The 232,244-nt window shown below is 39.0% G+C and overlaps 31 protein-coding genes, 1 long non-coding RNA gene and 1 pseudogene across 62 annotated transcripts; 13 read left to right on the top strand and 20 right to left on the bottom strand.

Moving 5' to 3' along the window:
- Window positions 1-11,167: 11,167 nt before the first annotated feature.
- Window positions 11,168-15,039, top strand: LOC306894703 (uncharacterized protein). Its single transcript, XM_079457432.1, has 8 exons — window positions 11,168-11,291; window positions 11,432-11,455; window positions 11,627-11,941; window positions 12,301-12,612; window positions 12,955-13,242; window positions 13,344-13,664; window positions 13,857-13,994; window positions 14,081-15,039. The coding sequence occupies exons 1-8, from the start codon at window positions 11,255-11,257 to the stop codon at window positions 14,368-14,370; spliced, it is 1,725 nt and encodes a 574-aa protein (XP_079313558.1). The 5' UTR covers window positions 11,168-11,254; the 3' UTR covers window positions 14,371-15,039.
- A 7,385-nt stretch (window positions 15,040-22,424) lies between these two features.
- LOC306894702 (uncharacterized protein) lies at window positions 22,425-24,797 on the top strand. The gene is made up of 5 exons (XM_079457431.1): window positions 22,425-22,448; window positions 22,953-23,240; window positions 23,410-23,730; window positions 23,866-23,931; window positions 24,052-24,797. The coding sequence occupies exons 3-5, from the start codon at window positions 23,508-23,510 to the stop codon at window positions 24,222-24,224; spliced, it is 462 nt and encodes a 153-aa protein (XP_079313557.1). The 5' UTR covers window positions 22,425-22,448; window positions 22,953-23,240; window positions 23,410-23,507; the 3' UTR covers window positions 24,225-24,797.
- Window positions 24,798-25,055: 258 nt separating this feature from the next.
- Window positions 25,056-34,433, bottom strand: nbr1b (NBR1 autophagy cargo receptor b). 3 transcript variants are annotated; one of them, XM_079456936.1, is made up of 21 exons: window positions 34,257-34,433; window positions 33,718-33,780; window positions 33,564-33,582; window positions 33,444-33,466; window positions 32,915-33,145; window positions 32,385-32,462; window positions 32,023-32,219; window positions 31,560-31,685; window positions 31,267-31,470; window positions 30,826-30,985; window positions 30,480-30,749; window positions 30,229-30,360; window positions 30,017-30,092; window positions 29,770-29,880; window positions 29,508-29,666; window positions 28,593-28,784; window positions 27,989-28,421; window positions 27,453-27,526; window positions 26,771-26,846; window positions 26,593-26,689; window positions 25,056-26,493 (listed from the first exon to the last, which is right to left on the bottom strand). In XM_079456936.1, the coding sequence occupies exons 1-21, from the start codon at window positions 34,356-34,358 to the stop codon at window positions 26,320-26,322; spliced, it is 2,997 nt and encodes a 998-aa protein (XP_079313062.1). In that variant the 5' UTR covers window positions 34,359-34,433; the 3' UTR covers window positions 25,056-26,319. The 3 variants fall into 3 exon arrangements, with proteins under 3 accessions (XP_079313062.1, XP_079313063.1, XP_079313064.1); XM_079456937.1 differs by having other exon boundaries at window positions 28,593-28,781; XM_079456938.1 differs by having other exon boundaries at window positions 32,957-33,145.
- Window positions 34,434-35,798: 1,365 nt separating this feature from the next.
- Window positions 35,799-42,313, top strand: aoc2 (amine oxidase copper containing 2). Its single transcript, XM_079456925.1, has 4 exons — window positions 35,799-38,295; window positions 38,720-39,005; window positions 39,113-39,245; window positions 39,352-42,313. The coding sequence occupies exons 1-4, from the start codon at window positions 36,735-36,737 to the stop codon at window positions 39,631-39,633; spliced, it is 2,262 nt and encodes a 753-aa protein (XP_079313051.1). The 5' UTR covers window positions 35,799-36,734; the 3' UTR covers window positions 39,634-42,313.
- A 2,216-nt stretch (window positions 42,314-44,529) lies between these two features.
- On the top strand, window positions 44,530-47,646 carry g6pc1b (glucose-6-phosphatase catalytic subunit 1b; the record flags this gene model as incomplete). Its single annotated transcript, XM_079457739.1, has 5 exons — window positions 44,530-44,747; window positions 44,948-45,057; window positions 45,151-45,250; window positions 46,341-46,456; window positions 47,114-47,646. The coding sequence occupies 5 exons, from the start codon at window positions 44,530-44,532 to the stop codon at window positions 47,644-47,646; spliced, it is 1,077 nt and encodes a 358-aa protein (XP_079313865.1).
- A 363-nt stretch (window positions 47,647-48,009) lies between these two features.
- On the top strand, window positions 48,010-54,217 carry kat7a (K(lysine) acetyltransferase 7a). 6 transcript variants are annotated; one of them, XM_079457008.1, is made up of 15 exons: window positions 48,010-48,391; window positions 48,905-49,040; window positions 49,295-49,468; window positions 49,706-49,930; window positions 50,056-50,138; window positions 50,218-50,304; window positions 50,450-50,548; window positions 50,705-50,806; window positions 51,251-51,442; window positions 51,918-52,007; window positions 52,114-52,254; window positions 52,335-52,428; window positions 52,727-52,873; window positions 52,966-53,072; window positions 53,153-54,210. In XM_079457008.1, the coding sequence occupies exons 1-15, from the start codon at window positions 48,377-48,379 to the stop codon at window positions 53,249-53,251; spliced, it is 1,791 nt and encodes a 596-aa protein (XP_079313134.1). In that variant the 5' UTR covers window positions 48,010-48,376; the 3' UTR covers window positions 53,252-54,210. The 6 variants fall into 6 exon arrangements, with proteins under 6 accessions (XP_079313134.1, XP_079313136.1, XP_079313138.1 ...); XM_079457010.1 differs by having other exon boundaries at window positions 48,169-48,391; window positions 50,696-50,785; window positions 53,153-54,217; XM_079457012.1 differs by having other exon boundaries at window positions 48,169-48,391; window positions 50,708-50,785.
- A 2,366-nt stretch (window positions 54,218-56,583) lies between these two features.
- LOC306894529 (uncharacterized protein) lies at window positions 56,584-58,514 on the top strand. The gene is made up of 2 exons (XM_079457161.1): window positions 56,584-56,827; window positions 56,937-58,514. Exons 1-2 carry the CDS (start codon window positions 56,716-56,718, stop codon window positions 57,728-57,730), a joined length of 906 nt encoding a protein of 301 aa, XP_079313287.1. The 5' UTR covers window positions 56,584-56,715; the 3' UTR covers window positions 57,731-58,514.
- On the bottom strand, window positions 56,826-61,381 carry rusf1 (RUS family member 1). 2 transcript variants are annotated; one of them, XM_079457159.1, is made up of 15 exons: window positions 61,234-61,381; window positions 60,985-61,136; window positions 60,834-60,911; window positions 60,326-60,440; window positions 60,198-60,243; window positions 60,090-60,122; window positions 59,876-59,981; window positions 59,319-59,420; window positions 59,116-59,186; window positions 58,837-59,021; window positions 58,665-58,722; window positions 58,502-58,566; window positions 58,199-58,339; window positions 58,017-58,082; window positions 56,826-57,907 (listed from the first exon to the last, which is right to left on the bottom strand). In XM_079457159.1, exons 2-15 carry the CDS (start codon window positions 61,129-61,131, stop codon window positions 57,822-57,824), a joined length of 1,299 nt encoding a protein of 432 aa, XP_079313285.1. In that variant the 5' UTR covers window positions 61,132-61,136; window positions 61,234-61,381; the 3' UTR covers window positions 56,826-57,821. The 2 variants fall into 2 exon arrangements, with proteins under 2 accessions (XP_079313285.1, XP_079313286.1); XM_079457160.1 differs by having other exon boundaries at window positions 57,243-57,907; window positions 61,322-61,377.
- Window positions 61,382-62,145: 764 nt separating this feature from the next.
- LOC306893703 lies at window positions 62,146-64,420 on the top strand. Its single transcript, XR_013786609.1, has 3 exons — window positions 62,146-62,680; window positions 63,256-63,473; window positions 63,671-64,420. It is a non-coding gene; the product is annotated as an uncharacterized lncRNA (long non-coding RNA).
- prr14 (proline rich 14) lies at window positions 64,176-74,259 on the bottom strand. The gene is made up of 8 exons (XM_079455649.1): window positions 74,044-74,259; window positions 72,312-72,439; window positions 71,928-71,968; window positions 69,315-71,831; window positions 68,982-69,105; window positions 68,699-68,814; window positions 68,514-68,582; window positions 64,176-65,521 (listed from the first exon to the last, which is right to left on the bottom strand). Exons 2-8 carry the CDS (start codon window positions 72,312-72,314, stop codon window positions 65,206-65,208), a joined length of 3,186 nt encoding a protein of 1,061 aa, XP_079311775.1. The 5' UTR covers window positions 72,315-72,439; window positions 74,044-74,259; the 3' UTR covers window positions 64,176-65,205.
- A 279-nt stretch (window positions 74,260-74,538) lies between these two features.
- Window positions 74,539-78,990, bottom strand: cd2bp2 (CD2 (cytoplasmic tail) binding protein 2). 3 transcript variants are annotated; one of them, XM_079455651.1, is made up of 7 exons: window positions 78,590-78,990; window positions 77,419-77,494; window positions 77,065-77,194; window positions 76,666-76,823; window positions 75,984-76,554; window positions 75,706-75,791; window positions 74,539-74,811 (listed from the first exon to the last, which is right to left on the bottom strand). In XM_079455651.1, exons 2-7 carry the CDS (start codon window positions 77,491-77,493, stop codon window positions 74,701-74,703), a joined length of 1,131 nt encoding a protein of 376 aa, XP_079311777.1. In that variant the 5' UTR covers window position 77,494; window positions 78,590-78,990; the 3' UTR covers window positions 74,539-74,700. The 3 variants fall into 3 exon arrangements, with proteins under 3 accessions (XP_079311777.1, XP_079311776.1, XP_079311778.1); XM_079455650.1 differs by lacking the exon at window positions 78,590-78,990 and adding an exon at window positions 78,046-78,162; XM_079455652.1 differs by lacking the exon at window positions 78,590-78,990 and adding an exon at window positions 77,869-78,054.
- pheta2 (PH domain containing endocytic trafficking adaptor 2) lies at window positions 78,601-81,671 on the top strand. The gene is made up of 4 exons (XM_079455653.1): window positions 78,601-78,779; window positions 79,148-79,257; window positions 79,551-79,851; window positions 79,939-81,671. Exons 2-4 carry the CDS (start codon window positions 79,177-79,179, stop codon window positions 80,388-80,390), a joined length of 834 nt encoding a protein of 277 aa, XP_079311779.1. The 5' UTR covers window positions 78,601-78,779; window positions 79,148-79,176; the 3' UTR covers window positions 80,391-81,671.
- A 2,373-nt stretch (window positions 81,672-84,044) lies between these two features.
- Window positions 84,045-87,781, top strand: mylpfa (myosin light chain, phosphorylatable, fast skeletal muscle a). Its single transcript, XM_079455648.1, has 7 exons — window positions 84,045-84,100; window positions 84,809-84,904; window positions 85,708-85,783; window positions 85,877-85,981; window positions 86,088-86,166; window positions 86,252-86,300; window positions 86,391-87,781. The coding sequence occupies exons 1-7, from the start codon at window positions 84,098-84,100 to the stop codon at window positions 86,490-86,492; spliced, it is 510 nt and encodes a 169-aa protein (XP_079311774.1). The 5' UTR covers window positions 84,045-84,097; the 3' UTR covers window positions 86,493-87,781.
- Window positions 87,732-100,060, bottom strand: tbc1d10b (TBC1 domain family, member 10b). Its single transcript, XM_079455647.1, has 10 exons — window positions 99,551-100,060; window positions 96,885-97,795; window positions 94,852-94,951; window positions 94,446-94,553; window positions 94,158-94,264; window positions 93,755-93,869; window positions 93,146-93,211; window positions 92,842-93,031; window positions 91,511-91,665; window positions 87,732-91,438 (listed from the first exon to the last, which is right to left on the bottom strand). The coding sequence occupies exons 2-10, from the start codon at window positions 97,772-97,774 to the stop codon at window positions 90,548-90,550; spliced, it is 2,622 nt and encodes an 873-aa protein (XP_079311773.1). The 5' UTR covers window positions 97,775-97,795; window positions 99,551-100,060; the 3' UTR covers window positions 87,732-90,547.
- A 1,564-nt stretch (window positions 100,061-101,624) lies between these two features.
- On the bottom strand, window positions 101,625-117,549 carry hsd3b7 (hydroxy-delta-5-steroid dehydrogenase, 3 beta- and steroid delta-isomerase). Of its 2 annotated transcripts, XM_079457631.1 has the most exons (7): window positions 117,395-117,549; window positions 109,375-109,614; window positions 107,054-107,209; window positions 106,093-106,201; window positions 104,105-104,204; window positions 103,255-103,417; window positions 101,652-102,742 (listed from the first exon to the last, which is right to left on the bottom strand). In XM_079457631.1, exons 2-7 carry the CDS (start codon window positions 109,526-109,528, stop codon window positions 102,327-102,329), a joined length of 1,098 nt encoding a protein of 365 aa, XP_079313757.1. In that variant the 5' UTR covers window positions 109,529-109,614; window positions 117,395-117,549; the 3' UTR covers window positions 101,652-102,326. The 2 variants fall into 2 exon arrangements, with proteins under 2 accessions (XP_079313756.1, XP_079313757.1); XM_079457630.1 differs by lacking the exon at window positions 117,395-117,549 and having other exon boundaries at window positions 101,625-102,742; window positions 109,375-109,723.
- A 1,108-nt stretch (window positions 117,550-118,657) lies between these two features.
- setd1a (SET domain containing 1A, histone lysine methyltransferase) lies at window positions 118,658-140,830 on the bottom strand. The gene is made up of 21 exons (XM_079457382.1): window positions 140,715-140,830; window positions 139,732-139,876; window positions 139,533-139,631; window positions 139,141-139,411; window positions 136,125-136,249; window positions 133,734-133,984; window positions 131,951-133,640; window positions 128,469-129,458; window positions 128,212-128,382; window positions 127,984-128,071; window positions 127,680-127,843; window positions 127,034-127,073; window positions 126,269-126,464; window positions 126,141-126,184; window positions 124,717-126,050; window positions 123,479-123,863; window positions 123,025-123,209; window positions 122,788-122,898; window positions 122,177-122,296; window positions 121,171-121,308; window positions 118,658-120,541 (listed from the first exon to the last, which is right to left on the bottom strand). The coding sequence occupies exons 2-21, from the start codon at window positions 139,867-139,869 to the stop codon at window positions 120,368-120,370; spliced, it is 6,714 nt and encodes a 2,237-aa protein (XP_079313508.1). The 5' UTR covers window positions 139,870-139,876; window positions 140,715-140,830; the 3' UTR covers window positions 118,658-120,367.
- A 1,354-nt stretch (window positions 140,831-142,184) lies between these two features.
- fus (FUS RNA binding protein) lies at window positions 142,185-152,298 on the bottom strand. Of its 2 annotated transcripts, none has more exons than XM_079457198.1 (15): window positions 152,166-152,298; window positions 151,677-151,701; window positions 151,415-151,575; window positions 151,112-151,286; window positions 150,768-151,036; window positions 150,496-150,682; window positions 148,143-148,177; window positions 143,922-143,954; window positions 143,708-143,817; window positions 143,491-143,620; window positions 143,293-143,388; window positions 143,081-143,210; window positions 142,905-143,002; window positions 142,673-142,805; window positions 142,185-142,534 (listed from the first exon to the last, which is right to left on the bottom strand). In XM_079457198.1, the coding sequence occupies exons 1-15, from the start codon at window positions 152,176-152,178 to the stop codon at window positions 142,495-142,497; spliced, it is 1,635 nt and encodes a 544-aa protein (XP_079313324.1). In that variant the 5' UTR covers window positions 152,179-152,298; the 3' UTR covers window positions 142,185-142,494. The 2 variants fall into 2 exon arrangements, with proteins under 2 accessions (XP_079313324.1, XP_079313325.1); XM_079457199.1 differs by having other exon boundaries at window positions 151,415-151,569.
- Window positions 152,299-152,405: 107 nt separating this feature from the next.
- On the bottom strand, window positions 152,406-156,737 carry LOC306894804 (serine protease 33). The gene is made up of 7 exons (XM_079457617.1): window positions 156,420-156,737; window positions 156,271-156,344; window positions 156,124-156,147; window positions 155,759-155,924; window positions 155,166-155,437; window positions 153,969-154,135; window positions 152,406-153,825 (listed from the first exon to the last, which is right to left on the bottom strand). The coding sequence occupies exons 2-7, from the start codon at window positions 156,317-156,319 to the stop codon at window positions 153,553-153,555; spliced, it is 951 nt and encodes a 316-aa protein (XP_079313743.1). The 5' UTR covers window positions 156,320-156,344; window positions 156,420-156,737; the 3' UTR covers window positions 152,406-153,552.
- On the bottom strand, window positions 156,516-160,852 carry kat8 (K(lysine) acetyltransferase 8). Of its 2 annotated transcripts, XM_079457616.1 has the most exons (11): window positions 160,461-160,852; window positions 160,223-160,297; window positions 159,955-160,130; window positions 159,481-159,534; window positions 159,184-159,348; window positions 158,791-158,880; window positions 158,532-158,672; window positions 158,354-158,447; window positions 158,094-158,244; window positions 157,745-157,899; window positions 157,419-157,665 (listed from the first exon to the last, which is right to left on the bottom strand). In XM_079457616.1, exons 1-11 carry the CDS (start codon window positions 160,780-160,782, stop codon window positions 157,601-157,603), a joined length of 1,488 nt encoding a protein of 495 aa, XP_079313742.1. In that variant the 5' UTR covers window positions 160,783-160,852; the 3' UTR covers window positions 157,419-157,600. The 2 variants fall into 2 exon arrangements, with proteins under 2 accessions (XP_079313741.1, XP_079313742.1); XM_079457615.1 differs by having other exon boundaries at window positions 156,516-157,899; window positions 160,461-160,819.
- Window positions 160,853-161,071: 219 nt separating this feature from the next.
- On the bottom strand, window positions 161,072-164,751 carry rnf25 (ring finger protein 25). Of its 2 annotated transcripts, none has more exons than XM_079457613.1 (10): window positions 164,334-164,751; window positions 163,821-163,892; window positions 163,617-163,713; window positions 163,427-163,494; window positions 163,281-163,350; window positions 163,131-163,202; window positions 162,816-162,962; window positions 162,611-162,700; window positions 162,169-162,303; window positions 161,072-162,092 (listed from the first exon to the last, which is right to left on the bottom strand). In XM_079457613.1, exons 1-10 carry the CDS (start codon window positions 164,366-164,368, stop codon window positions 161,355-161,357), a joined length of 1,524 nt encoding a protein of 507 aa, XP_079313739.1. In that variant the 5' UTR covers window positions 164,369-164,751; the 3' UTR covers window positions 161,072-161,354. The 2 variants fall into 2 exon arrangements, with proteins under 2 accessions (XP_079313739.1, XP_079313740.1); XM_079457614.1 differs by having other exon boundaries at window positions 161,246-162,092; window positions 163,821-163,944; window positions 164,334-164,714.
- A 4,253-nt stretch (window positions 164,752-169,004) lies between these two features.
- LOC306894398 (ras-related protein Rab-35) lies at window positions 169,005-173,921 on the bottom strand. 5 transcript variants are annotated; one of them, XM_079456917.1, is made up of 9 exons: window positions 173,631-173,704; window positions 173,155-173,216; window positions 172,180-172,693; window positions 171,959-172,057; window positions 171,017-171,067; window positions 170,688-170,811; window positions 170,436-170,560; window positions 170,113-170,237; window positions 169,133-169,750 (listed from the first exon to the last, which is right to left on the bottom strand). In XM_079456917.1, exons 4-9 carry the CDS (start codon window positions 172,011-172,013, stop codon window positions 169,601-169,603), a joined length of 630 nt encoding a protein of 209 aa, XP_079313043.1. In that variant the 5' UTR covers window positions 172,014-172,057; window positions 172,180-172,693; window positions 173,155-173,216; window positions 173,631-173,704; the 3' UTR covers window positions 169,133-169,600. The 5 variants fall into 5 exon arrangements, with proteins under 5 accessions (XP_079313040.1, XP_079313039.1, XP_079313043.1 ...); XM_079456914.1 differs by having other exon boundaries at window positions 169,005-169,750; window positions 171,959-172,693; window positions 173,365-173,777; XM_079456916.1 differs by lacking the exon at window positions 173,155-173,216 and having other exon boundaries at window positions 173,631-173,804.
- Window positions 173,922-173,970: 49 nt separating this feature from the next.
- Window positions 173,971-176,969, bottom strand: thoc6 (THO complex 6). Its single transcript, XM_079456228.1, has 13 exons — window positions 176,773-176,969; window positions 176,521-176,612; window positions 176,296-176,360; window positions 176,030-176,133; window positions 175,868-175,905; window positions 175,677-175,725; window positions 175,473-175,544; window positions 175,291-175,393; window positions 175,138-175,187; window positions 174,963-175,025; window positions 174,645-174,755; window positions 174,426-174,554; window positions 173,971-174,293 (listed from the first exon to the last, which is right to left on the bottom strand). The coding sequence occupies exons 1-13, from the start codon at window positions 176,785-176,787 to the stop codon at window positions 174,213-174,215; spliced, it is 972 nt and encodes a 323-aa protein (XP_079312354.1). The 5' UTR covers window positions 176,788-176,969; the 3' UTR covers window positions 173,971-174,212.
- Window positions 176,970-177,339: 370 nt separating this feature from the next.
- On the bottom strand, window positions 177,340-184,068 carry srrm2 (serine/arginine repetitive matrix 2). Its single transcript, XM_079457163.1, has 14 exons — window positions 183,881-184,068; window positions 183,040-183,294; window positions 182,817-182,912; window positions 182,533-182,718; window positions 181,962-182,048; window positions 181,800-181,865; window positions 181,536-181,565; window positions 181,335-181,445; window positions 181,097-181,229; window positions 179,182-180,998; window positions 178,418-179,101; window positions 178,182-178,286; window positions 177,965-178,075; window positions 177,340-177,872 (listed from the first exon to the last, which is right to left on the bottom strand). The coding sequence occupies exons 2-14, from the start codon at window positions 183,285-183,287 to the stop codon at window positions 177,818-177,820; spliced, it is 3,729 nt and encodes a 1,242-aa protein (XP_079313289.1). The 5' UTR covers window positions 183,288-183,294; window positions 183,881-184,068; the 3' UTR covers window positions 177,340-177,817.
- Window positions 184,069-184,183: 115 nt separating this feature from the next.
- On the bottom strand, window positions 184,184-187,574 carry LOC306894483 (matrix metalloproteinase-25-like). Its single transcript, XM_079457075.1, has 10 exons — window positions 187,218-187,574; window positions 186,773-186,905; window positions 186,499-186,655; window positions 185,890-186,194; window positions 185,616-185,795; window positions 185,418-185,514; window positions 185,265-185,344; window positions 184,984-185,133; window positions 184,609-184,887; window positions 184,184-184,532 (listed from the first exon to the last, which is right to left on the bottom strand). The coding sequence occupies exons 1-10, from the start codon at window positions 187,329-187,331 to the stop codon at window positions 184,279-184,281; spliced, it is 1,749 nt and encodes a 582-aa protein (XP_079313201.1). The 5' UTR covers window positions 187,332-187,574; the 3' UTR covers window positions 184,184-184,278.
- A 598-nt stretch (window positions 187,575-188,172) lies between these two features.
- LOC306894571 (protein unc-119 homolog A-like) lies at window positions 188,173-189,812 on the bottom strand (annotated as a pseudogene). The gene is made up of 4 exons: window positions 189,664-189,812; window positions 189,000-189,090; window positions 188,489-188,665; window positions 188,173-188,402 (listed from the first exon to the last, which is right to left on the bottom strand). The product of its transcript is annotated as a protein unc-119 homolog A-like (transcript).
- Window positions 189,813-190,439: 627 nt separating this feature from the next.
- Window positions 190,440-193,288, top strand: LOC306893659 (uncharacterized protein). The gene is made up of 2 exons (XM_079455609.1): window positions 190,440-190,593; window positions 190,899-193,288. Exon 2 carries the CDS (start codon window positions 190,907-190,909, stop codon window positions 192,455-192,457), a length of 1,551 nt encoding a protein of 516 aa, XP_079311735.1. The 5' UTR covers window positions 190,440-190,593; window positions 190,899-190,906; the 3' UTR covers window positions 192,458-193,288.
- A 481-nt stretch (window positions 193,289-193,769) lies between these two features.
- On the top strand, window positions 193,770-196,908 carry LOC306894459 (uncharacterized protein). The gene is made up of 2 exons (XM_079457030.1): window positions 193,770-194,059; window positions 194,430-196,908. Exon 2 carries the CDS (start codon window positions 194,689-194,691, stop codon window positions 196,024-196,026), a length of 1,338 nt encoding a protein of 445 aa, XP_079313156.1. The 5' UTR covers window positions 193,770-194,059; window positions 194,430-194,688; the 3' UTR covers window positions 196,027-196,908.
- On the top strand, window positions 196,904-200,267 carry tspan4b (tetraspanin 4b). The gene is made up of 8 exons (XM_079457041.1): window positions 196,904-197,529; window positions 198,297-198,366; window positions 198,594-198,785; window positions 198,896-198,970; window positions 199,089-199,184; window positions 199,258-199,371; window positions 199,500-199,583; window positions 199,675-200,267. The coding sequence occupies exons 2-8, from the start codon at window positions 198,298-198,300 to the stop codon at window positions 199,741-199,743; spliced, it is 699 nt and encodes a 232-aa protein (XP_079313167.1). The 5' UTR covers window positions 196,904-197,529; window position 198,297; the 3' UTR covers window positions 199,744-200,267.
- bcl2l12 (BCL2 like 12) lies at window positions 200,174-206,686 on the bottom strand. 10 transcript variants are annotated; one of them, XM_079457036.1, is made up of 8 exons: window positions 206,439-206,686; window positions 202,997-203,171; window positions 201,727-202,012; window positions 201,419-201,626; window positions 201,174-201,290; window positions 200,964-201,037; window positions 200,566-200,823; window positions 200,174-200,406 (listed from the first exon to the last, which is right to left on the bottom strand). In XM_079457036.1, the coding sequence occupies exons 2-8, from the start codon at window positions 203,167-203,169 to the stop codon at window positions 200,365-200,367; spliced, it is 1,158 nt and encodes a 385-aa protein (XP_079313162.1). In that variant the 5' UTR covers window positions 203,170-203,171; window positions 206,439-206,686; the 3' UTR covers window positions 200,174-200,364. The 10 variants fall into 10 exon arrangements, with proteins under 10 accessions (XP_079313162.1, XP_079313158.1, XP_079313166.1 ...); XM_079457032.1 differs by having other exon boundaries at window positions 201,763-202,012; window positions 206,512-206,686; XM_079457040.1 differs by having other exon boundaries at window positions 201,763-202,012; window positions 206,439-206,671.
- Window positions 206,687-207,738: 1,052 nt separating this feature from the next.
- pax10 (paired box 10) lies at window positions 207,739-213,507 on the bottom strand. Its single transcript, XM_079457797.1, has 8 exons — window positions 213,241-213,507; window positions 211,412-211,577; window positions 210,879-211,046; window positions 210,617-210,699; window positions 210,340-210,490; window positions 210,105-210,175; window positions 209,191-209,335; window positions 207,739-209,021 (listed from the first exon to the last, which is right to left on the bottom strand). Exons 2-8 carry the CDS (start codon window positions 211,515-211,517, stop codon window positions 208,921-208,923), a joined length of 825 nt encoding a protein of 274 aa, XP_079313923.1. The 5' UTR covers window positions 211,518-211,577; window positions 213,241-213,507; the 3' UTR covers window positions 207,739-208,920.
- Window positions 213,508-217,558: 4,051 nt separating this feature from the next.
- On the top strand, window positions 217,559-220,903 carry rcn3 (reticulocalbin 3, EF-hand calcium binding domain). Of its 2 annotated transcripts, none has more exons than XM_079455930.1 (8): window positions 217,559-217,640; window positions 217,977-218,209; window positions 218,293-218,486; window positions 218,683-218,855; window positions 218,974-219,034; window positions 219,120-219,211; window positions 219,306-219,413; window positions 219,574-220,398. In XM_079455930.1, the coding sequence occupies exons 2-8, from the start codon at window positions 217,995-217,997 to the stop codon at window positions 219,679-219,681; spliced, it is 951 nt and encodes a 316-aa protein (XP_079312056.1). In that variant the 5' UTR covers window positions 217,559-217,640; window positions 217,977-217,994; the 3' UTR covers window positions 219,682-220,398. The 2 variants fall into 2 exon arrangements, with proteins under 2 accessions (XP_079312056.1, XP_079312055.1); XM_079455929.1 differs by lacking the exon at window positions 219,574-220,398 and adding an exon at window positions 220,510-220,903 and having other exon boundaries at window positions 217,560-217,640.
- On the bottom strand, window positions 220,676-224,162 carry nosip (nitric oxide synthase interacting protein). Of its 2 annotated transcripts, XM_079455927.1 has the most exons (10): window positions 224,086-224,162; window positions 223,351-223,452; window positions 223,112-223,217; window positions 222,880-222,961; window positions 222,594-222,723; window positions 222,322-222,464; window positions 221,812-221,928; window positions 221,283-221,353; window positions 221,056-221,164; window positions 220,676-220,960 (listed from the first exon to the last, which is right to left on the bottom strand). In XM_079455927.1, exons 2-10 carry the CDS (start codon window positions 223,418-223,420, stop codon window positions 220,889-220,891), a joined length of 900 nt encoding a protein of 299 aa, XP_079312053.1. In that variant the 5' UTR covers window positions 223,421-223,452; window positions 224,086-224,162; the 3' UTR covers window positions 220,676-220,888. The 2 variants fall into 2 exon arrangements, with proteins under 2 accessions (XP_079312053.1, XP_079312052.1); XM_079455926.1 differs by lacking the exon at window positions 224,086-224,162 and having other exon boundaries at window positions 223,351-223,632.
- Window positions 224,163-224,631: 469 nt separating this feature from the next.
- On the bottom strand, window positions 224,632-229,105 carry LOC306893847 (uncharacterized protein). Its single transcript, XM_079455928.1, has 6 exons — window positions 228,009-229,105; window positions 225,892-225,959; window positions 225,681-225,749; window positions 225,220-225,271; window positions 225,081-225,117; window positions 224,632-224,989 (listed from the first exon to the last, which is right to left on the bottom strand). Exons 1-6 carry the CDS (start codon window positions 228,694-228,696, stop codon window positions 224,941-224,943), a joined length of 963 nt encoding a protein of 320 aa, XP_079312054.1. The 5' UTR covers window positions 228,697-229,105; the 3' UTR covers window positions 224,632-224,940.
- Window positions 229,106-232,244: the final 3,139 nt, after the last annotated feature.

Raw genomic sequence — 232,244 nt, 5'->3', positions numbered from 1 at the left:
CTGATGAACCCAGAGAAGGATATTTGGAATAATGCTTTTAACCAAACAGATCTCAACACTCATTGACTCCCATAGTAGAAAAAATATCTAAATATTTTTTGTTATGAACACAAAAGAAGACATTTTGAAGAATGTTGTACAGCAATGTACAGGACTTCACTATCCTACTATCTTATCTAAGGAGTAGATGAGCTTCTTAACATGTTTAAATCTCTGTGCACACATGTTTTAGTTATCATTGCCCCTTTAAAAATGAAGAAACCAAATAACAAAATTATGTCTGACCCATGGCTACATAACAATACACGCAATTTAAGACATGTGTGCCGTTACATTTATAATACTTTGGTCAATTAATAATATAACTTTAAGTAGTTTTATATAATTTATTTGAATGAATTTAAAGAGCTGTTTCATGAGTATAGTTGAATCACTTAACTAATCAAGAGGATATAGAAAGTAATGAGTAATAAGTAATTGAATACTTTTTGGAGGGAGTCATTTGTACAGTAATCTAATTAAACTATTGAATATGTAATTAGTACCTTGTTTAATATCTTGAGTTCTATTTGTAGGCCGGAAAAATCCTATCTAGCAGAGTCCTGGACTTCATGAGAGGATTTTCTGAGATTCTTTGTGGAAATTTTTTTACATATTAGACAGTCCATTAACCTTTTAACTGATGACCCCTCAGTGTCTCAGACTACGTTTTTGAGCTGATTTGAGCCAATCAGCATGCAGGTTTTAATGGACACAAAAGGTTGTCAAATTGAAACCTGTTCCTACCTACTTTTTTAAACTGATTTTTGATAGTATTAGGGACTGGATTTATGAAATTGTAAATAAGAGTCTTCTGTTTAGGGTGGATCCATCCTATTGTAAACATGCTACGGTTACGTCCTTTTAACTTTGCAATTTATTCATGTTGGGGACACCTGAAAGAGATTCATGCAGTTAATTGCCATTCAAAGTCGCAGACGGGTAAGTCACTCTTGTGCAAATTCGTTTGTTTTACTTGGAGTTTTTCCCGTTTTGGCGTAGTGGCTTGTATCTTTTGAGACATTTCAGTTCTGTTGTTTTTGTGGTATTGTAGTGAGAGCAGTGGCGGCCGGCCAATAGAGGGCGCTAGGGCGCCGCCCCCCTTAAGCCACAAAAAAAAAGAAAATTAAAACAATTAAAACAAAAATAGTAATAATAATGAGGAAAACATCAGTATGTCAATATTTGTGTGTTTTAAATATGGAATGCACCCAGTAATACATGTAAAATATGATACAAAATCATATTTGCAACCTTTCCTCTGCCTGTCTGACCGCTTCATCAGCTCTGGGGCGATAGAGAAAGCGCCCCAAGGAGGCGGGTCTATGTAGCAGTTAAGCCAATTGCTAATTTAAGATATGAATGTATGACATAAAATTTAGCCAATCAGCGTTCTTAAATAGAATCCAAGAAGGGCGATCATTTTATCGCCCCAAGCCCTGATAAAATAAGGACTGGGCTCTAGGGGCGCCATTTTTACTAAACGACAATGGCGAGCGCGGACGTTACTCCTCCAAGACCCAACCCTAACTCGGTGAAATCTCTCCTCCAAGATCCGTTTGAGAGGAGAACTTTGTCGGAGAAAGTTCGGGTGAAAGAGCTGGGCCCAGATCAACCTGACCTCTCAATCAAACAGCAGGCTAGCGAAAAAGGGAAGCAGTATATGCGCGGCTTCTCCCGTAGCTTCACACACACACACACACACACGTTTCTTTGTATATAGTTGACCTTAGCATAAAAATCATTCAGTTATATATGGTACTCTAAAAAATGTTAATAGTGTGTTTGCTAATATTACTGTATATATGTTTTGTATCAATTAATTGTTGCAGTGGAGCACATTAACAATTAGTTACATTTAGTTTGATCATAAAATACTTTATGCTATTCTTCCAGTCAAAGGTTTGAGTTCAGCCACTTGATATCCATTTCTATATTATACATCCTTTATACAGTGTAAGAATTCCTATAAACTTTATAATAATTTAATGTTATTGTCCACTTTCCACTCTGTTCTGACAGCATGCATATTGTGTTGCCTATTTACTACCAATGGCACCAACAGCCTTTCCAAAAGATGTTACTTATATGTAGAAATAGTCAATTGTTTACAAGTTCAGTTTAAATGCAAATAAAAGGCTTGTGTTTGTGCATCATGATGTTTATGTTTTTGTGTACGAATGCCTCAACTTTTTAATATTGGCATTAAATAATTACTGACTATTTCACTGAGCACTGCTGTCCTGCAGTTTGTGTTAAATTTTATTGCGATGGTTACGGAAACAAAAAAGTATGGCACAGCCCCACCGAGAATATTTTTCACCAGCCGCCACTGAGTGAGAGTGGGTAGTATTGGTTCTCGGGGGCACTTCCATGGTGTTATGAGTTGTCGCTGGTTTTACCGGTTGCAGTTCCACCCATTGGGTTCACATGCTTAAATTCTCCCGCCACCCTGATAACACATATATCTGGCAGACTATTTATTTGATGTCTGCATTTTCATCTGCAAGATATCTGGCAGATTCTGAAGTGTTGATCGCTGATATTGAAAAGTTTGCTAGTTCACCTTCACATGTATTATTCACAAAAGAGCAACTTTGAAGAATCATAGAGTTTTATCGAATGAAATTAGTGCTAAGAAGTCCAAAGTGAGATAAATTGAATAAAACAATAGGTTAATAGAAAATAAATTGTATCATCTGAAATGGAGCAAATTATGGATGTGCAGGCAGAAAGCTCATCTGCTTGACAGTCTTTTCTTTTTACTCTTTTTGAATGTGTTGAAGGTTGGTCTAAAATAAATTGTGTGGTCTTGTTTCAGTGCATTTCAGTTGGTAAGGTGCAATTGGCTTTTTCTGTTTAACTATTGATGAGTGCAAAGATTATACTTTTTTTTATAAGATTTTAAATCTGCGATATTAAAAGTATATGAGTGCGTGCCTGAAACATATCCAGCCTACAATGATTTAGGTCATGCAGTATGGTTCCAGGCCAGATCCATACGGGATTTCCGACAACATGTTACACGTTGGTGTGCCTTTCTTGATGTTGAAACGTATGATGATTTACTGGAGTTTTACCTATTCAAACCTTTATTTCTGAGCAAATTGCGACATACGTAAATGAACAAAAAGTTCAGTCTCCTGAGGAGGCTGCGTCGTTGGCTGATCACTGTGCGTACCCACAGGACTATTGCTTCTGTTTGGCAGACACGGGAGGGAGCTAGCGTAGCTCATTTTGCAAATTCAACTCCACAATTTGGTCACATCTTTTCAAACAAATTTGATTCAGCGAACATGTATAACTATTGTCGAGAAAAAAGACACTGGAAAGCGGACTGTTTGGCACTTAAAAATAGAAATAAACACGCAGAGTTAAATAAATGTCAACCTGCTGCAATGGCCAATTCTATTCATTTGGGTGAGGCTGAGATGGAGGTTAACATTTTGGATTGTTTGTCTAGTTATGCTCCTTTCATTACAGAAGTTCGAGTGTCATTATTGGAGGGAATTGGGGAAGTTCCCATAAAAATTTAGTGTGACACTTGAGCTGTGGATTCGTTAATCTTTTAATCCATTTTGCCATTTTCTTTTCAATTTGACATTAGGGAAAGCATGTTAGTCCGGGGAATGGGTATGAATACTTTATCAATTCCTTTACATAAAGAGAAGCCTAACACCGATTAAGTGACTGGTGAGGTAGTGGCAGGAGACCTGTGTCCTGTCTAACCCATCGAAGGTGTTCACCTTATTTTATTTTAGGTAGCAAATTGACAGGAGACCGAGTTTGGCCTAATGTAACTTCATCGCCTATAGTTTTGTCTGGGGGGAGACAATTCAGGAAGTTGAAAAGGGAGACCCTTTTACTGTTGCACCTTGGGCTATGATTAAAAATGTTGATTATATGTTGACTAAGGAAAGTAAAAGATTGTCAATGTACTCAATTCCCTATTTAAACCTGAAACCATATTTTGTTCAGGAAGGGCTCTTGCTTAGGAAGTGGAGTCTTCATAGCGAAGATTTTGTTGGTGATACAATTGTTCAAGTAGTTTTCCCCACAAAGTTTTGTTCTATTGTTTTGGAAGTTGCCCATTAAAAATCTGCTCACCCTGGAGTAAGGAAAACCTATGATCGGGTTCTCCGTCATTTGTTTGGCCACGATTGAAGCGCGATATTTCAGCTTGCATTAAAAAGTGTCACACTTGTCAAGTTAGCAGTATATTTTCTTACCGTTTTGTGTCTAGCTACACATTTACATTTATTCATTTGGCAGACGCTTTTATCCAAAGAGATTTACAAGTAGTTTTTTACAGTGACACATTACTGCAGAGCAATCAGGTGTAAGGTGCCTTGCTCAAGGGCACTTCAGTCATGACCTGCTGGCACTGAGATTTGAACCTGCAACCTTCTGATCACAAGTCCAACACTCTAACCCCCAGGCCACAACTGTAAGAGCTAGGTCACAGTTTATGTCGATTTTTGGCATTCCTAAAGTAATTCAGAGTGAGGTACAAACCTTACATCTCATCTTTTACAACAAGTATTTAAACATCTAAGAATTAAGAATCATTTGGCCATTGCATATCACCCACAAAGCCTATAGGGTTATAAAGTTAGTGGGTTTTTGGCAGTGCTTCATTTTAAAATTCTGTTAAAAGTTGAGAAATTTGCTTTCGTATGTTGTAGGATTTCATCAAAGGTTGATACAAGCAAGACAGTTGGCTAGTCCTACATTTGAAAAGCAGTAGAAGAAAATAAACGGTTATATGATTGGAAAACTAAACCTCATGTTTTTGAGCCGGGAGACCAGGTTCTTGTCACCTCTTTGCTGTTCAGTTCTTCTTGTGACATCTGATGTTGAAAACTTTGGTGTTGGAGAAACGGATTGGAGAAAGGGGATTATGAACCTGATGATGGTGTTTTACAGGGTGGTTAAACAATACAGAGTCTTTGGAAAAGCTGGATAAAACTGTGATGCATTTGTTACCCTCACAGTCTGATTTATTTGTCACAGAGTTTTCCAGAATTGTTTGGTAAAACCAAAGCAAACCGACTGGGCTGAACATGATATTGATGTCACCTTTCAGCGGCTAAGGAAACCGAGTAGTCATAGGCCTTGAGGGGTGTACGCAGTGTATTGAGATGACCTTGGCGTGTTTAGCGATAGTTGGGATTTACACCTAAAATGCCTTGTGTTCTGTTTTGAGAAGGTTGTCAGAGGCCAAATTGATGGTGAACCTGGCAAAAAGTAGTTTTGCCCGGTCAACTTGTGAGTAACTGCCATCATTTTTTTTCAGTTGGCTCACCCCTTAATGATCTTCTGACGACCAAGGCGACATTTGTTTGGTTGTCAAATTGTGCATTTGTTTGTTAGTCAAATTGTGCGTTCGCTTTGACAATATCAAGTCTCTATTGTGCTCTTCTGCTGTTCTTGCTGACCCTTGTTTTGAGAGGCCTTTTTCTTTACAGGTGGATGCAAGCCAAGTTGGTGCAGGGGTGATAAAGGAAGCTTTGGCTTTAATTTGGGCGTTACAACATTTTGACGTTTATGTTGGTTTGGGTCAACCCGTTGTTTTCTACACAGACCACAACCCGTTGACCTTTCTGAATTATTTTCATTGCCCTAATCAAAGGCTTACTGTTGGTCTTTATTTTTAAAAGCTTAATCCCTTGATATTTGTCCATATCCTAGGATCCGAGAATATTGTCACTGATGCGCTGTTGCATGCTCCTTTTTCCTGATCCTCCCCCATTTCCTGATTCTCCTCCTATTCAAAACGGGGTCTTTTAGCTGGCCTTGATGACTTCACTGGTGTTGATGTAAATGCTGTATTGTGGGCCATGACATTGCTGTAGTTGTGGTGCCCACTGCCACACTTTGGGACGACACTGTTACTTGTACACCTAACAGATAAAAAAATATTAGTAAGGGACATAATGGTAACACATACAATTTTGCAATAACTTGGCAAAAGCTGTATTCTGTCAATCAGCGCAAATGGATCCTGACGGTAAGCAGTGCAAACAGCAACAATAGTACAATATTAATCTTTGCTTCGAAGGTGGGACCTCATTGTTTTCAAAGACGAAGTTGTGTTCCCTTAAATAAAACAGTAAGACCATCTGTTTGGCAGCCTACATCATTTGTACGCTGGAGCTGTGATGTACACTGAAATACAAGCGTGCAAAAGCATCATACTTCAACAGATGCCTTGTCAAATGACAATCCTTTAATGTTAAGTGGTGGAGATGGTCTATAGGAGCGAGTGAGCTATCTATGAGCCACCATAGTAACCTAGTTTGCTCCTGATTTATGTGTTATTGATGAAGTATAGGCAAAAGTGTAGATGTATATGACAACACACACAGGCTAGAATCAACATTAGCCTCCAGGTAAATCGTCATACTATTTTGTTATTGTAACGGTCACCAGCTGGAGTGCCCTTGAGAACCACCAGAGGGCACTCCACATCAAACTTATCATTCCCTCACAAACTACAATTCCCATAACTCACTACCCGGACTCATCAGCACTGATTGCACACATACCTGCATATCATTTACATACACATATATATATATATATCACTTCCACACACCATTCTTTGCGAAGTCTTGTTTAGCTAGTCTACATTTCTGAGCGGTTTCCGGTATTTGTCTTTTCCGTGTATTACTTTGTATTTTGATATTGACTACGATTCTCTGCTGCCTCCCCTGACCTCTGCTTGTGACTGTTTATGATTCTGGATATCCCATACATACCTTACGCTGTCGGTGATCTCTGCCTGTTTGACCATTCTGAGAATAAAATACTGCATTTGGATCCGAACGTCTCTGACTTCTCGTTACATAAGACTTCGCCACACCCGAGATCCAGCAGCAACATCTAATGGACCCTGTCATCCGTCTTTTCCGCCTCAACCAAGGTAACCGGCCGATAGAGGAGTATGTTGAGGAGTTTTGTGAGCCCTGCCATGAGGTGGACGAGAAGGAGGCGGTACTGAAGGACATGTTCCGCTATGGGCTTGAGGACATGGTGGAATACCTTATGCCTGACAACACTCTTCAATGGACTTTAGGTCAATATATTGACCTTGCCCTCCGAATAAGGGTCTCGCCCTTTACTGTGGGAGAGGCAGAGGACAGGGTTGAAACCCCAAATAACGTAACTCCACGAGATGGCCACCAGCCCAGAAGCACCGCTGAATTTTATTTACGAAGTCTAGAAAAGACATATTGATTGTTTTATGCAAATGTGAAAGATAAAGACAAAGTGAAATAAAAAGATACTTCTAATGAGCAAAAAATAAAGCTGCCCTCAAAGCGATCCTTTGCGAAGTGTTTTATTATGTTTTAAACTGTCACCCAACATATACGTTTTCTTTGACTGTATATCATACCAAACAAAATGAAAATGGTCCATGGGTCTGATTCCAGCTGTGGAAGAGTGGAGATTCTTCATAAGGACCAGTGGGGAACAGTGTGTGATGATGATTGGGACTTGAATGATGCTGATGTTGTGTGTAAACAATTGAACTGCGGCAGAGCCATCAGCGCCCCTCCCAGCGCAGCATTTGGCAAGGGGAGTGGAGAGATCTGGCTGGATGATGTTGGATGTTCAGGAAACGAGAATATCCTCACTCAGTGCTCACACGGCGGTCTGGGAAAACATAACTGTAAACATAATGAGGATGCTGGTGTTGAATGTTCAGGTAAACCAAATCATTTCAGGACATAGCAGAGACTATAGCTGGGTTCTAAAAATGTTTGTGTTCTAATACGTTATGTTTGCATATAGAAATAAATATACATATGGTATATTTTGCAGGAGATATGCAGATGCCCACCCTTTCCATAATCTCCCTGTATTCAGCTGTGTCTCCTGGAGAAAACATTGAGTTCAGATGCACGACACCTTATCCAAGGTGTCAAGAAAACTTTGAATTCCACTTGTTCAGAAACAAATCATCCACAATATCTTTCCGAAGAGATGTATCTGGTGTTACTTTCAATCTGACTGCAGACGTCTCACATCAGGACCAGTACAGCTGTGATTATTCTTACAGCAATAACACAATCAGATCTTCCAGGAGTAACACCATTGAAATCATTGTGGGTAAGTGCGTCCTCACTGCATTGCTGCTTTCACTGTGCAATTTTCAGAGTCATTTGTAAATCACAGGTTAATTCATCAAAATGTGTTCTGTTTTTTTTTAGTGAACATGCAGCAGCCCAACATTTCCCTCTACGATCCTGTTGGAGGGTATGGTTTGGACCCCCAGGGGTCAGTGATCACCAAAGGCCACAGCTTCAATATAACCTGTTCCTCTGAACCTCAATATCCTGGAGGCTTCTTCTACCTGTTCCATGGACCAAATGTCACCAGGAGTCAACCAGCCATCAATAACACTGCCTTCTTCATCTTTTCTGAGGCAGATTATTCACATCAGGGAAACTACAGTTGTGTTTATGATGTAAATGTGTCCTCACGTACCTTCCGTTCAGCTCCTTCTGACCAGCTGCTTGTGTCTATCAAAGGTAAGTTGATATTCAAGGCTGGACCAAGGCTTATGCTCTCTGAAATGTGCATTATGTCTTGAAACGTTACAAGTGGAAAAAGTAATAATTTCTGCAGTGCCACCCAGTGGGCAATCTTTGTCTGAAGTACGTTCTCACTGGCTGTGATATTGCTCTTTCAGGCCATGTTTTTAACTCTATGTGGAAAAACAATTGCACTTTTTTAGAAACATGTTTAATGTCTAGGAGCTAACCAGATGACTGTATGCTGTATGTTTCTCTTTCAGCCTCCCTGCTTCCTGTCATTGGTGGTGTGGTGTCAGCTGTACTTCTCTTTTTCTCAGCTCTCATAATCTTCTTTCTAGTGAAGAGAAGACAAAAGCAAAACAATAAGGAGACTCATATAAAGTGCTCTTTCAGGAAAGGTGATATTGTCTTGCATTTTATTAAAGAAACTATTCTGAGTGCTGTTCTAATAGAAGTGTATTTTTTGAGTCACTTCATCACTGTGTGCAATGTTTGTATAGGTGCAAGTAATACATACGGAGGTGCATCCCGTGGCACTAAAAATGAAGATGATGAGAATGACTATGAAAATGTGCAGCTTGATGATAAGGACGAGGGTAAAAATGCTAGCTGTGATGAATCTGAAGAGGACTATATCAATGTGGACACAGATGATTCTGAACAGGATTATGTCAACGAGCATATTACAGAAAATAGAATTATGTTGGAGGATGAATCTCATGATGACATTTATGAAAGTTTTTGAGTGAATCTAATACACAGTGGAACTATTTTAGAGAAGGCAGTATTCATCACATAAAGAAAATGCATTTAATTTTTATAGGGGGCATTTGTGGCCTGGCATTTATCTTGAACAAATTTTGTGCTTTGTTTTCAGTTCAGTTCAGTTCATCTTTATTCATTTCCCGAAGGCAATTTGATTGCAGCACACAAGTATTCACATAAACAACAACAAAAACACAATACAAAAAACAAATCCATTTCCTTCCTAAAAACCTCAAATTTAAACATTTTACAACTGAGGGGATAAAAGAATGTTTAAATTGATTTGTTTTACTAATCGGGGTTCTATAACGAATGCTGGAAGGGAGAAGGTTAAACTCATAATGCATTGGGTGGGAATCGTCTAACAAAATGCTCTGGGCTTTACCCTGAACCTGTCTATGATATAACTGGGCCATAGTCATCTGCTTACTCCCTGTTATTTTACTTCCCTGGTTAACAATCCTCTCAAGACAGTTCTTGTTTTTCACATTTAGACCATTAAACCAGCACAACAGTGAAAGAGATCATATTGATTCAATATGGGATCTGTAGAACATACACATCAATGTTCTCCCCACAATAAATAACCTTAGTTTCCGCAAACAATACAATCTTTGCTGCCCCCTCTTATACAAAGCCTCAGTATTGGGAGAAAATGACAATTTATTATCCAAAACAGTACCCAGGTACTTGTACTATTCAACCCACTCAATACCTACTCCATTTATGCTCAGTTTCTTATTATGAATAGATTTCCTCCTAGTGTTAAAATCAATAATCATCTCCTTAGTTTTAGAAACATTAAGTTTTATGAAAACATTCTGACACCACATAATAAAATCATCAACCACAGGACCATTATATAGAGTCTGCCTCACTCATTAAACTAACGATAACCGAATCATCAGCAAAGTTTATAATATGCCTATAGCTATAATTACTGTTACAGTCATCTGTGTACAAGATACATAATAAAGGCGAAAGGACACAGTAGATGACCCCAGCCATTCAGAAAAGCATTCATTCACTTTAACTCTCTGTTTTCTCTACACAAGGAAATCTAAAATCCATCCTACCAGACTAAAATCCAACCCAACATCATTAATAAGCTTCTCAACTAAGATATGTGGCTGAATAGTATTGAAAGCAGATGAAAAATCAATAAAAAGTAATTTAACAAATGTTTTCGGCTTATCCAAATGCTGTAGAACTAAATGTAAAAGACTCGCTACCTCATCCTCTACCTTCGCTTAGACCTATAAGCAAATTGTAGGGAGTCTAGAGAACTCTGTGTCCTTTGCGTAATTACCTTCTTAACTAATTTTTCAAAGCATTTCATCACTAGGGATAAGCGCCACAGATCTAAAAAAAGTTTTTGTTAGGGAGTTAGGGTAGATCATTTGTAATTGTATTTTCTTTATAGATAGGCCATTTATATATTTTTATATTATTAGCAGATTTATTTTGGCCTTGGGCCATCCTGATGTTTTTTCTTTAATTCTTCTTTAATAAATTGTTTTAACTTATGCACTGTGTCTTTGGTGATCTGTTGGCTTTGCTGACTACATATGTGGGAACTGATATGAATAGGGTAATGGTTTCTGTGTTCCACTGAGTCTCTTCTCACACACAGAAACAGTTTGTTTCACTTCTGCATGGGTAATTGGACTCATGTACCAGCTCAGATTCTTTAACACTCTGGGTTTTGCACTGTATCAAATAAAGGAAGTGGACCGAGTTAGTGACAAAAAAGGATGTTATTTGTTTTATAACGTTGCTGTTTTGTAAAAATTAAAAATATTTTTACAGGAAGTACGCAAAAGGAAACAGCCTCAGTAAAAGGATTTGCATTTTGCTCAACCCATGATGCGCATATTAACTTCAGCTCATTTAGAAACGACACAAGAATGACAATACAAAGATCTCTTCTCACTTTGATTTTTGGTATGTGTTATCAAATGATTTGGTATGTTCAGTATGTCTATAGATAATTCAAAATACCTTGCATAGCAAGTGTTTCTTTTTTATTTGCAAAAGTAAACTAGTCTTATTATATAATCTGATTGTATATTTCATCTCAACAGCTAGTGCTCTATGTTCTCCAACTGGTAAGTAGACACTTTGTCTTGTAAACTATTTGTAATCTAACATTTTACAGACATACAGCATTTTGGGTAATTTAGTTCATCAACATTTTAATGTGTAATGATTATATTGTCTAGTCTGCTTCAGCACAATGTGAGACTCGGATATCATAATGAAGTTTTATTGTTTTTTAGGAGGTGATCGTGTTAGACTGGTCGGTGGTAGTAGTCCCTGCTCTGGAAGAGTTGAGGTCTATCATGATGGCCGTTGGGGAACAGTGTGTGATGATTCTTGGGACATTAATGATGCTGCTGTGGTGTGCAGACAGTTGGAATGTGGAAAAGCTGTCAGTGCTCATGACCAGGCGTATTTCGGCCAAGGGAGTGACCAGATCTGGCTGGATGATGTTGGATGTTCTGGGAGTGAAAGCAGCCTTGTACAATGTAAACACGGTGGATTGGGATCACATAACTGTGGCCATCATGAAGATGCTGGTGTTGTTTGTTCAGGTAGGAGAATACTCCCTTTGGGGGTAAAGCTGATAAATTGCTCAGTGAGACCACAAAAATGGATAGTTACATTTCTTATCAATTTAAGTTTAACTCGTGTAGGAAATGTGATCAACACATGATAAATCCATTGATCTATCATTACATTGTTTCATAAATAAGCTGAATTTAATTTACAAAGTGAAGTCTAGAAAAACCATAGTGATTGTTTTATGCAAATGTGAAAGATAAAGACATAAAGTGAAATAAAAAGATACTTCTAATGAGCAACAAATAAAGCTGCCCTCAAAGTTAAGTTTATTATGTTTTAAACTGTCACCCAACATATACATTTTCTTTGACTGTATATCGTACATCAGACATCATAATGAAAATGGTCGATGGGTCTGATTCCTGCTGTGGAAGAGTGGAGATTCTTCATAAGGACCAGTGGGGAACAGTGTGTGATGATAATTGGGACTTGAATGATGCTGATGTTGTGTGTAAACAATTGAACTGCGGCAGAGCCATCAGCGCCCCTCCCAGCGCAGCATTTGGCAAGGGGAGTGGAGAGATCTGGCTGGATGATGTTGGATGTTCAGGAAACGAGAATATCCTAACTCAGTGCTCACACGGCGGTCTGGGAAAACATAACTGTAAACATAATGAGGATGCTGGTGTTGTATGTTCAGGTAAACCAAATCAACTAGAAAATATGGGGAAACTGTAGCTAGATGTCACACATAATACACCAGTAAATAAAAGTTATGAATATCTCTGAGCTACAAGAAAGCTATTGAATGTTGAACCATCATTTGATTTCTGTATTCCAATAATCACAACAATTGTTGGATATTTACTAGCTATAAATCACTAAATTAACAATGATAAAATATTTTATGGTAGAATCCTATGTCTGACAACTAGTTGCTGAAATATAGTCCTAGTGACAACTTTGTCATGTTTTTATGATTATAAGTGTAGAGACAAAAGAGGATAAATGTATGTATTTTATTCATTCCCATATTTTGCAGGTGATCTGCAAATGCCCACCCTTTCCATAATCTCCCTGTATTCAGCTGTGTCTCCTGGAGAAAACATTCAGTTCAAATGCAAAACATCTAATCCAAGAGGTCAAGAAAATGCTGAATTCCATTTGTTCAGTAGCAGATCATCCGCAATATTCTCCCAAAGAGATGTCTCTGGTGTTACTTTTAGTCTGACTGTAGATATCTCACATCAGGACCAGTACAGCTGTGAATACTCTTACAGGAGTTATACTATCAAGTCCTCCAGGAGTAACGCCATTGAAATCATTGTGGGTAAGTGTGTCCACACTGCATTGCTGCTTTGTCTCTGCACTCTTGCACTCATCAGTGCCCTTTGTGAATCATAACAAAGATGTGTTCCTCGTTTTTTCTAGTGAACCTGCAGCAGCCAAACATTTCTCTCGGGGATCCTAGAGGAGGGTTTGACTTGGGCTCTCAGGGGTCAGTGATCACCAGAGACCACAGCTTCAATATAACCTGTTCCTCTGAACCTCAATATCCTGGAGGCTTCTTCTACCTGTTCCATGGACCAAATGTCACCAGGAGTCAACCAGCCATCAATAACACTGCCTTCTTCATCTTTTCTGAGGCAGATTATTCACATCAGGGAAACTACAGTTGTGTTTATGAATTGAATGTGTCTTCTCGTACCTTCCGTTCAGCTCCTTCTGACCAGCTGCTCATCACTGTCACAGGTGGGTTGTTAATGTAACATTGTGTACTACAAAAGGCAGTTCAGTTGAAGATCTTCTACAGGTAAACCATGACTCACCAAGTAACAGGATATCTTTAATGATCACCCACTAGCAGAAGTTCAAGATGCTGCTCCTTAAAGACCATTTTGTAGAAACAGTAAATAACTTACCTTTAAAATGTCTCTCTTTCAGCCTCCCTGTTTCCTATTATTGGTGGTGTGGTGCCCAGTGTACTTCTCTTTTTCTCAGCTCTTATAATCTTCTTTCTGGTGAAGAGAAGACAAAAGCAAAAGAATAGTGAAGCTCGTACAAAGTGCTCCTTTAAGAAAGGTAATATTGTATTGAATTTTATAGAAAAAGTCATTTGAATGTCCTTCCAATAGGGGGTTTAAATAGTCACTATTCAATGTTTGTAGGTGCAGGTAATACATATGAAGGTGCAACCCATGATACCAAAATTGAAGAGGATGATGAGAATGACTATGAAAATGTGCATCTTGATGAGAAGGAAGAGTGTAAGAAAAGTGATGACTCAGAAGAGGACTATGTTAATGTTGATTCAGATTATTCAGAAGAGGACTATATCAATATGGACACAGATAATTCTCAACAGGTTTATGCCAATGTGCATATCACAGAAAACAAAACTGTGGTAGACAGCAAATGTGATGTTGAGCTTTGTGAAAGTTTTGAGGGTAATGAGTGAGATGACCCAGATAGGTGATTTAATGTAAAATCAATGTTAGGAAAAGACAACTCAACATTAAATCAATGATCTTTTAGGGTGACCATATGTGCCAGTATTCCCAGACATGTCCTGGCCGGGATACCGGGTATGTTCTCCAGAGGTCGTATTGTCCATGCATAAATCATCAAGGTTTATTATTTCAGTTTTTATTTTAGAAAAGCAACAATTGTATTTCAAGGTAAGAATGAAAATTCAATGATTATACGTCTTAAGAGAAATAAAGGTTTATTTATGTTTTTTTAACTGAAATGTGAGTGATGTATGCTTGATGATGTATGCGGTCGACAAAAGTGATCTCCACGTGAAATCCTGGCTAGGACGTGGTCTGTGGAAAAATAGCATGTATGGTCATATCGTGGAATCTTCTTATTCCTTAAACTAGGTGAGTCAGCCCAGACAAGCGCAACGCACAGAGAGGCAAAAGGTTCTTTGCAAATAATTTTATTGTTGTTTAATCTGCATCAATGGCAATGAGTACGGTGCAGAGAAAAGGCGCTCTTTCCTCCTGCACACAGAGTTTATGTAGTGTTCAAAACGTGACACCCGACGTGAAACGTGAACCCAAAGTGGACCATTGTTTGTTTGGTGTATCCAGTGATGTATTAAATTAATATATAAAGTCAAGTCAAGTCAAGTCAGTTTTATTTATATAGCACTTTTTACAATTTTCATTGTTACAAAGCAGCTGTACAAGAAAACATTGACTATAAGTAAAACATAAAAGGTTATGGAAGTCAAAACACAGGTCAAATATCAGACACACAATAAATTCCTATATGCAGAGTTAATTAAATAAGACTATCAAATTCTAGCAGCCCCCCCGGCCAGGCAAACAGTGCAAAACAGTATGCAAATGGTGGCGAGGAACCCAAAACTCCATTGGAGGAGAAAAAAAACCTCAGAGGGAGACCAGGCCTAACCAGGGGATTCCAGTTCCCCTCTGGCAAAAACTGCTGCCTCTGCACAAGCTCGACAGTGCTTGCACAACAACAAGCACGCTCCGGTAACCTTGGACTGCGTCCTGCCCGCTCTGGTAACCTTGGAACAATGAGACAAAACTGGCTGAGAGTAGAGTACTGTTCTGCACTCTTTGATGCAACAAATGCATCAGTTGTTATTGGAAGTGTCCCTGGTTCCGGTTGATCTAACTAGTGCAGCCTAGATCTTTGAAATATATATATTATGATAGTGTAGTGTATGCAAGATTAAAAAGATGCGTCTTTAGTCTAGATTTAAACTGACAGAGTGTATCTGCCTCCCGGACAGTGCGAGGAAGTCTGTTCCAAAGTTTAGGCGCTAGATAGGAAAAGGATCTGCCGCCTGCACCTGAGAGCGTAGTGCACATGATGGACTATAATACGTTAGAAGTTCTCTCAAGTAGTGAGGAGCTAAACCATGCAAGGCTTTATAGGTAATAAGCAAGATTTTAAAGTTTATGCGATGCTTTACAGGTAACCAGTGCAAGGTTGACAGAACCGGGCTAATATGCTCATACTTTTTTGTACGCGTAAGAACTCAAGCTGCCGCATTTTGGACCAGTTGGAGTTTTTGTAATAGGCCTGCAGGGCAACCACCTAATAGTGCATTACAGTAATCTAGTCTTGATGTCATAAAGGCATGTATAAGCTTCTCTGCATCTGATGGTGACGGCATATGACGTAGTTTAGATATATTTTTAAGATGGAAAAACACAATTTTACAGGTGTTGGCGACCTGGTTCTCAAATGACAGAGTACTATCGAATATGAAGCCAAGATTCTTAGCTAAAGATGAGGGTTTTATGGAACATCCATCAATAGTTAAGCAGTATTCTTGGTTGTTACGTAGGGCGGTTTTCGGTCCGATAAGTAACACTTCAGTTTTGTCCGAGTTCAGTAATAAAAAATTGCTACTCATCCATTTTTTTATAGCGACTATGCATTCCACTATTCGATGGAATTGCTGTGTTTCATGAGGCTTCGAGGAAATATAAAGTTGCGTATCATCAGCATAACAGTGAAAGCTTACTCCGTGTCGCTTTATTATATCTCCTAGAGGTAGCATGTATAATGCGAATAGCATAGGCCCTAAGACTGAGCCCTGTGGTACACCGTACTGGACTTTCGATTTGCGTGATGCCTCATTTTTTATTGCTACAAATTGAAAACGGTCGCATAAATAAGATCTAAGCCATTTCAAAGCTATTTCCTTAATACCGACATCATTTTCGAGTCTATGTAGGAGCATGCTGTGGTCAATGGTGTCGAATGCAGCACTAAGATCTAGCAGCACCAATAAGGAGATGCAACCTCGGTCGGACGCCATAAGCAGATCATTTGTAACTCTAATCAGAGCAGTCTCTGTACTGTGATGTGCTCTAAATCCAGACTGGAAATCTTCATTAATCTCATTCCTTTGGAGGAAGGAGCATATTTGAATTGAGACTACTTTTTCCAGAACTTTAGATAAGAAAGGGAGATTCGAAATAGGTCTGTAGTTAACTAGTTCTCCAGGGTCCAGATGGGGTTTTTTGACAAGGGGCCTTATAACAGCCACCTTATATGCTTTAGGCATATGTCCTAATGTCAGAGATGAGTTAATAATGCTAAGTAGAGGATCTATAATTTCTGGGAGCATCTCTTTCAGTAGATTTGTAGGTATAGGGTCTAACATGCATGAAGTTGATTTAGATGATCTAATGATTTTAGAGAGTTCATCGTGATCTATAGTAGAAAATAAGCGTAATTTCTCCTTAGAGGCGCTGTAGTTAGTCGTTTGTTCAGCGGGATTCACTTCTGGTTGCATAGTTATAATTTTTTCTCTAATATCTTGGATTTTATTTGTGAAATAGTTCATAAAATCATCACTGCTATGCTGGTATACAGAATCAGAAGTCGCTGACGATTTATTTTTGGTTTATTTAGCCACTGTATCAAATAAAAACCTAGGGTTATTTTGGTTTTCTTCTATTAGTGATGAAAGGTAAGCAGATCTAGACGTTTTTAGGGCTTTCCTGTATTTTTTAATACTATCCTTCCAGGCAGTACGAAACACCTCTAATTTAGTTTTCTTAAAGTTGCGCTCCATTTTTCGTGCCGCTTTCTTTAGAGCCTGAGTGAGTTCATTATTTCACGGTGTCGGTCTGTCATTTTTAATCTTCTTTAAGCGCAGAGGAGCAACTATGTCTAGCGTTTCCGAGAAGGTGGCATTAATATTTTCAATGGTAAAGTCAAGATCTTCAGCGTTATTACTCATGCTAGAGATTTGAGACAATTCAGGCAAATTATCAAGAAACGCATCTTTTGTAGTCGAAGTTATTGTTCTACAATATTTGTAACTTGGAGTTTGATTTGCCACAATTGGGTAGTGAAGCAAGCATGAAACCAGATAATGATCCGAAATGTCTTCGCTCTGCTGAAGGATTTTTACGTCGCCCACGTTTATACCGTAAGACAATATTAAATCTAAAGTATGATTACGAAGGTGAGTAGGTCCCGACACATTTTGACTAACGCCCATGGAGTTAAGAGTGTCTTTAAAAGCCATTCCTAAAGCATCTGTATCATTATCTACATGAATGTTAAAGTCCCCAGCAACAAGGACTCTGTCTGCAGACAGTACTAGTTCTGATAAGAACCCACCAAATTCTTTTTATAAAATCTGTGTGGTGCCCTGGAGGCCTATATACAATAGCCAGAATACATTTTAAAGATGTTTTGTCCTTAGTATCAGGTATTGATGCATCAAGTACCATGACTTCAAAAGAATTATATTTAGGATTAGACTTCTGAGAAATGCTAAAAGAGTTACGGTAAAGTGCAGCAACACCTCCCCCTCTGCCTTTTAGGCGAGGCTCGTGTTTATAATAATAATCTTGGGGGACAGACTCATTTAAAGCAATATAATCATCTGAGACGGCAAGCAGACCGTTGGTTAAGCCATTCTGTCTGCTCCCTGACCTGGGCCCCAGTGAGTCAAGTTTTAGCATTAAGACTATGTGCCATTTTTCTAGACAGGAGAAAGGCACCAGCCCAGGAGGGGTGGAGACCATCACTTTTCAACAGGTCAGGTCTGCCCTGAAAACTCTTCCAGTTATTTATAAAAACTATATCATTCTGCAGGCATCTTTCTCACTAAAGATCCTAGTCTCTGGTTACAGAGAGTAAGTGGTTAAGGGGGACAAGAATATTTGTTTTATGTAGGTCAAACTTATAACACATGCAACTGACCCATTTGTCAGATATGGTGATACATACTGGAAATGTGACCGTTGCATTTAACTCATCCAGTGTTTCACGAGTTCACCTGCGCAGATAACAGCGATGTTGATAGGGACAATAAAGCAAGAGCTTGGTTATGAAGGTTATGCGTATTTGGCGTGCTGTCCGGGAAGCGGGCTCCGAGCTCGCCAGATCTATCCGAACCCGAAACACTACACCTTGGTCAGGGTGAGTGCGCCGAGCTCGGAACCGGTTTGAGCCCAGAGCACACCCCCCGGGGCTCTTGCAAAAGAAAAGTGAGTTTGGGAGAGGAGCCGGGGTGGAGGAGGGATGCTTAATCTTAGGAGATCGAGCAGGTAAGATGGATTCTCTATTTATGAGCGAGCTCGCTATGGCTAATTGTGTATGTGCAGTGATTGCTGATTGTGGACCAGCCGGCTGATTATATGCTACGGCTCCTCCCGAACTTTGTTAATTAAACATCATGTAGTAAACACACTCACTGCAAGTTGTGAACACACAAACACCCGGAGCAGTGGGCAGTGAGCAGTGTAATACCACAGAGCTACCAGCAAAGCAAGTGTTGTTGAGGCTGCAATCTGGATGAGCTCGTTGACACAGGAAGTGGGGTTCAAAGGACAGGGGAGGATAATCAAGAACTGGCCAGTGTTGCAGAAAGAAGCCACTGGCTGCGGTTGAGGCGGATGGACACAGTATGGACTGCCAAAAGACCATGTAACAATACCTGATCAACCTGCAGTGGGCCTCCCTTGGCTGGGGGTTTCTTGTGATAAAGGGCCGATGGTCAGCTCATCTGAGAGACTTGTGTTTGTGATGGAAGTTGACAGTAGCAGACGTTTTTTTATCTAGATCACTAAATGAGATATCAAAAACATTTTGCCAAATAAACACTTTATCACTGTTCATTATTTATATCAACATCAATGTTATATTTTACCACAACAACAAGTGCTTTAGATGCCTGCTCCCAATCTTGTAAGTAAAAGTTTGAATGTTAAATATCTTTAAATTTTTGTTGAATCAAATCAGACCAATCAGGTGTTGAGATATAAACACATAAAACTATATTGAGCTATAAACTGATCTGTGTTGTCAGTTTTGAGACAAGCACTGCTCCCTATCTTTCACTACAAAAAACAATCATTAAAAAAAATTCCTGGCAGCTGGGTGGCAGAAGTATACCGTAAAACATTTTTTTATAAAAACTGTTTTTCTTGTACATTTGCAGGTAATTTGACATTTTCTTACCGTATTTCAAAAGTTGACTGTATACAAAGTCCTGTAAAATTAATTTGGGGAGCTAGAAATAAACTATGGTATATTACATTTAGTCATTTAGCAGACGCTTTTATCCAAAGTGACTTACAAAGTGTTCGGGGAGCAATACGCGATATGTCACACAGGAGCAATAGGTGCAATAGGTGCTAATACAAAGTTACTAGTTTCAACAAAAGCCAGACCAATACCTGTTGAGAGAAGAGTTTTTTTATTTTATTTGTCTGTCAAGTATTCACAGAAGAGATGGGTTTTAAGTAGGTTTTTGAAGGTTGTGAGAGATGTGGTTGACCGGACCGCACTGGGAAGAATGTTCCACCAGGAAGGAGTTGTGAAGGAGAATGAGCAGGAAAGGGATTTAGTGCCCTTATGAGAAGGCATGACAAGGCGCTGCTCGATTGCTAAACGCAGGGTTCTTGATGGGGTGTAGGAGTGTAGCAGGGTGTGAAAGTATGCAGGTGCAGATCCAGTGATAGTACTGTATGCAAACATCATTGACTTGAATCTGATCCGGGCTTCAACCGGTAGCCAGTGGAGAGAGATGAAAAGGGGTGTCACATGAGCCCTTTTGGACTGTTGGAAGATGAGGCGTGCTGCTGCGTTTGGAACCAGCTGAAGTGGTTTGATAGCCTTTGCAGGAAGACCAGCAAGGAGAGCATTGCAGTAGTCCAACTTTGAGATTACCAGGGCCTTGACAAGGAGCGGTGCCGCATGCTCAGTGAGGTAGGGTCTTACCTTGCGAATGTTAAATAAGGCATATCGGCATGATCGCGTTGTCTTCGCAATGTGATCATTGAAGGACAGCTGTTCATCAAATATGACTCAGAGGTTCCTGGCTGATTCGGAGGGAGTGATAGTGGAGTTGCCAAGCTGGATGGTGAGATCGTGTTGGACCGTGGGGTGTGCCGGAAACACAAGTAGTTCTGTCTTGGCCGGGTTCAGCTGCAGGTGATGCTCTTTCATCCAAGCTGAGATGTCATCTAGGCAGGCTGTTATGCGAGCTGCTACAGTGGTATCGTCTGGGTGAAATGAGATGTAGATCTAGGTGTCATCGGCATAACAGTGATACGAGAAGCCGTGTGCCTGTATGATGGGTCCTAAGGATGTCATGTAGATGGAAAGCAGCGGTCCAAGCACCGATCCCTGAGGGACCCAAGTGATCATCTGGTGAGCAGTGGACAGCGAGCCCCTCCATGACACCTTGAATGATCTGCCGGAGAGATAGGATTGGAACCAGCGGAGAGGGGAGCCAGAGATTCCTAAGGATGACAGGGTTGCTAGCAGTATATACCGTATTAACCTCATTTCTAACTTGAATGTATAACACCCAATGAGGGTGAGGAACACAACTGACAATGTGTGGCATTGTTGGGAACCATACATAGGGCACTATCATGTTCTGTATGTCACAGCACGCCAACAATCACCCACCCCTTTCTATACCAATTTATCATGGCTAACATTGCAACAGCATCACATTGATTCTCACTGAAGCATGTGTATATTAGCTGTGGCAAGTCTTTATTTTTGCTCTGCAGCAGCAGGGTACAGATCTACTTTCGCCAACACCATATACTTTAAGATGTCATGACCACTAAGATGAAAACCCACTAGAAATTTAAAACTGTGAAAAATAACCCACAGTTCACAAAAAGGGAAGTTGTTGTGGCACGATCATGGACAAATGTGATAGCTGGATATCTTGTTAAGACATTGAAAGTACACACTTGTACACACATATATTCAGCTCATTTGAAAAGAGAACAAAGGATCATTATGCTGAGGCCTCTTCTCACATTGATATTGGGTACAGTAATATTTTTTTAAATTGTATTTAGAAATTTGTGTTTTAAAGTAGGCTTATGAAATGTCCTGTTTCAATTCTTTAAAAAAACATTTGTAAATATGACTTAATGCATAATATGCTTATTCTGTATATGGATATGTAACAAATAAGTATTTCTACCAAAGGTAATAAACAGGTATTTAAACCCAGGACAAATTCAAGATTTGCAGTTTAGAGAAATGTTTAATGATAACTGTTGATTTGCTTCATAAGTGAAATATGAAAAATAAGTTGATGAAGCTTACCAGAAATGACATTTCTCAGGAAGTTTCTGGAATGTTAATGTAAATGTTTTTTGTCTTTTGCTTTCAAAAACCGTTGTTTTCCCTATTTAGGGAAAGTAATGTACATGATGGGAGAGGAGAATATCTTATATGATATAACGTATGTTATAACGTTAAGAGGATCGTATGAACAGTAGACGATAACCATAGGACAGCAACACAGAAGCCACATCCAACTTTAAGCGTGACTGAGCGCGTAGTTGCCTAGCTCATCTGAGAGACTTGCGGTTGTTAAGGAAGTTGACAGTAGCAGATCGTGACAGCACTTAAAAGTTAGATCACTAGATCACTAAATGAGATATCAAAAACATTTTGCCAAATAAACACTTTATCACTGTTCATTATTAATATCAACATCAATGTTATATTTCACCCCAACAGCATGTGTTTTAGATGCCTGCTCCCAATCTTGTAAGTAAACGTTCGAATGTTAAATATCTTTAAATTTGTTGAGATATAAACACATAAAACTATATTGAGCTATAAACTGATCTGTGTTGTCAGTTTTAAGATAAGCACTGCTCCCTAACTTTCACTACAAAAAACTGTGACTTTCCTGGCAGCTGGGTGGCAGAAGTATGCCATAAAATAACATATCCATGTTTTTCTTGTACATTTGCAGACTTTTTCTGTAATTGTTCTTACCGTATTTCAAAAGTTGAAGTCCTGTAAAAATAATCTGAGGAACTAGAAATAAACTATGGTATATTACAATATATACCATATTAACCCCATTTCTAACTTGAATGCATAACATGTATGGTTTTTATGTATTTCCCAGTTTTAATGATTAAACTCTTGCTCTCATATAACTGTTTGTTATATGGACTGATTTGACTGGATGATGTTGGGTGCACTGCAAACACAGTGGCTTAAGAAAACTACTGTCATTATGACATGATGTTGTTTTTACAGGGGATCCGAAAGAGCCCACCCTCTCAGTTACACATTCAGCTGTGTCTCCTGGGGAAAATATTCAGTTCAATTGTACAACTACTCAAACATGCTGGAATGATGAAGCAGAATTCTACCTGTACCAAAACAAATCATCCATAATATCCTCCCAAAGAAGTGTATCTGGAGTGACTTTCAAACTGACAGTAGACATCTCACATCAGGGCCAGTACAGCTGTGATTATTCTTACAGGAATAACACTGTAAGAGTCAATTCTTCCATAAGTAATGCTATTGAAATCATTGTGGGTGAGTATATATATATATTATAATAATTTATAAAAAAAATTGTTTTATTATTTCCCACAAACCTGTCTTTGTGTACAACAGACCACTGTTTGTTTAAGATTCCTCTTGTCTAATTTAGATCAAAGCTCTGCAACTGTAACAATTAAGATGTGTTCCTCTTGTTTTCTAGTGAACCTGCTGCAGCCCAACATTTCTCTCGGGGATCCTAAAGAAGGGTTTGACTTGGGCCCTCAGGGTTCAGTGGTCACCAGAGGTCAAAGTTTTAATATGACCTGTTCCTCTGAACCTCAATATCCTGGAGGCTTCTTCTATCTGTTCAATGGACCAAATGTCACCAGGAGTCAACCAGCCATCAATAACACTGCCTTCTTCATCTTTTCTGAGGCAGATTATTCACATCAGGGAAACTACAGTTGTGTTTATAAAGTGAATGTGTCCTCTATTACCTTTCAATCAGCTTCTTCTGACCAACTGCTCATCACTGTCACAGGTAAGTTATTGTTAAAAGGAGCACACAAGATGAACTGCTCGTACAGATAGATTAACCTCCGGTATCTCTCGATCTCAGCTTCCTTGCATCCTGTCATCAGTGCTTTGGTATCAGCTTTACTTCTCTTATTCGCAGCTTTTATAATAACTTTATTGGTCAAAAGGAGACAGAATAAGACGAGCAAGGTGCCCATTTCACAAGGTAGGAGAGACTACAGTTCTCACTTTTGGCCCAAAACACAATTCATTTGAATGTGAGTTTACATGTATGAATAAAGTTGAGTAACTCTTGTATAATTTTCCTCTCATGCAATACACAAAGGTGCAATTAATAGGCATTTACATATAATGGAAGAGGACGATGAGGATGACTATGTGAACGTTAAACACGATGATGAGGAAGACTATATAAATATGAACGTTGTTGAATTGGATGTGTCCTCAGATGTATCAGAGAGTGATTACGTTAATGTGAATGCACAAAATAACAGTTGACTGTGCTCAAAAAAATGAATATTCTGTTATAATTTACTAATGTTTAAAAATATATATTTCAGAATATTGGTAACCAAACAATAAATGAGGAAATTCATTTCTGATTGAACTATCCCTTTAACAATAACTGCTAGACAAGAACAACTCATATACCTCCATTACTGTTACAGTAGGTCTATATCCTTATCATCTTGAATACATGCGAAGATAATTAAATAACTGTATTTTTGTTATGTACTGATAACCGTAATGTTATTGTACCAATAGAGTGCAAATTGAGTTATGTTAAAATTGTTTATGGTTTTTGTCTATATGCACCGTGAGTATGTGTGAGATATCAATGATCTTCTCAGAAACGTTGTCTTTTCCGGAATTCACAGTGTTATTTGTGCACTTCCTTTCACACTGCACTGTCCTTCTCTTTTTCTTTTCTACAGTTATTTGCAGTGTATCATAACAGTAGATGTTTTGCCATTTATTTACTGTGTAGTTAATAGAAAGCTATTTTTATTTGTTTATTGTTGAGAAATCCTAATCCTAGTTAAGAATAAATAAAGATATTTTTTTACTCTGAAAACAGTTTCTATAGCAATCAGTAAACACCATTACATCCACTTCCTCATTTCTTTTGCCGATACGATGCTTTTAATACAACTGAAAATCATTTAGAAACTACACACACCATAAAGTAAAACAATTTGAACTGACTAAGCTAAATATGAATAAATGGGAGTTATACCGTTGTGTTAAGTAACTAAACAATTTGTTGTGTAAGAAAGTTTACTTGGTCGTGTTCGGTTTACTTGTATTTTATAAAAAAAACAGAAGAATAAGGGTTTTATTAGTATATTTATTACAGACATATGTGTACATTGGATTTTTGCCCATGACACGAGCAAAGACTATGAGGAGCATCCGTCTCAATGGAATATGTTTCAGAAACACATGATCCGAATAGATCAATCCAAAACCAAACTACTGCTTTTCACATGGAATTTGCTTAAACCGTACAGATAAACCATAGAACTAGAAAACCTAGCAGATGATGGTTTAAACGAACCACTTTTTGAAAATTAGATGACGGTTAATGTTTAACAGGGAATGCTGTTCACTCTAGACATTAGGTAGTTTCAAAATCTCCTATTAAAGAAAAAGCTTTTAGATACAATCTTCATTACACTAAATACAAGAGCTATTAAAATACCAAAATATATGTCATTTGCATGATTCCGTTTTCTGGTATTGGAATGAAGGATATGCGTTTTTTAGGTCTCTCACCACTTTCATTAAGATTAGAGTATATGTTTCATGATTGCCTTTGCTGTCCTTAAACATTTGGAACATAAATTAAAACAACATCATTTTAGCCCCATTTAAACTGTTCAAAATGCATTGCTACTTCAAACCATGACCTTTTTAAGACAACTGACGTATAAATAGCAATGCATTTGCAAAGTGCAATATTACACGAACCTTTTAGGAACCAATTAATGGTTTTGAAAAGAATAATAATTTCAACATGTATAAGCATTAAGTGCTAAAAATGTTAAAAGTTTATACAATCTCTACTAGTGAAGAGTGATTTTTTCATCCATGTTAAGTCTATTTGGTCTTGGCTCATAATAAACACATAGTCTACACAAAGCCAAATCTATTGCACGTTTAACTTGGAACAGAAACGATTAATTTAAATATGATAAATAATCACATCGCTTAGCTTTTCAAACTCGCATAACTAACAGAAAGATTTCTGGTATTGTACACAATTCTTTCAAGTCATAGTTTCATTTAAAGCAAGACATAGTTTTGATTGTTTTGGAATAATACTTACTGTATTAGTGTTCATAAGTTACCCATGATCGTCTTTATAATAACAATAATGCCCACTACTGACAAACTTTAACAAGCACAATTATAATGGAGATGAGCTGGTTGTCTAATGATTATCCATTACACACTGGAGCAGACAGATTCACACACATCATCATTTACAACCCAGATGGAACAAGAGTCTGTATCGTGGAATGGGCTGCAGTGCACAGAGTAAGAGAGACAGAAGTGGAAAGATATAGAAACAGAAGTACTGAAGAGCGCCTCAGTAGCGTGTAGTGTACCAGTCGTTGTCGGTCATCTGCACCAGTTCGTTTACCACGTCCAGCAGGTTGCGGTCGTGTTTCTGCAGAAGACGCTGATTCAGAGCTCGGTCACCGAATCCCATCTCTACCAGCACAGCCATCATGGCGTCGTGAGATGCTGCGTCTTCTGGAAGCTTCATATCACAGTACAGCATTATTAATTTATGTTTTAGCACTTCTATGGTATCTAGATTCTCCCCCTATAGACACTATTTAAAAAACATAAAGCTTACTTTCTCAGAACCAGTCTGTCCAGTAAACAGAGCTTTGTAGGCAGATGCTGCTACAGACAGAGCTCCCTTCACCAGTCCACCTGTGATGCTATTAGCTCTGAAGAAACACAAGTGAGAATGTGAGAATGAGAAATGCTACGGTGAATCACTTATATTGATAGTGTCTGGTGTGACTTACCGGAGCTCTTCTGTCTCAGACTTTGCTACAGTCACAGGTGAGTTTTCAGGGTCAGATTGATTAGGATTAGCATTTTCTGGATACAATTAAAGATTAACACAGATTAACTTTGTATGACTCCATTGTGTGCTTCCAAATTACTTGATTTTTGTAGTTAAAATCAGAGTTCACTCAAAAATGACATAATTTCTCAACTTTCTTCTGCCGAGCCAAACAAATAAATAATATATTTACATTATAAAATATAATATATAATAACCGAACAACACTGACTTCCATTACATTAACACAAAACCACTGAGACATTTCTCATATATTTAGTGTTTCGCAGAAGAGTCATATAGGATTTTAATGACATGAGGGAGAATAAATGATGGCAGAATATTATATAATTGGGTGAATACTATGTATATAATATAAATATATAATATAGTACAATGATATATAGCCTACTTGGCATTTTTTATACTTTCCTGAATCTGAATCCTGGCTGGTAGTTGAATCAATATCATCATCCACAGGACAAATCATAAACTAGTCATTGTTATTTTAAATCATGAAATGGGCTTTTGATCGATGTCTATCACACATTACCAATTTAAAATATGTGACACACATATTCATGGTAAAAGACTCTCTGCACTGCTCTTTGTGATTTATTGCTTTAATATTCTCCACCCACCTTTCTCTTTGGGGTCTTCTGATTCACTAGGATCATTCTCCTCTTGCTCTTCTGCTCCATTCTTCACCTCTGGGCTGTGTATACAGGTTTTATTTAGTATATATTGTATATACAGCAATGGAAAAAATTAGGAGACCATTTCAAAATTATTTTCAGTTTTTCAGAATTTACTATTTATAGGTTTGTTTAGGTAAAAAGACCAGTTTTGTTTCAAATATGTGAACTACTAACAGTATTTCTCCCACATTTCTATTTGCATAAAATGAAAGTTCATATTCACCTTTAAACAATACAACAGTAATATTTGTACACGTATTTAACAAAAATGGGATCACCTCGATTTGTGTCACAGTTTTCATGCGTCTTGTCATGCTGTGAGTCTTTCACAATTCTGCTGGATTTATGTCAATCCTAAACTTTGATTTTGTTGAAATTCAACAGACACTGGACTCCAATGGCCACAATACTTTAAAAAAATGTTTGAATGGTCTCTTTATTGTTTCCGCAGCTGTATACATCCCATTGTATAAACTCACCAGGATTTGATTGAGGGTTTGGGTGCCACGACGATCACAGGAGTCAGAGGCACAGCGTCCAGAGTCTGAGAAGCACAGAGCATGTCGTTAGCATCTGCATTAACTGCAGCAGCTGTAGGGCTCTGGAGCTCTGCAGCCTCCACGGATTCTAGCGTCTCTCCCTCTATGGCTCCCTCCGCAGGCTCTTCTTCAGGTTGGGACAAGGCTGAGCTGTACATGGACTCCCCTAGAGGACGGCTGGTGTCAAAGCAATCGGGAAGGATGATGATGTAATCTTCTGAGGAGGCTGATGAGGTTCTGCTGCGAATTTCCTTCGCTGCTTCCTCATCCTTCACTTCCTCTTTCCTATCCACTTCCTCCTCTTCTTCCTCCACCAGTTCCCCGGGTGCGGGTTCCACCAGGATTGGTTCAATGTCAGATTCATGACCCTCATCTGAATGTATAAACAAACCGTTTAATGATAAACTTTTACAATTCATACAGTCTGATTATGCAATAATCAGAAAAAAAGTAACAGTCAGCAGGCACAGTCAGATCAGATGTGTACCTGCCCTGGCAATATTTTACTGTTTTTTTACTGTAAGGTTAACTGTTATTCTCTCACCTGTGGCAATGAGGTCTGTTGGAACAGCCAGCAGAGGAGCAGGAATCTCGGTTGTTTCTGCATGGGGCAGAGCAGGGGCGGAAACTTGTATAGTCTCTGTTTTGAGCTGAGCTGTTATTACCCCAGTTTCTGGTACTCTCTCTGCTTTACTCTCACAAAGAGACACTGAACCTTGAGGTGATGGACGCACTACTGGAAGATAGCAACAATGTAATAAATAAAATCTTCATTCAACTTCCACAAAACAAAGAATTTCATTCCTTATTATGAATAACTATTATTGTTGTTGGTGACTTCAGTGTTTACTCACAGGCTATGTGCCATTGTTTTGTTAAATTTACTATTATTTATATTAATTTTCTTTTAAAGTAAGCAATGCATTCAGCAAAATACAGCCGCAGAAAAAGTTAAGAGTTGAATTTCAACTAAATCAAACCTCAGGAGTGAAAAAAAAACATCCAACAGCAATGTGAAAGACTGATAGGATGACAAGACACATAAAATTGTGATAAAAAATTTTTTCGAACTAAATACGTGTAAAAATATTACTGATGTATTTCTTAAAAGTGAATATGAACTTGTTTTCTTTGCCATATTTGAGGTCTGAAAAAAACAGAGCATCTATTCTGACCTTTTTCCATTCAAATCCAAATAGAAACAATATTTTTGAATTAGAAATTTGGGAGAAATATTGTTAGCCGTTCACAGAATAAAACCGAAACTGTAATATACCTAAACACATATCTATAAATAGTAAATTCAGAAAAACTGAAAACGGTGTTTGATATGATCTCTCATATTTTTCTGTGGCTGTATTTCTTTCTGACATTCAAAATGACATCAAGAACCATGAAGCTTCATTAACACTTTAACTAGTACAGGTACATTTCCGCACTGAAAAAAAACATCACAAACCTGTAGCGGGGCATCGCCCACAAAGTGTCCCATGTTCTGTAGCCTCGGAGAGAGTAAGTGAGCGGATTACAGACGGACGCACAAACTGAGGCCCAATATTACTCTCATCTCCTTTCTCTTGGGCTGGAACTCCCTCTAGTTCGGTCCCCTGAGTCACATCTGTGCAAACCACATCAGATAATTCAAAACAACTGCAGAAAGTAACTATGCAAACCAAAACTTTATGGTCCAACAATATTTCAGATTACAGTTTAATGTTAACCTAGGATGTTGTTGACTCCTTGGGCTTCTGTTTCTTCTTGAATCAGCCCTAGTGTTTGTTTCTCCTGAAGAGGTCCATCATGAGGCAGAGGTGATATACATGGAGTAATGTCTTCACATATTTACACACAAAGACACATATGTTAAAAATAATGTATAATATCAAAATGTACAGTCCATGAGTCAGAATCAGAACAATCTTCCAATCAAGACTATTAGGAAGACATCCCATGATTCAAAAAGATTACCTGCAGGAGTGTTGTTCGGCACACTCTCCAGCTCCTGCACAATGTTGATGTCCAGCAGTTCAAAAGACAGCAAATCCTAAGTAGAAGACAAAAGTGTGAATGATTTGGCACCAAACGCAAACATTCTTCGGATAACAATATGAAAGAATGAGAAAGATGCATTCAGGGTTTTTAAAAAACAAAATTTGTAATGCTGTTTGTCAAGACCGTACCTGAGCTGTGAGTAAGTCCACAGATGGAATGTAGAATTCCCGATCACAGTCTTGATTCACGGATAAGAGCATTTGGTCTCTTGAGGCAGCCTGGGATTTCTCCTCTCTCTCCAAAGTGCGGGATGACTTCTCCTGAAAGCCACAGCAACAATTATTTCATGGCACGGGTAACAAAACCGCAACAGTTAATGCAGTTATAATTCTAAAACAATTAAGTATACACTACATGAATCGCTACCCAGCTGCCTTACCTGTGGAGTGACGCAGGGAGATACCAATAACCCATCAGCACAAATAGCTGTAGGAGCATTTGGATCCACAACGATACTACACCACACACGAGGCCCGAACTGTTCACCTCTATGTGCCAGACGCCAGTGGGAGGTATAGGTGCCCTCTAATGTTGGAGCGCAGAGTGCCACGCTGACCACGCCCACCTGACCGGGCTGCAGCGTGGGTACCGCAACCTCTCGCCATCGTTCACCCGAACCTACTGCCAGATTCCCCCACATGAACTTCAGCTGAGGAAGAGACACAAGTAAATTGGACACACTCAGGTTTGTATGTTTTATTATGAATGTGTGTGTGTGTGTGTACCTTGGTCTCTGAGTCCCAGCACACTCTTCCACTGTTCTTCATTTTCCAGTATTTGATAAACTTCGTCCCAGGACGTAGACGTGATCCATCAGGCAGGTTTTCATCCAGAAGTAGAGCTGTCATGGCTGGCACGGCCAGAGGACACGGACGCTTAGGACGACTGCAATCATAAACAAAAAGCTAGTAAACAATTTCTATTTTAAATTAAGTAATTTGATTTTATCACATGATTGGCTTTTAAACTCCCCCCAGTCTAAATATAACAATTCATTGAATGTAGGCTACAAAAACAGACCTCAGTTGAAAAAAATTAACCGAGAAATGAAAATATGACATGTCCCCTTAAATAAAAATGGCATAAAACCATTTAGATCATGACTCTTATTATTATATAATCCTGCTCTCTTTAACCTCTGGTGGAAGAGATGTATACATTCTTACTCTGGGCTGTTTGCCTGTGTGGCCCGCGGCTGTAACAGGACGGGTGAGGAGCTTCCCTCACCAGCTGCGCTCCACTGCAGCCCTCTCCTCTCCATCCTCAGCTGCTTCCTGATCTCCTTCACTTCCGCCTTAAGCTGCCGCTTCTCTGCTTTAAGACGCTGCTTCTCTGCTTTACGAAAACTCCGGTCACCCCTTCTGTAGAACCTTTAGAGGGAGAAAATTTTTTTTATATATTTTTCGTCCACTGTGAACTTTAATATCAAAACACTCATAAGATCAGGACATATGCCCACCTGCTGTGGTCTGGAGCTGGGGAGCCGTGTTCAGGAATAGAGAGGGGGGTTCTGGCTCTCACAAGGTTGTGGCTTGGGTCGTGTGAGAAGCTGCAAGGCTCACAAAGAGTGCAGGATGTACACACACTGTGCAACAAAGTAAAAAGAAAAGTTGCATATTATGCGTTTCAGTCAGGCACAAAATGTAATCATAAATATGTTTCTACCTGCCAAGTGACACATAAGACATACACTTGTTCGCTTACTACTCGATTTTACTTTCAGTTAGAATATATACAATTACAATGGAAACTTGCCACAATGTCTCCAGCTACATCAAAGTGTACCACTAAACTCTTGATAAAGAAATGACAGTATAACAAATAAATAGTTCTTAAGCAAATGTTTGTTTTCTTTTAGTGTACTATAGAAGCAAATATTTAAGCATAATATCAAAGACATCTACTATTCAGATCTTTCTAACCTGCATTGGTATCCACCTCCTGCAGTCTGGCCACGGCAGCTGCTGCAGGCTGGAGCTGAACTTGGTGCCCCAGGGAGAGTGGATGAGGTGACCTCGGGAATCTGTGCCTCTGCTCCCACTGGCTTATGGATGCAGCACTGTCCGGAAAACTCCCTACAAATCTTCTCTACAGCCTCTCTAACCACCTGGTCCTTAAACTGTACCAGTCATCAGATTTTTCAAGAGGGAATGAAAAAGAGAGAGGGAGTTTGCTTAGTGATAGGGTTTGTCTCGCCTGCTAAAAGCATGAAAATTTAATTTGCATACTACACCACATAGTAAAATTAGGAAGATGTCAGTGTTTAATTTCTACTTTCTTGTACCTTTTCCATATACGAAGTGAACCAAGCTGGGGGCGTTTTATCTTCCACCTTTCCACCTTTAGCTTCATTAACAAGCACCTTCAAAACATATGCAGTACTGTATATTAAAACTAAATATGGGACATTTATTTACTATACTGTAGTCAGAATAGTCAGATTTCTTGTTTGTTTATATAGAATGTATTTTCACTTTCTAGTGACAACTCAAGTTTAACAACAGGAAATAAATGGGTAGGTGACAAATACATGTGTCTTTGACAGCAAAGATTTTGAAAAAAATGGTTTTAATTATAATAAAATATAATTCATATTTTTATATAATATATATATATAATAAATAAATTCATAACATATTGTTTTTTCTTTTCAAAATATTTAAATTTTGCTGTAACGCAATAGGACAAATTTACGTTATATTTTGTTAACTACCCAAACATAAAATATTATAAAATGTAACTTAAAAGCAACAGTAGTGAACAACAGTGGCTACATCAGTGTTTGTGCAAAACTATAGGGTTATAAAATCTTACCAATCCTTCCTCTGGGACTGCAGCCTGAACTTTGCGACTCACCACTTGTGCCAAAGTAGGGCAGTACTGAGGAGGCCTGAATCCTTTCTTGGGTTCTCCTATACTGCCGGGTTTCACTTGCCCCAAACCCATCCCTGACCCTTGTGGTGGACCTGGTCCGGGCACCCTGGCTGTGGTGCTTCTCGTTTCATACACATTCATTTGTAGTCTGTTCCCCTGACGTGCAGCACTCTACAGGTTCAGACAAAAATGGCAGTGAAACCACACATTTTATGAAAGCCATTCATTAAAGTAAAGAGCAGTGTTACATTTGCCGAATGGAGCAGATTTCTGCATTTGCTGATTCTGAAACAATGGTAGTTTTACTTATAACCAGCAGACATACACTTTGTACACTGTTTTTGTATATTTTCTAGTTTAAAAGCAACATGTTTCATCCTCACTCATTTTTTAATAGCTTTGAATAAAAGTAGCTGCTAAATGAATGAATGTAAATAATGTGAATATTAGGCAATCAACACTTTTTTACCTTCAGGGCCTCTTCATATTCCACTGAAAAGAAGAAAATAAAAGTTCATGTATATACTATAAATACAGCACAGTTTGCCTTAGGTTTTTTGCTTGACGGATATAAAACATTTATACTCACATTGACTGTTAAGTGACACCTAAAACAGACAGTTACAATATTTAACAAAATTGACATTGATAGTAATAATCAACACTGTAGTCTTTTGAAACCCCATATTGTTTTTAGAAATACAGTGAAGCTTCAGAAATGTAGTTTGTATGTTCACGCGCACCTCTTCATTTTCTTCATCGAAGTATGTCAACTGTAAATGACACAGGCCGAAAGACCTCTTCACCTAAGAAACAACACCGAAAGTCAACAACCAATTTGATGCAGTGAGATCTGTCGCAACTGTATCGTTTACCGAACAAAGATCGCAATATTGTTTTATAACAGCGTTACATGACATTAACACGTCGCAGATAAGAATAAAAACAACATCCGGACACAATTTTTGAGTCTGTGATAGACACATATTTTGTCTAGTAAGATAGGTATAAAAAAGTGCTGGGATCAAGACGTTACAGGTGCCAAAACGGCTTAGTAACGGCTTAGTAACAAATTACACCATGTCAACATGGCTGTTTTTTTATTCGCGCGATTGCGGAAACACGTTAGCGTACAGCTCACATATCTATGACAGCTCATGTTCATTAATAATTCATAGATACGGTGTAATTATATTTAAATCGGATCGGACTTGAGAGAGAAAAGCTTTGCGGCATCAAGGTGAGTAATCGGACTGACATCACCTCATCCTCTGCTGCTTACCATGGCCTCCATTGACTCCCAACTCTTCGTCTCTGAGCCAGACAGCAAAAAACTCTTCGCATTCCCCCGGAAATTCACTTTCACGTTGATATAGAAGTCCATGGCGCAAATGTTATTTAAAACGTTGCATGGGTGGTGTCATACAAGCTCCGATGGCTTACTATGGCCTGTCTTCGAGATTTCTCTGATCAAAATGGTCCTATGTTTACATCACTGACGTGAACACACCCACAGCATCAGCTGACAGGAAAATGACTGACGTCATTAGGTGTGTTCTCGGCGCTGGGCTGAATGATCGGACAAATGACATAAAAGTACCGCGAGGGCGATGCGTAAGCGCTTTCTTATAGCCAGGACCTTTTTCCTTTAGTGCAGTATCGAAGTAAATGTTATGGCAAACGCTTTACATTATTTTAGGAAATTCGTGTCGAATCCTGATTGGTTAGATAATAAAGAGAGAAAATAAGAGCAAATCAATCGACATATTTTCGTTGTGCTGCGCCTGGAAAAACGTTTTGACTGTTAAAAAAAACAATTCGTCTGAACAACAACAACAACAACATTAGTGTTTTGCTGAAACAAACCAATTTGTTTTCAGTCATTATTTATTGTATGTATTTTGTTTGATAATATTTACCTACTAACATATACACATCTTCTTATTTCTTATTTATTTTTGTCTTATGAAATAAAACCTCTGGTTAATACAAGACAGAGAAAGCACATTGCTCTACAGAAGGATTATGCAAGATATGTGATCTATCCAGTTTTTCTGGGTAGATCTGCTTTCTTAAATTTTTCAGCTTGTTTTCGAGTCAATGTTGTAATAATATACCTAGTAAATTATTTGTGTTTGTTAGTTAACAAAAGTGCTTCATGTTTATGTCTATGATACATTTTTACGTCATATTTCAAACAAAGGCATTGATAAATAAAAGTAGGTTCAGCGGCAATATAGTGTAAAATCTGCAGGGGGCACTATTGCCATTGCCTTGACAATAGTTATGGATAGAGAAGATGTGAATATTTAGTTTTATTACTGTATTTGAATTTTCTTGATCTGTCGATGTTGTATCAATGCTTTTTAACTGTATTAAATGTACAAGATTGGGAAAGAGACCATGAATATACCAGTTTTTACTGAAAAGAAGACTTCAAAAGCACACATAGCCTACAGTAGATATGATCACACAAATACATTTAGGAATATATACAAATAGAGTTTAAATAAGAAAAGTTCATTTAAATGTGGACCAATGGTTATGTAATCAGACAGACAAGAACCACTGAAGTCACTGTAAGGTCACTTGGTCATTGGGGCGCAAAACATGTGCAGTTCAAAACTGAAGAACAGACTTGTCAGCTCTTGTCGTTTTCATGACAAATTGCCATTACCAACTGTTGGAGAAAGTCCTGGCCTTAAACTCTTAAGTAATTTAATCGATCCATTCTCTATACCACTTAACCTATATAGGGGTCGTGGAGAGTGTCTGGTCCCAGTCTATCTCAGCCTGAAGGCAGGGAAAAACCAAGTGGGCAAGTGGGAATAATTTAATCGGCAAACATCATACAGATTCACAAAGAACAACCATTTGCTGCTGATAATTAGAATGGAATGTTGAGGTCAGTGATGCCACTCTTCAAGGAACATTACTGAATTCCAGTTGTCTCTGGAAGCAATGAAAGACTGTTATTGCGGACATATGACAATTAGTCAGTAGCAATCTAAAAATCTAAAATTCTAAAAATAATTTTAAACACATTGATCATATGAATCATATGTATTTTGGGTGAATCCGTATTGTCAGTCAGAGATTAGATGTTCAGATTTCCACATTGTATTTTTCTCTACACAAAGGCTTTTCATGTATCCTATTTTCCATCAATTTAAGTGTGTTTGTTATGATCCAGGCTGTTGCTAGGAATTGAGAGAATTTATATTGCTCTAGGCCCCTTGTGGTGCACATCTGTACATGTGACATCTCTCACCTTGTTAAAGCCCTGCAGAACAAAAAGAGGCCCTGAAACACAAATGCAGGATCCAAACAAACTTGAGAACGATTGTGTTTGTGCTTCTTCACAATGGAAAAACATTTGTATGAGAGCATGAGGGAATTGTGCAACAGTTTCCAGAAATGCTGTGCATATAAGTATTACAAATTTCTTGCTAAATTGTTTGTCTGTTTAAAAATTTAACTTAAATTATTTCTGAAAGAAATGTAACTGCATTGCTTAAACATAAATGATAAGTTTACACATAAGGTGGCCTTCTGTACATTTATAGATACTACATGCATGATAAAAACGTCATATACAATGAATAGAAATGAAACCCTGTAGGATTTGGGGTCGTGTGTGGGTTTAAGGGGATCAACCCAGGTGGGTGTGGCTAAATAGTATAGCAGTCTGTGTTTTCCTTCAACTATTGCACAGTCTCACTATAGACTCCTCACTATCAGAGGCGTGGTCGCTTACATAATGAATTCTGTATTAAAATACTTGTTGATACTTCTGGGACTTATCTCGGTTATAATCAACATCGTCTTGATATGCATAAATTCGAATAGGCTTCCAAAATGCCTGTCCCAACCTCAAGAATCATTGAAAGTAACACACTCCGATAAAAGTCTGATTTTTGCCGACCTATCTCCAGAGGAGTACAAGTCTGTGCGGGATTACATGTGGGCTCAAAAAGACCTGCAGATTTCCCATGCGGGTACGGCAAAACCCTCGGAGAATTTCATCTTTTTGATTGATCTTTTGCTCCCGAAGAAGGCAGATGCTCTGCGCTACCTGGATGCCGGAGCTACGAAGCCGTCCCGGGAAGCTTCTGTCGTGGTGTTCTATGGCGCGCAAGGATACTTGAAGGAGTACGTGGTGGGACCATTACCTGGTCCCCTACATCATCGTGATGTTACCAAGGAGAAATACAAAACTGCAACATTGCCTTTTCCAGCACGTCCAGTAACAATCGGCGAGTATGTTCATCTCTTCTCATTCATGCATGAAGTTTTTAAAAACATTGAAAAACCACTGCGTGAAAGTTTTGGTTATATCCCAAGAAAGAGGGGTTTGCTTCCGTATGAGGGCATGCCTAGAGGTGTACAGTCTGGTGACCGCAAAACCTGGATATCTTTCTTCCGTGACTTCAGTGGCATGTACATCCATCCCGTGGGCTTTGAAATCCTGATCCACCACCAAAGCAGCAACTCTTCAGACTGGACAGTTGACAGGGTGCTATACAATGGACAATACTTTGAGTCGATTGACGACTTCAAAACAAAATACGAAGCCGGTACTGTGAAAAAAATTGTATTCAAAGAAATCGCGAACTTCGCATCACTGAAACCGAGAAATAAACCCTCTGGTTTAGGACCACAGCAATATTATCTTCAAGGTAAACGTTTCAGCGTTAGAAACAACGAGGTGGTTTATCTAAACTGGAGGTTTGCGTTTGGTTTGAGCTCCCTGACCGGTATGAGAGTTTTTGATATTCGCTTTAAAGGAGAGAGGATCGCTTACGAGCTGAGCGTGCAGGAGGCAATGTCAGTCTACGGCTCACTCACTCCTGGGATGATGCTCACAAAGTTTCTCGACTCAAGTATTGGAATCGGTCGCTTTGCGCACGAGCTGGTGCGAGGGGTTGACTGTCCTCACCACGGCACATTTGTAGACACCTACCGTTATATTGATACAAATGTCACGCTGCGCTCCAGGAACTCCATCTGCGTTTTTGAGCATGACATGGGCCGACCTCTGAGGCGACATTTTTCAGATTTTTTTCACAATGGTTACGGCGGTATGGCAAACAGTGCGTTAATATTTCGCACTATCACTGCTATAGGAAACTACGATTACATATGGGACTTTATTTTCTATCAGAGCGGCTCCGTGGAGGCAAGAGTTCATGCCACTGGTTATATATCATCCTCCTATAAAATAGATGGAAGTCTGGAGTATGGTCACCAAGTTGCAGAAAATGTCCTTGGAAATATCCATACACATTTTATCAACTTTAAAGTCGATCTTGATATCTTGGGTAAGATACAGAACAAGTTAAAGTCACAATAATATCAATGAAGATAATAAAAGTAAACTTTTGTTGCGAGAAGTGCAGTTTCTAATCTGCACATCAATGGCATAAATTATGATGCTTATCTTAATTTTAGCCAAACTCTCCAATAAGAAGAGCTAAAAGTAAAATACATGTGAGGATCACATCTCATATATTTATTTATAAATATGACTGTAGATTATTCATGGTCAAGTTCAATAATCAAAGTATTTTTGCCTATGAAATGTCCCTTAATTTTTTCTTATCCTTATTATTAAGCCATTATCAATAATGCTTCATCATTTTCAAAACTCTCATAATCAACTGAGATCACATACTATAATATGTATTGGTGGTAAATTAACATAAGGACATAAGATACAACAGTAACATTTTCTTTTGACTAAAGGTGTGAAGAACGTGTTCCAGACTAAAGACATGGTGTTCAAGGAGGTGGAATTGCCATGGATGCCCTCGCGTAAAGCAAAAATACCACAACTGGTGGAGCACCAAATCATGACCGAGAAAGAGGCGGCAATGAAGCATAACACTAAAACGCCCCGTTATCTTCATATAGCCAGTAACCGCACCAACCGCTGGGGCCACCAGCGTTCTTACAGGCTTCAGGTGTTTAGCTTTGCTGGCGATCACCTTCCTGAGTCCGAGCCTGAGGAAAGGTCCATGTCATGGGCTCGGTAAGGCCGATACCTAAACACAATATCTAGAGACATGGGCATTTTGTAGACATGCTGCTTATGTAGCATTATTTAAGGTTTTTCTAAATTCTCTTTTTATTTTGTAGGTATAAAGTTGCTATAACCAAGCATAAAGATGAAGAGCAAACTAGCAGCAGCCTTTATAGTCAAAATTACATGTGGGCCCCATATGTTGACTTCAGCAAATATATTGAAGATAACGAGAGCATCAGCAATGAGGTAAGTCAGTCAAAAGCCAACGGCTTTATTCTGAAATTACGTGTTTTGGTTATTGAGTGCAGCATAGCTTTCCAATGGAGTTACTATTCATTCATGTCTTTTCAAGGACCTGGTTGCCTGGGTGACCGTTGGATTCCTTCACATTCCACATGCAGAGGACATCCCCAACACAGTTACTGTTGGCAATGGTGGCGGCGTCATCCTCAGACCCCACAACTACTTTGATGAAGATCCATCAATCAACTCGCCTGATGGAATTTATTTTTCACCAGGCTCTGAGAGTGATTGTGAGTACAACAAAATTGCCTGTATGGAAAAGGAGATGTGCAGTTCAACACTGGAGCCATTTACTTACCATGGCTTTGAAGGAGTTATGAAGTTTGAGTAGGAATCCTCTATTAAATTGTGATATACTGTATGTACTGTATGTATGCTGTTCATACATGCAGCAAATGTATAAGTATAGAGTGCTCTTCGCTGACTTTGTGTTAAACAATGTTAAACTTCTGTTAAACAGTCATAGTTTAAAAAGGCATTTTTTTCTAGGAAATTGATTTTGTGATGTGACCAATTTGCCAGTTGAATGTCAACACAATTTATTTTTCCCTTTTTCTATTTAGACCACAGAGTTTGCATAAAATGTGTTAAATATTTACGTTAGGCAGTGTGATTTTTCAAAGCTTTTTCTACAAACATAGTAATTTTTTATTGTATTGTACAAATGTTTTTTCTGAGGTTTCTTCGAGAGACAGAGAAATCACCCCTCAAAATCACTCTTGTTTTTTTATATAAAAATGTTCATCCGTGCAATAAACTTTCAAGGGTGACTACAACTTTGCTGTATATTTCTTTAAGTGTATGCTATAATGGAATACATAGATCAAATAATTTCAAATGAAAATTGTGTCATTATATTCAACATACTGAACATGATTTATACTTAATTAGAATTATACTTTGACCCTAGTTGATGCAATGTGCAATTTAAATCAAACATGTCATCTACTAAGAAAAACATCTGTCTTGGCTTGTCCTCACAGTGTTTCCCAAAGCTGTGGAGGCACACCATCCACATTGTGTACTGTTGGTATGCCTCCAAGAACAGAGTTGTGAAACATTGTTCTTATAAATCCTTTGTATGCAGCTGGTTTAACATCATTATGGTTGGACATGGGACATGGATATGAGATTATTAAGTGTGTTTTGATGTTATTCACATCATCATAAGAACCATATTTAATTTGAAAGCTTCTTTGTAGCTGCAGCCGTCAGATAAACTTTAAAATTCAAAATACATCCATGCAGTGTACATTTATTCATTTACACATTTACATTTAGTCATTTAGCAGACGCTTTTATCCAAAGCCTATATTATTCAGCCTATAACAGACCATTACAATACATTTACATTTACATTTACATTTTATTATTAATTTCCTTTATTTTTATTTAACCTTTGATGATATTATGTGTGCTCGCTGGGACCGTGGCATTGCTAGTAACATGCTCTGCCAATTAATTTTCTCTCTCAAGTCCCTTTTCTACATGCATTTCCTCTGTGCTGGGTAGTTTAGCTCTATAAAGTCAAAAGCTTATGTTTCCTTATTAGCCAACAGCTGAAACTTGCTGGAAAGATAAGGAACCTCTTAAGAGCATGACCCAAGATAGGGCTGTAAATTTTGTGAACTGAAGTTGGGAGTTAAACTTCTGCCAAGATTGATGGTTGTTTTGCACACTACTCAAAGCATATGCATGCAAGTGAAGACTGATGATGTAGATATATTAAACAAATTTAGCCTCTCCTTTTCGCTGTCTCAAACAGACCCTCACGCACACATACATGCTGTATAGTTATTCTGTCAAGACTTTTGCTGTTAATGAATTCCAGATGGTAAATACCAGAGCTAAACACAGTAATGTCCATATTATCTGATTATATTATTGATGCATACTTTACCCTCAAACTCCAATAAACATTATTTAAAGAGTTCCGCCATGCATATCTGAACCTCTCTGGAGAGATAGGAGGCAGCCATTGCACACACTTTACAGACTGTACTTCATTTAGAACACTCTACGAGAAAATACTGTATCTGTAATAAATTCTTGTTCGACATTTCTCACCAAAAAAGCAATAAAAGCTCATTCATAAAAAGGTGAAAGAGACAGACCGGTGTTCTGAATAAACACAGTAACAGCATTTTCAGATCTGTGAATCTGCTGTATTTGAACACAAAAACTTTGACGCTGAGTCATGATAACACGTCATTTTTTTAAGAACAACTTGAAATACAACAGGAAATAATCTGCATTAATTAATATCTCAAAAAATCTTTCAACGGGACAAAGATTTCCCTTATCAAATCCTGCTGCATTTTCCAGGCTGCGTGCCTCAAGATCCATAGTAAAGATGTACAGCAGGAATTCTGAGAACAGAAAGACGTGTCTTCTGTCTTTCTCCTAAATTTCGATAGGTTACAAGGGTTACACAAGTTCAGCATGCAGCTGCATGCTATCTTAACTTTCTCAGCACTCCCACTGGGAATACAGATCATGATTTCCAAATGGGCGGCACAAAGTTGAGCAGCCAATCAAAGGCAGATTTCAGAGGCTGAGTGGTGCGCAGTCTTGTGTGCAGTAACTGCCAAAATATAACAAGTAAAATGAAATACAATCCCCTTAAAAGACAAAAGTCTTTAATAGCCTATCTGGTTTCTTTCAATAATTTAGCATCATTTCGGTTTCATGGTTGATGATGATGAAGATAATTGTCCAAATATGACCGTGTTTGCATTACAAACAAAATTCTGCAAATTCTGGATAACCTCAGAGAATCTAAGGAGTTGTTTTACACTGACATTACACTACTTTTACCATCATGGTGTTCTCCCTCTTTGAACGTGAATCTTCAGCAATCTCACTGATTTTGAGCCAACCTATGTACGTGCTAACATATATATATGCATGATAGATTTGTGAACAAGCGTAAGTGAGGAACATTCCTAAACAATGTCTGGGGATAATCACATTTATGTCAAAATGTACTTGTAATAAACAATTATACCACTGATAATGTGAATAATCTCATTTATGAGTCCATTAGTTCAAGGCTATAGGCCTGCATACCTGAACAACCGGATAAACAACGTAATTTTTTTATTAGCATGATATCAAAAATGGTTTATGTTCTCAGTTTTGACTTGAGCTGATTTTTACCTTATAATGGACTTCTATGGAAGAGAAAACCCGTAATGTGAGATTATTCCTCTAATCAGTGGAATAAGGGCTCATTCTTTTGACAACAGCTAGTGTTAATATTACAAGTAAAATCTGACCAAATCATTTTAGAAATTAAACCAGAAACTGACAGCCAAATCTCTGACAACATCGGATGTTTGTAACAAACGCTTGTGCAGCAAGTCCATTATGGAGAATCTGTTGTGGTGGTTTTAAAAGATTGCCTGCATTTTTAAATCAAACAAAAAGAGTCACAATATATGTCTGCCCAGGAATTTACCATTGTTTTCATGATAACCCGCTGTTAAAGGGGAAATCGCATTCCGAGATGTATTGACCTGAGGGCGTGAGATGGAACTGCATTTTAAAGCTCTCTGTCCTTCCTGTGTGTTTTCCTGTGTATGTGAGCTAGATTTGGCTCATGAGAACACAACTGTAAACTACATTTACAAAGAACACAGTTCTGTAGTAGGCCTCAATACTATGTAAAATGCTTTACCGCTCAAATGCATGACAATCCCAGATGGAAACCATATGCTGTGTTTTAGATCCTGGTCTCCAGCATGGAATGTTTTTGTGGTGAATCAACTTCACTTGATAAACCGGTTCACCAGTTTATCCAGCATTGACCAGCTTGTTAATTCAAGCAGGTTTTTGCGGCAGAGAAATTATTTTCATTGTGGAATGTTGGTGTCCATAAACACCATGAGTATTTTTCACATCTGAAGCACCCTTTTCAGCTGTAAACATTGTGGAGCTCTTAACACTTGTTTACAGTCTGTTCTAGACATGTTCCATCTTTGTTTTTCCACATGGTCCAGTTGCTCTAACAGCAGCTCTCAGAAGTTCGGCAACCCAGTGGAAAATTTGCCATCTTACTAAGACGTGAGACATCGCACGAACAGGCCTCCTAATGACCTAAAGAGCAGGAAGGTGTTATCACAAGAGGATGTTGCTGGAAATGAACCAGAGTAGGTCAAGGTAAACAATATCACATGAGCGTGTACACTCTAAAAATATCCCACTAACTCTTCTTTTTATAAGAGTGGGATCGCCAAACAACATAGGTTCAACAGCTTATGATGGCGGTTCAAAACATGAATATAAATTCCCAGAGAATGTTTTTATCACCAATATATTGAATCATCTGTTTCCAGTCTGTTTCTGAGTCCAGACATATTTTGAAAAAAAGTAAAAGATGTATGCATTTAAAAGAAATCATACTCGGATTTCTGTGAATTAAAATGTGCAAACCAGCAATATTACCCAACGAATTGAGAAGGGCTCAAAAAAGAAGGCTTTTTATGGAAAATAAAATAGTTACTAATCTTCATGTGGCCATTTATGCCGTTATAGATGTGACAATTCACTTCACTGTCTTCGGAAAACTATCCTTTAACATGCTTTAGAGACTTCACATGGGTTTTCAGACCACCAAGTATTGACATTTGATTTATATGGTGAACACATTTTGATAAAACAAATGTTCATCTTTAGGTTGACATTTGCATGGAATTGCACATTTGATGTTGCGTGATGTTGATGTAAATTTAACATTAATGCAACCTTTGCAATTCTTCAAAACTGCCTAAATTAAGCACGATATGACATTGGTAAATCTGTCTTAAACCAAATGTTTGTTGCAGATGCAAAGGGATCTTTGTTTTTATGCACAGAACAGATCATGTCACTACCTCACTAAACTCATGAGTCTCTTTCTCGTAATCTAGAGCTAGATTTAGCACCTCAAACATGCCACTTTACACACATGCAGGATACAGGCCACCTCTTTAATGACCACTGTTTAATGTTTGGAGACCATTTTCCCTCATCAAAGTCCAAAGCTCAGGTGGTGCCCGGTGACTGGTCATCTAATAGAAGGATAAAAGGAGCAGATGTGGCTTTGTGCAGTTCATCTCCAGGCTGAGAATGTGGATTCAGATCATAATGCTGTCAACACCTGACAATAAGATGACAAGATGAAAATCAGGAACTTGTTTCTGCTAACATTCCAATCCGAAGACTGAGAACATAAATGAAAATAGCAATGGACGTTTTATATGGTTTTGAAATAAGCAGTACTTTATACCTGCAGATGCATTATGGGTATGCTCAAAGCTGGTTTGCATTTGTGTCTACAATAACAGACCTACGCACTACTTTTCTGTTCTTTTTTCCTATCTGGTTTCACTTGCGAACAGCAGTAGGAGTGAAGCTGGTATGGGTCGCTGTAGTGGGAGACTGGCTCAACTTGGTTCTCAAGTGGTAAGTGTTACCTTTTTCAGTAAGTGTCTAGTATTAAATTATATTTTTATAAGCCTATTTGGGGACTTGAATAGATAATCAATTAATATAAAGCAAACAACAGTTTATTTTGAATAATTACATATGGACTGTTGCAAGATCACTAATAACTGAGCATGAACATATTCCTAATCTGATTTATTTATTCAATTACTGAACAGGCTCATGTTTGGGGAGCGTCCTTATTGGTGGGTTAAAGAAACTGTTTACTATGGCAACTTAACTGTACCACAAATCCGACAGTTCCCAATGACCTGTGAGACGGGTCCTGGTCAGTCATGCCCTATATGTTTCTCATTGAAATTATATAGAATGGAGACTGAATAAAAAGCAGATTTCACATCAGGTTCTGTCTGTTTTTCAGGAAGTCCCTCTGGTCATGCAATGGGAGCTGCAGGAGTTTATTATGCTATGGTCACCTCACTGCTGCCAATTTTGCAAGGCGGTGATGCCATGAAAAGATGGTGAGGGGATCTGTTCTAATGCTATTTATTACGCACATTTACTTTATTTATAGGATTAGTTCAGAATGAAAATATTCTTCAATCGCTAATTCAAAATAAAACGGATATTTAAAGAGGAAAGAAGGAAATCTGTGGACTTTATCTGGGGAGTAGTAAAAAGTGATAATAAGTGATATTGAAAGACGCTGTCACTCACGTTGCCTCCAAGAGAAACGGAAATACCTCAGTATGCTCATTTATCTCAGCAGCTCTGCTTTATCTCCACTTTTGTATATTTCAGTTTGATGTGTTAAAGATGAGAACATTTTTATTACTGACACAATTATTATTATTATACCATCATTAAGGCAAGACATCTCATTGAGATTATTCAATTTAAAAAGCAAGTCACTTGAATTTAAACCAGACAAAATTAAGTTGAAATTGGTAAAACTCGATTTATACTAGAAGTTATACATGCAACAAGATTTTTCAAGTCTGTTTAATATAAATTCTAGTTACTTGTAAAGCAATTGGACATAATTTACTAATTTGAGGCACTACCTAACTAAAGTTGTTAAATTGAAATAGGTGAAGTTTATTTGTTTATAGATTAACATAATAGTTTAAGAAGTTACAAATTGATGAATCCTCCTCTGTTTCGCAAAAATCAACTTTATTTAATATAGTCTGGGAGGAGCAATGTTCAAGTAATCCAATCAATCCGCATGAGAAGACGTCCGTGTAAATAGCCTCTATCCTTGTAGCATCACTCTGAAACCACATCGCCTCACTCTCGGCTGGTCCCAGTTAAAAAGGTGCAGCGCACTATGGGTCGGGACAAATTCCAGACTTGGAGCCTTCCCCTGGGAAAGCATGCCAAATATGCATTTGTTACCATATCTGATTAGATGTTTGTGCAAACACTTTTAAAGAATCAGTTTAAAATACCAGTGCCTTAACGTAGACAATGAGCGCCAAGCAACTTAATTATGCAAAAACACATACATATTAAATTTATATTTTGTTATGCCATCCTTAAAAATCGGATTTGTGTATTTGTTGAAATATTATTTCTTAAATATTAATACTCTTTGTATTTGCATACTAGGTGTGTGCAGGGTCTTCTTTGGACCCTGTTCTGGGGTGTACAGATATGTGTCAGTCTTTCACGAATCTTCATTGCTGCTCATTTCCCACACCAGGTCATTGGTGGAGTTGTTACAGGTCAGTTACAAAAGGTTCTTTATTTTTCCTATTAAATTGCATTATTTGGCTCTATTTACATTTAAAGTCACCATGAAATAAAAAGGAAAATTATAAATCTTTTACACAGTGTTGCAGTGATTATTATAAAAAAATTCTGTGTGCTAAATTATATTTTAACATTAATTTGCACATCTTTAATAAAAAACATTAAGCTCCTGTCCCTTTCTCAACAACAACTCTTCCCCACATAAAAATAAAAAAAAGAGGTAGGACTATACTCACTGTCCAATGGCAAGGCATTTTTAGCCCTCCCCTCCAGGCCCAACTTACAACTAACCAATCAGAAAGGGAAGTGCAAAATTAAGCAATGCCCCGTCCAAACCCTTGGATGTCCAAATTCGCTAAATATTGTACTTTTTAATGATTTATCACTGTGTTGCCAAAGTCGACAAGAACTTTTTAATACTTTTAATTGGTTAGATATTTGCAAGACCGAGTGAAAAACATAAAGGGTGACAAAAAAATTTATTCAAGGTTACAGAAGGACAGCAGCGTTTTAAAAAGGTATATGCAAGTAATGAAAGAAATAGAAGTAGGCCTACCTCAGTCTTCTCTTGAGCACTTAACTCACGTACCATAATGGGCATAATTATTTATTTTTCTTTACCTACACAGGAATTGCTGTGGCCAAGGCTTTTAACAGAGTCTCCTGGATTTACTCAGCAAGCCTGAAGGGTTATATGCAAACCATACTCTGTTTGCTTTTTGTTGCCGTTGGACTTTACATCCTGTTGGATGCTGTCTCAATAGATCCACACTGGAGCCTAATAAAGGCACATAAGTGGTGTATTCAGTCTGAATGGGTCCATCTGGACACTACACCTTTCGCAGGCCTCCTCCGCAACATCGGTGCTCTGTTTGGCTTAGGACTCAGTCTCCATTTGCCTATTCAGGGTTACATGGATAAACATTGTGGGAACTGTGCCATCTATAGGTTGACGTGTACTGCAGCAACATTGCCACTCCTGAGCTTCCTAGACTCGTTTAGATTACCCACTAGCACTCATTCTCTTTTTTACCTGCTGTCTTTCTGTAAGAGTGCCACAGTGCCTCTGGCCACAATAGGTTTCGTTCCTTATTGCATAAGCACATTAGCCGATGTATACCAGATCATTAAAGTACATTTAGCTGAGAAAAATACAACATAGTTTTTCAATTAGATCTGTATTTTGAAATAAGTTCTTAACTTGGGTTGCTTGTGAATTATTTCAATAGATTCCAAGTAAATATTTTGAAATAATAATAGAATAGTTTAAGTTAATATTTTATGTTTTATTGCGAATTGAATAGAATAGATTTAGGGGTATTACATGGAAATTAGTATTGATATATCTTATGTGTTCATCATTTATCCAGGTAAAACCTTCAAACGCTCTGCAAATTTCATATATAAACAGTGCTTTGAAATATAAATGCCCACAACTAGAGGTCTATAAGTGAATCTCGGCCATTTTCCACCACTGACTGTAACATTTGGATATAACGCCATCTAGTGACATGACTTTGCTTTTACCCGAACACAGCATGTTTTGATCATGTGTTTCACTTGACTTACTATTGTAAACAGTCAACAGCTAGTGTTTACATACATAAATATGTTTAATTAAAAAAAAGGCTCGTTGCTACCTCGCGTCTGTCATTTTATCACAAGACCTTTACGTTAAAAAAATATACCGGAAGTTCTGAAGAGTGTAAACAGAAGCGCGCAGTCATGACCCGTGACTGTCAGTGATGAAACATTGTGCGCTGATAATGTACAGTCCACTTGCACTATGAAGCATGCTGGAAATATTCGGGGTTGTTTTGTGTAACTGCATGATGAAATTAGACAGAAATTAAATCCTGCGAATCCCCAGGCAAGATCGAGAAAGGTGCGAGATGCCGCGGCGGAAGGTAGGACTGCATCTTTTCAGGCCAGTCGCGTATGTTTATGTAGCGCCTGTGCTCAGCATCACAGACCTGCTTGCTCATGACCTGCTGCGTGGAGCACCTGCTCATCTCAGACATGCATGAAACTATATTTGGGTGTTGTGTGAGCATCTCAGTCCGACATTAAATTATACAAAGGCGACTCTAGTACTATTATGGGAAAGTTTAAGTTCAATTGTTTGTGTAGGAAAAGTGCATAACTTTTGTCTTGCAGCCATTGTGATGACCACAATTTATGCACAATTCAGTTTTGCATGCTGATTCAGGCGAATGTTATCACGTATTAGGATATAAAACCTCATTATCCCAATGCATAGTTTGTATTTTATTGTATATCATCTCATCTTAATAAATATATATAAATCTAGTACTGGTGCCACAGCTGATCAGTTGCATCCTTTTAAAAACACTTCTGTAAAGCCAAAATGTGTGATTCAAGGTCTTTATGACAAGGCTTTGGTTTTATTGGACACGTAGAGAAATGCTGGCAGTAGCTCTGATGGTACGGAGGACTCCGACTTCTCTGCTGAGCATACAGACAGCTCAGAGAGTGATGCACACACTGTTATGAACACCCGTCTCACTCGCTCCTCAACAAGACTCATCTCACAAGGTACTTGACATTTCAGTTTAAGTATGATTTCTTAATAGTTATACAATAATAATATATATCAGATTTGTGGGGAATGTTTCAATTAATTCTCAAAACTGTAAAACAGAATCTCAGCCTCAGCTGGTCTATGCCCAAAGTTCAGTTCACGTTTTAGTGATTACTCGTGGACAGATTTAAAAAAGTTGAAATCTAGATGAAATTCATAATAAAAGAAGAAATGTATAAACAAACAAAGAAACAAAACTTGTTTGTAGATTCCAGTCCAGTGGGGAACCCTGCCCCGTTTTCAGAAGATGTGAACTTTTCCACCCGTCGCGTGACCCGTAGTCAACAGCACGGGGCAACAGCGGTGCCCAAGAAATACCCCCTGCGGCAGAGTCGCTCCTCGGGCTCAGACACAGAGCAGCATGGGGACATGTCAGAAAGGGGTATGGATAAATTGTAATGGTTAATTTATTCCTTATCACATTTGAGTATCTCTTTTGTTCTCAGTTTGTGTCATGTGTTGAACATGCTGTATGAGTTCCAGTTATGAAAAAAAAGTCATTTTTCTGTATTTCTCATTACTATGCTTTGTGATATGTGTATTAAGATGTTATTTTGCTAATGTTCAATATACTTCTGATGCATTTTATAGAATCCTGTCTTTCATTGTGTTCATGCAGACAATAAACACCATGATGAGTCCCCTCCCAGAACTCCCACAGGCAACGCTCCTTCCTCTGAATCTGACATTGACATGTCCAGCCCAAACGTGTCTCATGATGAGAGCCTGGCAAAGGAGCTCTCACTCAAAGAATCCAGCCTTGCCCACCGGCCCAAACGACGGCGCTTTCATGAGAGCTACAACTTTAACATGAAGTGCCCCACACCTGGTTGTAACTCACTTGGTAATAAAAATCAAGTTTCTTTTTTTAATTTATTTATGAATTTTTCTGTAGACTTGAAGCAGAATGACTTAATGAGGTATTTAAATGCAAAAGTATTTTAAATTCAATCTTCATTAATCTTTCAGGACATTTAACAGGGAAACACGAAAGGCATTTTTCAATATCTGGATGTCCGCTGTACCATAACCTTTCAGCAGATGAGTGCAAGGTAGTGCTTTTTACCCAACTTTATGGTTAATTTTTTAGAATATATAAACAAGATCTGAAAAAAAAAATATTTTGCCCAGGTGAAGGCAGGCTCTCGGGACAAACATGTGGAGGAAAGGACGCTGTCACAACGGCAGGATGAGAACCGACATTCCGCTCGGCAGAAGGTATATCATCAAGCTTCACGTCTTCACTGTTGTAAATGTTTGTGCCCCTAATAATGCTACACATGTTACCAGGTTTTACTTCAGAATGCTTACTGAATAAAAGTTTCAACCAGCACTCACATTCTCTGAGTTAACTTCTCCCCAGGCCCAAACAGAGCGACAACTGAGGTATAAGGAGAAAGTGACGGAGATGAGGAGGAAGAGAAATTCTGTACCTCTAAAAGATCAAAAAGAGAAGTACATGGTGAGTGCCAGAATACTCATATGCTCTGTGTTCAAAAAAAATATGACAATACTTTTCAAACGTAACTCTACAAACCTATTCATCATTTTCACCTGATTAAAGGTCTCATTGGCACTGTGCTGAATTGCTTTTTCTCCTTCTCTTGAGGATCACAAGCAGATGGATGGAGGCAGTCTGGAACCCTTGCTGGAGAACATAACAAGTGACTATGACCTGGAGCTCTTTAGAAAAGCCCAGGCACGTGCCTCGGACGATCTTGTAAGAGAGAAAGCTCATCACACTTTCCCCCTGTTTTTTCTCCTGCCCTTTCTTTTTTCATGACTCTGTAAAGATGGCAGGTGGGCTGACCCCCTCGCACCACTGCTGTCTGGGTTATTTGATGGCCTACCCTGGACTGTCTCATTGTAGCTTTAACATTGCTGCTATGATACTCTCTTCCATGTCATATCAGTTCCTTTTCAAAGCCAACATTACTTTTAATCCAAAAATAACATTTAGATGCTCTTTTTTCATTTGATTTCTATGTTTGGTGACTTTTATTTCTACATGATCACATTAAATCCGATTATTTCTTAATGCGTTTTCTGCTTCTTCATTCTCACATCATACTGTAAGTGGTAAGCTTCAGGGTTTTTACTTCTAGGTTACGTGCCATTTCCTCAATCAGACCTTTGTTTCCTCCACCCTGATTGGTCCTTGCAGGAAAAGCTCCGGCTCCAGGGACAGGTCACGGAGGGAGGGAACATGATAAAGACCATTGCGTTTGGCTGCTATGAGCTGGATACATGGTACCACTCACCGTACCCTGAAGAGTACGCCCGTCTTGGCCGCCTCTACATGTGCGAGTTCTGTCTCAAATACATGAAGAGTCAGACCATACTGAGGCGTCACATGGTAACTACATGTTCACTTTAAGGGACAGTTTACAAAACGTGAAAATTTTGTCATAATTTACTCACCCTCGAGATCTGTATAAATTTCTTTGTTCTGATGAACACAGAGAAAGATATTTGGGAGAATGCTTGTAACCAAACAGTTCTTGGCCACCATTGACTACCATAGTAGGAAAATTGACAATGGTAGTCAAAAGTGCCCCAGAACGATTGATTTCCTACATTCTTCAAAATATCTTTTTTTTGTGTTCAACAGAACAAAGCAAATGTTCCCACTATGGTAGTCAATGGTGGCCAAGAACTGTTTGGTTACAAGCATTCTTCCAATGTTTACAGATTTTGAACAACTTGAGGTGAGTAAATTAAGACAGAATTTTTTTGGGTGAACTGCTCCTTAAATGTTTCATGTTAATAAAGAAGAGTATCAGAATGTTAATACATTGTTGTTGCATGCACGTGTAAAATATCACTTGCAGGCCAAATGTGTGTGGAAGCATCCACCAGGTGACGAGATTTACAGAAAGGGGGCTATATCTGTTTTTGAAGTGGACGGAAAGAAAAACAAGGTAGTTCTACAAAATATTTAGTTTTATAGCTGGGTACGTCTGCCCTGACTTTACTTTACTCAGCAAGTGATTAAGCCTCACTGACACTGATGTTTGCCGTTCACAGATTTATTGCCAAAACCTATGCCTGCTGGCCAAACTCTTCCTGGACCACAAAACTTTGTACTACGATGTGGAGCCTTTCCTCTTTTATGTCATGGCAGAAGCTGACAATACCGGCTGTCACCTTGTAGGATATTTCTCCAAGGTACTCTGTAAGCGATTTGCTTGAACCCACTGACCTTGCAAGTGATGACTTTGTGATAATCAAAATATATCTGGATTTAGGAAAAGAATTCATTCCTGAACTACAATGTCTCCTGCATCCTGACCATGCCACAGTATATGAGGCAGGGTTATGGCAAGATGCTGATTGATTTCAGTGAGTGCAGTAGATTTAGATCATTTGTATACTTTCTATCCATTTTTTGTCTTTGCTGCATTTAAACTAAAACAAACAATTGTAAACAAATTGTCTAATGCATCTATATGTCGAGGCTTGCAAATAGATCATTTTAAAGTACTACAAAATATTTAAACAGAGATTTGAGCCAAATGTTGAATGTGGCAGTGAGGGTGAAATGTGGTTTCTGGTGATGCTTTAAGGCGCATTTATGGATTCTTGTTTAATTCAAAAGATCACCACCTCATTATTATGTAAATAGCTGATGTTCTTCCAGGTTACCTGCTGTCTAAAGTGGAAGAGAAGGTTGGCTCGCCTGAGCGCCCTCTGTCTGACCTGGGCCTCATCAGTTACAGAAGCTACTGGAAAGAAGTGCTCTTACGCTACTTGCACAACTTCCAAGGCAAAGATATATCCATTAAAGGTACTTGTTAAGTATTATGCTTTGTTGCCTCATTTATGTTTTTAAAATATTTCATTGTGATTTTCCTCCCTTGTTTTAACTCTTGGGATCAGAAATCAGTCAAGAAACAGCCGTCAATCCCGTAGACATTGTCAGCACTTTACAGTCGCTCCAAATGCTGAAGTATTGGAAAGGAAAGCACTTGATCTTAAAAAGACAGGTAGATATGCAGGGGGCATAGTTAGTTATATGGACCATTTTACAATGTTTTGTCATGGCATGTTTTTATCTTATCTTTAGGATCTGATTGATGATTGGAAAACCAAAGAGGCAAAACGTGGAAGCAACAAGACTATTGACCCTGCAGCATTGAAATGGAGCCCACCTAAAGGAACATAAGAAACTTTGTCAGCATGCTCTTTGCTGTAGTTTAGCAGGTCTGGTAACCGTTAGAATAGCTGAAAACATAGGAAAGTGTTTTCTTTGTTACAGTAAGCAAGGTTGCATTCCAAACTGTACTGCATAAAACACTTTTCACACAGTTCGGTTAGACTGTAGGTTAGTTTCTAGTTGCTGTATTTTAACCCTGAGACTCTTGTTTTTTTAAACATGGTGTGACACGTTGTAGACTGCATCAGAGAAACATAGACTAACAGCTGCATACAGAAACTTAAAATACATTTTATTCACCAGTTTAACAAATAAGTTGAAGCTGATTGTCATTGTTTGTTTTAACTGTTGTTTTATGTCACGATAAAAAGCAGACTGTTAAATGCATCTCTTAAATTTAGAGAATGGACATATAGCTGTTGGTTATAGATTTAAACGGACCATTACAGTGTTTCTGTGAATTTCACAATAGAAAGCATAAGGGAATGGTTTTGTGAGGATAAAATTAGCCAATCAATGTATGAACTATGAACATCTCAAAGGAAAAGCATTGGCTCAGCACAAATGGCATAGAGGAGATTTTGCTCATGCTTCAAATTAATCCTGTGAGATTATAGTATTGCATCCGTAGTTAACATAAACCAAAGTCATTGCACTAAAATGAATCAAATATATTTTAATACAATCATTAGTAAGACTAAAACTTTTAATTAGTATTATTTTAGGCATAGGCTACACATTCTGGTAAATGTGATATATCAACCCTTCATTTTACAAAGGCCTTTATCTGTGGCAGCTTTAGATCAGGTGGCCAATTGTTATTCGTGAGCAGACAGATTAGATTTAGTTACTTACCAATAATGATGCACTTCACTTCAGCTTTAACTGTCATATGAAATTCCAAGCATGTGTTGCAATTGCTTCTGTGTGTCTTTCAAAAAATAAATAAATACAGTTGGTCACCATTAAACCTGTGCTGTTCTTGAGTTAACGCTGTACACAACAATGCCTATCAAACAATGACAATTAAAGGAGGACAAAGTAACCATGGAAATTTAATAAATTATGGAATAAGAAAATGGGTTTATCTACTATTAGTTGACTTAAAACAGCACACGCTCCAGTTGAATACACAAACAATATCTTTCGTCTCGTTTAATGTAACAATAGAAATAAACAGAATGAATATTTGGCAACCTACACAGGAAGCAGCGCGTCACTAAACTGCGTTCCCAACACCGACACACAGGGCTGGACTGGTAATCTGGCATACCGGGCAAATGCCCGGTGGGCCGACGCTCTTGGGGGCCGGTTGATATAAAATTATTTTTTTTTATTTGCCAGCAGGGACAGCGGCCCATTGGTTCATTATCCATAATGACACTGGGCTGGCCCAATCATCTCTTAGGGTTAGGGCTCCACCCCTCCCCCTCGGTTTCTTGTGTCAAATTCAGTCAGTGGGTCAGAGCCAGAAATCTGTGGATTTAGGATGGAGAAACAAAAGCGCAAGGGCAAGGGGGTGCGGAGAAGTTGCGGGCCAAACAAATACAAATTCTAGAGGTTGATGCCTCAACATGTGCAAAAATAACCGACATGTTAAGTGCTGTAGCTTCAGTTTCCAAGCCTATAGTAGCTTACCTGACGACATTTTGCAAAAACAGGTGAACATAGCACATGGAGGAGAGGTGACTAGCCATGGCGGCACCCAGGAAGAGGAGTAGGTGTCTGATAGTGAAGTCAAGGAGAGACAAAGTGAGCAGGAGAGTGTACTTGAAACGGTAAGCAGTGTTGGGCGCTACAAGCAGTGACGCTACTAGCTTAACTACATTTTTCAGTAGCGTGGTGGTAACGTCGCTGTTTTCTGAATCAAATAGCTTTTCCGTAGCGAAGCTCTTTTGTTGATCAAGTAGTGAGGTAGCGTCCACACAAGCTAACGTTACATATTACCAAACATTTCTGAAGAACAAGCTCATATCGGAAACACAACTGCTAAGGATCACCGATCCTGGTCCAGTAAGTGACGCCACCACCATACAGGGACCGGCCTGTGATTTCTTCATGTTTTACGGTAAATAGCTTTTTGGTGCATTACTGCCGCCTTCTGCTCCGGATGGTGACATCACAGTGTGTGGGCCTGGTTGGGCCACGACGAAGATGATTATTTACCTAACTAATGAATATTATAGTAAGACAACATAATCGTTGTCGCTATTATAATGTCTGTCAGATTGTCACCTACTGCACTAGCCACTCAGTCAGCTAAAGTCAAATAACACAGCATAAGCTATTTTGCATTGTTTTTGTAGCTAGGTTAGCAGAGTTAACTTATTCAATTGCAACTTCGGCTGATTATTCTAATGTTAACTGGAGCACATTATAATTGACAGAGTTGCAGAGAAGAGCAAGCTACTGAGGAAACTGCTGTTATTGTAAGGTGAGTTGAGATTATTGATATTATTATAAAAATATTCATAATATTGTAGACTGAAATGTGACTCGTTATTCCCTCTCTCTCTCTCTCTCTCTCTCTCTCTCTATCTCAGGATGCCCTCACGTTTGTAGTTCGTTGTCTTTGATGTTCAGAGCACCATGGAGCCATTTCCACTAAGTAAGTATAAAATATGTGCAACCATCTCTCTACATTGTTATATATTAAAGATACTTGTATGGGGATCATTTTTCTCATTCAGTTATCATTCTCGTCTCTCTCTTTCACTCTCTCTCTCTCTCTCTCTCGCTCTCCTCACTTTGTGTAGGCCCTACTCCACTGCCACCTTTGGTCACCCCGGAGTCAGTCAAGAGAGAGTGAGTACACTGGTCCATGGCACTTAGTTCTCAGCTTTGTAGGGGTTTTTGGGAATGGAAAAGTAGATATGCATATCTACAGGGACCGCAAGGATGGTGTACTGGTTGGTTGTGTCCGACCGATTGTGGTGGGCCGGTCTGAGCAAAAATGCCAGGGCCCTTTTTTTATCCCAGTCCAGCCCTGCCGACACATATTACGTCATAACTGTAAACACCGTTGTCGGTCCAAACACTCTTGAAACATAAACAACCACATCCTTTACAATTTGAATAAACACGTTTCATGACATCATTTTTTACGACGTTACCTCACGGTTTAGCGCGGACAGTCTCAAGGCTGATATCTCAGAGAGTTCAGTTTTGTTGTATCATTTTTGGTCTTGTTTATTGATTATTATTTTATTGATTATATTTCTATTTAATAATTCTGCTTAATATTATCTGGCGACCGATGACAAGACTTCAACTGTGAATATCGCAGTTCGTCGTATTTCCCGTTGGCAAGTTAAAATGGTCACATTACGCCATTGTTAGCCTCTTGGCATATGTGTGTAGTTGCTTCGATTCAGAAGCAGCATTAAAACGGTAAGCTTCCACTTCTACCTAAACAGGTCCCGTTTAAAAAAACTGAAAATGTCACAAATTGATGATCTCGTGACAAATGTATCATGGGTCACGCTGTATCCGGATATCAAAAAAAAGCTGCCAGAACACGCACGGAGAATCAGAACCTGCAGATGAAACTGAAAGAACTTCAAGAAGGAATGGCTGTGGTTTCAGGTGATATTCAAAACATATTTTATATTTGATAACTTTATGTACAGGTTACTATACTGTAGAATGTTTAACACTTTTCTTTTGTAATTTTGCAAACTTCTTATATTTTCAGATGAATTTACCATACATGAGCCACATTCAGGAGAGAATCATGAGAGGTTGGATTATCGTGGAAAGTCAATGGTAGTAGACAAAGAGGAAAGCTGGAGTGACAGAATTTCATTTACAGAGAAGAATCCTATCCATCTAACCCCAACAGAAGACCAACATCATTCTTTACCGGGAACCTGTAATGATTCTTTAAATCAGCAAAGACCCTCATCCCAGTCACATAGTAGCCCTATACAAATCCTCAACCCTTCTTTACCTGACATCATTGAAGAACCAATAACCAGCAACTCTGAGAAACCTTTACGCATAACCTCAAGCAGGATCAAAGCGGAATCTAAACCAGGACCTCTGGCTTGTTCTGTTACAGAGACAGACAGTGTGACAACAGACGATTTAAGCATTCCAGAGGGTTACCTAGTAAACGAACACAGCCAGCAGCTGGTTTCTACCAACCTGGTTTGCCATGACCAAACACATAAACAATCAAAATCCACTTTTGTAATATCTAAACACATTCTTCGGTCACGAAAAGAGAATACAGTAGATGTTAATAATGCTCCCACTATCAGTGGCTGGAGGGAGAATTCACACAGCTGCCACGTGTGCGGAAAGACGTTTAAGGAAAATTCATTATGGAGCGGTAATATCTCAAGCAGTGAACTCGGTTATGGATTAGAGGATAAAAGACTAGACAAGGAGATTGTGTGCTGGCTGGTTTATGATAAACAATTGGCCATTTTAAGAATAGTTTTTCAAATTAAGCAAAAAAGATATACTGTAGCTTATTGTTTTTAATATAAACCTCACATATCTGCTCAGTTCTTCGGACATTTCAAACTAGACACATCAATACAAAATAGAAGTCCATCTTCTCATACAGCTTGCTTCAGCTTCTCTTTTTCCTCCATTCCACACGCCACTCGTTCCAGTCCAATAGGGTTCGTTCTGTCTGCCACGTAGCTTGCTCCAGTTCTGGCACAGAGAATCAGAATCAGTTTCCCATTATTACATTTTCTATATAGATTACTTCTAAAAGCTAAGCTTATCTATGGAACTTTATTTCAGCAAGCATTAAACTGACCTTTTAGGAACATCCTAAAAATCTGATCAATCATCTTGTGACTTTTCGATACTAATTCCCATAGGTCTGAAACAGAAAACAGAGAACAAATGCTACAGTACCATTGGCTACAATAACAGTTATCACAGCACTAGACACAATAAGATAATGTTTGTTACAATTTCATTTGAACAAGCCCTCACCTTTGGTGTTAGAGAGCTGACTAAGTGCCCCAGCCAGTGAAGCATCATTGTTTAGAACAGTACTAAGGCACAAGGCCTGACATGCTGCCATTATTTCATCATGCACAGAAGCGTCACTTCCAAGACATACACAAACAGACCCTGGAAAGAATAATCCAGCCGATAAATAGATTTTCGGTGCCAACATGTAAATTCTTTAGTATCACTTCAGATCTACTAAATATTCATCTATAAAACACATGTATTATGTCTAAACTCTGTTGAATAGCATATGAGAAATATATTAAAGAATAATCTTTGTACCATTTCTGATTCCAATGAGGTACGTTTTGTTGTTATTCTTCAATGCCAGCTGCAGATCTTCTGGCCTTGGGTCATATAACATAGTTTTATTATATCTATTAGCACAATTATATCTATTTTTGATTTTGTCAAGCTAAACTAGGTTTAAAGTAGATCAACTGACCCTTGAACAATGTCGCAAAGTCTCACTCCCAACTTGATAGGAACCGTTCTTCGAAAAGCTGCCAAAAGTAACAGGATTTTTTTATTAAAGGCAAAAATCATGAAACAAATTATGATAAACACTATCAAGAGAAGGCATTTAAAACGGCCTTTGTGATGTTGCAAGGGCATACACAAGAATACAGGCTCTTTCTGGTTGGCTTCCACCGGACTGAGCAGTTGACCATTAAGCAAGTACTGATGGAGGACGATGGACAGTCGAGCTTCATTCAGGGTTTTCATAACAACAGACCGAACAGCTTTGTAATTGGCAAACAGGTGGAGAATGGTGAAAAGAAAGAACAGGGTGAATGTCAACCTGAAAGCGAAAGCACAGGGCTAGCATAAATAAGTACACTATTTATTACACACATCATTCAAATGATGCTTTAGAAATCGGAGGGTAAACTTACAAAGGGTTATCAGTTACTAGGGGGATGAGTGCCAGGCTCACCAGCAGTCCTGCCAGGTTCACCAGAGTTTCCTTTTTAGGACAAAAGGGTCAAGAAATAATACATAAAACCACTGACATAGATTATGAATTGAATTTCCCACATTAAGGGGAATTCTGCTCGGAAAATGCCCTGTGGTATATTGAAAGGTGACTAATAGCAACCTGGCTCCCGTCTTTGGCAGAGATATCAGCCATATTGTTTCGGCGAGCTTGATGGACAGTTAAAGCAGCTCTGGTTGCACCACCAGCAACTCCTACAATGGACTAAAATGACAGAAATAGAAAAAGAAGCTTGAATTTTAATTGTAAGTCATGTTAATAGGGCTGTCAAACGATTAATTGCAATTAATCGCATCCCGAATAAAAGTTTGTGTTTACGTAATAAATGTCTGTTTACTGTGCATGGTAATTTTGTATTTATTAAAATATGCATATATTTAAGTAACATTTAAAAAAAAGAATAAATGTTTATATATAATTTAAATTATTGGTAAATATAAATAAATACATTTAAATGTTTCCTGAATATATAAATGTATGTGTAAGTGCAAAATGAATATGCAGTATGCACAGTACACAAACAAATATTATGTAAACAAAAACAACATTTTGGATGCAATGAATCGCTTGACAGCCCTGCTTGTTAAGGAAGAGTATCTAGGCCCTATATTTTAGAATACATATATATATGTATATTTAAATACGACAAAATATTTTACCTTAAATATTCCAGAAAGGCAGACGATAAGAGTGAAAAAAGGCGGGAAATGGGGGGCCGCAATCTCCATGAACATTGCGATGTCATTAAGAATATCAGCGAAGAGCCTGAATATTTCGGCGCAGTAAAAGAATAGTTCATTTAGAATATTCCTAACAGCTATAATCAATTCAATTAAAATATTTTTTGCATAATCAGTCAATCACATGCCATACCTCCATTTTTTGGCTTCAGAATCTAACTTGCTCCTAAAATAAAGCGCCACAATGAATCACCTCAAAACAAAACATATTCATGTGAATGCCTAATGAGATCAATTTTACCCTTTGAGCCAAGCAAAAAGTATCCTTCCCAACATCCCGGTTCCATCTAACAAAAACACAACATAGAAATTATTATTATAAAGTAAGGATTCAAGAAATAAAAGGAAAACAATAAATTGTTCGCCTACCTCTGAGTAGCCATGTTATTGTGGCTGCTGCAACTGTTGCTTCATGATTTCCAACTCCAACACCCCTCAGAGAAGCCTGAGTAGCAAGTGTGCCTGACAGAGAGCTGGAAAATGCCTTGGGAAATAAAAGACACTACATTTTTAGCTTTGCAATTATGTGTGTGTATATATATATATATATATATATGTATATGTATATGTATATGTATATGTATATGGAGAGAGCGAGAGAGAGAGAGCGAGAGAGAGCGAGAGAGAGAGAGAGAGAGAGCGAGAGAGAGAGAGCGAGAGAGAGAGAGAGAGAGAGAGAGAGAGAGAGAGAGAGAGAGAGAGAGAGAGACAGAGAGAGAGAGAGAGAGAGAGAGAGAGAGAGAGAGAGAGAGAGAGAGAGAGAGAGAGAGAGATTGTTGTCAGTAACATTGAATCACATTGGCAGTGTTTTATTATCATTAGCAACAAGATATTTCAGCATCAAACAAAAATGGCATCATTGTTTTATAATAATGACCTGCAGAGTGTCCCAGAGTTGATACTGCAGGTAATCCTCACTAACGCTCTCGGGATATCCCTGTGGCAGAAAAACACTCTGGGAGAGGAGAGGACAGATTGGAAAAGTATACGTCAGATGGTTTATTAAAAGGTTTGAATGAGTCACGCACTTTGAACGCGCCTGAGACTGAGTTTCCACTCGGGCTGCTGTCCTCCGCATCTTTCTTCCTCCTCATCCTCCCGTCCTTCAACAGGTATTTCCAGGACTCATGTGAGCCATAACGCTCCGTCGCAATCACCCCTTCACAGTTCTCCATCTCTCCTATAAAACCATGTGTGAGGTAGACGAATAGAGGACGAATAAAAAAGTAAACAACGGGGCTGTCTTTTGTTTTTTATTTAATTATCATTATTTGTACCTTTAGTGTGCAACTTAAATCATTTAGTTCGAAGTCTGCTTTGAAATGGCAGTGAGTTAAATGAGTCGATTGTTTTTAGAAGACGTACACATAAGAATTGACCGTTTTCCTCTTCCGTGTTTAGTTTCAGTACGTCACGGGCATGTTCGTTTGCGATTGGTCTTTGAGCTCTTACGTAGGCACAATCACGGTCGTACACATAGGGGCGGAGATTCCTTGCTCATGAACGTCAGTAAAATGGTTGTTATTATATTCTCATATTATTTAAATCTTTATTGTGCCTAATGATTTATTTAATTTAAAGTTGGTTGAAATAATGAATTGTTTTGCATTCCTAGAGTATTACATTCCATCTTTTGCCATTTCTGTTTTTACTTTTTTGTTATTGGTCTCTTCTGACCTTGGCATCTGTCTCTCCATAAATGTATCAGTGTATCCTGGATTCACAAAAACTTACAGATGTCTAGACCTGCCTAAGTTAGTATATAGCCTATATATTTTGGTGTCAGATGTTATGTTTCGCGTGTGTCAAATACACAAAATTTCACCAATACACTGAGATTAGGAGCATTAAAATACCAACAGTGCATTCTTTAGTTGTATTATCAGTTACTGCTAGTTAAAGCCATGTACATTTAGATATGTAAATAAATATTTTCCAATGAAAACAAAAGTGTGTGTGCTGACACAAAAAGGTGACTTATCTTCACATTTGGACACAAGATAAGTGATACAGTAACATCACAATAATGCATTTTAAACTTCAATACAAACTTTTTGTTTACAAATAGAGGAACATAACAGCTGAAATCTGAGCCCAACCTTGAGGTTTTGTAAACTGAAAGAGAAAGACTGTGCCAGCAGGAAGTGTAGCAACTAGCAACAAGTGTTGCTACAAAGTCTGTTTCGGTCACTCATGAGAAAACAAGGTGTGGTAAACAGACTGATAAATGTACGTCCTCAGGAATGTGCAGGGTTTGAAAGAGAGATTGGTCTGAATAAGACAGAGGGAGGGACTGTCGAAAAAACGAGGAGGTGTGTTTCATTGTCATTTCAGTGGACCAGCTATTTTTTCTCACCCACACATATTTTGCTCATACTCCTCGAACTGGACTGGAGCTAATAAACTATCTCCAACATTTAGTTAAAACATTTGACAAAAAGAGGAAGTTTGGAATCGGGTTCTGACTGGCACTTTGAATATACTTCTTTGAACTTCTGTCTTTATATACATTTACATTGAATCATTTAGCAGACGCTTTTATCCAAAGCGACTTACAGAGTTCAGGGAGCATTTAAACTGAATGAAGCAGTAGCAACTTAAAAAGGCAAGAATCACCAGAGATTTTTCCGGAGCAGAAACATACAAACTTGGTTATTAAATAACTGGATCACTGACTCATCTGAGGAATTCCACACTGTTTAAAAATCAAGTCTGGGCGAGTCTGTAAGTATAAAGACAGTCTTTGGTTTCAATGACATCCTGCTGATGAGCAAAACATTGATCGAAAGTATTGAAACTAGCATTCTCTTGTTCTTTTCATTGTATCACGTAACATTGTGAAATGGCGGAAATGAGAATGACATGATTATTCATACGTTTTCATATAAAATATCCCGATTAAATCTTGTTGTTTTTCGTAGAGCAAGATAATCAACACTAATAAAACTGTTTTTTCATTTTTTTTTATTGCTCTATTGATGCCAGTATCTGTCATACAATGACTGTTTCTTCTGTAGACATACCTGTTTTTCAGGCCGCAAAACAAAAACAACTCCATCTCCACTAAAAAGGGATTTTTTAAGTTACCAACCCCAACAAATTGTTAGAATATTTATAGGTATTCTGTGTGTATTATGTTGGTTTAAAAGTTATTCCAAAAATGGTCAATATGTAAAGTAAAAACAAAAAATATCAAGTTAAAACCTGTTCAACTTGTTTTTAAATCACTGCACTTTTGTACCGGAACACATTCTCAATTGACTTCATGTTCATCCTTTGCCATTTGTTACTTTGAACAGAGATGTGTGATCCGGCTTGTAATAACCAACTGAAACAAGTGAAGGTTAATGATGCTTTACTTAAGCATTCTGATGTGGAGAAGGACCTGGACAGTGTCATCTGCTGTAATGGACAACATAACATCTGCAGAGACCCAGACCATCGGAGATTAGCCATATGCAGCATCATATGTGGGTTCTCATGCATCGGCATTGTGTCACTTATCTACTCTGTCAAGGTAAATATGTCTTATTATCTGATATATTAACTTTAGTAACCTACTGTGTGGATCTTATTAAATAATGCAGCTTAGCAACAGTAACATAGATACTGTTGGCAAAGAAAAGCACAGACAATATGAAACAATGTATACTATCGATGTGAATAGCATTTGCCAGTGATCTAAAATTGGATCCCTCTTTTTCTTCTATCCAGTCTAGAGAGAAAAGAAAAACCCTTCAAAGTGAAGGTCAGACACAAAAGAATCTGAAAGTTAGAGAATACACGAGAAAAGCTTTAAAATGGGGAATAGCCTCCATTGTAGCGTGGGTGGTTTTAATTTTCATCTTTCCATTTCTACTGGTGTTACTGTCCTTTATTATGACCTTCATAGACTAAGACAGCAAACCTTTACTCCAGATTACATTAACCAAGCAACGGCGAGCAACCAGAGGAAACGAACAGAGATGAACTCTGCAATGGATTATCACTCACACTGGACAGACTGGCATTAGTCCACAAACCTTTTATGCTGATCAATAATATTGAATGTGTGTGCTATTATTTACTGCTGCTGGTTATACGGTAATAGCAAAATATTCTGAATGTCAAATACCTAGACTGTTTTAATAACTCTTGACTGCATGAAGAACAAAGCATTCCCTATAAAGAAATTTCTTTATGTGCATTAATGGACTAACAAACCAGACCGACACAGTTAAAATATTATAATGAACCTTCAGCAAGCTGTTTTTAATTTTGTTCTTAATCCAATATTGCAACAAAACATTAAGACACTCACAGAGAGAACCACACTTTTGTACAAACATCGATTACATCTTGGGATATGGAAATTGTTACATTATTTTCTACTTGTCAGCTGTTTTAATACATTGTGCTTTTCTACATTTTTTATATTGCATTACTTCCAGGATTTGTAATAAAAAAGTGTAACCGTTCAAACGCACCTGTTCCATTGTGAACTTGAAAAAACAACACAATACAAAACAAATTAGAGAACCCAAACATCTATACGAAACTACTTTACACAATAATCCAATTTTTCTTCTTTGACCAAACACTACAAGCAACATCATTAATCATTACATAAAAGGAGACCAACAGACAAAAAAGAAAACAAATCAAACGATTGATATTTCTTTACAGTACCTGAGTAATACCGCAGATCGCATTGAAACCTTTAATCCTTTATGCCCCTAAATGAACATCACAATTAAATCTGAATAATGCTCTCCGCATTATTTTCAAAGCTTCCTTTGCAACTGTCGTACAGACCTTTGTGCTATGACTCTCTTATTATGAGAAACATATTCAAACACACATAGGGTATCCTGAGAGTGTATTCATAAGGCATTCATTTCAACCTAAGAAGAGTTTAAATGTCATAATGAATACACTGAGAGGAGGATTCAATGTATGGCAATTAATCAACATGGTGAAGACATATTAGCACTATTGCTCATTTTGTGATGTAAACAAGTGTGAATACTTTGAAAGGTTATAAAAAATAAACCAAGCAGTAACAGAGACGACTATACAGTTTCACAAAGGTATTTCAGATGTACAAAAAATGAAAAACAACTTGCAAAATATGGTACATTGGTACCACTAATGCAATTAAGCCATTATATTTTAATGACACTTCGAGGAATTTACAGTACTTTACAAGTTCCCATTCAACATATACACGAGGAGCACATAGTTTGTACAGAAAAGCCACGGTCCCTGCCTCAGCATGCAACCTGCTGAACAGCAATCCAGGTGTCTAGTTCCTGAAGCCTGGAGCAAAGAAGTGAATCCAGCTCCTGCAGAGTAAGCCCATCCTCAACTTTAGAAGAGGCCCCTACACCTCGTCTGGTTCTACAGATGCCAGAGTTCCCTCCTGCTTTCCATTGGGATGCTGTTCCACCCACCAGAGGCTTCTTGGGCTTCCTGACCACACCCAGTTCGGGGAATTCAACAAAGCGCTTTACCTTTTTTGGGCCTACAACAACCTGTGAGCCATCTCGCCGGTTTAGAGGCACCTCAAATATGGTTTCCAAACGTCTGAAAAACGAAAATGTAAATTTGAAAAGATGAAACGGTTTGAAGATTGTTTTTTTCAAGTTCCATGCAAATAGCTGTTCAATGGAAATGTCATACTTTCATGTGCACACGCTTTAGAGCTGTGACTCTGTCTGTTACTGTGTCTTAATTAGCTTATACTATGCCCTTAAAGCATGTTCTGAATTTATTATGGAAAGGTACACATTTTTAAGTGCAATAAAACACTATTCACACACTGGGACATTCTAAAGCAAAACAGTGAATGCCTTTGCCTAGACGACACTGATTAACAGTCAGAATCATCAAAATACAGCCCTTCTTTGCATCAAAGTATTTATTCATTATTTGTTTATTATGTAACGTTTACTGTATATTTACATTTATTTATTCAGTGAAGCATCTCTTGTTTAATTTTATTAATACAGTGTAGCTTCACCAAACTCCACCTTTGTGAGTTTCGGTGTCCATGGATCTACACTTTGAATTTTCACCAGAAACAGTAGACTCGTTTCAGCATACTATGATTTGGGATAAATTCTCATTTTGATTACTATTTAGGATAGTATGTGAATTGGGATGCAGCATATGAAATTCAGGCTGAAGCTTCATAATCTAATTATGAGTATAATCAAAGTTGGATTTCCTGTATCTCAGTGTTTAGAGCATGATGCTCATGGGTTCGATGCCAGAGAGTGCACATGCTCAGAAGAAATGTATAGCATAATGCATTGCAAGTCGCTTTGGATAAAAGTCTCTGCCAAATGCATACATTTGAATGTAATTATTTCACTACTATTTTAGTATTTGACATGGCCATACTCAGTCAATATTAAACATATCAAGGAATGATGAAGGATGATGTTGTTTACATTATGTTGGATGATTTCATATAGAAACCAGTAAATCACAAATAAAAAGCTGAATACAGAACTGTACTTCCTGTTTATCTTGATTGACAGGGGTTCCGCCCAATCAGCAGTAACTACCCCGGTCACACAAAAGACCTACCTTTTCCGGTTTGACCGAATTGTCGTTGTGTTTTCTGACTTGTCGTTGTGTTTTCTGATTTGTCGTTTTGTTTCTGGATTTGTCGTTGTGTTTTCTGACTTGTCGTTGTGTTTTCTGACTTGTCGTTGTGTTTTCTGACTTGTCGTTGTGTTTTCTGACTTGTCGTTGTGTTTTCTGACTTGTCGTTGTGTTTTCTGACTTGTCGTTGTGTTTTCTGACTTGTCGTTGTGTTTTCTGACTTGTCGTTGTGTTTTCTGACTTGTCGTTGTGTTTTCTGACTTGTCGTTGTGTTTTCTGACTTGTCGTTGTGTTTTCTGACTTGTCGTTGTGTTTTCTGACTTGTCGTTGTGTTTTCTGACTTGTCGTTGTGTTTTCTGACTTGTCGTTGTGTTTTCTGACTTGTCATTTTGTTTTCTGACTTGTCGTTGTGTTTTCTGATTTGTTGTTGCGCTTTATGGTTCGTTAATGTGTTTTCAGATTTGGTGTTGCGTTTTCAGATTTGTAATTGTGATTTGGGATTCGTTTTTGGCTTTTAGATTTGTTGTTTGTTTTGCGATTTGTTGTTTTGTTTGGCACTTTACGGCTTCCGTACAAGAGACTTCCGTACACAGCCACTAGATGGCGCATCTACGTAATTCATACTTAATGACCTGCTAATTCTCACTCCTTAAGGAAATGAAATAGGAGGTCTCTCCTTCAACAAGTACAGAAATGGACAAAATTCCATCATAATGGAATTATGCTTAGGGCACCAAAATAGCTAGCAGCGGCACTGAACATAATCCATCATTAGTGAATGTGTAAATGACCAGACAATTCACTTTTAATTAGAAAAAACCTTGTGCTTTGGTCATCTGAACCACTTATTTAGATATATTTTATTTCTTAAATGAGTTGATTAGATACACATAGGGCTGGGTACTGAAACCTCTGTCAAGCTTTTTACTCCGACTGCTATACACAATAATACTTATTCATTATACATACTGTCTGATTTAAAAAGAATGCACATATAATGTAGCCTAGAAGACTCTCTGTAAATGGACTTGATCTGTTGATATATTCAACACATTTTCTGCCCATATTTAATACAACTATGGTGAACATTAGGGAAAACAAGGTAAACGGTAAACACTATAACATCTTTTAATGTTAGTGTCCATGCTCATTTCACGTTCACTTAAGCTTTAATTGTTAATTTGTTCTGTATTTTATATATTTTTCTTTAATGTCATCCACCTGTGTTTTGTGGCTCATTTTTAAAAGTATCAATCCAGGCACCGTTTAGGCACCTGTACCGTTTTAAAAGTATCGATTTGGCACTGGTATCGGAAAAACCCAAACGATACCCAACCCTAGATACACACATTTTAATAAAGCCTGTAAGTTCATTAATACGTTCGTTGACCTAAAACAACTATTCCGCCACCTTCTGGTGTATTATAGAATTGGCCACTGAACGAAACAGTGAACCAATCTGAACAAATCATTTTGGTGAATGATTCATAACTCCCATCACTACTCTCCATCCGGCTGACTATGTTTGCTTGCTACTCTCCAATGTGACGTCTCCATTCCAGCAACCACACTCCAAGACCCGCCCCATTTTACTTCTGATTGGCTAGTAATGTTTGTTTGCTTGAGAGTGATAACGGTGTTACTCTCATACCATTGCTCGGCGAACTTATGAACTCGAACCGATATCAAGAAGCTTTTTTAAATGTAAGCTTTTTTTCCGCAGACAAACGCCGCAATCCGGAGATCCGGCAAAGTGCCGGAAAACTTTAAGCTCTGTGGGTTTTCACAGTCAGGGTCACATTTGTGACCTCTGGATCAACCATGAGCTGACACAAGCTTTGTGAAATTGCAGAAATTGGTTCTTAACTGGCATGGAGCTGGTAAGTTGCTTGGTTGTCAAATCAAAGTTTGTTTATCTAGACGAGAAGCCCTGATTTAAGTTCATTCATAGATAAGTAATTCTTACCCATCAGGAGGTTTGCTAAAGTTTTTGTTGGTGTAGATTTCCTCCAAGCTAAAATCCTTCTTCTTTATCCTGTTAAAACACACAAAATGTATCTTTGATAAATAAAAGCAATAACAGCAGCAGTAATAAAAGAAAAAAAGGTTCAAAAAGTCAAAGTTACCACTAGGCAGTCCATCTACACATACCTGATGACTTTAGGAAGGCCCATCGGAGTGAGATTATTCTGAGGTTTTGGAATCTTTTTACAGATACGAATAGAAGACACCTTTCCTTGCCTTTCCTGACCTTCCTTGTTGTCCGACTGTTTAAACAGAGCAAGAAAATAAAATGCTTCATTTTTACTACTCCTAAAAGCAAGCTGAAAGACAATTACATGTAACATTTAAGAATTCCACAGACGTTTTATTCAACGTGACTTGAATAAAGTGGAGACAGCAGATTCGCTGAAAGTCTAAACAAATCTGGTACCTTGATTTCAGAATCTGATAATGCTTTTTCCTCTGAGATGGAAAGACTAAAGCTTGATCTCTCTTCTTCATCCATTGCTCTCCGACACTCCATTTGCAGTATCTCATGGTCTCCCTCCAAAGGACTTTGTGATGAATTTAAGGAAGAGAGAATGACTTTATATTCTGACCTGATTTTTAAAAAGCTACTTTTATTCACAACTGTAGTAAAGCAGGAATCATTTGACAATATTAAGATGCTACATAATACAACAACCAAACACACCTGTTATTAAGCTTCAGGTAAGATAAAGCGAGTATACTTGATGAGGGAAGTTGGAATCTGATAAATTACCTGCAGAGTGATGACACAGAGGCAGAAGGTATCTCGGGACTGGGAGTGACAACAGTGGAAGGATCAGGTACAGGATCAGAGGATGTGAGAGTGGATACAAAGGGGGAACTGCAAAAGGATGGTGATGAGGATGTTACATAACCGGAGGTAAAACAAGAGGCATCAGAATGAGCGCTACCTCCTCCGTGGCTTGAGCTTTTGGACAGAAATGCTAGAGGACTGGAGAGAAAACACGAGGCAAGCGCTGTCAGAGAGTTGGAGGGAGAAAAAGGAGAGGAGGGGGCACCCCTACTAGCAGGGTACACCTCCTTACGGAGGCAAAGGGGTGCCATCTCTCGCTCGATTTCCACACTACAGACTGTGTGCCGGCGAGTACGCTTGGACGGAGAGTGCAGATGGGAGGGAAGTGGAACTGCTGTGCTTTTATTGGTGGGTGAGGTAGAACTATTTTCATGCATGTGGGACAGGGGTACATGACAGCCACTAAATACAAGAGAGGGGAGTTCAGGACAGGAGTAGCTGCGCAGGAGGCGGTTGGAGCCGCTACCTGTCGAAGACACTACAGAAATGGCTTTCAGCATCTTTTCTGTGATCTTTGCCTCGTCCTTGGATCCAATAAGGTTTCCCCTTTGTTTTCTTTTGGGTCTGTTTACAGTCTTTGTAGGTCTGTTGGGTTTTCTTTCAGACTGCAGTGAAACTGTGGAATCAAGATGCCATGGTGGTGATGTAAGCCTCTTTTTGTTTTCTCTTGTTTCAGGTCCACAAAGTGATGTCATCTGCTTCTCACCTGCTAAAATAGTCCTTTGCGATTCACCACAGGGCCGATCGCTCTCAAATAGTGTTCTACTTGAAGGTCCACTCGGTCCCGCTGGATCAACTACTAAAGTTGTACTGTAGTCCTCAAATTTATACTTGGATGGACGAAGACTCCTCTTCTGAAATGACGCTTCACCTGCAGTTTTAAAAAAATGTCTTGTTTTTCGAGCTTTGATCTTCTCGCTCTCATGTATCTGTAATTCTGATGGTTCTGGTGGCCTGGATTCATAGTTACAATCATTCACGGTGTTCATGTTTCTGCAGTGCAGGCTCTTGTCAACATTTCCTGTGGCATTTTGAGAGGCATTTATGAAGGCATCACCTTCATTGCTAGATGCCAGTAATGACTTCCATTTTAAAGTTTTTCTCAAATTAGTTTTTACAGACTGTTTCTGACCCATTTCTGTGGAGTCACAAGACTCAGAGGTCTCAGAATTTCTTATCTCAACATCTGCAATATTGCTTGTATTGAGCTTTTGTGCTGTGGAAATGTCTTTCCTCTTTTTCCTCATCTGAACACAAATTGTATCCTCCTTATTTTCTTCAAAAGTGATGCTGCTGTCATTTTTATTCTTTGCCTGTCTAAGGGCTCTGTCTTCGGCTTTCCGTGCTACACGTTTCCGCTTTTCTAAACTGTGTTTCTGTGTCTCAGTTCTAAGTGATTCTCTGCATCTTTTTGACCCCACATGCCCAACAGAAGTGCTCTTTGGAGGGTCTGATACTTCAGTGGAGCGTTGCATCTGTTGTGTAACATTTACGGAGTGTGTATCCTTCATTCTATCATTTAGAGACTTTGGTCCTGAAGCAGAAGATGCCAAATCAGCAGCAGTTACTGATGTATGTTTAAACACCTTTCTAGGGCTTTTCCTTGTAGACCATGCACTTGATTGTTCAATGCTGCTTCTATCTTCTTCTTTCAAGAGAAAATCAGAGGATGTATTAGAAGAATTATGCTGATTTCTGGAATTTTTTACTGTGCTGTCTGCAGATACAGCATTTGACTCACTGCTGTTTCCACAGGATGTGTCGCTGTTGGCTTGACTTGACCTATGTAAGTCCTGAGTAGAATTTGAAGTTTTTTCTGGGGACAAAATTGAATCAGAATTGAGGAAAGTGCTTTTTGTTGTAGGACGGGGATAATTTCCATCCTGAAGAACAGTTTGCGATTGCCTTGATGGACGGTCTGTTTGATTATTTTCTTTGTGGGCAACCCTCACATCATCACACACTTCATTACATTCCAATACTGGTTCATTATTGCTAGTTTTAACTGTTTCAAAATTCAGCCTCTGTGCAACTCTGTGACGTTTTGGAGAAGAGAAACACTGCACTTTTTCTGAAGACAGCCTTTTGGAAAGCAACCCATTTTTACACTTATCAACTGTTCTCTCTCCTTCTTCAGTCAAGGTTGAACTTTCCTCATCGGACTCAATAAGCTTTTCAGGCTGATCAGGATGTACAATGGAGGACAGTGTGTCAGTGGGCTTAAAGAGCCGGACAGGGCTCATGACGATCTCAGTGAAACTGGCCATCTTAGATTTGAATGACTGCAGAAGCGGACCAATCTCCCATCTTTTGACTGGAGAAGGGCTGTCCGGAGATCCCCTTTCCATTAACTTCTGGTCAGGGGAATGGCCCTGTGTTGAGTTGCTGTATGCTAACTGTGGGGTCCCGCAGGATGACACAAGTTTGACATGATTCCTGAAATAAAAACATACCAGATATATTGTTTAAAAACAATAATCAATAATTTGTCTTACTAGTTTAGCACAACTAATCTTGAATAGCATAACTCACTCTGAATATTGCTCCATGTCAGCCTCAGCTCCAAAGCTTGTCTGTAAATAACAACAAAAATTGAGCCAAATAATTTTTTACATTTCCAGTTTGCAACATGACAGCACAAAACTGCTTTATGTTCCTTTTTACTTTTCTTCCCTTTTGTATTTGCATTTTTTCTAAACGGCTCACAAAGGTATGCCACTATGAAGTCCACTATGTATCTGTCTTCACTTCTTGCCAGCTTCAAATGGCTCTTATAACAGCATTTACTCATGAGTAATTACTCAAATAGGTTTGTACACTAAAGTGGAAACTTCATATATATATACCAGAAATAACTTGTTCTTTACTGTTAAGATCTGTGTCTGGAGCACACAAAGACAATGTGAGGTGAGGTACCATGCTTTTGCTCTCTCTCTTGTATAGAGATGAGCTCAAGTGTTGAGGTTGTGGTGACCAGGCTTCATTTTTGAATCGATGTACCTTCTGAGTCTTCTTTCTGATCCTCAGGCATGAAGTTTTTCATTCTGTGAAATAAGCAGATTTCTTGTTAGCTTTTCTACCCGCTTTTAACATGCCCATTATACACTTAGCAACTCATTGTTACATTTAATAGATACAGGAAGGCCATAGTTACAAGGATACAACTTATGGGGTGCAATTTGTAAAATGAAATGTGTACCAAAAACCTGTCAAATTTCACCAGATTTAAAGCTAAATCTAAATATTTTATTGTAAATATAAATCCTGATTTTGAAAGTTAAATGCAAAAGTTAAATCTAAATCCTATACATAAATATTTTATGTATATCTTGTTTTATAAATACTATATTATATTTAGATTTATATATAACATTTAAATGTAACATTATTATTCAGGATTTATACTTATATTAATGATTTAGATAAACCATTTAATTCTCTTTAAAATTAATAAACATGATTCGTGTTAACTGTATAATTAAATGTCATATTATTTATGGAAATCTAGTTAAACGTATGTAGTAAATATGATAACATTTGACAGGTTTTTGGTACACATTTCATTTTACAAACGCCGCCCCATAAAAACGTACAACTTAAATTGCACTGTATTGTGCAATATAGGATTTTGTTTTTTATGATTATTGTTTCCAGGCAGCAAGTTATACAATATTAATTCATACACTTATTAATTCAATTCATATATTAATTGATGTGTATAAGTCTGAGTGATTTTGTCTAAGGTAAACCATAAGCACAGCCAAAACATGTACGAGTGAATCAGTTTTTCTCAATTACAAAAAATAAACGGCAACACTGGGAAACAGGTGCATCAATACTGATTTAGTTGGGGAAACGATATCCGTGACAAGCGACGCAAAACGGATGCAAAATAGTGAATACACCTGTTCTGAATCACTTATGTCACCTGCTCCTACATAAGCAAGCGAAGAATAAACCTAGCGATAAAAAGCAATTCACATTATCCTTGTTTTTATTCACAATTTCATTAAATATAATCTACTGTCAGTGTTTTATTGTTGTATTATTTATTGACGCTAGCTTGAAATATGTAATATAACGTAATACAATAATCAAATATATACTTTTCCACTTAATACATTTTCATACTACGTTCGTCATGTCTTTGTTCTGCTGACATGTTTACATCTTGTATATTGTTCGGGACAACACTCAATACATATCTACAACTATTGTTAAATTAAAGTATTAGATTTCTCTCGTATCGCTACAGTGTGTCACGTTAGTTAGCAGTGCGGCTAATCGAAATTAAGCTTTACTGTGCCGCAAATGACATCAAATAAATGTTAGCCCTATCATTCATCGTTCACACAGGCATAAACCAAAACATAGTCAAAAACACGTATTATATCCTTAACTGCCGAAACACAAAATACAGTTTCAGCGGTTAGAACGAATTTAGTGTCGGTCCCGGCAACCGCTTTACTACAAGGGTCGAGACACTGGTGCGGTTCTGTGTACGTCGTCGACGTAAATTGTAGCTAACTGAGCTATGCTGCTATCTACGCATAAACCCGTCAAATTCAATCATTTAGAAAGAGCGTTGTACTTTCTCGTATGTTTAAGCGGTAAAAGTGCCGTTTATTTAGACAAGCTGCATACAAACCTAAAACTTCTTGAGGGAAACTTGCGGTGAATGCGTATAAACATCTCCTTTAGGCGTTGTTTTTAAAACATCACAAGTCGATGTGACACTACCATTGCCGAACGGCGCCCGGGTTTCACCATTGCGCTACACTCACAAGGTCCAGACGTATCATTTGGTGCGATCGTGTTCCCGGTCTGTCTAGAAGCCAATCAAAATCTTGCACAGCATGACAATGGCCCGCCCCCAGCGTACCGTCAGAAATGTCAGCGACTAGCGAACTTGCCAATTGGGTTTCAGGAGGGAAAAAAGCAACCAATCGCGATGCCACAAACATTCGCCTTTGTCCCAATGCGAACTTTAGGGTTTATCATTTTGTCACAACGTAGAGGCCAAAAAAAGCAGATAGATTTGGGGTGGTAAAAAAAGTATTGCGCTGTTAAATTGTACATAGAATAAACACCTAATTATTCATACATTAATATATAGCCCAGTGAAAATAATCTGAACGTCAACTTGGACCCAGCCAAAAAGTCTTTATTTTAAAACACATTATGTATAAAACACTGGTGCACAAACTAGTTAATGTGTGTACACACAAGAGCAAACAATAATTCAGAGAAACCCACTCAAAATGGCAGAAGAAATAAAGATTTTGAAGGTAGAAGGATTCATAGATCATGAGTAAAGTTCGAAGTCTATTCTCCTGGAGTTGTAGAAAGCGCCACCTTCTTGTTCGATCCTTCTACAGTATACACCATCCTTGAAGTAGCCCTCATCCACCCAGTCCTAAAATTAAAGTAGATACAATGTTTAAATATATTTTTATTCAAAACATCTAATCCTTTATTAAAGCTAGCAAATTCAAGGTACAATAATGTAAAATGTGTAATTCTGCACCAGCATTGGAAACCAACAGAATTGAAAAATTATTCCTTTTCAAACAGTTTGTCAGTGCATGGATTAGAGACAGTCCCACTCCAAATTTACACCATCGGTATAGCCAATAGCTGGATTTCCATCACCCTGGTATAAAGCGCATTAAATCTGTTAATTTGCAAAAACAGTTTTACGCTCGCTTAAGGTGTCTTTTTTTCTGTTTGCGAAAAACGGTTCATGCGAATAATGTGAGACGGAAATGCATTTGCAGTATAAATTCCTCCAAAAAGTCATGTAAGAGATGGCTTAACTAACCAGAATACTGATCTTGTTACACAGTGTCTGTATCTGAAATGTTGTTATTGTATATTCTAAATGCCTGAGCAAAGTTGTCAAAGTATAATCTGTAATTGAATTGAGTGGGCATCCATAAAAGCACAATTTTTATCATGTTTTATCTGATAAGCAAGTAATTATTATATATGAAAATGATTATAATAAGTGGCATCACTTAATGATATTTAATGCCAGTTTATTAGGAAGTGACGGTTGACTAGTTAGATGAAATGGTGCTTATTAGCAAATGTTTTATGCCATATTCCAATTTTGCACACAAGCACAATTTGCAACTTTCGATGGAAACCCCGGCTAATGTAGTTGCACTAATATTGTATTGTCACATGAACTTGACTAATATCAAGTCTTTTAACATAGAAAAAGACACATGAACCTTAAAACACTCAAAATAATTGAAATTACATAAGTGTGTCGATGCTTGGTAATAGAGCATATCTTCTGTCTTACCTGCATCTGTTGGCTGCTGAACGGCCCATAAAGCTCAGAGTTTTCCTCATTCTCCCATTTATACTCCCACATAACCTCATCACTCACTGGAAAGGAACAAAGAACACATTCTTTTACAGCAAGATCTGACTTCAATTATATGTCAAGACACCACAGTTCAAAATATCTTTAATGTCTCAGTGAATTGTTTCACAGAAGTCAAGTACAATTCATTTGTTTGCAACTGGACAAATAACCAAACATGAATCCTAATCACAGCACCACTTAAAGATTTTCACCTCTGCTGTTGTCTTTATCCTCTTCTTTCTCGACATGCTTTTCATCAAACTTTTCTGCAAACATGTCTAGCTCATCCTCTTCTTCGTCATTGCCATCTTGTGTCTTTGCCACCTTATTTTTGTTCATCCCCTTGAGCTTGTAGGCCAGTTTTTCATAGGTCTGCTGATAAATGTCGAACTGTCCAACCCCCACCAGTCTATCTGCTATTGCAGTCAGCTTGTCTAATTTATCAGTATCTCTGCTTTGAGTGCCTTCTTTTTCCTCCTCTCCTTGTCTTGGTTTCCCCTTCTTCTTTCGTCCTCCGAGACCCCCAAGTCTTCGAAGAGCAGCAGCCACTGTTTCACCAGGCAACATGAGCTCAATAACAGCTTCTATGAGTTGATAAAGACTGTATGTAGCCAGAGGGTCTTCTGCTGGTTCTTTCTCTTCTTCTTCCTCATCTGTGTCACTGTCTTTCCTATGCTTCTCCCTCTGTAACTCCTCCTCTGCTTCATCTTCATCACCAGCTCTTCTCCTTCGTTTCGCTGCAAGGCCTTTCTTCTTCTTTGCGGGCTGTTCCTTTATCCTCACCTGAGTTAAGATATACAAGGCTGGTAAAGATGCATTATAAAAACACTGCTGATTGTTACTTAAATGTTTGATCCAAAAGTTATTTCTCATAATTAATGCAACAAAATGTACCCAGTCAATATTATCTAGCCAGTTGTCCTTGATTTCTTTTTCTTTGTTGATAAAATAGTTTCCCTCTGAATCAAAGTGTCCCTCCTGCATTTCTTCGTCCAGGTTAAAAGGGGTGATGCGTACCCCTTCATCATAGTCAATAGTGGCTCCTTCCTGACCTGTAAACACAAATACACTCTTAGGTTAGTAATATTTTTAATATTATCATAAATTATAACATCAAACTATTTTGTACCTAAACTGATAGATTTTGCAAATCTCAGAGCCGTATAAATATTTTACATTTATATGAATGCATTTGCCAGACGCTTTTATCCAAAGCGACTTACATTGCATTGTCTATACATTTGTTTGTTTTTTTAAGTATGTGTACAGTAATGAAATCAAATATTCACGAACCATCCACATCATCACAGGCAAGGATGTCATATTTGCTGCTATTCTCCTCATCTCCAGCATCTTCCTCATCGCTGTCCAAAGAGTGTTTTTCTTTAAATCTAGATCCTGGACCACTTACACCATCCACCATCTGGAGGATAAAGACATAACACAACAAAGCACTGGTTATTACAACTGCATAGTTTATTTTGGAAATATAAAAAATACAATTAACATGTTTTACAACTATAATAAAGGTTTTTATCAAGCTTAACCTCAATGATGCAAGCAACAGAAATCTGTTTCGTTCTGATTTTCATGGAAAGAGCAGCACACACTGACATTGTAGGCATAAACATAACAGAAATAAATAACCTTTCTTTTTGGAACATCCTCTTCCAAAGTAATCTCTCCATCTCCATCCTCGAATGTCACTTTCCTTTTCGACATCCTTACAGAGAAAAAAAGCAATTGACTGTTTGGTCTATTAATTTAACACAGCAAATACGCATATAAGCAAACAAAGTGAATGTTTTAATAATAAGAGGATGCTGTGCCTCTATTACAGATAAGACTACGGTAATATAGTCTAATATATATGTAAAAACACAAAGAGAGGTTTAAGATTTATATGCCAATAACACCGATTACACGCAAAAGTTGAGCACAAGTGCCAACTTTTTATTATACAAACACATTAAACAAAATTAGTTAATTGCGATACACAGATAAAAACTAAATGTACACGTAAAAGCCTTAAAACGAAGACATCTCAGTTATACTGATTTTGAAACCATCACGGGGTTAAGAAAATTGGGTCAATACAAGCCTGCTGTAACGTTACACGAGCGAACGCTACGAGTGTCCACGCAGAGCGTCAGATTTCAAACGGTGTAAATACACCACATATTGTAGACTTTAGCTATATTTGGCGACACGTTTGTTGCACTAGATAGTGGATGATTTGTCAACTATGTATAAAACGCGTGTAAAATTAGCTACCTGGTTGTTATCCTACCCACTGCGCCATTCAAGTTAAAAAAACTGAAACCGGAAGGACGTCACTACTGTGTTTCTGCCAGAGTGTCGTCTCGAGCGCCGCCTTGAGGCAAAGCGTGTGAGTTCTCGTTGCTTGGATACTTACATATTACAACACACTGACGTGCGTTTCTCATTTTCCGATCATTTGGTGTAAAGTGTAGTATAATAAATAAATATCAGATCTTTGTATTAAATTGGCCGTTTTCTCGCTTGTAAATACATTTTACCCCTTACAAAAAGCTTTTTTGTGGGATGACCTTAAATGAATAACACACAACAACGTGAACTGGACACATTTCCTCACTGGCATCAATTGTCCAGAACCTATGCAATCTCACAGTTCTGCTCTGGCAAATATCTCACGAGTGCATGCGTTGGATATATAAACATGCAGTTGATATGAACAATTATTTTAATAGTTTTCAATTGATCAATACAAAGTTTTTGTTTAGATTGAAATCGCATTCCTGTTTCTCTTGAGTCAAATAAAGAGAACATATCTCACCGGCTTTTGTTACCAGGAAGTGGGGCGCGTTATGTATATTTCAACACTTGCCAGATTGACGTGAGGGCGCGCGGTGGTAATACGAAACTTATAATATTACCATCTCGCTTCAAACCATGAATCCGAGCATCGACATTTGACTTCAAGTGATGTTTTCCGCGATAAGTAATCGGAAATAAGATACTAACAGGTAAGTTGGAACAAATGACTACATTTAATCGATCTGTAACTGTTCTTCTCACGTTATCGCGTTAATCTTTACAAACAAACTATCTTATTTGTCATTTTATGAATCTTATTTATATGCATAAAGAAAAAAGTCGCATGTCCGTTCCAATGTTTGCAACTCGCCGAATGACTGGCAGTTCCTGTGTTAACCAGACAGACGAGTTTCTTATCTCATACATTGTAGATCTGCCTGTCATTTACGCGTTTGTTTGTGTTTCTATTCATTTCTTTTATTTCATTACTAGTCGTTTAGCTGAAATGTAGAAACAGAAAGACGACAGGCTTTAATGACATTATTTTTCATTGAAATATCCTCTTGTGTTGGTGTAGGGCACGGCTGCTCGCCAGGTGGCGTTGTAATGAAGATCCATGAGAAGATTGTAACGCACTACCTGTCCTGCACTTCACCTGTTGATAAAGAGGGATACCTCTACAAAAAGGTAAGGGTTCAAAGAGAAATATAGACTATATGAAAAATGTAAAGGGAAACTCGTTTACACTTGTAATTCATAAAGCATCCTAAATTTAACCTTTGGTGAATTAGGGCTATAACACTTATTCATACACGCTAATTAAAAGCATCCCACTGGCCTACTTCTTTATAAGTGACACTAATCCAGTTTGTAAAATACATCTGTGCCGTTACAGAAAGCATAGGATATTGTCATTTTTTCCTCTTACCTCTTACTCAATCTTGTTCTACTACTTTTGAACTATTTTTTATTTTCCACAGAGGGAGAGGAACACCACTTACCTACGACGGTGGTTTGTGTTGAAAGGGAATCTGTTGTATTATCAGGAGCGTCCAGGAGATCGTAATCTGTTGGGCGTTATCGTTCTGGAGGGCTGTATGGTGCAGGCATGTGAGACGGATGGTCAGTTCTGTTTCTCCTTGGTGTTTGGACCAGGCCTTCGCACATATAGACTTTCCGCTGATGACAATCTGAGCCAGGAGAGTTGGATCAGTGCTCTGCTTTGCGCCAGTCACCTCTACCTTTCAATGATCGTCAAGGACCTGGAGAGACGCTACAAAGGTGAGTGCTTTCAGAATGTCTGTAGATTCGAAAAATCGAACGGGTATTTAATTGTAATCTGTTTTGTATCTGCTGTCCATTCAACAGAGGCTAGAAAAGAGAAAGGCCTTTGTGATCTGATACAGACTGTGGAAACATCTAATAATACAATGGCTTCCTGGAACACTGGACACCCCTATTTCGGACATGGGGCTTCCGTGGTACCCAGAGATGGGAGAAGCTACAGTACTGGTTCAGTACCGCCTTCATCTAAGCCAAACAGACCCATCAGCTATAGTCTGCAGGCCCCTCCTGTTCCATTCAAAACCAACAATAAATCTCCAAAGCTTTGGCCGAAGAGAAACGCCCATGTCACACCCTTGAATAGTGCAGCACCATCTTATGGAGAGTGGCCAGTTGTGGGTTTTGATCCATTAGAGGAATTCAGTAAACTGCATGAGTGCTATGGAAATGAGATTATGCAACTTAGAGCTGACTGGCAAAAGAAAAAGCAAGAAGAGGTGGGATACATTGATGAGGACCTCATTGACCTTGCTTAAATCTTATCGGAGCTCAAGGCACGCATACCTGCCTTTGATCATATTATTATCTCCTGCTCAATCCTGCTCTATAACCAAAATAAATAATGTACTGTTAAGATACATTTTAAGCACCACTAGCTATGGAAGCAGTAAATGTGATCTTGGTGTCTTTTCAAGGTTCTGAAAGTAAAGTATGCATTGTAGCACTGACTTCTGATCATGGCAACTCTTCTGTAAAAGGGTTTCTCATTTCCTCTCTGTGGTACGGTTTCCTGTACATATCAGCCTAAATTATCATGAAACAGAACTAAGATCACTGTAGTCTTACCCTTTAGTTACATACGTTCAGATATTGACAACTGCAAATGGGTAATTTCTATTTAGAAGCTGCAAGCATATCGATTTATTAATTGTTAACTTTTTTCCTTCTTTTAAGATTGTGTTTGTTGTATATTTGTGAATGCAAAATGGCTTGCTTGTTCTTAATGTATATGTTGATGCAGCCTAAACATATGAGATTGTTTTGTATTTAAAGATAATATATTCCTAAAAAATAATGTTCCTATATCTGACAGTATATGAATGTAATTGAAGGTTTAGTATACATAGCATGGCCTGGCTCAAAACATCAGTTTGATGTTGTGAAGAGGAATACATATGCCAGTTTTATAGTTCTGCCTGTTTGAATTTGTTTCACACAGTTCAGGTGGTTTCACAAATAAACCAAAATACAGAACCGGTTTAGTCTTCCTCTTTCACTCTACCTCAATTTATTGGTGATGTAGTGTCATTTGCAAATCTCTTACTAGATGTCACTATACTCAATTAACTCAATATTGATGGTGTGATAATAAATAGATCATATTACATGCATGGGCATACACGTTCACATTGACAGACCATAAACAAAACAAAGACAGTTAACAAATTTTCCAAAAGTGCATTAATCATTTTGTGTTTTTTATTTTAATTGTGTGTATGAAAATCAGCAAATTATGACCTATACTAATTCAGATTAAACCCCTTGTCATTACTTGACCCTGTGTTACCATTCCATCTTTCATTATAGGCTTCATCATACAGGTACTTCTAAAAAAAATAGAATATCATGGAAAAGGTCAATATTTTTTGTCACTCATTTCAGAAAGAGAAACCCATGTATTATATAGATTCATTAAACATATAGAGTGAAATATTTCAATCCTTTACTTCATGAAATGTTGATGATTATGCCTTACAGATAATGAAAACCCAAAATATGTGTCTCAGAAAATTTGAATAAATTTGAAAGGATATTTTAAACAGAATTTTCAGGCTTTTGAAAAGTATGTTCATTTCTATGCACTCAATACTTTGCTGGGCCTCCTTTTGCATGAATTTTTGTATCAAGGCAGCGTGGCATGGAGGCCATCAGCCTGTGGCACTGCTCAGGTGTAATGGAAACCCAGGATGCTTTGATAGCGGCGTTCAGGTCGTCTGCATTGTTGGGTCTGGTGTCTCTCATCTTCCTCTTGACAATGCCCCATAGATTCTCTACACAGGGTTCAGGTCAGGAGGGTTTGCTGGCTAATCAAGTACAGTAACACCATAAAACCAGCTTTTGGTAACTTTTGACCAAATTTGGAGTTTTCATTATCTGTAAGCCATAATCATACAATGAATAAAGGCTTGAAATACTACGTTCTTTGTGTAATGAATCTATGTAATATATGGGTTTCACTTTCTGAAAAAGTGACAAAAATGTTTGACCTTTTTCATGATATTATTATTATTTAGATGTACCTGTATGGTGCAGCCTAAAATGAAAGATGGAAGAAGGACCGTACTTATACCGTAGGGTGTACCACACATTATCTGAGCACAAGCCTAATCACTAATATCATTTGGCATTATTTTAAGAGTTGGCAATGGGGGGTTTAAAAAAGAACAAAATAATAGCACAACACCGCATCAGTGTTTCAGTGGGTAAACCCATAATACACACCACACAGTGAACAAATTTACTTAACCCATTTTCAGTTCAAGTGTCAGTTTTGATGTATTTAAAGTTGTTTGTTTGTTTTACGGTGTGTTCTTTTTATATTTTATAAGCAATTTTTACCGAATGCAGACCTTCCGCGAGGAAAAGCCGCTTACCTTTGGTTTTAAGGTAAGAAACAACATTCAAATGTCACGAACAGGTAATTTGGTTGAATCATTTGTAAATATAATGTCATATATGTTATTAAAAGACATCTGTATATTTAATCTGTCAAAAAAACCTTTCAAAATGATTTGCTGCATCCGGGTTACCGTGTGTAATTATTTTTGAACGTAGTTATCTGGGAATGACAAACCTGCCAATGTCGCTACTGGCCAATCAGAATCAAGCATTTTAATGAGCCGTGTAATACAATCATTTAATAAATGCATATTATTTTTATAGTATCAAATGCTGTTTGAGTATTGAAGCCTAGTGTTAAATAATTTTTTTTTAGATGTTTTTAAGAGACACACTTTTATGGTGACATTCCAAATAAAAAATGCTTAGAATGCCCTTATTAATGCGGCATGCAGTGAGATAAAAAAACAATGAAAACAAGAGTTATACCGAAGAACAAAATAGATAAAGGGGAGGCTTAGGACATCAAGTAAACTTAAAAGAGAAAGGAATGCATATAGCAGAAGTAGACAAGGATATGAATGATGGATTGAACAGAGAAGAAAAGGAGAGCGGAACAGACATGTTTGTTTTGCTATTTTGGTTCCTCTCAGCTGTTCCTTCTACATTCCCCCTGCTACCCCAAAATAATCTTTTACTAGCCTCAAGAATCCATTCATGTGTATTCGTCTAAAAACACCTCGCTGATCCACTTTGTGCTTGGGGCTATTGATCATTTAAAAAGGAGGATAATATATACATATTGTGCCCTCAAACAGTATACCCTCATCCATCTTACAATGCCTACTGTAAGTTACTGCCAAATGTGACCCTGTGAGTTCATAGAGTGAAGGCTGAATATGAAGTGCTCAATATGGGCATGCCCATGTGTTGGGGTGGGGTGGAAAGACCTGATCCTAAATCTTAAGGCATCACTATACTAGGAAAGACACTAAAACCTATTTTTGATTACAGCTGGTTTAGAACGTGATGATGGCAAGGGTCAAGAAGCAAGTATGGCCTCCAACATATCAGATGTACACAAATAAACAAAGTCAATAAACGGCATACAAAAAAATCAGTCACTCTATTTTCTCTCCCATATTACAGTGTCAGAGTTGCTATAAAACTACAATTTGTCCATATATAATCACATTCATCTCCTACAGCTTGAGTTCTGTGATTATCCTCAGAAATCCCCATGTTAATATTCAAAGACCAAACAGTCCTTGACGTCTCCATGTCCTTATTAGTCTACATGAGACGTGCAGATGGTTACCAAAATATCAGATTCATCCCATTCCAAGACTCGCATTGCTATTTCTGAGCACTGTAAGATGATAGTTTCTTAGCTTCCCACCCCTCTATTCCTTCACCACCATCCCCCAAGCTCGTCTCTTTCTCCCCCCTTTTCCCCTTTCATAGTTTTCTCTCTGTCCATCTCTATTCCCCTACCACACTTAAGGATGGATCTATAATTAGCAAGGGGCCTTCAGTATATAAGCCCTGGGGGAACAGGTCACTACGCGGCTTCACACCATCTTCGCTTCTTGAGCTTCTTAGACTTCACGTATACCGTCTCAAAATGGTGAGTAACCTGTAGCTTAGCTTTAACCTGACCAGTGGCCACATCATTTAAGTGGACATATAGGAACCAAGAAGACAATGGCACAGACCAGAGGCTAACATTATCAGCATGTTCACATGGGAAGTTTGGAAGCAGCATCCACGTTTTGGATAACTCAACTCTGGACTTACAATACCTAAAACAGGACCAGATCAAAGTGGCATTGTTTCGGGGGGGGAGGAAACACGAATTTAGGATTTATTGCAAAAATATTTTTCTCTTTTGCTTTTTTTGATGCAACAGAACACTATTTTCCAAATTGTACTTTATTTAAAAAATACAATCATGTACAGAAGATTGTATCTTTTGTTTGCATAGTATCAGATGCAATACATTTTGAATGATGCCAAGAGTTATTTTAAAATGTATAAAAAATATATTTTGATCTATAGATAATTATTTGAATGATTATTACTCAGATGGCAGAATGTTTCATTCATGTGTACCTGTTCAGAATTCCAACTGAACTGACCGTAGATTTAGAATGGGGTTAGAATATCCTAAAGCAGACAAAAGATCCCAAGTCTACATTAAATTGCAAAACATTGTAAAACATAAGATAAATATGCACTAGATTTACTATGTTTGAATGCACAATTTATTGTATTTTGTTAGTGTTTACTATAGCTATGTTGAATGCTAAGACATGTTATATTTTTTCATATTAAGGCACCCAAGAAGGCCAAGAGGAGGGCAGGAGGAGGAGAGGGTTCCTCCAATGTTTTCTCCATGTTTGAGCAGAGCCAGATTCAGGAGTACAAGGAGGTAAAAAAAATTCACACCAGAATTCTTTAAAATACCCAGCGACCACAATAGTAGTTGTAATATAGTATTTTGTTCAATTATTGTGAATAATCAAATCTTCTGTCACCATTGAGACTGGGACAAATTATATAAGATATTATATCTGATATTAATGTAATACAACAGATTTCTGCTGTGAGTTGTCACAGAGACTGTGTTTGAACTGGACTCTTGATGTAAATTTGATCACAGATAACCTCTCACAATGTCAAACAGTATCTATATTAAGTCTTGTTTTAAGTATTAGATTACAGCCAGCAGCTGAGATGAGTCAACACAGCAAGTTAATCTTACCCTTTGTCTGGTCTGCGAATGTGTCACAGCCTTTTTCTCCTCTGACTCCCACCTGTCAAGCACTCATCCTGTTTCTGCTGCCTTGACCCCAGTGGGACAGCAGCTGATGCATGACAAAAACTAAGGATATTAAACGATTGGCTATTTGAGATACAGCCATCTCAAATGGCACCTTTGGAATGTCTGACATTACAGTTGGGATCTCACAGATGGAAAGATAGATTAGTCTGTGTGGGGACCGGGTGGGATTTAGCAGCTGTTGCTATATATTTAAGCTGTGTGTGTGGTGTGGGGTCTTGCGTTTCACAGGCTTGAGAAAGGACATTTTGCTAGTGTCGATAAGATTATGCACGAACTGATTGACAAAATTGATTCAAAGAAATGAAACATTGATATTACCCATCAAATTAAAATATCACGGTTTGGAGTCACTACATTCTTTTTTCTAATGTTATGTCTTCTCTGCACAGGCTTTCACAATCATTGACCAGAACAGAGACGGTATCATCAGCAAAGACGACCTTAGGGACGTGTTGGCCTCAATGGGTGAGTTCTGTTCTTGTTCTACGTTGTTGTTTAAGAAATCTTCATGAATCTGAGAGCACTTATTTGTGTGTTTATCCTCTCGTGTGTCTGTAGGCCAGCTGAATGTGAAGAATGAGGAGCTGGAGGCCATGATCAAGGAGGCCAGCGGTCCAATCAACTTCACCGTTTTCCTCACCATGTTCGGAGAGAAGCTGAAGGGTATGCAAAGCATAATTTCTCTATGGCTGTCACCCCTTTCACTTTTTTCTAAGCTTTGACTCTTTGCATGCATGATGTTACTTTTTGCTCTCACTGTGTCCAAAAGGTGCTGACCCCGAGGACGTCATCGTGTCCGCATTCAAGGTGCTGGACCCCGAGGCCACTGGTACCATCAAGAAGGAATTGTGAGTCTATAATCTCCAACATTTGATGCATCTATTAAAAGATAAACAAAAACATTCTTTGACTTTCTTTCTCTGTAAATTCCAGCCTTGAGGAGCTCCTGTCCACTCAGTGCGACAGGTTCTCCGCAGAGGAGGTGAGATCCGACGTTGCTCTTCAGACTCTTATTTTTCAATAAGTTACTTGTTAATGTTTGCTAAATATAACATGTATTTCCCCACATTAGATGAAGAATCTGTGGGCCGCCTTCCCCCCAGATGTGGCTGGCAATGTTGACTACAAGAACATCTGCTACGTCATCACACACGGAGAGGAGAAGGAGGAGTAAAAGGCAGAGGAGAAAAGAATAACGAAGAGATGAACATGCATCCCTCGCTGCTTTACACTCCCAGTCCGTTCCTTGTCCTCCTTCTCTCACTTTGTGTTTCTTCCTCTTCTTCCTTTCCATCATCTGTTTCTCTCAAGCACTTACGCTCTCTATCTCTCCCGAATTCTACTCTTATTCAAAATCAAAGACTTGTCTCACTGAGACTCAATTGGGAGGGTGGCGAGACTGATGACCACAGTGTCTGTCAGTGGGGACATGGAATTGTTTTCAATAAAACGTTTTAACATAATTTCCATATCTCTCACATACTCTCTCTCTCTCTCTCTCTCTCTCTGTTTCTTACTCATTACCATGACCATCACATTTAAAGTATGCATAAATGTTGCCACATCTGCTGTTACATTGAGGGTGGAACTGAATATAGCTCCTTTCTTCGTTTGGATGAAACAGCTCTGTAGCAAATTCTGGAAGAGTTTTGTAAGCCCACTCTCGGGAAGAAGGAAGGTTGAAGTGATCTCACTCTATAATAGAGGAGCCTATCACATCTCTTCCACCGTTAGTTGACTACAACAGATAACTAACAGAGAAAAAAGGAGAAAGTGAGGTTTTTACTGAGATCTTGGTCTCCTAAAAGTGATGCCAAGTTCCCTTTGAGGGAGTTAGAGAGGCAGACCATCCAAGGACTAGAGGAGAGCGAGGACTGAAAGAAAACATATAATCTTCTCTCCCCCTCTCCCTTCCTCTTCACTATTGCTATGTCCATGTCTTTTTTTAATCCACCCACTATTTGCTTTCTGCATCTAGGCCTGCTTTGCGCTGTCAAGCACTCTTCTGTAACAAATAAAAAGACACAAACTGTGAATAAAACATCTATCTTTTGTACTGCTGTGTCTGTGAGACATCTCTATCCGTCTCTGCTGTAGCTATAACTCGTAGAGACAGAGACTGACATGTAAAACAAGACTGTCTGCAATAAAGCTGCAAGTCTTGGATTTTTATAATCACAAGGTGGGCAGAAGTATGTGAATCACACTGCCTAGTGGTAACAAAAGCAAAACTCCGTCGGTCATCACAATGATACAAGATCTTACCACCCTCTGGTCAGCCAAAACAAATCCTGTTTGCTTCATGCATTTGTTTTTGTGCTTTGAAGAAGAATACAGGTTTCAAAAAACATATTTTCAGTAAATTAACGTTTCTAAAACGTATAACAAAGACAGAGACACAACAGAGGGATTTTAATATATTATGATTTATTATTCATCACAACTGTCATTAAATTAATTATTAAATACACCGTGTGAACTTCCTTTTCTGCATTTCATTTCTGCAACTCTTCATCGATGCATTTGTAATTCTTAACGTTCTAATGTTTTAATGTAAACTTAAAAACAAGTCCGAGACAAGTGACATAATGTGAGTTCACTGACCAAAACAAAAGCTACAATTAAAATAAAAAGCTAATTAAAATGAGTTTTTTCAACAATCCTACTATATACATTAGGCCATATTGACCAATGCAGAAATCCATAAGACAAGTCAACCCCTTTTCAGCTTGTCCTAGCTGTCTCAGAGTGTTAATAAACCATGACTGGATGACGTTGCATTAATTCTTGGAGAGCATAACGTACAAAGTCCACCGGTCGTACCCTTGGCCAAACAGACAAGAAGTCTTTTAGTGTCCTGAAAGGTGCCAGGTATTTACTCAGTGGGTGAAACCAAGAGCAATACTTCAGGATAACACACATGAATCCAGATATTCCATGTGATCTGGAAATTACAGGCCATGGACATTGCAATCCAATCTACCATTAAGTAAAGGCTACATTGACCTTCAGTTTTAATCCCCCTGGTGAACGCTAAAATCAACATTGTGCAGACAGTTAAGAACATAAAGTTTGCATAGACATGATTTGTTTGCTTGCCATTTGAACAGTAGTGCCATTCGAGGAAGCAATGACCAAAAAGGTCAGTAAGGGCACCACCAATCGTTGAGGATGAGGTATGACCACATTAAATTGAGATTGAACAACACAAGGCCAGGGTGACACACTGAGTCTATGAACACAGAAGACACATTTAAAACACTGACCGAATGTTTGGCTACTATATTGCAAAGGACTTCCCTCTTTCCCAGGTCTTGGTTAAGTGATATACCATTTCAGGTCTTCAGAATACTTAAACAATAAATATCTAGAAGGGACAGAACAATATGAATCGAAGAACGATCCAAGCCTTGCCTTGCATCAGAATAAGCCATAATTATTAAGGGGACAGTGGGCCATGGTGGGGTTAGTCCTCAGTTTACTTGACATTAAAAGTAACACTGTTCAGGTGAACGTCTGTTTAAGATAATAAAATTAAACATAGAAATGCCTAGTGTATGATTTATTCAACACCTTTGGACCACCCTTTCGTCTTCTAAATCATAGCCCCCTGGGCACATTATAAGAAAAAAATGAATGAACATCATCACCATCTCCCATAACATAAATACTGCAGTAACACTAGACAATCTTGTGATTTTAAAATATCTAAAATAAATAGCTGATTGGCTTTGTTCTTCAATATGTCAACGTGCAAAAATCACTTTCACCACTCAAAAATAAAACTCAAATCCTGTGATTAAATAGTTCATCACAAAACTCTCCTTACAGTGGGCCCTCTCATTCTGTAAATTCCCTGTCATTCCAGTCTACCAGGCCTCTGTATACTTGCATAGAAAAATAAAAATTCTAATCAAACCAAAACACTTATAATAAGTAGAATAGACATTACAGACTTTTATCTGATTAAATTAATAAGTTTGTACATAAAAACATTACAGCCTGAAGCCTCAGAGCTTCAAAGTTTAATGCTACACTTCTGCACCAACCCCTCCAATTAAGGTACAGATTTACAGATTCAGAAGAACTGGATTAGAGGGCGTCTTACATTACATGAACCGATCAAGGTTAGTGGTGAAAATCAAAAGGCCTCAGTGCAAAATCTGAACTCTACATCCGTATCAATAGCGAGATTATTAACATCAAAACACACATATACCTGGCAGATTTTAACCTTATCCATAGTGTATGTTTGTTAAAATACAATAAATAAAATAAGACAGAGCATCAGAGAAAGTGGAGTGTCAATGCAATTAAATGCCACATTTTTGGTGAGATTTACGTAAAGATGGACTAAGATTAAACAGCGGAAATAGGTACGCTTTTCATGAACAGTTTTATCCTGTTAGAAAAATCTCCTAGTATTGAGGTTAACTTGAAGTTTTAAACTTTTCAAATGGTTAATAATTCATCAAATATTCGATGCGGAGACACAAAAGTGGTTATTTTTTTGTTCTTTTAGTTTTGAAGGAGAATTTTTTTTACTTTTCCCCTCCCAGTTCTCAATATTTAACACATTTGTTCGCAGTTGTCCACCTATTGGCCACTTCCTTACATTAAACGTTGTCTAGAAAGACGTGCTTGCTTAAGTTGAGAGTACCAAAAATACCTGTTTGCAACACAACACTGTGATACAGTTCACTACAATGTCAAGGCACAGACATACAATATCACAAACAGCAATACAATGAATAAATAGGTCCTGCAGAACACTCACAGATTACCATTATTACTTGCACTATGGCTTCAATCAAAGCCTTGTTTTTCTCTGATATTTTGGTTGTGACCACGTGGATCAGAAAACCGGACTGGCACAGATGAGCCCTTCACACAAGAACTAGAACTGCCTTCAGACTATACTGTTGATCTCAACCTGATATCTACTTTCAAAATAAACCCTTCATCTGCATAAAATTCAGTTTTGCTTGTTTCGTAGGTCAGCATTGGGCTCTGAACGTTGGGTCATACAGAAGAAATGGTGAGTGGAGCGTGAGGGGCAGGACCAACGATCCAGTTATTCTTATGAAATGACAACTTGAGATGAAATGGACATTATATTTCCCTCCTTCTTATCCTCTCTCTCGTTACGAATGCAGCTTATTTATTTCCTTGTCCTCTTTTTATAGCCATCCTTGTCTTCTTAATGCCGAAGAAATAACAGGTCAGAAATTAAGCCCGATCTTTCGATGCTGCTGCACCATTCTTCTCCTCTGTCGCCTCTCCTACTTTATCTTTTTTCTTCCCTCCCTTCTCCTTTTTCTTCTCCTTCTCTGCTTTCTCCTTTTCTTTTTTCAGTCTCTCCTTCTCAGTCTTCTCCTTTTCCTTCTTTTCTCTTAATTTATGCTTTTCCTCTTCCTTCTCCCGCTTCTTGCCCTCCTTACTTTTCTTCTTCTTCTTTACGTCTTCCACCGATGCCCCCGCTGTTGATGGTTTCACGGTTTCGGGGCATGGGGGTAAAGGGGCATTGTTTGCGGTTGGTGAGGGAATGGTCGGGGTGATGTGCTCAGATACGACTTTAGGTGAGGGCTGAAGCATTTGTGCACTGGAGACGTGTGCGGTCGGAGCCGGGGCCGTGGTAACACATGTTGAAGCTAGAGGACTGAGTCCATGCGGCACCTGCGGACGCATCCCAGCTCCAGCGTTATGAGGAGGAGATATGGGAGGCTTTGAGTGGGACGTCCCAGCTGAGGAAGATGTTGCAGATGAGGATTGTGTTGTCACTGCACTGATGCCGCCCCCTAGGGGCTGGAGTGGAACATCATCCTGTCCTTTCTTATTCCGAGAATAAAATGGTGCCTTAGACTTTCTCAGGCCAGGAAGAGATAGGAGACTTGAGGATGCACGAAGAGGGCCGGGAGCAGGGATGTGACTCGCCAGGAAGGACAGGCTGCCACCTGAGCTAATCGCAGCAGCCCGATGCTTCTGCTCGAAGATGGCCCGGGTGCCATGTAGCCGACGTCCCGGTTGATGAGTCAACTCACCACGAGATTCCCGCCACTTCCGCACCTGAATAGTGCACTCCCTCTCTATGAGAGCCTCCGTCACGGATAGAGAGATTATCTAAAACAAGGAAGTAGAAAGTATAAATGTACGCCTATTTGTGATACGTTTCAGAATGTGTTGTGTGCTCACCTCTTGCACCATAACTTCCTCTTTGATACTTTCAGGGGGAATGTTCCTCAGTCGCTCCATGGTCTCATACATGCCCTGAAGTTCACGGAGCTTATCCACAGATCCAAGCATTTGCTTGAGTAGAACCAAACCGACACGGAATACGATCTTCACTCCTGAAACAGAATATGAAATGTACCGATTTGGAATCAGAGAAATACAAACACCGGTAGACAGTTTTCAAACATGCAGGATGTAAGAGTTAACACAAAATGTAAGGTCGTACGAAACAGCCTTTTGAGACCCATCTTCTTTAAAGAGTCCATTTTTAGTGAAGCAGAATATCTGACAAGAAATATTGTGATTTGATTTCATCCATCGGAATTTGATTAAACTGAGAAAAGTGAGCAAGGGGTTTAGAAGCAAAAACTATTTCATGAACTGTATACTAAACATGCAGAGCAATAACACCGGTACTTTTCAATCCATAGGCCCAGGTCACGCCCCTACTTTCTCCAGACAGTTACAGACCTGTCTCTCTCCTCCCATTTATTGTGAAAACTCTTGAAAGGTCTGTTTTCTATTATTTTCCTTCCTATCACAGAATAAACTACTGGGCGACAAGCAGTCCGGCTTCAAAACAAACCACTCCACTGAGACTGCACTGCTTTCCGTTACAGAAGGTATTTGATGAAAAATCTTTCTGAAGGAAATAAACTTTGCCAGTTCTCCTGTGTTTTCGTTTTGTCATAATCTGTGAAGTTATTTTCTTGCTTGTTTATTTTATGCTTTGGATTTATATTATATTATTATAAATTCTCCATTGTCCAAAATGCCTAAGAAATGAGATCAACCATGTATTTTTATTTATTTCCAATTTATTATTAAAATCTTATCGGTTCTTGGTTAGGGAAATTAACAGTATTGAGCATCCCTATTTTAGATGTGTCATATGACCCCTTTAACATTAGAAAGGTTACATCCTATCTCACGGAGCATGCAGCACATCTCCTTGTCCACGGCACTCATTCTCCTTCACAACTCCATCATGGTGGAACATTCTTCCTAACTCAGTCCGGTCAAACACGGCTCTCACAACATTTAAAAAACTACTTAAAACCATCTCGACTGTGAATACTTGACAAAAAAATAAAACTAACCCTTTCTCTCTTTTGTGGAAACTAGTAACTTGGTATTAGCACCTATTGTATTATTGCTCCTGCGTGATATTTCGCTGTTTTGCTCCTTGAACTCTCTATAAGTCACTTTGGATAAAAGCTGCTTAATGTAAATGTGAACAGAATAATTCTGCATCCTTGATTATAAAACAGTTGCATGTGCTCATGACTGACCTTCACAAAAGAACATGTCCCAAACACGCAGGACACAGGACCAAGGCAGCGTACGGGAAAAGATGCACATAAACCACTCTGTCATATATAGGATGGGGTCAATCTTAAATTTCTTCAGGTGGCGGTAAGCCATGGGACACACTCTCCTCAGAAGAGAGAAAAAAATCTCTCCATCCAGCTGGATAGCTTCCTGTTGGACAGGAGAAAATTATGGAGAAGTTTGGAAACACGTTTTTCACACTATTATGTTTCTCCCCTACAGTCCAAGAAAGATTACATGATCTCTTTAAGCTTATGTACTTACCAAACCAGCACTGTAATACCCTGGCAAGAATTTATCGCAGATTTGCACAAGGCACCAGAATGCTTGCTGGGAAAAAGTAATGTAGGTGGTACATTAAAAACAAAGTTCAAAAGAGAGGGTTTACATACAATTATATTACTACTATTTAATTAATTGTTTCGCTATTAAAGAGATAGTTCACAAACAAATAAAAATTCTCCCATCATTTACTCACCTTTGAGTTCCAAATCTGTATACATTTCTTTGTTGTGTTTAACACAGAGAAAGATATTTGGAAGAATGTTTATAACCAAACAGTTCTTGGCTACCATTATGACTGCTATAGTAGGAAAATTGACTTTATAATTTTTTTGGTTCTGTTGAACACAAAATACAATATTTAAAAGAATGTACGACAGTAAACAGTTCTGGAGCACTTCTGACTTCCATTTTAATTTTACATACTATGGTTTGGTTACAAGCATTTGTCCAAAGATCTTTCTCTGTGTTCAACCAAACAAAGACATGTATACAGGTTTGGAACAACTAATTCATGACAGAATTAGCATTTGTAAGGTGAACTAACCCTTTAAAGCAGATAAGATACATCTGTTCATCTCTCTCTCTCACCTCAGCAGGCATGTGCATGAGCAGAACTGCTGCCACTGGTGCCTGGGCCTGACAGTAACCCTCATCTGGCTGGTAGATGGTGTAGGCCTTCAGTATTCGGTACAGATCTTTCTGTCTAAACACATTCATAAGCACAACAGTTTAGAATAAGGTGGATTCAAGTTTGGCCCTTAAGGACAGCTGATATTGTTTTGCTATTTTACTGATAACACAATTGCATAATTTACTGGCCTAAAGCAGTGGTTCTCAACAGGGGTTCCCCAGTGGACTTCCAAGGGGGCCTTTAGGTGACTTATATTGTTTTGTTTAAAAACGTTTGTCTTTGAGCTACAGATAAATGTATGTTTTGCAACACTTCAAATAAAAGCACTACATCACCCATCCCCCTGATAAAAGTATTTACCCATGTCCTTCCCGAGCCGCAAACATCTCATGGAAGGGGAACTGCCTGTGCAAGTCCTTCTCTATAATGTCTAACCACTTTGGATCTCCCTGCTCTTTCTCCAGCTCCTGTGAGACAGAAAAACATGTTTTTACTGAGAGGGAGAGTGTGCACACTGATCCAATATTAACGGTGTACTTAAAAAAAGGGTATTAATGGGAATAAGAGTATAAAGTATGACCAAAAAAATCTAAACATTTTCATACAATCTGGAGAGATGTTGAACAATCTTGTTCAACTGGACCGTACCTCAAATTTCCCAGGATTTGACTCAAAAAGTTCCTGGCTGTTTGACAGCAGCTGCCAGGCTTTACATCTAAGAGAGGAGGGGATTCCTTTCCTGCAGCGCATTTTCACCTAGGGGGGAAAAGAAAGCATCTACTATAAATACAGTGTAGAGACGGCATATTTCATGCACATGAAAACAAGACTGTGATGGATGGAATGCAGTACAGTATGTTGAATAAGTTCAGCACCACTCAGCTGACAAAACACATATTTTCAGAGAGTAAAAAAGTAAAAAAAGTACCACAAGCTGGGCTTCAAACTCATCGCCTGAGGCATGTGTCAAGATGCAGCCTTTTTGGCTATTGGCACTGACCCTCAAAGTATTTACCCGGTCAGGAATGCATTTAGTGATACTTTAGGCAAGAACCTTTTGAAAGCGTCGAGATATCCACTTGTCCCAGTTTCTGAACATGTCCAGCCATTTCATCTCTCTCTGTCTCGCCACAGCCACACGAATCTCCGCCTCACTACACGACAGAGAAAGATTCACAAGAATCAGGGCAAACGCCACATGTCCAAGCACCCATCCAGGCCCTAGATCACGTTAATCTTCTGACAAATGGCTCAAATGGCCTGATTTTTCAGAAATATAGAAAAATTGTCCCATATGCCCCAAAAACGTAATGCTGTTATTGGTGATTAAAATGATTTCCTTCATGTAGTTTTGTGCAATGATTATGTTAACCAGGTAAACAATTAGTGATACCAGTGACTGTCACAGGAGGAGATGGAAACTGGAGTCTGCCTGTTGTTATCTATTTTTGCACGATCAATGACAGATGAGGGACACTAGTTCAAGAATAACCATTGTTTTTGTCATTTTGTTTTGTAATGCACAATATATATAATAATGGTTATTATATAATGTGCTTCATGCTAAATGCTCCCAGTAAATGACAACAAGAAAAAAATGCGGCAAAAAGGAAATGATCTTTAAATTAAAATAAAACCACACTTATTTTTATACACATTTGTCTTAATAAATAAGAAATCCCCAAAACATTCTATTAAATCGTGCAAATTTATTATAAACATGGTTTGTAAACTAACTTGTAAACTAATAACTTGTGGAGAACTAAATCTGACAGACACCATGCTAGCCAGATGACAATGTCTCATTTAGTAAACCAACAATTTTTAAATAGCTGAAAAAGCATGTGGTGGTTAATACAATGAAGCTAAAAAGGGATAATATGTGCCCTTTTTAGGAGAATTAGTCAGTACTGGAGATACAGTCGGAGGGGAAAAGAGGCAAAAAGTGAGACAGTCAGTACTCTGTGACTCAGAGGAGCTCTCTCAGCACAATCTGAGTCATTTGCAGCACAGAAAGATGAAGTATACAGAGAACAAGAGAAAAAAATGATAACACACATAAAAGCACAGAAAAGATTCAGTGACTACATTGATGGATGAGCGAGTATTAGCATTATGCTATATCATCATTCTGCTTTCGGTTGTAGGCGTAAATTATTAAGACCCTTGCAGACATTTTCACATAAGATGCTGTACCATGGAGGACACAGACATGCTATGAGTTTCAGAGAAAGATATTTGGAAGAATGCTTGTAACCAAACGGTTCTTGGCCACCATTGACAACAATAGAAGGAAGAATTGCTTCAAACATTTCTTTGTTCTGTTGAGCACAAAAAAAACGTAGCTCTGTATACTGCGGTAGGCTATATGAGACCAGTTCTATTGCACTTATGCTTTTTGTTGTCCTTATGTTGTTCCAATTTCTTCTATTGTGTACCTCATATGTTTGTCGCTTTGTATAAAAGCGTCTGCTAAATGATTCAATGTAAATGTAAAAGAAGATATTTGGAAAGAAAATTGTCAATGGTGGCCAAAAAATGTTTGGTTACAAGCATTCTTTCAAATACGTATCTCTGTGTTCATCAAAACAAAGACATTTAGAAAATTTAGAACAAGGATGAGTAAAGGATGACAGATTTATTTAATTTTAAATGAACTGTCCCTTCAACTGAAACTTGTATTGTAAATGTATACTTTTTACCATCACATGCCCAGTTTAGCAATGTGTGATTCGTAAGTGCATGAATTGTTCTTTAATTTCTCAGCAGTAAATAATCATGATAATAGATAGTGAATGATGGGGTTCAAACATATTTGATCTAGTTTTATAATACATATAGCTGTAAATGTGTTAAGATACCATTTGAAATAGGATACAGAGTAATAATGCAAATGATTTCTACATTTAAAGAAAAAAAATGATTTTGGAAGAAATTACACCCTGTAAAATAGTCGTGCAATACAAATGATTGAATGTTAAATGATCTCTCTGCTCTTGAAATGTCAGATATTATTAAAAAAACCTTATAACTCGTCAGATTGTGGTTTTGCGTCAATGCATTCATGCGTATCACAGCCACACTCACCTGGCCTCACTGTATTGTGTGCCTCCTAGAAACCCATATTTATCAGTGCGTCGTATAGGGCCGTTGATTTCCGAATCTGACCCCATAGAGCTTCCATCCTCTCCGAGCCCTGAAAGAGACTCCAGTGTGCCTGACATCAGACTGGCCGATTCCAGGTAGCTGAGCGTGTCCGGAGCCGGTCGTGTGTGAGAGGGCGGAACAAACCACCCACCTGCCTCCTGCACCAGCACAGCTGGGGGATCAGCTTTTGATGGCGAGCAGGGAGGCTCGAGGGCCATTATGCTTGTGCTGGGAGAATTTGGAGTGTTGGGGTTCTGGGCAGGCAGCGGTTCGGCTTGTGCTTCTGAAGAAGGATCTGCTGTGGAGTCTTGTGAAGGATGAGATGGAACGGGGTCGGAGGTTGTGAGATGTTCTGAGGACACTGGAATAGGAGAAGGGGGACGTTCAGGGGGAGCATTCATGGAGGGAGCAGGGTTGGAAATATGGCTGACTTCAACAACATTGGGGTAGAGATTAGGACTCGGATTAAGTTCGGGGGAAGGGGGCATCTGTTGCTCCGGCTCTGCCTCCTGTGCTTCAGTGTGGCCACTTAAAGTATTCTTCCCATTAATCCCTGCATCTGTAGCAGCCAGTACATCCACCTGTGGATCACCAGCACTGTTTGTTGATGTTAAAGAGAGAGCAACGATGTTTTTGTCAGGGGAACCTGGGGAAGTTGAGGTTTTTCCACCTGTCTGTATTGTTGGGTTGCCCATCACTCCTCGATCTCCATATAGAGATGATTTTGGGACGGGAGTTTCTGAAGGGAGCGGCAGTGGGTTGGAGGGAGCGGGCAGTGTCTGATCTCCCATACTGGGGGAAGAGGGGCTGAGGGCGGAGACTTCAGCCATGTCTCCCTCTTACTGTGACAGCTGAGAAAAAGAAATATAGCTAGAGTCAGTCAAATTCCTTGAAACAATGTAATATGACCTATTTTTAATAATTCTTATTTTCTTTAGCACAATCTTTCCCTTTAAGTTAATGACTGTAATAAGCCAGATGCTTTAATGTTATGCCCTCAGTTGGAAGTGAAAAAAAGAGGAACATTAACTAGCAAAAACATCTCCAGTACATAAATCCGTATGTACAGATCGAATTCAGCCAATAACCACAAAACAACATGAAAACACGACAGAACATAAATAGACGAGACTGCGATTTTTCAATTGTTCAATGACGACAATAGTTTGACAGGAAGCTTCACACACAATGATTTATGCAGAGGACAAAACAGTAATTTGATTATGATGTAAGTCTACACTAGTCTGTACAGGTCCAGTACATGTACTGTGTAAAAGAAAAGGTTACCACTGTTTCCTCTTAAACAAAGGTCTATCTCCCCAACTTCTGCATGGTCTATATTTACATAGATGTATCAGAACACATGCAATGAGGGTAAAGGGAAGTAGTTCCTTGAGAAAACAACTACAGCCATGTATATTAAAAGCAGGTCAGTGCCTATTTCATTGTGCTATGTTGGACAGGTTTTGGGGCACAGCCCATGCTGGTCCAAACATAAAATACAACGAGTATTTAAATGTATATAGTTTAATTATTAACATTTTTAAATTATTGTTATAATCAGCATAAAACTAATAATGTCATATCACCTATTGATCATCTCAATCAGAGTAATCATAATTTAGTTTTGAGTTTTATACATATTTAGCTTTAAGATATATTTTCTTTAATTTGTGCAATTTTGTTGTGGACTTTAACATTGTATTTAACATTTATTTTGTTGCTAGATAAGAATTAAAAAAATATATATAGGCTATTATATTATTTGATTTCAGTAAAGAGATATATATTTCATAGCTTGGATATAGTCAATTAAATTAAACCTTGATTTCAATGCAAGTCTTAACATAAGGATGCAATGTGGTCTTTGAGGGACTCCACCCATACACACATAAACACATACACACTGCTCGTTCCGGGTAACCCTCTAATAACGTCGGAACTGTATATGCGTATGAGAGATAAACAAACCACATGTGAACTTTTTTAACTTCTTTATAAATGGCAAATATTTCTTTTGTTCCGACCATGCAGTTAAGCACATGTGATGTGACTGAGAAATAACACTGTACCGGATACCGGTAGACCGCCAATTATGAAAGGGCAATATCCATAACACTACATTGCGCTTTTGATAGCAAAGCAACCGTCGTCAAACGCATAAACGTGGTCATAAAGGAAGCAGATAGCACTAGATAAGGTTTTAACCGTATGAGTCGGTTAATACTTGTGATTGTCAATGTCAAGTTTAACACTGCTGCTTATGCTGATCGGGTCTGTCATACAACAACCTTTCAACATCTCTGATGTTTCATTATTACTTAAAAAAATCGCGATTTGCGTTATAAAACACAACATATATACAATCTGGAGGGCTTTTTCATTCAAATTTAACGTTATTTAACGTAGCTAGTGAAACTGGCCTGCTAACTCGCTAGCTCACGCCTTCAGCATCCAGGCCGTTCTGCTCAACTTCCCGGTTTAAGAAGCAGGAAAACTATTAACGGTAGCAGAGCCAGTATACTCTGTGTTCCCATCACCGAACAAATTCACCGAGAGCAGATATCGCCACTGGTTTAATCGGAAGTTCATCGCCAAAAACTCACCCGCAACTGTGTGATCCGTGCGGGGGGGGCTCCTGTCGGCTCCGGTTACCCTGACCCCCCCTCCGCCGCCGTTAAACGGATGAAAGGTGTGAGCGTGACAAGCCGTTGGTAACCCGGTGGGCTGATGAGAACGTTTTATTAAAAAAGCCTAAAGTGCGAGCCTGCCCGTGTAACGTTAGTCTGCTAATGACGAAATGCAGTTAGCGTTGCTGCAGGGTGGTGTGTTGGGCTAGCAAAGATGATGTTAGCTAGACACTGAAGCTCGATCAGCGCTCCTCTTACACTCATCCGCACGAAAGCAGATCCTCTTGAGCATCGGCATTGAGCACAAAGGTCCGATTGGTTTTTTAAAGTTGAAGAGTATATTGGGTTTCATCGCTGGAACAGATAAACACGGCCCTGCTGACATCTCGCATTGTCCCGCATTTCCCAGAACCAGCTCTGAGTGACAGCAACGTGCGCGTACCCGCACGTGGGACGTCGGGACGTCACGACGCCCCGGACAAAACCGCATTCAGTAGCATTAGATCCCGTTTATCTCTAGAAGAATTTCATACATGATTATTCAATCATAATAATCATTATTATTTTATATATATTTATTACAATTCTTAAATATGTTTTACTGAGCAAATCCCTCCCACTCTTTACCTATATTATAACAGCTACATAATGTTAGAATTTTAGTTTGTAGGTTAACATTTGAAAACAGGGGTATAGAACCAGCTTTCTGAACACATTTGTGCTTTGGACTTTTAAAATAAAATCCTGCCCGATATAGCCTTTGTGATTTCTAGCCACCGTCTCTATTGTATTGCATGTAACTACTACGCTTAATTTTAAATCTTAAATGTTACACCATTGTGTATAAATGTATTCACCAAAATGGCAAAAATTGTATCTATTACTTAGATATACGATAAGATATGACTTAAAGTGTGCAATTGAATATATGACTGCTTTAAATATTCTTTAAATATTAAGTCAAAGCCAAAACTTTATTGTCAGGATGGAACCTGGGGGGCATAGAGTAGCCACCCTAGTATTGCAAAATATTCAAACTTTGTCACTGCATAGTAATAGTTGATGCTACATCTAACGTTTTTAAACAAGCAGTTCGGTTCAGCCATAATCAATTGCACAACAGCCCTTATTTATTCGGTGCCATTATTCTTTAGACTAATACTCTGCACACAAAGTGCTCCCCTGTGTATGCACTGAATATATGTGTAAGGCTTCAAAACCACAAGACTTATGCATGAAGTGATGCTTGCTTTAGTATTGCCACCCCGATTGTTCTAATGCCACCCCATGAATAATTTTCTTGATCCACCCCTGTAGTGCATACAAAGTACAGCATACCATATGCAATGACATTTTAAGAATATTTATTTTACATTACATAGAGTTATATATATATATATATATATAGAGAGAGAGAGAGAGAGAGAGAGAGCGAGAGAGAGAGAGAGAGAGAGAGAGAGAGAGAGAGAGAGAGAGAGAGAGAGAGAGAGAGAGAGAGAGAGAGAGAGAGAGAGAGAGAGAGAGTTTGTTATTTTAACTCTGAACATGATATTATTGTAAAAAAACATCTCGAGATTAATAATAAAACGCAGAACTAGGGCATAAATCGCCTGAAATCTATTTAAATATTGTATGTTGTTGGGGAAACTGTCGTTAAAAATAAATTGGACTGTGGTTAGTGTTACCTCGTTTGAAAATGAATTAATGTTCGTGTCTCATTTTAGCCACTAGATGTCGTAGTTGACCTACACTTTACACCGTAACTACAACTCGCGACCATTGGCTGAACAACAGTGTTACGTTCTGCTACTTGAGTCTTAATTTCCACATCAATGACTCAAGAGTAAATATTATGGTAACTGAAGAAACCCCTCTGATCGCTTCCAAATAGTCATATTATGAATAAGCGTACACGGAGGGAACTCCCTTGTAATTGAAGAAACACTTTCCTGTTTTATGTTTGCCCTTTAAATGTTGATCTTTTTTAAGAAAACAGTAATGTATTAACGTTAGAGTATACTCATTGTAGCATATACTGTATAATCCACCAGCGACTACATTAAAAGAAAACACATTTCTGTAATGAATATAATTTATTTCAAATCAAACTTTATAGATTGTATACAGAGGTCTGTTATCGTTTGTCTGTGTGGATACAAGCAAATAAATAAAATCATATTTTCAAAGTATATGACCAATTTACAAAAACTATCATTAACATGTACATTGTTGCTATGACACCATAATAGAAACTGCTGTGGAACATCTGGCCGCATGCTGAACCTTTTTTGCATGGTTTTCCTCGTTCAGTGATGGAATTTCTAGGAGCCTAAGGGCGGTTATGTTGAGTCACTGCTATAATAAAGTTTGTTGTTTTGTGAACAGACAGGATGTTTGACTGAGATCCTTTACAGGCACTAGGGTAGGTGCATAACTGTTGTGTTTACAAACAACTGTTAAAATACATTATGCATTATTAGTTTATAACAAAACTATACTTTGTGTTTCTTGGAAAATAGTTTTAAATATAAAAATGTCCATTTATTGTATGACATATTGAAAATTACAGTACACTCAAGCTCACAAGGCTTTTGCATTAGCTATCACAAAAGAGTATGACAAATAACTGTTTGTTTTCCATTTAAACATTATTCTTTGACCATCGTAAGGGAAAGCATGAATAATAGAATCCCTTTTACTCATTCAAAATTTGGCCATGGAAAACCTCTCCTCATTACATATGAAATATCCATTAGGTGCTTTTAGTGCTCGTTTCTAAAGGGAACGTGTTCACCCAGCTCTGTGTGTGGGCCAAGCACTCATCCCAGCTGTAGAGTGGCCGATACTGAAAGTGCCGGAATGCTTTGTCTGTGCTCACGGTGAAAGATGTGCGGGCCACAGCGAGTGTATAGGAGTTGAGCAGTGGTGTGTAGTTGTAAAATGGCTTAAGGAGCCAGTGTAACAAGTCGTTCATGCATGCTATGAACCACAGCACCCAAACCGGCACGCGCAACATCCGGAAATTGAAGGCTGACAGGAACTGCATGTTAAAGTCTTCATAGCTTTTATATGGCGAGTCGTCATAGCAGAAATAAACTTCTCCACCCAGCCTTTCAGGATGCTCTCGTAGACCACGTGCTGCGAGTAAGTGCATCCACGCAACATTACCTGCATGTACATAAACACGTAGAGGCTTTAAGCTAAAACTACACAGCGATAACAGTGGTGGTGCACAGGAATTTTTTTAATTACATTAGCCCTGCCAATAGCATAAACAAACCCACATGGGCAAAACGCAGATTAGGCATTTCTATGAACTGCATCTTGTTTATGATATACAGTATCTGTAACATACTTTTCAGTTCTCCTGGTAGGATTAAGATCAAATACCTATCCCAGTCGGACAAAAAGCAGAGATGAGACAACGCCTGAATATGAGAGCCAAAAATATTTTTTTTCTTAGTAAGGGTCTCAAAGCTTAAGAATTTTGAAATGGGGTGTGGACCAAAAAACGCTGAGAACTCCTATTATGGACAGGATAATTAAATAAAGTTTTGTATAAAAGTTTGTGTTGAATACCTGCTGATTTTTAAATGTATTTATATATTGAGATTGTTAATGATGGTAAATCAAGGTGAAGGAGAATCATCACACCCAGAACCAAGAGTCTGTTAGCTAACCTGCGTAGACGCGGCCGTGTTCTGTTTCTGGTGGAACTCCCCTGATCATCCAACCACCTGTACGAACCCCATTTGTGTAAAACTCCTTCATTAACTGATGCTGTTCACCATAGATGCCTGTTGGTCGCAGAGAGCATGTGTAGAGAGTACCCCCTCCATGTACCTAATCAAGAAGTGTGGAAGAGAGAGAGAGAGACAAATGTACAGTATACATTTACCAGCCTAATTCTAAAGACATCAGAGGGATAGTTCACCAAAAATAATAATTTTGTCATCATCATTCATTCAATCTGATGACATTCAAATCCTGTATATGAGTCTTCTGTGGAACACAAAATAAAATATTTTCAGAAATGTCCATTCAATGGAAGTCAGAGAGTCTGTGTTCTGCAGAAAACAATCATATGGGTTTGGAATGACACAAGGGTGAGTTAATGATGACAGAATTTTCCTAAAGGTTGTGGTGAAAAGAAAAATAATGTGGGTGCAAGGCAAGGGCTTGGCTGTCACAAAGTAAATGTTTTCCAGGCCACGTGCCATGTGGTTTCCCTTGAGATGGGGAGGGAATCAGCTGGAAAATTAAACCACAGTTCATTATAAAAGTCTATTAGTAACTAAGATTTAGTAATGGATAATTTGGCCACTGTAAGTAGGTAAACATGTAAAATCATCAAGAGAAAAATGTAGGAGTAGCCTTTACCTAAGATAAGATCTAAAGATGCAAACATGAAGTCACAGTCAACAACCGTGCGATGTGTGAATGCGTCACTGTCATTAAATTACTGTCTATAAATATTGTTCTGCATATTGTGATACTTTAGAGAGATATGAGTGAGATACTAGATAATACCTTTGTTCCACTGGCCTCCAGCACCATTTTCTCAGCTTTAGCTTTGGATCTGGGGTAGGCCATTTCATGAAATATGTTATATGGAGTATCTTCATCCCCTCTGTATTAAAGAAAGATCAATTCAGACCATTAAAATTCAAGCAGAGCTCAAATTTTGAGCCTACATGAGAAGCTATTCAATTACAGGTTGGGTGTCTCTATCTTTTACAAAGACTAGGAGGAAAATGACATGAAAATTAGTTAAAGAAACTATAATGTGAGAAAAGCACTGATATCAGACAGGCCTCTAGACTCATTTTCCCCACTGGAGCAACACAGTTCCTCATTTAGTTGCACCAACTTACAATTTGGTGGCACCCTTTTTTATAGTAATCATAATGCTTAATGACCTCAGTTGATGAATCGTTCTATTAATTTGTCACTCTGTCTTTGAAATAATCGCTTATAGACCGCTTCATAATTGCACTTTATTTAAAATAATTGCAAAGAAACTTTGTATAGAGTTGTTATTATTTAGCTTATATTCAAGTAACATATTGGCCATGGAATGATCTCAGAGGGTTGGACAGAGAGTGTCGCGAGTTCAGAGTTTGACATATGAGTTTCAACAAAATGAGTTGATGCCCGCTAATGTCCGATTCAAAATGTAATGACGCACTGTTTATTTGTCACAGCTGTTAGGACATCGCAAAAGATTGACGTTAACAAGGAAAACACGTCACTTGATAGGATTTTTCCTTTATGTCAGCTGTATGTGCGGAACACTTGTCAAGAAAAGGCAACCTGTTTTTAAGCACATTCACACCCGGCTGTAATTCAAGGTTAAATATTCTCAGAATTCGCCACGTGAAACATGAATTATGTCTTCCCACTTTGCTTTTGATTAACGTGTGAGGGAGAGATGCAGTTCGGAAACCGACATGTTCGACTTCATTCCTCGCTGCGCAGAACGATCGGAACATGACATCAGTGTTCCGTGAGCCAATGAAAAGCCAATGCAGCAGTCTGTCCCGCGATGCTTGTGTGCTGTTCGGTCTTCTCAACTCTGCTCGCTCTTTCCTGCACTTAACACAAGCGCGTTGTTCACCACTCATTAATAACATTTAATATTAGAATAAATATTTGGGGGGCAAAAAAAATCGTTTTACGCACTCGCAGTCTAGCGACCCTGTGTTTTTAACTTGCACGTTATAAAAAGAACAATCGCATTTGCGAGCATTTTGGTCGCAGTCTAGAGTCCTTTCAGAATAAACAAGTCGTTTTGTGTGAAACGTTGGCTACTGAAGCGCAGATATTTTCCAGCAAAGCTATTTATTATTATGTTAAACTTTGAAAGAATTTATCCATGGCAACAAACAGCTATTTAACAACTTGCAATATCATAACCAACCACAGTGGATTGCTGTGGGAGATATGGAAATACGGGATAATGTTTCTAGCATGTGGCAGTAATGAAACGGTTTCAAGCCTTTGCTTTGTTTGTAATTATAGTACAGCAGGGCCTCACTTAATGTGTTTTGTTACAAACAGTCATTCTAAAACTGTTGGACAAAACCACCAGCAACCATATGGTCTCAATATTCTGTTTGAGAGGAAACAGAGCTAATTTTTAATCCATACAGGCAGAAGACATATCAGACTGATACAAGAGCTTTGAGATTAGATAGTGCACACTTCCAGTGACGAGTCTGAAAAAGCCTGTGACTTTTTGAATGTTAATATATTAATAATAAATTGTTGTTCATTCTAACAGATACAACATTCACTGTGAATCCTTGTATATCACCCTGGAATATATTTAGCATATGTAAACTGTTTCTCTGGTATGTCCTTAACATTCTTTCCATAATTGATACATTCTTAACATTTATTTAAAACCATGAAGTGGTGTTTTAAAGATACAGCCGTTAATAATAATGCGAACATACATGTCAGCGTATGAAGATTCTTTACATAAGGAGAAAAGCCATTTACAAAAATACACTTACCTGATAAATGTATCTCCTTTTATGTTCGGACCAACCACCTCCATGGAGCTTGTATAGATCAAATACTGAATACCAATTTCTACGCAGGCATTAACAACATTCTCTGTCCCTGATAGAGAACAACAATGAGAACATCATGACAAACCAAACAATGGGAAATTGGACAAAATAAGAATAGTTTAATTCGATGTAAAGTAAATGTATGATTGAATAAAGTTCTATTAGTAATACTAGTACTACAATTATTACTATTACTGTAGTATAACTAAAGTTATGCTGTTTGGGTTACTTAGATTGGATGTAGTAAAGCTGAAATTATTCGTCCAAAATAAGCAGGAAACCAAAGACAAACAAATTTGGAGTTGACTTACCAACCAGAAAGGGTAATTCAGGAGAAATTAAAGAAGAAAATATGCAGATGTGGAAGCAAACGATATGATAAGACAAAAGCCAAACAATCTGACAGCACATTCATCTGATATCTTGCCGTCTTACTCTTGCTTAATCTCTTTCCTTTTATCTGTACTTGATACAGATTGATTTTACAAGATTAAACAGACACTCAAGAACTTGCTCATTTTTCTCATGAAGATACTTGGGTGGATGTGTTTTGCTGTTTTGGAACACATCAGTGAACTACTGGAAACATATATGCACGCAAAGTGGGTGTAGGATGTTCTGATCCTGTTATTTGCAATTCCACCCACACAAACAAAACCTGCCTTGTGTGTTCGTAAACGATGCATTTCCGGATTAGATCAACAGAATAGGTTCCTGTAAATGTCACCAGAGGAAAACTGTGGCAAACAATTACTCGACAAAAGGTGACATACTTTTAAGAAAGAGTATTCAGTGTGTACACAGTATTTTTCAGCTGACCTTTTTAAAGGAAACGTAGCATAACTTTTAAAAACCCACATCTATCCATCTCTGTTTCTTTGTTCTTTTGTTTTACACTCACCTTGTACATTGACAGCATAAATAGTCTTCTCAGGAACTCTGTACCACACGTCAACCAGACTAGCTGCATGGATGACCAGGTCAGCTCCCTGAAGGGCATCTCGCACGCTGACGTAATCTGTTATATCTCCCTGCACCAACACCACCTTCACATGCTCTGAGAAAGAAATACACTTTAGTAAATCACACAATTCTAACATGTAGGCAACATTGAATTGTTATTTAATTGTATTTATACTTTAGGTATTTGGTTGTATAACATAGGAAAAAAATGGTAAGATTAGTATTTGAGGCTTTTACTAAATTACACAAATTCTGTTTAAAAAAGCGTTATCATAAATTCAAATGGATATCGTCACTGTCGGACTGACAGCTTGTATCTCCAAGACTGCCAATTTAAAGGACAACATGTTGTCAAAGTTCACCAGCTCTTTTGTTACTAGTTAAATTTTTTACAAAATAGCCATATGTGTGCATTAAAATGTTTAAGCCATTAACAGAGTGTTGTAAAGATCAGCTAAGCCCTGAAATAATGAACAGCGAGAAAGCTACTTATAACTTTGGCGTTTTGTTCTTTCCATTGCGTGCCTGTTCCAGAGAAACTGACACATGGTTGCCAACAGATATCTCCATCTGTTCACTGTCGGTGAGCTACAAATTATAGGATTTCCACTGTACTTGGGCCCTCATTTCCTTTTAGCAAAACCTGAAGGGAAACACTTTAGAGTATGAATGTAGCATCATGTCATAAATGTGGATGTACGTGTGACAGGTGCTGAAAGGGCCTGCGTGTTGTTGTCTGTATCCTCTTCATTATCCTCGTCTGCATCCTGTGAAATGTCTGATTATGTTTAAAAGATCCTTATCATTTCCAGGGACAAAAAAATCAAATTACAATGACACTTAGTCACCACACAGGAAAAACAATGTCTTTCTTATACGAAGCACCCAGTGGAAACACATCTCTTCCTGGTAAAATAATAATTTTCATTGCTCTGTTTTATCTATGCATTCTTAAGATAAAATCTAAATAAGATCTAGTATTAGATACCATCTTTGTCATGGTTGTCTTTGTTTTGTCTGTTAAACTTGGACAGTCTACAAAGCGTCTGCAGGACACCTTTACTTCTCATGCATGTTATCTGGTGCTTTCAACTTATGACAGAATTTTGTTGTTGTTATGTCTGTGCAATAGTAGTTATTTTCTAATAAATAACACTTTATAGGAAACAGCAATAAAGATAGCAAGAAAACATACCTACCCTCAAAGCTATATCTTATGTTTGGCTAATGTAAAATCTCTCAATGCAAATAAATAACAGATGTCTGCCAGCATAACATAATACACATAAAAAAATGTGTCTGTTAAACCGTTTCTAGTACAAAAACAGAAGACATATTTTGGTGTGCAACTATGCTGATGTTTGTGAGAAAAGGTTATCTAACCACTTTCTGTTGCCATTAGTTATTATTTATCGATCTTTGTGAGCTACTAGGCAAATCGTTCCCCAGTGTATGTGACACGATGACAGATCTGGCCTACAATGAACATTTAACACACAAAATATAAGCGGCTATGCAAACCTCAAATCCATGGTACAGAAGACAGAATAGTGCAAAAGCCCTGAACAAAATAAATATAAACATACTAAACAATTTATAAATGAATCAATCTATGTAATTGATGTATCAATGTTGAGAATTATGTAAATAAATTCCCAACTTTGACCAAAGTTTCCCTATGAATTTCTCTATTCTGCATCATAAACAATTATTTTCAGTTCTTTGTGGAGTTTGGTGAATGAAATGAGTCAGTTGTCTTTGTACAGAAGTGAACATTAGAGGCATTGAGCATCCTGGTGGTGCCTGAAAGGTTCGAGAAGAAAACTAAATCGGAAGGAATTAACTGGTGTGGTCTGACCTTGCAAGTTAAATCACAGGGCGATGAATGACCGTTTCCGTTCCGTTCGTTTGCCTTTAGTCCATTGATGTGCGAACTATTTTCCGCTATTTGCGTCATGGTAATTCGCAGATGTTCCCCTTTCGTCATTTACTACACCCTGTAAAATGACCTTCACGAATGCATGCATTGCGTATATACATCTCTAGAACTAAACGCTTTAAGAAGTTAGTTAACATCAAACATTCAGTGAAGAAAATAAAAATGAGAACAGAAAAACCTAGAGAACATTGGACGCAAACCCCACAACTTCACCAAAAGACGTCTCTCCGCTGCTTTGAGATACAACAGCCTACAACCAGAATGGCATTGGAAATGTAATACAAAATTCCTTACAAATAACATTGAGTTGTTTCTCGTACCTGTGCTGTGACTCTGCAGATCGGGGCAAATGTGTTTGTCAAAAAGTCTAATCTCCTCAATATTTTCTTCCTTCTCCAGCAAAACTCGTAACAGGTGCTGTCCGAGAAAACCGCAACCTCCGGTTATCAAATAAGTAAGCTTTTCTTTCGACATTTTGCTCGTCGTCGGTCCTCTCCCGTTATAGTGTGAACTAGGTTCCGTCAGCGATGTTAGTTGGTTCACCTAGACCCTCTGCGAACCTAATACAGGAGAGAGACAGTTGAAGTCCAGCGCGAGAGTAAAGTCCAGGTGAAAGGAGGAAGTTCACGTCACACACTTCTCAAAACACGCGATAATGGCAAACTCATCACTTCTGTTCGGAACAGACCGCCTGTAGAAAAGTCAGCGTTATGTAGTTCCCACCCTTTCTAGTTCCACGCCTCACTGTAGCAACAAGTACACTAAATGAAATACTTTAATAACTTTTCCATTCGTTCAGGCTCTGTAACTAACCGTGAAATATACCTTATTAGAGCTCAATTGTAGATGGATTGATTATCATTTGTGTCATAGTATTACTGCAAATATTATAACTGTTAACTATAGTTACTGTGAAACAATGATTTATTCCATATGGGATTGCCAATGAGTCATTTGTTTTGCTGGGATTTAATTCATCTTCATCTTGGTACCCGCCTAAACAGGCACAGTATCTAAAATAAGTAGAGGGAAAATTGTAAGACTTATCACCACCTGCATATATCGGATACTGTTGCTTGTGATGGACAAAAAGTGACAAATACTGAACTGGGAAAACATCTCTGCAAATCTTGTTATTCATCTCACTGGTGCCGATGTTTTTCTACTTCTGTCATTAGTGCCTTTTGTAAATGTCCACTCATCCATCTGCTCTGTTTTGTGGGTTGATTGTGCTTTTTGTCCGCTTTTTACATTCCCCTCATCTCAGTTAGTTACGTACAACACCACAAAGCACACAATACCCAACAAGTAAAAGTAAAGTGTGACTCTTTTTTGGAATGTTTTTGTAATGTATCTGTGTGCAATGTTTGACCATGGCATGGCAGATTTAGTCTTGTATTGTGCCTTATTTTGGTACCTTATGCTGCTAGGCAAGATACAAAGTCTGCCTGTAGTTAAAGATTAACATAATGAACATCATTCTAATCTCACAGGCAAGGTCAAGGACAGTGCTATTAGGATCACATATGATAGTGGATAGCAACAAATCTAGTGGCTAAAGGTTCAAAGGAGTTCAGGCCAAAGGGTATATAGGTGATGTGACTAGAACCATGTAATAAACATCTAGCGGCCCAGAATTTCATCTAAGGCCTTTAGCCAACATCAAACATCAACAGTTTAACCTGTTTGAAAATAACATGCCTGGGAATCAACGCGGAAATTCGTGCCATACCAGAATAGGTTAGAACAGAACCAAGCATATATTAATATTGGTCTTGTAAGAAGTAGTAAACATGACTAAAACTTTGTTTAACATCAATTAAACCTAAACACGTTTAATATACCCATGCGCTTTCAATAGAGTTTTCTATCAGTTACACATCTGGCCCAAAGTTAACTCCCGGTCTGTATTTGGTTATAATATAACAATTTATATGAGATTATTATTAATTTATAATTTAATGTATTCATTGTATTCAATTAATTTAAAACTACTCAACAGCTTATTGATTCTTTGCGGAGGTCTACCGGATGTAAAATTTGGGCCACATAACATGCTGTTGCAGCTATAACGGTCTATATAGGACACAAGTAAAGCTTCCGTTTGTACAACATTGCATTACATCCATTGTACAACAAGGGAATATTAAGCAAGAGGCGATTTGCAATTCAAAACGGAGTAGGAGCATGAGCTCTTACTGAACAGGTTACATCAGACAAGAGTTTCTCAAAGTATGGGGCGGGGGAATAGAGACATGACAATGGGGTGGGGTGCGACAAACGGGAGGAAATTGGGTCCTTTTATTAATTTCTTTTTTTATTGACCACACACTCAAAACAAACGACACATTTAAATGTAAGCCTTACATAAAACAACATCAGACTGCGAAGAAAATGGCATATGGAAGCATATTAGCCTTCGAGAATGATTTCATGTTTAAATGTTAACTGAAGAGGCACAAAAACTTTAATGTGGAGAGGCAGAAACGTTAGTGGGTGTAAAAGTTTGCAATGGATTAGGGTTGGGCGATGGCTACAGTGAAACATCGCGATGGACGATGACATCGCCCTGCGGCTTTTTATTTTTATTATTTTTATTATTTTTTTTTTATTATTAATACTACATACAACAAACAGACGTACATTACATAAACACATACTGTAATTTAACAAGACATCGCATTGACTTGGCTTCCATAAACATAACACAACATAACATTAATAACAGAAAGGCTAAGGATGATTTGCGTCCAGGATGATTACAGATATGATTATCAGGGATGAAATTGATGACCGGAATGAAAAGAAGGGGGGATGGGGGGGGGGGGGTGCGGATGGTAGCTCTAAGAGTGTGAATGAGGTGTTATTGGGCTGGGGGTGGGGAAGGGGGCTGAGGGGTAGTGAGTATGTGAGGATGTATGTGTGTGTGTATGTGTGTGTGTGTGTGTGCGCATATGTATAAGGCTGGTTTGCTGTTGGGCCAGGAGGAGAGAAGCTGGAACATAGAGAGGGAGAGAAGGAGGGTTTCAGGAGAGGAGTTGTAATTATTCTATTAATGATAAGTATAATAATAGGAATAACTTATTGCCTGGTTGATTGCCTGACTGATTGCCAACCTGGGCACCCATTAATGGCCACAGTTCCACCCAGCCCCTGCAGTTATACTGTGACGAGCTGACAGAGGGGAGGACCTGCGTGCCGCCCACCGCCTCAGGCCCCCAGCATATGCACACATCCCCCACTACCACGACCAACCACACCTCGCCCCCAGACCTTCACCCAACATGCCACTCTTGACCTAAATATGTACAGTATGTGAATGGCTAGGTTGAGGGGTCTATCTAGAATGTAGCATTAAAAGAAGTGGGCATGCATGGTGAATATCTGTCAGGATTTCCCCATGCACACCACACTTACCCTGTGTAAGATGTATGCCTCAACAATGTGTGCATTAAAATAAGTGAGGCATGCAGATAGACACCTGATGAGGCATCTACCTGCACTCCACTCTTACCCTAGCCTGTTTTGTAGTTTTGTTTATGTATGTCACCTAACATGTAGTGCGATTAAAAGAGAGTAAAGCGTGCTGTGTGCTTCCAGGACAAGGCGTGTGCATGAGCGTATGAGGAGGGTGCACACCGGGGGCCCAGGGCCAATAGATAACCCACAGGACCCAACCAATGCCAAAACCACACAGCGACCCGCCAGGACCGAGTCTCCCAAGCCATCCAATGGGGCCCCGGCAGAATAAAGATGGGAGAGGCAGAGAGAAAGAGTGAAATTAGTAAAGTTATCAGAGAATGTAAATAAAAGGGGGAGAGAAAGAAGGGGATGCTATTTATATTACTACTACTACTACTACCACCACCACTACCACTAATAATAATAATAATAATAATAATAATAATAACAACAACAATAATAGTTCCAGCTACCCTCCCCTGCCTAATGTTCGATGATATGTGTATCTGTTGATGAAGTGTGTTATGATCGTGTGTAGATGGAACTCAGGCAAAGATGGTCAGGACTGTAAGTAGGTGATAAAGGGGTGCCAAGGAGAGGTTGTATCCTGAGTATTGATTAAGTTTGATTAAGTGCGGCTTTTTTAAAGTGAGGCACTATGGTGATACCAAATCTATAAAATAATGCACATTCTGCATGAAGTGAGCAATTTTCTCCACAGAGAATTCACTATCACAAACTGTAAATACCTATGTTTTGCATCGTTTTTATGTGTAGCAAAAGTTAATTCCTATGAAGGGGAAAAATTTGAGTATTTACTTAGAAATGCAGTAAACCTGAATCTGCCAGGAGGAGAAGGCCGGATGATTTTCTAAAACGCTTGACCAGGGAAACCCACATTGCTGTCAAGCCTTCTCATAAAAACTAGCTGCTGAAAAGGGCTTAACATAGCCTACCGAAACAATAACTAGGCAAAACCAAATTTCTATTTAATTGTAATAAACACTAGCTCCTGTTAAAAGAACAAGCACTTATTCCGGGAATAACAATAGTCTCACGTTGAGCTTGTTTATTTAAAAGAAACCACATTATGTGGCTCAAGGCAGCGAAAAACTGAAAAAAAAATTATGTTTGATATCAGTGATAAACAAAATATACACCAGTTGAAATGTAAAATGGAACTGGCCAATATCGGTCAAGACGGCACTTTTGTGCCCCCACAACACTGCTTAAAAGAAATGTGCGCCCTTTTTTCCCCAATGTTCACAAGCAGGTCGTGAGAACATGGTCTACGCCCCATTCGTCGCACACCCGTACTTTAGGATCAGCTATCTTCGCCTTGGTGGATGGGGCTATGCGCGCATCCCCCACCATCGAGCAGGTAATTGCAGTGCACATGTGCCCGTCCTCGTCTTCTCTGCTGTCACGTGCAGGCGTATACACCGCCTCTAGAGAGTCCCCCTCCGCTCTACGACCCAGAGTGCTGTCCTGTGTCGGACATTCTAAGCGCAATCTGGTATTTAGATCTGTGAGGGTAACAGAACGGGCCGTGGCCCCTACGCCCTCTGCTCCGGCCTGAGATTTTGCTTTTAGGGTAATGGCTCTCCCTCTGGTCAATCCACTGAATGCCATCTGTTCGAGGAAGCTTCCTTGTAAATACTCTGCCTGTTTTGTGCATGGGGATTTACAAAGCTCTCCGTGCATGATGTTGAGCAAGGGGCTCTGTGATGTATGTCACACGTAGACCACATGATTATGTGCCCATTACTCTACATGCCCTTTTGTGCGCAAATGGTATGCTCTCTGCATTTCGCTCGAGCTGATGGCCTCGTAGGAGGCATGCACATATATATTTTAAGCTTGTGGGTTTGCGTGACAGCTTCATGCAAAGCCGAATATTAGCAACTTGCTTGTGTGACTGACTTGCAGGAAGTGCTTTGGGTGGCTTGTGCTTTATGACTGCATGTTCGCTGTCACTGTTGCTGTTCAAGTTATGACTCAGATGAGCCTGTGCCCTCTTCAGTAATCTTTCACCATCACTGTCTTTACCTTTTGAGGATGCAAACATACTATGTTGCCTCAGCCCTGTGTTATTTATTTCTATATCGCTGGCTAGCCTGTAGTATACCAACTTTGTTCTGCCCTGCTCGGCCTCAGCACTTGACGTTTTAATACTTGTTATTCTGCTATGTGTATTGCTACCCTGCTCAGTGAATTGGCATAATGTTCTTGCAAACTACGGTGTCATGGTATCCCCAGAGTTCTGAGTGTTTTGATTGGATCCTGTAGCATAATTTGGTATCCAATCGTCTTAGAGCCCTGTGTTGTGTTTCCCTCACTCTTGCCATGTGGTTCCGCTCTTTGCTGCTCCCACAGAGTGATTATATACAGTTCTCCGCGTTTCACTGAATGTTGACCTCTCGAAAGGGAACGTCTCCTGTGGAACCTCGGTTTCCTGATAGGAGGGAACGAGACATTGCGTAAACAGCCGTGTTCGAGTGCTCAGATCGCTGTGCTGTAATGTTCAGTCGAAAGATTCTGAAGGTATTCTGTCCAGACGGTGTACTATATAGGGGCAATGACCACGTCCCAAGTGCCGTGTTGACCGATATTGGCCAGTTCCATTTTCATTTCCACTGGCACTGTGCAATAAGACTTCAGTATAGAGGATATGCATTGACTTCACTTTCCCACATGAACATGCCAGAACACGCCCCCTTGAGTGGTAAAACATGCAGCAAAACGGCTGAGGAGAATATAAGAAATAAAGAAACCGGGACTAAAACATTCAATATTTGCTGAAATTACAAGCAGCTGGACTTGACGGTGATCCTCACAACTTCCCTTTGACTTACAAAGGAATCAGGTGTTCCTGGAAACTGAAATGTTGCACGGAATTGCGTTTCCTGATTTTGTAAGCAGTCATTTTGCTGAATTTTTGCCCCTTACGGGGCGCTCTCTGGCGTGCACAAGTGGTTTTCACATGGTAAAGCGAGGACAAGTCCACCCTCTGTAGGTTTGGAGAAGGGGATTCCCTCATGGCCTCTCCAGATTACACGATTTTGGCCCCATTTTGGCCCGATTCGAATGTCGTGGGACATCTTAGAAATTTGCAGACAACATGGGGCGTCGAGACGCAATATTCAATCGTGTCATCTCGTATAGTTCGCCATAGTATACGACAACCAAAACTGCTTCTGCGAGGTCGCCCGACATCACGACAGAAAGACTACATTTTCTTATTACTAAACATAACATAACTTTACCTCAAGTACTCTCTGTAGAATGGAGAACCCACACTGTCCCCGTCTTGCAATACAGGAACATGTCCACTGTCGGATTTATTTCTTTTTTTGCGCTTTTCTGACGCCAAAACAGCCAGTGCAAAAACACGCTGCTTCAATTCCCATATCAATTTTTATTGTGCAGCCGCTTCGTTCCGAAAGTCAGTCAGTCACTATAGTAACGCAGTCTCAATGACATCACATACGCAGTCAATGTCACCCGGGAGGACACGAATAGTCTGCCATTGTTTCTTTTGAACGAAATGTCAAGATTTGCAAAGTCAAAATCGCTAAATCTGGCATCGTAACAGATGGAAAAAATTGTGTAATCTGGAGAGGCCATTGCTGTTTCACGCAATGTCTCGTTCCCTCCTCTCAGGAAACCGAGATTACGACAGTAACTGGAGACGTTTTCTGTGGTTGTCGTTTTGGTAAATTTGGTAAGGCTGGATTTTAGAAAATAAAATCTTAGAATGAGATTAAATCTGTTTAATAAGGGCTTGTTCTTTTAACAGAATCGAGTGTTTATTACAAGTAAGGTTTGACAGAAATGTAGGCCGACCTTGTCGTTGCTTGGGTCGTTAAACATAAGTACCTTGAGTTTGTCATATTGAATTCCTATGAAGGAAAATCACGAGGTATTTTTAGAGTGTGCACGCTGTGCTCACATCGACACAGGCAGACCGCTCGGTCCTACTTCTCCGTGGTGGTGACGGCTAATTTGAAAGAGGGCGGGACACGTCACCCTCGCCCCTAGTGGAAATTACACCCTTGCCTTGTTCATATTTGTTTACAACACACAGCCCACAGCACAGAGCAGCGAGGGTCACGTAACAAAAGTGACACAATTGTTGGAATCGCAAAGCCATCTCAACATCGTCATGTCTATCAGCCATGTCTATTACTATTCAGTTGGGGCGATTGGGGACAGGTGAGGCTCGGAACCTCTACCTACCTCCAAAGTGGGGAATGGCAGGAAAAGTTTGAGAAACACTGCATTAGACCAACAGCTCCTGATTTTACTTTAAGCTTCATTAGAAAACAAAACATCAAGTAGGCCTACTGAATGGGCGGCCAGAGACTTATTCCCCAAAAATACTTTGGACTTTGTCACCAAATTCAAGGCTAAAAAAGATTTAAAAAAGAATTAAATAAACAGAGGTCTGAAGTTGACTCAAGTCCTTGTCATCATAGAAGTTGTTTTGAATGTGTTGATACTGAATGGCTGGATTTAGACAGGTAGCTTCTGTCAGACTCTTGACAGTTTAAGAAAAATCCCAAATCCTTCAAGGTGCAGACTTGATCAATTAGCATCAGTTCTAAACATTACAAGTACATTAATGTTGGCAACCTGCTAATGGAGTTTACATAATATGTTCTAGCCTATAATGAACTGTAGTAAATTGTGCTACACTATAGTATATTACACGGAAACACGGAAATATATAGCCTACTAAAGTATTTACTATAGCAATGTTCAAACACACTATCGTATCTAGGGATTGCATACTAGTATTTTCTAATGTGGAAAACGTATATAGTAATATCTAATAACCATACTACACGCAGTATGTTAGCTAGCGCAAAATGTTACCTTATTCGTGGAATCCTGTCACTGTATTTCCACAGCACAATGACTTTTTCATCTTCATGATATAATATCATTTAATATATGTATTCATCGTTTCTAAAGTCATCTACATTGTCACGCAGGCGCTTGTCGCAGTTACGATGTCATCGCATGAACCTGAAGGAGGATGCGGTATTTCGTCATCATCAATGGGACACTTCGATTGGGTGAACAAAGAAGTATTTGCCCACAGCAGCTCTTAATCACTAAAATGTATTGTAAGAATAAATGTGGATTATTTTTTATGTTAAACTCTCTAAAAGTCCATCATTAAATATTTAACCAATTTTATCCTCCAAAGCACAGTGTGTTGAAACGGAAGAGACTAGTTTGACGTCAGAGACTAAAAGAGGAACAGATCGGTAGACTGTTTGACACTGTCACAGTAAAGGCAAAAATTGCTTTATTTCTGTGAATTAAAGAAGCAATATGATTCTGCTTCACTTCATTTGGAGTTCACTTGTCAAAAGACTTAAACAAATGACGTTATAAGTCACTCCCTATGCAAACCAGGCAACATGCTCCCAATTTTTTTTTTACTCTTAAAAAACTCAATTTGAGGTGCTACTCACTCTTAATGCTCAGTGGTATTCCTGTCTTATCTAAATACTCAGATTAAACTAGTAACTTGGTATTAGAACTTATTGTATTATTGCCCCTGTATGACACATTGCTTTATTGCTCCCTCTGTAAGTCGCTCTGGATAAAAGCGTCAGCTAAATGACAATTGTCTAGCAGATGCTTATCCAGAGTTACTACAGGGCATTAAGGTCCTAGGCCACAATCTACCGGTATTGATGAAAATAACTGTTATAGGCCTACACATGATTATCCATATACTGTTAATACTTCACATATGATTTTATGGTAAATAATGAATTTCCCATTTGCAATTTTCACGTTGTTTACAAATTCTCTTCTCTGCTCCCCCTATACTCATTCTTTGAGTGCAATTAATAAAAACCAGTGGACTGATAGCATCATTATCAAATTAACAGACATCCCGATGATTTCACTGTTACTGCAAATTCTATTGGCCATGATGATTGTGATAGCGTGACCGCCGTACAATGGCCAATACATTGAAATAATCAATGCATTTACAGTGATTTGAAAACAACTTGTTGACAGTTGACAAAGACCAGTGATTGTTCATGGATAAGCGACATTCCATTGGGAAAAACAAATAGAATAAACAGAGTAAAAAGACTCCGCAATGTATTTTTTAAAAAATATTTTAATGCACCATTAATAAAGGGTCCAACGCATTAATACAAGAGAAATATTGCAAATAATATTAAAACTTTAAACCAAATTAAAAGAAATAAAACAACAAAAACGAACAAAAAAACCTTAAGATAACTGAATGATAGGTATGTACAATTATTTTCTTGCAATGGGAAGTAGGAAAAAGATGAACATATTTACAGACTAGAACCAGTGTGTTTCTACGAGAAACAAACACCTCTACAATATTTACACAGAATTCTTTTAACTTTTTTTTGTCCATTTTGAATGGTTATGCTGCGGATCAGTTTTTACAGAAAGGCTGTGATAAATCTACATATTTTACAAATTTTCCTTTCAAAGGAACAGAATGCTGGCAAGGCCCAAAGTACAAAGTGTAAAATGAGAAGGTATATGAGGCATGTCAACTTCACAGACATTTACTGGAAAAGTGGAGGGGGAGAGACAACCAAATAATATGAAGACATAAACAGACACCACCCTTTCCACATCATTTACTCTCTTGAGGGCATATTAATATTATGTTGTAATATGCACATCCAATGCAGCTTGCAAGTCCAGGAGTGCTTGAGATCAAAACCTGCCCTATTCTTCCACTTTCCTACTACACAAGCGTCACCTTCAGTGGTCCAAAAACATCATTGCAGAAGGAAAAACTCACTGAATTCAACTGTCATCTCCTTTTTCAGAAGTATCAGTGTGCTTAGCTTTCGCACACAACATATGTCCTCTTTATATTGCTAAAAACAACTGATGCAACTTACTGAAATATGTTTAACTTAATGAAAGGTGTATTAAAACTATAACACAACATGGTAAGGAACAACATAACATCTAGAATGACTGTGTTGTTACAGTGTACAGGAATTGAATCAACTTATTTATAAAAAATAAAATATCCATGTACAATGTAACAACAGCGCATAGTAAGTTTGTTACAGATTACCAGCAAGTTGGTAAGAGGGAGGGACATCTAAAACAAACATTTTTCAGTCCCATTCAGTTCAAAGAACATGTGCGCCAAAACATCTCCATGTGAAAAGGCAGGGGTGATTCTACACAGTTATTTCAGATAATTCACTGGCAAACTCTCACACTTCTTAATTGACTGTAATAAATATACTTCAATAACTAAAACTAGTACTCTCGCTTTTTACCGGGGTGTAGAACTACAAAAAGTAGTACTCCAAAATGCATGTCTTTAAAACGTTCCCCTTGATTTAAAAAAATCAAATGAAAGAAAAAGCACCCAGTACTTTAAGGGTGTCGGCCATGGTCAAATGTTGTGTGTACATGAGCAGAATATTTTTCTGTGCAGTTGTTTTAAGACCTTGGCCAAAACTAAATACCGCATACAGCTGCAAAGGGAGGAATACATTAGATCAGGGCCGGGGCCAGGGAAAGATAACTACGTCTGATGTGCAACTCAAGATGTTGCGGCAGTGCTGAGATTACGATGACCCTCGGTTGTGTTTACATCTAAACATCTCTATAAGGGCGAAGGGTGTCAACTAGCCAAATGTTCTCAGGGTATGTCTGTGCTCTCGTCTCTTATTGAGGATAAACCATTTCATTTTACTGCAAGCTCCTCAATTACGTGTCACGCACATCTGTTGTTCTGAGAAAAGCAGCTTATAGGACAAGAAAACTTGCAAGTAATTTATTAGGGGAAGGACCTGGAAACTTGCTTTAGTTCAGGGTTCCTCTGCAGTTTTCAGTCCCACACAGACAGGGGATTTTGTTCTCTTCGATGGGGAACTTGTAGTCGTACGTGATCTCTTCATTCACACCAATCGGCTGCTTGGAGTATATGACTATCTTCTTCTGGGACTCAATGGTGATCACTTTGGCATAGCAGTTGGGCTGTGAGAGAAGTACATAAAATCGTGAATAAGGCAGAAAGCATTACATTCCCCAAAGGCACAGCTGTAGGTTTCTGTACCAGGCAATACATTTGATGATTTGGCTGATTCTCATTGTTCAGTCTCACAGCTCTATGGGTAACGTGCTTAATCTAAATAAATTAGCTCATTGTACAACTAAAGCTGCTGAGGGAATGTTTGGCATGATGATATCATAAATTCCATTCACAGATGGAGCGAGAACAACACACATCTTATCCTTAACTTTTAGAGTCAAAATCGCCACGCCTTCTTAAAACAGTCTGCCAGCTAAAGGGCAGGACGCCAGGCAGTAAATGGAAATTTCAGTGACATGACGGAAATAAAATGCTGGAAAATTTGGCATAAATCATAAATACATTGGTAAGTTAATGTGTAAACATTTACATTTAATGTTTGTGCCATTGATCGGACAACAACCACTGAACCTGACTCACTGATCTCACTTAACTTAAAGACAATCTTTGGATTCCTTGCAGTGTTGACCAATGGTGTATTTACATATATGTAGATCACATTGGGAGTGGCAGCATGTGTTTATCACAAATTAAGCGACATGGAGAGATATCCAAATATGCACATGTTACTTACTGTGCAACAGTGGTTAATAAATCGAGCCAAATTGCCACACTTTGTGGCATCAATAATAGTGTCATGGTCGACACGGAATAGATAGCTGCTCCCGATGCCTTCCTGGGCATAGCGCTTCTCCCGATTATCAGCCACCATCTGAAAAAAGCATACCACTTATTAACATATCATGCGGTTTCAAATTTATTTCGAGTGCGTTTCACATCTTTGCATTGTTGCAGGACAGGTGTATAGAAAACACAGTGTCCAACAAACAGACACAAGAATACATTTCATAGAAACAAGATGAAAAGAAATAATAAAAAAAAACAGGCGAATTATAAAAATGATCTCATAGAATACGCTGTATTACTGCAAATCTTATATATGATGTACATTAGCCATTTTATCTGTAAAAATGTTTTTTTAAACATATTATGCATGTATGTCAAATTTGATCCAAAACTTACATTACCAATAGTAACTTATCGTATTTAGTGAAAGTGTCATTGCTTTATGTAGGAGTAATATTTCAAGTTTGCCTACATGACATGGGACATTTAGTTTGATGACAGGTATAGTTTTGTCCTGTGTCCTTTGATAATAGTTTTTTATTTTGACAATTGTTTTTTTTATTGTGTGATGTAATTATAATAATAATGAATTACATTAATATAGCGCTTTCTGGGCACTCAAATCGCTATACATTGAAGGGGGGAATCAGATGTGTCTGAAGTATTATTTGTTTGTCTGCAATTTCCCTTCAGGGATTAATCAAGTAAGTCATATTAAACCAGACATGCAATGCAGTCTTGCATAAAAATGCGCAAAATAATATTTTTGTATTACTATTATGAAATATATTTGTATATCTTAAAATCCAATGACTGCTTACATTCTAAAATAGATCAATCATATATTAACAGTTTAACCTAATCACAAAATCAATTTTCTGTTATCAATAATTGATAAGATGAAACTTGTCGTAGAATTCTCAATGAAAGCTAACCCTTAGTGTTTGGCTTACCTGTCTGATATTCTGTCCCACATATTCAATGACCATCTCATCTGCAGCAATGGGCTCCATGGCAAACAGGCCCCATTCATGAATGCGGCTACGGCCGAACCTCAGCTGCTTCTTACGGAACTGCAGGAAGATGACAAAATACCCAAACATTATTTTCATTGACATTTGCAGATGATTTATTTAAAGCAACATTTTGTCAATAAGTGCTAACAATAAGTGCAATATAAAAGGCCATGTTTACAAAAATGACTACAGCTTAAAATAGGGAAAGATGAACAACATATAGAACAGTCATTTTATTGATAAATAAAAAGAGAGTAAGGTTGTTGAAACGCTGACCCTCAGATAACTATTTAATAATTAAACATTTTCTTTCTATACATCTTCTTCCTATAATCCCATAAGGCTACATATACTGCTTTTAAGCTATCACTGACCACTTAATAACGGCAGGCGCTATACTTTTGTGAAATATTAAAGAAAAAGCTCTTCATGTGGGGATGAAAGGTGAAGAGGATTAGCAGACTAGAGTAAAAATCAAGGCCACTTTAATTAAAGTACAGATAAGGTGATCAAGGTCACAGTCAAGTCAATGAACTGAGGAACTTTACCTTAAGCTGGTTAAGTTTCAACAGGTCTGAGTCCATTACTGCTGGAGTGCCGATAGCGCTGAGAAGACGCCGCTGCTCTGAACGCCTCTCGGACAGCAGACGGTTGGAGCCCTGTGGCAGAAACATGGGTGTTTAGATGCATGCAAACCTATTGACACAAACTTTAATAGAAATTAATTGTAATATGTTTAGCATAGCTCTTATAGTATTCAATGTGACAACTAAATGGGAGCCTACAGCAGTATCGTAGTCGCCAACTTCCTGTAGTGTCACTGACTGATCTAGCAGACGGTGGAGATAAACGTCTTTCTCCTTGCGGCTGATGGCGTAGTATCCCTCACTGCGAGCACAGCCTGTAACATGTTCTCTTAGCTGCCCATCTGGTGTCTTTTTCTTCCGCCGAGGGTTCGGGATGTTGGTGAGTGCAGGCGAGAGGTTAAGGATCAATAATCAGTGGAACACAGCATTTGAATGGAGTTCTATTTTTTATATCCCTCTAAACAGAACATTTAAAAAGGCAAAAAAATTTAATATTTATTTAACTCAGCAAATATTTAATGATCTACACAAATATTGCTCAGGCTGAATGCAAACACAAACAGAGAAGGTCTCTTTGCAGTGGACTAAACTTTCAACCTCCACTCAACCCATTAACCAATGCACTCTCATTCTTAAGCAGCAGAAAGGATATTGGTATGAGGGACCCAGTGTGTGTCATTGAGCCAGTCGGTTCCACGGTCATCTTGTAGCAGTTTTTCATAGGTGCACATCAGAAGCCTCATATCTTCCTGATCCAGGCCTGTGTTCCAAATGTCATACAAGATGGTCATCTGCTCAAACTCGCTGCGATTCTTAAACGAGGGGCGTGGCGCAGGTGCGGGCTCCAGGGTATGTTTGGATCGCCGCTGGTTTGAGGGGATCACGCCCGCCTCCTGTAGAAAGAGCCGCTCGCTCTTTCTAACGTCTTCCTTTTCGAGCTCCAGAGATCTGTCCAAGCCAAATTCTGAGTCGCCCGAGTCGGAGCTGGAAAGCTCACCAGACTCCAGTTGCTCGACATCCACATCTTCTTCAAACTCCTGGCAATAGAGTACACGTGAGGAAAAATAAACGATATGGATAAATTAAACAAGAAAAGGGTGTTTTTACACTATTTGGCAAACTTTTCTGTATTACAGAACAAACAGCAAAAGCTGAGGGAAGCGGTTTGTGAGGTCTAGTGAGTTCTATGACAGACTGTTACATTGCAACACCTGGAACTTTCAAAAGGATAATACAGCATGATGAAATAACTGCAACATTGTCACTTCAACTCACCAACATTTACTAAGAAATTTCCACCTATTTACAGTAGCTCACCACAACCCAAATTTTTAAATAGTAACAAGTTGATTTGACTTGAAAAGGTTTTTGACAGTGTACCAAACATTTAAGCACAAATTTAAACCACACAAACTTTCTTGAGGTATCTAGAACAATCACATGGCCATGACAGTAACCATGGCTTAAAGGGAGAGTTCATTCTATTGTCGTCTACTCATCCACCCTCACTTTGTTCAAATTCTGTATTCATTTCTTTGTTCTGCTGGACACGGAGGAAGACATTTGTATGAATACGTTGAATCAAACAGTTCTTGGCTACCATTGACTACCGTAGTAGGAAAGATTACGTTATATATTTCTTTGTTCTGTTGAACACAAAAGAAGATTTTTTGAACAACGTGTAGGAAAGAAACTACCATTGTAAGTTTCCCTAAAAAATAATGTCAATGGTGGCCAAGAATGCTTGTTACTCATTGCATCCATGTTCATCAGAACAAAGACATTTATACAGATTTGGAACAGTTTGAGGGTGAGTAAAATTTTCAAGCTAAATGTGCACTAAAAGCTCAGGCAAAAGTTCTCAAAAGAGAAGCAGAAAGAACTACAAACCTCCAACTTCCGTTTCCTCTGTTTCTTGACCCGTTTCTCTTGTTTTTTGATGGCCTGAAGGTCCTCATTCTCTTTGTCCTTCCTACTCCTCTTTTTGCTCTTGCCTTTAACCCGCTCCTCCACTTCCAGCTCCCTACTTACTGATCCTTTCCTTTTGTGATGAGGGCCTAGAGACTTGACCTGAGCCTCAGCAGCGCCTCGGGAGTCACACACCTCTCCGGCAAGATCTCCATACAGGCCTGGTGCCCCTGCCCTGCCTGCAAGAGCTTCTCCAATGACCTCCTCTGGAGCTTCCTGGACACCATGCTGATTGAGGTCTGCAGGAAGCAGGACTGTTGGGTCCTGTTTCGATCTCTTCTGAGGAGAGGTGAGAAGTGGGAGAGTTTTTGAATAGTTGTGTTCCTGCAGGACAAACAGACCCTCTGGATCCATGAGTGGTTGGCGTGGGTGAGGGGAGAACATATCTCCCTCTTCCTCCTCCAGCTTGTGCTCCTCTGCCTCATCTGAGGTCTCCGTCTCTTCCGAATCTATATCTGCCTCGGGGTCCATCTTCAGTGCCACATCGGCCAGCACAGACAGGTCAGGTTTAGAGGCAGAGGCCAACTGCAATAGACTGGACACTCCTAGCTGTTCCCTGAGTTTCAGCCGCTGCTCCAACTCCTCTTCATCCTCCTCGCCTTCCTCTTCCCGCAGAGTAGGGTGCAGGGTGGATGAAGGAGAAGCCAACTGGCTGAGCGTCCGAGGGCGGCCACGTTGGCGACCCTTTTGAGCTGTTGGAATAGGGATGGGGTCCTCGTAGGCCATTTTGACCAATGAGGCATGGTCCAGAGGAAGGTTCTGGACAGTGAGACAGACAGGTGTAGGAGGGGTTCTGGGTGAGTCTTTACCCGCCGCACGTTTGGAGGAATTTTTACCAGAGGGAGTCGAAGAGAGACCTGGACCCTTTTTGGGATCATCAGGCCTCAGGGAACGTACAGGTGGAGGGATGGTGAGAACGGTGGAAGGGGAAGCAGGGGAGGCAAGGGAGCTACCCTCGCTGGGACGAGACGCAAATGGGAGGAGCATGGGGAGGGGCTTGGAGGCGGCAAGAGGGGCAATGGTTGGGCTTCCAGGAGTAGCTGAATATGGAAGATCTGGGGGTAGGGACTGTAAGGCAGGAGTTGAAGATGGCGAGGGAGCAGATGATGGCAAAACCGAGGGCTTGACCTCGTTTTCTTCCACTGAAAAAGAAACAGTCTTGCGACGTTTCTTGAGCGGAGGGAGGAGGAGAATGGGAGAGGAAGGACAAGGATATGGTGAAGATGGAGTCACGGCTGCAGCTATATTCTTTTCTTCTAGTAAACGCAAAGAGAATAATATTAAAACAAAATGTTAATCAAGATTTTTAACTCATGCATTGAACAAGATTTTTATCTTTAACTGACCCGGCTTGACGGTCACTGATGATTGGTCGAGGCTTGCTTTGTCCCTGTAAGAGATGTAACCATTAGTGATGTCAACATGTCATTCCAACAGTTGCACCTTTATTCACGGTTAATCTAGAAAGGCATACCTTTCAGCTTTCTCTGCATCCACAGCCACACTGTCCATTGTAGACTCGTCCATTGTGTCCAATGACTCACTCTCTGCTGCCTGCTCCCCTTCATCTTCCTCATCCGAAGAAGAGGACGATGAAGAGGAGGATGATGAGCTCTCAGAGGACGACGAAGAAATGCTCTCGTCATCACTGTCTGCACTAAGGGCTTCATCTAAGTGCGCAAGCAAAACAGAAAAGAAAATGTTATACCTACAGGTTAAAAACATTGACCATTATATGATGTTTAAGGTTAAAACAGTGAGCTGCTATCTGCACCCTAATAGTCTTTTGGAATCAGACTAAAGAAATCATAAGACTGGGGCTGTTTCCGAAATAGCCCCCTGTACCCTAGTGCACTATTTGAGGGGTCATACTTTTTAGTGGTTTCCAAATTCATCTTGGAAATGATTGAGTGCACTCATTAAATTCCATAAAGTATCGTTAAAACAAGTGTACAATAGATGTATTGTACACTCACGGCTAGCTGCTAGCCATCTAGTGACACTCACACTGAATGAATTTCCGAGTCTCGGCAGAAGATGAAGCATGCAGCGCTTCCCGTGTGTACCAATTCAATCACTCCATTAATAGCATTCGTTTTTATTCGCTTTTTCAAGTGGACTACATTATTGACCTAATGTAGTGAATAGTGAATGTGTATAGGTATATTACACTAAATAAAAACAGTCTCTATAGTGCGCACTGCAAACACAAGCTCAAAAGAAAAACAAGATTTATTACCCTCTGACATATCCACTTTGTCACTGTCTTCATCGTCCTCCTGACAATAAAACAAAACAGTTAACAACACTTAGAATAAGTACAATAACATGTACAGACCCATATGTTAGGAGTTAAGGGAATCCTTTACAATAACGGCCATAAGAACTTCAGAAATGCTGCCATCTAGCGATTACCTAATAAAATTACAATTGACTCAAATAAAATAAATGTTAATACATGTATTAAAAAAACTCGGCATATTTAGCATTCCAAGGTTAAAATGTATTTCAGTACAGGATACAAAGGGGATACAAAGAGGAAGCGTATTTTAAATATAATGTTATGTCGAACTTGAATATGTATATAGGAAATAGTTTTCCTACATTTCCTAAAATTCGTTCCAACCAGCATTATTTTACTTAATAAATCCTAACCACCCCAGGCCTTGTGATGGAGGCCACTAATTTCCTTTATAGCACAGCCTGCTCATTGGGCCTGGGCCTTGAAAAAGGTCATAAAAAAAGTCCCACCCGGAGAAATTCAACATTGGCCCTGATCACATTATTAAATCACATATCACTACTAAGAAAAAAGTAGTTTTGATCATAAGTAATAATCAGACAACCGATTAACATGCAACCCATAGTCACACATACAAACAAACCTTCTCAGAAGAGGAACCATCTGAAGTTTCTTCTCCCTCGCTGTCCAGGTCGTACGGTTTACGGGCCTTGGCTCTTCTTCTTCTCTGGGCTGCTGCTCTATCGGCTGCACGCCTCTCTTCTGTTCTTCCTGTAGAAGTGTCTGCAGATTTCCCTTGATAGGAATCTGCCAGCAAGAGAGTACACAGTCAGGAGGAGTATATATAGAGAGGTTATAGAAGTACAGTTGTGTACACGTTCAAGAAGAAAACGTCTTGTTGATGCATGCTATTAAAACGGTCTTAAAGCACTGAATTTCAGGCATACCTTCGTCTTCTTCATCAGGTGGAGTGGAAGGTCTAGCTCTCTTTAGCTCACCACCCTCTCCAAGCTCCTGAGGCTCCTTCCTTTTCACCTGAATCACATACATTTCTCATTGGCATTACAGAGAATTCACATAAGCTCACATAAATCTTCCGTTTTACAAAAACAGTATTAAAGTTGCTGTCTTCAGTGCAATCCTGGTCTATAAATGGTGGGAATAAAACCAAGCACCTTGAAAGAAGGCAAACGTAATGCCCCTCGCAGAGACAAACCCTCCATGCCACCACTCTTGGCCCAGTCAACCAGAGACATAAGCGGTTCTCGAGGTCGGTTGCTTGGCTTCTCTTCTTTCTTCTCTTCCTCACGCACCACTGCCACTCCCCGCATAGCTGTCTGGAATGGCTGAGCAAACAAATGAAAGAAGCAGCACTATTAAAGAATACCAATTTAATTATTTCATTTAATGATAAATGAAACTTTATTGCTACCTTAGCTTTCCTCTCCTTGCGGTCCCACCACTCATCGAAAGTGCCAAAAGCAACGTTTTCTACCATCTTGCGATTAAGGTCCCTCATCATGATGTTCTTCATCTCCTCAATCAAAGCTGCCAATACCTGCTGCACTACTGCCTCATACGGGTTGTGCCCCATAATGGCCATCTGGTCACCTGCTGTTCCATACACCTCTCCGTCCTCGCCAGGCACCGTCCCAAAGGCAGGTGGAGGGTAGTTAGGGGTGAACTGCTGAGGCAGTAGGTGGTGAGGCCAGGGAGTGTGGGGGGGCGGGATGGTGTGATGGTGAGGAGGCGGAAGCTGCGCGGCATGAGGGTCCGGGTAGGCATACGGTAAGTGAGGAGGGATGTAGCGGTGGTCCTGGTCATAATGGGTGGCCACAGTCCCCTCTTGGTCCATGTACGGGTGATGCGGGTGGTGGGGAGGAGGTATAGAATGAAGGTGATACGAGGGAGGATATTCAGAGGTGGGCGGGACTTCTCCAGGGGGTACTGCAGTGCTGTTGGAAGAAGCCATTCGCATCTGGTGGAGACGGGCCAGCATGTGCGTCTGCATCTGGAATGACATGGGTGCCCCACCACTGTACTGGCTCATGAGCTCCATGGAGCTGGCGTAATCGTACATGTGTTGCGGCAGGGGAGGGGGATACTCGGGGTGCAAATCCATGTGAGAAAGCGGAGGGGCTATGCCGGGCGGTGGAGGGGGCTGCAGGGAGAAGCCAGGTGGAGGTGGGAGGTGGGGAGGATAAGATGGAATGGGTGGAGGTGGCATGGTGGTGCTAAAGTGCTGGCTGGTGTCGGGGGGAGGACTGGAAGAAGGATCTGTGGTTTGGGAAGGGAGGGCAGGTTGTGAGGATGCGGCTGGTGATGAGGAGGAAGAGGCAGCCGGATGGGGTGTTGCTGTGGTGATGGCGCTGTCATCTTCATCTGATATTTCCATATCCTCCCCAGAGGAGTGAGGGGATGGCTGACAACAGAGCATAAAGAATTATGTTAATTAATTACATTTCGCTAACATTCAATACAATTAAGGTAGTGGCAAAAAACAAACACTTTTGGCAGAAACAGAAAGTGGTTTTAATAAAAATCAACACTACATTAAAGTAAACATGAATAGCATTCACAACCATATTTTACAGAGTAAAACTAAGGAGAAACTCAGATTTTCGCGGATTCTGGAATTTTGTATGCATGCCAGAAATGAATACAAGTTTTCAGCAGATAGTGGAGAAATAATCTTTACAAATCAAACCGTCAGACCCTACTTTGGAGGACGTTTACTGGCACTTCAAGGTCACTATTGAGAGCATTTATGTATTTAATGCTGATTTTATATTTAATATACAACAACTATCCAAGCTATGTAACTAGCTAGTGATGCATATTGTTGTTACATTTTGATGCAAAATAGGACCTGGAAGGTGCTTTCAAGCGGTGATCTGTAACTTTTTCTTTTTGGTTAAAATTAACAGATATCATTTTGGGGCAATTACATTAGGGATCAGTGTTTAAAACTATTGTCTTGTCTTGTTTTCCCCCAATTCACAACAGTAAGTTTATAATGATTTATAATTTTTGTGATTGAGTCGGCAAACACAAACGACCTTGTTACTTTTTCACAATAGCAAGTAATCTGCGGAATGTCACGTATCATCTCAATGTATTAAGTCTGTACTCTGATTATATCTGGAAAATCAATTACTGTTAAAATCAAGAAAACTCAAGCTGTGGTGAGCCTGCATTAAAAAAATTAAAGTGAGAGTCTGTTATAAAGCAAGAGATAATATTGACAGTGTTTTTGAGAGGTGGGTCGAACATCTGAAAGGATGCAGTCAGTGATGGCTTTTTTCCACCGTACATGTAAGATGTCACAAACTTGATACATTTTTAAACGTTTTATGCATTCATTTGGTCAGAACACCAGTGGCATTCCTCCTGAAGAGTGATGAAATTAAAAGCTATTGTATCATGTATACTTGCATGTCTTTGCTATGTCATAGAATAAATTAAAGAAGCTGTGTAAAGATATGAATTATTGCTTATTCTACAAAGATATTCTGAAATGGCCTGGACAAATTTGTTGGTAGCCCTTAAGGCCGTGGCATACTAGACTTATTGCGTCCATGTCACTCAAAAAACGTGGACGTCCGAGTTTAATACATTTAATACAATACAAAAGGGTATGGGTGCTCTACAAGACCATCAGAAGGCAGCGTTGAGTCGCTTTATTTACAGACCTACTGCAGATGAATGATATGACGTTATTAATAATAACAATCCGAGCAAACAGCAAGACAACAAGAACAAAAGCTAAACCGTTTGGAGAAGGATATGCTTCTAAGCTTACTGTTCTTGGTTTCAGCGTGTTGGTTTTGTGTCTTTCTTCTTCGACAACAGCACACTGGACACTTTCTGAGTGTGTTTTGACTTTAATTAGTATCACACATGTATCCAATATTCTAATCATTCATTCAGCCAATTTAAACAGCGAAAAGCAGTCACTGTGCTGTTTGGTATCATTGTGTGCCCCACACTTAACATGGAGCAGAGAAAGCAAAGGATATAGTTGTCTGAGGAGCACAGAAAGAAAATAATAGACAATGATGGTAAAGGCTACAAGACCATCTCCAAGCAGCTCGATGTTCCTTTGAGAACAGTTGCAAATATTATTAAGAAGTTTAAGGTCCAGTGTTTGCAAGCTGAACGTGCAAATACTATGTCAAACGGCATTTACAAAAAAAGGGAGGTAAAACAACAATGTCAGACAATTTTGTACTTGGAGAAGATCAAATGGATTTTTCCGGCCTGCCCAACAAAAGTCAAGTGTGACCTTATCAACGTAGTTACGTGAAGTCATGAACGCGCGTTGCAGAACAGAGCAAGGCGAGCATTTGTGTTTATAAAGCATATACATTTTTATTTTTTCTGAAAATTAAAGATTGTTTCGCTAGATAAGACCCTTATTCATCGTCTGGTATTGTTTAAAGCCCTCTGAAGCTGCACTGAAACTGTAATTTTGACCTTCAACCATTGGGAGTCCATTGAAGTACACTATATTGAGAATGATCTTGGAATGTTTTCATCAAAAACCTTAATTTCTTTTCGAAAAAAATACATAAACATCTTGTATGACAACAGGGGTAAGTAAATTATGTTGAAGGTGAACAATTCCTTTAACGTTCACGCTAAAGCCTACATCGTATGATAATGTTATAACGCGTATTTTCCATTATTATAAATTATCGTCTGGTATCTGTGTTGTAATCGACATCGGGATATTTGCGAGACATCAGCGATATACTATAAAATCGCCCAGCCCTAGCACACGGTGATGTTTTTTTAAATGAATTTAAACTCCCACTTTAATTAAGACCTAGTCCTGGGTAAACTAATACCTGTCTGGAAAACCACCTCAAATGTCATGTTGACTTTTAGATTTTTTAAATGTGTAATGTTCACCTGTGCCTCTCCATTGTAGGTGGGTGGTGTATGTGCAGCCTTGTGGGGGTCAGAGGTTGTACGGTCCTCCTGAGAGGAAGGCATTTGGCACTGAAGAGAGTCTGCCGCTACTCCGTGGGCAGCAGGAGTGGAGGAGGCGACATCTGGAGGCGTTTTCCTGCCTCCACCACCACCTTGCCTTTTACCTCTGCTGCGGTGTCCATCTTTCTCTCGCTCTCCTTTTCTCCTCTGTTGCCCTCCATCCATCTCTCCTTGTCTTTTATGGCCAGGCCTTTCTCCGCCCTCTGATCTCAGTTTGTTCTGTCCTCCCTCTGTAGTCCCATCTACTTTTCCTCTCTCTCCATCCTCCTTCTCATCGTCCTCATCGTCTGAGGCGAGGAAGGAAAACTTAGCCTTTTGTTCTTTCAACAACATCTCAATACGCGAGTCCAAACTGCTACTGTGGTGCATGAACGGCAGGCTCTCATTGGTTGAGTCTGGCTCTGGGGAGGAATCGCGTTGCAGGGGAGGCGGAGAGAGAGATGCTGTAGAGGAGGGGAGGTGGTGGGGCAGGGATGTAGAGGAAGGAGAGGTAGAAGATGATGGGATGGAGCAGTGGGGAGGCGAGGAAGGGGGTGTGCGAGGAGGATGGGGTGGGGTGCTAGGATGGCGTTTCGGTTTGGTCCACTGTTCTTCTCGGACTGGGCTCTCCTGGCCAAAATCAAGAGACCCGAGCGTTTCGGCCACGGCAGCTGCGATGACAGAGGCTGGCGGGAGAGGAGGAGGTGCAGGCGGAGGAGCAAGGGGAGTGCGAGTGCGATAGTCATTGTCGATACCCCCCGTCGCAAAGCCCCTCTCACCTGCACCCTGCTGGGGACGGAAGGCTGGCGAAGGCTCCAACCGTGAGGAGGAGGGTGTGTCGTAAGGGGAGGGGTCTTTAGATGATGAGAATCCTCCATATGAGGAGGTAGCAGAAGGTGGAGAAAGACTGTTGGACGAGTTTGAGTGACCTCCGTAACGTGGGTCGGAGTTGTTGGAGTAGTCTCCTTCCCGATCTCTCTCCCAGTCCCGATCTCTGCTGCTCCTCCGCCTGCTGGACCCACCTCCCCCGCTGCCGTGGTGATTGTGGGAGTGATGGTGGTTCCGATGTCTTCCGTGGTCTCCTGACCGGGAGCCTGAGCTGTCCCGACGGTACCCTCTGCCATCTCTGTCTTCCCGCCGGTCGGCATGATGCGAGTGGTGCGAATGGTACGATTTGGAAGAGTTTGTATCTTGTTGGTAGTGGTAAGAGGAACGACGGGAACTTATTCCACCTCCATAGCGGCCCCCTGAGTCTCTATCCCGATCTCTGTCTCTGTGTCCCCGCTCTCTGTCTCTCTCTCGTTCTCTATCAGAAACGGAAGGCTGCTCATATGGAGGGCCTGGAGGTGGCATGGGTGGATGTAAAGGCATTTGCATCCCAGTCCCTCCTACGTTGGGATATGGAAAGGGAGGTTCATTAGGCCGGAAAGGTGCAGATGGAGGGTATCCTGACCGACCCCTGAGATACATAGAGGGTTCTTGTGGAGGTGGAGCGTGAAGATCATCAGGGTAACGAGGGGGCTTGAATCCTGATGATGAGGATACAGCTGAGGAAGAGCAGGAGGATGATGGAAGCATATCCTGTGGGGGATAGCTGCTGCTGAGTGGAGCGCTGTTATATCCACTGTGTCTATGCAGAAAAAAACAAGGGAATAAGTTCAAAACACTCAAAGGAAATTAAACATTTCTTATCAAGGCATATTAGGTATCTACTGAAACCAACCTGCCAACAGCGTAGCCTGATTCCTGGGAGAAAGGGGTTCCGGAGCGAGGAGTGTAAGGAGTGCCCCCACCCTGTGAAGAAGCAGAGGAACCAGGTGTAAAGGGACCCCCCAGAGAGGATGGTGGGGTGTCTAGCCGCTGATCCCCAAACCCTGTGTCCACAGAACATGGTGTGGTGCTCCCGGAGTTGAGAGGGGCTGATGCAGATGCTGCAATCTGGTCTGTCGAGAGCCTCCGCCGGATATCAGACGACTAAAAATTTTGAGGGTAAAGAACGAAAGTAGAATTAACAGTCTGATTAAAATTATATAAACTATTCTTTAACTGTGACCAATCCTCTCATTCACATTAACTTTATGAACAGCTATATACTGGGATTAAATAAAAAAATTATGTAGGAATTGACCAATAAAATTCCAACTATTTTTACTAGAGCCCGACCGATATATCGGCCGGCCGATATTATCGGCCGATATGAGCTAATGGCATTTAAATCGGCATCGGCGTTTATAACGGCCGATAAAACATGAGAAAAAGAGTCTCATGCTTCACTCATGTTATGAGTGTTGCATAGTTTGCCCACCAGAGGGCGGTCTGCAACTCCCCAGTTGACAACAGCGGCGTCGTTCGAACGGGACGGCCGAGACCTTTCCAACGAGCCCGGCCACGCATCGCTGCGACCTTCCCTCGCGGAGATACGGACCGAAACGTCGGCCGTTTTCAATCCGGAAATGGCGCCTCTTTCCCGGATCGGCCGGCCCGGCGAGCCGCTAGCTTGAAACTCGGCTTCTTCCGCCGGGTGCTGGCGGTCTCCGAGTCCGCCCAGGTCAGCCCGCTGCTCGGGCAGGTCCCCCGGGTGAATCGCGGGACTAGCTGGGACTCTCTTAAGGTAGAGCTGGCGAAAACAACTTTGTCGTTCGTCATGTGAAATGATTGTAGATTTAGTTCATACACTGCATATAAAAACGGTGTGGTAGTTCTAGCTAACGGTCCTATCATTATCACTTCTAAATATTCTGTAACATCACTTACAGCCGCTAATGCATTGCTATATTAGATTAGCCACAAAGCTAACTAAAACCATGTTTATCATGGGAAGAACGCGAACGTTAATAAGAGGTCAAACTATAACGTTAGCGTTTAACTTATTCTAAATATATCTGCAGTGTTTCCCACATAATGACCGCGTATCTGTGGCAGGGGGCGCGTGTAGTAAATGACTAGAAGTTATGTACAGCGTGCCTCGAAAAAACAACTGTTACGTTATTCTAACGCTAATCAAGTTAAAGTTTGCCTGTTCATTCATTCCTGCCAATATATAATAATTAATTCCTGCTCATGCACAGACAGTTGTGTAAGGTTACAACGTTAGGGGAACGTTATCTAAAGGTTACAACGTTTTGAGAACATTCTACATTGTTTTAATTATATTTTGGTATTATTTATTTATTTTATATTTATTTATTGTATATGTAGCTATACATTTAACTTATTTTAATTTTATTATGGTTTTGTGGAATATTGAATTTGTTTGGTATAGCTCTTTTACTTTAACTTTAACTTATAATTTATTTACAGTTCACACTGTTAAAACCAGCTTCAACTGGAAGTAAATAAAAGTGTTAAATGTTTAAAACCAGACTGTTTTGTGATCATTGAAAAATATATACTTTAAATGTGCAATTGTTTAGTCATTGAGACTGTAATCTAAGGCTTTTTTTAACATCCCTTCTGGAAAATGGTTTATACAGCCCACATACCTAGAACAGGCAGATATTTTGCTATTGAATGTTGTGTAAGTGCAGTTTATAGGAAATGGGTCTAATATCCAGTTTATTTTCAAAATCAAAATATCGGCTTATAAATCGGCTCTTTTCAAGTTAATATCGGCATCGGCATCGGCCCCCAAAAATCCATATCGGTCGGGCTCTAATTTTTACTAGTTATGCTTGGCTACACAACCATGAACATGTTATTATGTATATCATATAACATGGCTGCTAAACATACTGTAGCAACATATCGCGACAAAACTCTTCTAACCATTTAACAACGCCAGTAGCCATTAGAGAAGCAATCCCTCCGATCTATTCAAACAAACAGCTATTATCACTATAGCTGAACATCTCAATAATGCATGGAGCCATGACTGATAGACATTCACGGTCCACTCGTTATCATGACAATACCTAAGCGATTGCGTTTATAACTGTAATTTGCAGAAAAAAAACAATAAGACAAATCAACATAAAAATGGCCATCTCTCTTTGCAAGAGTGCCAAGGAATTTTGGCCGGTAAAGCACTACACAGTGGCATGGACTGGGTAGTGCGCATAGGAGAGCAAAGCATTCCTTCCAACCGTAGTTCAGTAAGGTTTGTTTGTGTACTCACCGTGTCTGGTTGAGCCGGGGCTGGGGGCTGACATTTTTCTGTGAGTGCTTTGCCTCCAGTCGGCACTGTCTGAGGGGTGTACGAGCCACTCACTATCAGGTCATAGTACTTAGTTCTCTGTTGTCCTATAAAAAACAAAGTTTCATATTAACATACTGATTATAAAGGTATTTATTCAGAAAGCAATATTTTTATATATTTCAAAAACAATATTCAAAATAATTGAGATGAAAATATTTTAAATAAAGATCCAAATAACCAGACACATAAAACCAACAATTTTCTGTTATGACCTTGCAGCTGCATTTCTTGTAAAGAGAACACACTTATGTTTTCAATTCACACCCACTCAAAAACCATTGTAACGCCATAATAAACTCACTAAGGAGCTTCTTGCTTACAACCCACAATTAAATGATGGGAATATACTCAATTGACCTACATCAATACAACACAATAATACATATTAGGGCTGGGTAAAAAATATCGATTCTTCGATTTTAATCGATTTTCAATTTAACAAAACAATATCGATTCGGGAAATCCCGAATTGATTCTTAATGCGTGTGCTTTAGTTCAAGGATCTATCTGTATTTCGCATATCTTCCTGAAGATGTCGCAATCACTCGTGCCTGATACAAATAAAACAAAATAAATTCAAATAAAAAGTGGGAGAGGGAGAAAGGATCATGGCGGAAGCTCACGGTAGCCAATGGACCCCAGCGCCGGCTAAATTAAAGTCTGATGTGTGGAAGCACTTTATGTTTAAAGGCAATGACGGCAAAGGTGAGGTCGACAAAACAACTGTTGTCAGGGCGACTGACTCGTATGTCACCATAACATGTCACTATATCGGAAGCGACTGGACACTCGCGTCGCATGTTTTACAAACCCGGGCTGTCCACACCAGCCACGCAGCAAGTAACATCGCAGCATTGTTGAACGAGGCCTTAATTGAATGGAACTTTGCGGATAAAGAACCGGCTCTCGTAACCGACAATGCAGCAAACACGGTCCGTGCGGCGGCGCTAATGAATGTGCTTCACTTTGGTTGCTACGTGCATACGCTGAATTTAGCGTCGCAAGCGGCACTCAAACTCCCTAAAATGGCCCAGTTGCTTGGCAAAATCAGACGAATCACTGGCTTCTTTCATCGAAGCAGCATTGCCAGCCGTACTCTGAAAATCAAACAAAAGCTACTTGATCTACCCTCACATAAGCTGAAGACTGACGTTGTAACTAGATGGAACAGCGCATTGGAGATGCTAGAGCGGTTCCTGGAGCAACAGCCAGCCATATCTGCAGCACTGCTCTCACCTGAAGTTCGTAGAAGTGAGAAGGATATCTTCACTTTGTCGGAGGCTGACATAACTACTGCAGAAGATGTAGTGAAAGCTCTGAATCCCATGAAAGCTGCCACATTAGCCATGACTGAAGAGTGCACACAACCTTTATCAGTTATTGGTCCTCTGCATGCACAGCTGTTACAGGAGATGAATATTGGACCCAGCGACTCCACAATCATCAAGGACTTAAAATCCACTATACATGACAACCTAATGTCAAGGTAGGTTTACAGAACTTTTTTATTCTGTAGTAGTGTTTATTTAAAGACCCTTTATAAATTAAATATAGATTACATAGTACATTTATTTAAAATAAGATAACTAAACTAAAGTTCAATGTTATTAGCCGACACTTTGAAATACATTATTACGTGAATAAGAATTTTGTGTATGGATGTATAACTGCACAGGTCAAAACTTAATTGAAATTTGTTGAATCTCCTTTAGATATCATGGCCTGAAGGAAACATTGTATACAGCTTCGGCATTAGATCCTCGTTTTAAGGCCCTTCCCTTTTTTCAGAAAAGGAACGTGACAACACATTTTCAAGACTGATGAGGGAGATTGTTAGGCTGGACCAAAGGAAAATACAGAACGTAAGCATAGAATGAAAACTGTGCTTTTGGTATATTTTGATCAGAACTTCCAAATTGAATTTTCTTTGTGATCCTTTATTCTTAATATATTTTAAATGTAATTTGTATTTGTTTAATCTTTAAGCAGCAAGAAAGTGACAGTGCTTGTGTGGAAGACACTGTGCCTGTTCACCAGAACGCCACCTCCCTGGGTCCTCATGATGAGGTGGGAGATGCAGAAGACCCCACCGCAGCCAAAAAGAAAAAGATTTTTGCACTGATGCGTCTCCTAGGAGCAGCCTACAAAACAGCAGCTCCAGCATCAAAGAAAACTGTGACTGAAATGGCAAAAGAGGAAGTGGCAAGGTACAGGGAAGCCGAGCCTGTCATACTCTCTGAAAACCCACTAATGCATGCAGAAGAGTATCCTCTTTTAACCCAACAAGCAAAGAGGTATCTCTGTGTGCCGGGAACAAGTGTTCCTGCTGAGAGAGTTTTTTCAACTGCTGGTGATATTATCACAGCACAAAGAAGCTGCCTTAGGTCAGACCATGTTGATCAGCTACTTTTTTGCAGAAAAATCTGGCAATCAAAAAATGAGTTAGTGCTAGTAAAGAACTTTTTGTTTTTGGACAGTTAATATGTTTAATGTCCAGAAAAGGGTATAATGAATCTGTTTTATTTTGTTATGAATTTAACTTTTAAAATAAAAAGTTAAAATCTGAATGTTGGTTACTTGTTTGGTTACCCAAAGTAAAAATAAAAAGTAATTCCTAACATAATTGTATATGCTCTAGTGTCAATGTGTATGTGTATTTAACAAATGTTATAGAGTAAGAGTTTCAGTTACCAGCATATATACTTGTGGATACATAATGTGGATTCCATGCTTGCAAAACTAGCATTTTCATCTACGTAATGATAACTAATCGATATTGAATCGAAATCTAATCGAAACCATAAAAATAAGAATCGAATCGCCAATTTGGTCGCAAAACCCAGCCCTAATACATATTAATTCATATTCAGGCCAACCAAGATTTTGAATGATTTAACAAACTTCACTCCTCAGATCAGATCACAGAGAAACGTACCTTTAATATCCAGCTGGACATGGACAATGTTGCCCATGACAGATGTATTGTGCAGGTGTTTGACTGTGTCTTTTGCCCCTCTAGTGCTTGTGAAAAGGACACGGGCCAAGCCCAAGTGCTTTCTGGTCTTGGGATGAAACAGAATCTCCATTTCCTCAACCTCACCAAACTTGGCACACATCTCTGCCAGAAACGGCTCCTTGATGTTGTCATTCAGCCTTGCAAACGTCACTTCTTTAAGCGGAATGGGGCCTACATAATACTCATCCAACTTTGGGGAAGAGAAAAAAGATTCAGGATAACACATAACATGCAAAACAAGACTTGGACATAAAGCAGACAAGTTGTGAAATAGGAACCAAATAGGCCTGAAAGATAAAACGAAAACATACCTTAAATTTGGGTACTGGTAGCGACAGCTCTGTGTGTCTGGACCAGATTCTGCGGGGTCTGGGATCACGCAAGTCCCCCACCGGTGGAAATCCTGAATCCTAATAAAAAACACAAGACAGACATAAGATGCCAAACTTTAAGGTTAACTCATGCGGTCCAACATGATATTGCACAACAGAATCAATAGAATGTCCATACCGGTATACTTAAGTGAATCCCATCGTATCTGTAGATCTTCTGAGTTACCCTTCGGAGAGCAGGGTCTTGTACTAGCTTATAGCTCTTCCATTGAAGACTTAAAGTACGCTGAGTGTCCACCCCACTGTCCGGATCCATACTATTACTGCAGAGACAGAAACGTTGTGCAGATGTTTACAGCACTCATGGCTCCTGCACCTGCTTTTTATTCATGACCCATTTTTTTCATTTAACAACCAATTGACAGAACTATACGGTCAGGAATGAAGCAGGTATTTTTTACACAAAAGAAAGTAGGGGTTGTTGTTACACCTGCCATCTCTTTATTAAAATGCTGTTTATTATTCAACGGTCAACCTGACAAGATGATCTAATGCCCCTTGAATTAATTTAGACAAAGATGCTATATTATCTAAAAAACGTTGTCACATGCAATACCTAAAACACATCTAACTGCGTACTCTGTCAGAATGATAAGTATACAACGTTGCAATAATAACGAAATATCTACAAACTAACTAGTAACAATGACAACAAGCTAACATAATAAACATTGAAGCTACTAGCTTGTCACAGCGCGAGCTAGCTAGAGACCAACTTTGAAATTATGTGACAGCAAAGTACAGAACAAAGCCTATTACTTCTAACAACCCGTTTTACAATAATTTGAGAGACTTAAAGCAAATACTCTTCAATGATGTCCCATAACGGAGCGCGCGTCTTGGGGAGGTTTGCCCGATTCGGCACACACAGCGGACGGCAGCTAGCTGGCTACAGCTAGGCCTGTAACGGACGGGGAAAACAGACAATCCTTACTTAAAATCTAGCTCCGTTTTTGTGTGTGCGCCCTAAAACTGGTCTAAAACAGCGTCGCTTGTATTCCGATTCACAATAGACGCATTATACGTCTTTATGTTCCAACAGAAAGCGCAATATACATAAAAGAATAACATAATACAGTGAGCGGCCATCGCGAAACTAACCTGTGAGCCTCGCCTGTCCGCCATCAGTCACTAGAAATAACACCCCGTAGCATTGGCGGTCGCACTTTCCACGTAATTCACAGCTATTTTCATTTACATGACAAGCAAACATGCAAGATACATCAAATCGTGGAAATATTTTTAGTAACGATCAGACTATAAGAAAACTTTCACACGAAGCCATTTTCTGACTTGTTGTTCTCCAAAGAACCTCACTTATTTTTTTTTAAACCTGCGTAAGCTTGACGTTTTTCTGGCGAATCTGCCGTTTTAGTTAAATTGACGTCATACGAGTAGAAAGCCATGTTGTTGTAGCCGCGTGTACTTAAAGGGGGTTTCTCTACATATTTATAACTCAAATACAAAAGTATATTTTAACTCGTAACGATTAGAACATACGCTGATTTATCTAATTAAATAGGCGTATGGCGACAAATTCAATACGAAGCGTGCAGACGATGAATAATAGCATAGAGCGATTATCCTTCTGAGACGAACACTTTAGAAGACATTGTTTTTAAAATATTTTGGACAGGCACAACAATTATTTAAATATATATCAGGAAGATGTTCATTTGCGTGTTTGACCAATATGACATTAGCTTATTTATAACCTCTATAACGTTACTTGGGGGGGGGATTTAGTGTAGAAAGCACGCATGCTCTTAGTCTACACGTATTTATTGTTCTTTAAATGAGAAACAACAATTTTATTTAATGTTTATTAATATTAAAATCCATTATACTTCGTCGAACAGCAGGTGGTGCTGCGTAAACGTGTCAGGTTGTAGTTACGAAACAAAAATCAGCGGGCATACAGTTTGTGCCATTATAACATTTACGCGCTTTTATCCAAAGCGACTTCCATTGAATTGTACAATACATTTGTTTCTGACTATATGCAGTCCCATGGGATCGAAAACGGCGCCATGCTCTAACCACTGAGCCACATAAAAAACGTCCATGATTCCCAAATAAGACATGACATGAGTTATGTACTTGTGCTAATGAGGATAAACCTGTGTCAGAGGGCATATGCAGTATTTTATGAAACTATTCTGCTTACCTCTTCATTATTATCACTTGGCTTAAGGCTTCTTGGATGCAACTGGGGTGTCAAGAGTTGACGCTTCCTTAAAAGACTGATGTCTCGTCTTTATTCATCTTCCACAGGGCAAAAAGGTGTAGGTCTTGGGATTGTCAGATTTTTAATAGTAGTTTATTAACCCCTGTCATCTCACCATTTACCTTGTCATCGTCAAATGGCCATTGGTACACAGCAGGTATGTCTTAACAAGTAAAAATAATGCAAACATGAACAATGTGTCACAAAAAGGAATTATTAGAAACTACAGAAACTAAACATTTTTGTATCAAAGATCACCTCTAAAGTTCTGTAATTATAGTACAATAAAATGTAGATGATGAAAAGTGCAGAGGTAAGTAATGCCAAACATCACTACTACTTTTCAAACGGTTTATTTTTTTAATCCATCATTACATATTGTCAAAACTTCAAAGAAAGCATATTTAATAACTGCATAAATAAGAGTAATACTGTGACAAAAATACCAGAAAATACAGAGAGAGTAATCATCAATTCTAAAGTGAAATTACTAATTTTTTTATAAATGGAAAAAATATTAATTAAAAATGAACAGAACTGAAAAAACACTTAACAACACAGAACATGAGAAAAAAGGTTTACAAGCTTTAGGGTGGAGTGTACATTGGTCCCACATCAAATTAAAGTCTGATTTGAACAAAAGAGAGTTTCTCATCAGTAAGGCCTCTCTCTCCGGTCATGTCTGTGTTCACCCCTGGTAAACACAAAATGGACACATTGAAATAGTGTTCTCACATAAACGCCTGTAATCACTGCACAGTATATATAGGCAATAATTAAGCAACATTTCTACCAGTTAAATACATAACATGCATAATAATGAAAAATTCACCTTGAGTCCATTTTGCCAGCCCCGTATCCTCCACGATCACCTCCTCTCCCTCCCCTAAAGCCTCCTCGATCACGACCACGGAATCCACCTCGATCAAAGCCACCTCTGCTTCCCCGGTCTCCACCATAACCACCTGTACACATAACATGCTTTTACAGAAGAGTCCATTCTTCTAGTTAATGAAGTTAGATGTCACTACAACATCTTGTTCTTTTGGAAATGTTCTCTTTACCTCCCGTCGGTGGCATTCCTCCTCCATTGCCTTCTGGTTTCGGATCTTTGCACTGATTACACTCATTTCGCCACGAGAAGTTCAAATTACCACATGTTCTAAAGATATAAAAAAAATCAACATGTGTTTATGCACTTCTCCCAAATCTTTCGAAGCTTTTACATGCCAACACTTACGGGTTTGAACATTTCCAGTCCCCTGCTCTCTGCTGGCCACCTCCACCTCCACCACCACCACCTCCATTATTGCCTGGGAAACCACCCCCACCACCTTGTCCTCCGCCAAACCCCCCACGTCCCATTGGCCCTGTATGAGAGGAGATGAAAACAACGTCAGGAAAACAAAAAGACAAGCACAAAAATAGGAGGAACCCATAATTTGATTTTACCTCCACGACCACCTCTCATGCCTCCATCACCTCGTCCAAATTCAGCTCTGCGAGTGGCGAAGGACACCTTGATTGGACTTCCATTGAAGTCTTTACCTGTGGAGACAAGGTATACAGCATAACTCAAACAATAAATGGGATATAGATGTAGTCTGGATTAAAGGAAAGGATGCTGTCAGATGGCCTATTTTAACCCACCATCAAACCAATTGATGGCAGCTTTGGCAGAGGGGGGATCATCAAAGGAAACTGTGGCCTCGCCCTTGAGCTTGCCTGTCTCTCTTTCTGTATAAAGATTTATCATGGGTAATGCGGTCTTCTTATTGACCTGTGTGAGAAAATGAATAGTGAGGCAAGGGGAACCACGTGAAAATATCTGCTGCACATTATTTTTCAGGCTTTATTTATCATGTACCTTGATGATACCAATCTGCTTGAAAAACTCTGCAACAGATTCCACAGTATAGTTGTCTCCAAGACCTTGTACAAAAATGGTGTTATTGTCAGAATTATCCTGGTCCTGCACTGTAAAACAAACAAACATGATAAAGTTTTCACTGTTTGTGTAATAGATGTAAACATAACATAATATTAGTTGATGTAGTTAAAATTTAGATCATTTTACTTACTATTATGCCCACCAGCTCCATGATCCCTGGGCCCTTTTAAGCAAATTAACACTTATTAATATTAAGCAAGCATGAATGCAAATACACAATTCACAAAACCACATTTACATCACTTGTTCTTACTTCCCTTTCAACATAAATATATACAGGCAAACAATTCGTGAAAATGTTTCTTTTGCATGCTTCAGATGCAAGGAACAACAACTGTAGTTACATTTCTGACTCCATAAAAGCAATTCTATAAGCACCAACAAACACATTCTAGTGTTCTAATTTTACCACTGTACTCTCTTTCATTTTGTACAATGTTTTGGAAATGCAGAAACAACCAATGTTTAAATAGTCCCAAGAACTCAAGTGGAAGATTCCCTCAAATCGCAGCTGGATTCATCTCCACCCTTTATACCACAGATCCTTCATTTTACGAATGTCAAGCACAGAAAAGCAACAGTAATAAAATCACACATTTCCAGTCTCACTGCTAGATAGCAGCTGTTGGTACTTTTTTCACCATCTCTTTAGCTGTAGGTATTTAATCAACATGCATGTATAAGAAACTATTACCTTTTTTTCACCCAGCCACAATTTATACACCCATTTTGGCACAACACGTTCAAACTTTATCCCCAGGACTGTCCCATTCTTGTAGCTTTTATATAACATCAAGTAAATTAACAAATCATTAAATCAGTTTTTAAGTAACACATGTTCATCTTTGTCCCAAACATCAGAATTACTTTTAAGTAGCCTCGCCGAAAGTCATGGAAATAACTGGTGTACTTTCATTATTCACAGCAGAAGCATTGAGCATGACACTGTATCTGACATAGGCAAGACATCTTCAACCATGAAGTGTAGCAGGCTCCTTGATTCCAATCCGCCAGATTTCAGATCATAGCCTTCAGCAAAATAAACTTCTAGCAAGACAACTTTCAGTGTGTCCGACGTATTATTGACAATATGACATTTAAGCTTCAATACCTTGTTATAGCCTGTAGATGCAGTATGTGTTTGTGTGGCACCCACAAGAAAGTTCAGGCTGTGGTTGACATCTTCTAACAATTGTGAACACTTATATTTCAAACCATTCCCCAAAATTTTGAATATACTGTCAAACTCTTTTTATCTTTAGGGATTAATCACCTTTTATTTTTAAATCAGTCTTTGTACGTACATTTTCTATGCGTTGTGTTGATTTATTTCACCTCAGCATCTTCATAACACCATTACAACCCCAAAACCTTTTTCTTATTGATGGCCCAACTGACACGGATTTTCGAGAATTCGTTTTTTATGGCTTCTGAATCACTTCAAAAAGCACACTGCTCATAACTTAGGTTCATAGAAAAACTAAATAATGAAAACCAAAAATATGGATTCTTAGTTTAAGTCCAACATAACCATCAACTTTATGAAAAAAGCTGTCCCCAAAACAACGTTTAGAGTTCGGTGAACACGTTGAATATTCATAATTTTCCCACAAACTTTAAGTGACATTACCAGCATCGTTAGAACCCCTGAGTCAATGAAGGTTCATGCAGATCACTTTCACACTGTTCAACCAATACAAAACTAAACAGTTCCACAGTAGATGCAAGCATTGATGACGAAGACCTATTTGGTCTCCACCAGGGGCGGCGTTTTCATTTGGCAAAGTATGGCAGTTGCCATAACCTAGCATTCAGACATAACAATGGAAACGAAGTGTGCATATTGATGCTCATTAAAGATTATTAAAATATTTAAGACTACTGTATATCTTTGTGCATCAGAAGAGCGTAAAAACACCACTCACTCATCAACAGCTCCAATGGTGTAGTGGGTAAGATGTGTGACTAGTCCTTTTTGACACTATCACGTTGCAGGTTAAAATCCACCTTTAGCTTGTCAACATTTTCATATCACATATTGGATCATTTACTCCATGTGCCAGGGTTATTCCAAGCGTCTTTTGGATTAATGTTATGTGTGTTTTCTTTGGATGAACTTTAACAGATTTGCACTGCTTCAACACCACTACTTATGCAATAAACTGCACTGCGACAAGGTAAGACATGTTTTATATTTAAACGCGTTTTCTGTTAATTTCATGTTTGGCCTTTATTTTAGACTCGTACCCGATAAACGGTGTCGTCTGTGGTTTTTAATGACAACATCTGGCTGTGGGTTTGATGCAATTGTCACACACAGTATAAATGGCATATGGATTGGTAGATCTTTTTTGGAGTCGCCCTTTTGCTGCCGAAATTAGAGCTTTAAAATCACATTTCAAACAATATGAGGGTAGGGTTTGTTATCTGTAAGTCTTTGTGCATGTTCATGCATTGATTCAGTTTCGTGGATTCTTGAACAGGTTTTGTTTAGATATGATGTGGTATAATTTAGGATTTTGTTACTTTGGAATGTCATTGTTGTATGGCCAGAGGAAATTTTGCCATACCCTAGGTTTTGGTGAAACGCCGCCACTGGTCCCATCTGTAATGACTTTGGTTGACACCTGTTCACAGATTTGGTCTGCAAACCAACCCAACATTTGGAATCGCATACTAGGAAAAGCTTTTGAATTATTAGATACTACCATGTTTCACCAACCATTAGGTACCATTTGTATTAGGTACCACTTGATTTCCAATTTTAGATCTAATGAACCAATGCAAGTATTTGAAAGCCATCTGAAATAAACCTCCTAAAAAGCACTGAAATAGGAAAATGATTGAAGACTTCCTAGGATGTTTCATGTGTGCCAAGAGGTAAACACTTGGTAATGGTAGTTTTATGTAATGTTAAACCACTTAAATCTAACAATGATCCTTTACAGCATTTTGAAGATGAAACAATATTTGTATTTACAAATAATTGACACTGTAAAATTGTCATTTACCTAAACCAATTTTACTTGTAAAGTTTTACCAAGCATAACTGATACAACCAGGTTCAGATGTTTCCCACAAACTGTTAAAGTACCTTTTGTCCATGCAACATTGAGTGCCTTTTACATGCAGAAAATAAATCAGCCAGGGACCTTGTGGACATATTTGATGAACAGCTGTCCTTCAATGATCACATTGCAAAGACAACGCGATCCTGTCTATATGCCATATTCAACATTCGAAAGGTTAGACCCTATCTCACGGAGCATGCGGCTCAACTCCTTGTCAAGGCCCTGGTAATCTCTAGGTTGGACTACTGCAATCCTCTCCTTGCTGGTCTTCCTGCAAAGGCTATTTAACCACTTCAGCTGGTTCAAAACGCAGCAGCACGCCTCGTCTTCCATCAGCACAAACGGGCTCATGTGACACTCCTTTTCATCTCTCTCCACTGGCTACCGGTTGAAGCCCGTATCAGATTCAAGTCAATGATGCTTGCTTACAGTACTATCACTGGATCTGCACCTGCATACTTTCACACCCTACTACACTCCCACACCCCATCAAGAACCCTGCGTTCAGCAAATGAGCGGTGCCTTGTAATGCCTTCTCATAAGGGCATTAAATCGCTTTCCCACTCATTCTCCTTCACAACTCCTTCCTGGTGGAACATTCTTCCTAACACGGTCCGGTCAACCACATCTCTCACTACTTACAACACACCTCTTCTGTGAATACTTGACAGACAACTGAAAATAAAACTAATCTTCTCTCAACAGGTAGTGGTCTAGCTTTTGTTGAAACTAGTAACTTTGTATTAGCACCTATCGTTCTATTGCTTATTGTTCCCGGAAATCGGTCAGAAGCTGTATTTTTATATCTCTTCTCATGTCCGACCGTACCTGCATATGCAACAACAGTTTTTCGTTTTGCCATTTCTATATCAACTGCATGATTTGTGAGCAGACTTGTATGCAATCTTTTACAGTAACTTCCATTTGGGACTTTTACTATTCCGCTGTCAGACATGCACACATAAACAAAACTGAGTGAAAACCGGTTAAGGCGTTTTCATACAACGCAAAATCAGAGTAATGGCCAAAAAACTACCTCTTGCGAACAGGTTTTGCTTACGCTGTTAAGGCTGAAAAAAAACGTTTTAAGCATTTACATGACCTTAAATGTTATCAGCTTATTAAGCATAAACAGAGTAAGACTGGGCATGTAAATGTACTCAATATCAGTAAACTACCAACCGTCTGTGACATGAACAGACATGACCCCCATTCCTCCCTCTTAGACCTGGCACTCTTTAAACCCCTGAAGTTCCTTGTTTAAAGAGTTTGTCACTTACCACCAAACTTATCGAATCCTCCACGATCGCCCATTCTGATGGAGAAGGAGAGAGAAGCGAGACGAATTGAAGGTTGATGAGGGTGGTGCCCCATTTCACTCCGGAGAGACCCTGCCATCTCCACCATTCTTTTTTTCTACAAGACCCACTTTTCCCTGCCATCCCCTGTCACTAAATTCATCTTGCATCATTACCCATAATCATAAAACCCTTTGCCCTGTTTTCGTTTAGAGAACAACTCTTACCATCTTTCTTTACCTGACAACTTTCAGTGATTCAGTTGATTGAATCATAAGTTTTACCAAACAAATTATTTTCCTTTGTCAGATTGAAGGCACTTATTTAACCCAAGACTCTTACCCATTATTTGGTAAAGGGCAGACATTTTTTGTAACTTTGGACTGAATAATTCGCTTTTAAATTGATACAGTTATAACTGATGTTAACAGCTTTTGGAATACTTCGGTAGATTCATAGTGCTTTTGAATATTAACGATTTTTCCTTGAACTGAAATCCTTTTCATGTAATCACACATTATTCTAGACTTATCCTCACTTTCTTAGTCCCCTTCCTTAAACAGTTTTCTAGCTTTCTTCTTCGAAAGGAAAAGCCTAATCGCTGAACCTTGTAGAAAACAGCCTAGGAGGAGATTTAAAGATTCATTAAAGCATTGCAACAAACAATAAACCTGAAGGAGAGGATGGAGAAGGTTTCAAGAATTAAGTGTTTTCATGACAGCACATTAGGGATGCAACAATACAGTTAACCCACGGTTCAATACATACCTCGATTTTGTTTCCCACGGTTTTCGGTTCTTATTTAATTCAGATTTTTGCCAGCGATTTTAGAAGTGATTTTCTATGATGTAAATAGTTCCCCGAAAGCCGCCGGGTTAAAAAGACTTTGGCAAGGCGCTGTAGATGCTCTCGCTGCATGTGCTTGGTTAGCAACGCAAACGTGCTGCTATCATATGCAGTGTAATAAAAAAGATGAAATACATTCTTGATTTGCCAAATTCGACAATGGGCATAGAGTACTTCCGATGGCCAGCCCACGTTTGTTCGTCGGCATTTAACAACATGTTGCAGACAGCCTTGCTTCACCGCTCAAATCTTTCACAAGTATCGCTAGCTCTACTTACTTTTGCGCATTTTTATTAGGTATTTACTTGTGGGGAGGCGATTTTCTTTCTCAGCAGTCCAAACACACAGACACGGACAAAAGCCAGTGCATTATAAAACAGAGAGTAGCCTAATAAAACGCACTGAAATTATGTAAACGCAAAACCGGAACACCGCAATTCACACAAGCGTATTGAACCGTGGAGGTTGTACCGAACGGTTCAATATTATATTGAGAATTGTGGCATCCCTACAGCACATTAAGGTGTACTGAGTTTCAAGTTCATCTGATGCTCATGTGACAAGACAATGGTACTGACCTTCATATTATATGACCAAACTATAAAATACTAATAATTGCTTGCTGTTTTCCAAATAAGCTTTGAATGTAGCGATTTTAGATCAAATAAAAATCACAAACCATTTACTACACATACAATGCCTATGCATGCAAAACATATTGCCAAACTCTATAAAACAGTATTAATCTGCGGACCCCCATATAGGGTGTTTAAAAAAAACTCGACATGTTTTCATGCAATGCAAGCGTGTAAAGTAAAATACAAGATGTGATGTCCTCCCAAAGACAAAGAGGTAAAATGATCAACTTATTGCCACAGGACTTACAGGTCCAAACCCATGAATTATTCATTTGTTCATTCATTGTGTAATTCAGGTAAATCAGTGAAGAACAGATTGTCATTTCAAATAAACACCTGGTCATTCATTATGATTTCTGATTTGTTTGTGCTCAGTGTTATGTGAACCTCTGGCTGGTTGCATAGTGTGTAGGGTAAAGACAAGGAAAGGTTTCTCAATTTAAGTTATATCCAGCACACTTGCACCAACTTCATCATTTTATGTAAATACCTGAGAACCATCAATATACACCAAACCATTCCGGGTTTTAATTGGACAAATTCCTTAGTTGCACCTATTGTCAACGTTGTTGTTTTACGTGAACCGTAACTTTACGCACCAAATCAAGATACTTTAAGGTCAAGGCCACCATTTACTTTCAGCCCAGCCAGGTTAGGTTTGCATACAGTGGAACACCTTTGGCTCTTTTGTAACTGAACCAACATTTCAACCTTTTAACATGACCAGCTCCACAACTTGTACCTCTGAAGCTTTTGATTTTATTAAAAGACACACTGATGTATACAGGTGGACTACATGTGGTGAAAAACTTCTGAAGAACAGAAATGCATAAAATGAAATGCTTCCTTACCCCATTCCTCCTCTGCCACGAGGACTTCCACGCCCGCCTCTGTCAAACCCACCCGCCCCTCGACCTCCAAAGCCACCTCCCGCTCCCCCACGACCACGTCCACCTCTGCTATCCTGGCTGTATCCACCATCCTGACCACCATAGCTGCCGCCTCCACCACTTAGGGGCGGAGAATCCTGATTGTAACCTGAAAATGCAGAACTCTTCATTTATCTGTGGAAATGAACCCATGAGCAGTAACAAATCAACTTTCATCATGACATCTCGCTCACCTCCCTGTCCATACTGACTTTGTTGCCCGTAGTTCTGAGGCGGTGGAGAACTGTAGTTGGAAGGTGGGTTGTACGGCCCACCTCCATGTTGAGAGGATTGTTGTTGTCCTCCACTCCCCCTGTATCCACCACTCTGGCCTCCACTGCCCCCATATGCTCCAGATTGCCCCCCACTGCTTCCATAACCCCCACTTTGACTTCCGTCACCACCCCCACTCTGTTGCTGCTGCTGTCCATAGCCAGATGACTGGGAGTTGTTGCCGTAGTTACTGAAACAGGAAATGGGTGTTAAACGATCTAAATTAATTGAACCACACAGTAAAATCTAGATTTGAAGAACTCACCCAGAGCCAGAGGAAGGGGAAGCCTGATGCTGGTTGTAGCCAGAGAAAGAGGACTGCTGGTTGTATCCTCCGCTTTGAGATGGTGGAGGCTGGCTGCTATTACTGTAGCTTCCAGAACTATAGGACTGACTGGACTGACTATAGCTCTGAGAAGGTGGCTGAGACCCATATCCTCCTAAAAATGCAATAATTTAGGAATGTAGTGAGCTTGGTATCATTATCTACACCATTTAAGATATTGATAAACATGGAACTGCTACAGTAAATAGCAAACACCCTCTATCAAACAGAAATCAATGATACCTGACTGGGACTGTCCATAGTTGGAGCCATATCCACTCTGACTATAAGGGGCAGAGCTGCTCTCTGAGTTTTGGTTGTATCCTCCATAGCCCTGTTGGCTGTAATTCTGGCCAGAGGGTTGAGTGTAACCCTGACTGGACTGTCCTCCATAACCACTGTAACTGACCACAACACAACGGACTCGTTAGTTTATCCGAATCCTTAATCGTACATTTTCTAATCGTACTTTAAACCGTTGTGATGGAAATGGTGAACATCTTACCCGTGGCTTGAAGACTGAGCGTAATCTAAAGAGGAAAGAGAAAGCACGTTCACTATGAACCCTTGTGATAAACGTTCTAGTGACGTTATCTGTTGCGTTGCTAACAATAATAGATCAATATAATATTCTTGAAATTGTCATTGTTCAAGCGACGTATCTCGTCTCATACGAGTCGGAGAATAAATGTAGGTCAGTAGCACAAACCAGGCAGCTCCGATTGAAAAAAGCCGCAAACAAAATGGCGGAAGCCGACATGTTCTTCTATTCCGACTTTCACAAACATAACGCGGTCGCATCAAATGGGTCCATCGCTTTCATAAAAGGGCGATGTGTTGCCTCTCTGTGTTTTAGCTAGGTGTGACAAAAATATTACGTTATACGTTTTGAACAAATTACCAGCTAGGTATTTCATCAGTGCCGTTTGGCTCACGAATACTGGTTAACTTTACAACAAAAATCGAAATCATCATTTTCCATTGAATGTCTTACCGTTTGACGCCATAGCGTTTAAAATCCTGTTTGGGTGTTGATGCAGATGACTGTATGACTAGAGTGTTGTGTTCACCTGTCCAGTGTTTAGAATATCAACTGCGCAACAGACTGCGTTGGTTCGCTCGTGCATGTAGGCGTTTTGGTCTCTATGTGATGTCATTGGGTGCATCAATACATGCATTTGGACAAAAGATTGTGATGCATCCATTTTAAATCAATTTGGTTAAGCCAAAGATTAAACACACATATTTTATTTGTTTAGTGTTTACATTAAGCACACAGAACATAATGTGGGACAGTCACTCTACCAGAAACGTTCATTATCTGTCATTGAACTGTTACACAGTGAATATTTCATCCCAAAATGTCTAAAACTGACAGATCTTTGATTTTTTTTAGTTGTTCTGTTGAGGAATAAGTAATTCATTAGGTTCTCAGATATTTCTTTCTTTATTAAAAACACTTTTGAAAATCACAAATCCTGTCATTGTCCTCATTGCCAAATTGGACAGCTTTCATAGACTTGTTATGCTAAAAAAATATTATTTAGAAAAAAGGCTCCCATCAATAGCCAGTTTAAGTTGTTATCATTCATGACAATTGATTAAAAACACGAAATTCTACATACATTTTGCAAATAAATACAATATAACAGCTTAGTATAACATAGTACCTATGTTTTGGTCAGTCCTGTCAAAACTTTGCATTTAAACAATGAGATGTAGGACCTTCACTGTATAAAACTTAAAATAAGGAATGCTGTAAATTAAAACTAAAGGGCAAACAAACCATTGTCCTAAGCATGAAAAAAGAGAGGGTGCAAAAGGAGTGGCATACTCCCTTAATGTATAAAATATAAGAAATAACGACATAGATTTTAAATGATGTGATTTGGATGTGGTGTGCAACAATATGCAGTCAATTTGGTTTTTCATATAAACAATAACCAAAACAGGCTATATGAACGCATGTATTAGGATATTGGCATATGCTGTATTTAGAGGTCCTTGTAAAATAGTTTATGTGGAGTTTGAAATAACAATCTACTGCCAAATAATCAGATCACTTCATCGTGTCGCATAAATTAAGTAATAATGATAACCTTTACTTGTTTTGCATTGATTACATTTCTCATCATACCAGCATTCGAAACACAGTATCATGGCCGGTCAGTGCACACCAACAAAACTGGTGTGCTTTATAACAGTACCATAACTGCACTTCTGGCAGGTTCACTACCGTCAAAAGTGATTGACAATGAGCATACAGTTTAGATTGGTGGTATGGTTCTGGGCAAAACTCCCTCCCCATCCATGCAGCAGTGATAACCCCCATTACAGTAAACAGAACAGAACAAGCAGATTTCATTAGTTCTTATATACATTTAAGTGTAACACATAAGCACAATGTAGTTGAGAAAGAAAACTAATGCAAAAGAGACGCCTAGAATTAGAGGCGTTGGACATCGACTCTTCGTAGCATGACCCAACAACTGAGCTTCTGGAACTGTGGAGCGGATGAGGCCTGCAAAACTTGAAACTTTGGAATAGACACCCGGTCGGTTCGGCAGAGCACAACCAAGTCCAAAACTTACCACTCCTACCTGAATCCATGTCCCGTTGACAGCAGGACAAACTAGAGGGCCCCCAGAGTCCCCCTGTTAGAAATAAAGATTGTTATTTAGACAGCAAGACAGTAATTGACTGTAATAACACTGCACATAGTGATCTGTTGCTACTGAATGATGTGTAAGATCTGATTGCAAACCAGGTTGTAGCACATATATGTTTACTCTCATACCTGACAGGAATCTTTGCCTCCCTCCATATATCCAGCACAGATCATGTCTGATAATATATCCACCCTTTCAGAGTCAGATGCTTGAATCTTGTACATTGACTGACAGGAAGACTGGTCAATAAGAGGCACTTGTACCTCCCGCAGTGCCCCAGCTCCACTGATAGAGACTATTTTGATGAAAGAATGAAGCAAAGCAAATTATGAAACAATCATTGACAAGCACACTTTACAAAAAAAAGTACTATGATACAATGTTTTATGACAACTGGGAGAAAATATTTTTTTCAGCATGTTTCCAGCGGTCGATCAGACAGAACGCATTTCTGCTGTTAGACATCTCTCTTTTCAATTGTTTTCCAAAGTGACATGTGACCAAGTACATACTAGGAATTTGTGCTCTGCATTTATCCCATCCAAGTGCACAGCAGTGAGTAACACACACACCGTAAAGACCCAGAGCAGTGAGCCGCCATTGCTGTGCACCTGGGGAGCATTTGTGGTGCCTTGCTCAAGGGCCTCACCTCATGTGAAGGTGGAGGAGAGTGTGACCATTCACTGCCCCCACCTAAACTGAGGCTCGAACCGGCAACTTTTGGGGATACAATTCCAAGTCTCTAACCAAGATAGGCCACGACTGCATTGTTCCCCACGACTTTCCGTTGACAGGGAGTGTCCTGTGCGCTGCCATTTAGTTTTCATATTGGCAGTCTTGCCTCGAGATTTTAGTGAAAATGAAATGTCAAATCACAAATTGGTAAGGGACCATGCATTGTCAGTTTAAAAATGAAAATAAAATATTTTATTTTTATTTTGGCACAAATTGTGCACGCAGTTGTGAATAATGAAATTGTTTAATGTGGTTTTCATTTACATCGTATACATTTGATTTTTTTATTTGCCAGGATTCGCCTTCAATCGTTAACAGAAGCTAGAGCGCTCGCACTATAATCCTTGGCTGACAAGACAGCTGTTTCTGTGGTTACCTAGCATGAATCAAACAGTCAACCAAAAGAGCAGTGCGGCGCTCCTCGCGATTTCAAACAAAAAAGCGCGTTCTATGTGATCATCCGAAAAAAAAGCTAATCTTCAGAATTTTTTTTGAGAAACACAATTCTACTCTTTCCTCTTGCTTTTGAGCTCATTTTGTTCTCTCACTCAACCTCAATCCAATTTATTGCCTTTTATTTATGTACTTACCCCCCTCCTGGGTGTGACCCCAGCCTGTGACATAGCATAATGTTCCGCTGTCGAACTGGAGGCCTGCGTGAGGCAGACACACAGGCTGGATCCTGTCTGACCAGGTGACCGGAGAACGAAGCAGCACTAAAGCAAAATCTCTGCCCTCCTGTGGGTTGGAGTATCCTTCTGGAACAACCACCCGCTGCACCTGACTGACCATCTCAAACTGGCTATAGCCATTGATCTGATGACGTCCCATGTACAGAATATATGAAGACACTTTGGAAGGGCTGTTGGTAGAACATAGAAAACATCAGCTCCCATGCAACTTTGAATGTTTGGTTTATTCCTGGTCTAAAATGATTGGAATATTGTGACGTTAGATTCTCATTTGGGGATTAATATGAAGTATTCAAGACGGACCAGAACAAAAGTTTATGATTTATAAAAGGATAGAGCAGAATAGAAATTCTGTCATCCTTTATTCACCCTCATGTTGTTTAAACCAGTATTTGACCTGTTTGACCAATATTTTCTTTAGAGTTTTTGGGGTGTACAATCCCTTTAAGGCCATTTTATTCTGGTGACATTCGTTTAAATCATTGCCTTACTTAGGAAAACAGTGTGCAGCAGAGAGAACCCAGTTTCTTGCTATTATGGATCCACCACAAACATGGCCGTTAGCTCCCATCTGAATGTCCACTTGCCAAGGCCATGCCCCTTCAGAAGCTTCCACTCCTCCTACAATGCGTTTCCCCCGGGGTGGCCTGCCACACACTAATGCAAGGTCAGCGATTATTTAGAATGCCCACACAGTAAAGATTTCTCTACACAACACAACTGCCAGAACAAACCTCCAGAGTATTACGACATACACCTACTGTCTATATTGGGAGCAACACAAACATGAGACATAAGGGGTGTTTAAACTGTTACAGGTAAGGTTACGAAATCGTACAAACTAAAAAAGAATTACCTTGAGCCTCACGTGTCAACACACCTGTATTGGAGCAGTTTTGAAGACAGAAAGATGAATTAGGTATGATGGGTTTAATGAGTACATTGAATCATAAGGTAAGATCACATCTAGTTGTTTGTTAGTGCCTCACACACTGATGCCTACCTGTTATAACAAAGAGAATCAGCAGCGTCGAATTTACTGAATCACACATTCCGGTGTTTTCGGCAAAGAATTACCTGAATGTTTAAAGAATAAATTACGTTGTTTGTGCTTGGTTTGACCCTCCCGCTTGAAGAAACTCAAACACTTACGTGGAATGTCAGAGGTCCCAGGTTTATATCCAATGTAAAAATAATCGTGATTGAAAAGAAAAATCAGCAAGCTCCGTTTTAGTTATTCATTTTTTTAAGAGCAACATTTAAACCCCGAAAAAAGCGCGGGCTAGCTTGTTTTTAAAGCGAAGGGACACGTTCTTATATTTACTATATTACTTTAGATAAATCCGAGAACGAACAAAAGAGAAGAGCGCCAAACTAAACCCAAGAAACCGTCGGATGCCACAGTCCCTGATCGCGTCTACCTGCTTGCAGTATCCAATCACAACCCCCCGTTTCAGTCTCCTCCCAAATAATGAACCCGTTGTTCTCAGCATTCTCACCATAGTGGAGGAAAGAAAGAATTCCTGTCTTTCGCGGTGTCCAGTTATATGGAGATTGCTGGTGGACAACAACCAAGTAATTACTCAGAATTTCGTTCGGACAGTTTCTTTTTAATTTGGTGGAACCGTCTCATGAAAGTAATGCATGTATTGTGCCGTATTTATTATGATCTCATTACCATTATTATACATGTAAGATAAAACATTAGATTTTTTATTCTTGAAATGATTTATACACATTTTGCACTCTGTCCTAAAGCAAAACATTGAAATAGATTAGAAAAAATGAAAATAACTGTTGTTTCATAAGTTTACACAAGACCATTCTTTTAAAGACGTCACTTAACCCTGTACCCAATATATACTCTTATACATATGATTCTTATCCATAGACAATGAAGTATCAACTTTCAGTTAAGAGGCAGACAGGTGGTACATGAGAAATGAGTTATTCTATACTGCCTGATGAATAATTTAGCATAACTGTTGCTTTATATCAGTTTTTCATCCTCAAGTACTGAATTATAAGGCGTATGAACTTGTAGGGGAGTCCATGATTAAATATTAAACCACTTTACAAAACACTGATCAACCACAGTACTGCACTGAAGCAATAATTGTATGAACTTAAAGAACGCTCAGAAACAATGTTATGGGTATTATTTTTCCATTTATTTAAAAAAGATAACATATTCAGTACAGTGAGAATTTACATATTTTATCTCTCCCTCTTTGAGAAAGTATTCCAACAGGACATTTGGATATGCTGTGACAAACATTTGGGGTGAAGGAGAAGTCTTACTCTCTTCATTGTTTTGTCATGCATACTCTGACTCATTTTTTGGAGAGCTTTGCCTGCTTGTGTTTAGGTGGTGCCCATTTCAAACAATGTGTGTCCACTGTTAAAATGCAAAAAACAAAATTTAATTACACTTGAAAACACAACACACAACATTAAAACAAGAAACCAAATATTACCTGTTATTGGTGGCTTCTTGTACTGTGCACTTTTGAGATGTTCCTCTACAAGTTTGGGTGTGACACATATGACATGCTGACCTTTCCAGTACTTGACCATGTTCAGAGACTGTAGTGTGCTAATGATGTCACCCTGTGTGATACTGGTCATTTGACTGTGGGCAAAGACATGATTTCTTAGTCAGGTCTATTTATTAAAACCTCAGCTGTACATAGCAAAATACGTAAATATGCATAGATTAGCTTTATTTATTTTGAAGATTGAATTGGTTTACAGATTTATGAGTGCATGTGTAAGAACACAGAGTATTTCTTTACATGAAAATTGTAACCTTTGTATGTTATGTACCTGAGGTCTTTAATAGACAGTGTCCCTCTGAAGTCCCGGAGAATTTCCAACAGTACCCAAGACCAGTAACTCCTATAACTCAGCTTCCCCAAGTCCGATAGAGGCTTCTCTGGAGAGCCCACTGCACTCTCAAGCTTAGATAATTCGTAACCTGACAAGGAACATAAACCAAAAAGAACAATTAGTCATCATTATAAATATGTTTAAGTAATTAGATCAAATGTGATCAACTAAAACAGCGGTACTAGAGGGAAACTTACTGAACGCAATTAGAAATTTTCCATAACCTCTTCGTTGGTATGGAGGCAGAGTGAGAATACAAGCAACGTTGTTTCCATCTGGGGATTCTTTCTCCTGTTCAAGAAAAACGTTGCATTAATAATCAACCCTTACATATTTGTCACAAACCAGACCAAATAAGGACACAATAGGCTTTACCTTGGAGAAGTAACCCACAATGTGTGCTCCCTGTTTGTTGACTTCTGTGAGGATGTAAAAGATGAATGGCTCCACGTCAAAATAAAGTGTTTTATGATCCAGAAAGAGTTTTGCCAGCAAACATAGATTCTGACAGTAGATCTACAGCAAAAAGTAGGACAAAGACATTGACAAAACAGTGAGAGGAAACCTAACATTTACAATAAAGATGGTATGAAATCGGTTTTATAATAAATGACATGGACGAAATTGGTCTCACCTTATGGTCCTTCCCATCCACTTCATATACAGAGATATTGTTTCTGCGGTATATTTCTTTGCCTGGGGGCTGACGCCACTGACACTGCGACTGTAACAGGAGTAGTTGCAGAACAAAGATGCATGAAAAATAAAAGATTCCGAGAAATTGAATACAAACATTGTAAACCTTACTGGTGATGACAGATGATACGGTATCGATAGACATTGTGCAAACTCTAAACCAGAATCACTTGAAAACAGCTGACAGATATAGAACAACAAAACTAATGTCATATAGACAAATGCTTGGAAATACTAAGAAACAAAATGTACCCCCCAAGACATACAGCACCCCCTATGGTTCATTGGCAAGAATAAGCTTGTATAAAACAAAGTCATATTGAGGACTGACCAAGTGGTATCTGAAAGTCTTCTCGTACTTCATATACTTCAGGCAGTATTCACATATCCAAAGCTTGGGCTGTTTTCCATAGTCCTCAGGGAAGGGAGAGAAGTACCACGCATCGATCTCAAAGTTGCCAATTTGGATCTTGTCCACATATTTTACTTTTGTTATCTAAAAATGAAAAAATCATCACATTGAAAATAGACTGACTGATGTGTAATGCTATAAAACAGTTGCTTGGTCCAATTACCATTTCGCTCTTGAAGTTTTAAATGAGCATCAACCAAACAATGCTTATCTTACCGCTTCATGCTCTTTCTCCAGTGCTGCTGTGGTGGGGTCCATCTCTGCATAAGTCTGAAGGAAGAAGGCGTGTTATAAACTTATATGGTTCCTATGAGACTAAATGAGCCCACAGATTACTTACAATAACTAAATATGTAACTCATTAAAGGGATACTCCACCCAAAAATTCTGTCATGAATTACTCACCCTCTAGTGTGTCTATGTATACATTTTTTTGTTCGGTTGAACACAAAGAGAGATATTTTGGAATAATGTTTGCAACCAACAGTTCTGAAGCACTATTGACTGCCATAGTAGGAAAAGAATGTAGTATTTATTTGGTTCTGTTTTACACAAAAGATGATATTTTGAGGAATGTAAGAAAACAAACAGTTCTAGGGCACTTTTGACTACCATTTAACTTTTTACTACGGTTTACAGTTGGTTGCAAATATTATTCCGAAATATCTCTCTCGCACATAGGATACAAACCTTCTGAACATGGTTTATTTCATCATGTTTACGCTTTTGATTTCGGGTGATTTTCCTCTCTGGCTGGTCCCCAAGCTCTCCACCACCCTCCTCAACACTCTTTCTTACGGCATCTTTTACTGTCTTTGTCAGTGCCAAACGAGACTTTCCAACCCACTCATCCAAACGTCTATTGACTGCAAATAATAAAAGAGAGAGGATGCATGTCAATGTATATGGCTATACCAGCTGATACTGTTGGCATGTGCAGTTATGTAATAACACTCACATCCAACATAGTGGACATAAAATTCCTCTCTTCCCTCCTGCTCGTTAAGCCTGGACTGAATAACCTCTGCTGAATCTGGGGATAAAGTAAAAAAAACATAACATACACCAATAAGGTAAGGTACATAGCATTGCTATTGTGTATTGTTATGTGTATATTATACAGCAGCTGGGATAAGACCATCAATAACAAACTGTTATTTATATAATGTTACAAGCCGTGTATGTTATTAACTTACGCCATGTCTTGTCCGCACGCTGACAGAGGTAAGTCTCCCCAATTTCCACCGACACCTCCTGCTCTCTGCCGCAGACATGCGACATTCCATCCCCGGAGCGCGGCGTACTCGAGCCCGCGGCTTCCCTTTCACGATCCGCGGCCTCCATTTCATCTTCCTCCCCGCCGCTGCCGTTTGATGAACATGCCGCTCGTGTTGCCGATTCCATGTGTTCTCGGGCAACTCCGGCATGAAAAGCGTCTACTTCAACATCCATTCGTTCCTCCGAGCCGCAGTTATCGTACGAACTGCTCATGTTTGAGTGACGACTGTTGTTGGACATCGTGGATATGAAAACATTGCGCACCGCGGTTACTCGCGCATGCGCAGTTCGCTGCTGTCTCTGGCCTACCAGCGTCTTTGTTTCACTCGAATAGCCAATGGATAAATTCCCCTTACCCTGAATAAACGTTATGAAAAGTTTTACTTTGTATAATTTGACTGTTAACTATACATTTCATTTGAGAAGTTTCCCTTTTTAACACGATATAGCAGTCTGGTAAACTTTTCCTATCTCACTATAGTTTAAGCAACATTTTAAAAATCTCATGTTTTAAGTCTTAGGTAAAAAAAGCATGTTTTTCAAGATGTGCAGTGAGATTTTCTAACCCAGGATCAAGTATGAACTGTAACTGGTTTCATAAGACAAAACATTTTTGTTATGCAGCATGAATCTAAACAAGACTATTTTCTGTCATCATCTCTAATAACAATGTTGTGCTTATAAAAGACAGTAAAAAAGGCTTAAGTCTGTTAAATGCTTGTGGAGAATTTTATTTTAGATACAGTATTGAAGGTACATCTGGTGTAACTGGGAGGTATGCTTCTTCTGACTGTACCTCCCCTCTTCCACTGTCAGAGCACTCCTTCCTTCCTGAATTCTTTTTCCACTCTCTGATGCAAACCCCTCCCACCTCCTCTGTGTGACCCACCTCCTCTGAGGTGATGACCAGCTCCTCCCTCTCTGTGTCCTCCTCCACGGTGGCCAACACCCCCAAAATTATCCCAGTGATTGGGTCCCTTATAGTTCCTCTCATGCCAGTGTCCGTGATGGCGTCCTGAGCCACAACTACCGAGCTTTACTCCTCTACCCTGATGTCCCCTTTCCTGTTGTCCTTCCTGTAAGATTTTTTGAGAAACATCTTTGGACACATCTCCGAGTTGGCCACTGGAAGTATCCTTTGTAGCAACATTTTTTTCTTCTTCATCAATCAAAGGCTGCTTGAGTTTTGCACGGAGTTCACATGCCTCTCCCTTTGCTGCACTTTGTGATGTGGTGCTTGATGAATTTGAGTTGACACAGTTCATTTTATCAGAAGATTGTGAGGGCTTGCTTATGCGTTCCATCTCTGGTGTAATTATCACATGACGTGCTGAACCGCCTCTTCCACCACCTCTTCCTCTACGACCTCTCCTAAAGTCACCTTGTTGTCTTCTGTTGTGACTGGACTGATGCTGTGATTGACCTGCGGTACGTTGACTTTGAGGCACTTGGGTTACGTTTATAGAATTTGGGAAGGGGAAAGAAAGTGACTGACAAGATTCTGCACCTGGGGCATCTGTACCAGGAGTTTCACAAATATTTTCTGAAACCTTTATAACAAAGAAAATTTCCTAATTTAATATCAATTGAGAACAAATAGTTGTAAATGTTTAATTTAGCATTTACCTCATTAATGTGAATAAGAAACCGATTAGACTCCGCTTCCGGGTCAATAACTCCACCCTTTTCCTTCTGCTGTTCCAGAATCTTTTGGAGTTCTGCCCATTTCTTTTTAAATTCCTCACCAGTGGCCCCATCCTCCTGGTGTGTTTGAAGGAATAATAAATACAATGCTCATGTGTATCCACAGCATGTGACCAGTATACATGCATAGGAGTGTTCAGCTTTCATTCTAGACATGCTGGGCAGCTAACAACAAGTTACACAAAAAAGAGATACTACACACAGGACAATGACGTACTGTTTAAAAATCAACTTGGCACTGAACACAAGAGGGACTTTGTCCACTTGACATTTCCAATAATGATAAAAGTCATGCACAGAACAGTTTATTTAGCCAACACTGTGTCCACAGAAAATGATATAGTATGTCAGGATGTTGTTGTACCTGGGTGAAACTAGGAGCAGGTGAGGACAGGAGGGCATTTAAATCATAGGTAAGAGCCTCACGGCATACAGGGCAAACAACGGTCAACTCCTGTTGATAAAAATAGAAGAAATGAGGAGATTATTTAATTTGTATCTATAAATGTGATTTATTGACATAAAAGACAATATGACAAAACGATAAGAAAACACTGTTAAAGCCACACCTCTTCTTGTGTCATGTCTCTGGTCTTATCCTCCTCCAGCTCTCGCTCGCGGTCCTTCAGCTCCATCTCAGAGTGAGTGATGTAGCGGCCAAGACAGTGAGAGTGGAAATGATGATAGCAGCTGGTTTTAGTGAAGACCTCACCTTCCTATAGTGAGATTAAACCGAGAAAACAAAATTTATCCCAAAATATTTAGTTTCTAGTGAGTTTTTGTAACGTCTTCGTCCGCAGAATGCATTGATAGTACAAACATAACAGATCGGACAGAAGTCCATACATTGGTAGTATTCTCTCTATTGAAATATTAATACCAACCTTAAAGCCATAAAGACAGATAACACAGTTTCCATGGGGAATATTGCTCTCGGTCAGAATCTCTTTGGCTCTCTGCAAGGATGAAAAGGTTTGAAAAACAGAAGTAAACAAAGGGACTGTAGATATACAGTACAGTGAAGAAATCCAAACCTCTATGAGCTGGTAAAGTACAGGAGTCCCCAGGCATGCCTCTGCCTCCATCTGCAAACTCTTCTGTAAACTGGGGATAAGGAGGGGATTAAGTAAAACAGCAGATTTAAAAGTTTTAAAAACAAAGTTTAATAATACTGAATCACCTTAGCAGTATATCATCTGACAGACCACGTGGATTGTGAATGGAGATGCAGGGAGATGAATATGGATACTGGAAATGAAGAACAATAACAGTCAGAAAACTTGGTGTAACAAAGCTGCTCATAGAATAAAGTATAACTAAATGTATTGACCTTATATTAATAATATTTTGCAAAAGTTTGATAAACAAACCTGAGCACACAGATCCATTGTAAGTGTAAGACGGACAAACTGAGAGAGACAGTCTTCTGCAGTGGATGGAAAGAGCACCAGACTGACTATCCACCCTCTATATGGGAAAGATAATAGGATCGTTATTTTGTAGAGGAACATGAAAGTTATGAAACTTGTATAATGTATGAAAAGCTAAAACTGCAACAAATGCTCAAGATTTACCCTTCATCTTTCTGAGTAACACAGAGTTCATCCAAATAAATGGACTGCAGCACTTCAATTTCTGACTGGACACTGCGGTGTGAAAAAACATACGTGTTTTTTTTACACTTGTATTACAGTTAACCTGAAAGGGCCAAAGTCATACATATGAACATTTGTTTACGTACATAGCAAAGCACTCCGAACACCCATGGTTTTAAGTTAGGCCAAAGATTGAACTATTAATTAATTTAGAATAGCTTCCGTTTTTCACGGATTTGTTTAGCCAGGTAAACTGACAATTGGTTACTAGGTAACACAACATTGCATAATACAGTGCGTTAGTTAGTCGATCAGATTTAGACGTGTATCACATTTCTAGAATATCGTTAACAAACACGATTAGACATTCTACTAATTAAAGGCACACAAATACAATATTTTGTTTATATATCATCAACATTTGATTTGTGTATGAGTTCGTAATATGTGTAGAATTCTGTCAGTATTCACAAACAGCAGCTCAATACTTACTCGCTCTCGGCCGCCATGTTTCGGAGTGACGTCATAAGTCTGTCATCGGTCAGCTGACCCAAGGTTACGTTTAAGTTAAAACCGGTGCGCAACGACACGGTTCATGAAAATGGTGTGCAACAGGGTTTGAGATACGTTTTCTCTTGTTTGGTGGGTATATCGGGAATTTCAGCCCAATCAGCAGCAACATGTATATAACCCACACGGTATTAAAGAGACAGCTCGCACAATGGGTCCAAGCAAAGTCGTTTACAAATGTGTCCGCTGCAGTTCGCTATACGCAAAATGTAATTAGCAGTATTCAACACATACAACACGACAATTATTCAAAATAATCACAAAGAATGGCCTTCTCAGTTGCCATAGTTCAACTCTTGCGTCATCACAACAGACTGTTCAAAGGATTACATTTGGCATCGTTTTGTCGGGTCTGAACGAATTGCCCTCTTGTGGCCAGAGCCGTTTAAAAACGGAGTTACGACACTCACATAGACGGCCGTTTGAAGAATGGAATGCGGAAGTAACTCATGTCAAGCTCTGTGTCTCAATCAGCTCCCTTGTTCAGTAGTCAGGGCACTGGCAAGGGAGTCAGCCATTTTAAGGGCTGTCTAATTCGAAAAATCCTTCCAGTGCACTAAGGCTGCCTCTAAATACCCCCACTTGGGGTCTTTGCACTTGACTACGTATTTCCTGTTTTTGGCCCAAGGACTTTAAGTTCCCAAGTGAGCATGTATTATTTCTAACCCTTTGGGACACTTAGCAGGTACAAACATGTAACGTTAATTAATATGGTGTTTCTAATTATGTTATAAGCAGTTTTACAAAATACATAACTTGTATTGTATAAAGCAGCTGTACCCAAAAAACAAAAGCATACACGTTATACCAGGTTCAGATTGCCCGATTTTCAAAGTCATTGTAATTGCTCGTTGCTCATTGCACACAGCAGGATTTTGAGTTGCCGACAGGTGCATATATTTAGCATGCCAAATATTTCACGGCGTCTGCGATGCGTCGCCCACTCTCTGATATCGTTTTTTTTATAATTCACAATGCATGTGTAACGAGATAGGTGGAACGAGAGCCATGAGGGTACTGCCAAGGCCGGTGACTCCAGTAATAATGAGTGTCAGCTCCGGCAGCATAAAAGGGTGAGCGACAGGAGGGTATGACGAGAGGGGACCAGGCCTGGACTTTATGTTGTGTTTTAGTGTGTTTGTATGGCCGGCAGTTGACCGTGAGGGATCTTTGGTGATGCCCTCGCCAGTATAGCGGGCGAAGAGGACGATGAAGAAGAGGATTTTTCCCCCTGCATCTTCTGGACGATGATGAGGAGGAAGAGGATGACCCCATCCTCCCACCGGGTTCATCTTGTCTGCTACCGCTGTGGAATAAGACTTGATGGAAGTCTGCCGTAGAGCCCGGCTAAACGTTCTGCCTTCCCCGGGGAACGTAGTGGCTGCCGACAAAAGCGCTGATCTGCGAGCTAGATACATTATCTGGGTCTCAGGAAGAATTCAGTGCTGTTACTAGCGTTCTCATCAGAGCGCATCACGTCATTCCAGAATTGCATCTCTCTTTTTCTGAACGGGAGATCAATTCCTCTCAGGGTGTGCATGCGGTTACTGGGCCTCATGGCCTCTATGGTAGCAGTAATTCCCCTGGGGCTTTTGAGAATGAGAGAATTTCATGCTGGACAGCGACTGAGTGGTGTTCTAGGGACGATCGGTGCCGTCTCCATCTCTAAGAGAGAAACACATACATTTTCTGTAACTACCGACGGTGTTCTTAGCCCTAAACCGCTTTGTTAATTTCCTTCAGGGATTTCATGTGCTGGTCAGAACGGACCACACACTGGTGGTAGCATACATAAACAGAAAAGGGGGTGTGCTTCACAGTCTAGCACAGAGACTGATTGTGTGGTGCAGCACCCGGTTCTAGTCGTTGAGAGCGACGCACGTACTGGGAATTTTGAACAGAGCGGATTTGTTGTTCAAGGGAAATTCCATTTACCGGGATTGGACAATTCACCCGCAGGTGGCGAGTCAGGTGTCGCAGAGATACGGAAGGGCTGCCGTAGATCTCTTCGCATTGCACGAAAACGTGCCCTCTGTTCTTCCTTCTAATGGACGATGATGCACCGCTAGGTGTGGATGCACTAGCCCACCCATGGCCAATTGCACTGTTGTAGGCATTTGCCCCTCTGAGTCTCATCGGACCGACACTACAGAGAGTGAGGGAATTCAAATATTCTCTTATTCTAATAACACCGTTCTGGGCAGTGAACTTGTGGATAGAGGACATAATGCCACATCTACATGACCAACCCTTGCCTCTTACGTTGCACAGAGACCTCCTCTCTCAGGCGAACGGAGTGATACCGTGCATCCGGAAAAGTATTCACAGCGCTTCACTTTTTCCACATTTTGTCATGTTACAGCCTTATTCCAAAATAGATTCAATTAATAATTTTCCTCAAAATTCTACAAACAATACCCCATAATGATAATGTGAAAGAAGTTTATTTACACTCAAAATTGAGCTGAGGTGCATCCTGTTTCCTCTGATCTTCCTTGAGATGTTTCTACATCTTGATTGGAGTCCACCTGTGGTAAATTCAGTTGATTGGACATGATTTGGAAAGGCACACACCTGTCTAAATAAGGTCTCACAGTTAACAGTGCATGTCAGAGCACAAACCAAGCCATGAATTGGCTGTAGAATGCCGAGACAGGATTGAATCGAGGCACAGATCTGGGGAAGGGTACAGAAGAATTTCTGCAGCATTGAAGGTCCCCATCATCCGCAAATGGAAGAAGTTACAGTGAAGCATGGTGGTGGCAGCATCATGCGGTGGGGATGTTTTTCAGCGGCAGGAACTGGGAGACTAGTCAGGATCAAGGGAAAGATGAATGCAGCAATGTACAGAGACATTCTTGATTAAAACCTGCTCTGGACCTCCGACCGGGGCGAAGGGTCATCTTCCAACAGGACAATGACCCAAAGCACACAGCCAAGATAGCAAAGGAGGACAACTCTGTGAATGTCCTTAATTGGCCCAGCCAGAGCACAGACTCGATCCTGATTGAACATCTCTGGAGAGATGTTAAGGTCTATCTGCAGCGTTTTATTTCTTGAGCTGACAATTTCAAGACCTATTTCATTTCAGCAACATGAAGTACCTCTCAAAGGTCATTTACATGTTTTTTCCCTAGTGTGGGTGCGTATAAAGTGCCACAAGCATATACACATATCTACTCATATATGCTTTATCAATTCAGGGTAATTTATCTTTCACGAGTGCATGATGACTTCAGAGTCAGAACACTCACAGGTTTCAATTCGTAAAGCATATTTGCAATGCAGGAGTGGTCTATATCCAATAGTTTACCGGGGAACCTTTTGGTTTAGTGTGTGTTCAGGGCACTGCACTTTGGTTTTTCAGACATTGGACAGACTTACAATCTTACTTCCTGTCGCGTACACCCGCACTTAAGTGGCAAAGACTGCAAGTGGGAGTATTTGGATGCAGCCAGAAATGTTCATTCCAAAAAACATGTAGCATCGATGCTCTTACGGTCACTTACCGGAAATATCTTGATAAATTCGAAGGCGTTTAACTGAATTTGCAACGCGATATAACTTTTGAAAAGACAAATCCTTATTTAATGTTATGTATAAACAAACGTTGCTAGACTGTCAGGCAACACAATCTACTTAAAAATCAAATGCAATTGAGATCCGACTGGCGTATGACATCAAAGTACCACGAGAACGATCAGAAAAACTATAAAAAGTTTGCTTTCGGATCTTGGTGCGCTGCATACATTTTAACAAGCCTATAGAGAGATGTCAATTTTGCTAGTGGTTGATTTATGCCATCAGTGAATTTTGTAAACGTGCTCAAGCAGTCACATAAATGACAGTGTCCAAATGAGAAGGAAGCAATTGGGTCCTTACCAGTGCCCGGACCCGAATACACAATAGGCCTATACTGATTCACGATCTCGGGAGCAAGGGAACTGATCGAGACACAGCTATGGAGTTATGAAATGTTCCAAGCACTGCACTGAAGCCCATTCATTTCAATGTCAACACCAACGCATTTGCTGCACAGGTGGAGTAATAACGGCATGCGTCTGCATTTTAACAAGTTGACGGACATATTATAGGCCTATTCATAGATATTATATTCATATTACTCCCCAGACAAAGTGCTGCTATAAATGTAGCCAATGTCCTATTCAGAGTAGCCTACACAATCTATTTAGCAAAATGTATGCAATTATAGTTGCTGTGGTCTTCCCGCTAAAATGCATTCAAATAGGTTGACAGCACGGATTTGTTTGGAACTATCAGCGCTCCATGAACCATGTGACCACGCGGCGTCGAGATCACAGTGTTTCTCTTTCGCAACTGTTTTTCATGTGGCTGAAAGGGATACAGCTAGGGCCGGAAGTGATGCAGAATCTACCCATAAAATGACATTACCATAAATAACATTATCTAAGGCCTACACCTACACCTACCCCAACCCTAAACCTAACCTTACAATAAAAAAATTACTTTTGTCAGCGTGACAAAATGTATGCGGTATTGAAGTGCGCATGCCCAGTGGAGGTTGCTGTATCCCTTCCAGCCAACGACGTATTCTGAGGCGGTTGACTTCATGCAGCGCTGCGCAGATGGATCGGCGTATGACATTCACGTGAATTGAACCATCAATCATTTAAAGTACATTTATATTTCAACGAACAACACGACGATTCAACTCGACAATATAGGCACCAACACAATTTAAACAAACAGCTCACTTTTTTATTTAGTTAAGATAAATCCATGAAAAAACAAGCAGTGCGAAATCAAGTAACGTAGGTCGAAGTGTTATGTAAGATGACATGCCATTGAGTTCACGCAACAGCATATTCACAAATGCTTAGATATAAACATTGTGGTGCTTGCGATTAAAAATAATTTTATTGCTATTTTAATTTTTGCATACAGTATTGACATATCCATCACAGTAACACTAACACATTAGAACAGTTCATACATGTCTTTCTCGGACCAGACTTTTGATGCCAGTGTTTTTTAAGCAAGTTAATTCCCCTCTTGTAAAAAAAGTGTTTAAAACAGCGAAGTTCGGCACTTAATAGGTTATTTTCTATTCTTGTCTTTATGTCCATATTAAGATAAAAATGTCTTTGTTGCAAAGCGAAGGTGGTGTTCGATTTGTCCCTCTTTCCACACGTGTGAAGAATTTTGCTCTAACAGCATTTCTTGCCTTTCTTTCTCCTGTCTCTGTCCCTGTGGGAATTGATATGGACTGTGTCCTTTTCTCTCTCCCTTTCTCGCTCTGCTCGACTCTGGCTCTTTTTCTTCGTCCGGAGGACCATGTTGGTGAAAGCCATGAACATCTACAAAGAGAATAGAATGTAAGACATGTTGCACAAATGTGTGTCGAAGTGTCAGATTTATGATAAAAATGTTCTACCAAAAGATAAATAGGAAATACAATTCTTTAGACAAAAAATAGGAAATACAAAATACACCACTGACAACACAAAAAATATGTCTGTATTTACATCTGCAAGACATTTTTGGGATAGTTTCCTCATCTGCAATACTTCTGACATCTGCTGTCATATGTCATGTAAGATGTATCTGATTTAGAATGCATGTAAACTGTGCTTTCTAAAATGTTTTTACACAACAGATGTTTACCCTCAGATCTTTAGCAGACATCTTACAGATCTCAATTTAGAATGAAAGTCCTCACCTCTTCTACATTGATATTCTCTTTAGCACTTGTCTCAAACATCCTCACATTAACTGACTCCGCAAAGCGCTGAGCATCTTGTGTGTCCACAAGCTTTTTAGAAGGATCATCATTCTTGTTTCCCACTAAAATCAAATCACAGTGATCAAATTTATATTTTCTATTTGTTTTAATACTACAGTCAATTGATGATTATATCTTTTATATTACAATACATTCATGGTGGAACTAAAGTAGACAGAAGTGAAAGAAGATGGGTTACTAAAATGAATTCATATTTCCTTTAATCTCAAAGTTGTTTACAAAGTCAGAAACAAACCAACCTAAAATTTTAGAGACATTGTCACAGTTCTGCGAGATCTCGTTTAACCATCTTTTCACATTGACAAATGATTCAGGGTTTGTGACATCATAAACAATGATGACACCATGTGTGTTTCTGTAATACCTAGAAAGCCCAACAGAGACGACAATGAACAAGTGAAGGACAGATAGATAAAAATCATAACAATAAGAATCATCAAACATACATGACAAATGTTATTCATAGTTCATGAACAGGGAGTTTGACTTACGTAGAGGTGATGGTTCTGAACCTTTCCTGCCCTGCAGTGTCCCAGATCTGGAGTTTAACTCTTTCTCCATCAATCTCTACAGTTCGAATCTTAAAGTCAACTCCAATAGTGGTTATATAACTGCCTATAAAGTACACAAGAGCATGAATGTTTACTCGGTTACGAAATCTTGAATATCTTCAAGCCAACATACACTCTCACTGTGTCTTGAATCGGTTTTGTATGCGAGAACAGCAAATTAGGTCATGAATTCACAGCCCCCCTAACTCATTCGTTCTCTCACACAATGACAAACACACATAAACACACTCAGTGCCAAACAGACTCACCAGAGAATGAGTTGTCTGCAAATCGTAGAAGCAAACTGCTTTTCCCTACATCTGTAAGAAGTCAAAGTAGCATTTGTTAAACAGTCGGTTTGTTAAAGAGAATGTTTTAATGTATCAATGTATCATAGTAATTATATTATTGACATGGTTTTAAAAAGCTGTGACAATGAAATAACACCATAATAAATAATAAGTGTAATCGCATGATGTGACTAACAACATATTAGATTGTCCATATGCGGACATACAATTTAATCTGTTCATTGGTGACAATGGTCTAAACTAAAGTTAAAAAAACAATTGGAATTCATGACCCACATTTCTATAGAAACCAATGCCACTAGACACACAGTTTGTATTAAAGACCACAACATATTGAAGAATGCCGTTATGTTTCATATCACAATTAAATGAAAAAGATGGAGAACATACAAAACTGATTATGGAGTTCTGTTACCAAGTAACCAGGCATAAAAGGTTTGGTAGAAGCATAGTTTACCCCAAAATAAAATATTCTGTCATTGTTTACCCACCCTCGTCATTTCAAATCGGTTGGAAATAACAACAGGGTGCGTAAACAATGACAGAATTTTCACTTTAAACTGATCTCTGGCATACTGTTCTAGATATTTTAACATGCAATCAACGCGGTTTTAATTTAACCCAACATTCTAACACATGGCAACGGCACACTCAGAAATGGACTAGATGTCCTCATAGTAGTTTCATTTCAGTTTTCCATTTTTCTGGTCAACGTACAATTGCACAATAGTCTTTCAGTAACTGTACTAAAACTAATTTGAGAGCATTCACATGAATAAACAGGGTGCTAGAGATCTAAACTGGCTTAATTAAACATGTTAACTTGGAAAGAAGTTAAATGATAGACATGAAACCAACATAGTTAGTTAACAAACATATGAGAACCACAGAGATACTGACTGGAGTCACCAATGATGAGCAGCTTGAAGAGATGATTGTAGTCTTTTCCTGCCATTCTTCTGATCAGTTCTCAACTCCTCAAAGTCACTCGTTAAAGATCTTAAAGTGCCAGGATGTTCAGCGCGGAAGGTTTTGGGTGAAATACCGCAAGCATCATATGATTGTTTTATCCAACCTTGAAATAAATCATCAGCACCGATTGTTCCTTAAAACCAACTCACAATTCTGCCAGCTGACTGCAATGCATTGTCATCTATCGATTCCAGCTGCTTTTTGGATTTCATTGACAGGGCATTTTCTGCGATACATTTGATCCCCCAGTGCAATAAAACAAGTTCATATAAAACACTATTTAAATTTCAAATTATATTTGTATTGCTTTTGTCCACATTGGGAAACTGTAGTTACAAGCTATGCGAATTTATTCTGCTGACTCGCCCTCCAGTTCAAACAGATTACCACATAGCTAAAGTTTAATATCAAATAACACTACAGAAACAGCCGATTTGTGAGGGCACAGGAACAAAGTCATCTGGAGAACAGGGCAGATTGTTTGAGATGAGTCTCTAAATCTTGATTTCTCTGATACGTAGATTGCATCTCGGTCACTGTAATCCCATTCTGCTGGTTATACCAAAACATCCAGGCACTGGGGGTTTCCTTCACTTTGTCACTCCATGTGACTGTGGAATTGCAGGTTGCCTCAGTCAGTACCCTTGGTAAAAGTCCTATAGCCTAAAAAAAAGCAAGAGGCAGGTATTACTTCTGAATCAGTTCAAATTTAGACACACACCCTTCTAGCCTGAACAACAGCTGCACCACTAAATGTAGCTGCTCTTAAACACATATGACACCATCTCCCTGTAGTTATATCAAACATGTATCATTGAGGGAGAGCGGTATATATGTACACAGTGGACAACAGTGGGCGAAACAATTCAAGCAAACCTATCAAACCGAACAAACTAGCTGCTGAGTCAAGACAACGCTACAGATTAGGTAAACTGCCAAACATTTTCCATAAAAACAGGAAGGGGCGTGTTTTTCCTGAACTGCTTTTGCTAGTAGAGCAGAGGTTTCTCAGAAATATTAAAACACGTTCATCGTGTTAAATGGCCTAGTTTACATCATTGACCGCTATAGACCCGTGTATGTAAACACATTATAGACAGAAAGTTGAAGTGAAAATGACACACCTAGCCTCAGGTCCGCTTATCGGTCACAGATTTTCCGGCGACAACACAACTGTCTGTCTGAACTGGATCAACATTAAACAAGTGTCAGCAGCTAGAAAAGGCTTGAAAACTAAATGCAACATTAAAAGGAAAATAGTAATAAAGAACAGCAGTTTCTAAGGCAGATCGGTAAATGCATAAATGCTTTATAGGACGAAACTGATGACTTACATTTTGAAGTATCATTTCGAAACTCACATAAAGCGATTCAACAGGACACACCTGTAAAAACAAGCTTTCTACTAAAGCTCAAGTTGACCTTATCGTCTTGATCAAGTTGACGAGTTCCGTCTTTAACATCTAGCTTTATGAAAACGTAATTTCGCCGTTGTTTTGAGACTCAGCTAGGCTAGCTAACGTTCCTTAACTAGCCGCAGATGCCCTACCACATGATCGCGGGATAATCAGATCAAACTCGGAGGTATAGAAGAGCTCACCGAGGACACATCATATGTTCCAGACGCTCGTGGAAAACACGAAAGACTCGGCGGAAGTCCCTCCTGGGCTAGTCAGTCAGTCCTGCTGTAGTATCCAGTGTTAAGGGGAAGTTCGTACAGTGTCCAGCGGCCGCAAGGATCAGATCCGCCCATCGGAGGCCGCCGCACCTGAATGTTGAGTCACTCTCATCCTCATCATGTGTCCGAGTTTGTCTCCTCCTCCTCCTCCTCCCTCATACCAATACTGGATTCCCGTTGCTATCTCTGCTTGTCTGTTTCACCTTTGACTATGACTTTTCACCACATATTTCTGTCTCTCAAAACCTAGCGAGCCATTTTAGATAATCAGAGCTATATCAAAGTAGCCTATTTTAATGCCGTCTAGCCAGGCAAGTGACAAGGTTTTGATCTGAAGTGAAAAACATAGACGCACAGTAAAATATGCCAACGTATTCAAAATAGTTTATTATAAAAATGCATTGTTCAATTGTATTGTTGAAAAAAACATGACTTGGGATTGGCATTGGCCAATGAAGGCTGGATTCAATTTATTAAAACATAATTCTTTTAGAGAGATACTGTTCAGAACGACAGAGAAAAAGCTCTGTAACTGAAGTTGGTAAAAACATCAATTTGGTGACTGCTGCCCCCTACTGTCATAACCTGAAAAATAAATAAATGGGTGAATATTACAAACATGAAATTTTCACTATACCAGCAAATAATACTAAGTAAAGGTATAGCAATAAACGATATAAAGTATAGTTTGATATAACTATCATTATATGCACCTACCCTGTGTTCAGTGTTTTTAAGATTGAGGGCCAGTGTGTTGAGTGATGAAGGAGTGCAGGGAATCTGAGCTTTAACTGATCCTCCATGTAAACAGTGAGACACATTTGGCCCCTCACCTACTGCAAAAATCTGAAAACAAACAAAACTACAGTTACTATACATATATTAAATCAAATAAGCACCATGTTTTGTTTAATTAAGTTAAACTGCAAATTTTACCAGGTCCTGGTAATACACAGCTTCCCTTTGACAGCCAGGCAATGGGAAGACTGATGTAGGAGACATAGACCGAAGGTGCCACAAAGAGAGAGAAGGCCCTCCGCCACATAGCTAAGAAGGAAACAGATAACAGCTTTATAACAATAGGGGCACTATGCCATTACAACCTAACACACACATAGGGGCATTCCAGAGCAGATTATGCAGATTGTAAGTAAATAATTTAAAAAACAATCATGTCAAAACACATGCCAAGTCAAACATTCAAACAATTCCTCTGTCTCTGCAGACCAATCAAAAATAAGAATTCCAATTTACCATCCAATCAGAATCTGTGGCGAGACAGCTAATCCACTTCCCAAACTGTGGGCGTGCACATTCCTGACACACCATTCCAGAATGAGCGTCAAAGCAAGAACGAGTAGGAGAGTGGCATTAATGCATTGTTTTAGCTTTTTTATTATATCCAACCATCATAAGTAATGCATCTTACCTCATATTTGAAAACTTCAATACAGTGAACTGGCCGATTTATCCGACTGTCTAAAGGAGGGGTTTATAATCATTAGAATATTTTTCATTTAATTTTCTCTAAAGGAAATAGGAGAAGTAGAAATAACAAATGACTGTTGCGTAATTTACTGACCCCATATCCTAACAGCACCATCCTCTCCTCCAGAGAGTATCTCCCCTTCCCTCTCTCTAAAGCATAGGCAGTGAATGTAGTCAGTGTGACCCTTTAGTACTGACTGAGAATAATGCGGAAAAGGTTATTAGTGGGATTTTACTGTGTTCTAATGTAATGTAAAAAAGTTAACTGAGGTTAACCTTAAAGATGCCAGTCTCCATGTCCATGATGTGAATATTATTGTCACCCCCTCCAACTATTAAACTGTTGTCCTGTAAAAAGTAATAGGCATTAAAGTGACAAAACTGTGCGATACAGAAATACATACAAATATATAATGATATCTACGAATCTAGGAACACAAACCTCTTTATGTGTTTATAAAAAATAGGTTCACCACAAACCTTTGTATTAATGATCATTGCATTAATCTCTGGAATTTCAAGACTAGTCCTGTTAGGAACGATAGAGTTTACATTCGGTTAGTATACACAGTAATGACGGTCAAAAACAAATGAAACAATTCTTATCTTCTGTTCGTTCCATCAGAATGTACATGCAAGTCAGAATGATCAAATTATAGACAATCTCTCACTCATAATTAGGTTTCCTTGTCCAGGTGGCTTTGGTACTCTGTGGGAAAATATATGCAAGATGTATTTTGGTGTCTACAGTATTAATATGGAGAAAAAGACAGAAGATGCTGTTTGAATTTCCCCCAGCCTAATAAACATTTATTTAAGAACTGACTATTCACCTTTTTAATGAGCTCCGCCCAACTCCAGGCCCTTATTTCTCCATTCCCAGTACTCAAGAGATGAGTGTCAGTGGAAAGAAGAGAAAACACTGGACCATCATGGGCTAAGAGAGAAAGGTAAATGTCATAATTGTTCATGTCAATATTGATGTTTTGAATTCAGAAATAAAAGAAATGCGTTTATAAGCTTGTTTTTACTAGACTATCCATGAAGTTAAAAAAATTCCGTAATCAAGTCCAAATTATTTGTTAGAAATGTGTCTAACCAGTAAAGTTAAGGATAGGCTTCCGGCTCTCCTCTGATGTATCTGGACTCAGTGCTGCCGATAAACTGCGAATACGATTAAAGTTCTTCAAACATCACTTCTATCTATACCAGCTATTTATAAATATGCAAGAAACATTAAAGGATGTTTTTACAAGCACCACTTAAACAGCTATGATAGAATACGATAGTATGTGCTGTCTGTATGTTTAGTTTGCTGCCTCACCTAAACACTGCGATCTCTCCATAGTTATTACCCGCTGCAAGGAACCTACCGCAGGGAGAGAAACTCTGCGAGAACACGGACATATGCAGGAGCTAGAAAAAGATAACCGTATATGTAAACGTAAATGTGAGATCATCTGAACAAAGCACAAGTCAAGAGTAGGTATTATGTGGACGAGTGTCTACAGATTTTCTCGTTAAATTATTTAATAGTGTGTGCTTGCAAATATTTGGTGCAAAATGTATCTGTTACCTCAACTGGACCCATCTTTTCTCAGTTGACAACACCGATCAACCTTAATATAAACAATAAGAGAATTTTCAATGCAAAGCCTTTCCGTGTTACTTGCGCTGCCAATTCAAACTCCGTCGCGTAAATATGACGCAATACGCGTTTCTTCTATACTGGCGCTTGAGATTCACCGTGGTTTGCGGTTTCTGACAAAACACGATGCCTATTACACCTCTGGTACTAATAAAACATACTTACGAAAACTAGCCATGTTTTTTTTATTACAGTAATCATAGTTTTTATTTCTACTTCTCCTATTTCCTTTAGAGAAAATTAATTTATGTTTTTGTCATAAAACTGGTTATACAAATCGCAATCTCCAAAATAACATTATTACACATTTTGCATAAACCTTCGCTAGGTTAGGGTGCGCTTTTAAGATTTTAGAATGCTGTTTTTCTTTCTTAATTTGTTAAAAATTAATTGGTGACTAATCCCAAAGTGTAACTTGTGTTGTATTTTGCGTGGAGTTTGGGTATAGGCTATTTCTTCCGTGCCAGTAGTTGGTGTCATTTCGCTTTTCGAACTAAAGCATTACTAGGACAAACACAAATTCAGAAAGAAAGATTGTACTGCCATTTTATTATTCAGAATTTATTTCCACAAACAAAAAGGAACAGACATACATAGCAAGAAATCACGGTCCATTCTGATCACCAAATTACAAACAATTTTCTATATTCAGACCAATGTAGCAGACAGAAAAACACTGGACATACTTGTGGTTTTGCGTGTGTGTACAATAAATGTCCAGCATCTGTTGGTACAGAGCTGTCGGTGATGAGGTTCAATGTCTGTCCTTACACATTAATTACACAAATAAAAGTAAAAATAATCCTCCCCTTCAGGATGAGTTATAAAGAACCAAGTTTTGAGAGACCTTCTGCTCCTAGTACTGGTAACCAGTCACCACTGCAACAGATCACATTTTCGGCCCCTCCATTCTGAGATGATCTAGTCCTCCGAAGCCAAGACAACAGAGTCCGGAAAACAAAAAAGGTGCTCACTATTTTCTCTGCCGATAGTCTGGAGATCTGCTTCTGGACTTCATGGTTGTATTCCTGATCAGGCACAGAGAGAGGCAGAGAGAATCAATATTAGTGATGTAATAGAGATGAAGCATAGCTGTTTATTAAAATTAATCTAAACCTACCGTCGAGATGGTGGAGATTGTGCAGGTCTTTGTTGTCTCGCTGGAGGAGAATAACTGAGTGACCTAGAATCTCTCAGTGAATCTGCCGGCACTCTCTTGGGACGTGGCGGACTGTAGGATGTAATGAAAATGGGACAATCTTTCAGAGAATGTAAATTGACAGAATATGATTTATGTGCTTAAACAAAAATGCTTATAGGCATGTAAAATATTTGACCTTTTTTTCTGTTCTTGCTCACTTTCTGAAGAGGACGATGATGATGCAGCAACTTTGCCTTTTGTCGTTTTACCAGAATCTTTATTTTTAATTGTTTTATCACCCCTGCAAGACCAAACAAAGTAATTTGAAAAGAAAACTTTAGATGTCAAAGTTCGACTTATAAAGTCATAATCATAGTAAAATGTAATCATATATGTAGCATGATAGACAGGTCATCAAATCATTGCATTTACCCTTTCCCTTTTTCTTCCGAGTCAGAGCTGTCTGATGATGAAGAGGATGATGAAGATGAGGATGAGGAGGAAGATGACGACGAAGAACTTGAGCTGCTTTTCCTGTTCTTCTGCTCTTCTTGTTTTCCATTCACTGCTTTCTTTCCTCTCGTTGACTGCTCAGTTTGTTGAGTCTGGTGCCGCTCATGGGTTGATGATGGAGACTGGCCTTTCACTCTGTCACCTGGTGGATTCCTGCTTTGTGATTGGTTAGCAGTTGGTGATCTCGAACGGGCAGGAAGTTCACGGGAGGGAGAACGACAAACTGACTGATTGGAAGGGAGACGGCTCTCTGGAGGAGGGGATGGATGTTTGGGGTTTCTTTCTGGTTGCCTGTTTCTTGCGCGTTCATCACTTTCCCTTGATCTCTCTTTAACCGCATCTGTAGGCTTCAGCCCCTTCATTTGTCTTTGAGGAGAGGGTGATGATGAGGATGATGAACTGGAAGAGGATGAAGAACGGCGTGGAGGAGTGGGATCTTTGGGCGGTGCTCTAGTCCTCTGCTCTCTCTCTCTCTCTCTTTCTCTGTCCTGTTCGCGTTGCCTTTCTCGGTCTCGATTCCGCCTCTCCTGCTCTCTCTGCCTATCTCTTGACAAGGATCGGCTGCTTCTGCGTCGACGTACTGGAGAGGGTGAACGACGAGACCTGGGTAAAGAGGAAAAAAGTATTAAACCGATGTATTTGAGTTTATCCAGGATTCTAAAAAACAAAGCAATTTTTCTAACCTAAAAAAAGGACTTTGTCTACGTGGACTCCTTGATCTGCTGCTCCTTGTTCTTCTCTCCCTGGAACGCTCCCTAAATCTGTCCCTTTCTCGAAGGCGTTCCCGGTTGCGGTCCCGTCGAGGAGGGGATGAGTTGCGTGGTGAGGGTCTCCTCCCTCCTCGTCTCGGGCTGGGAGAATGGGAGCGTGCTGGATCCTGGTACTGTCGTGGTGGTGTACGTTTCGGCGAGGGCCGAGATGCAGCGTTCCTGAGCTGTGACACTTCCTTTCCCTTCTTGTCACTCTGTCGATCCCGTCCTCGGACAGGTGAGGGGCGTGAGGGTTCTCGTTCCAGGTCCGATGGGCTGTATCGCTCACTCCCTCTAAGCCTCTCGGGTTCTTTGATTCGAGATGTCTCTTCTGAAGGCGAGTGCCTGTCTACACTTCTCTGAGGGGGTGAAGGAGGTGGGCTAGAGCTTTCGGTAGGGGTGTACCTCTCTTTCCCAGGATCCTTATCTTTTTCAGATTGACCGAACCTTTGAGTTGCTGTGGATGGAGGCGGCCTCCTTTCTCTCTCTATGTCCCTCTTTTTCTTATCCACATTGTCGTTTTTTCTCTTAGGTTCAGACGGTAGGCTCTGCAGCTTCCTGTTTTCATCACTTTCTCTGGCCTCCTTTTCTCTGCGTGCAATAGCTTGAGCAATGACATCATGAGGGACTGATTTAGCAACATTACTCTTGTCTTTTGAGCTTTTCTTTTTCCCATCATCAGAGGATGAAGAGGATGACGAGGATGATGTTGAGCTGTCACTGTCGCTGTCGCTGTCACTGCTGCTGCTACTGCTGCTACTACTACTGCTGCTGCTGCTGCTGCTACTACTGCTAACAGCTTTAGCTTTGTCTTTCTTTCCAGGCTTTTCTACCAGTTTCTCCTTTTGGTGTCGATCTCTATCCAAAGGACTCAGTTCCTGAGGTCTTACCTGCCTCCTGTCTTCCTCCATTCTCCTGTCTTTTCTCTCGCTCTCCTGTACCTCCCGCTCTGACTCACTTCCTCTCGCACCTCGTCGGTCCTCTGGCTGATTGCTAGAGAACTTCCTCTCAGATCTGGATATCTCCTCTATCCTGGCATCACCATAACGGTTTCTCTCTTTCTCCCTGTCACCCTCTCTGCCTTTTCTCCTAGCTTCTTCATTCATATCCTCCTGCTTTCTTCTCTCCTGTTCATGATCTCGCTCTTTTTGCCTTCCGTTAGAGTAAGGTGAGCCCTTGGCAGGAGTGCCGGAGTCACCAGATCGGTTTCTTTGCCTTTCCAGTCCTTGATCACCCTTTCGACTAGATGTCTCTCTATCGCTATTCCTCGGTCTCCCTCTTAAACTATCTGCAGGAACCCTCAGAGAAGCTGCTCTCTCTCCACTGTTTCCTTTTCTCGTTCTGTCTTTCCGTGGAGAAGGAGACCGGGATGTGGATGAAGCTTGTCTTTTTTGACTTGTGACATTTTTTCTATTGTCCACATTTCTTTGCCTTCGGTCTCTTTGCTGTTCAGGAGATGGAGATGAAGAGTCGTGTCTTTTCCTTTGGGAGGGTTTCTCTGTCTCCTCACCCTTTTGTCTTGTGTCTCGCTGCTGTTTCTGCAGTGGAGATGGAGATGAGGAATCGTGTCGTCTCATTGGAGGAGGTTTCTCGATCTCTACACTCCGTTGTCTTCTGTCTCTCTGCTGCTTTCGTAGTGGAGATGTAGATGAGGAGTCATGTTTTTGCTGAGACTTTTCTTGTACTTGCTGCCGTTCTCTGTCTTTGTCTCTTCTGTTGTGCTCAGGGGTTCTTGAGCGTCTTGGTGACCTCTAAGGTTGGGGCAGACAGACAAAGAACTCATTAGATTGAACACAAACAGTTTGCATATGCGAGGAATTTCAATGAGACAGCTTAGGTAAAGCATTACATCACGGATTTCTATCCTCTTTGGACTTTCCTCACTGTGGCCACGCCGCCTTCTGTCAGGGGATCTACCTTTCCTTTTCTCTTCAGCACGTGGATCAGATTTGTTCTGCTGTTTCCGTCTCTGAGGGGACTGACTAAAAAAATTTAAAAGCATGCATATTAGGGATGCGCCAGGGTTTTCAAAAAGATGAACTAACATAAGAAAAAGTCTCTTTCATGTGTCAGGTGTTCCCTGATACCTGCAAGCTGGGCTGGGGGATGTACTCTGACGCTTTTGGCTCTTACTCGGAGGAGTCTCATTGTCACTCCTTTTCCTCTTTCTCCTGGATGCTTCTTTGTCATCTGATGAACTGTTGTGAGACAGAAATTATACATTTTATATATATATATATAACAACACAGCCACACACATTGCAGTCACAAGAGGACGAAAAATATACCTCTCAGTGTCACTCTTCGCTGACCCCTCCCTAGAATAGAACATATACTTGTTAATTCAGCTGATTATAAAGACATTCAAACTAATCTTTTATAGGGGTTATATCTTCAAATATCTGAAAATAAATAATCTGTGTTGCCTTAGCATCTTGAAAACCATACACAATTTTTGACACACATCATTTTTGACACACATCATTTTTCTTTGATTACAAAGTAAAACCACAATTGTTTTACAAAAGTAAAATTAAAATATTCAATCAAACCTTTTCTTTTTCTTCTTCTTGTCTTTTTTCTTCTCCCGTTGAGGGGATGGCGAGGGGCTTTCAGAGCTATAACATAAAGAGGAAAACAATTGTATAGTAATATTCTTCCCTGTAAACCAATAACAAAAAATAACATTTTACATTTTTTATACTCAAGTTTACCTTTCTCTACTTTTGTTTTTCTTTCTTTTCTTCTTCCGGCTCTTTTTTTGATCAGGTGATAAATCTGAGTCATCAGACTCAATCATCCTGAGAAATAATAAAGATTTATTAGGATCCCAGTGCAAGCTTCATTTTTAACACCACATAACTGTGTTGACAGTAATGTAAGAAATAAGAACATTTTAATCAATATCAAATGTAACAACAATGAGAACAGCTGATCTGAAGAACAACAATAAAAGATGAGAAAATACATTGTTTTGTCTCAATATGCAAACCAGTAATGTTTTCCCCCCCAAGGCTTTTTTATAAAAGCCACTCTAATATCTTAAAAAATAAATGAAAAATTACAATATAACTAAGGCATAGTCCTGGCTTTACTTATCTGTGAAACTGGGCCTGTTAGTTTACACAGGACCGAAATACACATGGAAAATAAAAATAGTATAAGGCATACCAAACACAGGCCTGTGCACAAAATTCTATAAAAAAGTCTGTAGTCTCCAACAGCACACTATCTAATGGCAATGTCCTTAAACCTCCTTGCCAACTTTTCGGTTCACCGACTCACTTGTATTTCTGCTGCTGTTGCTTCTCTCTTTCCAGTCTCTCCTGCTCCCTCTTCTCTTTCTCTCGCTCCTTCCGTTCAGGATGAAAGGACGAGCCGTCGACATAGTCGGAGCTGATGCCGAATGCCTCTCTTAAACGGTCATTCTTTTGCTGGTTAGCAGCCGCAAGAGCATGAGTTTCCGTAACACTGTTTAAGAATAAAAGGAGCATAAAATACATTTAACATGGCATCATGGCAAAACTAAATGTCTACTTAAACTTTGAATGCACATCAGCAGCACTCACGCCGGTCTCTCTGTTGAAGAAGGTTGAGGTTCTTGTTTTTCTTGCAACATCAAACGAAAGGTGTTGACCTTCTCCTCGATCTCCTCTGCAGAGTACCTGCCACACAGAATAGAAATGTCTCTCTTTTAATATAATTAACAGAAAAGGAACATTAGTTAGTGCTATGCATGCATTCCATTAACACTGATGAGGTCTAAAGAGAATTTGTCATATTTTCTCTCACCCCTGCTCCTCCATCATGTCCTGGAGTTCAGCACATTTCACCTCCAGCTGCCTCTTCTTCTGGTGCTCCAGGATTTCAGCGTTGGGTTGTCTGTTCAGCTGACTCTCCAGTCTCTCTCTATCCTTCTCATCCCTCTCTCCACCGCGCTCATCTCTGTTCCGCTTCACGCGAATGCTGGACAGGTTCTTCTGAACGTAGCCATTAGTGCCACTGCCTCGCGGCGTGGTGAGTCCGATACCATTATACATTTCTGATCTGTGGGTAGAAACAACAAGAAGCTCTTTACTCACAACTCACATCTTTGTTTTATTTTACGACTTAAATAATGGACAAGATCCATTGACAAAGACCAAGTATGATCTGTCGCTAAATTAGAGATTCTCAGTCAACAATTACTCAAAAATGAAACCAGACGTTACCTTCCGCACTCAAGCACGAATCACATCAACTAACTGGCTAACGAGCTAACAAGTTTAAACGGCCCTAATGCGGTCCAATAAGTGATGTATTAGTACGCAGTAAGCATTTCCCTACATTTGGAACCCCACTGTATCGTTAGCATAGACCACTAAAGACTCAAATCTGTACCGTTAACAGGCGAAGGCCTTCCTTCCTGCTAATGCTACTTCAATACTATTGTTCGTTTATTCTTACTCATTTAAGAGTTAACTAAACACAGCCCTAATCAAAGCTATATCAGGAAAAGTGTCCATCTGCGCAGCAACATTTTAGTTCGTTTAGGTTCGCTGATTTGATCCTGGATGCTAATAAGCTATTTCACAGTGCATGCAGCATGCACGCTAACAAGTCATTCTGCTGCTGAAACGTGTGTCCTACGTACCTCTGTGATTCCCGCTCAGGGAGAGAACAAACGGAGAACCTTCACAGGCCAACGATCGGGCACCAACAGCAAACCAAACCGAATTTCACAGGTTCGATGTCAAACAACTTCTGTAAAACAAAACGATGTGCGCAACGTTGGCTGGAATGAACAGGTATCGCTCAAGGTGACGTCATCGCGACCATCTCGCGATAATGTTCGGGGTATGACTTGTGGAGACTACATTTCCCACAAGTCCTCTGAACTCAGCAGTTTTTCAATTATTTCCAATTCTGAATTTAAAAACAAACAATGTCTTTGTTTGAAAGTGTACACTTTATTTAATTAATAAAAAAACAAGCAAGTCTACTGTAACATTTTCCCTACATCAAACTGATTTTATTAGGAAGGTGCTGTAATCAGCACAATAAGTTAAGCAAAATAAAAATCATGGTTATCGAATATAAAACGGTTGACAAAGCATGATTTATAACCGCTGTGTTGTGAGCACAACAACTTTTTTCTTCTTCTCTGGGCATCTCAGGTGTGTGAGCCAAAATTACATCACAATTCATCCAGTCAGCAGCAATGGGCTTTGGGGAAGCCGATTCCTGGTCCAGTCCTCCTCTTTTTATCAACCAGTAATTTTTGTCTTTAAAGAAGTATGTGTTACCTGCGGGACATTTGGATACAAATTATTCTGTTGGTTTTGAGATGAAAAAAGACATTAAAAAATATTTGTATATTACCATCTAAAAATCCAACGATATCATCAGGGTGGGAAGGCATTCCCCAGACAGAGGCCGATTTAGGGTAACCTTCCTCAAGTTTCCTCTCTGTTCCTGTTTCATCAAACCTCCAGTACTCCCCACCACTAAACAGGTAGGTTTTCCTATTGTGTGGCCACACAAATACTGCCTCAATTCTCTGCAGAACCTCTCCTGAAGATGTGTATAAACCCCAATCTGCAAGTGGTCGTGGGTACCCAGGTAGGGATACAGTGTTTTTAAATACCCAGTACTGATTATCTGTAACAAAAAAGTCCCTTACGTTAAAGATCAATGAGTAAAAATCTGAGCAAATAATGATGATCCTCTGCTCACTCGTTTCTTTTTTCCTCTTACCAACAAAGAACACAATATATCCATCTATTCTCTCATATACAGCATCAACATGGTTCATTTCTGGTGGCAAACCGATCCAGAAGTTGTGGATCAGAGCTGGATTCATGGACATTAGTGACCCTGATTGATGCACCCTCCAAAAGTGTTGACCTGAAGTTTGAAAAAAACAATACGAGAGCAGTTATAGGTTTTCTCTCACTTTTATATTTGAACTTTTTTGAAGGTATTGTTAGTGCATAAATAATAATAGAAAATGTTTTTGCCTGAAATTACTGCCATACCTCTAAAGAAAAAAACCTCTGCTCTAATGTTAGCAATAGCATCATAACCTCCCTGACATCGATCGGTGGATGTGGGCGGGCTGGTAAAAAACAAAAGTGTTAGCAACATGTAAAGAGCACTGTTAAAACTGTCATGATCATAATGTTACTTACTGATGAGTGGGATGTGGAAGAGGAGAGATTGGGACGTGAGGCAGATTGGTTGTATGTGTAGCAACAGACGGAGGAGGAATATAATCCTGTCTTTTTCCTGTATGGCAGACAAAAAGGAGTCAGAATCACACATTAGGCATGTTTATTTGATAAAAATAGCCATTCTTATTTATAAAGTACACAAGATTTAGGAAGTACCATAGAGGGCCTGTATTCCCAGTATGTCATCATGGGATAATGTATAGCTGCGCATGTCCCCCACGGGACCATAGTAATAAGGCTTCATAATGGAGACATTGGAGGACGAGTGCATTAGACCTAATGCATGACCAAACTCATGCACTGCAACTGTAAATAAATCCGAGTTGCTGCTCCCTTCTGTAGTAAAAGAGAATGTTTGGAAACTCTGTCTAACTGCGTGTCTCTTTGTAATGGCATGTGGGAAAATGCATATATCAAAGATTTTATTTACCACCATAGCTCCAACTCTCTCCATCATCAAAGTGTGTGTCACCTGCAAGGTCTCCCTTTCCTGGGAAAAATGCATGTGCTAGCGTGCCACCTTTACCATCGAAAGCATATCCATCTTCATGGTAGCCAGCGGCAAAGGTAATGTTGATATCGATCTGTGGTGATGGGCCATATGAAGAGGGGTCGATTTTGTGGAAACGCAAAGGTGTGACATCACTCCATACCTTGAGGGCATAGCTCAAAATGAGCCTCACCAGTCTTGGGTGTAGAGTAGGAGACATGGACGAAGAAGGAAAATTGTGCAGGCTGAGGAAAAATAAGCAAGAGACGTGGAATTGTTGGACATTAATATTCTGGAGAACATTTCATTTTTATTTAATAATCAATTGGCATTCATTGGAATTTGGCTATAGAAATACCATCTGTGTACGTGGCCAGCAATTATTCTGTGTACATATACATATTAAAGCTTTTAATACACTATTATATGTTTAATACAACATTAATAGTATTTACCAAAAATGCCCAATGATTTCAACACTTATGAATATTTCTTTGTGTGGTTTGATCAAACCTTAATCAAACAACTTATTTTGTTGTATAACAACACCTCCATGTGATGTCAGTTTTATCCCAGCTCAGTCCTGTCAGAGTGTATCTCCCCATGTTTGCTGCATCTCTTGTCTTTTCTTTTACCAGTTCTTCAGAGCTGATGAAGTCTGGGAGGGAGCATCGAGGTCTGGCCATTAACTCTAGAGTGGGTTGATCTAAAGTTCAACAAAAGTGGAATCAGAAGCTTACAGCAGATGCATGCGATGGTGTGCATACGGGCTTTGATCAGAAACAGCAAGGGTTAACGTTGAGCGTGAAAAAAATCATGTTACCCAATTTCCCAGTCTTTTCAATACCAGCAAAAAGCTGCATTTTGCGAATAGACTCTTCAATGATCTCCTTGGTCTGAAGTCGACCAATAATAGATTCTGGAGATGGCAAATACCCATATCGAATCAACCAGTCCTACAAACATGAATGCACGTGTCATGAGGACTTTGCATAGACATTATGATTTTTACATTTCATTAAAGATGTAGGCTACTACCGACTAACGAAAACTTACAAAATGTGTACAATTTCAATGGGGCCAAAAAATTAAAACAAATTATATATATTTGCGGGGACATTTACAAAGCTGTAGCTATATGAAGGCTTTAAACTTTTAGAAGGAATTCTAATGTTTACGAATTGTATATGTAGACTTGGTTAATGCAAGACTATTATTATCATTTATTTTATTTTATGTAGAGATTAAAATATTTAAAATATTCTTACCACTCCTCGTGCGTATTGATCTCGCAGTCGCGCAGGTCGCGTACTCACAACGCTGAGAAACGCCGCACAGATTGTTATTGTAAAAACTGTCCCGCTGCTCAAAACTGCTGTCATGGTTCTTCAGTATATTACATCCACGAAATACATGTACCTACCGCTATCAACTGTGCTTCATTAAAAAAAACTTCTAGCACAATTTTAAAAGCAATATATACTGTACATATATATTAAAATACGTAAAGGATCATAGAAAACAGGTATTTTGCTCATCCACACATGAATTCTTCTTTCAAGTTTGTTTCATCTATGCAGTAACGTTTCAGATTACTTCCCAAGAGGCTGGGTGTTGGTTTAATCAATACACTTATCTCTCTCTCTCTCTCTCTCTCTCTCTCTCTCTCTCTCTCTCTCTCTCTCTCTCTCTCTCTCTCTCTCTCTCTCTCTCTCTCTCTCTCTCTCTCTCTCTCTCTCTCTCTCTTCAGTGAGGGTTTTAAACATCCCTCTAATGTGTGACCCAAAGGGTCAAGAAGTGAGACAAACAAGTGTGAACACAGGAATGACAACAACTTGAAACCTTTAGTTTTTAATCAGTTCACATGGACATTGTTTAAAACACCTCCGTATAATGACAGATATATAGATTGATGACCATCTCTGTAATAGCACAGGATATGACACAGGATAAGTATGAGTGGAAAGGGATAAAAATATATTTTCTGTTGTAATAGTGTTAAGACCCCCTGATAAAAGGAAAGGGTCATGTGCATTGTTTAGTGCTGGAAATAGACAGGATGTTTATGAGCTTCAACAGAAGAATTGAAGAAGGGATACATTAAAGGCATGTTATGGATCCTCAAGATGTTTGTTATCTTAATCATAATCAGGAATTCCGAAGCACAGTCTCTGGATCAAGCTCCTCCGTCAAGAACAGCATGTCGAAATTGTTTAGGGACTGGATGGGAAGGTGAACACGTGAAACAAAATATGTAGCGCTAATCTGTCGATGTTTGGGTTTCTGCAGCTGTAATGTCATTGATGTCCTGTTCAGTGTTTAGCTTCGGTTTTAACCGAGCTCCAGCACCTGGCTGAAAGAATACTTTGCTTTATGATGCATGATTAGCGTGTTGTTGGCAAAGTAAAAGCTGTCTGACCGGGTCTCGAAGGGGTGGGTGATCATCTCCTCAACTGAAATACACATAAGAAAGAAAACAGATGCTGTGTGGAACTTCCATGCTAACATCATTACTGTGACTAAAAGATGTGTAACTCACCTGTGTGTGAATCCAGATCTGGTAGAGCGTAAATGTGCTCACATGTGTTTCTGCTGTGTGGATGGAATACAAAAACCAATCTCAAAGTCAAAAGTCTTCAGCAGTAGATCCCCAAAGTAATGCCGTTCAATCAGACGAAACTTGTTTACTGCTTTACCGCCAACTGTAAACTCCAGTCTGCTCAGAAAACGGGAAGTGGGTGAAAAAAACACTAGAAATAAAGCTATTTTCATCAATATGCAGTTTTGTATAAATACTCCTTTTTTAAAATCATTCTTTTATTCATAATTTTTCCACCAATTGTGTATGTGTGTACGAACGTACGAAGATTTTACAATGTGAAAACAATCACTAAAGTTATTTAGAATTGAGACTTAAATTGTAAACTCAATCAAAGAAAAATATCAAGGTAAAAAGTCATAATAATATACTTAACAGATACAGCTAATGATATTCATAAATTGAAACTTGTTTATATCTAAAATTTATAAGACTCATAATACAGACATATGTAGCTCCGATCTCTCTCAGACTTAGAAAAGCAGGAGTGAAATGATACTGAATGAAGCGACCTGCATCCAGCTCTATGACATCTTTTATTTCTGTGAAAGAGAGAATCAGAAATTTAGTAAGGAAAGAGACACATTCAGAAGTTTTTCCATATAACATCCACTAGAGGGCCACCTTTGTAACATAAGCACAACTTGTCTCACAATTAGCATAAAGTGATAGTTAACCCAAAATGTTTAATTCTGTCATCCATTCCTCACCCTCTTGTAATTTCAAACCTGTATGACCAGCAGAACATACAATATTTAGAAAAAAAATTCTAAAAGGCACCCATTCACATCTACAGACACATATCAAAGTGGAATTGAATGGGTGGCAGTTAACAACCTTTGTGTTCTGTAGAAGAAAGAAAGGCATACCGATTTGAAATGACACGTGGGTGAGTGAATGATGAGAGAATTTGCTTAGCACATACTGAGGAGTCACAGGATCCCCTAGCTTCCAGTCCAACACCCCCACCTCTAGAGTAGCATGTTCTCCTACTGCTGCAAGAAAGCCATTCCATTCCTCTACCTCCCTCATCTCTCCTCGCTCCTGTTCTCCCTGTCTGTCTGTCTCATCTTCTTTATTTTCATCATCATCTTCCTTCTCTTGTTCACTCTCACCTTCCGGGTCCCAGGACATTTCCGGTTCCATTTCTTCACTTTGTAGCTCTGTCACCCCCTCCCTATCCATCAATAATGTATTTATATCTAATGTTTCTCTCTCGCACAGTCTCTCAAGTTTATTTACATGTAAGAGTCAGCTGTAGTCTGGCACTAATACCCTCAGCTCTTCTCTCATAAACTGTGTCTCAGTGACTCAGATAGATTAAATCTATCTCCAACAGCTAATCCAAGCCAATCCTAAATTAAACATGGACACAGGGGACAAAAAGGTATATGAGTAAAAGAATGAATGTTTTAAAAAGAGACAGCAGTAGAATAGTAAGTGGAACATAAGAGGAAATCATTATTATGAATGTAATAAAAAAGGAAGACATACATATAAATGTATAGTATGAAATTGATTCCACATCTTGAAAATTATTCAAAGCTCATTTGATTGTCAATGTATTAAAAATAATGTTTTAGTGTTTTTGCTTGATGTCCAGTTTCACATCTGATCCTGAAGCAAAAACTCAAAGCCATTGAGCAGTCAAAGCTCAGTTGAGTGTCACTCATCATTTTAATCAGTTCTGGTGACATTTGCATCAAATGCAGCAGATAAAACGCTGTGGTAGGATGACTATCGATGTGCTCATTAGTGTTCACTGCACATGATTAATGTGGATGTTTTTGTGTGTCAACAGGATGTGTATCTTCTGTTCTTTTCTGATGCCGATGGAGGGAAGAGGCGGAGCTCCAAACCACATCCTGTTTTAACTCTAAACTCTTACTTCATTCCACTGTTGGCATGGTGATCAAACTGTAACTTCCTTATGTAACTTCAATATTTCAGCTAAATGAGCGAAGTATCCCAGAAGGCACCGCTGCACAAACAATGTGAAACACAGTGAATCCGGATGAGATGGCGTGATGAGCTCTAAACAACAGGTAGGCTACGGCATATTTTATTTAAAACAATCAAGAATTTAGATTTTGTATGCAATAACATGCATTGTTTATTGGACTATTGAGACAGGTTGTGTTATATTTGGGTTCTCATAAGCATTTGTTCTAGTTCTAGAAGTCGAGTGAAATTGACTGAATTGGACACTGTTATATTTTAAAGTGAATGAATCACCTAAAGATTTTTTAAACTGTAAAAGCCATGATACAAACAATTGATCAATGATAGGAATTTAAGTCCACTGTAGCTTCCGCATCAGTTCTCATGGTCTATCGTTCTGTCTTTACAGAAGTCATAATGGAGACGATTTTACTGTCCATCGCAGTGTGGCTTGCACACTTCCTCAATGTCTCCTCTCTTTATTTTAACACACCACCACCAAGCACTTTGAGAAACTACACTGAAAGCATATTTACCACTGAGGAAACTACAGAAACAAACCAAGAACTCGGGATACCATTGAATTCGACAGATTTGTCTCCTCCAGCCATGACAACACAGGACAGCACAATAACAACAGTTTTGACCGTTGAAACACAAACCCACGCAAGTTTAACTCAAAATATGACACCCATAGAGGAAACAACGTCGGTGAGTCCTGAGTCTCAAAATGACACTATAGATGCTGTGAAAACAACAGATGGTGAGAGCAATACTGTAATGATCCACACAAATGCAAGTCTAACAGCTACAGCCACTTCCTTTGCAAGACTAACAGTACAAAAGGAAGACAAAAATGGAACAGGAAGAGGGTCAAGTGCACACAACACGAGTTACAACAATGACAGACAGACCACGGACATCTGGAATGGCACCACAGTCAAGCAGCTCACATCTGAACCGTTCAACAGTGTCCAAACTGTTGCTTGGAAAGAGTGGATGGTGAATGACACAATGGAGGCCGATGATGAAATAAGCTCCACCCAGGCAACATTTGCTAATTCGGACAATGACTCAGGCACAACGGAAAGTTACAGTCTCACAACTGGACACACGATTCTCATGCACACAGAGGAACATTACACAACACCAAACACAACTGAGACAACTTCTGCAACAATAGAAAACAATTGGATAACTTCACAAAATACAGACACGCCCATGACTGTGGCATACACAAGATTAGATGGCATGAATATAACAGATGCACCTGAAAATCAGAGCTTGACACCTGTAATGAAAAGTGGTAGACGTGGAGAGGACATTGAGGTAAATGAATCTACAACACAGAACAGAGTGACAAACTTTACAGTATACGCAGGAAAAGAAAACCTGACGACATCGGTTACATTAGACACATCCAGTGACACAACCAATAACAACAAGAGCTCTATCATAGCCAATGTTACACCAGACAACAACACAAATGACACAAAAAACAGTTTGTTGCCTGAGTGTTTTAACACAAACTCAAAAGAAACTCAACAATCAAAACTGGTCTGCTTCATCACACTGTGGACATTGGCGATGACTGCTTCAGTATTCCTGGGAATAATTATTTTCCTGTATGTCCGTCTGTCCATTCTTAAAAAGATGGTGAAGATTAGAGGAGGTGGACAAGGGCAAAAGGGAGGGCAGACGGAGGAGAAGGAGAGCCTGTGGGCCGATCCCAAAGGATCAGTCCAGGAGAGAGTTGAATTCTGGTACGTCAATGGATCTACGATGGAGGCAGACAGGAAGGAGAGAGGAAAACGTAGGAATGAGAGAGTCAAGGAGAAAAAAGAGGAGCAGAATAAGAGCGAGAGTGAGTTGTGGATTCAGCCTATAGTTACTGAGGATGACATAACAGAGTTTTGGCATGCAAACAGAAGGATGAAGGAGGAGAGGACACGGATGAGGTATTTCTAAAAAGAGACTGCAAGAAGAGAGAGTTGAGACAGTTCTACCTCCAGGCATCTGCCTGTATAAAGACACCGTATGCTTCAAAATAACAATAAAATACTGTTTTTGTGAAAATGATTTCCTTTGAGGTCGATTTCATGGCTTGACTTTACACTTTAACTTGCTCATGTTAAAGGGATGTTTCACCCCAAAATTAATATTGTGTCATTATTTACTCATGTCAGGTTGTTCCAAACCTGTATACATTTCTTTGTTCTGCTAAACACAAAGGAAGATATTTGTATGAATGGCAGTAGCCCCATCCCTCATTTACTGCCATAGTAAGGAAAATAAATAGCTGTCAATGGGGGATGAGATCTGTTGGTTACTGACATTCTTCCAAAGATCTTCCTTTATGTTTAGCAGAACAAAGAAATGTATACATACAGGTTTGAACCAATTTAAGGGTGAGTTAATGATAACAGACTTTTCATTTTTGGGTGAACTATCCCTTTAATAAAAATAAATAAATAGAAAGTGCCAGACACATGACCGGAGAAGGTTTCCCATGTGGGAAGCTCCACTTTAACCACAATGTATTGCCCTGCCAGTGAAAACTTTTCTAGTTATGTTACAAAACGTTTCATTCTTGAGCTCACAAATGAGTTTGGTATGCCTTTGTACAGGAACTCAACACCCTCTCGTGGTCTCTGAAAGACAAGTTGTGAGTTCCCCTAGAAAAATTCTAGGGGTGATCACCACTGATGAACCTTTTTTTTGCAAATCATCCACTGTTGTCTTAAGGTACTTGTAAACTTTATATCGTAAAAGTGAAATAAAACATGCATGTTGATCATGAAATGGTGTGAGAATGTCACTTTTATCATTAAAGGCCACATATATCTATAACAATCTATAATTTGCATAAAAGCTTCTGAGAATACATGTAAAGGTTTCTAAAAAACAGAATTTTTATAGAATGAAACCTTTCTTAATAAGGCAGCGAAAACAAACCAGAAAAGGTGTTTTAGGTTCAGAAAAAGGAAAATATACTTTCTTGTTTTCTGAGTAATATTATTAAAAGTCCAATAATGCATAAAGTGATCATTAAAAATATTGTCAGAAAGAAGTGTGAAGAAAGAAAGGGTGATAATTATTATCTATAGTTTACATAATGCAGTCTAATATTAAGAATAGTTTAACCTTTTAAACACAAACTTTCACACTTCTCTAAGTGTGCAATATACCTCCACCCAACAAACACACACACACACACACACACACACACACACTTGGTGTAATGGTATCGTTGTGCATATAAAAGCAGTCTGTAAACCCACAAAAGTGTCAACACACCCTTAACAGTTACTAGCTTCCCTTTTGTACTTCAGCTTAGATTATTCAGAACATCACGAAGCACTACGCACTTCTGCACTTCTACTTTTCTAATCTTTCGTACAGATGCTGGCGATGATACCATCAGACCATCAGAAGGAAGAGAAATAAAACAGGCATGCGAAAGAGAGAGAAGACAAACTAACCGGATATTGGTATCACCTACGTGTTTGTGTGTAGGGTTTTGACATGTGCAGTTTGGTCCTGGCGGTTGGCGTTAGCAGTTTATTTTAGGTAAGTGACATCTCAAATATTTATCAACAGACCAAACTGTATAGACCCGACTGCAACTAAGGGAATCTGTGTAAGCTTGAAGACAGGTAGACCACACGAAAAAAGAGCATAAAGGTTATGAGGGAGAGTGACCACACCGCAACTCAAATAAACTGCGTGTTTGAATGTAGAAAGGTTGTGCCGCTGTTCGCTCCATCAATTTAAACTTAACTTTACTCAAGTTGATCAAGCTGAACTGTTTATGTGGCATTTTAAGAATGACTGAAATAAGCCATTCAAACAATACACACAGTAGATTATTTCGAAAATGAAAAGTGTGGATTGTGTAACTAACTGTATTTTGTTTTACGCCGCCACGTTTGTTTCACAGAAGCTGAAATCGTGTTACACTGAAAGAGAGAGAGAAGATAAAAAGAGGAAGAAAAGGGCGGTGCAAAAACTTTCCGGCCCAGATTCATGCATCATTTCCTCAGCAGAAGATTAATATGAACCTGTTTTGGCCAACAGCTTTCCTTTGATTTCTGGTAACATTTTCTACCTCATTTGGAAACTCGAGGGTGGATATTCAAAACAAAAGACAATATTTTCTCACATAGAAATCTCATTGATTGAGTCACTCAAGTAGGAACATGAGGCTCATTTTCAGCAATTTCCTGCTGTCTTTTGTTCTTGGATCATATTTCGTGTCCATTCAGTCACAAGAGCTAGATAAGACAAACACAAATGCCCCCATAACATTACCGAATAATGATACTGTGGAAGAAACATTAAGTGATGAAAGCCCCAGCACGGTAAACCCCGGAAATACTGTTACCAAACTAATAACAGTTACAGATCTGGTTCATTCAGAACCCACAAAGGATTATCAAACGAGCACAGAAGAATCAACAGCTGAGGTTACTATTGAACCTGTTGGTGTGACCGAACAAACAACACCAAAATCTGTTCCTGAAAGAATAACTCCTCAAGAATACAGCACACTGGCTTTAGAAACAGTCACCACCACTAATGTGACTGAATCAGCAACTTCAGATTCCTTACCAAGCACAAGTCTGCCTGAAACCACCGGTGGCCTTACCAGTGCTGACCCGACCAGTTCTGGACATCACGATTATGAGACCACCACAGCAACAGTTGTCATGACTACTAGTTCAACAAAAGCCCTCGACCCCACAACCACAATTTCTAAACAACCAACAACCGACATGATTGAGTCGACACCCACCACATTCCACGCTGTGGACATCACAACAGAAGCAGTGGAGACCACGTCTCTTGACGTTACACCAATGATCACAACAACACCTCTACTCTCCACATCGCAAATTTTTTATGACTCAACTAAACTAGATCACACAACGCCTGAAGATGACTCACTCTCCGCCCATTCCACACCTTTCACCACCGGTGGAATTGTGAGGGGAAGTATCTTGCCCCTCCAGACCAATTGGCTTTTAATAATCATAGTGTGTGCTGTCATCATTTGTATGCTATTAACAGGCATGCTTTTGTTGGTCCAGCGGAGAAAGAAAAACACCTCACGGAGGTTTGACCCTGGGTACGTGAATGGACAAAGTAAAAAGTCCAAGAAGAAAAAGGGGGCAGAGACCAACGCATGGGCAGGACCTGTTCATCTGGAGGCTGAAGAGGGAGTGGAATGTGATGGAGAAGTAAAGGGGGCTCTGATGCCTGGTGATGGAAACAGGGATGAAGATATTGTGCTCAGTACTTTTTCTGCCATGGAAACAGATGACACACCTAATGGTGGAGTGGGCAGAGAAGGAACCAAAGAGGCAAAGAACTGGGAGGAGCAAGAACCTCTGCTTTACATAGATGAGGATGTAAAGGAGGACAACATGGGAAATAGAGTGGGAAGTAATGACACACAGAAAGTAAATGAGAAAGTAGGTAATGGAGAAAAGGTGCTGAACGGAGGAGAAACATTCTGTATCACCACTGCTGTCTGAAACTTTATTCACTGAAATTTTTTATCACACAGGCCATTTTGATTACTGTGTCATACTGTGTCTTTTTTTTAAACAAATCTATTTATGAATATATTTGGTCTGAGTTAGATCCAGTGGAAGATAAATGAACTTTTAATGCTAAATATTGACAGAATTTAAAAAAAGAAATCTAATTGTATTAGGATTTAACTAATTATGATTCTCTATTTCTCTTCCTGTAATTTTGACCTGCATTGTCTGTATTTTATTTTGCACCGATACATTAGATTTATAAAATATTCAATTAAATTAACTAATTCGGAAAGAGTATTTTTATCAAGTAATAAAAATATGTTAATTTTCTGATGAAAAATATAATAAATACACTATTTTTTTCAACAGAACGTTGGTAACCATACAAGCTTGGCCCCTATTGACTCCTGTTGTGTGGATATAAAACCACTGAGACATTTCTCAAACTATCTTATTTTGTGGTTCACAGAATGACATGGTGGTAAATAAATGATTTTTTGCATGAACGTATCTAATGCACGAGAGTACATGACCAGCAGATGGCGCTCCTGACAACGTTTGCAACATTTTCTTTGTAATGCTAACTAATAAACATTTGTTTTACATTTTAATTAAATCGGACAAAAAGTTAATTGTAAGAGTCAGTTTTACACAGATCATCCCCTTCCCAAGTACCTTGGTAAATATAACAATGCATTTTGATAACATTAATGTTTGTTTGTGATTGAGAAAGGTCTGTGTTTTAGTGTAACCAAAACTTTATTTTCATTTAAAAAGCAAAAGTCCCTGATCACAGCAAATCCCCAAATGTGTGTCTGCTGTCCAGCTTGTATCAAAACATCCATCGGGATCGTTGAACTCAACCAAGAGAAAGAAACTTGAAAGTGAGAGAAAGAAATTACAGGGGGAGGAGGGTCTTGGAAAAAAATCGATTCTCTAGAGACCAGAAGGAGGAGGGGAGGAGAGAGAGAGAGAGAGAGAGAGAGAGAGAGAGAGAGAGAGAGAGGGGGGGGCGGGATGATAGCTACATCTGGAAGTTATTTGGAACAGAGTTGGAAAATAACCGATAGAAAGCTAGACAGAAAGGCTAAGAGAACTAAATAAATAAATACTTTACTTTAATTCTGTGTTTTCTAAAAAGAACAGTGACTTTTGGAATAACAAGAGGAATTCTGGTGACAAAGGAAGGGAACAAGGATATAAAAACCAAAAAGGAACAACTGTGTGTTAAAGATTGTCTTTAAACCAGAGGACTAATATTTCATCTTTATAACTTCACTGAAGCTTTTATGGCTCCTGTTGCTTCAACAATCCGAATAACTAGAGCAGAAAAGATTAACATATGAATAAACCAAATACAATCGCATGAACTTCATCAGTAGAAAACGACAAAAGACGATACAAGACATTTAGGAATTAGGACAAAGTGAGAGCTCTACTCTATTCCTGGAGGCTTTTGAATTCCCTGTTTTGTTCTCCATCTATTCAAAGGTAAAGTACATTTCTTTGCTTTTTGGTTGAATTCTGAAGATAGAAAATACAGACATTCCTGTTGTTTATGAACAAAAATCACAGCCATCATTTTAACTAAAATACAGTACTTTAGATTACTGAAGCAAAACCAGCAGACCACAGAAATCATGGCTTCGCTGATCAATGTTATGCATATGTTTATGCAAACCTGTGATTTTCTACGACAAATGTTTATTTGATTATTTTACTCTTTAACACGTGTTTACACTCGCAAGAAAAGTGGCTGTGTTTTTATTTCTGTAGTGAAGGTTGGATTAGGTTTCTATGATCTCACATTTAAAGACTCCAGTTTAATTTACACAAACAACCTTCAATTTACAAAACCATTACAAGCATATCAATGAAATCACATGTGCTGCACAACTTTAAAGGGGCTTAATGTTTACATTGTTGCTCCATCATATCTCAAGATTCTGTGAATAATAACCATGGAAAAATAATATCCACCAACATGATTATGATGCCTTCTGGTCACAAATGTTTATCAACAAATAGACTGAATCAGTTAATTTCCACTACATTCTGTGAGTTTAAATATATCTAAACCATTTATTTTAATTATGACATGGTGCTATCAGCAGTACAACACAAGGGTGGTTTCTTCCTGCCTGGAAACAGCACTTCCTTTCTGAATAACAGTGTGAAAGTTGTTCTTAAATCTTACGCAAAGTTTACACAATTATGTTGACTTTTGATGTCACTATGTCTGTTTCTGTTTAATTCAGAATGGCTGCATCACGAGGTTGCCTCTGCTGTGTGAAATATCTCATGTTTGTCTTCAATCTCATCTTTTGGGTCAGTACTAATTCCTTAAGCCAAATCTGTCATAATTTTGTCAACTCTATGATCTTTTCTATGAGCTTTGCTTTCGCACAATATCATTTAAATACCACTTTCATCTCTGAACCTAAAAATGACCAATATAGGCGAACACCTTTAAAAACTAGTTTAACAAAATGATCCATGAGCTATGTAAGCATTTATGTACCCTGATGTTTCCTAACCTGTGCTTGTTTTTGCAGTTGGGAGGGTGTGGCTTGTTTGGTGTTGGGGTGTGGCTCACCTTCACGCAGTCCGAGTTTTCATCTCTACCGTTGTCCTTTCCTTCACTCTCTGCTGCCAATCTATTGCTTGTTGCTGGGGGTGTCACCATGGTTACAGGTTTTCTTGGATGCCTTGGTGCTCTGAAAGAACAGAAATGTCTACTGCTGACGGTAAATTCCTAAATCCCTGATGTCACTAAAATATGTGTGCATATCAAAATACTTTTTGAAACCTTGAGATACAGTATATATATATACTAGTTTCTCTAACTTTCCTCTAGTTTTTTGTGATTCTCCTGCTCCTAGTCCTGACTGAAGTAACTCTGATTTTAATTTTGAGCATCTATCATGAAGAGGTGAGAGTTTAACCTCTAAGGTCTGCAAATACTTTGGCCTTTCCTGTCAGGAAAGCACTTTGCCTTCTACTTCCTGTTTATTCGCCCCTCTCTCTTTCCCTCTGTTTTGTCCATCTAGCTGGACATGAAAGCTAAGGATGACCTGAAAGAGGGAATGAAAGCCTATAATACAAATGAAGGGCTGAAAAAATCCTGGGACAACATGCAGAAAATTGTAAGTTGGATTTGATACGGTCACACTGCGGGTGAATTTCTTGAATGTGAATAATAGTTTCTGTCTCTTTCAGTTTAAGTGCTGTGGGGTGAGCAACCACACCGACTGGCACAATAATACGTTCAATGGAGAACTTCCTCACTCTTGCTGCAGGGACAGTATTGGACCATGTCATCGATGGGAAGAGGTGGGGGTCAGCTATGTTCCACATATTCCTAAATACCACCAACTACCAGAACATTTTCCCGTAAAACATGTACAGTATTAAATTTATTAATCAAATACTTCATATTCTTACCTTTTCATCTATCTTAGCCATGCTATGAGAAGGCCAAGAACTGGCTGCTGGCTAACATCACCTCAGTGCTTGGATTCGGAATCTGCATTGGAATCGTTCAGGTACCCTTACGTGCCCAATGAGAGCGATTATTGTGAATTTGAATGTCATGCGTGCTGGGATGTAACGCCAAACTGCATTTACTCCCTCTAGATACTGGCTTTGGTATTTTCCATGCTGATGTACTGCCAAATCTTACGGGCAGATAAATACATGGACTGACACTTCCTTCACCCCATTCCGGCAGGGGCGCTTACACAGATAAATGAATATGTAATGAATGTTTAATCGGACTGAGAAACGTGCCTAATAGAGATACTACACATGATATGAAGAAATTAGTGTTGCACTTACAAAGAGAAGCTATGCTAACTATCTCATAAATGTATTTACCTGGGCTAATGCTAACTAGATGTAGGAATGAATGAATATACGGTGAATGTACACTGTAAGTGGAGAAAGTAAACAGTATTATTGCACTCTTTGTTCTGCTTGCCATGATCAAAGCAAATCTCCTATAAGGGGAAATGATGAGCGAGGTAATTTTTGTTTATATCTTTGGAAATAAAGATCAAACTAGTGATTTGTTCGCCAGTTTGTTACATTATATGTCTGTTAAGGTAATTACAGCTAAATAAATGAAACAACAACTGATGTTTGGCATAATGTATTTTGGTATAAAACTGCACAATAAAAATTCACAACATGGGAAGTTAAAAAGAATAAATACATCAGCACAAAAATGTAATGCTTGGTAATGTCAGTTCACATGGATGTTCGGTTCTGCTTTTCCTCAGAGAGGTTGTGCTACGGGATCAGCAGGCCATATTTTTATGACTGAGGTCAATCGTACTCCAGGTTGTCTTTCAAATGTACAACGTTTTCCTGTGAAGCAAAGAAAAAGCTTACTTGATAGAAAACTGCCACCTTCTGGCCGAATGTAAGAGCATTTGCAAATCAAAATTGGTATAAAAGCATCCTGTTCGTAAAACACTGAATATCTCGGCTCCTAAGTGCTGCAGGTGTAAAGTAAAACCTGCTTACCCATCCTCCTTGACTCCTGACCCAGGGTGCGAAGCTCTCCATGTAGCGTTGAGCATGCCCTGTCAAACGCTGAGCTCCGGTTGCTGTGATGACTCGTCGAGACGCGTCCATGGTGATGGCGAGGCGGCGCAGCGTAGGGCTAACAGGGGCATGAAGGGGCGGTTCCTCGCTCTGACTGGCGTAAGCGTCGAGGAGTTTGGCAAAGGATGGGTAGGAGAGGCGAGTGAGGGTGGAGCGAAGGAATGGGCTTGCATTTATCTGGAGCAATTAACAGCAATTAAAAAGATAATGAGTAACAATGATAAACAAACAAAATACAAGATATTGTTTGGAAGATAAGAAGAAAGGAATTGAGTTTGTTACTGCTCTCTCTAATTATTTTTTGGAAAGATCATTACCTTATCATTGATAGCATCTCCCTCTGACGTCAAAATCTGAACTAGCTGTTGAACCACAGCCTCTTTGCTTTTGTCTGTGAACAAAGAATGTAAACTAACCATAAAACAATACACAAGTGAAAAAAACCTAAATTCGGTTTAGAATTCAAACATCAATGATTCACAAACCAGTTTTGCTGTACTTACAGAACAACTAGAATGTACATTTACCTTCTGATGCAATTGACACAGGCCCTGGTTTAACAGGAGATTTCTTTTTTGTACTGTGTTTGTGTGCGATTCTTTCCAGAGTGTCTGCCACACCATCATAGAATTCAGGAGGATGGGCTATAAGTCATAATATATACATCAATATACACATACTGTGTATACTGTACTATATATACGTGTATTTTGTGTATATATACACATGTAAGCAGAATAAGGGTGAATTTAGGGTCTTGTCTGAAACTTACAGGGTGAATCAGCAGATCCTGGTAGACTTGAAGCACCTCTTAAAGGCAGTGAGTCCGGCCGTTGCGGTCGAGGCTCTTCCTTTTTGAATGACACTTTTTTGAGCATTTCAGAAAATCTCAGCTTCTTCTTCTTCTTTTTCTTCTGCTTTTCTACTCCTTTTCTGTCAGTTTCCTCCTCAGATGCAGAGGACGGAGATAATCTCTCTTCCTTAAGAAAAAAAAAAGTACACATACAGTACATGTTTTGAACAGAAACAAAGGCATTTTCACTCCTTTTCTATTAAGGACTTTTTTGTCTGTTAGCTTACTTTTTTCAGCCACAACATTCCCAGTTTTGTTTTTACCTCTGATTTCCCAGGTAAACTGCCAGGTATATCTAAATGTCCAGACTGAGTCTTTTTCTGCAGGGTGTTGATTTGAGTGGGTTCAGTGCTGCCATCTTTCTTAGAACGGTGGGCCATGGATGAACGGGGCCTCAGTCTTCTTTTTATTAAATTTTTTATTCCATGTTTCCTCTCCTCTGCAGCACTGATCACCTCGTCCGCAGAGTCCCAACCATTTGCATCTTTCTTTCCCTTCTCTTTAAGAAAGGCACTAAAAAAAGAAACATTGCATACTTGTATGTTTGGTTAAATATCTGTATTTTCTTTTCATCTTAACAGGTTAGTTATTTTCCCCTTTAACTTGTAGAATTGATTTGTTTGTTATTTTGGCCCAGGGGTCACCCTGAAGCTCATATCACTACACTATCAAAAACTTGCTTCAAGACAAGCTTGGAATGACTGAAGACCTGTGTGTCTATACATTGCTTTTTCCTTTGTTATTTATTATTTATATTTATAGCTTTATTGCAACCAACCCCTAGAGCAGTGTTTCTCAAACTTTTTATGCCATTCCCCACTTTGGAGGTAGGGAAGGGGTCCGAGCCCCACCTGTCCCTGATAGCCAAAAAAACTAAAGGGTAATAAACTTTAGGTCAACTGTCTGTCTTGGTTTTCTCTGCTGGTGCAGATAAATGTAAGGCTCCCATTTAAATGTCATTGTTTCGTTTTTAGTGTATGTAGAAAAATATTGACAAAATGTCCACCCATTTGTCGCGCCCCACTTGTCATGTCTGTATTCCCCACCAGTGGGGCCCGCCCCACACTTTGAGGTTGTAATACCATCATATACTTCTTAAACGGGTAAGCACATCACTAGACTGACGTCAATGGATTTTCTTTATTTTTTTAAATATTTGGTTTCATGCTGTGCAACTTCATGCAATTTCTCACCATTAATTAAACAAAGTAAAATAAATGGAATATAACACCCTAAATTGGATTAGAAATACCCTGCAATACTTTCTTAAATTACAACACAAGCAATTCCCTTTTAAAGGTACTGCATTTCTGGAATTACCCACATCTATGACAAACAGCTAACTTCTGTAAGAAAGACAATATTTCATAATGTACAGTATATTATTGTCTTATGTATGTTCATAAATTTAATATTATTCCATGTTTTCCAACATTCTGATATGAATGCTGATATCGGTTCTCTGATATATGTTTCCATTTTAATTTTTTGAGTCACCTGAATTTATTCGGGTCCTTGTATTCTCCTCCTATCCGTCCCGGTCGCTCTCCTTGAGGAATAGAGAGAGAATGCCGCAGGAGAGACTTTAGCACCAAACGCGTCTCTGCTTTTATCTCCAGGAGGGAGATGGAAGGAGAGGGGGAAGCAGGTCTGACAACCTTGTCTGACATTTCTGAGACAGAGAGGGATAACTGAAAATGAATATTTAAAAACATCACAAAAAGAAACTCCAGAAGAATGATCTGATTTCAGAACCTAGTTTAGACCAACTAAACTAAAACAGTAGTGCCTGAAATCCTTATCAAGACATTATATTAACTGCTGTTCAGAGTACAGTTCATACATTTGGTCTTTGCTGAAAGACTGTAAGACATTGTAAGTTATTGTAGTGTGTTTTGTAAAGTAAGGAAGTGAAAGTATGAATAAAGTCAAAGACTATAAACTATTTTTCACACACACAAACACAATTCACAAACTGGAAGTTCCAGTCAGTTAACCTCAATTCATGTGCGTCACTTATAGTAGATACCTTTCAAATGTAACAAAACAAACACACTGACAAATATTTTAAGAAATGATGACAATCTCAGCACCTCAATTAACATTTTAAAGAAAACAAACCGGTTTTCTGGTGGTTATTTTTAACACGTAGATTAGGTTTTGCAGCACTGCACACAAGTTGGGAAAGGGGCTTTAGAATTGTGTTTTCATTTAATTGAACGACCTGCAGATTCTCAGAGAATTGATGCCAACCATGTGAACATCTATTCTAAACATTACATGAATATTAGACCAAGTAAGTAAATATTGTAGATTTCAATAAAATGTTTTTTTTAAGGTCCATGTATTTATTTGTATGTGTAAAGAGATATATCAGAAATGGGCCTCAGAACTGCGTTGACACTGCTAGTCAAATACTTTCATTCCAAAGCAGTACTGAGATTAGTTCCTTATGTATCTCACCTTTTACTCCACAAGCCATTGTGCTCCACCAAGCCATGCAAATTCCACCGTATGTATGTAATTGTTATTGATCGAATAGGACACTTTCACCACTCAGACAGGAAGTAAACATGATTGAAGAGTAAAATGTATTTTGAATGTCAAAGAAGAAAATGGGGTTTTCATTTGTGTGATTTATTACTTCTACCTTCATGGCCTGTATGAGTATTCTTTGAACCACTTGAGGCTACTGGCCTAAAGCCTGTTTGTCCATTAAAAGGATACTTCACACAAAATTTAAATTCTGTATTAATTTACTCACCTTTGAGTAGTTCCAAATCTGTATATATTTCCTTGTTCTGATGAAAACAGAGAAAGATATTTGGAAGAATGTTTATTACCAGACAGATTTTGCTCCCCATTGACTACCATAGGAATGTAAACAGATTTGGAACAACTCGAAGGTGAGTAAACGATGACAGAATTTTCATTTTTTCCCTTTAACAAAATATACTGTTTAATTAGTATAAAATATGACATCCTATACAAATCATAAAATAAGACCTGTAGACTACATCAACTTTTAGGTAAGATATGTAAGCTTGGATTTCACAATTGTGAAATCACATTCATCTAGTCTTCCTTTTTTCCTTCCCCATATCACATATGAATCATTTCTAGTGATGTCATCCAGTGACTGTGGCACAAGGCTTCTGTTTTCATACAATACGCACATGTAGGAATGCAATTTTGTTGTTCCCCTGTCACGTGCACAGCAGATCTGTCAATTTGTGCTTTTCTAGTTTCTGTGTTAGAGAAGTAGATTATTAAGATGAGGTTTGGGTCTGGAAAGACTGTGGACCCATGGAAATCTTGTAGCAGTTAAGTGAAACTATGTATGTTCCTGTGTATGTATCTATGAATGTATGTACAGGTTTACGAGAATCTCCCTGCATTGTTATTCCACATGCAGAATTACCATAATATATTATAATATTTACTATTAGTATATAGTTCTATAGCATGGTAGTCATTCAAGTATACAACAGTCCTATACTACAGTTTATCAATTAGATAATTCTACAGAATACTATATTATACTTTACGTTTTACTATACTCATTGTTATTACATTGTAGCTACAGTAACCTTTGTGAAAATACAAACATGAATTCGCTACTGGGTATTTGTCCTTTCCTAGCAAATAAAGTACAACATGGAACTAGTTATGGTGAGATAAAACACTTTAAATGTTAGTAATGATAAAGCATATTTCCATACCTGGTAAGCCTACGTCACATCGACGTCTGAAGAAACCAGCTGAAACCGTCGCGATTCGTTTAAAACTACACCAAACTAAAGTACACTTAACAAAACACCAAACTAAAGTACACTAAACAAAACAACAACGTGCACCGCCGAGATGGATGTTATTAGAATACAGACGAAAAACAACCAAATAAAAAAACGTGAACACTTCCACACGCGACGAGGCAGCGATACTTCAGTGATAGTTTGTATCAGTAGTGACGGGTGGTACTGGAAAGTTCACATGTAGGTCAAATCTTTAAGTCAATTAAACTCAAGTCTGTAGTGGTGATTCATATCGACCTATTAGCTACAACTCCATGTCGATACTGATAGAAACGTCCCTACCGGTTTCACCATGTAGGCTACTACCGCCTCTGCAACTCTGACCTGCGGATTGAGGAATGATGGACGTTGTGCGCATGTCACAGAGGAGTCAAATAAGACGAAGCCATTTTCCAAATAGTGTTAAAAGTTCCATTATGTCCAAATGGGACCTGTGAAATAAACTTGTTACAGCGTATTTAACAACTCAAATGAAACAAATCATTACGTCAAACAATACAAAACGATTATTTATTGTAGCTATAATATACAATCATATGTTTTATCATAACATATATAATTTATTTGTATACAAAATCACATTTTTCAGTCATTGAGAGAAGAGAGATATTGAGCATCGTTAAAACACAAATAATGTGTTCACCGATGACCCAAAAAGATGAGCTGTTGAAGAGCATTTTTCTACCCCCAGCCCCCCCCAAACCCTGTCCAGCGTCATCTGTAAAAAAGACACTGGTACAAGGATTGGGAGAAGCAGAGAGAGATAAAACCAGGCGTAATAACTTATTGTGAAATCAAACATTGATAGTACTTGTATTGTTAGGCTATGAGGCAAAAAAGGGTTTTACAAAATATGCTGAGAACTAAAATGATACAGCCTTTAATCTATTTTAACATCCAAAATTGAGAACAACTGACAAATTAGTGAGAGACAGAACATAATGTGAGAAATGAGGAATTTCAGAACAAATATACTTGTTTATCATTAAGAAATCACAGATATACAGTATATCATAACAATACTGACAAACATTTCAACAAAATTCTGTAGTTTCCAAAGAGAGCCTCAACAGTAACATCCATCCAAACTGACAAACCCATATATCAAAGTCTTAAAACATCACCTTTGTCAGCACAACTATTGTTATCTCCACTTTGTTTCTTCTGCGAAGCTTCTTTTTCTCCCTCATGTCTTACCTCAGAGTTATTTCCTCTTTAGCAGAGATGATATGCTTTCAAGTCTGCACCCTTCTTCACTTGCTCTCTTCATGTTGTCTGTCTTTATTTAGCTGTGCGCACTCTTCTCTTCCTGTCTACCCTCTGACCTGTCCTGACTGCTTCTCCCTCTCTTCACTCTGCACTCCCTCTATCTATCCTTGCCCGGCTACCCTATCGGCCTGAAATCACTGTTCTCCTGACCATGAACCAATAGGGTGCAACGAAGCTGGGTGAGGCACTTCCTTTGTGACAGGAAACCAGCAAAGAACTCTCAGAGAAACACACACACATAAGGTTTAAACATGGCAAGACCATCTGAAGTATTTTTGTGGCCATCTAACTGGAATTAAAACTCAATAAAATGTTTTGGCATCATATTTACTTAAAACTTTGTCTAAGGTTGCCTGGTCTATGCCCTGGAGCTTTATCTTGTGAGAGGATTGTATCTGGCTTCCATGCTTTCATCTTACAGGCCAGCCTTCCAAATGCACAAATATTTATTTATTGTGTCAATATATTAGTGTAATTTGGAGTTCACATGTAGAATTAAAACACATTTATAAATATTAACATCAAAATGTCTATCTTTTGCATGTTTCTGTTCCATGGAATGTTGCATGAGAAACAGAGGATGTGTTTATCCACTTGAGAACCAAAGGTCATTAATGTGTGTGCAGTAGGGGCAAGAGATGAACAGATAGAGGGAGGAGTGCAGATGGACTGATGAGTTTGAGGGAGGGGCACCCACGTTCACACACAGACTAGATAAAGCATGCTGTGATCAGGGAATGGGGGTCTTATGGGAATAGAAGAGACGTGACTATTGCAGTGACCTCTCATTGAAGAGAATTTTGAGTGCTTTGGCTCTCTTTGTCTCCACAATTCGTCGGCTTTAAACTCATTGAGAGGATAAATCTCAGATATGGGTGGAGTCAGACCTCTGTGTCTGTTTAAGTTTCCTCAGAAATCCAGAGACATTTTGTGGAGTTTTATACGATCCGACTAATATGAATATGCATTCTTTGTATGTGAGAGAGGAACACAAATCTAACAGGATCTTGGTCATTCGTAGTTCATGTAACCTTATATTCTGTCCGTCTCGGTCTGCATTTCAACCCCCTGTGGGAAAAACGTTGTCAGAACATTATTTTCAATGGGTGTGGTAATGCAAGTAACAAAAACAGGAAATCCACCAGCACACAGGCAGGAAATGCTACTGTTTAGTGACAGTAATAAGTAAACACAGCCCAAACAGCAGCTAGTTAACCATTACACTATTACTCTAGAGAACAAGATAAAGAGGGAATAGACAGACAGATAGATTAAATAGATGGTTATTTTTTTGAGAAAAGGCACACACACATACACTGTTACACGTTGCTAATTTTCACTGTAATATTTTTTATTTCAATGTTAAGTTTTTCCACAAAAGGGTTCACACTAAATTGTTCACAATTCTAATGTTAAATACAATAACATTATCACTCTCTCCTCTCTCACTGTTTCATATGCACACACATTCAAACAATTCTACAGTGAAATTCAGGGTCATGGGGTCTGACAGAAAAAAACATGAATTTTACATTGAAGTGAAATAAAGCGATATTCAAAATCACAGTAATGTCCATTAAACAATTTACAGTAATAAATCATTAGTCATATTCCAGTATATTACACTTGATTGTTCATGTTTGATTGTCTTTGCAGTCTTTTGCAACAACGTTTGATTGTCGGTTTTATGTTCCTCTTTAATTCCTATAAGATAAGTGCATTTGAGTGATTGTCACTGCTTATCACAGTTTTAGACTTGATTGTCATTGATTGTTTCACGTCAGTGCAATAGTACTATTGGCTTGTTTATTCTTTGCTGAATTAAAACAGGCTCATACCAGATGTTTGAAAATCGATCAAAGATTACTCTAAATAATATCAATGTTTGATATCTAGATGCAGCTTTAAACATACAATCAGTATAAAACTGCCCAAATAAGTAAGTTACACATTAATAAAACAAAAAAAGATTTTCACTACACAAGGCAGGTTGTTGATCTGCACTTTAACAGGCCATCTGAATTAATCATTTGAGATACTGTTACTGTTTCGCCATCAGTATTGAGAAAGATAACCATTCTAGTTTGTGCCTATACAGTACAGGTGCAGGGCAAAAATGCTGGAGTCCTACCGTTAGTTTTGTGAGGTCCAAAGCTGTCTTCTTTTTATGGCATTATAGCTTACACAGACTGCTTCCCTGATGTGTAAATGATCTAAATGCAAACAGTTGTCTGGTGTGTTGGCAGGTTTTTGGGAAAAATTAGTTTAAAGATCTAGTTTAAATTGTACTGTAACACGCTCTGCTTGTTTTAGTCTGACGATGATAAGATGCGCTGATTACTGCAGTCTCGTCCAGTACTGACTCAGACCTTGTCCCAGCTCCTGGTCACTCCCCTGAACTGAGGTCTGTCCCGCTGTAGAAACACCGGGAAAGAATCCTGAAAGACACAGGGGCCTATTGACACAAGTTTTCACACATAGCCACAACAAAGGATAACTTTTGAAACACAAAACGAAACCACGGTGTGACATCCACAATTCGTTTAGACTGTGGGTATATAGTATTGATATGCAATTTGAAATAAGCAAGAGGTGAACTGCACTCACCTGTGTTTGCACTGGCCGTGGGAGGAGGCGGGAGGTGGGGAGAGGTGTAAGATGAGGAGTCAAATTTACGAGCAAGTGGGGGCAGGGCAGAAGGAGAAGGGGGCAACATACAGGAATAAGTTGGAGTAGATTGAGTAGGTAAAGACTAGAGATGAGAAAAGCAGAAATAAAGAATAAAGATCAACATCATTGTATTTAAAAAATCAATAGAATAAATGCCAGCTTTATATGTTGTGTTTTTCATTATGATTATGCAAGAAACAACCCACATCAGCGTTAAAGATTACTCTGTGGTTTTTATGATGTTCCACAGTCAAGCACAGTAATAAGGCATGTCATCTCAAAATATGATGGAAACTAAGACATTAGTTCACCTGAAATGTCATAAATATGATACTCGATATGTTTTTCAGTTTTCTAAAGGGAGGGGATTATAGGATAAAACTGTTCTGTTTAACTGGCTGCTGTAAGTTTATTTTTAGAAACTGCAGCAACTTCAATCAAACATACAAGCAGCCACTAGAGGGGGCTGTTAAACCATTATAAATGACGAAGTCAAAGTCCTGCCTAGTTTTACCTTTCGGTTGCGTAATGAGTGCGTGTACTAGCATTTCTGTTTGCATTATTCACTGTTGTAGAAGGCATTCACTGTTTTGCATTCTTTAACAAAACAAGAACGTGGATGCTGTGTTATGTTATGTTTGAGAGTGCCTTATTTTTTAATGACCATGAAAGCAAATGTTATCATGCATCTGCCAATCTTGTATAAAAGTTCACCAATAATAGGAAAATAAAAATGTGTGTATTTCAGAAAAATGTACTAACTGTACTGTAAGGGGTGAAGGGAAGATCATACATCTTGCCTATTGCTGTATGCTGTCGTTTTGCATTTAAAGATGTGAGATTTAATTTACCTGCATACTAGAGAAGACTGACAGGGAGCCATAGCCTGAGAGAGACGAATCACTTCGACTGTGCATTGAGCCTTTTATTTAAAAAAAGAGCAGAGAAGAGTATAGAAATCAAGGGTTGTGGACAACTAAGACATGAAACCTCATAAGATGAAACAAACACTACTGTAACAGTGTTGTCAATAGCAAACAGACCATTCATGTTTTAGTGAGGTTATATGTATAATGCAAAATATACCTGAGCTGTTGCTGTGATGATATACAGGGGAATTAAAGGAGGTGCTCAGTGGAGTGTGTGTCTGAGAACAGGAACTTGTGCCCCCTGATCTCCTCTGGTTTCTCAGCTTCTCCTCCCTCCTCCACTTAGCTCTCCGATTGGAGAACCATACCTGTCAATCACCCACAGTAGCAATATGGGTCAGTGCATAGTGGTCAGTCTCCTAATTTATTGTTTCTAGGCACTGTCACTTTAACTTGGTTTGCTTAATTAGTATCCTTCACATTTTGACCGTTACCTGAATTCTAGCCTCTGGGAGATCAATTTTTGCTGCCAGTCTTTCTCGAGCAAAGACATCTGGATAATGTGTCCTTTCAAACTCTAAAAGATACATTCATATAAGACATTGTTGTACCCAATTAATCACACTTTAGAAAAAATATGAATTTACATTTTGAGAAAATCAAAATGCAATAAAACATAAAAGAGACCAGAACCAGGATGTCTTAAAAGTTGCCTTTGCATTAAAGCACGGCCTGAGAAAGAGCGATGAGTCACACCTTTCTCCAGGGCATCTATTTGCTCCTGGGTGAAGCTGGTGCGGTTCCTCTGCAGCTTCCTCTTCAGCTGCAGGTGTAGCTGTGACTCGTCCACCTCATCTCTCTCTCCTTGTACCACTCCTTCTCCAGCCCCAGCCATCTGCACATTCAGATCCTCCACGCAACCATCTATAAACCAACTTGCATGTGAATGTCTGCGAGCTACATTTCAATGTGGATTATTATATAGACAGAAATTAAGATGGCCTGTGTCTAGTGTACCACTAGTTTAACCATATTCATGTACAGCAGCGGGAATGGGTAGAATTCAGTATCTATTGTCGTATTATTTAATTATTTCCTACAATAAACAGAGGATGTCAAGGCCAGAACTGATGGTGTAGCTATTGGCACCCCCTGTTTGTGCTCAGTCAAGTATAAAAACTGCAGGATCACCCAAAGCTCAAACACAAATCAAATACAAACATGTACAAAAGCATCATGTCCTCGCTGGTTTTCAATGTTTAATTGACTATTTACAAAAACTCACACACCTGCTCCGTGTTGTGGGGTGATGGTGTCTGGCGGATGGTACCAGTTGTTTGGACCAGTCCAGTTGGAGCTGTTTTGTAGATTCAGCATGGTCAAATTATCATACATCAAATATCACCTGTGAAAGAACACTGATGCTGTCCTTCTATCATTCAGACAACTCCAACCCTGCATGAAAACAAAAAGAGGTTATAACTCATTCTAAACTTCAGAATTCATGTAATGTTCACATCTGCTCATTTTTGTGACCTCAGTTGCATTATGATGAATGTTTATAATGACATAAAAAATTTACTCTTTCTTGCTTTGAAGACTGCAGTTATTGCTTAATGCTTTCAAATTTGTAAAGCTGCTTCGGAAAAAAGTATTTGGTAAATAAATAAATGCAAAGTAAAAAATATTACCTAACCGTTCATATTGATAAATTATAAGAAAATACAAATGCTATATATCTTTTCAATATTGTAAACCCTCTCTTTTTCATTTCATATCTCTTCTACGTGTACACACACATTAACCCCACAGATACACACACACAGAGTTCATTACACACATGAAGCGAGTAATTAAGAAGCACAGAACATCTAGTCTGACATCGTTGTACACACACGCATGACTGGAGAGACTAATACTGTCAACTAATGTTAACTACAATACACACAGAGACACACCACACCACACAACACAGACAGAGACACACACAATCCTAGAAAACAAAGAGAAATTTAAAAAATGCACTGCGCAATATAAGACTAGTGGGTTTTTTCAACTGCAAACTTCGACTATGATGCAAAACACAATGTGAATGGAGGCATCACCTAATGTGAAAATAAAAATCATAACAAAAGCCAGCATTTGCATTGAATGTATAGAGCACTATTCCGCTAAATGAATAAATATTGTTGGATAGAGTTGTGTCCACAGATAGTTCAAAACGTAAAACTACTAACAAATGGAGGCCATAATCAAAAATATATATAGATATATAGATCTACTCATCTAGAAAGAGAGAAAAGGGTTGCATATTGGTTCTCAAAAGCAAGAATGCTAAACAAAATGTTAAATGTTTTTTCTTTTCATGAAATTGTCTGAAAATTAATAATGTACATGTTAACAGAAAAAGACACACAGAACGAAAAACAGACGCTTTGATTAAAAGTAAATTACATTGCATTCAAGATGTACATAAGTACACCAAACGCATCTGAGGATTGAACCCAGAATGTTAGTGTTGAAAGCAGGTGAGCTTTTACAAAGTGAACACAGTGGAGGACACTAGAGAAATGTGCTTTACACTTGTTCATCTAGTAGAGTACAAGCACTTGTAACCAAATTTTATTTACCTTCTGAATAATTGATGCAATAAACGATAAAAAATTAAGATAATATTTAAGAAGAGTTCAATATTTATATTTTACCAACACAAATACACCTTTAACAGCATACACAAACTGACACATTGCTAGACAAATACATATGAATAATCCTCCATAAACAAAGTGTAGTAACAAATACAAAAATATTGCTCTGTCAATCATACATAGATAGAAAAGTTTTTTCTAAATATGACATTGTAACACTTTCAATCCAAGCCTAATACAAGCACATATAACTATTTTATTTATTGTGTAAAATGCTGTTGTGTACAAATGAGAAAAATGTCAACGGTCAGGTCTGCAATAAATTGTATTGAGAATGGCCGGAACCATTCCACATTTAACAACAAACCAACCGTTTTTCAGATTTTTCACAACTGGTCTTTCAAATAAAAAAGTCAGCTGTCTAATATTCTCTGACTCTTTTTGTCTAAAGTGAAGACATATTGACTCACCTGGTAGATGAATGAATTGAAAAAGTGGTCCACACTTGCTCAGTGTCTCTATCACTTTCTGTTCATCCCTCCTTCTCCCTGCTCACTTGCTTTGTTAATGTTAGTCTGTGTTTGAGAGAGAGAGAGAGAGAGAGAGAGAGAGAGAGAGAGAGAGAGAGAGAGCATGGGAGGAGAGGAAAGGGAAAGATGTAGAGAGTTAGACAGGGCGAAAGAGAGGAGGAGAGGGAGGGGCAGTGGGCTAGAGAGAAATGCATCTGCAGGCACTCTGGTCCTTGAAGCAACGAGGGAGAGATAGAGCGAAAGAGAGAGAGAGAGAGAGAGAGAGAGAGAGAGAGAGAGAGAGAGAGAGAGAGAGAGAGAGAGAGAGAGAGAGAGAGAGAGAGAGAGAGAGAGAGAGAGAGAGAGAGAGAGAGAGAGAGAGAGAGAGAGAGAGAGAGAGAGAGAGAGAGAGAGAGAGAGAGAGAGAGAGAGAGAGAGAGAGAGAGAGAGAGAGAGAGAGAGAGAGAGAGAGAGAGGGATGACACACAGACTCAGTGTCAGTGTCAGGCCTGGACTTAATGCCAGGAAAAGGGGTGATGAAGTGAAAGAGAGAGAGGTGAGGCAAAAAAAAATACTGAAAAAGAGAGGAGAAAGGAGAAGTAAAGCTATTTCTATATTGTCTCAAAGATAACATTTGCTTTTTATGTATCCGTATACACTTTCATGTAGCTCAGTGGTAAGAGCATGTTAACAATGCCAAGGTTGTGGGTTCGATCCCAGGGGTTTGCACATACTTGGAAAAAAATGTATTAGATAATGCAATGTAAGTTGCTTTGGATAAAAGCGTCTGCCAAATGCATAAATGATCTGTATGACTGACAGTAATCAAATCATAGCATAAGAATAAAAACTGTTGTTTAGAACCGCTCATAAGGAGAAAATAATAATCAAGTTCTCCTTGCACTGTTTTTGCATGCAAACAGTAGAAACTTGTAGACCTGCGTGTGAGGGCCTCTCTTCTGATGTGCACATTCACGTCAGAGTGTATACAACGTGTTTACCCGCCACTGCACTTTGTCACAACTCCAATGATATATTTGCATATTTTATTGGATTATCTTTAAAACCAAAGAGCCTGTGACACTTTAAAATACAAGAAAAACAGTCAGAGAGAGAGAGAGAGAGAAAGAGAGAGAGAGGGGGAGAGAGAGAGAGAGAGAGAGGAGAGAGGACCAAGTTAACCTTCTTATTAGAGTGAGACCCAGGATGTATGGTCATTAACCTTTTAGGGATAAAGTGAAGAGAGAGTTCAGCCAAAAATGAACATTCTGTCATCATTATGGACTCAAGTTGTTCCAAACCTGTATAAATTGCTTTGTTAAAAATATATATGGAAGAATGTTTGTTCTAGGGCACTATTGACTACTATAGTAGATTAATACTATGATGCTCACATTGGTTTTTCACATTTTTCAAAATATCGTCTTTTGTGTTCAGCAGAACAAAGAAAGTCATACAGGCTTGGAATAACTTGAGGAGAAGTAAATGATGAAATAATTTTCATGTTTGGGTGAATCGTTCCTTTAAGTTTTCTGATTTCATATTTTGACTTTTTATACAACTTATGACATCATTGTTTTGCTATTAAACCTTGTGTGAATATTTTAAAGAGACTATGACAAAATAATATTTTTGAAGAATCACTTTCACTCATCTGCCCAAAAAAGTGCTTTAAGGTTGACCCAAAATATCATTTTAAACTTCATTCACAAGAATATTTTTTCGTGAATATCTACTTGAATTTTGTCTGATACAAACAAAAAAATTAATTTGAAAACTTTAAATAAAACTACAATCTAGGACGATCATATGTGCTACTGTCCTATGGTGCTTTATTGGTGTGCAAATGCTCATAGTATGAAGGAAGAGTGAATATCATCTCTAACATCTTCTTTTGTGGTCTACAGGCGAGTGAGTGAATATGGCATATTTTTCACTTTTTGGGGGAACTATCCCTTTAATGTGACAAGCTATATCAGGTTAACAGACTTTGCCAAAGCACAACACCACGATACATTTATTGTGGCATACACATGATAGAGAAAGAACAGCAACAGAACGAGAGAAAAGAGAAAGACATAACGAGGCCATGGATGTATCTTTGTAGAAAAAACCAAGGAAGGGGGACACAGAGGGCACGAGAACGAGAGACAGAGGAGGCAGAGGAGAAGGAGGGTGCCAGCTTTATTTATTTCCGGTTGACAAAACCCTCCGCTCTCTTCCTCTCAACCTATCCGCCACCTCCCCCCATACCTACTTCTCTCTCTTTGTCACTTGTTTAGGCGATTCATAGAAAAAGACAATGACATGGAAAATAGACAGAAACACACAAATAAAAAAACTTAAGAGCATCTTTGAGTAAATCAAACAAATGTTTTATCCGGGATCATCTTTTTTATAAATATCACCAAAGAAAAAACTAATGAGAGCAGATCCTAATTAAATGCTGTTAATATTTTGTGTCAGTTTGTTCCGCACATGTGACGTCGAGTGTGTGTTTATTATGTGTGCTGGTGTGTGAGTGAATATGCTCCTTCGGGGCACATTTTTCACTGTCTTGTTAGTTCATCCCTGTCACTCTCTCTCTCTCTCTCTCTCTCTCTCTGCTGGGGGGGAGGGGGAAGAGAGGTCACCATAGCAACAATGCCGGGACAAATTAACATCAAGGCCTTTAAAAAAATCTGTGAACATGTATGAGAGCGCACGTATGTGTGGTTAAGGTATAAGCGTTGTTCTTGATATCCCGTTTGCGGCGGTAAAGGGCCTCGATGTTAATGCATCAATAACAAATAATTCATTAGGCCCACAACCCCTCCATCACTCCGTGTCATCCGCTTTGGCCCTGAGCACTTGTCTTCCGCCTTATTTTGTCGTCTCTGCCTTCCCATTTCTTTTCCCATCTCTCTCTTTCTGTCTCTCTGTGTGTTGTTGTGTGCCCCCAGGCTACAGAGTGCCACGTCCTCCCTCTCCCCTCCTCTCTCTCTGGCCCTGTCACCTTCAATTGCTCTATGGTAGTAGACACACCGCCACAGGCAAAGAGAGAGAAGAGAGGGGACACACGCATACACAGACAGAGAGAAAGAGGGGTGAGGACTGAGCGAGGAAGAGCTGTGTGTGTTTGGAAAGAGACAAAAGGGGGAAAGAAAAAGGGCAGGTGTGAAAAGTTAAGAGCACAACATACGATGGAATAAGGGATGAAAGACGAGAGAAAATGTTTAATGGTACAAGCATCCATATGTGCAAATATTTTAATGTCTCATAACCAAATGCGTTTTTGAGCTTATTTGGAAAAAAACAGCAATATGTCAATACCAAGTTTACAGGTTTAATTGTTTTACTTGATCAAAGGTTAAACATGTTTCTAGTATAAAGGATGTAAAAAATTTAATGAATTCTCTTATTCACATTTTTCCCAGTGATTGATCACAAAGAAATTTAAAAAAATTGAAAAGAAAAGTGAATGCCTGCTTTCTGCAGCTGTCCCCTGGGTATAAGGAAATTATATTTGAAAATTCCATTGAAGAAAAGGTTCATAGCTACAACTATATAAGCAACTTTAGGGATTAGGCTCTGGGGCTAAACATGTCAGTTCTGAAAATATGATGTTCTCTATCTCAAATTGCTAAAGCATCCTGGCTAGACCATATTAACCACACATATTGGCAAGGTTTTATTCATTTATTTGTAGACCAAGTGGTCCTGGGGACATCTTACATGTTGTAAACACGTTTAAAAACAATCTGATGTTGACAATAAGAAAGAACACATTTTTCTCTCCTGCCTGCAAAATTCTGCAGAAAACATTTTTTTACATTTTATTTTAACTATCCTTTCCCCATAAAATACAAATTCAGAAACGATATATAAACGATATAAAACGAATATATTACCAATAGTAAACAACAATATGGTTATTGAGCCTATATTATGGAAGTTAAAAATTAATTCGAATATTACATTTTAAAATGCCATACAAATCTCGAATTAAAATCCATTGACATGGATTCACCCAACATGCATATTTTCCTTATTTAAATGAATGTTTCCAGTCATATTGTACACGTCTATCTCTCCAAACACATGAGTCTTCGAAACTTTTTCGTTTTGTTGAAACGCGCCTGCCGTATTGCGCGTTCGCGTGTCAACGTGGCGTTTCATAGCCAGTAGAATTTAAAACTTTGACGAAGCCCGCCTACTATCGTCATCCGATTGGCTGCTTTTCATATCAGTATAGCATTTTGTGGCACGTAACGTCGATGACTCCTCCTACTTTTACGTGCACTTTAAAGAACAGTGCCAACGCGTACTCGTCAACTTTTAAGATAAACGGGTGTATTGAAGCAGAAATCACTGCAGGATTGGTAAGCAATTTCTGAAAAAAATCTGAATTTAAAGTTGTGACTTTAAACTGTGGATTTGGTGCATGTACTCAATGTTATTCCTTTCTGAAAATCAGCGCAATGCAAAAAAGTCAATGTATCTCGTTTTCTTTGTATGATTAGGCTTTAAAACGTATTCTTATAATTTACAGAATAAAAAAATGGCCATTATTATTTGCATATTTTGAACGAGACCACTGATAATAAAAGTAAATGAATGTAAATCGTTTTGATTTTATACTAATTACATTGTCATGTACATTTTTTATGTCATGCACCCAGAAAACAGATCTCTCTTTCTCGCTCCCTAACACACAGACACACATCAGGGAAAATATGCAGCTGCTCTTTTTGGTAACACTTGCCCTATTTCTGGGGGTCACAGTCACTGTGCCTGCACAGGAGAAGCGCGTACACCGTCAGCATGACCTCAGTGACCATGATCATGATGATGCTCATAGCTTCCAATATGACCACGAGGCCTTCCTGGGCAAAGAAGAAGCCAAGACCTTTGACCAGCTGAGCCCCGAAGAAAGCAAAGAGCGATTAGGGTAAACACACAAAAATTGCAGAATAATTATCTTTACATATCTATTAGTGTTTCCTAACCTATTTTTGTACATTCTGCATGCAGAAAGATTGTGGAACGTATAGATACAGATAAAGATGGGTTCATCAGCCATGCAGAGCTCCACAAGTGGATTAAACACAGGCAGAGGAGATACATTGAGGAAAACGTGGACAAGCACTGGAAGGATTACGACCAGAACAAGGATGGGAAGATTGCATGGAACGAGTATAAGAACACCACTTATGGATTTTACATGGGTAATTGAAACAAGCACCAAAGAAAAACTATGTTTAATGGGAGATATGAGATTGTCACCATTATAATATATATTACACCGTATTGTATTTTTAGGTAATAAAAAAGAACAAAATGCAGATAAACTTCAGCACATTTAACTTAAAAATAAAGTTTTAATAAATAATCAAAATGTACAATAATGTTACTGTATTTCAGATGAAGAGTTTGATGATGTTGATGATAAGGTAAGTTACAGATCCATGCTCAGTAGAGATGAGAGGCGCTTTAAAAATGCAGACCGGGATGGAGATGGTATCGCAACCAGAGAGGAGTTCACTGCGTTCCTTCATCCAGAGGAGTTTGACTATATGAAAGACATTGTGATACAGGTTAGGAAATGGATACAATGATAAAAAAAATAATACAAAGAAACACGTTCAAAGAAAGTAACTGAATTGAAGACATGCTTTGTATGTTTTCTAAAACAAAGCCCTTTTATTTTTACAGGAAACAATTGAGGACATTGACAAGAATGGGGACAAGAAAATTGATCTACAGGAATACATAGGTATTCTCACCTTTAAGCAACATCAGATGTGATATTGTGGCGAAATAATAAAAATATTGACAATTCTGTTTATTTTACCTTCAAGGGGACATGTTTAACGCTGAAGATGGAGAGAATGAACCAGACTGGGTCACAACAGAAAAGAAACACTTTTTAGAGATCAGAGATGTTAACAAGGTATGTGATTGAAAGTAAGCCTGTGAATCAGTACCTGTGAATGGAAAATACATTTTCATGACGTGGTTCCCCTTCATGGTTTGTGTTATTTTAGGATGGTTTTCTTGATGCCAGTGAAGTAGCTCAGTGGATCCTTCCAGGAGAGGTGGATCATGCTGATAATGAGGCCAAGCATCTCATTCACGAAACTGACAAAGATAATGTAAGTGACACTTACTAGGCTATGTTTGGGTGATATCATAAATGATGAAAAAAATGAATCAATTTTGGTTAATTGAATTTTTTATTCTATCTGTCCTCTTCCTTTTAATTCACTACCAATGAATCACAATGGACTTGCAACCATGTAATTGACTAACCAGGACGACAAAATCACCAAGAAGGAGATTCTGGCAAACTGGAACATGTTTGTTGGGAGCCAGGCGACTAATTATGGAGAGGATCTCACCAAAAAACACGATGAGCTTTAATAATCTCATATATGTGTCTTGAATTGGGTGGGATACATTTTTGGTGTGAGATGTAGAGGAGACAGGGCAGTGAATATGAAAAATGATTTACCTTAATGGGTTTGGTGGGAACATTTTCAGAATCAAAAATCAAGGGATGGGCTTCATGGTTATAAGAATGAAACAAGAATGTTCATTAAGTGAGTCAGATAGAGTTTTATTTATTGTCAAGGTTTATTTCCTACATTACCGTTTTCAGATCAAAACATACTTTACACACAAGGAACACTCACATTCCTTTACAATAAGACACTCCATCAGGGCAAGCTGCAGATAGACTCAAATTAGATGAAATTTCACATCAGTGGTCTGTGATTTCACATTTATCATATCACTTACATAAAGCGAGACGTGTTCTAGGAGGGGTGGTGTAGGTGGGAGGAGACAAAAGTGATTGACACTATACTCGTGGAACATTTTTCTCTCTGTGAATTCTAAATAAAGCCATGTTGGTTTTTTTGGATTAATTTTGGAGTGGGGTTTAATTTTAATCCTCTTGAAAAATTCAGCTCTTAATAGAATAACATTCAATCAAAAAGGCGTATCAAAGCAAATTTTTAACCAGCAGATTTCACTATGGTGATTTACAAAGTGTGTAATTTTTGATGTTCAGATACTTTCTTCTATTTTATCCTAATATGCATTTATAAATTATGTATCAACACTGTGATGAAATCAAAACAAGTTTCAGACCAACTTTGACATATCAAGATTTGGTGATCGGTTTCAGGCTGGTTTCTGTTAAAGAAAAGTGGAACAGAAATTACACACTTTACCTTTCATTCTCAGGACGGTCGTCTCTCTATCAGTGAGATCTTGGATAGAATGGATTTCATTAAGGTCAGCACCATAACTGATTATGGGACCCTGGTAGTGGATAATCATGATGAGCTTTAACCACCTAACCACAACCTCAGAGTCTCATTAAACTATAAAAAAAAACAAGTGACTTTAGAACGGTGTAAAATGAATGGTTTATTTAAGAAAAGAACCTAAAGACTATTGTATATAAATGCGTAACGTTAATTAAATCTAAAATTATCTTTAAACAATAGACACCAAATGACTCTAATTACCACTTACCAAACATTACAACAACAACAGAAAGCAAAAAAGCCTAGCTGAATTGATAACAATATTCAAAGGGTCAAAGTGAGCAATAAATCATTTAAGCTTGCATGACAGGTCTGGCCTCTTTAGCTTTGAGATCCACTCCTGAACCTGCAAAGCCAGTCCCACCCTGTGCATAAAGAAAAATTTCAAATATAACACCTTCAAAATGACTTCATTTGTACTGTGGCAACACTCTTTCTGCACTTGACCTCTCCTACGCACCCTTTGCATGGGTATGATGTCCTTCTCCTTAAGTTTGTCTCCAGTTATTGGATCAACCATGTCTTTCTGTATGAGCTTTTCTACACACTCCATTGTGACTACCACTCCACTTGGGGAAAGACCATAAAAAGAGAGACAATCGTGAGGGGAAGGATCAAGTATGTAAAGTCCTTAAATATTATCTCATAATACTATATTTTAAAAAACAGTGTAACGGTCAAACTCACGAGGGTCTGAGAACTGCACAGGGCACCGAGTTACCGAGTGTATCTTTGGTCACTGCACACACGTATCTGTCCTGAGCAAAGCAGAAAATATAATAACTATTCAAAACACATCTTAGAATATATTACAAAAATTTAACCATGCAGTTCACTGCAAAGGAAAAACTCTAATTCAAGTGTGCTTATCAAAAATAGAAAAATACTCCAAGGCACTCGTGCGGTATAGTTATATAGCCTTTAATAGACAGGGTCACATGGTTTAAAATTATGAAAGAGTAAATCTACGTGTTTTAGCGTACACAGCCTTCTTCAGGAAGAATCGTAGATTTACTCTTTCATATTAATAAACCACATAGGCCTGTCTATTAAAGGCTTTTTAACTTTACCACACGAGTACCTTGGAGTAGTTTTCTATTTTTGATCAAGCATTACCTTGGATTATCCAAAGAGCACTCTTTGCCTTTTTTTGTATTCATCATGTGTGCTTGTATAAAGTGTTATACAAGGAAAATGGGCTTAGTCAGCTACTTACTTGGCGTGTGAGAAGGGCCACCCTGTCCAGACTGGGGTCCAGGGGAGTGAGGCGTACAGGAATCAAATCACTCATCTTCAAGGGACGTCCTGACATGGGGCACAACACCGTCTTTGACTGAGAAAGCAGTAGATGGGAAAAAGTTAACAACAAACAAGAAAGTCCCGAAGAGGGGATCAGAATCTATCCAAATATGTTTATTACATGTATAGCTTAAAAGACAAATATTAATCTGAACATGACTCATGTGATTTTGGGGGATAAACTTAGAAAGAGGGTGACGGCACACAGTTTTGACATTAAAGATTACTCATGTGTTGTACAGGACCAAAAAAGACAAACAAGCTTATCAAGGGCATTATGACCGACCAAAAGAACAGTTGGCAGTAGTAGCAGGCAAACTGATTGCAGGTTGAACATAAGAGTCTTGTGTAACACTGTTCAATAACAGCAGATGTTAAGTGACACAAGGCTAGCAGAGAAAGGGGAAAGTAAAAGATCTATACTCACAGGTTTTTTGAGTAAGGTGGGCTTGGCCTCTGGTGTGAGGCTGGGGATCCAGAAACTGGGCAGAGCTGAAACAGTACCAGCCTCTCCTGCTGATGAGTTAGAACTGGAGGAGCTGGCTTGGTTTCCTTCATCTTTAGATTTATCTACAGAGACAATCCGATTATTCAAATTATTCAGCAAGGACTGTTTACACAGTGGTTTTAATCAATGTGTGTGTAACTGGATTATACTTTAGTTTACATTTCCTTGACCCTATCATCCAGTAGTCATACCTGAGGTAAAGGGGTTGATCGGCTTGGACACAATGTTGTTCTCTCGCTCTCTGAACTTATCTGCTCTCTCTCTCTCCTTGGACTCCAGCTTGCCATCACTCTTCAATGCCTGTTTCTGCTTCTCATATGCCTACATTAACATATGACAGCATTAGAAAAACCTTAGGAAAACGAACCATGGATTTCCAATAGTAAAAGCGTAGTAACCAGGGTTATTTGGCATAAAGGTAAATACTGGTTAATTGGTGTAGGGGTAGTGAAAGAACCATGTTTAAGGTAAAACAACCTTCATTTTCTTGGCAATATCAGTCTTCTGATGAAGGATGTATTGAAGAATGGCTTCTTTTTCATAAATGTATCCGTCTAAACTGGCATAAGCAAATAGCACACACAGATGAAATCAAAGCAAATCACTTTGGTGGTCAATTTAACTATCAAGAAATATACATCCCATAGTATAAAACAACACTATGTAAAGGAAATCGTGTAAAAGAGAGATATATAAGTGTGGTTCATACGTTATGACAGGGTCTCTGCAGGGTTGTAAGGACAGAGAGCAGCAGTCAAAATCTTTGATGGCATCTTTTCCCAAACGCAAACTCTGCGTCCCATAACCTGACGAAGCTGAGAAAGTTCAAAGAGATCCACAATATGTCATATTCCTGCAACAATGTTATTATTTCATTCATTATCATAATTGATTGTGAAACAACCCCACATATACGGCGTTATTTCAACAGGAAAGTAGGAATATTACCTGTATCTTTTTTCTTCTCGTGATAAGTGTAAACAGCTCCAGCTGTGCAGTTCTTCCCATGTCGAGTCATGTTTTCCCTTCGCACAATGAAAGTACTTGCACCTATTTTGGAGATATAAACTGACCTTTTAAACGGTACTAAATAAATACACATTCACCCACAGGACAAGATTCTACACAAGATGGTAAGGACCATTTCAATTCAATTTTATTTATATAGCGCTTTTCATCATGTGCATTTTTCCAAAGAAGCTTTACAGGGGAAATTAAGAAACCGAAAACACAAAAAGGTCAAACACAGTGCATGGTGTTTATATAGCAAGTTAAATTATTATAGTAAATAATATCTCATAACTGCTGTTTCCCGGTGGATTATTTATCATATTTTGCACTAACTGAATGCTTGGCTGAAAAATGTGTCTTTAATCTAGATTTAAATCTGATCCTCGAATAGTGTCGGGAAGGCAATTCCAGAGTTTAGGTGCTACGCATGAGAAAGCTCGACCCCCTTTGGTGGATTTAGTTATTCTAGGTGTTATCAAAAGTCCTGAGTTTTGAGATTTTAGAGAGCGTGATGGCTTTCTTTACCTGGAAACTCTTAACAAAACATAAAACTACGAACTTATAAACGGTAAATACATATGTGACGTTATCATACACATGGTTTTGTACTATAGAGAAAAGCTATGTGAAGTATTAAAACGCATAGGAAAAAGCATTTAAGTTGATGTTTACCTCTTACGTTCACGAACCGGAAGAAATCTGTATGTTGTTTCACTTCCTGGGTCACCAGATATTTCAGAATAACAGTCGTGTATGGGCCGTGTTACGCTATCTTTATAACATACTGTGCTGTTTGTATATTTTATTATATATCTAAACAGACGTGATCATTCTTTTTTAAGTTGAGGAATAACTCATTGCGCTAAGGTTACAAATTACAAAAAAACAATGCCCAAAACACGATAAAAACGTTGATGGATTGACTGTTTCTAATGGGAATTGTTTTGGTTTTAATGGAAATGTGTCTATTGGTATGTGTTGGATTATATTGGTGGGATATTAATAAACAAGCTACAAATGTTTTTAAATAGAAACCATTGGAATTTCCGTGATGGTTTCTATTGTTCGATGTTATTTTCGAAATCACTATCATTGAAAATGGGATTGCAAGTTAAAATAATCATTGTCATTATAACCTTTTAACTTGAAATGATCAATTAAAATTTCAGACCACTTGTCCGGGGAAGTGTATTTTTGACAGCATTAGACAATAAACTTACACCTAAATAAAACTTCTCATCATTTTATTCGGTAAAATTCAGTGTCAAAACAACACAGTTAGGTTTGAAATAACAATTCATATATTTTTAAAGAAAAAATGTTACTCAGTTCATTTAAACGTAATTCAGGTTAAATACACGTGTATTATGTGTTGACTAGAGTGTAGCGTGTAATGTGTTCAGATCACAACGAGAGTAATAACGTAACAACAATAAACATATCGCTACAATGTAAATCTTAAAGTTTTTTAAAGGGAACGCCCAAGTGCTCGTTCCTCTTTTAGCCACATGGTGGCGACAAGTGGACTTAGTTGTCGTCATCGTCGTCATCATCGATAAAGACATCCGCGACAGTCCTTTAAAAAGAGAAAATCGGCACATTATGATATACTTTTATAGTTTATGTAACTTAATTTTTTTACAGTTATCAGGAGAATATTATCTTACTTGTAGATAGAACCAGACACGGAGTCGATGAAACCACCTTTTGAGGGAATAATGTGATGATGTTATTTATTAGATAATTGGACTTTGAATAATCAAAATAAGACAATAGTTTTTATCACACTGTTTTTTAGACTCTCACCTGGCTGGCAAACGGTATCACAAAGAGGACAGATGTAGCACTTTCCACAGTCCTAAAAGACAGATTATGTTGATCATTTAATGTTATAAACTTGTCAATAAAAAATGTTTAAGTTAGTCAATGTGGTTATGTCCTTTTGGCAGTTCTGCCTTCACATAACCATATGTTTTTTTTACTTCCAACTCCTGCTGTTATAGCGCCACATTACTATAATACTAAGGGTGCTTAAGTCATTAACGAACGTTCATTTTTCTGAACTCTCATGTCATCCCTGATGTGTATGACTTTGTTTCCTTTCTTCTGAAATGGATCGTTTGGGTAAAGAACTAAAGAAATGCATCTGGCAGGGCACATACATACTGTATATTATATATAGATGATAGAAAAATATATATATATGTGTGTGTGTGTGTGTGTGTGATAGCTATTGTATATAAAACTGATAAAGGTGGGTTTCTTACATCACAGAAGTCGCAGTGTTCTGAATCATCTCCCTTTTCACATGGGCACTTATCACAACTGTCACAATGCTGAAAGAGACGTTACTACATGAAATGTGTAACAATCCAACAGTTGTTATAATCAAAGCTGTAGTGAATAGGCACATAGATTCTGTAGATTTTTAAGAGGCACAGTGGACTCATTGTGCTAATAGATCTCAGTGGATCCTACCTCACAGTGGACACAGAATGAGCAAACAGATCCTTCATGATAATCATCATCATCATCGTCGTCATCATCTAAAAGAAATGTGATCAGTGGTTGTTTGTTTGTCATTGTTGTTGTTTTTGAATCAGAATGAATTAGTTGCTCTCACACACATGTATACACATGACTCACCACACATTCTCCTGCGTCTCTGTTAAATTGTGTGTACATGGATGTGCATACTTTTTATAAACACACACTACCAACTACACAACGTCTTTAAGTGGAGCTTAACTTTTTTCAAAGCTTTGCACACATCATTAGGCTACATTATTTCTTTAATCTTTACTATTAAAACATATTCGCAGTTTTATGTAAATGTACTACAGTTTATGAACCACATTTCTCATCAAAGTTTACAAATAAATTAAATACAAATTATCCAATCCCAGGATCATATTAATTTCTAATGAGGTAATGATAAGGCAAATTATGTAAAACATATTCCAACACACATTCATAACATGTTTTATGTTCATGTATAGTTAAAGAACAGAGGTACCAGAAATTACACCGTGTAACACAGGATCATTTGATTTATTCGTTTCAGAGTGGGGTTAAGAGATGTGATGCTTTGTACAAAACACCATTGTGCTGCTTAGTATGATGACAGAGCAGATATTACACTAAACAGAGAATGAAAAAAACAAACACGATGAAAATAAACTAACACATACAGTACTAACAGAAAAAGGATTCAATCTAAACAGATATATTCTTGCATCTCCTGATAGTTGCTGTATTTCCTGTTCCCCTCTAATATTTCCTGTTTGTGTATGTGGAATATGTCAAAGATGAATTACCATTCTCTCTCTTTTGCTACCTCTCTGCTGGCATTCGCACAGATGCTGTTTCAGACTGATGTTTCATAAAATAGCTCATACATTTTTACCCTGATAGATCCATGTCCATGTGTTTCTGAGACGGTTGCAAAGTGTTGTTCTTCTATGCTACATGTAACCTATTCAATTTCGTTAAAATGTTGTAGAAAACACAGAATAAAAGAAATTATTGCTAATGCTAACGTACATTGAGAGGGTAGTTTTTTTTCTTTGAGCAACTATTCTGAGAATCCTTTGGCAAGCAAAATGAAATAAATAGAGATTAGCATAAATAGTGACAACATGTACATTTTATAAATCTATAAAGTAGATATATAATTTAAGAATCACATAATGTCAAAATAAAAAGACAAAGACAAGAGAGATCAGGACTTGGTTTTTGCTGTGTAAAGGAGAATCTCTACAGAGAAAGAATGAGATCTGAGAGATGTAGTGAAAGAGAGAGAATCGAGAATCAATCTGTCCAATCAGCCTGCCTTCCTATATTTCCCCACAACCATCCAACATCCTCCTGTCTCTCTCTCTCTCTCTCTCTCTCTCTCTCGTTCTCTCTCTCTCTATAGGTCCCCTAATATCGCATGTTGCTCTCTGTGGTACTGTTCCCCCGCTACATCTGCCTGTCTCTCTTTCTTTCTCTGTAGTTTCACAAAGTGACACAAATCCATGAAAAAAAAATCCAAATTCATACAGGATAATTAGAGGGATGAAGGAAGGGTGGAACCCGCTCTTTCAAACGAGACAAAAATCAAAGAACGATCTGATCTATTGGGCCAATGTGAGGCCTCGGGCTCAGACTGCAGCGCTGGGTTTGTTTTTCTCTTTTCTTTCTTAAGTCCTCAGTTCATAAGCACTGTACTGTACTGCGCATCAGGACTTGAAGCAGTCCGCCTTCAGAGGGCCCACAGAACTCAAAGCTCTATTTAGGCAGGGAAGAGAAGACAGAGAGAGTCAAAGACAGCCAGGGTGATGGACAGCTGGAGAGGGGAGGAGGTGGGGCTTTTTGCTAAGCTTGGAGCGATCTAATTGCATAATAGGACTGACTGATTGGACTACAAACAAAACTAGCAATATTTTGTGGCAGAGCTGAGGTGAAGAAAGAGGGAGTGGCCAAAGGGCCCCCTTGCTCCTCCCCTCTCTTTCCCAATTAGGTGAAAAATAATTATGTAGGGCATAGAGAGGGGGCACATAATTGAGATATGAGAGAGGATTCTACACTATGTTGAGAGCAATTTTACGTACCTTCGTGGTCATCATCATCGTCGTCGTCATCATCGTCGTCATCATCATCGTCGTCGTCATCATCATCATCATCATCATCATCATCATCATCATCATCGTCATCATCATCGTCGTCATCGTCATCATCATCATCGTCATCATCATCATCGTCATCATCATCGTCATCATCGTCATCATCGTCGTCATCATCGTCATCATCATCGTCGTCATCATCATCATCGTCGTCATCATCATCGTCGTCATCATCATCGTCGTCATCATCATCATCATCATCATCATCGTCGTCGTCGTCGTCATCATCATCGTCGTCATCATCATCATCATCGTCGTCGTCATCGTCGTCATCGTCGTCATCATCATCGTCGTCATCATCATCATCGTCATCATCGTCATCATCGTCGTCATCGTCGTCGTCATCGTCGTCGTCATCATCATCATCATCGTCGTCGTCATCATCGTCATCATCGTCATCATCGTCATCATCGTCATCATCATCGTCATCATCGTCGTCGTCGTCATCATCGTCATCATCATCGTCATCATCATCGTCATCATCAGCCATCAGGCCTTCCTCGTGGATGAGCGGCAAATCCTGGGCTTTAACAGAGGCAGAGGGGGCCAAGGGTGTCTGAAAAGAGCAAAGCAGGGCCAGCAAAAGCCCCAGCAGCAAACTTCTGAGAGTAGCCATGACTGGTCAGGTAAGTAAATCCAAACACAGAGACCTGAGTGCAACGCTCCTTCACGTGCACCTGTCAAATCAAAGCCCCTAAGCGTACACCACCTAGATCCTCACACACTCACAAGCACACTCACAAAGCAATCACACTTTAAAACACCCTTTCGAGGTAGAACAGGTGATGAATCAAGCCGTGAGGTCCAAAGTATTCCAATAGTCCAAAAGCTTGTTCCCAGTGACAGAAGAACACTATGAGATCCCTTCAAAATAAGGTGTCTGTTGGGTGTCCTAAAATCACAGACAAATCACAGACAATTAGCAAAAATGTTCCCTCTGCATTGATTTAGCGTTATAAGACTAGGAAGAGCTTGTGGTGGGCAAGGTAGTGTCTGCAGCACGGACCTCACTAATGGGGCAGAGACAGACAGACAGAATTACTCGGGGGTAAAATGAGATGGGGGCGGAGGCCATAGGAAATGAGTGACAGGGGCAAGTGCTGGAAGCCTTAACAGCCACCGCTATCCATGCACTTTAGGCTGGAGGTGATAGAGAGAGGCCGGTGGCATACTGTACTTTTTTACCGTCATGAGATGGTGGGGTATAACTTTAGAGACGGCAATGGGGGGCGGGGTGGGGCTCCAAGGAGAGGATTACCATATATCGAGAGAAGAGGGTGGAGGAACAGTCTATATCAAGAAGATGAGCAAAGAAGAGGGATAGTTAAATGAATCCAAATGTGAGATGAAGATATCAGCACATGCTTTAGAAGAATGTTCACAGAGTTTTCCATGGTCCTGCAAAATGCACGTGTGCCCCGCATTCTACTATGTATGTACATCATTAAATTAAAAGTATTTACAAGTTAATTTTTTTGTGACCTGTTGGTCATAAATTGAGTTGTCAATGAATACATAAAAATAAAAAAGCTGGGCCTGCCCACATATAACACCCGCACACATGCTGGCTGATCAGGTCTTTACTTTTATTTTTTAAAACAGCGGTCTGTCAATCTTGGCCATGACAGTAATGGCCTTCCGACCCTCTGCCACTCATGTGTCCCCAAAATAGTTCACTGAAGGCTGGGTGGGGTGTGATTCTCTCTATTTAAAACCTTGCTACAACACAGTCAGGGTAATGTGACCTTCCCTGGCACAGTGCACCACGGACTCCCCATAGACCTGCTCCACCAGCACAGTATATCACACAGCTGTGCCTTCATGTATCTCTCTACAGTATCTATAGTCCCTCTTGAAATTCTATTAATTTCCTCTTCTATTAGTTTATTTTCCACATGTCTCCATCTTTTATTTGTGTAAACAATAATCAACCAAAAAGCTGTGACCCAGTATGAGATATTGGTAACCAAACAACACTGGCCCTCATTGACTTCCATTGTATGGACACAAAACCCCTCAGACATTTCTAAATGTAAGGGTAAAATAAGTATTGAACATGTCACCATTTTTCTCTGAAAATATATTTCTCAAAGTGCTGCGGAAATAAAATTTTTACCAGATGTCAGTAACAATCCAAATAAGCAATACAAACAAAGAAAAGAAAACAAATACATTCACAAATTAAGTTATATATAATAAAATGGAATGAGATAGGGAAAACGTATTGAACACATGAAGAACGGGAGATGCAAAAAGGCATGGAAAGTCAAAACTCCAGTAATTAACATCTATCAGTAATTAGAAAGCAATCCTGCCCCTTGTCAATGGAAATTAACATCAGCTGGTTCAGTCTAACTGATGGCATATAAAAGGGTGTCTTATTACCAAGGTGTCATCTCATAATGGGTGAAGAGTAAAGAGCTTGCGCAAGACCTTTGTAACCATATTGTTGTGGAACATATTGACGGCATTGGTTATAGAAGGCTTTCTAAACATTTGAATGTTCCAGTGAGCACTGTTGGGGCATAATCCGGAAGTGGAAAGAACATAATTTCACCATACCTACTCGCAAGATTTCTGACAGAGGAGTAAAAAGAATAATCCGAAGAGTTCCTGGAATTAACAGGTACAATTGTTTCAAAGAAAATCGTAAGTAACGCATTCAACCGCAGTGGCCTGTATGCACGCTCACCACGCAAGACTCCATTGCTGAAAACAAAACGTTAAAGTTTGTCGCATAACATTTAGACAAGCCTGTGAAATACTGTGAGAATACGGTCTGGTCAGATGAGACCAAAATCAAACTCTTTGGATGCCATAATAGACATGATTAGACATAATCATGTTTGGAGGTCAAATGGCACTGCACATCACCCCAAAAGCACTGTACCAACAGTGAAGTTCGGAGGTGAGAACATCATGGTGTCGGGCTGTTTTTCAGCATTCGGCACTGGGAAATCTGCTGCTATCTACTAGAATGATGAAGATGAAACAAGGGTGGAAATTTCAGCAAGAGAATTATCCCAAACACACAGCCAAGGAAACTCTCAATTGGTTTTGAAGATGGCGAATAAAGCTGCTAGAATGGCACAGCCAATCACCTGACTTCAATCTAATAGAAAATCTATGGAAAGAACTAAAGATCAGAGTTCATAGAAGAGGCCCACGGAACCTTCAAGATTTGAAGATTTGTGTGGAGGAATGGGCCAAAATCACACCGGAGCAATGCATGCAACAAATTTTTCCATACAGGAGGAGTCTTGAAGCTGTCATTACCAACAAAGGCTTTTGTTCAAAGTATTAAATCCATTTCAGTAAGCATGTTCAATACTTTTCCCCTGTGTCATTCTATTTGAGTACATAAACTTAACTTGTGAAGTTATTTGTTTTGTTTCCTTTTGAATGTAATATTTGGGATGTTAACGACATCTGGTGAAATTTTCATGTCAACAGCCCCTTGAGAAATATATTTACTGATAGAAATGGTGACATGTTCAATATTTATTTTACCCGCTGTATCTTTTGTGTTCCATGGGGTAAAGGGTCATGTACAGATTTTGAACAACATGAGGGTGAATAAGCTATTGGAGGATTTTTATTTTCGCGTGTAATTCAAGTCCACTACTAAATAATCATCTAATTATGAAAATAATTATAAATGCACCTCTAGGAATCAAACCGCATTGCATTTAACCATACACTATTAACTAAAACAGCAGGGAGGTGCACTGGTGTAGCAAGCAGTTAAACTGCAGTGTGGTTGAAAGTGGATATGTATGCAGACATGCCTGTGAGATATATGTGCCCAGATCATCTTCTCTCCTTTATCCTTGTCTTTCTACTTTAAAGAGAACAGCTGAGCTTACGTTGCCTCGCATCTGTATTTGACCCACTTTTTTCATGATGCAGCATTTAAACAAGAACTTTGTAAAATGATGCTTGAGCCGGATCATTTCTCTTTACAGCCAACATAACTTAAATATCTTTAGGTATATCCTGCAGCATGTGTTAGAAACATTATTATTGTGTTCTTTATTTAACCATTCATTATGATAAGTCCGATGTATTTTTTAGCTTGATGTGTATTTATCGTCATAAAGAGGCAACGAAAATGCACTTGATTGTATTTTGCATCATTTTAAGCCACTACAGCCAAGGACTCCG

The sequence above is a fragment of the Barbatula barbatula genome (assembly GCF_947034865.1).
Source record: "Barbatula barbatula genome assembly, chromosome: 5".
Classification (NCBI taxonomy): Eukaryota; Metazoa; Chordata; class Actinopteri; order Cypriniformes; family Nemacheilidae; genus Barbatula; species Barbatula barbatula.
The sequence above is the reverse complement of the archived record's forward strand: the minus strand, read 5'-3'. Positions and strand labels throughout refer to the sequence as shown.

Coding starts and splice junctions, on each gene's coding strand:
- LOC306894703 (XM_079457432.1), top strand. CDS start 11,255: ATGACAATACAAAGATCTCTTCTCACTTTGATTTTTG. Junction 11,456..11,626: donor TGCTCTATGTTCTCCAACTG/GTAAGTAGACAC, acceptor ATTGTTTTTTAG/GAGGTGATCGTGTTAGACTG. Junction 13,665..13,856: donor GCTGCTCATCACTGTCACAG/GTGGGTTGTTAA, acceptor TCTCTCTTTCAG/CCTCCCTGTTTCCTATTATT.
- LOC306894702 (XM_079457431.1), top strand. CDS start 23,508: ATGACCTGTTCCTCTGAACCTCAATATCCTGGAGGCTTCTTCTATCTG. Junction 23,731..23,865: donor ACTGCTCATCACTGTCACAG/GTAAGTTATTGT, acceptor TCTTATTCGCAG/CTTTTATAATAACTTTATTG. Junction 23,932..24,051: donor CAAGGTGCCCATTTCACAAG/GTAGGAGAGACT, acceptor CAATACACAAAG/GTGCAATTAATAGGCATTTA.
- nbr1b (XM_079456936.1), bottom strand. CDS start 34,358: ATGGACTTCTATATCAACGTGAAAGTGAATTTCCGGGGGAATGCGAAG. Junction 30,750..30,825: donor GCTGGGACTCAGAGACCAAG/GTACACACACAC, acceptor TCTCTTCCTCAG/CTGAAGTTCATGTGGGGGAA. Junction 28,785..29,507: donor TGGGCGATGCCCCGCTACAG/GTTTGTGATGTT, acceptor GCTATCTTCCAG/TAGTGCGTCCATCACCTCAA.
- aoc2 (XM_079456925.1), top strand. CDS start 36,735: ATGAATTCTGTATTAAAATACTTGTTGATACTTCTGGGACTTATCTCG. Junction 38,296..38,719: donor AGTCGATCTTGATATCTTGG/GTAAGATACAGA, acceptor TTTTGACTAAAG/GTGTGAAGAACGTGTTCCAG. Junction 39,246..39,351: donor ACGAGAGCATCAGCAATGAG/GTAAGTCAGTCA, acceptor TGTCTTTTCAAG/GACCTGGTTGCCTGGGTGAC.
- kat7a (XM_079457007.1), top strand. Junction 50,305..50,449: donor GACATTCCGCTCGGCAGAAG/GTATATCATCAA, acceptor ACTTCTCCCCAG/GCCCAAACAGAGCGACAACT. Junction 50,549..50,695: donor ATCAAAAAGAGAAGTACATG/GTGAGTGCCAGA, acceptor CCTTCTCTTGAG/GATCACAAGCAGATGGATGG.
- LOC306894529 (XM_079457161.1), top strand. CDS start 56,716: ATGGGTCACGCTGTATCCGGATATCAAAAAAAAGCTGCCAGAACACGC. Junction 56,828..56,936: donor AGGAATGGCTGTGGTTTCAG/GTGATATTCAAA, acceptor TTATATTTTCAG/ATGAATTTACCATACATGAG.
- rusf1 (XM_079457159.1), bottom strand. CDS start 61,131: ATGGAGAACTGTGAAGGGGTGATTGCGACGGAGCGTTATGGCTCACAT. Junction 60,244..60,325: donor AATAACATGGCTACTCAGAG/GTAGGCGAACAA, acceptor TGTTTTTGTTAG/ATGGAACCGGGATGTTGGGA. Junction 59,187..59,318: donor CTGCCAAAGACGGGAGCCAG/GTTGCTATTAGT, acceptor TGTCCTAAAAAG/GAAACTCTGGTGAACCTGGC.
- prr14 (XM_079455649.1), bottom strand. Junction 68,815..68,981: donor TATCAGATTCTGAAATCAAG/GTACCAGATTTG, acceptor CTGTTTAAACAG/TCGGACAACAAGGAAGGTCA. Junction 65,522..68,513: donor TTTAGCAAACCTCCTGATGG/GTAAGAATTACT, acceptor TTCGTTTTTCAG/ACGTTTGGAAACCATATTTG.
- cd2bp2 (XM_079455651.1), bottom strand. CDS start 77,493: ATGTCGAAAAGGAAAGTGACATTCGAGGATGGAGATGGAGAGATTACT. Junction 75,792..75,983: donor GGATAAAGACAACAGCAGAG/GTGAAAATCTTT, acceptor GTTCCTTTCCAG/TGAGTGATGAGGTTATGTGG. Junction 74,812..75,705: donor TCAGCAGCCAACAGATGCAG/GTAAGACAGAAG, acceptor CTTTAATTTTAG/GACTGGGTGGATGAGGGCTA.
- pheta2 (XM_079455653.1), top strand. CDS start 79,177: ATGAAGATCCATGAGAAGATTGTAACGCACTACCTGTCCTGCACTTCA. Junction 79,258..79,550: donor AGGGATACCTCTACAAAAAG/GTAAGGGTTCAA, acceptor TATTTTCCACAG/AGGGAGAGGAACACCACTTA. Junction 79,852..79,938: donor CCTGGAGAGACGCTACAAAG/GTGAGTGCTTTC, acceptor TCCATTCAACAG/AGGCTAGAAAAGAGAAAGGC.
- mylpfa (XM_079455648.1), top strand. Junction 85,784..85,876: donor GGACGTGTTGGCCTCAATGG/GTGAGTTCTGTT, acceptor GTGTGTCTGTAG/GCCAGCTGAATGTGAAGAAT. Junction 86,301..86,390: donor ACAGGTTCTCCGCAGAGGAG/GTGAGATCCGAC, acceptor TCCCCACATTAG/ATGAAGAATCTGTGGGCCGC.
- tbc1d10b (XM_079455647.1), bottom strand. CDS start 97,774: ATGGCTGAAGTCTCCGCCCTCAGCCCCTCTTCCCCCAGTATGGGAGAT. Junction 93,870..94,157: donor GCGGCTCGGGAAGGACATGG/GTAAATACTTTT, acceptor GAATGTGTTTAG/ACAGAAAGATCTGTACCGAA. Junction 91,439..91,510: donor AGGAAGTTATGGTGCAAGAG/GTGAGCACACAA, acceptor TCCTTGTTTTAG/ATAATCTCTCTATCCGTGAC.
- hsd3b7 (XM_079457631.1), bottom strand. CDS start 109,528: ATGTCGAAAGAAAAGCTTACTTATTTGATAACCGGAGGTTGCGGTTTT. Junction 106,202..107,053: donor TTATGCTGTCAATGTACAAG/GTGAGTGTAAAA, acceptor GTTCTCTATCAG/GGACAGAGAATGTTGTTAAT. Junction 104,205..106,092: donor AAAGGAGATACATTTATCAG/GTAAGTGTATTT, acceptor TCTTTAATACAG/AGGGGATGAAGATACTCCAT.
- setd1a (XM_079457382.1), bottom strand. CDS start 139,869: ATGGATCCGGACAGTGGGGTGGACACTCAGCGTACTTTAAGTCTTCAA. Junction 139,412..139,532: donor TACCAGTACCCAAATTTAAG/GTATGTTTTCGT, acceptor TCTTCCCCAAAG/TTGGATGAGTATTATGTAGG. Junction 129,459..131,950: donor CCTACAATGGAGAGGCACAG/GTGAACATTACA, acceptor CTCTGTTGTCAG/CCATCCCCTCACTCCTCTGG.
- fus (XM_079457198.1), bottom strand. Junction 151,037..151,111: donor TCCCCTTCCTCTGGCTCTGG/GTGAGTTCTTCA, acceptor TTCCTGTTTCAG/TAACTACGGCAACAACTCCC. Junction 148,178..150,495: donor CGTGGCAGAGGAGGAATGGG/GTAAGGAAGCAT, acceptor CTTCTCCATCAG/AATGGGCGATCGTGGAGGAT.
- LOC306894804 (XM_079457617.1), bottom strand. CDS start 156,319: ATGTGTGATTCAGTAAATTCGACGCTGCTGATTCTCTTTGTTATAACA. Junction 155,438..155,758: donor GCTGCACACTGTTTTCCTAA/GTAAGGCAATGA, acceptor TTCTACCAACAG/CCCTTCCAAAGTGTCTTCAT. Junction 154,136..155,165: donor GGGTCACACCCAGGAGGGGG/GTAAGTACATAA, acceptor TCATCAAAATAG/TCTCTATCAGTGGAGCTGGG.
- kat8 (XM_079457615.1), bottom strand. CDS start 160,782: ATGTCCAACAACAGTCGTCACTCAAACATGAGCAGTTCGTACGATAAC. Junction 159,535..159,954: donor AAATAAACCATGTTCAGAAG/GTTTGTATCCTA, acceptor TTCTTCCTTCAG/ACTTATGCAGAGATGGACCC. Junction 158,673..158,790: donor TGGATGGGAAGGACCATAAG/GTGAGACCAATT, acceptor TTTTTGCTGTAG/ATCTACTGTCAGAATCTATG.
- rnf25 (XM_079457613.1), bottom strand. CDS start 164,368: ATGACGTCACTCCGAAACATGGCGGCCGAGAGCGA. Junction 163,714..163,820: donor GTTACTCAGAAAGATGAAGG/GTAAATCTTGAG, acceptor TTTCCCATATAG/AGGGTGGATAGTCAGTCTGG. Junction 162,304..162,610: donor CTGCTCCTAGTTTCACCCAG/GTACAACAACAT, acceptor CAAACACACCAG/GAGGATGGGGCCACTGGTGA.
- LOC306894398 (XM_079456913.1), bottom strand. CDS start 172,013: ATGGCAGGAAAAGACTACAATCATCTCTTCAAGCTGCTCATCATTGGT. Junction 171,068..171,958: donor GCTCATCATTGGTGACTCCA/GTCAGTATCTCT, acceptor GACTTCTTACAG/ATGTAGGGAAAAGCAGTTTG. Junction 170,561..170,687: donor TTCAGAACCATCACCTCTAC/GTAAGTCAAACT, acceptor TGGGCTTTCTAG/GTATTACAGAAACACACATG.
- thoc6 (XM_079456228.1), bottom strand. Junction 175,026..175,137: donor TTGAAGTTTTCAAATATGAG/GTAAGATGCATT, acceptor ATGGTGTGTCAG/GAATGTGCACGCCCACAGTT. Junction 174,756..174,962: donor CCACAGATTCTGATTGGATG/GTAAATTGGAAT, acceptor TTTCCTTCTTAG/CTATGTGGCGGAGGGCCTTC.
- srrm2 (XM_079457163.1), bottom strand. CDS start 183,287: ATGTATAATGGTATCGGACTCACCACGCCGCGAGGCAGTGGCACTAAT. Junction 182,049..182,532: donor CAACAGCAGCAGAAATACAA/GTGAGTCGGTGA, acceptor ATTATTTCTCAG/GATGATTGAGTCTGATGACT. Junction 181,866..181,961: donor AAAAACAAAAGTAGAGAAAG/GTAAACTTGAGT, acceptor TTTATGTTATAG/CTCTGAAAGCCCCTCGCCAT.
- LOC306894483 (XM_079457075.1), bottom strand. CDS start 187,331: ATGACAGCAGTTTTGAGCAGCGGGACAGTTTTTACAATAACAATCTGT. Junction 185,796..185,889: donor AGAGAGTTGGAGCTATGGTG/GTAAATAAAATC, acceptor CTTTTACTACAG/AAGGGAGCAGCAACTCGGAT. Junction 184,533..184,608: donor TATCGTTGGATTTTTAGATG/GTAATATACAAA, acceptor AATGTCCCGCAG/GTAACACATACTTCTTTAAA.
- LOC306893659 (XM_079455609.1), top strand. CDS start 190,907: ATGGAGACGATTTTACTGTCCATCGCAGTGTGGCTTGCACACTTCCTC.
- LOC306894459 (XM_079457030.1), top strand. CDS start 194,689: ATGAGGCTCATTTTCAGCAATTTCCTGCTGTCTTTTGTTCTTGGATCA.
- tspan4b (XM_079457041.1), top strand. CDS start 198,298: ATGGCTGCATCACGAGGTTGCCTCTGCTGTGTGAAATATCTCATGTTT. Junction 199,372..199,499: donor CATGTCATCGATGGGAAGAG/GTGGGGGTCAGC, acceptor CATCTATCTTAG/CCATGCTATGAGAAGGCCAA. Junction 199,584..199,674: donor TCTGCATTGGAATCGTTCAG/GTACCCTTACGT, acceptor TACTCCCTCTAG/ATACTGGCTTTGGTATTTTC.
- bcl2l12 (XM_079457031.1), bottom strand. CDS start 203,214: ATGTTTTTAAATATTCATTTTCAGTTATCCCTCTCTGTCTCAGAAATG. Junction 202,013..202,996: donor AAGGACCCGAATAAATTCAG/GTGACTCAAAAA, acceptor TTCTTTTTTTAG/TGCCTTTCTTAAAGAGAAGG. Junction 201,291..201,418: donor AGGATCTGCTGATTCACCCT/GTAAGTTTCAGA, acceptor TATGACTTATAG/CCCATCCTCCTGAATTCTAT.
- pax10 (XM_079457797.1), bottom strand. CDS start 211,517: ATGTATGATAATTTGACCATGCTGAATCTACAAAACAGCTCCAACTGG. Junction 211,047..211,411: donor CACCCCACAACACGGAGCAG/GTGTGTGAGTTT, acceptor GTTGGTTTATAG/ATGGTTGCGTGGAGGATCTG. Junction 210,491..210,616: donor TCCCAGAGGCTAGAATTCAG/GTAACGGTCAAA, acceptor GGTGATTGACAG/GTATGGTTCTCCAATCGGAG.
- rcn3 (XM_079455929.1), top strand. CDS start 217,995: ATGCAGCTGCTCTTTTTGGTAACACTTGCCCTATTTCTGGGGGTCACA. Junction 218,210..218,292: donor GAAAGCAAAGAGCGATTAGG/GTAAACACACAA, acceptor TTCTGCATGCAG/AAAGATTGTGGAACGTATAG. Junction 219,414..220,509: donor ACGAAACTGACAAAGATAAT/GTAAGTGACACT, acceptor TTTCATTCTCAG/GACGGTCGTCTCTCTATCAG.
- nosip (XM_079455926.1), bottom strand. CDS start 223,504: ATGTGTATTTATTTAGTACCGTTTAAAAGGTCAGTTTATATCTCCAAA. Junction 221,929..222,321: donor CCACCTTACTCAAAAAACCT/GTGAGTATAGAT, acceptor CTGCTTTCTCAG/TCAAAGACGGTGTTGTGCCC. Junction 221,165..221,282: donor TGTGCAGTTCTCAGACCCTC/GTGAGTTTGACC, acceptor TCTTTCCCCAAG/TGGAGTGGTAGTCACAATGG.
- LOC306893847 (XM_079455928.1), bottom strand. CDS start 228,696: ATGGCTACTCTCAGAAGTTTGCTGCTGGGGCTTTTGCTGGCCCTGCTT. Junction 225,960..228,008: donor CGATGATGATGACCACGAAG/GTACGTAAAATT, acceptor CATTTCTTTTAG/ATGATGACGACGATGATGAT. Junction 225,272..225,680: donor AACACTGCGACTTCTGTGAT/GTAAGAAACCCA, acceptor TCTGTCTTTTAG/GACTGTGGAAAGTGCTACAT.